This window comes from Myripristis murdjan, chromosome 11 (genome assembly GCF_902150065.1).
Source record: "Myripristis murdjan chromosome 11, fMyrMur1.1, whole genome shotgun sequence".
Classification (NCBI taxonomy): Eukaryota; Metazoa; Chordata; class Actinopteri; order Holocentriformes; family Holocentridae; genus Myripristis; species Myripristis murdjan.
The window spans coordinates 8,737,959-9,020,808 of NC_043990.1; the positions used below are offsets into that span (position 1 = coordinate 8,737,959).

At 42.9% G+C, this 282,850-nt stretch overlaps 4 protein-coding genes across 11 annotated transcripts; 2 read left to right on the forward strand and 2 right to left on the reverse strand.

Annotated features, from left to right (window-relative positions):
• The first annotated feature begins 1,063 nt into the window (after positions 1–1,063).
• Positions 1,064–6,975, forward strand: LOC115367759 (ladderlectin-like). The gene is made up of 7 exons (XM_030063666.1): positions 1,064–1,139; positions 1,288–1,363; positions 1,890–1,955; positions 3,016–3,191; positions 5,134–5,268; positions 5,727–5,844; positions 5,954–6,975. Exons 2-7 carry the CDS (start codon positions 1,312–1,314, stop codon positions 6,013–6,015), a joined length of 609 nt encoding a protein of 202 aa, XP_029919526.1. The 5' UTR covers positions 1,064–1,139; positions 1,288–1,311; the 3' UTR covers positions 6,016–6,975.
• A 923-nt stretch (positions 6,976–7,898) lies between these two features.
• Positions 7,899–13,209, forward strand: zgc:91910 (Zinc finger protein 706-like). Its single transcript, XM_030063667.1, has 4 exons — positions 7,899–7,982; positions 10,860–11,008; positions 11,290–11,414; positions 11,852–13,209. The coding sequence occupies exons 2-3, from the start codon at positions 10,874–10,876 to the stop codon at positions 11,383–11,385; spliced, it is 231 nt and encodes a 76-aa protein (XP_029919527.1). The 5' UTR covers positions 7,899–7,982; positions 10,860–10,873; the 3' UTR covers positions 11,386–11,414; positions 11,852–13,209.
• Positions 13,210–14,978: 1,769 nt separating this feature from the next.
• On the reverse strand, positions 14,979–28,151 carry bmp8a (bone morphogenetic protein 8a). Its single transcript, XM_030063665.1, has 7 exons — positions 26,419–28,151; positions 20,639–20,831; positions 18,952–19,100; positions 17,460–17,639; positions 16,846–16,925; positions 16,351–16,461; positions 14,979–15,190 (listed from the first exon to the last, which is right to left on the reverse strand). Exons 1-7 carry the CDS (start codon positions 26,981–26,983, stop codon positions 15,041–15,043), a joined length of 1,428 nt encoding a protein of 475 aa, XP_029919525.1. The 5' UTR covers positions 26,984–28,151; the 3' UTR covers positions 14,979–15,040.
• Positions 28,152–32,255: 4,104 nt separating this feature from the next.
• On the reverse strand, positions 32,256–199,301 carry macf1a (microtubule actin crosslinking factor 1a). Of its 8 annotated transcripts, XM_030063168.1 has the most exons (109): positions 198,607–199,301; positions 188,521–188,582; positions 180,818–180,907; positions 177,006–177,083; positions 174,358–174,450; positions 156,560–156,726; positions 155,592–155,704; positions 155,125–155,231; positions 154,236–154,355; positions 151,942–152,037; positions 150,254–150,381; positions 149,754–149,847; positions 149,012–149,166; positions 147,852–148,155; positions 147,114–147,242; positions 146,934–147,011; positions 145,212–145,373; positions 144,279–144,383; positions 143,630–143,725; positions 142,969–143,094; positions 140,619–140,771; positions 138,967–138,978; positions 136,198–136,352; positions 135,712–135,838; positions 135,413–135,596; positions 134,593–134,759; positions 134,051–134,229; positions 133,736–133,874; positions 133,350–133,543; positions 132,644–132,803; positions 132,287–132,370; positions 131,975–132,082; positions 131,763–131,861; positions 131,388–131,510; positions 130,905–130,996; positions 130,013–130,148; positions 125,975–127,160; positions 120,582–125,887; positions 120,306–120,461; positions 119,825–120,040; positions 119,373–119,546; positions 118,571–118,867; positions 117,422–117,571; positions 116,935–117,168; positions 116,475–116,660; positions 115,770–115,943; positions 115,364–115,531; positions 114,760–114,951; positions 114,478–114,651; positions 114,064–114,187; positions 113,458–113,657; positions 112,681–112,998; positions 112,251–112,417; positions 110,568–110,724; positions 110,178–110,289; positions 109,223–109,285; positions 108,396–108,634; positions 107,855–107,984; positions 106,289–106,488; positions 105,750–105,977; positions 104,707–104,983; positions 103,412–104,010; positions 102,928–103,116; positions 102,595–102,801; positions 100,848–101,165; positions 99,941–100,123; positions 69,692–69,853; positions 69,102–69,272; positions 67,019–67,185; positions 65,462–65,621; positions 64,296–64,622; positions 63,705–63,789; positions 62,368–62,594; positions 60,736–60,942; positions 60,302–60,529; positions 59,408–59,626; positions 58,851–59,054; positions 57,666–57,674; positions 56,301–56,526; positions 55,141–55,367; positions 54,712–54,834; positions 54,381–54,482; positions 53,983–54,084; positions 53,417–53,590; positions 53,037–53,192; positions 52,487–52,684; positions 52,073–52,201; positions 51,124–51,306; positions 50,765–50,920; positions 50,283–50,489; positions 49,747–49,866; positions 49,325–49,494; positions 48,913–49,072; positions 48,165–48,359; positions 47,447–47,719; positions 47,044–47,232; positions 46,669–46,780; positions 46,341–46,495; positions 45,870–46,032; positions 45,324–45,478; positions 45,073–45,147; positions 43,011–43,028; positions 41,757–41,874; positions 40,986–41,048; positions 40,227–40,259; positions 37,168–37,385; positions 35,093–35,215; positions 34,095–34,206; positions 32,980–33,215 (listed from the first exon to the last, which is right to left on the reverse strand). In XM_030063168.1, the coding sequence occupies exons 1-109, from the start codon at positions 198,728–198,730 to the stop codon at positions 32,980–32,982; spliced, it is 23,700 nt and encodes a 7,899-aa protein (XP_029919028.1). In that variant the 5' UTR covers positions 198,731–199,301. The 8 variants fall into 8 exon arrangements, with proteins under 8 accessions (XP_029919027.1, XP_029919029.1, XP_029919030.1 ...); XM_030063167.1 differs by lacking the exon at positions 40,227–40,259 and having other exon boundaries at positions 32,256–33,215; positions 120,582–127,160; XM_030063169.1 differs by lacking the exons at positions 40,227–40,259; positions 40,986–41,048 and having other exon boundaries at positions 32,256–33,215; positions 120,582–127,160.
• Positions 199,302–282,850: the final 83,549 nt, after the last annotated feature.

Genomic DNA, 282,850 nt, shown 5'->3' on the forward strand with positions numbered 1-282,850 from the left:
TTGGCAGAGAAGATTTGGCAAATTTTTCATGGGTGCAACCCACATACTCAGCTCTGCTGTTCATCCCACATATGCATGTTCCTTACAAATGTGGCACCATTTAAAAGGGAAATAAACAGGCTTTCCAACGGTATAAGATTTATTTCCAAGAAGCATTGTTACAACAAAGAAATAATCTACCAAACATAAATTTCCTTACTTTTTGTGCAATGTGTAGTATCCCCCCAATGCAAACTCCACTGACCACCAGCCTACGTACATGACCAAGGCTACCAAATACTAGCACAATGAGCTGACATTTGTAACAAAGGTTCTCAGTAGCAGATATTAATGGTTGATACTTCAGAGTCTTTGCACAATAGGAGTCCTCCATGAACAAGTCAAACGCACATGCCACTCCAAATAGTTTAACTTTTTTGTCATTTTGGGAAATAAAAACAATGTCTGGTGTGTTGGGAATTCCTGGGAAAATGTTTGTGGATGAATTAAACCAGTGGTGCCCAACCCAGTTCTCAAGGCCCCCCTGTCCTGCAGGTGTTGGTTTCAGCTCTGTTCCTGCACAGCTGACCCAATTAAGGCCCATGCACCTTCATGCACAGCCTGTTCAAGTAGATCCGTTTTAGCCAATCAGCATGAAACCCTTAATTGGATCAGATGTGAAAGAGAAGAGGTGAAATGTAAACCTGCAGGACAGGAGGCCCTTGAGGACTGGGTTGGGTGCCACTGAATTAAACCATGGTGGCTGTACAGTGGTATAACACACACACACACACACACACACGCACGCATGCACGCACGCACACACACACACACACACACACACACTAACATATATAAACACCACCTGCTTTTTGTTATTATGTGAAGCATGTGGTTTATTTTTGTGGGATTGTAGCAGTAAAAGCAGAGAGAGAGCACCTTTTCATCAGCGAAGAGATTAACCCTCCATGATAAAGACAGGCAATAAATCTATGTCATTTTTTTTAATAGTAAAATATTAACAGTTAACTGATTATAGTTTCCAGTCAACATGAAAAACTCGTGCTGATTTCCTTGTTTTTCTGGGTGTATATAAGAGCTCCTGTCTCCACAGCTCTCCAGAACCTGCAGACAATCGGCTGCAATATTCCCTCCAGCAGGTGAGACTTTTGGGTTTCATGCGTCTTAATGAAGGCTTGATTACAGCTTGTGTGTGTGTGTGTGTGTGTGTGTGTAACTGCATTCACAAGGAGCTGAAGTCATTTCTCTTTTGGTTGTTGTTGTCTGATTGTCTGATTTGCTCTGCAGGAGTCCAGCTCACCACCAGAAACCATGTTGGCTGTTTTTCTTCTCTGTGCTGCCTTTGCTCTGAGCGCTGCAGCAGGTGAGACTCACCCAAACACTGCAGCTCACTGCTGCTGTTACACTCTCAGCCTCTTCAACACTGCAGCCAGGCAACAACATTTCTCAAACACTTATGAAAATCAAGTAGCATGTCTTTAAGCAGTTGTACACAAGAGCACCATATTGCGCAACCTCAAGTGTATTATTGCAATGACAGTGACAGAAGATGACAACTTTGGTTGGCAATTTTGGTGACCCCATGACCTTTCCTCTAGTGCCAACAACTGTTCATTTGTTACAGCTTAATTACAGGTATGGGGGATGAAGACGACATTGTGAAACATATACAGAAATGCCGTCAGAGTGCCATAACTAGGTGGTACTGAAACTTATTCAAATGCCCCCTCAGCCAATCAAAATCCAAATTTTGAACTGACTGTGGTTTAATGAATGGTCAAAACACTGAAGGACCAGACATCAGTGGTCCAGTGGTTCTTGGTTGTTGTTGTTGTTGCTGCTGCTACCTTTTCTGTATTTCTGCTCACAGATGTCTTTTCTTACCTTAGAGCCCAAAGTGGAGACCAGTGCAGAGCAGAACTCCCCGTCGGATGAAGTCGCCTCTCAAGCCCTGGGTACGGCCTCAGCAAAAATAGTCCATATAGGGAAACACTCCACCTGCAAAACTATCTGAGGCCACCTTCAGGGGCCGACATAGGGCGCTAAAACTGGCCTAAGCACAGTAAAATAAACAGTGGTCAGTGGGACTTTTCCATAAAATCAGCTGCATAAATTATATATATTACTGTGCAGTAGTGAAATGAACAGATAATGGATAAGCAGATACAAGTTTCTGTGTACTTAGATGAATAAATTCTTGAACTATTTAAGGAAAAAATTTTTTTCTCTGGTTATGTAACCAGTCAACACAACACAGCCTGATTATTAGTGGAAATCTTCTCAAACTCAAGCCATAATTTTACACCAATTTATTTCACATAATTGTTTCTTCATGATAATTGTCCATATAACAATGACAGTAATAGTTTGGTTCTCCTAAATATTTGGGATCAAATGTAGAGAGCATTTTGTAGCACTTAGCCCCACTGACCACCATGTATTGTACTCTGTGTGGGAAGTGCTCGGCACTGCCCCCCCATGTCCAAAAGACTGTACAGCACTCTCTTTCTATCTCATAGCAAAATGTTTGTGGTTCAGGTTTGATTAGGGGGCTTGTAATCTGTCATAAAGCCTCAGTTTTACATTATTCCAATATATTTCCAACACTGAAACACTGAACACTCCACCTACTGAGCATAGCTGATTCATTCCATTGAGACAGAGATATTTTTTTTACTCCTTCACTTGAGAAATATGAAATAAGATCTTTTTTTTTTTAAACTGAAATGTCAAAGCCAAACACAAAAAGTGACTTCCTGATGCCAACACACTGAAAAACAAAAATGTAAGAATGTGGAAAGGATGGAGGACTCGTTCTGGTAGCTGGTCTGTTTTTTCTCCTGCTGCAGGTCCAGTGAAGGAGATGGTAACTGCTTATAAAAAAAAAAAAAATACAGTAAAGACCAATTTTCTTAAATGCATTGTAGCACTGAGGTCATATTTTCCCCGAAATCTCATTTAATATGAAGATATGCTTATGTGATCATTAGTTATTGATGCCATGTTTTTTCATAGAGAGGAAGGCAGAGGAGCTTCCAGCTGAGGAGACAGAGTGGCTGGAGGCAGGAGGGAGCATGTCAGCTGACGATGTGAAGAAAGGTGTCAAGAGGAGTTGTTACTCAGGCTGGGCACCATTTGGATCTCGATGCTTCCGCTTCTTTAATTATCCACGCACCTGGGCACAGGCAGAGGTAAGGCCTGAAGAGTTTATTCCAAAATGTTTTATATCCCCTTGAAATATAACCATTCCCACAATACATTAAATATCACTGATATCTCAAAACCTTAAACATATTTTGCTACCTAACAAGGAAGAGTTCCTTCTCAAAAGTGCCATTTTGTGTGTCCAATAATCATTGGTGGTGAAGTTCCACTTCTCTGGGTCCAGTAGTCTAAAAACAAAGCCAATCTTTTCTCTAGCATCATCTACAGGCTTAGGTAGGGCCAGACTTCCATGTTTGCTCAGTGTATTTTCTCTGTGTGCATTTGTACCAACTGCAAGACTTTCTGTTTTGTCTTCATTTAGCTTAAGGAAACTGCAACTCTGTACAATACCAGGTAGAGAATTTATCAAAGCATTTAGGGAATCAGTATCATCTGGTGCTTCAAATAAATATAACTGTGTCATCAGCATAAATGAAAATCTACTCCAAGATCATGAAAGATATAAATGGATGGAAGCACATACATGCAAAACAACAGAGAACCAACAGTGGAGCCCTGTGGAACCCCAAAAGACATGGCATGCTTGTCTGAAACATAATTACCTAGACTAACAAAATATGTTATACCAGTGAGGTTAAGTATTAAACCAATATGGGACTGTGCCAGAGATACCAGTCTAAATATCAAGTCAACTTAAAAGTATCCCTTGATCTGTGGCGTCACTAGGCTGTTTTATTCGGGGCTAAAGGCCCGGATATTTTGTAATTAGCCCCGAATGTTAAAAATTACAGAAAGATTGCTTGCACTCTCAAAGCTTCTCCTATGCTGTAGTTTCAATGTTTTAACAGATAGAAATAACAACAAATTATTATTATTATTATTATTATTATTATTATTATTATTATTAAATCCGCTAATATAACATTTGGCATACAGAGGGTTAACGCCAGGTCGCTACGCTGTCATTCACCCAACGAGCTTCAGCTGAGCGGTCAGTGCGAAATTACAGAGTTGTCACTAGTAACAGAGTAACAGTAACATGGCACAGAGGGAGATTTCAGTCTCTTTTTTTTCTTTTTTGAAGAGCAGTTTGACTCATTAAACATCTCAATGGTTACAGTGTGAATGCTTGGTTGGCATGTTCAACATGAATGGGGCATTTTTGTGTATTTGGTATTTACCTGTAACAATGGAATGCAATAATTTCAGTCTAGAAGTGATAAAAATCATTCAAGAATGACTGGCCAATTTTATATATAATGGGTTGCTTTTGAAATTTGAGTCAGGTTTACAGTGGAGCATACATAGGGCTCCGTCCCTAATAAAAGAGGTAATGTGAGCTAGTTGTCTGTCTCACTTGTATTTATTTTAGTCTGAAATAACATGGATGAAACTTGAGATTTCAGGGGATAAGCAGGTAGGTACAGCAGTTGGATAGCTATTTGAAGCTATAATAAAAGGCCTATTTTGTTTATTTAAAGCATTATGAAAAAACATGCATGCGCAGTATGGCTTATGAAAAAATTTGCAGCGCACGCATTAACTTTTCTCTCTGGGCTAAGCCCCGGATGTTTCAGAATCCTAGAATCGCCCCTGCCCTTGATCAACCCAATCGAAGGCAGTGCTTAAATCGAGAAGTGCAAGCTTAGAGACGCTGTCATTATGAGTGATTGATTACTTTTACTAGTGCTGTTTCTGTGACCCCTTCTAAAACTAGATTAACATCTTTTACTTATCTCAGTAACCTGCAGAAGCTCACTCAGCTGTTTAAACAGCAGATTAAAAGCCAGATTTGAAATGCGGAAGTGGATCCACTTTGCTGGATTTAATTTCCAGGTCCATGTTACTTATAAGTTTGTATTCATAAGTTTTGATGTATAAGCACTTGATGAATACTTGCTGTGTTTGTCTGTATGTTAACTGCCGTTTCTCCCATCTTTTTTTTTTTTTTTTTTTTTTTTCTTACAGAGATATTGTCTGCGCTTTGGTGCCAACCTTGTCTCCATCCACAGTTCATTTGAGAACCTTTTTGTCAAGGTGCTCATAAGGACAGGAACAGGTCAACATACTCGAACATGGATCGGTGCCACTGACAGCCGTCAGGTAGCTTATTCAGTTTACAAAGACCAGCCTGGTGCTGGGCCTTTAGTTTCCTGTAAACAGATGTGTATACAAAAAAAAAAGATTCTGACAACAGAAAACATGAAAATAAAGTGTGTTGTGTTCACATTCAGATGTGAACTCTCAGCTCTTGAGGCTTACTCTAAGAGCGCTAGTGTTCACTTAGGATTGTCTTTGAGATGTTTGACAGGCAGCAGAGCACACACACACACACACACACCAGTAATACTCATAATTCCCCCATAACGGATTACCTGAAGAAGCATCACCATCATATTCCTATAATATTCATCAGTCGAGGAATCTGGTTGTAGTCTTGCAGAAAGTGACCCTGCAAGATCCCCAGTCTTTGCAAAATCCTCTGGTCTGAGACTAAAAACTCATTGTCTTTCGAGATGAGAGCGTGTCAGACTTTAGTCTTTGGATTTCTCTGTTAACAGAACCGCCGGTGGTTTTGGACCGACAAGTCCAGGTTTAACTATTCAGCCTGGAACCGTGGAGAGCCCAACAACCTGTACGGCTGGGGCAGAGAAGCATGTGTCGAGATCAACTACGGAGGTAGAGCAACTTTTCCAGATTTCTTCCACTCGGTCACGTCCCTGTTCCAGCATGTCACATTACATTTTGGTTTCGTCTGTCTAATAACTGTCCTCTGTGTCTTTTACAGAGGGGAAAGGCTGGAATGACTTGAGATGTTGGCTCAAGCGTCCGTTTGTGTGCTCCAAATGAGATGAGCCACTGAACTCACACAGCCAGAGGAGCCAGGAATGAGGATAAAGAGCAATACATGATGATTTATTTTTCAAATCCACGTTAAAATTCCTATACCTGTCCACTACAGATCTGTATTTTGCTCATACTCCTATAAAGATTCTTTTGGTTTTTGATCTGTAGCTCCTCACACAGGACCTGTGTAGACGTCTGTGGGGGCTGAGCCGTTGTTTTCACTGCACTCTAAAGTCAAGTTGTTTTATCTGAAAAGATATTGATATAAAACATGATTACAGCACTTTATTTATAGGAGTTTACTGTAATCAGCTGAATATCTTGGGTAGGTGATACAAAAGTGTGGAGTCTAAAATTTGAGGGAAAAACAATGACGTAACAACATCTATTTTCTGACAAAAGTGTGTTTTTGCAGCTTATATTTCATTTTTGTTGGTTGAAACTTTGGAGCATATTCTGCTTCAAAGTGTCAAAATGTTAGGAAGGGGCGTAGCATTATCCTTATCAAGGCAATTAAACAAACAAACAAACAAATAAAAAAGAGGATTTCTTCTTAAGTAACTCTGCTCTTTGCAACAAACTCGATCTAAGAACAATGCAAACAGATTTTTTTTTAATAATCAGAGTTCAGTTAATTTTCTATATCGTGCCAAAATATGACAGAGAAACCTCATGAAACCAAATCACAGATGAAACTATAGCCTTGAATCCAGATTAGATTAGGGGATCTTTGAGCAATATTACATGTATTTTGTTGCAGTGAAATGACCTCTGGCAGTGTGGCTCATCACTGCTGATGTACAGTTTATACAGTAGCCGGCCTGTTATTTCCTGGTTGGAGCTTTCTATTCTATTCTATTTATCTCTATTTTTTTGTATTTTGTTGCTTCATATTCTTTCCCGTTTTTCCCCTCATGCAAAGCTCATTGTATTGCATTTTAATGTATGAAATGTGCCATATAAATAAACTGATTGTTGACTAACTTTTACTATCCAGTGAATTAAACTTATTATAGATTACACTGATTATAGACAAGGTTCAGATGGCTCTGGTTGGGATGGACAGAAAATAAGTATCTCTTAAATGTCTCTGAGTTGGGATGGACAGAGCATTTACGGAGATTTACTCTTTAATGATGGGACACACACTACCACAGTTATTTAACACTGATGGAAAGCTGGTCAGAAACGGAAAGTTAGCTGTAGTTTGAACTAGAAACTTAAGCAAGGATCCATATTAGTAGACTCGTGAATCAGATAGGCCTATGATTCAGAGCCACTGATTCAAAACAAACAAACAAACAAAAATAGTTAGCAGGAATGTTATGAGTGCTTGAAGTTGAAAAAACAGAAGTGTCTCTGCTCCTCTTATTCACTTGTGTGTTTTATTTTCCACTAGAAGAGTTCAAGTCAGGAAAATCATCCTGTTTTCGTTAACTGGTGTGCCTATAAAACTCTTTGAGACTGCAACCAGAGACTTATGGCTCTAAATATATTCAAGTATCATCAAACAATGACTTTATTTACTTTAGTTAAGTTTTTTCTGTGCATAAACGACACTATATGAGACATTGCTTTGGTTCACTCTTCTCTCTCAGATGGATTCATCCATTTTTGACATTTTGCTGCCCGGTTAAAATGATTTTTGACTGACAGGTGACATGACCGCTGACACTTTGGGGCGTCCTGATTGGCTACCTGACCACCCTGTGACCAGTGTGTTACCTTCATTAAATAATTATACTGGTGATTCAGCAGTCACATTATTATCTGAATTATTTATTTACCCCATCAACAGAGCACACAATAAGGTTTAACCCTGCTCGACCTCCACGCCGCTTGGTGTCGCTGTTATGTCGTTGGCACAGTGTTAAATAAATGACAACCCCCTCAATAAACGTCTTTGCAGCTTCCTCTGGCATTTCAACAAGGAAACGACAGAAGAGCGACGGGAGAGACGAACCTCGAAGGTAAAGTCGCCTCTAAAGTGGACAAAGTGTTGATCAGACCGAGGCTGCGGTGTCGCCGTGTTGTAGTTAACAGCTCTGGGTGTCACAAGGTGATTTAGTTTCGCTGCTGTTGTTTGTGTTTTTGGGAGAAACTCGGAGTCACGTGTCGCAGCTTGTGTTGCTAGCGGCGTTAGCAAGGCGGCGCCGGTGAATCAAAGGCCTGCAGGCACGAAGCTGACAAGACACTGAGGAAAACGACAAGTTTAAACACATTTACTGATCTTTTTCACATGAGAGACAACTAACACGTTTACTGTGGTGGTTTAGAGTCGCTAGTGAATAAATAAAGTGGAGTAAACGCTTCATTTAAGGCAGCGCTACAACTGCTGGCAAGTTCATGTAAAGATAATTATGCCGGCATGGAGGGTTTTTACTAGTTTTATAGCCGCAGCGTAGGGCGAAGTTTATGTGTTTGGTTCAGGAAATAGTTTGATTTTATTTTTAAGTCTAATGTCTAAAATAAACCGGTCACGTTCGAGGTTTAAGTTATTAAAAATCGTGTCCCTTTGTAAATTGATTGCGCCACAAGCAAGTGCTGTTTTCATAGGGTTTGTCTCGTTTCCCTTAAATCAACAGTCTGACTTCATGAGTGGTGAAACGCCACTTACATGAAAAACCCAACTAGTGAAATACACACACACACACACACACACACACACACACACACACACACACACACACACACCACAAAACAGAGGCAGGCCGTGTGTGTCTGTGGGTCCTGACTCTGCTGGTGGACACCTGAGGCCTGTACCATAAAGCTGGATTTGGGCTTAGCGAGGTAACATCAGGGCTAACTAGTCCAATCATTTTATGTTAAAACCTAGGACAAATTGCAAGAGAAGCAAACTCAACTGATTTTGTATCCTCAGTTTGTCCTGAGTGAGGGGAAAAAAAGTCCCAAGAAATCCCATTGGTGGAAAGTTTTGAAAATTACCTATTTATGACGATATAATACCAAAAAACACTGTTTTTAACACACAGGGGAAAGTGATCAAAATTTTACTTTCAGATATGACTATAAAAATTCACAAGTTGATTACACACACAAAGACAAGAAAAAAAGTCAATTACAAGTTCTTTGAATTATTCTGTTTACACATGCATATCACACATTTTCTGATTTGATATGCGCTAATAAGGAATATAAGGAATAGATGCCAGAGCCGATATTTAAACAGTGAATTAAAAGGTTACTATATATATTATAACCTTTTAATTCACTGTTATATAGAAACTTTTAATTCAAGCTTACTATATATATAGTAACCTTTTAATTCACTCTTTAAATATCTGTTCTGGCATTTATTCCTTATATTCCTTATTAGCGCATATCAAATCAGATAATGTGTGATATGCATGTGTAAACAGAATAATTCAAAGAACTTGTAATTTACTTTTTTTCTTGTCTTTGTGTGTGTAATCAACCTGTGAATTTTTATAGAGATATCTGAAAGTAAAAATTTGAACCCCTTTCCCTGTGTGTTAAAAACAGCGTTTTTTGGTAATATGTGGTCATAAATAGGTGATTTTCAAAACTTTCCACCAATAGGATTTCTTGGGACTTTTTTCCCCTCACTCAGGACAAACTGAGGATACAAAATCAGTTGAGTTTGCTTCTCTTGCAGTTTGTCCTAGGTTGACCCCAATTTTGGCCTAAAATTACTGGACTAAACCGTGGGTTTTCTGTACCACGAAGGTGGTTTACTTTTTATCAGGGTATGTTGCCTTGGTAACATACGCTGAACACCTAACCTGCTGCGGAGCAGGTTAAGTTCAGGATAAGAGCTCAGCAGGTATAAAAGCCCCACCTACTGACCAATCAACTCTCTTGGAAATATAGCCTATATAGCCTACAACATGTACATATACATATGCTTATATGTATAAGATATAGTAAGCGTGCTGACCACCTTGAAGTATGTTTTTATACTTATTTTTTATTTGCTCCCACGTTCTTTTTGCTCCACTGGGGTTGCATCTGAAATAATAAGGCTAAAATCACATGCAATAACGACAAATTTCATAAACACATAAATTTATGGAACACGCAAATGTTACTATAGTCAGATCTACTCATGCCGTCATGGTGGGGAAGTAATATTATAATCGCACTAATTTACGCATTGACACATTCGGCAATTTTTTGCCAGCATTTCTTGCGGCTTCAACTGTGTTGCTTTTTGCCTGCATGATGGATTTATATTCCTCGTATTTATTTTAGATTATTGTCTGCTCCTCCATCGTAAAGTATGCGGCCCGGGTGGATTTTTCCTTGTCTGCGATTGGTCGTATGCAGCAAACACCACCCTTTTTATGTGAACACACACTGATCTAGATTGGAAAACCCTGGGTTGAATTAGCGAGTTGATAACCGGCTTTGTGGTACCGAAAATCAGGTTTGCGGATGTCTGGTTAAATGAAGCCAGATAACTAAGAGAAACTCCGGGTATGTTAATCCAGATTTATGGTACAGGCCCCTGGACTGGTAATGCTGTTTACTCAATTCAGGCCACATTTTTACTCCTCATGTCTCTTTTAGCAGCAGTAAAGAGGCAGCGAGGCTGGTTCTGCCTGTGGAGCAGCTGGTTTGTGCATCATAAACTGCACTGTTTTACCAAATGTGCATATTTCTAATGAATGATGAATTTAGAATTAGTTGCCAGAGTGGCTGGTGACAGATTTAGCCACAGACAGAATCTGTTGCTGGTGTTGATTTCTCAACCTGATAGTATCTACCACTTTGAGGAGTAAACACTGAGAGCTCTGTGTTTAGAGGAAAGTCACTGCTGTATCAATGCTGAAAGCCCATGATGGTGTGTGTGTGTGTGTCTGCAGCGTACCAGAGGGCCATGGCTCGTGGGCAGCAGAAGATCCAGTCCCAGCAGAAGAACGCCAAGAAGGCAGCAGAGAAGAAGAAAGGTCAAGGCGCTGACCAGAAGACCGCAGCGAAGGCGGCGCTGGTCCACACCTGCCCCGTCTGCCGGGTGAGTTCTGGCCAGCGCCGCGGTCGCACCGTGGCAGATTGTTGTTGTGGTGTGTTTATTTAGAGTCCAGCAGGCAGTTTGACACGCCGATAACAAAGCGTTTGACTGTCCTGACTGGAGCAGAGTTGCAGTTTTGTCATGTGTTAAAAAGGAGGTGTTGGGATTTTCCCAAAACATCGTCCAAGTCACACAAGCCAGTCATCACTTCCAGTTAGTCCTTTGTGGTGATGCAAAGACAAAATAAAGAAACGAATGCCTTGTTTTTTCTCTTCCTCCTACAGACACAAATGCCTGACCCCAAGACATTCAAGCAGCACTTCGAAAGCAAACATCCCAAGTCGCCGATGCCTCCTGAGCTGGCCGACGTTCAGGCATAAAGGACCGACTGGACCAGACCTGAAGCTGGGTAAGATCAGCTACAGCGCCCTCTGCAGTCTGCTGTGTAAAGACCCGGTTTTAATGCCACTTCCCTGAAACTTCTCGAATTCAGTGTTTTTGCTTACCCAGAAAATATTTTTATTGACTACAAACAAGAGGATGTTTTTTTACTGTTGGTTTGACTGGAGAAACTGTTTTTGTTATAATTAAGTCATAAAGGTATGACTGTGCTGTGGTTTGTAAAACTGTCTTTGGTTACAGGAGAATCGGCATTAGTTTTGCCAGTGTTTCAGATGCAAAGGAAACACTTAACATGAAAACACTTGGTAGCATGTGAGAAAAGAAAAACTGAAGCTGCACTTTCCAAACAAACTGGTGAAGTGAATCAGTTTGTAAAGTGAAGCCAGGAACAGAAAACAGAACTTAGAGTTTTATTTATTTATTTATTTGTTTGTTTACTCACAGATCCACTATGACCATGGATTAAACGCTGAATGACAAAGCCTGAAGGATGTTGCTGACGAACACTGGGGCTCTTCGGTATCAACGGACAGCGAGGAGGGGCTGGGGGACGGATGTGTGTGTGTGAATGTGTGTGTGTTTGTTTAAGAAAACAGAATCAGAATGAAGGGGCAGAAGTACACCAGCACCCGTGTGTCTTGCTTTTTTTTTTTTTTTTTTTTTTTTTTCAATATATTTATTTTGTGTACAACTCCCCTTGCTATTCCAGAGGGAGGGAGGTTTCCCAGAAAGCAGAACCAGCCGATTTGCCTGCCAACGTTGAAGAAAATGTTTGCGTGAAGATGTAAGAGCACTGAGAATGTCACGTAATCTGAACATTAACCGAGAGGAGGCTCGACACGTGTGGGGAAAAAGCTTCCTAAACAAGTTGGCTGGCAAACGGTTGTGGTTTGTTGAACGCTCTCTGTCATCCAGTGAGGTTCAGACGGCACATTCACGGCCCCTCCTCCATCACCCTCATCCACAACGGACAGTGGCGCTGCTCTTGGGCAAAAATCTCGCAGCTTACAAGTTTCTCTTGCACTTGAATTGATAACGAGCTTCAGAGTTCCCCGGCAGCATGTCTGGTTTCTCCGCAGAGCATTGTTTTAAATCAATACAATTCTTAATTGAACACGATATGCACATTTCCTCCTAGATGGCTTTTCAGGTTCAGATGTTTTTGTGAAAATGAAAATGACAGAAATGAAAAAAAAAAAAAAAAAAACAGTGCCAGTGAGAAAATGCGTATTATTAGTTTCTTTAAAAAGCAGTTTTTGGAGATGCTTGATTTTTTTTTTTTTTTTTTTTTTTTGTCCAGCGAGAGTCGAGTCCACAGCCCTGCCTCCATGCTGCTGCTCCACAGGCGTCCAACACTCAGAAACAGCGACATGAACAGTACCTCATCACCCGCCACACACTTAACAAGCATCGTCATGTGTTGCTGGTTTTTGCTACTTTTCCTCACTCTTTGCACGCTTGTATTCTCAGTCGAGTCTCCCGAAGCAATCTTGGCAGTAAGACGCTGTTTGTCGAAGTCAGGAGCAAGCAGGATTTGTTTTGGAAAACCAGGCCCTTTTATCTTTTTTTAATTCCAAATGATTGCATACTTTGAGTACACCCCTCTGTGTTTATGGATCATTTCAGCTGTAGTTTCAGTGTTCAGTGTGTGAAGGAATTACAAGAAGCCCCGAGGACTGAGATTTTATCACTTTTAGTTCAGTAACTGCCAAAATGATGAAGCCCTGTTTTGGTTCTTCATATATTTCCTAGCAGGCAAAAAAAAAAAAAAAAAAATATTCGCAAAGATTCAAAAGTTATTTCCACTGTAATATTATTTTTTATTTCTCCTTGCTTTGTACCCTTTTCAATAAACTGAGCGATGTATTTAAAGTTACCATCCTTCTTCTTCTTCTTTTTTTTTTTTGGGGTGCACAACAAAGAAAATGCGATGAATCGCGTCATTTAAATGTGACATGAAAATTCAGATAACATCTACTGACTCGGTTACTGATTTTACTGCAGTAGAAGTGGAGTCCACTGATTTTTTTTTTTTTTTTTTTTGGTTGGATTAAGTCAGATTAACTGGCAGTAATTCTGTTCCCAATTCTCCTGCACAGAAATGATGTAGAAGGCAACTTTTCAAGCAGGACACATGCACAGTTATTCTAAAAGCAATAATACCAGTATAATAATTATATATTTAAGGGTATTTTCACTGTGATTAGAGATAATCCAATGCTTCTGATCATGTGAAACCCCACTTAATAACAAATCCATCACAATGAAGACCCTTCTTAATCTGATAAACACTCATCTTAATCTCCTCTTGATTTGAGTGTTTTGAGTTGATGGTGCAGGGAAGAGACTGAAAGTTTTGAGGAGAAGTGTAAGGCAGAGCACAGATCAGGACTTAAGGCGGGAAAATATCTTTATCTTTACCGCTGCAACATTAGTGAGTGAGCCTAAATATTACGTAATCCAATTTTTATTATAAAGTGGAGTGTGAAACAGTAGACATACTTGCATTGTACAAAAATACACAGATGCACAGAGGATACTGGTCTACTCTTCATGGTCTAGGCAAGAAACAAGTCATACAGTTCAGTGAAGGTTAACGTGGCCGTCGGTCCAATGTAATCCACTGGACCTGGGCTTTGTGCTGCTACATTAACGATAGCTCTGTCAGTTCATCTGGTGGCGAGTCAGAGGCATCAGCTCGGCAGACGCAGCGCTCTGCCAGCTGATATCGTGTGTCACCGACAACAGCGCTCGGCCCGGCTGTCGGCTGCTGACTCGACATCAGGAGGCTGGAGGCACCGGAAACACTAAAACATGTTTGTTAGTTGTTTTTTTTTGTTTGTTTGTTTGTTTGTTTTTTGTTAACTGTCAAAGATAAAACACAACATTGCTGACACACCCTGACCTTAATATATAAGTGCATAACATAAACTGAACGTCTGAGCCTTGAGCTGCTAAATCAATTCCAATTTTTTTTTGTCCGGGGTTAAAAATCAAAACTATTCCAAAATGCTTCATGTTTGAATAATCAAATTAAATTAAATTAAATAGGCTGTGAAACTCTAAAGCAACAAAAATAAACGTGCCCGTCTGCCAGATGGTGCTCCTGTTAACAGATTTCCTATCTGAATTTTAAACACTGGTGCTCTGGAAAAGGTTGTACAAACTTAACAGTACAGGACTTGGGGGAATAAATGGGTGTACAAAAAAAATAACAAAAATACGCTGTTATGAACAATTATATCGAGTTGTTGACCCGTTGTTATTTCATATATTTGCTGAGTAAAATACTCTTCAGCTGTAGAGTGGTTGGGCCTAGTGGACACTTTGAGCATACATGATAAAATCTCATCTCATCAAACCTAGTCAAGCCAGAGAAACACAGAAAAAGATGTAATTTGGCTGAAAAATGTATAAAAAGCTTGTGATGAGGAAATATGACAATAAGTGACTGATCCCACCGCCGCTCCAGCTCTACGGGGCTTCATGTGGGCCCAAACCTGTGAAATCAAAAGTTTGGCGGCTGTGTCATCCAGCGTCAGTTCATATTAAAAATATAATATCCATGTACTTGTTTGTTCCTGGACCGGACTTGAGTCCGCGCCCCGGCCGCTGAAGTCGCCCAGCCGCCCATCATAGACAGCCGCAGGTCTTCACCACCATGTTGCGGTGCTTCTTGAGGATGACGTTGTTGTTGTCGTCGTAGAAGAGCACGGAGATGGGGCTGAGCTTGGTGGGGGCGCAGCACGCCTTGGGGACCTCGTCAGGCTTCAGGAGGTGGACCTGCCGCAGCAGAGCACAGGGCAACACGCTGACATTCACACACCTGCTCACACGGGCTAGACGATGCTGTCGTCCACGGCGACTCACATCACATGCAACTGGTATACCATGCAAGTTATCAGGTTCATTTTTCAGGGTTTCAACATCACAGTGCGGGGAAAAGCAACAGAAAACAAGTGATGGATGGAACAAATATCCCTCTTTGTAAAATGGTGATATGATAGAGGAGTGCTACATCAGTGGAGTCCTCCAACGGGACAGAGACACGATGTTCGATACCATTTTCACCTCTTTACATTTAGTGGTTCAGTTCCTATAGGTAGTATTTTGTGTTAGCTTAGCATAAAGACTTGAAGTCTATAGGAGTCGTTAGCCTGGCTTCAGCAAGTGAAAAAGTAAACCTTACAGCAATTTTGAAGCTGTCTTATTTACACAGTGTGTCGTGTGTATCTGAAACTCATCTTGGAATTTAAAGATAAGAAAAAGAGTCGTTTTAGGAGAATTTAATTAGTGCCTGATCTTCCTCTACCTTCAGCGGTGTGTGGATCACTGTGATAGACAGAAGGATAAATGTGTTCAGAGGTTACAGTTCCACCATCTAACTCCTCCTGAAACAACTCTCATTTTATTTAAAAAAATCCCCAAGATGTGTATTTCAAACCCACTTGTTACACTGTGTACGTAAGACAGCTTCAGAGATGCTGTAAGGTTTATTTTCTCACTTTGATGGAGCTAGGCTAACGGCTCCAATAGACTTCAAGTCTTTATGCTAAGCTAACACAAAATGCTACCCACAGAATCCAAGCCAGTGGATGCACAGGTGATGAAAATGGTATCAAACATCCTGTGTCAGTCTGGGGAAGTCGTAAAAAGGAAACGGCCCAAAACGTTGGAGTATTCTTTGAAGAAATGGCAAGGATAAAACCAATAAAACCATAGAAGTAATATATATATTTGAATGTTGGTGTGTAAATCAATAATTAGACATTAATCTGTGTTAAAAAAAATCTTTGCTAATGAAAAAAGAGAAGAACTAGAGCCACGTTGTGCACTGTGTTGTTTTATCTGCCTTTCCTGAAATATGAAATATGAAAGATTGTCTTGTGGTGTGAGATGCGGTGCCGGCCCGCCGCTCTGCAGGGGGCGCTCAGCGTACTGACCACCTGCTGGATGAGGGCGTGGTTGGTGGCGTTCATGCAGGAGCCCAGCGGGTACAGACACTCTCCGTCACAGTAGTAGGCTGAGTAGCCGGTGGGAGCCAGAACCCAGTCCTGACCAGGAGAGAGGGACGGAGAAGACACCCCACACCGTTTGACTTTACTCATGATCATTTCAAAGCAAATGACAACACACCATGACATGATATGGAATCAGTGTCATCTTTGTTTACCACATCTTTACATGACAGACGACAAAACATTACAATAATTTTTAACTTGTCATAAATAACAACTTTGGCTGAATTTGGTCACAAGCATACAGTTTGTAATAATTTGTCATGAAATACAAAGTGGACCGGCACAGTAATGAGATTCCTGGAGAGAGGGGATGAATGAACAACTTAATGTACCTGGAGCCTCATTAATCTAGATGTTTTTTGACTTTATGCTCATTAAAAAAGGAAAAACAACTGAGTGAAGAAATTAAGAAATGACCTTCCATCCCAGGTCACTGAAGCTGACGTAGAGCTCGTGCTTTTTACACGCCTGGCGCCCGCTGTTTGCATGACTGTGGTCTGCACAGAGAGGAAACACAAACAAACTTAGTGACAGCAAAGTGACAGAATCAGTTTTACGTGAGGAATATATTCTATACCTTTAAAAAAAAAAATCATAATCTAGTATGTTTTCATCTAAGTAGTGGAAAATATTTACAATTTCAAGAGTTACAACTGCTCTCACAAAATTTAAAGCACAACATTAAACCTAACTGTATTTTTTAATGTTTTCGGTCTAATGCTTCAGATATTAATTTTTCATTTGATGAAGGATCCTTTTGATGGTTTCTTTAATTTCAAAAGCAGCTTAAGAGTCAGACTAAGCCACAAGTCATGCATTTGGGCCTCAATTCAAAAGAAAATCCAAAACTGCAATCTGCATTAAAATAAAATTTCCATTCCTGATCATTTCTTTAGAGATTGGATGGGACTGGATGAAAGCGTTTGACTGAAAGACAGTTTAGACGACAGCCTCTTGATGACAGATCATTTTAAGTTTTTGACTTTTGTGAGAACTGCAGGTGATGAAGGAGTGCGGCTGTGACACTTCACCGTGAATGCTGGGCACAGGGAGGTCGTATTTGGGTTTCTTCTTGCGGGGGTGCGGCTTGAGGGCGCGGGGCGGGCGACACGGCGCCTGGCTGGCCCGGAAGAAGGTCACCATGAAGGGCTGTTTGGAGCGAGGCCCCCTGCGTCCCACCAGACCGATCCAGCCCGCAGACAAGGAGCGGTCTGAAAGACAGCGACGTTTGGCATCATGAGAAACATTTTAAAATGCAAAGAGGGTAACAATTTTGTACTGCAAATCATTACTCTGCATTTCTCAGTTCATCAGACTGTACAAATGAGGTAAACCATGACCTTTTTTTCTCACCAGGCTTTAAGTTGTTTTTTTTTTTTAAACATAATGCAAAATTACAAGCACATCCATCATGTAGAACAGGCCAGGTTGCTTTGGATTAATAATAATAATGTTGGGCTTAATAAATAACTCCACAAGCATTGTACGAAAGCACTCTGTGGCTATGATGCACACCCTTTACAAACAACACTGGCAAAAGTCCCTTTCAGCTTTTTAATTATTGGGTTTAAATGTGTCTAAATTAAAGTCAAAGAGCTTTAATTCTGGGTCATTTCAATTTTTTCCAAATCAGACTGTGATACTAATTGACCTGTGGCTTAAAAACAGCGGTCCAAATCAAACCGTGAAAACCCCCTGATGTATAGTTTAGTTTATTTTAGTTATTTTTTAGCTTAGTTTAATGTGTTTTTAGTCCCACAGTTGCTGAGCAGGTTTGCATGAACTGGCTCTGCAGTTCAACCACGGCTGCCACACATAATTAGGAGCAGCCTAAAGGTGAGATCAAACCCACAGTTCTTTGGTCCAATCCTCTGTGAAAATGTCACTCTCTATTTGCTTTGCGTAGACCTTCACATCCCGATTACAAGCAAACCAAGGCGTGTAAACAGAAGTCACACTCTGACTCAAAAGTAGCTCATTTGTTTTTAACCTGCTGCCCTGCCAGGTTTAGTAGAGGAGGGGAGTCAAAACAAATCTGATTCCAGTCCCTGTAACTTCAGCATGACTGAATTGCCTGTGTTGGCTGCCATTATTTGCCTTCCCCTGTGTTCATACCACTCTCATTCCTCAGCCCAAGGTAAATTTTCCCTCAGTTCATTTTGTCAACGCCGGGCTTTCCAAGTATCGCCTGGCTATGAGCTGTCAAACTCCGTCTCCTGATAATCCTTTTGGGTTTGTTTCCTCTGGTTGGATCGGATGTCTTTCTCACTCCCAACAAACCACATCAAAGTTCCCCCAAAAGACAACCAACACGCACATTTTTAGGGATCGGGGTGTGGCTGCTGGGTGCCACCTGAGCTCACATGGCACTGCACCTGATCAAATGAACCCAACTAAGAGGAGTAAACACCGCAGAGCTTAAATAAACTGCCTCAAACACGCTCGGTATGAATGTGCCCTTGGTTTTACTGTACGTCAGCGAGACAAAGATGATGGGTTTTGGCAGCCCGGCGTCCCACCCACCCTCCTCGGTCTCCACGTAGAGGCGGATGCCCAGGTTGCTGCGGGGGTGCAGGAGCCAGCGGTTGGAGGCCGAGGTGACGTCGAAGGCCAGCCAGCCCTCCTGTCCTGCGGGCAGCGACTGCATGTCCAGCAGCACCAGCTCCGGCTCTCTGGGGAGGAGACACACACACACAGACACCGTCCCATGAGAGGAAACCCTGTTGCCTTTATATCCTCTAAAAGTGTATCTTTACTGCTGACCTCATAATGCAGCAATAAGCAGAAACAATAAATCTTCAACCAGTAAAACCTCCCACCTCTACACTCATCCTGTTTAATTAAATTGTGTTTCTGCTCCTGCAGTAACTGATATCTAATCTTATATTTCATCCAGTTGTGATGATAAGGGAATGATTATAAGGAAAACAGAAAGTTAAGGAAGTAAGATAACGGAGGACTTTGATTGATCCTCATAGGCTTGCTCTATTTTTGCTTTCTTCTACCCTCTAGAACAGCTGTTCTCAACCTGCGGTCCAGGGACCCCTGAAGGTCCTTCAGGGGATTCCAGGGGTCCCTAGAAAAATGGGGAATATTTTAATTTCACTATTATTTCATTGACTAGAGGTTAGGCCAATGGAAGAATGTACTATGACTGTTCTGGTCATAAGTTTCATTCTTCGCTGTTGATCTAAATCTTATCAGATGACGATTGCTCAGACTTTATCTCATCAGATAGAGGTTCAAGCTGTCCCGCTGCAGACAGGTGTGTCTAATCACCAGGCCACCGTGCTGCCAGTGGAGGTGATGCTGTCAGGTACAGAGCTGTTGATATGTGAAAAACAACCTCGTGGTTTATTCACTCAAATGCCATGAAAAAACATGGGAACGCTCTACAGAAAACTTGTGCAGGAATGATTTTCCTGTGATGTGGGCCTCGGTGAAACTGTGGTTCAACCGAGGTGAAGCCTTTCTTTGTTTTTGGAAGAAAATAGTTGGATGGCTGCTATTCCCAGATTAGTCAGTCTAAAGGCCACGAACAGAGGCGTATCTAGCATGTTCAGTTTTTTTCCCAGTTTGTTTAAATGTGGTGAGTGTGGTTTGCCACACAGTGCAACACAGTTAGTGTCAAAAGGTTAAGGCTGTAACAGGAGAGCGTTTGAAATTTCATTTAGTGTACTTTTTTGTCTATTTGACACTAGCTGAGCGGCCCTCATGCAGAAAACCCCACCCACCTGGTGCTGCAAGTAGACTAAAACAAACACAAAGGTTTGTTTGCAAGCAGAGTTTGACCAGGTATCCTCCTCATAGACGGGAAGGAGAGGTGAGGAGAGGGAAGGAGAGGGGATGAGAGGAGAGAAAGATCTGAGGAGGTAAAAGGACCCGTTTTCAATAGCGAGAGATTATGGCTGAAAAGTTTCTCTGTCATCGTGGGATGAGAATCAAGTGTGTAGGAGGAAAGAGCGGTGACAGAGCAGGGAGTGGCAGCTGAGGAGATGGAAAATGTGCTTGATGTGGAGCATGTGAGGAGAAATGAGTCCCGACATTAATCGCTCAGCAGCTAATTAATGAAAATGTGACAGTAATTACACATATTTACGGCCAACTCAGACAGAACAGCGTCAGAAGAGAGAGACAGAACAGGAAACTAAAAAAAAGAAAGAAAAAAATTAAGCTATTTTCTGCTTAGAAAGAGAAAGTGGACAGGAACCTGTGTCTGTTCTCTCGCTGGATCTCGTAGACGGAGATGTGCAGGGTGCGGTTGGCCCTCTGGCCCATGGTCAGGGTCTTATAGATGCGAAATTCTGCTGCTGTCACCGTCTCGCCCTGAGGGAGGGGCGTCAGGTCGAAGCGAAACTCCTTCCAGTAGGGCCGCGGCTGCAGCAGGTCGCGCTCCTGCTCCACTGGAGGAGACGCAGGGAGAGAGAGGAGAGGATCTGTGAGCACTGCAAGAGAGGAAACGCTCTAGTGGCACTTCAGGAGTCCAGGAGCTGCACCAAGATACAGAAAGGAAATATATAAACATATAAAACATATAAAGCATGTCCAGCACCCATGAATGTCTTAGGCTTTTAACTTTCAAACCCAGATGTGTACCTGGAATTACACTGCAAAACATCTATTTTACCAAGTCATTTAGCTCCGTTGTCAGTGTTTAAATAGTTTATCTCAAAACCAGAGGAAAAATCTGCCAGTGGGATGAAATAATCCCAATTCTTTGCAATGCTAGTCAACTTGTTTTCAGGATTTTTTTTAAATTAAGTGTCAGTCTCTTAGGCTAAGTGCTCTAATCTGCCTTATTCTGCTTTGTTTCAACATATTTATGAAACAAGGCAGTGAAATAAATGAAACTATATTGGGAACAAGTGGGATTATGGCACAAGTGAATGTAAGATTTAAAAAAAATGTCTTATTGGAGATTTTTTTTTTTTTTTTGCAGCGTAGGTAATGAGATGTCCTTTTACAGTTAAACTGGGACCTGTCCTGGATAAGGCACTCCTCATGTGGGCGCACACACTCCTCAGTTTACAGTCATAGCATTTGGTTGATGCTCTTATCCAGAGCAACAACAGAAAGAGGTGAAATTCCTGCGAGAGCAACTTTACGAGCCACAAGGATCTCAACGTTCAGACGTTTGACGTAATAAAAAAAAATGTAGTGACGTGTGAGGCAGAGAAATTACGCCAAGAGGCTTTATTGTCCATTTCATCCAGAATATAGAATTAAACAGCAAACAAAGAACAGCCAGTTTTTTTTTTTAAAGGTTTCAGATCAGCCATGCAATGACATTTAGTTGATGAGTGTGGTGAAAGGAAAGAGGGAATAACGGAATAACTGAGGTGAAGAATGAGAGAAGAGTGGAAAAGTTAGTTTGGGGTCAAAACCCTCATCCAGATAGGTTTCGTGTTTTGGAAAAGGTCTGATATGAGAGTGAAGGTAAGCGGGAGGAGCAGATGTGTGAAGGTGTGGAGGACATGTGAGGACTGACAGACCAGGAGGAGGAGGAGGAGGAGGAGAAAACACAGAGGAGAGCTTGTAACTCAGCTCCTCGGCTCATGTTCGTATTCATGACAGGAGCGCGGGAGATCAAATGTGGAATCTGTCTGAACCGGATTCGCTTCCAATCATCCGTCGTCTCCGTCCGGGATCGTGGGCTCGTCCTCCGGCCTCGATGACAGAGACGTGCGTGTGCCTTCAGCCGCCGACCAGAGGCTGATGAGATGTGACAGCTCACTCGCCCGTGTGCATGTTTCTCCAGCGCCTATCTGATATCGATCCACTTTCACTGACCTCTGACCTGCTCCACCAATATGATTTCTGCCTTTTTTCTACTTCTGTGCCCTTAATAAAGGACCCGACCACTGATTGTGCACGTTTAGCCAAACATCTACAAAACGTTTAAACTTCACATTCGTGCTAATCATCTCCCAAAACAAGTCCAGGTTTATCCAGCCACTGGTTCCCATTTATTCCTCTTCGATATGAAAATGAACTTTCAGAGACTTCAGACTTTCTTCATTATATCAGTGGGGATTCAGGGGATTTGGATTACACGTTGTGAACTCTCCAACACCCCCGCGTGATTTGCAAAATGGTTTGTTGTGATGTAAAATGTGTGTAATTTGTCGTAAATGGGTCAAACACTCAAAATCACTGGTGCTGTCCTGTAAATCTCATAGGACGAACATGTGGGATGGAGCAGAGTGTGTGTTTAGGGTCAAACACCCGATGAAGACTTCATGTCCAAACGTTGCATTCACATGATGCAGAACTAAATATAAATACACTGAGGCCTTCAACCCAGTGTGGGTACAGCGTTTAAACAGGACAGAAAAAATCAGGTGTATTCTACATTTCATTTAGATGTATAAATGGTATCTTTTAGTGTCTGCGTAATATTCCGTTATATTCCATAATACTGGATTAAAGGAACATTCCAACCTCTTTTACAGCACTTTCACAGCAGTCGGCCTCGTCGTGCTGTGATGTTCAGGGTGTTGCAGGCGTGGTTTAGCAAAGAAGAGTGGAATCTGATTTTCTGTCAGGGCTGAAACTACGACTGAAAAAAAAAATAAAAAGTCAACTAAAACTAAACATTTTAAACAATAAAAACTAAAGTGAAACGAGCAAACCCACGCTGGAGACTAAGTGAAACTAAACTGACGCGAAAACAAAGATACAACAACAACATAAAAATAAAAACTGATGAAATACACAACACCATAATAACTGCTGGATTTATGTCTCCCTGTTTGACCGAGGAGGCTTTTCGCCCGCCGGCTGGTGACGGACGGGGAAACACGTCCCGCTCCGTCTCAGGACTCCAGCTGCTGGGAACAATATGCAAATGAGGAGGTGAACGGGGTGACACACACACTCACACACACACACACACACACACTCCTACACTAAAGCCCACATGCAGCCCGAGCAGCAGCGCAGTGTGTGTCCTTGTGGAACCCCACAGGGCAGAGGAGCAGCCCTGCTTGGTCAGGCTTGGCACACACACACACACACACACACACACACAACAGAAGATAGAGACACTAAAGACTATAAGACACCCCCGATAGGTTGGGTGTGCACATTTGAACACACACACACACACACACACACTGTGTACAGTAATTAGAGGCACTAAGGGCCCTGAACCGCAGCAGCTGCTCAGCACACACACCACTAATTGCAGCCCTGCCTGGTATTTTTAGCTGCGCTCCCTCCACAGCATTATTTTCATCTAGTTTCGGACCGTTGTGTTTTTTTTTTCTCTCTCTCTCTCTCTTTCTCGGTGTGTGTCAGTGGGGCCTGTAATTCTAACCAGCTGTGTCTTCCCTTACATATGCGTAGGCACACACACACACGCCCACACGCCTATTAGACTCAATGTAAATTAACTGTACATGTTAGTTTATGAGATTACGCGCTGAATTAGACTAAATTTATCGTTTCTGCAGTGCACTCTGGGACGTTTCCAGATGCAAAGGCTTCGTAGGAAACTTCTGTCGAGACTCTGAAGCTGCGAGGTTGAACGTCGACCGGGACACATATGCAAAGACACCGAGAGTTTCAGGAGCGTTTCTTGCTTTCTGTTCTGATCTCCAGGGCTTTGCACTTACTGCAGAATTGATTTGATTCGAAGAGGTTTCCATCCAAAATTAAACTCCAACGGCCACAAAATGCTGCAGGCGTGAAACTAAAGTGCACTGTGGGTTGGTTTTAAAGTATGAATCACCGTTTTAGTCACCGCTGTTAACAAAACAATCCTGACGTCGAGGATAAATCAGTTGTGTCTCGCCGGACTGACGAACGAATTCCGAGTGAACATGCAGAGTTTTGTAAAAGAGGCTCTTCATGTGGAAATCGCAGGGCCGAGCGGGGAGACGGTGTTTTCCCACGGTGAAGCAGTTTCAGGAGAGCGGGAGGAAGGAAGCGATTGAGGAACGGATGTTTAGTTTTTATGCTGTGACAGATAAGCAGCGGTCGGCGGCAGAAGAGACTCAGAATCTGGGAGAAAACCTGCAAAATGTTACAAACGATTGATTCCCTGCTTGAAACTGAAATCAATAACACATCAGAATCAGAATCAGAAATACTTTATTGATCCACGAGGGGAAACTGGGTGCTCAAATTCACTTAAATTACTAAAATTCAGTGATGCAATGTCATCGCTTAGGGGGACTTACGGATCACACTGTTGCTAAAATCCACTGAATTTAGGTGAAGACAATTTGTTCCAGTTCAGCGATTATCTGCTCGGCATTCATGATAATGAGATGCAGAAAATAATGCTTGCCACCATTAACTCACACTCATTATACTCTTTCCTCTTTCAGCGATACCTCTGAGTAACAGAACAATCATCTAATATTTGAAATTAGCAACAAAGTACAATTAAAAAGGATTATTATATGGATGATTCTAAAACAGCAGCACAGTGTAGTGAGTAGGAAGCAGGAAGCCACTCTGCTGAGGTGACTTTAACGAAGACACTCAAACTATAACAAGTGCTGAGCCTAACCTTCGACAGAGAGCAGAGTTTAGCTACGACAACATCGCTTCATTTCTGTTTTGACCGAGCAAAGACCTCATCTGTGTCTCACAATGCAAAAAAAAAAAAGAAACGTTATTCTCTATTTTACAACTCACTGAGTCCTATTATTCAGTTCTTGTTTTTCTGAAAGCAAGTGAAATAATCTGTCTGTGGGATGAGCTAATCCCACTTGTTTCCGCTGCTGTTTCATGATTTTTTTGGGATGAATCTATAAATCTTTTCAAACAAGGCAGAGTAAGGCAGATCAGACCTCAAGGATCAAGAAAATTAAACTTGATTCAAGAAAAAGTATCTCATCCTGCTGGCATTTTTTTTTTCAACTAAATCTTACAAACAATATTTTCATTCAGTTTTGAAATGAGATTTTAACACTGAATATGAGGCTGTAATGACTTGCAGTAGATTTTTTTTGCAGTGCAAACATCGATGAGCTGTGTGTGGCCAGTCCTGTTTTGTCCCGTGTTAAAGCGGCCCTTCTGTCCTGCTGTGTGTTTCCTTACAGGGGATCAGGGATGTTCTCAGAGCAGAAATGCTTTCGGGAGGCCCAGCCCAGTTGGGTTATGGCAGCAGTGGACATGCTGTCCCATGGTGGTGGATGTAGGAATGCTGTGTTGGAATGGTAACCTACCAATATAGTTCAGCCATGCTGACCCTGGCTCAAGCCGCTCCTAGAGGGTAGATGTTAGTGGGAAATCTCACTGCAGAGCTCTGAGTGACAGAGAGGCCAAACAGGTACTGATGTGAACATGGGAACATGTGAACATGTGAGCGGCACTCTTACTGTGAGTCTGTCCGGAGTCACTGCTGCTGCTGTTTCACCCCCCCCCCTCTCCATTACTTCTCATGTTCCAGCCAAAGTTATAAATGCTCCATCATTCAGAAATGATGATAGAAATCTTCTCCATTAAAGGAGCATTACGCAGGTTAAGCCTCAGCTGACAAAAATGTGGAATAAGTGTGTAATTTGTCATTGAGACATGCTGATGATGAGAACTACGTAGAGTCAACCATCTAATTATATGCTTGTTCCATGGGTTTTTGTCAGTTGAGTCTACACAGTCCTCACTTCAGCTGGTGTTCAGCAGTTTTTCAGTTGAAATAGACAAGATTTTCTCGATTGTTTTATTTTGGTGGCATCTTTGTTGCTAAGCGCTCATCGCTGTGGTGATCACCTGTCAGTCACACAGTGTGGGCGGGCCTTTTTCCTTGGATTTCCTGTTGATAGAGGTTGAGTTTCTGTATTTGACTTTTCTTGGTCTGTTCATGCCAATTATTGCTGCTCATGCTAAGAACCCAGTTCTTCTTCTTCTGTTTATTTCAAACTAACTGCTGCTGCCGCTGCAGGGAACATAAAACTCACTTCCTGTGAGAGAATATTTCCCAGGAAAAGGATCTACCAGACACCAGGCAAATAGAAAAGCTTTTGTTGATTTACTCACCCAGGTTAACGAAGCTCATCACCGTGTCGGCCTCGCTGACCACCGTCCCGAGCGGCGGTGTGTGCGTGCTGAGGGTCGGCAGGGCAGCGTGCCCGTCCGCCGCCCCAAACTTGCCCATCCCAGCTCCGTTCCCGGGCACGGCGTTGCCCTCCTCGTCCCCCTCGGCCGACACGGCGTGGTAGAGGTCCAGCATGAAGAGAGGCGCCGAGGAGGGTGGTCTGAGCGGCGGGTGGGGCCTGGGCCGGCCCGGCAGCCCCAGGATGGACAGGATCTCCCTCTGCATCTCCTTCTTCTCACGGCCGCTGAGCCGGCGGAAACTGGAGTGGACCACGGCCTCGGCCTGCTGGCTCCACAGGGAGAGGGACAGCAAGAGCAGCAGGGGGAGGAGGAGCAGGGTGCCGGGGTGGAGGAGAGGTCGCCGGGGGCCCGAGGAGCAGGCGGGCCGCCGCTGCATGTAGCTGCTGCTGCTCCTTGTGCAGAGGCAGCAGCGGGAGTAGGTGCTGCCACTTTCCATGTTCTCAGAGCGGTAGGAGATCTCTGAGGCCATGGCTGTGGTTTCCCTCATGAGCTGAGCTGCTCTTTATTCTTCTCCTGCGCTGGAAAACCACCGCTGGTTCTCCAAAGCTCAAATCAGCTGCCCGAGTTGCTTGATTTCAGTCTCTTCAGCGTTTCCAGACCAGCAGTCGTTGTGTCTCCTTCTGGGTCCAGCCTGTCAGTCCGTCTGTCCCCTCACTGCCAGACTGTTGGTCCTCCTGTCTCACAGAGTCACCGCAGAGAAATGCAGTGTTGATTTATGCCTGATGTGTTTAGGAGAGCCGGCCACGGACGAGACGTGTTTACTGCCTTCAACTGCCTCTGTTTATCTCTCCCTCCCCCCTTTGCCTTCCTCTCTTCCTCTTCTACCTTCTCCAATCCTGAAAAAAAAAAAAAACACACACACACACCACTGCACGCTCTCTCCCTTACCTCTAGTAGCGTAGAGGGAACAGAGATAATGAAAGCAGGGGCATAATTACAAGCAGGGCTGTTTTTGTTGTGTTTCAATGCAGACAAACAACGGCCCGCTGGAAAATCTGTCCCCTCTTTGAAGCTGTAAACTTGGAGGATGAAAAGCAATCGAAGATAAGAGCAGGTGCTGCAGAGACAGGAGTGAGATTTAAGAGCTGTATCATCCGATTTGCTCGCAGTCCCTTTTCGACTTTGAGAGGAAACTGTAAAGTGAGTTCACACCTGCAGCGAGTCAAAGCTCAGCAGGCAAACAACAACCAGATATCTCACGAGTCCAATCCCGATCCGCTGTGGAGCAATCAGGAACCTCTGCTGTCTCCGCCGCCTCTGGAAGCTGTAACCCACCTCTCCCTCGGTTACTTACTCATCCATCCAGGACCGTTTCCCACCCACACGTCTCTTGGGTTCCAGATGTCCTTCTTAATCCAATTTTTTAAAAAAGATTTCTCAAGGAAACGGTTTCCTGTCTGTAATCCTTTGGAGAGGCGACCTCAGTTATTAATCCGTTCTGTTTCCTCCACAATCCCCAACCCTGTGGCAGCTGATCTACAGACAATCAGCGTCTGTTGGGAGGGTTTGAGCATCTGCTGGAAAGAGCTGTGAGCTGGTTGTGTGTGTGTGTGTGTGTGTGTGCCCTTTGAATGTGTCCCACCTCTAAATCAAGTTTGGAGTGCGTAAGAGACCATAACCAGGAGGGAGTGTCCCACACAGCCTCTGCCTCTCCTCTCCTTCTTCTTCTTTCAAGCCTTTCAAACGTCTTTCTCTCTCCTCGCTTACATCCCATCACCCCTCCCGGCGCTCTCCTTGGGAGACCTCATCTCTCCCTCCCTCCCTTTTGCCTCCACCCATCTATCTTTTTCATCTTTTCATGACTGCTTCCTTTCATAGCAAATAAATACCGTCGAGCCACTTGATGGGAAGGACATCTTGATGCCCTATTTAACAGCTCACGGACAGAAATATGCTACGTTCCTCTGCCTCGAAAGCCAGAACTGAATTTAACTTTTTTTTTTAAGGCATGTTTGTCACTTTGACTGAATTATTCTTGTTTTCATCTTCTGCCAGTGCCGGAGCTCCCAAGTTCGAGCACGTCTCTGCCTTCACTGTGGCATCTGTGGTTTGGGGTTGAAACAAAGTGCTAATGTTGAATTCCACGGTAAGTCTGCCTTAAACTAACAGTGAACACTCAGCAAGCGTATTAATAGAGCCGGGCTGCCAACATATATAATTCTTGTGAAAGCAGCAGGTTTTGCATTATGCTACGTGACACCGTTTCATTAGTTTAGCTTTCTCACTGGCAGGCCTAATGCAAACACGCTCTGTGAGTGCGTGTGAGTGTGTGTGTGTGTGTGTGTGTTTTAACCGAAGGGATTTGGAGGGAAGAAATGACTCAAATATAGTAGCGAGGGTCAGCCCTGTGCCAGCCCGTGTTTGTGTACGCTTGGCTTCAAAGCAGCCTGGTACTTGTGGTCACTTTGAAAGGCATGAATAACACTGACCTAACCAAAGTGACCACCGTTCATTCTGTCCTGGCCGAAAGGGCGAGTCCCAAATGCCAGGAATTAGCGCTCTACCCATTTTATTTTATTTTTTTATTTTTTTGTTTCTGTGTACATCAGCAAATGAATTTTGGCTGGAGAGATTGCGGGGCCGAGTGAGATGGCGGAGGAGAAGCTGAGAGGAATGGAGAGAGATTTGGGGTGTGATCAGATGAGGGAGGGAAAAAAAAAGCAAGAAGTAAAAAAGGAGGAAATGAATGGGAGTAGGGTGTGAAAGAAATCTTGAAAATTCACATTCCTGAGAGGCGGAGGAGAAGAGGAGAGGAGTGAGGACTGTCATCAGACGGAGGAGGCAGTGACGGCAGACGGACCGCGGAGGAACAGCGCAGATGGATGGAGAGTGGACAGAAAATAAGAGAGGAGTGAAAAGGCTGGGTCTGCTTGCATGCATGCGTGTGTGTGTGTGTGTGTGTGTGTGTGTGTGTGTGTACACACAGCTGCAGAGGGTGGACTCACTCGACAAATCAGACCTCATCATCTCCGGTGGAACCACCAAATAAACAGGACAAAGTTATTTTCAAATTCCCCTCCTCTCTCTTTCTCTCTCTCCCTCACACACAAACATCAGCCAGAGCTTCCGTCTTGATCGTGAGATGAAACAAAAGACGAGGGAAAAGACACCGACGTATCAGTGCCGCTCTTCGTGGGAGGAAAAGTGGGAGTTGAAAGTTCAAGAGGCCACAACCGCAGCACCCACCACCCCCATCCCGTCGTTTTTACCTCCATCCTCGGAGCAGAGGATCCTGCTGGGTGTGGTCTTATCTCTGTGCAGGCTAATTGCACCCAAGCCCCAATTACCAAGCAATGTCCGGTAAGTGCTGGGAGTCTGTGGTCTGCAGTCAGGCCTGAGTGAACCAAGACATACACACACACACACACACCCTACATCTATTTACCCCTGTATATACAAAGATTATGAGCTACCTACACATACACATATTAAATATATGCCCCTTCTTGGGTAAAAAAAACAAATAAAAACAAATAAATCCACTGTGTATAAAATCAGTGATACTTCATGTAAGCTAAAGCAAAAAGTAAAGCATGCACGCCCACCTAAAAAACAAAACTCCGTCATTATGCACCTAAAAAAAAAATTCCACTTCAATCAAAATAGTATAAAAGAGCAAACATTAAAAAAACAGTGGAGGCGCCCACACACATCCAGGAAATCTACTTATGCACAAAAATGTTTCGCAGTTGTAAAGAGATGCATGTGTGAACGCTTGGAGGAGTAATTCACTGCTGGAGAGGCAAATAATTTTTGAAATCAGTGCTAAATGACCAAACCTACTCTATGCACATCTTGAGCTGGCAAAAGAAGGCGGGCCCTTAGATGGAGGCAACATGGAGGAAAGGTAAATATTGTTCATTTGCAAACACTAGCTGCATGATAACGACACAAAGCTGGCTGAAAATTGTATTCCTTTAAGAATTCATATAATGTCACATAATAAAAAAAAAAAAATTCAAACACAATTACAAAAACCCTACAGCAAAATAATGAAAAAGCATGTACACACACACACACACACACACACACACACACACACACACACACACACACACACACACACACACATACCTGAACTGTGTGTGCATAAGCCCACACTCAGATAATATCACACACACCTTCACACACAGATATTAGAGCCTGTATTTACAGGCACAACCCACGTGAGGCAATAAATCAACAACACCAGACAGTTTTACTGCAAGCATATTTTTAATACAAAAACAGAACAAAAAATTGTTTATAATTTTAGTTTTTTTTTTTTTTGTTTGTTTTTTACTTTTACACAATTGACTCTTACTAACACCCACCCCTCCCTCCCTCCATGTTCTCATTATCACACTGAGAGTAGCACGGCATCAAAAGGTGGTGGACACGTCTCCTGCGTCCCAAATCCAAGCTCCAAAGAGACAATAAATAAATAAAAATCACCTTAAGATGTTTTCTTTCTTGCTGTAATTTCACTGTTTCCATAAACTTCATCTCTTACACTGAGATAACACAGAGACAAACTCGGGTCCTGTACACGACAGGACATTTAAAAAAAGCCTAGAAGGAGGGACGCTGGGGCGGGACATGAGAGGGGAAATCCGCTCTCATTGGCCCGATCTGCTCAGGTCCCCTGTCATTCATATTTGTAGTTCTTCTCTCTACATATGAAGGGCAACCCCCTTTGGTCATAATCTGGGAATTGTAGTCATTAGCGAATTAAACAGAAACAAAACAAGGCTGCCACTAGAGTGAGTCGGCATCCTAGTGAATAATGTAATGTTACACACTTTACACACAAATAATGTCAGAGGAGCGCATCAGAGCAGACGTTTCCTTGGTACAAAATCACAACTTATTTAATCGTAATACTAATCACTCTCTGCAACAGGTGATATGACATGAAACTGAAAAATAAATATAGATTTTTTTTAAGCTAGAAAACAAAAAAAAAGTACACGTGGATTATAAATTAACCAGAAAACAATGAGAGGAGAGAAAAAAAAAGACATTCGCAAATAAAATTTTTGCATACAGTGACTCAAGTCAACGTCCTCTATAATTTCTGTAACACGTGACGACGACACATGGTACACACCGGCTCGTGTGCGCAAGTGTGTGTCTGTGCTTCTGGGTTGCTAAGGGCAACACAACGCAGACACGGGATTACAGTGGAACTGCAGAAGAAGAGATGATTAGTGCACGCTGGTTGACGAACTCTTAATCCAGGAACAGAGTCATTACGATTGGGGTTAAGTTGTTGTACACTGTCAGTTTATGTGCTGTTAGTTGAGTGTGTCGCCATGACGATAGTCTTTTCTATTGAGAGTTTGTGATTCATTGTTTCGGATTGTGTGACGAATCCCCTCCGTTTCCTGTTAAAACGCACACACACACACACAGAAACACCGTACAGGTCAATCCCGAACAGCGAAGGTGATTCTGCCCTGTGGTGCGTGGATGTGTGTGTGTGAGTGTGTGTGTTTGTCCTCAGCTCTCGCACCACCACCACCAGCAGCAGCAGCAGTCTGAGGCTCGTCGGTGTGTGTTGCGAAGCAGGAAGTGGTCAGACGGAAAGCGCTCCCTGGCTCGGTGTTCGCTGCCAGTCCACACGTGGTGTCTGCCTCCGCGGGCTCCCACCCACAGATATGCTGAGGTGACGCTTTCTCTCACCGACCCGCTCGGGCGAAACAACATGGCAGTCATTGCATATTTTCTTTTTTTACTCATCGTTGAGGCATCTGACCCACAAACCAATATAATAACCCACGATTCATTTTTTTCTTTCGTCGTCTTCTTCTTCTTTTTTTTCTTTTTTTTTTTTTTAGGCGTGGTGGTGCAGCCAACTCCCTAACCCACCTCGGTGTAAGAATGTGTGTTTTTACCGTGTGTGTGTTTGTGTGTCAGTGTTGCAGAAAAGCAGTTTAAAGACTTTCTCTTCTTCCTCTCTGTCTCCGGTCGGGACAGTAACGTGTAACCCAAAGTAAGGCAGCATCACATCAGGTTTGTCGGTTTGTTTGGTCGGTTCTGCTTCGCTGGAGAACCTCAGAACCGTCGTGAGCGGCTCCGTTGTGACAGAAAACAGCAGGAGACGGGGAAAGGCAAACTGGGATCGGTTCTTAAAGGGGGAAAGTCGGTTTCTGTTTCGATCCCGTCGTCTAAGAGCACAAACCCTGGCCTGGGACTCCCAGACCAGAACCCCTCTCCTGTTGTGCAGGTTGTAGTGAGATTACGAGGAAAAGGAAAGAGAGAGAGAGTGTTAATCCTCCTCCTCCCCCCGGCAGATATCAGTCATAGTGCATGAGTCCCACGCGAGCCCTACGGATGGACGTGGATCAAAGAGGTGGTTCACCCGAGATGGTCGACGATAACAATCCACCCACTGTGAAACGTAGGAATATCAGTTCTGCTCCATCTTTGCGATCTTTGCTTTCTCAGAGCTGCATGGATGACGTTTTCCTTCCACGGTCCCATTCTCCGACCGGCTCGGTCTTATTTCTTTCCGGTGCCGGGCGTTTTGGGGCTGGGAGCCTTCTTGGAGATGGTTGGGATCTTGGAGGGTTTGGCTCCTCCGCCGGGCCGCCTCGGGGTGTCCGAGGTGTCTGAGCAGACAGAACGAGTGTCCTGAAGCTCCGACGCATCTGAAGCGTCACTGCCGCGGCGACTGCTGGCTCGACTGCCCGCCCGGCTGCCGGCTCGGCTGGTGGTCGACGCCCCCCGTTTTGGATCTAGAGAGAAGACAGGGGGGATGAAGGGGGAGGAGAGAGGGAGGAGGGCATAGAGAGCAGAAAAGGAAAAGAAAAATAACTGGGATTAGAAAAAAACAATGAACAAAGCCACAGTAAAGTTGTTGTCACAATAGTGTCACCCAATAGCTTTGTAAAATAATCTGATAATGACCCAACAAGATTCTTGCCAGTGATTATAGGCCCCCATTAGGCCAATCGGCATAATTATTTAACACCTGAATACAACACTGATTCCTTCAAGTTTCATAAAAAACAGACTGCAACTGCTTCACTGTATGACTCACGGCATGACTGACTGACATTTTTGCCGAACTTTGCCTTCTGGTGCACCAAAGAGTAGCATAAATACATCATTTTTAAAGAGGTCAAAGTGTTGGTATGAAAATACAACAAAATCAGAAATTTGCATTTGTTACACAGGTGTACATTACAATACAGAGAAAAGGCTAATAAGCTGAAAGAACTTTTTTTTTTTGTTTGTTTATTGTTACGTAAAAACACACCACGTCCCTTTACACACTCATGCTCTTTAACCCTATAAAGCCATTTGTATCATATATGATACAACAGAAAAATCATATAATTTTTTTTTTTTTTTTTTTTTTTTTTTACATTTTGCTATAGGACTAAATAAAGAGTTCAATTTCAAAAAAATTTGAATTTTCTGCAAATTCTTTCATAGTTCAGGCTTTATAGGGTTAATGAGGCTCTAGTGAAATTTTCCACAACATCTAGTGAGCAGATGCGTCATGATTTACGATGCACGGCTGCGCTTCAGTAAGTACTGCGACTCCATAAGTACTGCAACTGAATGTTTGATTTCTTGTGATTTTGGATTACTTGGCTGTCGTCTCTCACCAGTGCGAGCCGGTTTGCCGCTGGTAGGCGTCGTCCCGCCGTTCTCTCCGGTCAGAGAACCGCGGCTGGAGTGGAAGGTCGGCCTCTTCAGCTTGGACCCCGACGCTGCCCCCTAGAGGAACAGACAGGAAAGGTCACAAACCGACAGGACAACACCGGAACTCACCGAATACTGATGCACATCACGTTACGCTGACACTTAATATTACTCCTAAACGATGAAAAGCACATCACATACACATAGACACCATAGACACAAACTGATAAAAACATTTCTAATACCAGTACTAAACACACTAATATTACATACACAGACACTGTGCCACACTATTAGCTACAAATGACCAACATTATCACAAATTTATGAAGAAAGCCTGCTTGGTTAACTTGCTTTGCACCAAACCAATAGGAAAAAGGCAGCTACAGATAACGATACTGTGGAAAAAATGAAAAACTGTTGCCTGAAATCTGACTTCTTGCTCGAATTCAATGCAATTTGTAACAGAACTCATTTTCAGACTTTCCCCACATTAAACTCCATTCAAAGCTATCTGACGTGCATCTATCATAACTGATCGCTGGTGTTGGGTGAAAACCTTGTAGCTCCAAAATGTCTCATTTTCTGTTTTTCCAGTACAGGTTTTGAAAGAGTTTTATTAAAACCACAACAGGTAAAAAAAAAAAAAAAAAAAACATTGAACCAATCGAGCTTCGTGTGATTTCTCAACTGAAATCAAACATAAAATCAACAGAATTGGAGTTAGGAGGTTTTCACATGACAACAGCGAAATATCACCTTCTACATTTGTTCCATATAAAAGCTACCTGTAGTTTGCGTGTGTGCAGGAGTGATCACCTGGGAGTGTGTGTTAGTGCGTTAGCGCGTTCATTGGGGAGGGGGGAGGCTGGGCTTGGAGGGAGGTTGGGGTGGAGGGGGCGACAGGGTGGGGGGTGTTGGGGTGTAAAGGTGGGTGGGGGGTAAGGGGTGAGTGCGTTACCTCGTGCCCAGGGGTGCTGTGGCCGTGACCGAGATCTGGGCAGCAGTGGCACTTGGTTGGCGTTGGAGTTTTACTGTGTGCCAGCCAGGGCTTGGCATAGTCACGGGAGTGAGTATGGGAGGACTGAAGGAAGGATGGGAAGGGAGGGAGGGAAGGGAAGGATGGAAGGAAGGAAGGAAGGAAGGCAGGAAGGATGGATGGAGGAGGAGAGGAAGGCAAAGCAGCAAAGGAGATGGTAAAAAGGGAAGGAGGCGAGGAAATGAGGCAAGAGGGAAAGCGCAGGAGGAAGTGGAGCGCGGTGTGTTTTTATGTGACAGCCGATGATTTATTTATTTATTTGTTTATTTATTTATTTATTTTTCGAAAACACAGAACCGAACAGTGGAGGAAGGTCGTTTTTGAAGGCAGGTTAGCAGGGGGTTGAATGAGGGGAATGGGGGGAAAAGACAAAAAAAGATGAAAGAAAAACAAAGAAACAAGAACAACAAATAAAAATCTCACAGTTAAGGACGTGGTGATTTTTTTTTTTTTGACATGCAACAAACTGGACGATGGCAACCACACATTTACAAAGTCACAGATGTGGACTCTCTCTGTCTCTCTCTCTCTCTCACACACACACACACACACACACACACAGTTGACAATAATGTTTACACACAATAATCAAATGACAAACAGTGCTGACAATGAGAAACACCACATCAATAACATTGTATGACAACAACACCGCTGTTTATGAGGAGTCTGTGTGACTCGGTTGGTTGTATGAAAAGGTATTTAACTTGACAATGATGATGACAAAACATCTGCCATTTTACTTTCTTGACACGTCACAAAACAAAAGACAACAGTGGGACGAGGACTGTGTGCCAACGACAGAGACAACACAGCTGTTTGACACAGGGACGATAACAGAGGTGGTGGTGTGTGTTTGTGTGTGAGCTTATGTTCAAGTTTTGTGCAACTAAATGGGCAGTGGATGGCACTGACGGGTCGATGGAAGCATGTGTGAACTTCCACAAAATGTTTTAAATGGCTGATATTTCCCTTACCATGCATGAATCTTTTTTTTAATTTATTTCTCTGCTGTTACTGACCAGTTTTCAAATTCCTCAGGTGAAAACTGGTTCTCATTTAACCTTGACAACAGATGAATGATGAATCTGACGATCATCTAACTCGGTTGTGTCTTTACCTGCCTTTTTATGAAGGAAATTATCTTACATGTAAGTTTTTATCTCATTTGCGGAAATATGTATTGATTCCTGATTCCTTTGTTGTCTTTTCTCGAGTCCCATTTGACTTTTATCTCATCATTTCTCATTTCTGTGTGATTACAGTTTCCCTGCAGGTTTCAGACCTTTTTAATCTTACCTGGAACTGAATTTAAGACCAATTTAAAAACCTAAATAAGCTAAAAAGGTGGCAGAACCATCCCATTTTTGATCGACATCAACATTTCAATATCATTAAAGGACCATATTAGTTATTTTGAATGTTTAGCTCACTTATTACAATTTAGCCACATTTCACATTGCAACACACAATTTTAAAAATCAAGCAGGCACACTAGGGATTTTACAAAATATAATCAAAATTCCTTTATTGTCAAATTTGAATTTTTGGTTTGAGCACCCGCCTTTTAATGTTCTGCTTCTGTGGCTAACAAAGTCAACAACATTCATAAACCACAGAACAGATAATTGGCTGTGGAAAGCAAATGTTTCGCCGGGGGCTTTTTTTTTGTGTGTGTGTTTCAAAACACAACAGTGCTGCTGCCTTCAGGAAAACTAATGTGGACGACTTTATTACGGCTATGAAATACTGGTGTGAAGAAAGTTTGAAGTCATTTTCATATTGTAGTGGAACGAACGCAAACCAATGGCAGAAAAAATGATATCAAGTTCTAAAACACGATCGCTTGCTTTGGGTAAAGATTAGCAAACATGTGAAGTATAAACATTTTGTAGATATTACGCTAAACATGCAGAATGACTGCTATGGCCCTTTAAGGGTTTAGATCCTGTGGATGCCCTGGAATAAATTAAACCAACTTTGATATGAGCGCTCACCCTGGATGATGCGGAGGCCGTCGGCGTGGCGGGGGCGGAGGGGAGGGAGGCGCAGCTGTGGGCGCTGTGGGAGGCAGAGGAGGAGGAGCGGGTGGGCGAGGCGGTGCGGGAGCCCGGCTTGGAGCGACGGCCCCGTGAACGGAAGGCGGCCAGGCCCTGGGACGCTCCCTCTGGAAGGATGAACTTCTCCCTCAGCTCCAGGTTGGTGCGACCGCGAGCTAGAGAGTGAGAGAGAAAGAGAGAAAGAGAGAAAGAGAAAGAAAGAAAAGGGGAAAATACAGGGGGATGTGGAGAGAGAAAACGGACGTAGCAGAAGAGCAATGGGCGAGAGAGACAGAGTAGAAGAGGAGAAAGAGAGAGAGAAGACAAATGAGTCGGTTCGTCAAACAACAGTCTGCAGTTTTCCTCCAGCAGGGGGCGGCAGATGCAGCGAGCAGTGTGAGAGTCAGTGCTTCCCTGGATGCAGACATCAGAGTCTGTGCATGTTTCATTTGAGAGTGCACGTGAGCAGAGCAGGGGAGGGGGGGGGGCAGGGCAGAGTTTGGGGATTGAGGAGGTAGTGAGTGCACTTTGGTTGCTCATTTTTAAAGGGGAGATGTGAGTGAGTGAGTGTGTGTGTGTGTGTGTGTGAGTGTGTTTAGTTTGAGTGCAAAGGAGCGAGGAAATTAAATTTCACTGATACACATGAATACAATACGCAACGAAAGTCAGCGAGTCACTCATTATTTGTTCTCATTTTGGAGTCACAACATCATTATTGGAGGCAAGCTTTGGCTTTTATTAAATCATTAAAACATTTTTCCACACTGGAGAGCTGACGAGTAGATTATTTTTCAACCAGTGACACAGGTGTCTCCAATTTTGTTCAAATGACATTTCGCTGAGTGACACTTTCATTGCGTATTTGCTCGAAACAAATACTTGGAGGCCAGTGCAGGCAAAAGAACAGCCTCTCCTCTCTCGTTTCTCAACAAACTCTCCCTTTTAAATTCATTTTCACTTCTTGTTTTTTTGCTGGTAAGGACCGTTTAGCTCTGGTATGTGTACATAAATGTGGGGTCATGCCTGGTTTATGCTTAACGGGGGGGAGAGCCCAGAGATTCAGGCTTTCTCCCCTCTTCAAAAGACACTCAGCAGCATTCTCTGACAAGAAGTAGTGCAGCAGCCCCAGCACACAACACTCAAGCCCAGAGAAGCCAGCCAACAGAGAGATAAAAAGAAAAAGGGGGAGGGGAGACTGAACAAAATAGAATGAAGACAGAAAAAATATAGAAATGAGAGACAAAAGGGAAAGAAGGAGAAAAGGAGGATAGAGATGCTGAGGCAGAACAGACAGAGACAGAGTGAAAGAAAAATGCAAAATAAAGGAGTAGAGGTAGAGAGAGTGTAAAACAGAGTGAGAGAGGAGGAGAGAGAGAGAGAGGGAGGGAGGGCTGCAGCGAGCTGTAGCAGCAGTGCGACTGTGGCCGTGGTTGGCTCGCAGCTCCTAGCCACACCCCTCACGGTCATCGCCCCTAGCAACGGAACAGCAAGGCCATTCAATTAAATGGGTGCACCCTGCAATTACGTCCACCACGCCAGCCAGTCAGGTGCACCCTGTAATTGGGTCCCCCCACCAACCAGCCAACACATTTAAAAAGTAGCCACGTTGGAAGCCAGCGTTATTAGAAACCCAGGCTGGCCACGCCCAGGTCTTACTCACATTCTCTCCCTTCCTCTTGTGTCGGAGAATCTAATCTCTTTTTTGTTTTTATTTTCTTTATTTGTGGGATCAAGCTGGACAAATAGCCAGCGCAAAAGAGGAAGAAGCTGTGTCTTTAGTCATGTGCCATAATAATAGAGCCATGCCAAAAAAGCTGAGTATCGTCATGTAACTTTTCACAATACTACTTTCAGCTCTCTAGCCCCCTGAAGTGAAATGTATCTTTTATTTACTTCATTTTCATAAGCTGTTATGAAATCTACATTTTAGTGCGCTGCGTCAGATCAGTGCATTGTGCTAATTCTTTCATGACAAACTGAAATCGCAATTTTTATTTAAATTGTTTTGAGTCAATTTGTCATTCGATTTATCATATATGTTGTATATCTTATTAATCTACCAACATACTTGCTTGAATTTTAAGCTCTATTCTTACATTTTCAGTCAGTTCTGTCCATAGAGTATTGCAGTGTATCAGGGTAAAAATCATATCGTGGTCCATGTATACGGATTGTAGACCAACGAAGCCCTATAGAATACTCTTGCAGTATTAATTATATAATCATAATAAAATAATGTCAAATGATTTGTTTTGATGATATATTGGCTACCTGCATTTTTATAAAATCCCTTTCCCAAAAACTGTGAATCTGCCATTTTTTGGTGGAGTGCAGACTGTGCTTATGCAGTTACACTGCCCCTTGTGGCTGAAGCACAACATTACAAAACTAAATGAATGGCGGCAGGTAATTACCTTTCATTGCAATTTTAATACCTCAATGTCTAAAAAATGTTTTGATACAATGAAGGGTGGACTAATAATCTGTATACCAATTTTTTATGACATGCCTAGAAAACGCAGCTCATTCGTGTGTCGAGGCTGCTGGATATTTTCCCAGGTTTTTCCCACTTTATGAACCTTTTCCTTCCTTTGCTTTCTGCTGGGCATCTCCAGCCTCGTTTCGATTGTGCGCTCACCAAGTAAAATTGGGCCAATGTTGGCTTTATCATGTTAAAACAACAACAACAAAAACAGAAATATAAATAAATAAATAAATAAATAAATAAATAAATCCCCCCCAAAAAACATCAAGACCAGGGGTTGGCCGAACCCTGCTGCTGGTGTGAGTGAGGAAAGCGTGACGCAAATGCTGGCACACAGACAAGACTGACATCAACGACCATACATACATACGCCCCAACACAGATATACACAGGACACACACATATAGACACTCAGTGGTTTAAGACGGAGACTCGGAGCTGAATGGATGGATGGGTGAACGGATGAGAGTGGCAGAGATGGAGTGATGGAGTCAGTGACAGAGGAAGAGGGAGAGAGAGCGAGAGTAGGTACCTCGGCAGCAGAAATAGCCAGGAGTGACTGCCACTAAGAGACACAAGAGACAACGTGAAATAATCGCATGCTCATGGTGGAATGAAGACACACACACAACCACACACACACACATACACATACAGTTTTCTTGCACCCAGTTCTGCCTTTTTCATGAAGATATCACTTTACTGACACACACACACACACAAACACACACACAGGCATGGTCTGTGAAGTTGAGGTCGCTTCAGTAACCAGTATGTGATAAAATTACTCCTTTATTGCCACACGCAGGCACACACAACAAATGCACACACACACACACACACAATACACACACAGCTGACCAGAGGGGGTCCAGAGCCGCTGAGTGTCATTGAGCCCTGAAATGTTTTTGAAAAGGTTTCAGAAGTGCGAGCAGACAGGCAGGGCGGTACAGGACAGAGGAAGAGGAAGAGGAGGAGCAGAACAGGAGGAAGACATAACATTAGTCTGGTGGTGGCAGTCAGCAAGGCGCAGCAACAAGCCCAAACCAACAAACCAAACCAAAGAAGAAGAGACGGAGGAAGATGTGTAGAAAGAAAGTAAAGCGATGAACTGATAGAAAATCGGGGGCTGGCGGAAAAGAAAGCAAGAGAGAGCGAAAAGAAACCACAGCTGAAGAGGAGAAAGAAGAAACCGATGGAAGAAAGGGTGAGAAAGAGATTAAAAAAATGGAACAAAAGACGGGGCGATTAGGAAAGAGTGGAAGCGTGAGAGATAGAGGAGAAGTCCAACCTATACGAGATGAGATGGAGCTACTGGAATCGGAGCGGAGGATCTTAAGTCCGGGATGTTGCACTGGGGAAAGAGAAAGAGAGGGAGGAACGGGGGGAGGGAGAGGGAGAGAACTGAGGACCATGCACCATGCAATACTACTGTTTTATTTCAGAGAGAATGAAAGTTAAGACAGGGGACAGAAAGAGAGAGAGAGAGAGAGAGAGAGAGAAAAGGCCATGCATATACAGAAATAAACCATAAGACGAGATAAAAGTGGAAAGATGGAGGCTGATACGGGAAGAGAACCAGTAATAATCATGACCATAAACGATTATGCGCTCCTTGAGATGGCAAACTCCGGGTGAAGAGAGGTGGAGAGAGGAAACACACAGACTGTAGACGGCACTGGAAGAAAACACTGGAGAAAAAGGTGAAACGTGTGATTTTCCTGTATAACCTGCTGGAGTCGGCCTTGTCGGTGTGTTTCTTTTCTGCCCTTCTCCTGTTACTGTTTTGAATCTTAGAGGTGCAGATGCATATTTGCAAAAATGCTCTGTTCACTCTTTGGGAAATGTGTTTGTAAAAGAGCTCAGTGATTGCGTGTGTGTGTGTGTAAGGAGAGAGAGAAAGTGTGCGTGTTTGTTTGTGTACATGTGAGAGAAAGTGTGAGTGTGGATGGTAAAATGAGAGCAGCTGTGTGAATGTGCAGGCATGTCTGAATCTGTGTGTTTGTGAAGGAGAGAGATTTAGGAGTGTGTGTGTGTGTGTGTGTGTGTGTACAAGACTCACCTCTGCATGGGTCGTTCTTGACCAGGAACTCGTCCAAAGCCATCCAGCCTCCTCCGACTCGCACCATCACCGTGCTGCGCAGGATCCTCACCAAACGCAACTGCTGAGAGTCGCCAAACTGAGGTGGGGAGAGATTTAAAGACACAAAAACAGGAGAAAAAGGAGGATAGGAGGAGGTAGGAGACAAGACATGGAGAGAGGAGAGTAGACAAATGAACAGAGAAAATGAGGAAGGAAGAGGAAGATAAAAAAGATTGGGGAAAAAAGAGCAGGATCATGAAGATGAAGAGTGGGGAAAAAAGAATAAGGATGAAAACAGTGAGGGAAGAAAATTGAAGAAGAAAAATGTAAGAGGCAACGAGTGAAGACAGGAGAGCACACAAAGAAATAGATGAATGAAATGAAATAAAGAAAAATGAGAGAAGAGAAATAAGGAGAAGAAAAAAGGTTAAGGAAAGGAGGAGATTGAGGGAGAAAGAAAACAAGCACACAACAGGGAGAGAAAGGAAATTGATAAGGGGAAAAAGAAACAGGGACAGAGTCAGTAGACTGATAGCTGATACACTGATTATGAATTTCAACTGACTTACAGCCATCACACCAAGCAGCACACGTACCAGATCTGAACAGATGATCTACTCCATGCAATAACATGCACTGACAGAGCTAAAGGAAGTCATCTAGAGCCTCTCAGCCCAGCTCACCCAGCCACCTACATCTCAGTCTTACCACTTACTGAAGAAATCACTGGCAATTCTCTACTCGATCTTTATATTTTCACAAATTTTCAAAAGGTGAATTGTTCAAACCACCCAGCAAAGCAGAACACCAAAGCGTTATCAGCACAGAAGGAATGTTTTTTTTTTTTTTTTTTCATCTCGATCTCTCTCCAAGCAGCTTGATTGCTTCCCAGCTTTGGTCCAAAGCACAATATATCACCCAACCACTAATTACCACTGCAGCCATGTCACTGTCGCCTGCTGCACTTTATGCAATTTGTCATTCTCCAAACCAAACAAATCACAGCAGGAACACAACCGGACCATGAAACCTGCTTACAAGTTGCAAACCAACAATGGAGCGTGACCTCTGTTGAACACTATTGTTTTTAAATCACCAATTTATTGCTGAATTATTGCAACACAGATATTTTTCTCTTAAAGGGTGTGAAGGCAGAAAGGAGGTCACTCCACTGGTTGGAAAACCAGGAAACAGATTTCAGACATCCAGTCACAGTTGTGGCAGTCACTTTACCTGGTTTCCAAGGAAGAACTACAATAAATCCAGCAGACACGGAGGAGAGAAACACAAGGGGAAAGAAAAAGAGAAAGAGTGAAATAGCATGTACTGACAACTGAACTGTTGCAACGTATGCAGATTTGGCATCTTTCACATGTACAGTATCTCCTAGAAACTGGCTTTTGTAAGATCCTTTATTTGTATTCCAGCTCAGGATTAATTGTGGAAGCAAACAAGACGCGGTGGCTGTGAAATGTGTGAGGGATGCTATGACGGTGATGTGGTAAATGCTCTACAGAACTGCCAACTGGTGATAGTCAAATGGAAGTGAAGACAGCAACTGTGAGGAAAGTGAAGCCAGACACAAACAAGAACAGAAACAGACAAAAAGCCAGAGAAACAACCAATGTGACAAAAACAAATTGGTGTACTGTTAGTATCCCTGGTGTCTCTGGGTCAGACACCAGATATCATTAACCAGTGGATAATGATGGAGGGGACACACACAGCAGTGCCAGTGATGGCCGGTCCAGTAGAAGCTGCTGAAAACTGTTAGGATTTATTGCTGCTGTAAAATGCTGCAAAGATACACACAGACAGGTGGGTCGAAGCATAAAAAACACACTCCCTTTGGGTGCAATTACAACATACAGTTTGTTCTGCAGTCCAAACCACAATGAAACAGTATATTTTGCTGAATTCTGGTATTTGGTTCCTTTAAGTTTATGTTGCCCGATTACAGGCGAACCAGATCTTGTGAAAAGTGGATTCACATGCACATGCAGCTTGCTGATTGGGTAGAGGTTTGGTAATTTGTCATCCTCACATGGGTGCAACTTGACAGACGTGTCTCTGCTCTTTGCCATAATTTCCCGTCTCTGCTGTCCATACCAGTCAAGAATATATGAAATAGCTGAATGTGAACATCAGTCTAGACTGTGGTTTTTCCTGACTTCATTTTGTTACTCTACACTATCCATGCATGACAAACTGCTGGTTATCAGATGTCAACATCTGTCTCCTCATACCCATAAACCCTTGTGTTTTGGGGTCGTTTCCTGTAGTTGGAGATTAGCAGATTACGTTCTCACTACTTAACCCCCAAACTGCTTGAAACTACACTTGGAAGAGGACTGACACTTGCATTTGCAGGTTTCTGAGTGCAGTTATTTGATGAATGGCACTGTTCTCACCTGCCCAAATCAACTGAGCTTTAAGGATTGCTCCTACATTTTGGGCAAAATAAACTTTTTCAGAAAAAGATATTTTGCCCAAAACACTGGAGTATTCCTTTAAGGGGTAAACACTCCAGAGTCTGAATAAAGTGCTCTGAACATGTCTGGGGCGAATACCCTGATAGCAGAGTGAGCAAATCAGCTTAAGTGTGTCTAACCTACCTCATGAGTACCCACAAGCCCTGTGTGTGTGTGTCAATGCTGTTACATTTACATCATCATATTAATGTTTTGGTGATGAGAGGAGGCACAGCCGACAATCCCAGAGTGCTTTGAGATGTTGCAAAACATGTTATAAACACGTTACATCAATGTTATAAAGACATGTCAATGCTGTAATACAATTATTTAAGACATCAAAAGACACAAATACATCATGAGCACATGATGTGAGAGATGGACACACATGAGAGAGATACCGTGATGTTATGTGGAGAGGTGTGAGTAGTTAACTGATGGACAAGACAAGACACAGCCAGCTGAGAATACTTGGACCTGTTGTACAATCATTAAACACAATGAAGTAGGTCAAAGAGGATTTGAATGTAATTCTCAGGATGTGATCACATCTACAGTTTTTGCAATTTTTTGTTTTTTGGCTGTTTTGGGCCGTTACAATGCCCAATCAGAAGCAAACCAAGGCTTGAAGGGGTCAAAAACGTTGTGATTCCAGTGAGACACAAAGAATTACCTGCAAAAACCCTTTGACCTGGACCTACTAACAATCATATATCACAGATAAATCATACTCAAGTATAAAAGTATTTCCTATTGTTTTTATAGTATCATTACATAACAGTTAACAAACACTGAAACTGAAGTAAAGCCTGAGCTGAACGTACCCGGTATTTGTTCTCCCCTATCTGCTCCACCTGGAACCTCTTGGCACATTTACACTGGGCCACCTGCCGAGTCACCTGCAGAGACACACAACATGTCAGCAGGTGTGTGTGTGTGTGTGTGTGTACAAGTCTGATATTGCTTGCACTATGAACACATGGCCCCCGTATCCCATAATTATTGCTTCTGTGTTTTTCTATGGATGTCTGTGTGTCTATGTGTTTGTATATGGATTTTCTCCACTGTCCCTCACCTCGTCCTCTATCTTGTCAGCGTCAGTCGTCGGTCGGTAGGCGTCTTTGTTGGGATGCAGAGCAGCCACAAATTCGTAGTAGTCGATGTAACCATCTCCGTCTCGGTCAAAGATGTCTGCCACCGCCGTCATCTCCAGCTTGCTGGTGGGGAACTCTGCACAGATACACAACAGTCAGTTAGTTAATGAAGAAAAATCACATTATCTTGTAATAAGGAGCTACAGTTAAATAATTCAGACATTACTGTAATGGTGTAAGACTAAGCCTAGTTCTTCAAAAGTTATGAACTCAATCTCAGAAAATCAGAACTGAGAAATCAACTTTCATCTTAAACGTACATCAGATGAATTTTTAATTTGAGTTCAGTTTAGCTGCAGTCCATTTTTATTCCAGCGTAAGAACTGCCTAATCATAAATCTATGTTTTAATTTGCAGTTTGTGTGGAAAACAGATAATTATGGTAAATGTCCTACTTGTAAAAACATGTTTCTCACCGAAGTAACAAATCAATCAACCATCCCAACACCCAAGTGCCCGTTACGTACTTGAGGCCAGGATGCCGTCAATGAACTCCTGCCTTGTGATCTTTCCATCTTGGTCCTTGTCGATGCGTCTGAAGAAGTCCATGACACGAGACTTTTTGTGGTTCATCCAGCGCATGTACTTCTTCCTCCACACGTCAAAGTCAAAGTTGGCGAACTCTTTCAGCTGCACAGTGACAAAGAGACAGTGCTGTGTTATTTTTCATGTCACAGTTGTGCTGGTACAGTATCAAAAATTGAATAGAAATGACAGAGAGTAGAAGGCTGAGTTTGGATTAAAATCAAAATATTGCCATTTACAGTTAAACTGTAGAGCTATGGGTGTCACCGTGGAAGAAGTAAACTGTCTATATTTGGATGTAACTTTGAATACAACAAGTAAAATGGAACGCATCCAAATCTATGTCTTCTCTTTTTAGTTGACCAAAATTTTATTCATTTTACTTAATTTAAAAAGTAATAGTACAAAGGTACCTCCTCAAGCCTATCCAGAGCATCGTTGAGCTTGCGCTGGCGGTCAAGAGCCAGCAGCCAAACCTGTTGCCACCTGGCGCAGAGCTGGTTGATCCGTGGGTTTCCACTGGAAACCTGCATGGCTGCCTGTTGCTGCTGCTGCTGCTGGTGTTTACCTATGGAGGGAATTAGAAAGGTGAGTTAAACTGCCAGTTACTCAATGCCAGTGTTACGACGAACCTAATATTATGTATTACTGGTGAATGTCCAACACATGCACTTGCACTGTCCTCATCAAGTGGAGAACTTTTATATTTGTGCACCAAAGGTAAAACATGACAAGGCTTACGGGCTCCTCTCCTCTCTGCCAGACTGCTGGGAGCCTCAGATGGTTTCCTCTTGTAGGTCTTTGTCACCTTATCGACGTCAGGCTGCTTCCTTGTCATCTCCTCCATGAACACCTGATGATGACAAAACACGCAATCAGTGAGAGGAGCAAAACTGCACAGCACAATTAGCAAAGCATGGCACTAACACCTCCAGATCTGATTCCATCTAAAGCTTCTACGTAATTGTATAAAAGGTGTTCTGGATCAAATCAATGACAAAATGAAATGTGATGTAATTCATGCAGTAGAACAGTTAACTTGAATATTCCATGACAGAAAGTAATTAAGACACACAACAGATAAACTGACATGTGATAAGTCAGTGGGAAACCAACCTGGTGCTCTGTGATGAGTGTTTTGAGTTGAGGGATGTCCTGTGGGAGGGGCTCTGTGTCTCTCTGGACCAATGTGGTCTCAGCCCACTGTAGCCATGACAACAGCTCCTCCAATAGGTTGGCATTGTTGAGCAGCTCAGTCAGAGCTGTCTCCAGCCGCTGTTCATGCTGTTTAGCCCATGTCAGCACCTGTGGAGAGCAAAATTGCTGATTAATTCAGGAAATGTTCCTTTTATCAAAGTTATTTTTGACCTTCTTAGGTAAATGAAGGTGAAGGGAAGATGAGCATTATTTTGTTGAAGTAAAAAAAAAAGTCAAAGCTAACTAAATTTGGATTCTGCTTCTCACTATTTCAGCTCCTAATTCCTCTTCTGTCTGTCTTCCTCCCCTCTCAGCCCCTCACCTCCTCAAAGCGTGCCCTGATGATGGTGATCCAGTGTTTGATGGTGGTGATGGAGTCAGGGTGACACACAGTCAGGATGCCCTCTCCCATGCCAGCAGCCTTGTTGACGTCTGCCCTCTTCTCCTCCACAGTGCCCATGAAGTCGCGGTGTGTGTGCAGCAGTGCCTGCAGAGTCTCCGCCTCTTCAGGAAGGACGCCACGGAAACGGAGGGTCTGTTCTGCCTCCGACAGCCATTCCAGGAGCATCTGCACGGCTGTACGGAACTCCTCAGCCTGACGGGGAGACGTGAGATGGGAGAGCATGGAGAGAAAAGAGGGAGAGGTTCATAAACAAGTTCTATGTAGCTCCGTGGGCAAAGAACCACAGTAAGAGTGGGTTTTACTGGGTTGGTTTTACTGGGGCCATCCATGCTAAAATGTGTGCACTCATAATGCTGCTGCCAAAAAATACATGTTGTCATGTTGAAAAAGGAAAAGGGGAGGAAAATGTAAAATGAAAGAAACACAAATATGGCAAAACAGCACAGCTCAAAACATTTTCAGGTTACAGTGAAATGTAAAACTGTCGAGCTTTGAACAAAACAGTTTTCTGTGTTTGCCTGACATTTTTTAGAGTCATGATGTGCAAATTTATTTAAAATCACACTAATTGATTTTAAAGAAAAGAAAGTAATCAGTTTCTCTGATAAAGTTTAAAGCAGAGGGCTTCCTCTCTGACCTGTTTGAGTGCCTGTTGGAGGCGGGTCTGCTTGCTGACAGACAGGGCGCACACTGTATCCCAGCGATTACTGAGCTCCTGAAGCTGAACTTTGACCCACGCGGTGTCATCGCGGCCGGTCTCCATCAGCTCACGGGCAGAGCGTTTCAGAGCCTGAACGCTGCTGGTCCTCTTACCCAACTCCTTTTGGAAAGCCTGGGGGTTTAGAAAAGTGCAGTGTCATGAGGCCTCAGCGTGGTTAACACAACACAACACATGTTATGTAAAATGAAGAATGAATAAAATGAAGCTGTTAATTCCAAAATATTGCTTTGTTAGCACTTGTTGAACTCTATTTCTGCATGTGTCTGTGTTTTTAGTGCCCAACAGGCCAAACTGCTCATTGGAGAAAAAGGAAATTGTATTGTACCGTACTGAGGCATTCATTAGAGTGGTTTATTATGACAAAGCAGTTGGACTGAAGGACCCAAATTCAATAAAAGACTCTGCTGATCATGCATCCTGTTGGAACCAACCAGAAACAGGCCTGCAGTGCTTACGATGGCAACCTTGCTTGAGGAGTTATCTTTCAGTGTTTAGCATTAGTACATGGCAGTCTGTGTGATTTAATTAGCTATTCTAACCCTAAAGGTTTAGCATTAAAACACTATGCAAGTCAGAGAGACAGTTAATAACCTTTCACACATTTTTTTTTTTTTTTTTGTAAACAAATCAACACACTGTAGTTATCATAGTATAAAATATATACCTTGTGTGAGTCCATGAGGTTGGACACCAGGTCCAGGTCTCCATGGACAGGCTGATCTTCAGCTAGCTGTGGCTCAACCCGATATAACCAGTCCACCAGGGCCTGCAGGGCCTCAGCAAACTGACCTGAGAACAGCAGAGCCTCCTCTAGTTTGTGTTGTCTGGATGGGGGAGAAAGAGGACAGATAACTGTTAATGATAAAATGCACATCATACCATATACTGTGTCACGTACCCATTTTATATTGCATCTGTTTGGCTGTTTTTTTTAATTACCAGGTTCAAGATAATCTTAACTTTTCTCATTTCAGATTTTGTCATACCACACATCCCATGTCTAACACCAAATTAGGTCTGATAATTTTTTTTAAGTATATGAGAGGTCATTTTCCCTCAGCCTTCACCCTCCTCACCTCTCCACGCTCTTGCCACAGACGGTGTCCCACTTGTCCCTGACCTCTCCCAGTAAGTGGTCCAGTTTCTGGGTGTCTGCCGGCAGCTGGGCCTTGTCCCTCATGGCCTTTCCAGATCTCACTGTGGTGTCATAAACTGGTTGCTTTGAACCCAATGCCTTCTGAAACTCCTACACAGGGGGCAGCAGGAGTTGACAGAGGGAGAAAATTAGAGGAGAAAAATTTGAGAGAAATAGCCAACTGAGATGTTTTTTTTTTTTTTTTTAGAATTAACTAATCTCCATCTCATGGAGTATCAAACAGCAGATAAATCATCAGTTTCTAGTTAAGATTCATCTGCAAGTTTCCTGCTGCAATGAACATTTACATTTTAATGTGTTTTCATTAATGTAAAATCATTGTGGTGGCATTCCTTCCTTTACCTTGTGTTTGGCCAGTTGTACTTTGATCTTGTCTGGTTCATTTGAGATCTCAAGCTCTGAGTCCAGTCTGTTCTCAGCTTCCTCCAGCCAGTCTGTCAACTTCCTCCAGGCCTCGTGGAACTGCAGAGAAAGAGGGGTGGAGTGACAGGTTGAGATACTATTACAGGCAAACAATCAACATGTTTGATGTGGATGAAGCTATTTGCCAAAGAATGAGGAGATCGGTTCACTGTCACATGCCGAAACACCAATGACCATTATGAGACTTTAGGGATGTAACAGTCTCTAAAATGTATAAATTATATTACCACAATCATTTGGGTAACATTTAGCAAAGGCTCTTATCCAGAGTGACTCACAATGAGATTAATACTAGAATAATGTTTCATTCCAATATGTGAAACATTTCACATAACCAGCATTGCCCAAACAAACTTAAATTTAACTTAAACAGTGTTTGCCATTGTATTTACAGTTTTCTCTTGGTCTTCGTGGGACAACACAACATCATTCATTTTAACAAGAGAATCCTGTACCTGTTTGGCCCGTTTGCGGGCTTCGTCCAGATGTCGTCCGCGGTCCAGCGACCTCTGGACCAGCTTTTCCCAACGGGCCTGGACGCTGAGCAGCAGGTTCTTGATCAGAACCACATCCTGCTTCAGGCTGGCGAAGCGAAGCTGAGAACCGGCCTTCTCCAGAGCTAGGACCTGCTCTCTGTGGGTGTTCACCTCGTTCACAAATACCTGGAGAGACACAGCAGGAGTTGGAAGTGGAGGAAGCAGGAGGAAGGTGGAAGGGAAAGGGAGAAACAGTATGCTGAACCCTATATCTTAGACTTGATTGTGATATACCATCTCAGCCTAATAATGGCCCTTATAACATATACAGAGTAACTTAACTTTGATGCTGTGAGATGAAGTATTCCTTTTGCTGTACACTACATTGTGTTTGTCTGTCCATGTCACAGTTATTTGACAGAATTCCATGACAAAACTAAATCTTTCCTCTGTATCTATACCTTGTGCTCGTCGATCTGGAAAAGGACGGTGTCTAGTATAAGGCTGGGGGGCTGGGCCATGTTCAGGGTCTGCTCAGCCTGGGTCAGCCAGTTGATCGTATCCTGCAGAGACGTCTGGAAACCTGTCGCCAAGGCAACAGCCTCCTCCAGTTTTGCCTAGAAATGAGAAAAAAAGTTAGCCGTTTACAACAATAACAGCTCCACTAATTGCTGATAGCAGGTCAAAGTTATAAATGTGAATTGAAGCTAATGAATTAGTCACAAATGACACCTAACAACAGCAGATAACAGCAGATGTTTATAAATATGATACATTGATAAACAAAGACAATATGAGAACAGAACAGAGCGGATCCTACCCTGCGGTCGTCCATCTTGGTGTTGAGGCTGGCCCACTTGTTTTGCAGCATGGCCAGGTTCTGCTGGGTCTGGGTTGTTCCGGGACCGGCCTCGTCCCCTCCACGGGCCAGCAGCATGGACTCCCCTTGATCCAGCAGGCGGTGGTACTGGTCGGCCCGCTGGGTCAGCTGGGCCTGAAGCTCCTGAAGACAGAGAGAAAGAGATGGATACACAAACACCAACACCCAAACAACAACTGACACAGAAGGAGAGCGCTGGACAAAGGATGAGTGCTACTGTGTTTCACAGGTTGGTTTAGGACAATGGAAGTCATTAAAATTTCATAGCTGGCGTTTGCTAAGTATCTCTCTGTGGGAAAGGAGGGGCATATGTAAGTCAATACTCAGAACACCTGCTGAAAACTTTACAACCAAAAAATTAAATTTGCTAATAAAATCTGTTTATACCTATTTGCATTCTTATATTGAAAACTTTCCCTAATAGTTAATAGTAAAGTTTAGTTTCCAACTAAAGACCATGACTTGATGCAACTCATTCTCTGAGTGCTTGTAATAGCAATAAACAAAGTTGCACCTTATAACAGGAATATTATCACAAACCTTAATTTAAACTAAGACAGAGAAATATTTTTGTAGGGGGAGGGGAAAAATCATTAGGCCAATATCCAAAGCTTGCATCTTTGTTTAATGTGGTTATATATTATTACTTAATTCTAAAAAATAAGTCTCCCTCCCTTCATCTATCCTGCATTAATTGTGCAGGAGTTCCAAACGATTCCTCTGGACGACTGCATGGCAATTAAGCAGAAGTGCAATGACCACATAAGTGGAACTTATGCACTGTATGGCTTCATCTGTAAAACCCATCCTTTAAGACAACATAGTTTATAACTGGTGTTTATGTTGCCTAACACTGCAGGTGTTGTGGTGTAATGTGAAGCCCTGTTACCATGTGCTGCTGTAGCTGCTCCCTGGCTGTCTCAGGGAGGCCGCCTGTTGGCTTGGCAGCAGACAGCTGGCTCTCCGTCCTCCTAAGCCACTGCAGAAATTCCTCCAACTCGCCATGGAAACCCTCCGCCTGGACAGACAGAGGTCAGGGACCAACAGGAGAAGGGATGTGGAGGAGCACAGATCAGAACTGGATTAATATTAGTCCCAAAATTCAGGTATCCTTTGCTTTTTTACAACAAAATACAACACTGCTAATACTGATTCTATAACAAGGATGACAACTTTGATAATAATACCTCTTTCCTGATGCTGGATTTTCCAAAATAACTCCACAATGTTTAAGAACATACTGTATCTTAACAATAGGTTCCTCACTAGAAACATCTATTTCTACATGTGGTTATTACAATACCTGCTGCAGTGCGGCCTCCAATAGTTTCTGCCGCTCCTGGGTCTTGAGCAGCAGGCTCTCCCAGCTCTGGTTGAGCTGATCCAGTTGGTCTCTCAGGTGGCTGGCCTCATCGCCAGGAGAGGACTCCAGCAGCTCAGCGGCAGCACTATTTACTGTCTCAACCGTGGCATGATGGGATAGCACATCATTACGCAGCACCTGAAGAGAAGAGACAGAGGGATTCAGATAAAAGTGTCAACAAACCAAATCATGGTTGTAGTGCTGGGCTCACTTTCTTCACAAAGAAAATTTGGTTATAAGGTCAGTAATACGTGTAATAAGTGACCTGACAATCAAGATACTTCTAGATACTCCTAGATCCAGGACTACAGTGATACCAAATAATAAATACATCAACAGTAAATACTGAGTAGTGGAAGCAGTGAAATAATATATATAGGCCAATTCAAAGCTTCTTAGTTACAAGGTGAGTTCATAAAGAAGGGAGCTGTGGGGACAAAAGAATAAGATGTGTCAGATTTCTTTGGTTTTGTAAGGACCGCAGACATACGTGGTGTTTGGCGAGCTCGATCTCAATAGCCTTGGGGTCGGAGCTGACTGGCCGCTGTGTGTCCAGCGTGGTGTGTGTGTGGCTCAGCCAGGCCTGCAGTTCTGACAAGGCGTGCTGGAACTGACCCAGAGCCAGAAGTGCTCCCTCCAGCTTGTGCTGTGAAGGACAAGAGGATCAGAGATAAAATTGGCAATTCAACATATTGGAGTATAATGAAAAACACTGTCAAATGTTATCACTGTTATTGTTAATATTGGTGATATTCATGTTTTTACTTCAACTGAAGGACTACTTGATCCCCTGGTGTATTAAAAAAGAAATTTTTACAATCATTGGGTTCATAAATCCCTGTAAAAGCCTATTGGATGAACACGCATTACCTGTCTCTGGGTGATCTTATCCCCCAGGTTGTCCCAGAGGTGTCGGAGCTCAGTGAGCGGCTCCTGGATCATGTCCCTGTCCGTCTGGTCTGACACTTTCTTTAACAACAGCTCCCCCTGGTGGCAAAGCTTCTCCATGTCTATCTGCTGCTGGTAAACCTCAACCTTGTACTGCTGCTCAGGGTGAACAGACCGGAGGAGTTGGCAAGAGAGGTAAAGGGAAAGGTGGGTTGTTAGTTCTGGACTGTTACTGGGTAGTCTGAAAAATTACATTCTAAAAACTCTAGGTATCTCTATGCATATTTCAAATTTTTCTGGAGCAGTAAAATGTTACATCAAATAATACAATAAATATTTTCTGCCTCTGAAAATGATGATTAATACCCAAGTGCTTAACTCTGAATTTCTATTGTCAGCTATTACAACATTTACTAATGATGATAAGCATTACATGAGAAAAAAAACAGGCTAACTATAACAAGATTGGGTGAAAAAAAAAAAGATTATATGAACATAATAGCTGTGATGTGTAATTAAGAAGTGAAAAATAAGAATATATTGCCAACCTTGAGTTCCTCAATCTGCTGTTTGACAGTGCCCAGGTCAGTTCCCACAGTTGGCATATCACACAGTTTGATCACTGCGTTGTCCAGGTAGTCAAACATGCCCTGGAAAGGATGCAGACAGGTTAGCTCTTACATATTTCTCAATAAACTAACATCTCAGGAACACAGGAATGCCTTTGTACTTCAGTTAAGAACTAGTGATTTATACTATTGCTGCTGTTTTACCTTATTAATAGTGTTTCACATAGTAAGTCACAAAAGACAAACAGTTAAATGCTGTTAATGTAATATTGACCTACTGTGAATGAACAACAGTTACTGACATAGAGCTAAGGTGATTGTCTACCCTTGATAAAGACTCACTCAATTAAACAGTGAGTTAATGTTAGTGCACAGACCTGCAGTGCATCCTGATACTGCACAGAGGCAGTCATGGCCTCCTCCAGTCTCTCCATCCTCTCCCTCCATGTGCGGTTCAGGCCCTCCCAGGCAGCGTTCATCTGGAGGGCAGACAGGAAGGCAGAAGAAAAAGATAGAGGTGAAAAAATGGAATGGAAAAGGGGTTAGAAGGATGAAATGTTAGTGGTCTTGAGCAGCTTATAATTTAGGTTTGGAAAATTACTACAGTGGTCGACAGATGATATGATTTCTGTCTTTTCAGAGCCAATGATTATGCTTTCCCATCTATTTCATCTGTTTCAGTCACTTAACATGTAACACATCCCTCACCTCATCAATGGTCTTCTTGACTTCAGGTTTCTCTGTTTCTCCACAGGCGAAGATGAGGTCAGCCCCGAGGGTCCTGACAAACTCCAGCTCCTCCCTGAGACCGTCAGTCTCTGCCTTGATGGCCTGGAAGGAGGGGCAGAGGAACGGCACAATGAGTCATTTACGCACCCAAAAATAAACTGCACAGACCCTACTTGTGCCACAATCCCAACTACTGATGGTTCTTCATCTTTTCTCTCCTCTGATATAAATTATCCAAATTACATCCTGCCTTCTTCTTATTAAAAAGTGCAACTTCTCAACGGCCTGTGTGTTGTTTTTAATGAACAAAGAAAACAAACCTCTATCCTGACAATTTCATTTATTTCCTCTCCCTTTATCTTAACCCGAATGCTTCAATTGATAATTTTTCTTCCTTTATCTTCATACCTCAGCAGCCTCAATTTGTTGTTTGATGAGTGAGGGGTCAACCCCTGGATCCTCCAGCTCCTTTACAATGTCCTGGGAGTCTCTGAGTGTGCTCAGCAGCGCCGCCATGTCGGCCCAGAACTTCCCGGCCAGGTCCAAGACGTCGGTCAGCTTGGCCTCCCTCTCCTCGGCCCGCTGCCGGATCTCATCCCACAACGAGCGCAGGCGCAGAAGACGGGAACGGACGGCTGGAGAGGAGAGGGAAGGCAAGTTAGAGTCAACACTTGATGGATGAGATGAGTGGGTGGACAAGCTGGAGAGGACATCTTGGCCACTCTCTGGCAATGCAATATTTAAGGTTCAACAAATCAGCACAGTATATGCTAACTGTAATCAGCATTCACTGCCAGACTTGATCTTGTCTAGCTATACGGACACCAAGCTCTCAAATACTGGATCAAACAAAAGGGATGATGTTTTATCCATCTGAATGTTGCCATCTAGCATCCGACTCCAGTTACTGAAGTCTTTTATGCAAGTATTCAAGTCAGTCCATTCCCCACTACCACCACACAGTGAAGCCATTCATGGTCATGAAGCAGTGGACTCAGAAATGGAGGGGGCGGAGGCCGTCAAAGATGCAAGGTCCTTGGAGGGCAACATAACAATGGTGTGTGTGTGTGTGTTTTCTCTCACCACATTGTGGGGCTGGAGTAAGTGTGTATGCCACAGTATATGACTGATAAATCTGCTCCGTTACAAGGTTTGACAAGGATTTCCCAACAGTTCAGAGCCAGTAAAAGTTTGTTATTATTTTTCACGCAATGATAAGCCTGTTCTCTCTGCCTCTGGCCCTCTCTCCTCAATCAAGGCCTGCAATTGTCTGTATCATTTATGGCCAGTTACAGCAAACTCATATACACATTGTCCATAGGAGCGTGAAGCAGACAGTGTGACTGAGTAACAACCCCTGATCCGGTCTGATTAATGTAATGGCAATACTGATAAAGGGTTAGAGTATCGATTTCTGTGTATATTTGAGTAAAGTCATGTGTGGGTGTGTCCATCTGAGAAAGCAAGATTCCCTCACTTTGTTCGAAAAATGTATTGCAGGTATTGCAGGTCTTAATAAATGTGCCTCTGATTCAGTTTGTGAGCCCCCTCATGTCACAGCGCCTCACCTTGGGCAGCCGGGTCGTCGTGGGCGGCTCGGCTGATGAGTTCCTCTCCACGGGCGCAGAGGGCGGAGAAGGACGGCAGCAGCTTGTCCAGCTCCAGCCCCTGGGCCCGGTGCTCCGCCAGCTGCTCCCTGATTTTCTCTACTTCTGCTGCCACTGGCGGTGGCTGCCGCAGCCGCTGCACTGCCCCTTCCAGGGTCTCCAGGAGGGGGTCCATCTTATCATGGAACTGGAGACAGAGAGGCGTGGAGGGAGACAGAGTTAGATGGAGGTGGACGGAGTGTGTTGACGAGGTTTAGAAGCAGGGTGACATTTTGAAAGCAGAAGAATGGGAAAATGTTACAAATCCAGTTAATAATCTGTGGCGGTTTGCACTTTGAACTTAAGTACTTATTTAACTTTTATGCTACTGAGATGTAAAACAGTATCATGGATGTAGAACAGTTAAGAGAAAACCCAAACATATATGCTATAGTTGTTTTATGCAACATTATTAGTGTGCTTTCAACATATCACCCAGGTTCTCTAAATTTGGCAGAGCTGTGCACAACCTACCACACGAGGGAGTTATCAATCCACACAATTCATCCCACTATAGGATTTTGATACAGGGAGATATTATGGAACAGAGAGGAGTTACATTTTAATTTCTACTTGGTGGTAGGTTTTGGGGACTATCTGGGGAAAAGTTCAATTCAGTTATCGCGTAACAAAACAATTGTCATCGAGCAACAAGGGGAAGGTTTTTTGTGATACAACAGGATCTCTACGGGCTGGTTTTAAAGACGTGGATCAAGCCAAGGTGTAGACTAAAAAGCACTTCCATAGTCTCAGACTCTAGACTTAATCCATCTCCACAAACCTACACAGGAAGGGGTGGTTTCTAACAAATCTTATGAGGAGTTTGGTCACTCAGGGTTGTGGAACAAGATTTTGACCGGCATTTATATTTCAATGAACCAAAGTCAAGATTTAAATGAAAATCTAAATCTTGACTTTATAAAAGACAATGATCCAGGCAATCTTCCCTTAACTGGAGAAATTGCTGAGTCACACTGAGGGCAAAAAATCTCAGCTGTGTCAAGACTTGAAAATCCTCCTTTAACTTCATCCCTTCATGAATGAAGCAGACTAAATAGATGTAAAGTCTTCACCTGGATTTTGAACAATTATTGAATTTGCTCACCCAATTTAAAACATTTGTAATTTGTTCATTTATTTGGGGAGTCTAGTCCTTGATTAGTGCTTGACTACTACAAGATTAGTACTTGATTACTGATTTGTACTTGATTGATTAACTACTCAAATCACACAGTGCCCTTCCACCCTGAGTGCCAGTTCAGTATCTGGGTCAGTCAGTGGTCTTACCTCTACCAGCTGGGTGATTGCAGTAAGCAGTGACCATGGAGGAAATGGTGGTGGGGCAACACACACAGCACATCCACAATGAACGACGGATGGGATGGAGGAGGGGACAAGGCAGAGAGGGAGGGAGGGGTTGCAAGGATGGAGGTGAGGCAATGAGGGAGATTAGGATTGAGATTAAGAGAGAAAGGGAGGTGATTGAGGGTAGATGGAGGGATGAAAACAGAGTTGGTGCAAGTAGAAGAAAAAATGGAGCAATACGTGGATTGGTTTGGTGGGGGGTGGAAGGTGGAGAAACAATACAATGAGTTAAATCAGAGTCATGCGTCCAATACAAACTGCCAGGCCATATCGACGGCAGCAACATTTGCTTTGCCATGTGGGTGATTCAATGACATCTCATGGAATGAAGTGTAAGAAGAATGTAAACTGTAAAGAAAACTACAGTCAAAGAAGATGGATGTTATCTAGGTAGACATGATGTGAGACAATCTGAATAATGCATATTGTGAAGGCTACATCTTGGACATGTAATAATCTGATGTAGGCTGAGCAGCAAGACTGAAAACTGCCACAGCATCTATGCCTCTTGATATTACTTTTCTGGTAATAAGATATCTTCTAAAAGTAATATATAAAAGCAACGAAAAGCAAGAAGTCTAGCGACAAAATAAGTACTGAAGATAAAACTTAGCTTTGATGGAACTCATAACATGGCATAATAAATCCTCATTATCATCTTGTTGTGTAGAGTGAGCACACACAGACACACACACACATACACATAGACTTCATGCTGTTATCATGTCAGGCCTTTCTGTCTGGTGTGGGGCTGCAGACACCAACAAGCTGGACCAAGACCTGGGCCAAATAGCATTTAAAATTACTCTTACTGTTTATATCAGTCAGCAATCAGGACCAGATGAGCGTGCTTTACCTTATTAGGACAATTCAGACAGTGACAGATAGATTGCCATTCACCCCTTAAGTAAAATGATTTTTAAGTTTGTGACTGTCAAAACCTTCTGGCACTCACTGTTTTGTCTGATGTGCATTAAACTAAAATAAGCCATAAAATGTACTTTCTAAATTCTATGTGACCCAGACCCGGCTCGCTGTAAAACACTGTGCATTTCCCAAACCAAGCAGTCAAACAGTTAAGCGTCCATCCTGTGGACGTTTGTGTACCTGTGCAGACTGGGATACTGCCTCATCCAGGGCTGTGGCCCGACCTTTGACCTCCTCTTTGATGGCCAGGTAGCGCCTCTCAGCCTCGTTGTAGCGCTGTGTCACTGTTGCTCCCTCCTGGAGGCTGAGCTCGGCCAGCTGGGGCCCGATCTTCAGCAGCTTGTCGATGTGGGGCTTGTGCTCCGCTATCGACTCCCTCAAGAGCTGGAGATGCAGCGACAGGATACAGACAGAAGATGAAAAAATGTGGAAAAAGGAGTGTGATTATAAATACAGTGGAAGTGATGAGGAGGGGAAATAAGAAACAGAACAAAACAAAGGAAACATTTCAGTCATGATTTCTCTTTCCTGCATAAAAACTATTCACATGGTTGGTTCATGTCTAGCAAATAATTATCACTGTGGATAATAGACTCCCCTTCCTGTACCACATCTATCCAACTTCTTCTCTCCTCCCTGCTGGCAAAGCTCATTCACATACTGTACACTGTGAAGCACTTTTGATGAAAGCCTCTACCAAACTGGCATACTGAGCATTAAATTATACCCTCTCTTACCCTCATCTGGTCCTGCTGCAGTCGGAGGGTGTCTGTGTCGATGGCCGGTGGTGGCAGCTGAGTAATGAGGGTTTCGGTCTCTCCCAACCACGGATCCAGCTCTTCGTAGGTTTCCCAGAATCGAGCCACCAGAACCTGGGCCTGCTCCAGCGCTGAGAAACGCTCACTGTGGCTCTGGCTCACCGCCTCATAGCGGGTGCTCAGAGAGTCTGTCTTCACCTGAACAAGAGGAAAGATGAAGATATTTGCATTGCATGTCTTTCTGTAGATGGCATTCTTTTTATTTGTCTGTTCAGCAATGGTGGCTATTATTGCTCATGCTAACAACCAGTTCTTCATCTGTTTTTTCCCAAACATGCCACTATCACCGCTGCCAGGAATGTAACATGGATCATTTCTTGTGCAGCAGAAGATTTTTCCCAGGATAGAATTACTACTATTAACGAGTACTTCAGAACAGCAAATGTAAAAACTTTCATGAACTGGTTTCAAGTTGAATCATCGTTGTGTTATACAGTATGATACAGTATCAAAGAGTGGCTATTTATTTATATGAAAATGCTGCAAATTATGACTTCAGCTGTTAGGAATGTTCAATTTAGTTCAACATATTTGATCTGTTACGATTGTTTTATTTCCTGTACTTTATGACTACATATTTTTGTTATTTTCCTTTGCCCTGCTGAAAGCTTTCCTTCTAATTCCACTTCGACTCCCCAAACAACTCTCCCCATTACTCCCTCACCATCATCTTTCCAACTCATGTTTCTCTCATTCACTTTTCCCTTCACTGGGCACCTTTCACAGTCTCAAAATTGTTGAATTTCTCATGTCCCTTTCTCACTCTCATTATCGCTCCTTCTAGCCCTTTCCTCTTCTCCTTCAGTGACTCACCATCAGTGCGTCTTTCTGGGCATCGCTGCAGGTCTCCAGGATCTCCTCTCTGGTGTTGAGCAGCTGGTCCACTGTGTCTTTGTGTCTGATGATGTCGATGTTGAAGGCCCTCTGGACCTGCAGCTGGGCCACAGTCACGTCAGGCTCCAGGCTGAGAGGCCCCAGTGAAGCTAGCTTACGCTCTGTCTCTGCCACCCAGGCCAGCTCTGCATCCACCGCCTCCTCATACTGAAAGAGGGAAGAGTTCATGTTAAGTTTAGTTAGAGGAATAACACTGACACAAGGACGGTATTTACATTTAATAATCTTGAGGTATTACTGCATTATACAGAAATCTTAATGATAATTTACTCAAAAATGTCAGCAAAAATATCATGAAATCCACTTGACATTCAGCACTACAGGCAGAAGATTAGCTGATACTGGTGCAGTACCTGTTGTGACCTCTGGATGGCGGCCTGCACCAGTTGGACCCGCTGAGTGATGGTTTCATCAGCCTGGCGGTAGCGTTGATTGCCGTCAGCGACCAGGCGGTCCAGACCCTCGCGGCCTCGCCATGGCACCAGATCCAGCAGGGCGCTGCCCACCTCGTTCACCGTGTCCAACACCAGGCGCTTCTCAGCTGACACCTTCTTCAGCTCCTGCACAGGTTTAATGATCCACAATGACCCAGAAGCAGAGGTGGTGCAATATTGTTATCGTATTTGGTGCGTGTATAATTGGAGGGGCTCAGATGATCAGCACAACGATACACCTGGTCCTACCCCTCAACCTTCCCTCTGATACCCACGCTAGGTTTGTAGGGGCTGACCCAAAAAGAGCATTAAGGACTGTTGTAACAGATCCTCTGTTTTAGCAAATGACAGGTGAAGTGTAGAATTAAACCATAACAAACACCTGTCATAGCATTTTGAAAGAATCAAAATGGATTTTAGAAACAGAGCATCAAAAATAAAATTAGCCATGTTGAGATTATCTAATCTCTTTGGTATCAGCGGTTTCCAAGGTATTATGCAACATTTAGTGAGTGGGCAAGGGTCCATTACTTTTCAAGAGTGTGTGCTACACTGACAGCATAAAAATTGATAAACGCTGAACACATTACTGCAAAGTGCCAGAATTAGATGACAGCAAGCAATTGGCTGTCAATATTTCTTGGCCAATCGTTTATATAAGCATTATTTTGCCTACTGGAATAGATGTTTCTATGGTGACAAAACTTCAGGTGGACTGATACTAGGACAGCTGCAAAGTATTCATTAGGCTTTCATGACATGAGGAGCTCTATTCCAGAGTTACACATCCATTATGGTGACAAATCTTTGTAGATCTCTAAAGTGTAGAGAATCCAGCCTGTCAAGTGTTATCTTGCTGTTAATCTGTTTTAAGTTGTACTGAGTATCCTTCAGAAAGTACCATCATGTGTTGCAGTTTTGTTGCACCAATGATTTTTGCAGAGTAGGTGCCACTTTTTTCATATGGCTGATATCTCATTTTCAAACTAAAGCTACATAATGTCCCTGTAGAGGTGCCTCTTAGACAGTTGCGGCCAGCTGCAAACACCTCCTTTATAACACACAATTATGAAATGTAGTGTGTGCAAGAGAAGGGATGCAGTAGACAGATGCTGATTCTGGAGCTGTTGTTTCCACTCATTGTGAGCTAAGTGACTCACTGTTAAATATATTAATACAGCAGGAAGCAATGACTATTACGTGACATAACGGGATAGATACAGTACATCATCGCATCTCAATACTGAAACGTAGCTTCCAAATAGTGAAATTACTCACAGCTGAGTATTTTTAAGATTTTTTTTTTTTTCCAAGGACACATACACAAAAAGATGGGTGCTGGAGGGAAACTTTTTCTTAGTGGTCGTTATGTTTACATTTTAAATTAAGGTGTACTTATTAGACTGAGCAAGTTTTATGGCCAATTCAGTCCATTAAAACACACATATAGGGCTGTACAGCATTTTGGTAAATCAACCCACACAAAATAAATGAAGAATGTTAGCACACACATACACAGACACAGACACACACACACACGCCCCCTCCTACCTTCTGCCTCTCCTGGTAGGCTGGCGTGGCATCGGGTTCCACGTTGTTGAGCTCTGTCTCCACGGCATCCAGCCACTGGTTGAGGTCATCGTGGGCGCTGGCGAATCGCGTGGCCAGCTGCAGGGCCTGCTCCAGGGTGCGGAGCGCCTTGCTGCTGCCGGCCGTCATCTCAGCATAGCGAGACTTGATGCCATCCAGCTTCTCCTGGATCAGGAGAACCTCCTCACCTGCAGGGGGCGCACAGGACACAGATCGGTCAGGCTCAAACAGAGAATCATGTACATTATGTATCAAATACTTCCTCCTTGTCTTCAATTGCTATTTCATTTTTTACACATTACCTACATGAATTTGACGCTTTCTTTGTATACTACCTCAATTCCCTGCATTTCCTCTTTTAAATTTTAACATACTGCCTTGGAATTTTTGTTTACTGACCTACTGAAACAAAGTACTAAGTTGGCTTCTTGTAAACTCACTTGTCAAATAAAAGTCATTCTGACTCTGACCATTATTAATTACAGCAGCTCATAGTTTGTATGTTGCGTCTTCTAAAACATCTCTTGGCACCCGGAGGTGGTCAGTTGACATACCTTTCATCACCACAACACTTATTCAACCATGTAAATATAACAGTACAGATACACACAAGCCTAAAATCAACTTGCTAAGGTTGTTACTAGTCAACATGACTAATATTATTCATATGAAGAAAAACACAAAACAGATGTTTATATTTGGTTTGACACCAATCTTAAAATGTGTGGTTTGGATGGGAGTCCACAAGAGGGAAATGACTGTGTGCCCAGTTAGTGTGTGTGTGTGTGTGTGTGTGTGTGTGTGTGTGTGTGTGTGTGTGTGCATGCGTGCGTCCCACTGAGCCTGGCCTCTGTGTGTATCTGCTGAGCCAATATGAGATCTTTCACACAAATACGTAATGAAAGTATTGAAAAGAGAAAATCCACCCTTAAGCAGAACTCTTCTATGTTATTACCATGAACTTAGACTGTGCACTCCGGTCAGGACCTGACTATATCACCAAGGAGGAAATCTCCACATTTTTAAATCACTTAAGTTTCAAAACCTTTATGACATACAGGATATTGATTGACTGACTGGTTAATTTTATTTCCCAATGATTAAATTACATAAAAGATGACGTCTACTGTCAAGTTTTCTTCCTGTGCAGATTTAAAAATAATCAGAGATAACAGAACAAAGCCTGAGAGCTTATCTACATTGTATCTATGTCTAGTAATCTTAACATCATCATACTGACAGGAGATGGATTAAATCAGATTAGGAAGAGGATTTGTACAGTTTATAGATGTGATTACCTGTGGTCTGTTTGAGTAAGGCTTGTCCATTCTTGATGGCCTGGTCCACTGTTTTCTTCCTGCTCAGAATCTCCTCATTCAGAGACTGAAGGGAGAGAGTGAAACATAGTTTACACCCGTGACATAAACAAAAACATATTCCACTATATACCTTTTTCCCAATTAAACAGTTCAAGCAAAAACGTTCTCTGAATGCCATTCAATATCCAAATAACTCTGATGATAATGATACTTTAATCAATACCACCAAGACTATTTTATATACACTGATGATCCAGGAGTCTGTGTTTCTATGTTTTAGTAAGATAATACAGTTATGGTGCATTTCAAAATGTAAATCTGTGCTTCATATCTGCTCTTTATGTTCATTATAGGAAATACTATTCTTACCCTATTACAGAGGGAAAATACTGTTAATTTCCACTGATTAGTTACTACTTCTAGATCATGTTTGCAATTTTTTTTTAGATTTTTATTTTTATGATGAAAAATTTCATATTAAAGCTACTTGTCCCAACAAGGTTACAAAGTAGTGCTGTTATGTTTTAGAGGGCCTTGTGATTTGTGTTCATAGTGTCCATGAAGTCGTACCAGAGTGTGTTTGTGCTGCTCGGCCAGCTGCTGTGGCTGGTAGCTCTGCACGGAGACCTGAGCCAGCCTCTGTCCCACCTCTGCCAGCCAGTTCAGCACCTCTACCTCCTCCTCCCCAAACAGCTGGGCGTTGGCCAGCGCCTGCTCCAGCATGCCTGCCCTCCTCGTGCACCAATCAGAAAGCTCCGAGTGACCCGACCGCACCGCCCCCACACGCTCTCTTAACCAATCGCGGTCGGCCGCACAGCTGAGCGGGGCCAGGGATTGACTGAGAGACTCGAGGTGGTCGACCTCGGCTCCTCGAGAGGACACATCCTCTTGGAGCGCCTGGGAGGTGTGTGTGTGTGTGTGTGTGTGTGTGTGTGTGTGTGTGTGTGTTTGAGGTGAAGATGAAGGGATGTATGAAAAGAACAAGAGGGATAAAAGAACAGAAAATCAAACCAGGAAACACATCAAAACTCAAAATGTGAGCATGCAGATAACAAATCATAGATGAAAAGGAAATCAAAAATCATCATCAATGGATACATGCAAAGTGAAATAACTCAACAGGGGTAAAAACAACTTATTGTAACACAACTGAAATGAAAATGAAAAAACTCAAATGAATGTAGCAAGAAATCAAGTTGTAAAAGGTGATGTTTTGGGCTGTAAATAACTGCGTTGTCTGAGCTTGTGTCTCATCTCTCCTTTCAATCATCTTTCCTTTGATTTGCACTGAGATTAAGTGAAGGAACATTTTAATGAAGTTTCTAACAGTGTTCATGTGTGTATATCTGTGTGCATGTTTTCTCATATCATCTCATATCAACCAAGGACTGCAAAACAGCCCACACATTTATATGCATCAGTACATGAAGCAAGGAAACTCTATGAACCTTTATGTTGACAATAAAGCCAACAGCTCATGAGAGGCCACTGATGGGAAGGCGACTGAAAGGGAATTCACTGTGCGCATTTTAATTTTTTGGCATTTAGGTGTAACGCCTTTCCAGAGTGACACTAACTGAGCAGGCGGGGGTGTAGTGCTGCTGATGACGAACACAAACTGTCCATTGTGAGGGCCAAACTTGTGACCTTTCCGTGACGGGATGTCCTCCCTACCCCCCGTGTGGCCGCCCCGCCCCCGCCCCCGCCCCCTGCCCTTCACTGGGTCCACACAGTACCTTGTGCTTGGTGATCTGCTGGGTGATCTTGGCCGTCTGGGTTCCCATGGGCTCGGCGGAGCTCAGGCGTCTCTCTGTGGTGCTGAGCCATTCTCCCAGCGGCTCCAGGGCTTCGTGGAACTGCAGCGCCAAAACCTGCAGCTCCTCCAGCTGCCTCTGCCTGGGGGGAGCAAGGTTTAACGTGAGCGCTTTTATTGCTGTTTTATTGCTTTTACCGATTTTTTTGTGCATGTATTTCTCCAGCTGAGCTTGTTTTTGCGCTATACTGCTGTCTTCTTTTTTTTTGGGGGGGGGGGAGCACTTTCTGAAATCTTTATTAAATTTTATTGTATTCGATCAAATTTTAATAGATTTTATAAACACTTTAATAAAATGTGTTACTGCACTGTGTTTGTGTGTTGGACATGGAGCAAAATATCTAAGAGTGTGTTTACAGAGAAACCAGTATTGTTTTTCCACTGTATAGACTTAGTGTTTAGACATAGATGTAGTATTTATGCTGAATAAATTGTAACTGTGTCTTTGCAGACGATATAACAAATCCCACAGACATGACAGACAGTTTATATAATGTCTCACAACAATTTGTCTGGCATGGATGTGTTGTAAACATTATATAGCTATTAAACTACTTTACATGAACACAGGCATCTGTGGTATACAGCCTCTACACTGTTTATGTGTGTACCCTGGAAATAATGATTTTTCTTGGTGAAACGTTGTTTGGACCATGTCAGACCAAGTCTCTCCATGGAAACCAAGACTAATGAAATTATTTCTTCAGTAAGTACAGTGGTATTCGACAGAATCACACAGACATGAAAAAGGAAACACAGAATAACCACAAAATAACACGCTACAAGGGTACACCACTGATTATTTTCCCATGCAAACCACATATATTCAGTAAGCCAAATCGATTCTGTAAGTTTCTTTTTGCTTGTCATGATACTAGCTGTGCTGACTGAAAACGGCCAAGGCAGATAAAGCTGTGATGCCAAAAGTGATAAAGAGACACTTCTGACCCTGGGATCTCAGTTCAGTTTAAGGAAAAACCCTGGAGAGAAACTTCCCAGTCGATACTGACCGTGTTAAGAACATTTTTTTTCACTTCTCCCCTCCATAGAGAGGTCAGAGGTCAGCTACACAATAGCACTCTGTAGGCTGCTAAGAAATCAGAGTTTTCCTCAGACGCCTCAGCAAGGCGGGCACTTGCTGACACCAGGGCTTGAACTCAGCTTATCTGGGACTCCCTCTCTTTTTTTTTTTTAAATTCAAAGACGTGTATTTCAAATACACATGAGGCACTGTGTGAATCAGCTTTGGCGCTGCTGTAAGGTTTATTGTTTCACTATGACAGGGCTAGGCTAATGACTCCCATAGACTTCAAGTCTTTATGCTAAGCTAACATGAAATGCTACCCATAGAAGCCAAACCTGAAAATGGTATCCAACATCTTGTCTCAGTCTGGGTGAGTTGGAAAAAGGGTATTTTACCCAAATTGTTGGAGTATTCTTTTGAGGACGGTCTAACCCTGTACAATATGAAGATCTTTACCTGCCGCTGGCCTTGTCCAACAGGTCGGTCCATCTGTCTGCCAGGCTGCGGAGCTGCGTCTGGATCTTCTCTCTGTCTTGGGTGTCTGCTGTGGCTGCAATCCTCTCTCCCTCGGCCCGGATCATTTCCACGGTGGGCCTGCGGTCGTCCAACAGCCTCTGGAGCAGCTGCAGGGATGAGAGACACACGGTTACATTGCTGAGGCGTTAAATCACAATGATATACTACGGGCATAACGGGGGCCTAAATGTTTACTCTAGAAACCCAAGAGCAACCCAAGATTCCTTCGTGAGAGAGAGAAAACAAATTTACATGAAAAAGTATGCAGGTACAAAATTTAGTGACAATTACTTGTCAAAATGAATAATAAAGAAAGCTAAACGAAATCACATGAGTGTTTTTTCTTTGTCAGTTATTATTTTCCACAATATTTAAAGATAAAATCCAAAGTTTTCTTCCCTAAAGTGGAGGGCACCATCTTTTTAAGGGAAGGGAGAGCTTGTGACAAAAAACAGTTACAAAATTTGTTTCAGTAACGGTAAAAAAGACAGAACAGATACATTTTCATTTGTTGCAGATATAATGCAACAAATGCAATTCATCATTCAACTATCCTCCTGTAAGTCTCCCTCACTTACACCAATGATTTGAACTTTTTCAAAAGATCCATTTTAGAAAACCATTACCTACAGCTCATCGAAAAAGGTGGTAATTTCATATCATTTTATTTTGTACTGTCAGACATTGTAATGGGGTGCGACTGTTTTAAACCGGCAGATATCTCATTTTGGAACAATCCCTTTCATATTATTTGCTGGAAATTTGACTGTTTTTCCATCGACAACACCATACCTCAATTTCACTTCCTTCCTGTTCAAAGTAGCCCTGCTCTCTGCTCTGAATCCTCTCTAACAGCCCCGTTCAGCCACTTCTCCACAGTTTCCTCTCTCTCTGACTCAAACGGTGACTCCACTCTCCGTCACGGATGTAAACACGTGTGATTGATCGCTGGCCGAGAGAACTCTGCTCTTATGCACACAAACACGGGAAGTGTATGTTGGATAAACAGAGAAAACTGTGTGTGTGCGTCTACGTGTGTGTGTGAGCGAGAGAGAGAGAGTGAGCCTGTCTCTGAAAACAATAGAAATCCACAGTGTGTGTGTGCGTGTGTGTTTGTGTGTGTTTTTATGCCAGTCTGACTGGCAGACAGTCAACTGGGGCCTTTTGGATGCCAGGCAGACGGATCATGGACTGTGTGTGGGTGTGTGTGTGTGTGTGTGTGTGTGTGTGTGTGTGTGTGTGTGTGTGTGCTTCTCATTCAAATATCTATTGTTTGTGGGTGAAGGGCACCAAGGACATCTGAATATCAATAATGGCTCAATTCACCTCCGCTGCTGAACAGAAGAATTGATTTTCACAGCAATGAATTCAAACAAATTTAATTAAAGTGAGAGTAACTTAATCATAAATTAGCTTCAGCTGAACTGCTGTGAATTGGGATGTGTCAATGAGACTCCAAAAACACATCAGGTTAGAGTTAGAGACAAAAGCGGGTCGTATACTTCAAAGAGAGAGGAGACAAAAATGAGAGAGTCAAGATACAAGAGGTTAGACAACTGATACTGTGACTGGATCATCACCGGTTCAGTCCCCAAACTGAAAGAGAAAATCTCAGCAGATCTGAAACTGAATGAGAAACAATGTCCCATCTCATGACCGCTTCTGCCCAGGAACCTTTCAGCAAAGCATTTCATCAGGTTTCCCTGTAAAATCTAGTCTGTAACTCAATTTCACATTTGCAAACCATGATTGCAGTCCAAGATGTGATTCAGTACTTTTAACCAAAATCATTTTAACTCTGAAATGTGAAAAAAAATTAGTCTAAGAATTAACATTGATGAAACATCCAGGTGTCCAGATGAAAAGGGAACAACTTGATTCAAATCATTTCACAGATTCATTTCTTTTATCAGATTGTTGTAGTTCAATCAGCAGAATTCATAATCAATTCATCAATCAAATGACTTAATCATTACATCCCTACTTCCTCCATCCCTCCTTCCTTCCATCCATCCTGTCTTACTTTTTGTTCCTGGATCTGTGCCTTGACCACTCGGTACTCAGCAGACGGAGGCTTCTGATTGGCCACCAGCTCCTCGGTGTCGCTCAGCCAGCTGAGCAGAGGCTCCAGGGCATCCTGGAACCTCCCACAATGCAACAGGGCCTCCTGCAGCTGGGCGATTCGCTCCGCAACCTGAGGAGAGAGGAGAGACAGTTGTGAGCCAAGAAGCAAAGCAAATGAGTTCACTGACTTCAGGAAAAGAGAGAATCTTCATTTTGTCACATACTCTGTCTTAAAAGCTTAAAAGCTGCTGGTGTGATGAGATAATCACACTTTCCAACACATTTTCAGTTGTTTTGAGTATAAATATGTCAAGGCAGAATAAGGCAGATTAGCCCACTCGTATCAAGAAAATGACACTTATTGAAGAAAATTCTGGAAACAAGTTGATTAGCATTGGAAACAGGTGGGATTATCTCATCCCACCTGTTTCCACAGTTCATGTGACAGCTCATCTGCGAGGTTGAGCTGTCAGATTGTCAGGGATACATAAAGGTTCACTCACACACACACACACACACACACACACACACACACACAGAGCTCCGCACCCTCTTGTTGAGTGAGTTCCATCGCAGGTTGGTGCTCTCCAGGTCGTGTTCCAGAGCCTGTGTGTCGGTGTGTTTGGCGGCACTCTGGATCAGACCCTGACCCACGGCGTTGACGTGCTGCAGTCGGGGCTGAATGCTGTCCACCTGCTCTCTCTCCACAGCCTGGGACACAGAGGGGAGGGGAGGGGAGGGGGTGAGGTTAGCTAAATCAAATGTAATCAGTCATGAATAGACATTAAAATATCCCAGGATACAGCCCACTTAGAAGGGTTAATTTAGTCAATATTGCTTAATTCACTCTGTCTAAACAGATTTTTGATGAATTCACTTGGCACTGATGAATGAATGAATGGACTGACTGAAGAGAACATTGAGGAAGGAAAGAAAAAGAAGAAAGAAAAAGAAAGAAAGAAAGAAAGAAAGAAAGAAAGAAAAAAGCAAAGGCACTTAAAAGCAACGCCACATACAGCTCCTTCACTACGTCAAACACATATACCCACTCATCCCACCTGCACACACGCGCACACACACACACACACACACACACACACACACACACACACACGCACATACATGCACACTCACATAAACACACAGCTGCAGCCCTGTACCACTGCATTCCTTATAGGCAGACTCAGCATACCCAAACAATAAACAAAACAAAAAAAACAATGACATCAAACTGTTACATTCAGATGCATATGCACAGATGCTCCTCCCACACGTCGATACACTAGACCTCCTGGAAACCAACAATATCTTGTCCCAGACTGTAATAATCATATTCAGCCCTAAGGCGCACAAAGACTACCCCCTTCAACAGTACCACCAGGTCTACCGGCCCACAATCTTTCACTTTATTCTTCCTTTTGAGCCAAGTAGCCAGTCCAGAAAGAAAGAAAGAAAGAAAGAAAGATAGAAAGAAGCAAGCAAGCTTTAACTTGAGCTGTCTCAGATAGCTGGATGGAAGTGAAAGCTGCAGTCAAAAATGCGCTGCACATTCAGTCTGTGTGACGACGAATGGAAGCCAACTGTCACATATACCTACATACAGAATCCAGTGGATAGAGAGAGATGAAAGAGACAGAAAAAGACAGAGGGATGTACAGGGGAGATAAGAGACGAGTGTGAGACAGGAAGGGAGCTGGAGAGATGGGGATGGAGTTAGGAGGAAAAAAAGAGGAGGGGGAGAGAGGGGATTATGAGGATTAGCGAGTTAGACGAGTAAGGGGCTCCCTGGAAAAGGCTGAGTCGACACACACGCATACACACACCAACTAGACACATACACACTTGCTGGCATGCACGCACCCTTCATTTAATCACACTCACAAACACATCCAAACTCACACAAGCACCTCTACACACACCCCTATCTCATGCACACACACACACTCAAGCCAACACACACATTCAGAGCAAACACACCCTTATCCAGCTTCGCCTGTCTAGCCACATTACTCACACACGCACGCCACAGCGGAGGGCTGGAGCCATCTTGTGATGACAATAGAGGCAGCCATCCGACACTAAAGACAACCAGACTTGACTTCCCTGGCTGAAAAAAGACTGAGCCGAGGCCAATACGGCTCCTCTCCCACACTAAATCTGTGTCACTGCTGGATCCCGCTACACAGAACACTGGATGTCAAAGTGGAGGTCTTGGGACCCATGGGTGTCCCTGAGGGGGGTCCAGAGAGTCCCCGGCAAAATGGAGAATTGTTTAATTTAATTACAATTTCATTCACAAAACATTTCCAATTTGTAAATGAAAAAGACTGACGTTCCCATCTCGCTCCACTATTATCTTCCCATTTGCAATGATCATAGTCATAAATATTCTTGCCTCCTGATTTGTCATTATTTTTTTTTCTAAAACGGTAAACAATTTGGGTTCCACTACAGTTTGGCTTGTAGTAGAGGAAAATAAACAACTGAAAACCACCGTCTAATGTAATGAAGTTATGGTATATGCCTGTAAAGTGACTCTGACAGTAGTTCCTGCCTAACCTAACCCAGAAAATCTGCCAAATTCTCCAGCTTTTCCTATTCCCTTAATACAAAAAAGTCACAATATTAAATAAATTTCATTTCATGGGAGCCATGTAAATCATGACCAACGAAAATCTCCCCATATGGTGATGCAAATCCTATCAAACGTGGAGTTTGTGGTGCTAATGTGTGTCTATCTAGGGAGTCGGTGACATGAAAATGTTTGGGAAGCTGTGAGAAACAGAACACACACACACACACACACACACACACACACACACACACACACACACACACACACACACACACACACACACACACACACACACACACACACACACACACACACACACACACACACACACACACACACACACACAGAATTAGGCCTGGTGGTTTAAAGTGCAGCAGCAGCCAAACCCCAGTGGCCACACAGACACAGAGAGACAAATGTATCCATGAACACACAAAAAACACACAAGGTTTTGCTAAATCTATGCAGTGTGGAGAAACAGATCTGGTGTGACAATACTTGGGGGTGTTTAAGAGCGAAGCAGCGGGCAAATGCGAAAATGAGGGTTGAAAATGTAGGTTTGGGTTTCAGTGAAATAGTACTATGGTCAAAAACAAGATGGCAAGAAAGCTCAAAGCATTATGGGCGTCCAGTCCTCTGATATTAACAATGCACTGCTCACTTCTGCATCTATTCCAGCAGGAATATCTTGAAAATACTGAGGAAAGAAACAACATTTCTCCCAGATTCTCCTTAAAATGACAAAGATTTGTGTATTTGTATTGAATGCCAGAAGTGTTCCATTGCCCTCTGAATCTCCCCGACTGCTTGCAACAAACAGGAAGCCAGCAGAGCAGCAGCAGATCCAAAAGTAAAGACACTCCTCCGCAGGGTGCCCGCACTTTTCAGCAAGTTAAATTTAATCCTTTTAATGCTGGTCAGAATAAAACCACTTTCACCACAGAAATAAGCGTGAAAAGCTAAACAGTAGCATTACAGGGAAATACATCTGCGTGACAGGAGGGATATCTTACATTGTGAAAAATTAATAAGTCTTAAAAGTTTATATTTAACTATGTTTAATTCCATGGAAGTTGCACAGAGTTTTCCCACAGTGAAAAAGGGATTTATGCCAAAAGGAGTTAACATCTTTGCCATGCATGAGCCAAAATAAGGCTAAATTTGAAGCCAAATTGAAGAGTATTTCTTTTTTAGAGGTGAGTGCCTCGAATGAGTTGAAGGTTTGCCCTCATCACATTTTAGAATATCTGTGTTTAATGGATTTCAAGGCCTTGGATTTCGATTTCTAATGTGGTAAGGCATTTAAAAGACCCTGCACAGGGCTTGCTCGTCTTGTAGCTCACCTGGAAGTGGTTGGCCAGGAGCGTGTTTCTGAGTCATAATCAAAGGGTTTACAGGCCCCTGCTCATCTGGATTAAATATGGCATCAAACTACAGGTTGCCCATGCCAAGGCTTTGTCACTGCGTGTGTGCATGTGTGCTTGTGTGTGTATGTCCCTGTCCACTCTGGACACAGCTGTGTTGTGGTGATGGGCGTCGTTGCTGCATGCAACAGGAAGTCTGCCGGCTAGAAAAACAATGAGCTGTAGCCATGACCCGCTCCACCCGACTCCTTATCCTGAACACAGTGTGTGTGTGCGTGTGAGTGTGTGTTGGTGTGAGTGTGTGTCAGAGATGGGGAGGAAGAGAAAGGGAAAAGTATGGGAAGTACAGCCATTAAGCAGCTAAACATACCCTGGGATGTATAGAAATGTGATGTATGTTGCATTCTTTCCATTCTCGCTCTCTGATCTTTGTCTTTATGTCCCTCTCTCTGTTGCTCTCTTTGTGTCTGTCTCTCCTTCTGCCTCCTTTCTCTCTCTCTCTCTCTGCAGCTCAGGGTGGTTGAATCCACTAAATCAGAGCTTTGGAGAATGTCCGACATACTTCTCATTCTTCCCCACCTCAGCCAGCACGGCAACGCTCACAGACACACACCCACCCACACACACTAACTTAGCTACAGTGTCATCCTTGTCATCGTCAGTCCCTCCTCTCCTTACTCCCTCTCCTCGTCTCCTCCCTCTTCCTCTCCTCATGTCGTCATTCATACCTCTCCTCAAAACTGCAGCTGCCTCTCTTTTCTCTTCTCTTTTCTTTTCCCCTTCATCCTTTCCCCATCTCTCCATCTGGACCACAAGCCCACACTGGTTTTCTCACTTCAGCCCAGTTTAGTACGGATAGGCGATGAGCACAGTGTGATGAAAGTAGATCTGGCTGAAGTCAGGGAATGAAGGTGACAAGGCAAACTGTCTGAATACTAAATTCATCCATTTTAAATTCAGATAAAAAAAAAAGAGAAGTGCGCAGTTTGATATGCAACTTAGGTGAAAATAGGAATTTGCTCTTGTCATTGTGACCTGCCAGATTAAAAAAAGGTTATAAGGCTGCTTAAGTGCCAAGGGAAATGGAATGAATAAATATTCTTCAGGTTCTTCAAATATTTGCAGCCATTTTTTAAGCATAAGGATATTTGTCAAGTTCTGGATGAGAGTTTAAACTTGGATATTAATTCCGGTAGATTTTTGGCCTTTTGTGTCTGCCATGTGACAAATGCAGCACTTTTTCACTATTAAGTAAAACTATGTACACCATTCACCACAGGCTACCAAAATCTGATGCATGTGTACATGTTCTCTCATTTGTGCCACGAGTGTGAAAGCACATGTGACTGTGATGTTTCTGTGTAATGACTCGCGAATGTTTTGAAACACTTGTAAGTGAGAGACAAACCAACTGTCATGCTTCTTTGCTTGTATGGTAACAGGAAACTTTTTCATGTCAGTGATTCATGAATAGAACAACCCTGATTTCCATTTGATAAGATTTTGTCCCAAACAATCTCATGTGAGAAGATTTTTTTGTTACTAGATGTGTATATAATGACATAACTGTTTATATTGTGGGTGGAGGGGTAGCACTGGGGCCAATGAAACGTAAGATTACAGATTGTAATAATAGAGAAATTAAACTTTTCTCAACCCCACTTTGGGAGGCACTGGTTCTTACATGTGTCTTTAAAGCCTGTCTGCGAGCAAAATGAGGAGCTTTTTTCTGAACTGAATGGAAGGGGTGAGTGTATGTCTACTGTACGTGCATGCATGTGTGGGTGCTATATCTGCAGCCGTGCTATCTGCCAAGTGAAAGCTAATGACGTTGAGGAAAGGCATAGCTGTTTTCATGGCGCATGTCCAAAACATCACTCAAGGACAATCAATTGCTTAATCAGGACAGATGAGGAACATCCAGCTCCTACCCGCTCTCTTTCTCGCTGTCACAAACACACATACACACACACACACACACACACACACACACACAAACATACACACACAGAGCTCTGGCTTCTGCTAATGAAACCACCTACAAACATGGAAGCTTGCCATTAGCTGCTAATGTCACTGCAGCATGTCTTGTGTAATGAACTAATAATTCGAACATGAACACACACAGGAAAAATGCATAGAGAAAAACAAAAACATATTGTCGTTAGGAAATCCACTGAATACAGTTCCCATCTCACACAAATGCTCACAAATAATGTATGCATCTCAAGCTTAAAGGTGCACTATTCAAAACTGCCGAGGATCTATTTAAGTGAAGACCGTTTAGACTCAACTGACATGTGCATGTAGTTCATCAGCGAATCAGGTCAACAAATGGTCCTCGCTTCAACCGCTTTTCAATTTTGCATAGTGCACCTTTAAATACCATTTTCTACACTGCTGTCGCCCCTTTATCTACATTTCTCTGTCATGACCGAAGTGGTTTATGCACATGCTGAAAGTTTCTTTGAAGCTACAGTCATTCAAAGTTGGATGCTACAGAGAAATAATATGAGGATGCAGTTATGACAGAAAAGCAAAGGAAAGGCAGGAATAGTCAACTCTCATTAGAAATGAACTGCAGTTATATGACTGATAAACAGGGATCCAGTAGAAAGATTAGAAACTGTATTGCTTAATATTCAGCGCCAAGTCTGAAGTTTTCCTTGACAGAAATATGGCGATAATGTTGTTCCATTCCGACCAATGACAACACTGCTATCAGCCTCTCTGTCAGCCGTCTCTTCCTCTCTCCTCCTTCACGCCTCCCCCACTCTCTTCCTGCCTCTGCCTCTCTTCCTGTCTTTCAACCCTCGTCCTTCCTCACTCTCTCGTTTCCCTTTTAATGGAATGAGGGAGGGAGGGAGCAAAGGAAGGAGAAGGGGAGCAATCTATTTTCACACTAACCTCCGTGGCAGAAACTAAAATTGCCAGCAAAGCTTTGCTTTTTCACCGTGGACTGACCAATCTGTGACAATCTGTGAGGGATAAAGGGGTTAATGGGTTAATAAATCCCATGTGAACGACAGTCCTTATTTGAAACTCAACAAACACATACAAATTTCATGCAAATGCAGACTGCATTCAAAGCACAGTGGCCCAAACCTTTCTATCCTCTAATCCCTTCTCTTCTTCCCCCCCTTTTGTCCCTCCATCAGTCTGCTTCTCTCTCTTTTTCTCTCGGGGAGGTGATATTTCAATTTTTTTGACATCCTCATCCCATTTCTTCATTCATGGGATTACTGTTCTCCCTGGTTTTTGTGAGATTTTGTGTTCCTAATCACCTCCCTGAGAGAGAGAAAGAAAAACAGAGTAATATATGATTTTTCAGCTTTTTTTCTCCTGGATTTGATTTCTTGGAAATGCATTCATATCTAACGGGAGATTACTGTTGTGCCATTTCTTCGGAGCTTTGTTGTGCTCCTAATCTCAGAGACAGAAAGAGAGACAGAGTGATACAGCAGTGGGCTACAAGGCAAAAATCTATGATATATAATTATAAATGGTTTCAGATATTTGAACTACTTTTTTACATTTTAACTACTACTTTCATATCTAGTGGGTGTTGGATGTCTTCCTGCTTTTGCTTTGATGCTTTTATTGTGCTCCTGAACACATCCCAACTCTCTCTACCCATCCCACACTTTTTCTTTTACTCTTTTGCAGGTTTGTCCCGGAGGCTGTCGTTCACAACCAGCATTAACATATCAATCAAAACACACATTTCTGAGCCACCGGACCGGTAGCCACCTGTCTCTCTCTCTCTCTCTCTCTCTGTGTCTATCTTTAAATGCCTCGTCTTTCTCTCCTCATTTTGTTCCTATGGCTCTATCCTCTACTGCAGACTATTAAAGGGTGACATGGGGCATGTGCAAGTTTCGGGACACCAAAGCCATTACGTTTTAAGACTTTTTTTTTTTTTTTTTTTTTTTTTAAATAATGCTACCAAGAACTGAATTTAAGGACAATTTTAAAAAAATTATACATTTTTTAAAAAAACATTAAAAAATAAAAATAAACACATAGATCTGGGAAAACAGCCTATTTCCAACCAAACAGAGATAATGAAATCTGCACTGGCCATGTAACCATGAGCTGTAAAAGAAAAAGCATGGAAGGAAATTAATTATTAGAGGGTATGAAGTCAAACTCTGTTTAGTAAGGCAGATGAAATGAAAAAAACATGTTAACCCTATCACATTGCATCGAGTGTGGACACACAGCTCAAAGAAACCAATTACTATTACTGCACAGTAAAAAATAAGACCTTTAAAAACAGTATTTAAGATGTTTTAATACTTTTTAAGGCCTTAAATTTACATACGTTGATATGTTCTGGCGTTTTGAGGACAAATGGGCATCCTGTAGCTGTTGAAAGCTACAGGAAGCAAACAACACGTTAATGAATTTAAATGAAACATGCATCTGCAAACGTGCCTGCCTCTCTATCTGTGTAAACACAGCAGTCGGCTGGTCTGTCTGTCCGCTCCCCCTCCCCAGTTCATCAAACAGCATGCTAAGCTAGTCCATCTGTCTGTCTGTCTGCTTTAGTCCCATGCGTTTGTGCGGGCACACATACACATACAGTACGCACACACACATGCACAAACGCACACACCAAGCCAGGCCTTAAAAATGAGCTCTAAATTAATCCAAAGACCTTCTGCTTATGTCTGCCTGCCAGCGTAGCTTCCTTATCATTCTACCAAAGCCTTATCTCATGCACTAAAAGGTGCAAACAATAGCTTCCTCCACCCAAACCTCCATCTCGCCTTTCACAACTCTGTGTCCATCTGGCTCACATTTCTTTGCTTCTCTCAAGTCTCGGTCACTGTGTCTTTCTTTCTGTCTCTCGCCTTGTCTTGCGCTCCCTTGCCCCTTTTCACCGGATTCCAACTCACGTCTTAACTTGAAACAATTACGGTCCAGTGTTTATTTTGGTGTATATTTTGGCAGTGCACTGGTGCAGAAGAAGGTGGGGTGGGGGTGAGATATAAAGGACAGGCCAGTGGAGAAAGTGAGAAAAAGAAAGAGTCAAGCAGCGAGGCAGAGTCAGATCAAGATGGAGAGTGGGGGTGGGGGTGGAGAACAGACAGACAGGACAGAGAGAGAATGACAGACAGGACCGTCCACAGGCAACAGAGTCCAGCCCACAGATACAGTGTTGGCCCTGGCACTTTCTTATCTAATATCTATATTTATATTCCCAAAACAAGTTCATACAGTGTTTATGTAGCCATGTTAGCAAAGGCAACTCTCCCCAAGCACAGAGCCAGTGTTTACTTCTCACCTCCTTATCTCTGCAACAAAACCACCGAGGCATGGAGGAGGGAAGGGGAAGGACTGGGGGATGTGGGACTGGGAGAGAGAGAGGGAGTGGGAAGGCAAGAGACTGCACGGGTGAGGAGAGGGGATTTCATCACACTGAAAAAGCACATGCATCACTTCTGAGAAATGTAAACAAAAACTCCAGTTCCAACAACACCATGTATCCAGTTTGGAAAGATAATACATTACGTGAAGCTCATCAATCAATATTTTAAAAAATCCAGTCTGTTTTAGTGTTGACATCTTTTCACTGGCTTACCAAGATTGGAAAGCCCCTTAATGCTTTTTAAATTTACACAATATCAATCATCTTGTAGGAGAAGGTGTCAAGTTTTCAAATGGTGGTTTGTTTTAGAACAAAAATCATATTTGGAAATGTCCTTAAAGTGTCCTTAAAGGAACTGCGACTAACTCCAAAAAACAACTTTGCTCTTCGTTGTGATCGAACTCTTCACTGTTTTGGATATGTCTTACAAGGAAGATGAGATTTTACCGGTGGTCAACATAATATAATGCCACATATCAACAAAATAAAAGTGTCTCCAAATTCTATAATTTCACTGATATGCACGCAATGGCTGTCTCTTAATGCATTGAGGCCACGCAAAAAGAAGGCTCCAATTTTGTTGCCCCTGTTCTGTATAAAACTTTTCCTTGCTAATCGATCCTGATGTTGTTCAGAGACAGACCAGCGCTGCACAGCACTCTGCACAGCTGTAACTCTCTCCTCTAAGATCTAAGGCTGACTGGACAAGACATCTGATTACATTAAACTGGGGCCAGAGAGGTGGTGACTGCAGGGAACATGCGCACACACACACAAACACACACACACACACACACACACACACACACACACACACACACACACTAACAGAACAAAAAAAAATAATACAGACGCACAAACAGAGACATGCACATTCTTAGTCATCAACAGACATGAAGCAAAATACACTCATAAACTCATAAACACACACACACACACACACACACACACACACACACAGAGTACAGTAAATGAGCTGTGACTGACCGGTCGGCCAGGCCACCATTGTCTGATGGAGAGTAATGTGATAAGAGCGGAGCAGGACTTCCCATCGTAAGTATGGATTCCATCTCTTCAGACAAACACACACTGCTTGGTCATGATGACCTTGTGCACAAACAAGACATCACCGACCTTCACTGTCTGCTGTTATAACTGTTTTGTTACCTTAGCCAGTAGGGTTGGAACACGGCTATATATTTTCATCTGTGCATTGTTGGTTTGCTGGTGAGACATCTTGATCAATAGCTTTTGGCCCAGTGATCAATTAATTAGATTTTGGTAGGTCCAAGACTTCCAAATAAGCAGCTTTGCAATTATGTGCCATCTTCTCCAAAAATCAAAATGCGAAGACAAATGATAAAAAGAAGCAAATACCCTACACTTTTCATATTGTTTATCAAATTTAGTTGTGTTCCTGAATAAGAATAAACACGTCCCTTGTTTTCAACCTGTACAAACTTGATTTTTTTTTTTTTTTTGTTACTATCTCTTGTTTATCATTTTTACATATGCAATATCAATAAACTAAACCAAACATTTCGGTCTGCTGTCACAAAAGTGGGAGAACTGCAAAAATGCACAAAGTCCAAGAGCAACTTAACACTCATCTGAAACAAACACAGGGTTCAGATCAGGTAAAATCTGGGGCACCCAAAAACAGACACTGAGTCACAGCACGCCCCAGAGGAGACGGCAGGCTGTCAAACATACTGTCACAATGAGATATACTCATATGCATAAGCGCACTTTTGCATGCGGCCCACACACTCAAATGCGCACATACTCAAAAGATGGGAGGACAGGAAAGTAGTGACAGCATGCAAACATATCAAATTGAAGACAAGACCCTGAATGCAAAGGCTTGTCTTAAACACAGTCTATTGTAATCAAATTGACAGAGCTTGCTGTCAGTTCCAAGGCAAGTAAATGTTGCAGCATTTACAAAATATCCATTTGAGATCTGTATCTGTATGCAGCAGTAACACCGCCTGTTGAGTGTGATACTGATTACATTCTCCAAAACCACATCAACCCAAACAGTGAAAGCCATCCACAAGTTCCCCTCCAAATACAAACTCCCTCTTCAAACACTGACCTGCAATACAAATTATATCAGCAACATAGTAAACTTTGGCCTGCACTGCTTAGGCCTGTGACCTTGAACTACATATACACAGAGGTTAAACACCCATGACTTTGTATGGACGCAGCGCATTCTGCACCCTATATACAGACAGTGCACACACCACAATAGCTGTTTACATGTCCTTGACTTTGATGGTGTAAACTCTGCACTTGAGATCAACATTCTGAGTAGCACATACTGTTCTTTTCACCACACACACACACACACACACACACACACACACACACACACACACACACACACGAACAAGTGATCAAGCTCAAACGTAGGCATGTAGGTTGGCACAGACCCACAGACATAGTATGCAGATGTTTAGATGCACACACACACACACACACACACACACACACACACACACACAAGTGAGAGCCCCTCAGGATAGTTTCCCATAAGTAGCCAGACCCCCTATAAGCATCATATTGCCATCATTTAAAGCTATACTACTGAAACATAACTAGCTAATTATGGTGTCTGCATAACTCAAGGATGCATTTTCCATACTATGCCTACATCGGTTACACTCAACACTCAGCTACCTGACCTGATTCTTTTTCCATGCCATGTCTGTGTATGTGTCCACTCCCATGCTATGTTTATGTCAAGTAAATCCTCTGTCATGCATATCCACATCCAATGCATTCACTGCTAAAAATACAATTTCACTTGACTCTTACTCTCTCACTAGCAATCCTCTCTTATTAGATTGCTTGTTTTATTGTAAATAGATCAATATTGAAGGATCCTAGTGGTTTGTATTTAAATTATTCTCATGTTGGTACTGTAATTTTGGCTCTTGCAATCTAAATCTAATCTAATCTAACCTAATCTAAATCATCTGGATTGAGCATCTAATATATGCCTGAAATAAATACATAAAAAAAGTTTAAGTAAAGCCACCTCCCAGACACAATTCCCAGGCTTTCTTTATAGGTCTTTTACCATGTTACTGCACCACTATATTCATTATTTACCTCACCTCACTCAATTGCCAGCATCTATACCAGAACTCTGTTGCCAGCAGTTAAATGTATTTACTTACACCAGAATAAGAGTTCCCTTTATTTCCTTCATCTTCAAACTTCACTGTTGTCTATTTCATGCAAGGTCTACAACAAATAATCAGTAAAAGCCCAAAAACAATGAAAAAATGTGTATACCTCTGCCAAGGTGTCAGTGTCTGAACATGGCAATGGAGTTGTTGATTCATCCTCTGTCCTTTCTGATTCAGAGACAGGCTCTGTGTCCCTTGCAATAGTCCCTGTCTGAATCCCGTCTCCCTGAGGCCTGCAGGTCTTGGTCTGGCTTGTCTCTGTTTGGGTAAATAAGCCCTGCAGCAGGCCTGGCTCTAGCTGATCCCAGGCCTGATCTCTAGCCATGTGTGGAGGGGGGTCCAAAGCTGAGCCATCAGACTCCCAGTCACTGTCCCCCGTCACAGAGCCTAGAACAAACTCTACCCCGTCCATCCCAGACTGGGTCCCGTCAGAGTATGAGTCCAAATCAAGTTCTTGAACATCCTCACAGGCCGAGCCCCCATCTGAGGGACCTGGTTGGGGTCGTTCAGGAGCCGCCAGGTAGACAAAGCTATCAGAGCATAGGAAGGCACCTTCTTCCTCCGGGTCTGGGCAGCATGGAGGTTTGGGTATGGGACTTGGCGGAATTGAGTCCTCCAGTGGGGATGGGGGGCAGTCACTGGGGTATTGAGGGGGTGCGGAAACAGCCAGGTAAACAAAACTGTCTGATGCCACAAAGCCCTCTGAATCTTTAGTATCTAACCCAGCACCCTGGCAGTCAGATTTAGAAGGTGATTGAGTTGAAGGGGAAGGGGGTGCTGAATCTGTATTCTGCGGATGAATAAGAGGAACAGAGTCTGATTTTGGAGTGCTGGTTGTCATTTCTGTTGTAGTTCCCTGATCTGGGTCATGTCCGGATATGTCCAGACCTGAGGCTACGTCTGTGGGGACAACTGAATCCAGATTCTCTGAGGCAAATGATGTCCCTTCAGTGTAACAAGTTGTTTCCATGGCAATGTCACTAATCTCAGAGGAGACTGGGTCCTCTTGACAGGAATGTTGAACATCAACATCCTGTGTACATTCATTGTCAATGTCTCTTTCATCAGCATGTGAAGGCTCTGGGGAACGGTCCACAAGAGCCCCCTCACTACCGTCCAAACTTGGCTCAGACTGGTCACACACATCCCACTCTGTTCCTAACTCCCCTTTCTCCTCTAACTCTTCCTCCTTCTCATCCTCCTCTTCAGTATAAGGGTTCAGAGGGCTGTAAGATTGAAATGTGGCTTTCTGAACGACCTCCTCCTCCTCCTTGATGTCCTCCCCCTCCTCACCATCATGACCGGATGATGCTCCACTATCCAAGTCTGTCTCAGTCTCTGCAGGTCTGTCCTGCTCACAGTCTGTCTGAGTTATGTCACTGAGACCAGTTCTGTCTGGCTGGGACATGTGGACTCCACTGGAGTCTGATTCTGGAAGACGCTCAAGAACAGAGTCTGTTGGGTAACTTTGCTCTTCCTCCTCATCATACTCAATATCGCACTGGTCATCAATGAAACCATGTTCATTTTCATGGTCTTGCGCTCGCATGGAGCCAAAGGATGTAGTCTGTAAAAGTGCTTGTTCTATGTGGTCACAGTCATTCAAATTTGAATCTGTTGTAAAATCCTCAAAGTCTGGCTCAATGCTATGAGGTTCTACTCTGTTAACTGCATCCACAGGAAGAGTCCCCTCAAAATCTACCCAGGTAGTCTTGGCTCCTTGCTCTATCTCCTCTACCTCTTCCTCCAAACAAGGAAGGTTGTAGGGATCAAATGGCTCAGGATCGACACTCATCTCCTCTCCCTCCTCCCCTTCCTCCTCTTGACACTGCCTTTCCAGCTCTAGAAACAGGTCATCTGATCCAGCTCCTGAGCTAGGGCAGGGTGAGGCACTGGCTGCCCCGGGGCCCCCAAACCCCGTTGGGGGGGTCAGTAGAGGCCAATGTCCTGAGGAGCTTGTTAATTCCCAGCCCTCTGACTCCAGTGTTTCCACATCCCAAGATTGGTCAATAATCTCTCTATTTTCGAGTTTAAGAACTGCCTCCCACTCTCTTTCCTCTCTCTGCGCTCTCTCCTCCTCTGCTTTATCCTTCTCCTTCTTCTCTGTCTCCTCCTCCTCAATAATTTTCCTGGCGTCTTCTTGCTCTTCCTCCTCGAGCTCTGCAAGTATCCTGCGTTCATCCTCCTCAAATTTGAGCTCAGAGGCTGTGCGTTCTCTGAGCTCACTACCCTGAGCACCCCAGCCAAGAAGCCCCTCTTCACCTCCCTCCTGACTGATACAAGGGGAGAGAGGCAGACCGCCATATACTAACCCTTCCTGTTCCGGTAGGAATGGAGATGGCGGGTCTAGGAGATAAAGAGATTCTTCATCCATGTCGCTATCCTCACCCATTAGAGGAGGCAAAGGAGGGAGTACTGGGAAATTATGTCTCAGTCCCACCTGGGTTCTCTTCCCTCCTGTCATACTGCGGGGCCAGGTGCGAGCCTTGGTAGGGGGGCAGAAGACTGGTTTCGGTGGGATGAGAGGGGCATTGTCCCCTTGGTCCTGCTCCAAAAGAGGGGAGTCCCTCTCTGAGTCAGAGGCCTTGGTTAACTCAACAGGCTCCTCTGGGATCTGTCTAATTCCTGCTTTGGGAGAGATAGCAGTCCTTCTGTGCTCCTCCCTTCTCTTTTCTACCTGTCTGGATGCACTGGGGCTCTGCTGTGGTGTATTTCCAGAAACCTGGGGTGCCTGTGTCTGGCTAAAGGCAGGCAACTGTTCTTTGGAAGGTGAAGGCAGTGCGTGATTCTGTTTGTGTTGCTTCTGTAGCAAAGGATGAAGCTGCTTTTGCCTGCTGAGAGGATGCTGCTGAAGAGGAGGCACAGGACTGACTGTGGGTGTCAAAGAAGGTGAGGAGGAGACAGGGGGAGTGTGGGGAGCAGATGAAAGAGGGGAAGGTGTATAAGGAGGCAGAGGAGGAGTGGAGGAGGTGGGGATCGAAGGGGGAAGGTGAGATGGAAGGGGCTGTAAAGGGGAGAGAGAAATTCCTGCCCCAGACAGGCGCTTCTCTGCTCCCTCCCCAGGCAAGAACTCCAGTCTCTCTGCAAACTCTGGAAAACTAGGCGGCATGAATGCTTTCCAAGAGCGACGGTTGGGATTGTCCTTCTTATCCCCGCCTTGATGGCGTCTTTTGGCTACTGCAGCCACCCCACCTGAGCCAGATGAAGAGGGGGCAATAGGCAAACCTGAAGTTACGACGCTAACTGGTGGTGACATGCTCTGCGCATCACCGGTTAGCTTTAAGGCATCAAATATCACCCTCTCATCCAATTTCTTCACTCCGCCAGCATTATCTGCATTCCTGGAGACAAAAACACCACCTATATCAGCTCCAATGGTGCCATTGCTAGAAAGTGTACTTCCCTCTCCTCTTACCTCCCCACCAGAACCTAGGGTGCTCCTGGAGGGTTGGCTCAATTTGGTCCCCTGGTCAATTTGTTCATTGATGCGCATGGTGTCATATATGGACCGCTGGGGGACATAGCAGTCCTCTATGTAGGCCTCATCCTCATCACCTTTCCCTAGGCAACGAGGGTTCTGCCTTAGGCAGTCTGGACGGCTCAGGGGTTTCCCCATCTTGTCCTTTTAACTTCTGATGGGCAACCACAGAAACCCCGTCGTGGTTGTGAACCTTACAGTGGTCCTTCACAGGGGCATGTCACTCAGAAAAATTAATTAGATAAAAGTTGATACAAAGGGGTCTAAGTGGAAAAGTGAGTTCCTTTACCATTAATTGTCCCCAGCACAATAATCCACAATAAGAAAAATTAGTCCAAGTGGCTGCATTTAAGCAAACCCTTATGTTTCACATTCTAAAAAAATAATCCAAAGTTTTATAATCCACAATTTCATTTCTCTGGTGTGCGTTGGGTTCTTGGCTATGTAACTTCAACAGTTGTGTATTTCCTTGGTCTTTCTGAGATGCTGTGTGGCATCTGTGAAGGAGTGAGAGAGACAGCTCTCCCCCTCGGCAACATATTAATCACCAGCTCTGTTTATGTGAAAGGCTGTTAGGAATGAGGGAGAGGTGGAGGGATGAACGGAGGGAGTAAGGGAAAGAAACAGTCACCATCTCCCTCTCTTGAGAACCACAAAGTCCGAGGTGAGGTGAATGCCATGCAGATAACATCCTTTTGTTTTGCTTTCATAAACACTGAGTACCAATGTCTCCTCCATATTCATGTACAGCGACACTCTCCCTGACTTCTCTCTCACTCTCCCCGAGCTCCTGCCTTCTTCCTCTCTGGTCTCCTCTCTTCTCTGTGGCACAACAGGAAAAGGCAGAGAGGGCTTGGACAACTTGAACAGTCTCAGTGAGAGGCAGGCAGGGAAGTGTAAAAGTCTCCTTTTAAGGTGAGAAAACCCACTCTCTGTTATATAAAAGAAAGGCTGCGTGGGGTGAGAAAAATAGGAAAGTACAATCCCCCATGGCTTTGTTTCACTTTCATCCTATTTTGTTCAAGAGAAATGTTTATTGGAGAGAAAAAATGAATGAAGATGTACAATCCAAGAAATAAGAGATCCAGGAATAATGAAAATGTCTATCCTTGAGAGGGTTTTGATGCAAGCAAAAGCAACTGGAAAGAATATGAAAATAGAAATCCCTTTACAAACCGACTCATTGCCACTTTGTGGTCCTGTGAGTGTTCTTGCAGTCTACAGCTATTCTTTTTCTCTCTTTCTCTCCTCTGCTTCCATCACAAAGAACCGGAGCTTCATGTCTGCCAGAAGAGCCCTGATTGTTGTCTAAGACATCTCATCAGCATCGTAAGACTCATTATTAGTGAAACAAAGTCAACTCCATCATCAACACAAGACTGTTGTGTATTTGGAGAAAAAGCTAAAACCAGAACAAAGAGAGCAGCAAACCGTTTGACTGTGTGAAGAATTGCCTGTCAATGTTTCAATCTTCTTTTATCTCGCTTTCTGCCCCTCTCATGCTCAGATCACCAATAGCTCCAAGGGAGAGGTGGTACAGTAGATCCAAAGCAGGCAGGGTCCTGGAGGGGTTGAGGCAGGAGAGGAAGAGGGCATCTGGGTGTAGAAAGAGAGGGGGGCTGGGGGCTGAAGCCTGGACCAGCCAGGCAGGCAGGCAGGCAGGGCAGAGCAGTGAGTCGTGGGACTGTATCCAGAGGGCAAAGACCCAGACAGCCCTCCCAGTTCCAGTCCAAGCTCTGCTTTGCAGGCGCCCCCTTTCCCTCTTTACCACCCTCTCTCTTGCAGCAGACAATCCCACGACACGCTCCCTTCCCTTTCTCTCTTTCGTTGCTGTCTTCTGTCTCTCGCTCTCTACTCCTGACTGAGAATAAAACAAAGTGCCACGCAATCCCAGTTCCTCTTTCTCCTTCTTTCTTTTTCTTTCTCCCTCTTTCAGGCGTGTGGGCTCCCTTGCTTCGTTCTCTCTTTCTCTCCCAGTCTCTGTTCTCAGGCCACTACACAGCTGAAATGGTTTGCAGCTGCTAAAAAAATCTCCCTCTTTTCCTCTCACTCTCTCACCCCCCCGTCTCCTCTCTCTCTCACTCACTCACTCGTTCCCTCTCTCTCTCTCCCTCCCTCCCTTCTCTCTGGTGTTTTTGTTTGAATTCAGCTCCGTTTGTTCTGTTTCCTGCTCTGGTATTAAAACACAGGAAGTGCTCCAATCATGCTGGTTTCCTCTATCCCCCCAAAAAAAAAAGAAAAAAAGAAAAAAAAACACGAGACAGTGAGAGAGAGAGAGAGAGAGAGAGAGAGAGAGAGAGAGAGATAGGCATAGGGGAGTGAAGTAGAGATACAGAGGGTGGGAGGTTGCTAGGAAGGGGCGTGGAGCCAGAGAGGGAGAGAATAAAAGACAGAGAGAAAGAGAGTTGTGCAGGGAAGGATTTTGCTCATACCAAAAAATATCAACTGAATACCGGGATGCTGCTGATTATCCCACACAACACCAGGCACTTTTATGCTTCTCCCAGCAAGGTGGAAAAGAAAAATAAGAATAAATTAAAATGCTAAAATATAACCAAGGTGAGTCTTTCCTACGGGCTGGCACAATATAACATCTCACTGTCTCTCCCTGCTACTGTTGTGTTGTGTAGTGAAAGAAAGAGAGAAGGGGCTCGCAGATTTGAGATGGCTACATTCATCACAGCTTTGTAATCCACTCCTAATTCTCCAGGGCAATTCTCTGCCACCCCCCCACCCCCCTTCAGAGCACAAAAACACTGTCCGCAGAGAGTGAAATGATACAGAGTCAAAGAAAGAAAAAAGAATGGGGGGGCCGAGAGAGAATGGGGGTGGGACTGCTAGCCGGCGGGAGAAAAAGAGGCTTATCAATAATGAGCTGTCTTTTTTTTCTTCCCAAAGCAAAAGTCCAGGCTGTATGCACACAAGGAAGTGAATCCAGTCTGCCTCTATTAACTCCACTATTTACTCCTTTTTCTGTTTCCCCAGGTTTCCAGTTGAGCTGCAGTTCCACTATCCTGCAGGAGAAGTATTGGTAGTAGTAGTAGTAGTAGTAGTAGTAGTAGTAATACTGGTCCACTGATGTAAAACAATATGGAAAAGAGATACACACACACACACACACACAAAAGTCGGTGATATTCACAGTCTCCACTTGTGCATTCCCGTCTGCGCCTTCACTGAAACCCAATCCGACTGGTGGAGACCAGTGTGTGTGTCAGAGGAGTGTGTGTGAGGGAGAGCGAGGGGCCAAGAGGAAAAGGGGGCCATGCAGAAAAAAAAAAAAAAAAAACAAGGAGGGGAGGGAGCTGTCGGGTCCTTCAGGATGCCACACAAAAACTCTGAATAGCCACCCAGTTGATCAAATTGGGGGGGGGGTGCCGGCAAACATGGCAACCCACGGCCCCCTGGAACATAAGAAGAGAACTTTAAGCCACTTTGTTTTTCTCTTGTTATCCCAAGTTATAGGCTTCCCTGTGCCAGTTGTGGAGTTCCTCCTCCTCCTCCTCGTTTCTTCTCTCTTCTCCTCTCCTCCTCTTCCCTTCTTCAGCCAGTCTGTTTGTTTAAAGCAGTCTGGCAGAGCTTGGCTGATCTGAACCAAAGCACGCCTGCGCTCTCTTTCTCTCTCCTTCTCCTTCTCTTCCTCTATTTCTTTCTGCGGCTTGCTCACTCAGTCCTTTGCCCAGAAACACATTTTCAATAATCACAAGGGGAGGGCGCTTTCTCTCTCTCTCTTTCTCTCTCTCTCTCTCAACTGTTGCTGAGAGCCGCCCGTGGCTTGCATGTCAAACACGCTAAATACTCCACTCTTTCTTTTTAACTGCCCTCCCTCCCTCCACCTCTTCCCTCCCTCTCTTTCTCTGTCAGTTGCGCTGCAGCTGTCATTGCCGCGTCCAAGGCAAATGTCTTTATAGAAACAAAAGGGGTTTGTCACTGGCGTGCAACACTCACACTGAGCTCACAAAATCTCGCGTGACCCACGGCTAACCGTCAATCCCCTCTACACAGACCACAACAAGATTTAAATCCAAGCATTCACAGATGTGGGACAGCTACCAGGAGAGAAGGAGGGACGGGGGCAGCGGCAGAAAGAGGGAAGGAAAGAGTAAGAGCAAAAGAGGCATAAAGGACGACAGGGGACCCATAAACACAGATTATGCTCGTTTAATTTGCTCACTCATAACACTGCCTCCCCTCCGCCCCTTCCTCTGTCTCAGTATTGACTGAAGCAAATTGTATCCCTCAATGACCCCTCATGACCCCCCTAGACAAGTCCATATGTTAAGATTAGATTAGACAATCCATCCATCCACCCATCTATCCATCCATCCATCCCCCACTTCCTTATTCATGCCTCTGTTGTCACGGTTGGTTTAAGTCACTGAGGTGACTTAGAGAGGGCCAAAGGGACACGAGGATTAGGGGGTTCAGCTCCCACCGGGGTGGTGGCATGGTAAAAACTTATGCACTCACGGTGCAGTCAGGCACTTTGGATTAGCACGTCCACTAAATGGCCTGTTGTGCTGTTGTGGTTTTGCCTCAGGTATGGGGTCACATGGTTATTGTCTGTGTCTAAGGGCTCAAAAACACTTAGTGGTTAACTGGCATAAACACACACACACACACACACACACACACACACACATAGAGACACCCACACAGAGACAGGTGTAGGGCACAAAGTATGCATTATTGACTTTTCTGGGTCGTTTGTTTACTCATGGGAGAACACCTGTCGAAAGGAAAATGTCTCCCCCTCTCATTTCATTTTCCTCCTCCCTCCCTTCCCTCTGAGTGAGCCAGAGTGAATCTCTCTCTCTCTCTCTCTCTCTCTCTCTCTCGTTTCTTCACAACAACATCATTTAATGCCATTTTCTCTCTGTTTCTGTGTTTCAATCATTCCCTCCATCCATCTCACTCTCCCATCCCCCTCTCCGGTAACCATGCAGCAAGAAAAATGCAATCCCCATCTCTCTCTCTTGCTCTATTCTTTTGGGTTTTTTTCGCTCTTCTAACCAACCCCCTCCTTTCCAAGTCTCAGGGGTAGTTTTATATTAACTAGCAGAGCATTTTACCTGCCTGTGTATGTGCGTGCGTGGGCGCGCGCGCGCGTGTGTGTGTGGGTGTGTGTGCGTATATGTGTGTGTGTGTGTGAAAGAATTTATTGTTCTAAACCACCCCAGGCAGACAGACAGACACAAAGAGATCTGGTCCCAGCACACACACATGCACAGTTACACACAAGCACACTCACACCAACACACACTAAGCAAATAAGTCTCGTCCACCTGCTTCTTCACTGCCTAGCTACTAATAACTTCACTACCAATAACCTCAATAAACACACCTGTCAATCATAAACACACACCCTTGCTGTTCAAAATGGCAGACGGTGCAGATTCTTAGGCCGATTAGCTGTGTGTGTGTGTGTGTGTGTGTGTGTGTGTGTGTGTGCGCAAGTGCAGGTGTATTTGAGCCCTTTTCAATGCAACAGTAAATTTGAGCGAACACACACAAGCTCCTAGCAAATAAAAACCTGACACTCTCCCCAGCTGTGAGGCAGTGTGTTTTCAGTCAGCTGGCAGCCGACAGTCTATGGTACAGATGGAGTTTAATATCCGTGAGTGATTAATACGACTTTCCACATTATAAACACTTCAGAGGTCAAATCTCTGTGGTGGTTTGCACCAGTTTGAGGAGTTTTGCGGTGGTTAAAAATAGGCTTATCCTGCCTTTATGCGACCTCAGCTTTGTTTTTCTCTCTCTTTCACGCGTTCACCAAACACCTGTGAAGGCTGCCTGCTGAGGCCAGGGAGGGGTCAGCGCTGGAGGTCATCTGTCCTCTCACAAACACCCACCTCTGCTCTCCCTCTGTGACCCTCCTCCACCCCCCCCCATCGACCCGTCCACCCCCTTATTCTCTCTCTCCCACCAGGATCTCCTGCTGGCTCTCCACAGTTAAGTGACATTTTATTGAAATCGCAAGATGATCCCAAGTTCAATATGCAAATTGCTGGGACTTCAAATATTTGATAAAGGTAAAATGTCTGACAAAATATTATTATGAATGTAGTATTGCAGTGCTCCAGAAATGCCCTGGCATACAGATAGTATTTTCCAGATGTAAAAAAAAATATGTTTGTTTGGTACAGACACCTGGCAAAAAAAAAAAAAAAAAACTTTTAATCTTTATTGGAATGCAAGAGAAAATTATGCTGCAAAAATCATTCCCACTAAAAACATGAATCATAAGACAATTACAATATCTGTCAAAATAATTGCAAAATAATTGTTTAACATATCATTCAGCCAGGAAGTGATCATAAAACCAAACAGCAGCCATTTTAAACAGAGACCAAATATATTTTCATTAAAGCATTTATTTCATTATATTTCCTCTCTCAGAGAGCCATTTTTAATGTAACTTTTATCACTTGGAGACTAGCCCCTGTGGTGTATTGTATGAATTTGTCATTTTTTATGTCAGCCTAAAAATGCAGGCAAACTCTGTTTTACAATTAAAAAGATGGGTTAACAGAGTGTAGAGGGTTTACTCTCTGCTACAGTTCTGAATAAAAACCACAATATTAGTCTGTGCAGGTGAAAGAATGCAGTCATCCTGCATGCTATGCTATCAGTGAATGACAGTAACTAGGAAAGAAAGACCGGGGATTTTTTCTTCTTTTTTGGAATGAAATCAAAGACACTTTGGCAACATTTTTCACATTTCAAACCGAAACGCCAAGCATACTGAAATTAACTGAACCGAGAGAAAGAGAGTGAGAGAGGGAGAGAGTGAGAGGGCTGGGCCGAGCTGTGGCATGCCACTCTAATTCACAACAGCTGAAACAATACAGGATCCTGAGAGTGGAAAGGCCAAGATATAACACACACACACACACACACACACACACACACACACACACACACACACACAGACACTAAATCACACTCACCATCCTGGACATATTTAGATCACACTAATACAAGACATAACATTCACTCGTTCACTCACTCACTCACTCATAGAGCTGAAAGGTGTGTGTGTGTGTGTGTGTGTGCAGGTTACAGGAAAGGGCGGATGGACGAATCGGGTTATATGATTAGAGAAATTATGTTAGCCTGATCCAATCAGCCCCTTGGAGAGTAAAACCAAACACACACAGACACGCACAGACAGACAGAGAGACAGAGAACAGACAGAGAGAAACTAGTCCAGGAAAATCCGGAGCGCCAGTAAACAGCACTGGTGTCCAGATGACGTATGACTTGGATTAGCCGGGAAGTCATGGGAGGGTTACTGGGTTTTGACACACTGAACTCTCCTGACTACGGGACACATCACACGTTGAATTAAGCCAGACGCCATGGCCACTTATCGGTACATACAGGTCAGCTATTGACTTTGAGTCCTAAGAAATTCAGCAAATACATAAAAGGGACAGTCTACTATAAACTCTATTCCTATTTTCCATTTCATATCTTTTCTAGCTCCTTCTCAAGGATTTTAAGATTTCGGTCTATGTTCAGTGTTGTGATGATATCAGCTGGAGAATATGACTCTCAACTAGGCCGTATCACTCTACAGCAGATTATATTTCTCACTGTCACAATACCACAAGAAGTGAAACAGCCAAAGGCGGTGCAACTACATAAAATGTATATCACGACGTAATATCTTTCCATTCTTTTATAGACTTTTTGTGCACTTACCAAGCTTTTTAAGAGCTGGCCATGCATTTTTAAACTTATATTGTAGCTGACGCTCTTTCCTAAGTGACTTACAATTTCCAGACCAACAATGGAATGCTGCTTTTATGGCTGAGGGCCTCTCTGACTCACACGGATTAAATACGGGCTCCCTTAACCTGCCATATTAGGAGGGCCAGAACATGTTATAGGTTACAGAGCAAAAGTTTGCCTCTCTGACATACTTTATTTGTCATACAGATTGATAACAGTCAATAAAAATGGGATTTTATGTTCAGTATAACCCTCTGAAACCTCAATGAAAACCCCTTTTTTCTTTAAAAAAAAAAAAAAAAGATTGCTTTTTTTGTCAGAAAGCAGACTCTAATAGCTTTATTTTTTATTAAATATTTATATATGCAAAAAATCAATTTTATCTAATTTATTTATTCCTTTTGTGATTTAAAAATACTTTTCTTCAACTTTTTCTACAATTGCAGTGATAGATCTTTAATTTTAAAGTTTTTTTTTTTTTTTATTTTATTACTAATTACTGATTAATTACTGACAGTGAGCCAGTGCGCCCAACTCGCTTTCTGCACGGGCTGTACAGCACATGAAATGGCTGTTTCCTCGTTAGTTACACTTTTAGCTTGATAGGTGAACATTAGGATGACTTCCAGCTTTGCAGCACTGAGTAACAACCGGGGAGCTGCGGGCCCAGTTTGGCTGGACATGGGCACCCACCATTAAATAGCTGCTGACACAGTCGGTGCGGGGAAGGACAGTGAGTCACAGACTTACGGTAGTGAGATTCTCCAGAGAATGAAGAGCCTGATCAGGCTGAGAGGAGAGGGGGAGTGCAAACTATAGGAGGATATAAGCGAGGAGTGAAAGGTGTGAAGGGAGAGGAGGAGGACGAGGAGGAGGAGGAGGGAGATGGAGGGGTGAGGACAGGGGAGGCGTGCAGTCGTGATTTAGGTCGGGGATTTCAACAAACACTCGTGCACAAAGACATTCACACACACACACACACACACACAAGACACATAAGACACACATATGCCTCTTCTTCCCCTGTCGCCCACCCTAACCAGCCCTTCACAGGAATGTCCATCTGCAGTGATGTGTTTAGAGCCTCGTAACGCCCATTTACTAATAACGCTGCTGTGTGTGTGTGTGTGTGTGTGTGTGTGTGTGTTCTCATCCCACTCTGAGACTAAGTCAGCTGCTTAGGGACGAAGGGAGCCAGGGGCATGTAGAGGGATGTTGATGCCACACCCTTACATGTGTGTGTGTGTGTGTGTGTGTGTGTGTGTGTGCGCACGCACGCGTGTGTGTGTGTGTGTGTGTGTGTAAGAGGGTGAGGGTGGGGTGAGGAGACAGCTGAGATTCCGGTTGCACCCCGAAAAAGCCTGGAATTAGAAGCATCCTGTGATGCATGGTGCATACACACTCATACACAAACACAAATACACACAGACACACACACACACACTCCTCATCGCCCACAGAGTGTGTCTAAATACAAACATAGATTCCACAGTAGCACATATGTGCAGACAGTATGGCCATGTATAAACATGTACATGATGGATACTGAGGGAGAGAGAGTTAAAGATATCGATGACCGTGCATTATTGTACATGTGTTGTCAATCTAAATATTTACTCTTCTCAATATAGTGTGAACGCAGAATCTGTTCGCTGCGTTTAAAAATGTTGATTTTGCAAACTGCTGTGTCACTACTGGCTCTGATAAACACATGAGAAAAAAACACAAAGAGAACAAAAATGAGGGAGACCAAATGTAATGTGAGCGATGAAAATAACAGATTGCTTGCAAGTTATTGCAAAACATCCTTGATTTATGACTGATTATAATTGTTTTTAATAAAAAAAAAAAAAAAAAAAAAAATCAGCGCCGTATGAACAAGTCCCCAACCTCCCTCTGTGACCCAGTGAATCTCTATGAGATCACCTTTGGGGAGTTTAGACAATAATTTGACAACAGCACCTCCCACTCTCATGACCCCTTATCCCCTACTCACCCCAAACACACACACACACACACACACACACACACACACACACACACACAAACCTCGTCCCTGAGCCCCCTCTTTTTTTTTCAAAGTGAAGGCATGACATCATCCCTCTGGATTGGAAATGGGGTCTGGTGGGGGAGGGGAAGGAGGAGGAGGGAGAGGAGGGTGGCCCTGTCTGTTTTGGAGCCAGACAGACATGTTTAGGTTTAAAATGACCCGGGCTGTATCGGTTACACACACAGAGAGAAAGACAGAGAGAGGGGAGAAGGGAGGAAGGCAGACGAAAGAGAGGAGATCTAAGTAAAGTCTATGTTTCTCTCCCTGTTTGGACAATAGAAAGGGAGATAAACTGCTCTAATTCAGAAAAAAGGCAGAAAGGAAACAGTCAAAGCAGAGCTAGAGGAAGCAGGAAAGAGGGGATATGAGGAAAGGCTATCTTGCTATATTTCCTCCATTCTTTTCTCTGTCTCTACATTTCCTCTCCATCTTTCTCGACAATATTCTCTCACCATGCCGCCTTCGCTGCCCTCCTATAAATACCGCTCTGCCCCCAGACAGAGTGACAGACCATTTCTCCATGCTCTAGATACCCCGCAGACAGCAGCTATTATACATTCTGCCCCCACTATTACTATTGCACCCAGTCTGCCAGCGAGGCACACAATACAGCACCTCATACCAGACACACCACAATAGAACAGAACGGAATGGAATAGCACAGAATAGAGCATAACAGAACAGAACAGGATGGGCAACACTAAAATATGCTTATTAAATATCCTTTATCCTAAGCTCAGACAAACATATTGAGAATGCTAACATGCATCCGAAAAAAAAAACAAAAAAAAAAAAAATCAAAATTGAGGCAACAGTCCAAACTATAGGAACCGCCATGTCAACATCTTTATAGGATTACCTGAATTGCAGTTTTTTTTTTTTTTTTTAAAAGGCATAAAACGTATAACAAGATTTGCACACCATGATTTATGCTTTAATGATTTATTTAGGAGCAAGTCAGTTATTTTTTTTTTTTACTAAATGAGGACAAGAAAGGAGAGAGGGAGTTCTGAGAATGGTGGTTCTTGTGTTTTCTCTTCATTATTATTAGTAGTATTATTATTAAACCAATTCATTCATTCATACACCTGTTTTTTAAGAGAAAAATCACATTACTTCAGACAACGCTCATTTTTACTGAAATGCTGCTGATGGCGTCCAGTCACAGGAGTACTGGTGAATGTTAATGTCCTCGATGATTCGTTTGACCACACACATCAGACAAAATGCATGTAACATCTTCACACTCTTTGTCTGAGAGAGTCTCAGCTCTTTCTCAGTATAGCTTATTCAGCTTTTCACAGCTCTCTCTCTCTCTCTCCCTCCCCTCATTTCCCCCCTCCCTCCCTTGCTCTCTCTCTCGACACCTCTTTATCTCCTCTGTCTGTTTGTCCTCCGCCACACATTCATCCGGCTCGCTCTCATTAAGAGACAGACGAGGGGAAAGAATCAAGAGAAAGAGAAGGAGAGAGAGGGAGGAAAAGAACAGAAGAGAGACCCAGACAGAGGGATTGGAAGAGAGAAAGAGACAGAGAGAGAGATGTAAAGGCTCCTTACATGTACATCATTAATAATCATAAAATACTCAAATAATTAAGAGAGAAAATGACAGAGAGAGAGAGAGAGAGAGAGAGAGAGAGAGAGAGAGAGAGAGAGAGAGAGAGAGAGAGAGAGACAGAGTCCAAAGGCAGAAAATGGAAGAAAAAACAGGAAAAAAAAGGATGGAAAGACATAGGAGCAACGGTGACTGATGAAAAGCAAAAAGAAAATGTTCTTTGATCCACCCACACATCTTAATAGCAGCAGAGCCATTCACTCTCCTGGGGACAAGCAGGACTCCTGCTAAATATTTCAAACGGATGAAAACGATTAGCCCAAATATCACATGAATCATCAGTCATTTTCAAACAGCACGACCTTCCTGAAGAATCACGATGACTAGAGATGGGAAGAAAAAAGCTGAAGTGGAGAGCATCTGCGTGGGATCCTTGCATACTTTTCTTTTGGTGTCACACACTTACATAGTTTTCTAAGTGGACAGGATGTGACATCATGGCAAAGAAATGTACTTTTTAAATGATTGTAGTTAGGAGTAAAAAGAGCAGTTTGTGCCCTTGAAACGAGCAGTGAAGTAACCCAATAAAACACAATGGCCGGGCCAACTAAACACAATCCTGAAATCGACTCCTCTGCAGCTCCAGACATAAAAGTGGGATTTCTGTTGAGAAGTGCAGAGCCCGGGCTGGTTTGTCTCTATGCTAAAAATTACTAGTCGGAAACGAGATACTGTAATTAATACTCCACCCTGACCAGGAGGATTTATTTATTCACTTTGACCTGGTTCCCAAACTACTCAAAATTTCTCTGTCTTGCTTCTATTCCCTGGTCTGAATAAAACCAAGTATGTAACAGTTATAAACATATTCACAAGATAAAAAAAACAAAAAAAAAAAACAAAACTTGCATACAGTCCCTGGAATCTATTGCTGCTTTCTGATCAACTCACTCTTCCTGTGTTACAATGTATTGTGCCATGAGACGGCTGGCAGCACTTCCACGTCTTTGTGTCCAGTGTTTATTTAGTTTTCTGTGGTGTGTGCCATTGTTTTAGCAAACTGAACGCTTGGTACAGTACACTGAGAACGAGTTAGCTTGGCACCATCAAAGGCACAGTAACACACAAATACTGAAATCACTGCTTCCAGTTTTTTCTCTGCATACTGCAAACATTAATCAAAGAATTTATTCACCCAAAGATTTCTGCCTTCCTATAATAACACAATCACATTCATATGCTAAGGAATAATCAATAAAGCATATGCTTGCATATTTCATGTTTCAGTATATGTTTACAGAGCATGTATGAGCTGGCATTTGCAGTAATTTCTGGACAGATCTTCTGTTGTGTGTAAATCAACAGATTCTGTACATTTGGTACCTCTATGTGGAGTTTTGATACGGTGGTAAAGTAGATATCAAAATTTGAATTTTCTGCACGTTATCTATATCCATAAAGTAAATAAATGTTAAAGTCATGTACTTTGTTACAAAATGTCTTCATGCCTGGGCACTTCCTGTTCACAAGCATAGCTCTCTGTTGTTGACGAATCAGTGTGAACTTGAGCACACAATCTGCACAATTCTGTATTTTTTAATACTGTTTTCTACTCTTGTCCTCAAATTCGTCTCATGTGTTATGTATTGTATTTGTATCAAAGATTGCATAACTTTACAATTTTTGTCCCAAAGTCCTCAAGCTGCTATTTTGCACTCCATCTTGCAATGCACAATTTATTTCTACTCAACATGTTCCAGCATTGAAAATGTTGGTTGCATTTTGTTATACAACCCTTCATCTGCGCTAGTCTTATTTATATCCTTTATTACTACCTGCTGCTGCAGCAGCCCAATTTCCTCACGTTCCAACTGTGCGAACAATTCCCATGCAGCAAGGGTAGCTGTGTTTCATGGTTGCTGTGCTAGCTCTTGTTATAACCTGGCAGCTGGATTGTGATCTATTGTGTTTGCTCCTGTTTTTTATTTTATTTATGCTACTCTGAAGAAAATGTTTCATTCAGTACACATGCGCTGGTAACTGTTATGTAACTCTTGAGGATGTTTTTTTTTACTGTGATTATGGGTTCTTTGGTGCCGTCTGGGCCTTCTCAGTCTTCACTGAATATTTTTGAGGCAGTAAAACTCAATAACAGGATTTCACATTTTTTACAAAGTGCATAAAATGTGTGTGTGTGTGTGGGGGGGGGGGGGGGGGGAGAGAGAGAGAGAGAGAGAAAGAGAGAGAGAGAGAGAAAATGAAGGAGGGAAGAGGCGTGTGATTTGCTATAGTATCAAATCTGGACTAATGTCCATCACCACGGTGACAAGGCTAATGAGCTCCCACTGTTGGAAGGTTGGCATCCGAACATCATAAGGTGGGAGGAGTGTTTGTGTATGTGTGTGTGTGTGTGAGAGAGAGAAAGAGACAGAAAGATAGATAGAAAGAATGTGAGAGAACTGTATGTAATAAAAGTGAGAAAGAGTGTGTGGGTGAATGTGTGTATTTGTATGTGTGTATGTGTCTTTGTGTCTTTGTGGGGAAGAGTACAGAGAGGAAATAGTGTGTTGGTGTGTTGGTGTGTGTGTGTGTGTGTGTAGGAAATATTGAGAGAAAACACAGCATCATAACTGCACTCCTGAAAAAAGTCTGTGTGATTCAGCAGTGTGTCAGGCATTTCAGGGAGACGTGTGACTAAACTGATCATCGTCTCTGACTTCTCACACACCGCAAGACTCCCTCAAAGTAACACGCATATGGACATGCATACACACACACACACACACACACACACACACACACAAACATATATACACGCATACAGATCTACCTCCTGCCTCATGCTCTGTGGAGGTATGAGTAAGAGGAAGCGAGGGGAGAAAGACAACTCATCCCTCAAAGGCTCCACAAATATTGAATGTCACTATTCATGTTAAAAACACACACACACACACACACACTCGAACACTCACACAGAGCTGTACCCTGAACATGGGCACAACATTATGCCAAAGACCATCTGTGTATCTGTGCAAATGACATCAAATAGCATGATGGGAAACAGGAAGAGACGCTGTACATAAACAACCAGCAGCCTATTCAACCAGATCTCAAATAACTTCTCCAATCATCTTACTCATCAGTGAGTATTGTACATCACCCAATCATATACACACACACACACAAACACACACAAGTTCACACAGATACAGACATAAATACCCTAGTTATAATCAATTTCAACTATGGAGGAGGTGATTATCAATAAAAAAAACTCTTCAGCCGTATTTCAATTAAATTCTCCAACTATCCTGTTAAAAACAAAATCTGCATGCAAACGCACACACACACACACACACACACACGTATGTCCCTATAGCCAGACTTCAGTGACACACCACTGATCACACACACATCCGCCCACAAAGTCGCAGACAAACACAAAGAGGGAGTCCTTCCTACCTTGAACTCCTGCAGCTGCTGCTTGATGATCTCCACCTCTGTGCCGACCATACCCTGGGCGTTCAGACCCTCCTCTGCCTTTCCCAGCAGGCCTTGCAGCTCTTCCACCAGCCTGTAGAACTCACGAACCCTCTGAGCGGCGTCCTCGATCTGGTCAAGCCTGGCCTGGCCCCGCTCGCTGAGCTGGAGGAGGAAGAAGAGCAGATCGAAGGTATAATTAACTAGATGAAACACTTTGACGTTTTATAATCTAGTTAATGCAGGTTAGCCTCATTTGTTGCTGAGGCAGTTTGTTATCTGAGCTCCTGAGTCTCCTGGAGGAGTTATGGGCCAATTTCACTGAAACATTAGTGAAAGGAGGAGCCAAATGCCTGGATGCTTCCTGTATGTGCTTTTATTTGCACACTGTTTTATGACCAGTACAAACTGAATACTGAGACAGAGAGGTGAAACTGCTGTTTATCTACTTATCACACAATCAAGAAGCTTAAGATATTCTTCCATCTGTAAATCTGATAATGTCAACAGTTTATGCACAGTTGTCTGTTTGGTTAATGCAATAATGTAGACAGCAAATAACACATATTTGTTTTTAGCCTTATCTATCACATTTCTTTCAGCTACAATGACCCAACTTAACAAATTTGTATAAGGATCAGTGAAATTAAAAGTGGACAGAATTCATATGTCCAACATAATTCACCAACATGTCAGGAGATGAGATAAGGTTTGATAAATATGGTATATATATGATATATGGTCTTTGCAGGAAAACTGGGTCACTGCAGGAAATAAAACGACTCAGTAAAAAATACACTGTAGTACAAGTACAGCAGTTGGGAGTAGAAAAACATTGCAACCACAAATCCTGGCAATCACCATCGCCACCTTCTAATCTGTCCCTCACCTTTCCGGCCTGTCGGCTCAGGGCCTCCGTCTCCCTCCTGAGAGCCAGCAGGTCGGGGGAAGAGCCTTCTCGGCGCAGCATGGTGGTGCATTCCGTCCCGTGACCCTCCAGCTCAGTCCTGAGGGCGGCCAGGCGGGACAGGAAGCCCCGCAGGGCGTCGGCCTGAGAGGCCAGGGAGTCGGCGTCACGTCCCACTGGACTGAGGGAGTCCAGCTCGTCGTCGAGGTCGGCGAGGCGCGAGAAGACATCCCGCACATGAGATTGGACCTCGCCGACGCCCTGCAACCTAGACTCCAGTGAGGAAGAGCATTGCTCGATCTGATGAAGGATGAGCAGGACAGAGGGAGAGGGAAAAAGCAAGAGACGGAAAAGGCATTAGAAAAGGATTTCATAACAATAAGGTTTGCATCATGGTATACAAAGTCTAAACTTCTTGACATGGAAACATTTAATTATAGGCTCTACTGATTGAATTCCACTGGAATAAGACAGATATGACTTTAATTTACATCATATTTCAGAATGGGAACAGTATCACTGGAATTTGTTTATATCAAAGTAAATTTCAATGTACTGAAACACAAAAGAGTGAACCAGAGCCGGGCGAGGATTATGTCCATTTTGGCTCGATACTCTTAACAATTACATCAAATCAGTATTTTAGTAAAAGTAATCTTTCAGTCAGTAACAGTGTGACCTGATGCTTCTGATACAGAGAGATTGGTGTAACCTTATATGGAATATTTTAAACCTGATAGTAGGGTATAGATGTGACAACATTGCTGAATTCTTAAAGCTCTGGTTTACATTTCAAACTGTGATTGAAAGTGCTGAATGTGCACAATGTCCATATATGACCACTGAGAGTCAAATACCTGAACTCTTCTGACAGCTTCAGACTCTCTGCTCTCTCTCAATTCACGGACACTTGTCTGCTTTGCACCCCCCCCTCACCACCACACACACACACACACACACACACACACACACACACACACACACACAAATACACACATACACACACTAGACCTGACACCCCCTCACACAGTGGCCCTTGGTATAAATAGTTGTACAAGATCTCTTCACTCCAGGCTGCATAATTTGGCTGGGATACATTAACTGTGTCACCCCTTTCAACACATATCCTCATCCCTTTTCTCCTGTTTTTCCACAGTTAGGCGCCACTGACAGGGGACAGGCTCCAGCAAACATTAAATATATGGGTCAAGTGTATTTTGGACATTCACTAGCTTTCACTGGAGATCACTGATCAGCTAGAAAGAGGAACCCCATGGAGAACAGTGATATGTACCAGTGTGAACAATGAGAGGCAAATACAAGTACAATACTAATGCTAGGAATGACTTCAAAGCTTATCTCCTTTGCCTCTTACCAAAGTGCTGTAAAGATGTCTTTCTAAAATGACACATTCATTATTTCAAAACCTGAACATGTGCTTTAACAGAATGATTACCGGCTTGAGGAAAACTTTGAGTGTGTTAGGGTTTTCGCAGGTGTAATCATTTGTACTGGAATGTATTTCATTTCATGTTTTAAAAGATGCCACTCCTTCACACATATGTAACTTCTGGATTCATATCTTAAATCTCTTACATGATTATTCTTCTTATTAGTCTTCATTATTGTTCTGTAACCCATACCCTTCACAGTTAAAATTTCAATTGACGTGTAACATGTTAAGACAACATATTTCACGTCTAGACACACAAAGGACTCTGCCCCTCACCTTCTCGGTAACACCTCCATACTCTCTCTCTGTGTCTTTAGCCAGCTGCAGCAGCCTCTGTGCACCCTCAGTGCTGCCCCCCGGTGTTTGGGGTGCGTCCTGCACAAGGCCCTGGGCCAGGTCTCGTAGGTACACCACCTGAGGCTGCAGGGACCTCAGACCCTCTTGCTGATTTCTCAGACGCTCCAGGCTCTTGGCGCTGCATGCCTATATGGGAGACAAATAAGATGAGAAGTACCTTCCAAAAATAGATGTTTGTGAATACACAGCCCAGTTTTTTGTGCATTACTCCGCCTCGTCCAAGAACAATCAAATCAGAATGTATTTAATTACCTGAGGCCCCAGAGCCTCCTGGACTTCTATCTGGTGCTTGGCAGCCTCCAACCTCCTCTCTACAGCTTGTCTACCTTCATCAAACTCCTTCAGGCGGCTGGCCAGCTCCTCCAGCTGGGACGTGCGGTTATGAATCTTCTCTCCAAGACCATCCACCCTGCGGTTCAGCTGGGCCTTCTCATCTCGCACCTACAGCAGATCAGTTTACATTACAGAAGTTTAGGCTTGTTCGTTTGTTTTATGTATGCCTTGAAAAAAAAGACAGACCAACACACATGAGAAAAGTCAATGTATCACTTATGACAGGAGTGTCCAATTTTTAGTTTACTATTTGAAACAAACCCAAATGTGCTTAAAACAAAAAAAAGTGAACAAGCTGAACAATCAAGCAATAAATAATTAAAATGAACCAAGCAGATAAAACAACTATATTTCATAGTGGAAATCCAAGAGTTAAATAGGTAAAATTACAACAATCAGATACCTCCTCCTCCCCGACGCGGCACTGCTCCAGCAGCTGGTCAGCTGCAGTGTTGAAGGCCTCCAGGAGTGGATGTCGTCTCTCCAGGTCCATTGACAGTCCTCTGGCCTTCTGCAAGGCTTCATCCAGGGCCACAGGGTCCAGGGACGGCTGGATCTCTCCATCCTTCTCTTCACACTCCGCCAGCCATGGCAGCAGCTCGGCTTTGTGCTGCTGGTAGGTCTCTGCTTTGCTCAGAGTGGTCTTGAGCCTGTTCTGGCGGTCTGTGATTCTCTGGTTCAGTCCCTCCCAGTCTTGGCGTAACGTGGCCAGGCGAGATTGTAAGGCAGACCGTTCATCCCCGCCAGCGGGGAGAGTTGCAAGCAGTGAGGCTCCCTCAGCCTGGATGAGCTCATAGGAACCTCGTTGACTGGCTATCCCACGCTGAAGCTCCTCCGTTTGGGCCAGCAGGGAGCGGATGGCTGCAGGCTGGCAGGGCAGAGAGTCCGTGGAAGAATCTCTGGGATCAGACTGGTTGTCCAGCCAGGAGCGCAGCTCCTCAAACATCTGCTGGAACTGCTGAGTGGAAGACAGAGCGGCCTGGAGCTGGGACAGACCGTCAGCTAGAGGGAAGTGAAGCAGAGCACCAAGGATTACGAACAGTAAACATAGTAAAACTATTTTAAACAAAAAAGCACAAATTGGACTTGTTGTATTTATTTCACTGGATTTGTTAATACACTTTTTGATGTAATCAAAACAGTATTCCTATTATAGCTCAAGAAGGATTACGTTTTGAGAGAGGATATTTGACTACATCAAAAACTCTACATTATCCATTAATATGGGCTATTATCCCTGCATAGGAATAAACAACCAGCAAATACACAAAGGACAGACATACCAAACCACTTTAGCAAGTGAACTTCAATAGATTATTTATGACAAACACACTGCAATTATCCAATAAGTGTGTCTTTTGTAAATGTGGGACAAATGAGACAGACAAAATTTATGATACTTTGGCAATTTGCAGCATTCAACGACTTGTTGGAATAAAATCCAGTTGTTTGCTCTCCAAAAGGATCACAAAAATATCTGTGTTGCTTCCACCTTCCACAATAAACAAAAGACCCAGTAACAGAGATACTATAATCCTAAGTTTCTTTGCCAGTAACATTTTAATAATATATTGGTTGGCATGCAGTGAAGTGTTGCCTGGGTGTCTCAAACCTTAATTTTATAACATGCAGGGGACACATTGACTTCTGTTGATATCAAGACAGTCAAACACTATCAACCACATAAACTCCACCCACCAGCCCGCTCCTCCAAACTCTTCAGCGGCCCGCTCACACTCTCCAGTCGTTTATTCAGCTCCTCCTTCAGGTATGGTTCTGCCACGATGGTGCTCAGCTCTTCACAAAGCCTCTCAGCCTCTGCCAGCTCTGTCCGCCGCCTCTCCAGCTCCGAGCGGATCTCTCCGGTCTCCTGCAGGCGGCGTTTCAGCGCCTCGGGCTGAGCGCTCAGCGAGGCCTGAGCATCCAGCCTCTCACTCAGAGCAGAAGCGCTGGAGGAAAGCTCTCTCAACAAGGCCTGGGGAGGACGGGATGAGGAAGAAGGATTCAAGGTGAGAAAAGGGTGCTGTCTTGGTTATGATGTAGTAGCAGACTAAAAATATTGCCTTGAGACAAACTATGTACCCAAAATAACTTCCCGAATCATCAAAACACTGCCCTCTACCCCTGCCTTTTACAAAACAGAGCTAGATGAACGTGACATGGTGACACTAATGAGAAATGTGTTGATTATTGTACAGAATTTCTCAGTACTTACATAGCCAGTTCTAGCTAGTGTTTTTAATCACTGCTAAAAACATCTGAAGGCATCTGCATAATGTCCTGATTTATTCCTCTTTTATGATTCATAATTGTACAAGTTTTATAAGTTAAACTCTTTTTTATTCTCCATTTTAGAGATGTATCCCGTCTCTCTCTCCAATCTTTTGTTTTTGTGCTCTTTGTGTGATCTTTTGATGCTCATAATTTGTCGTCTCTTTGATTTTATAAAACATTTAATTGACTGAAGTTCAGTGGAATTTTGTTTTGAACAGTGCAATGAAAATTTAACAATTTCAAAAAGGTTACATTCAGCTAAAGGCACAATATAAGTCTTGTTAACAACTTGTGAAGAGCATTTTACTGTAGCGTATATTTCATTCTTTCATATGAGTTAAAATTTAATATTCAGCACAGCATACATTACAAACATGACCATGAACACCTGAACTGTAAAGGCATTAAAATGTATTAGATATCTAACAGAGTATAGCAATACACTGTTAGTATCTGTAAAATCTTACCTGGTAGCGTTCGCTGGTTCCTTGGGCCCGGTCGATGTGATCTGACCTCTGGGTGAGTCGGGACGTCAGGTCCTCCCACTGCTGGGAGATGGAGCCCAGCTCAGCCCGCACCTCCGCCAGGTCCTTGGGGTCCTGAGGTGAGTCGCCAGCCGGGGAGAGGATGCCCTCAGCAGACTGTGTCAACTGGTTGAACTGGGGCCGCCGGGTCTCAAACTCACGCAGCATGAACTGTAAAGGAGGGGGAAGGGGTGAGAGGTGAGTCATACAAACTCAGTGATGTGATGAGGAAGAAAAATAGCAGCCACCAGGCATAGAAAATATAATCTCCCACTGGAAATTAATGGGAATTGTGTCTCTAAGAAACTGAAATCCTACAAAAACTTTCAATGGATCAATGGATGAAATTCCTTTTGTGGTTACTCTGGGTTTTGATGTCTGTATTGATTACCACAGAGCACTTGTCAGAGTGTATATACTGTGTGTTTGTGTGTATGTGTATATATCTCTGCGTGTCTTTGTCTGAAGATGCTGCCACCCACCTGAACTTGTTGCTTCTGCGTGTTGAGCATGTTGGGGTCGATACTCAGCGGTCCCAGCACGCTCATCATCAGCTCCTTCTCCCTCAGCCACGGGCCCAGCTGATTGGCTGCTGAGGTGAAGCTGCCCAGCCTATCAGCACATGTCTCCAGCTCAGTCTGCCTCTGAGCCGCAGTCTGATTAGCTTTCTGCCAGCGCGAGTCTGGGGAAAAGACCGGTCAAGGATAGAGTGAGAAAACACAAACTATCATATATAAAATGTTGATAAATGTACAATTCTATTTAAACTGAGGGGGAAAAACACAGATGACAAAATAGGTAATTTTGCTGCAAGGCCCAGGTAAGGGATTAACGACATTTAACTTTAATGATCATAGGACTGTGCAGTGGTATTTAAATGTCATCTGTCATCATCATTTTGTATTTTATATGCGAGATCTCTGTCTAGGCATTGTCCTTGAGGGAACAGCAAATTTTATTTGTTGTAATATATACTTGGACTACAAAGAAAAATCATATTCCACTGCGGAAATCAGGGTAGTTAAAGAACAGAGTGACATCATTGGGATGATGTAACTAAACTCTGTCTTCATCTGAACCTGACTCAATCCTGAGAGGAACACAAAGAAAAAGGGCAGCCATTTTTGTTCTTCAGTCCCCTCCTCCTACCTCTCCTGTTTTCTCTCTCATTCTCCCTGTCTGACTCATGTTCTGGGCATCCAGCAGTGTGGGTTTAAAGAGAGGCGTTATGAAATATGAGAAATAAAAGCACCCCGCTTGGATTTCATGTTAAATATTTCTGTCTCAGCCACCTCATAGAAGGCCCTGGTAAAAATATCAGGAGGAAGAGGGAACAAAAAAGCTTTGACAGAAGCTCTTCCCACTCTCCCTCTGGATAATACTGATCTAAATTTCTCACCGTTTCTGAGAAATATTCTTGACAATTTCTGAGGCATTATGCTACCTTCTGCTGGACTGGTTTCAAAAACACATTAGAGCCAAAAACACCTCACATTTTCTATATACTTCTGATCTCTTGAGCCCCTTGAAAGTTTCTGAAATATATTACATAAAATGAACTCTTTACTCTTTCCTTATTCTCCACCTTATACTCTAATATTCATGGTAACACCTGTCAGAAATCAGGTAAAATAACACTTGGAGACTGCTAACACTCTGTGTGCATCACTGACTTACAGTATACATCTCCTCGTCCTGCCACCTCCACATGTCTGCCTCGGGCTCTGATACAGTATACAGCCATCGATTCCTTCAACATATTTCTCTGTATGAGTTCCTGTACCTTTCAACCCATAGACACTATACAGTATCTACATGTCTGTTTATCTGCCTCTACCACCCACTGGTCTCCTTCAGGCAATGGGAGACAGTGAACTTGTAAACTATGCATCCATAGGTAAAATCTGTATTTGCCTGTACAGACATCTTGGTTTATTCCACCCACAGATCAGATGTTAGGTGATGCAAGGGTTTTAATATTTTCTGTAAAATGGCTGTCCCATCAACAGATTAGATATCTCCAGTTATTTTTCATTTGGACCACCCACCTATCTCTTGTAACTGCTGCCTCCAGGTGTCTGCCTCGGGAGAGTCAGGGTTATCAGCAATCAGCTTCCTCAGTGTGCTCTTCAGGTCCTCCACCTTCCCAGAATGCTCAGCCAGCTCCGCCAGCAGCGCCTGAACAAGAGGAGGGATGGGAGGAAATGCCAGGGCTGATTTATTATCTGACAGGCACAAATTCAAAATGCTATGTCTTTTAAACCAAAAAGAAATGGCAAAAAAAATGAATAGGGCAAATGTGAGACTGTTAATTTAGACTTACACTTAGAAAAAATATTGGTAGATAACACATAGTTTCATAAATGTAGTGTTAACATTGGCCTTATCCACTTTCCAGAGATTTTCATGGACAAAAATTGGTGTAATTTAAATCTTTGGTTTTTGGGAAGGGCCAAGGCTATAATGCACACAATGCACACTGTGTATTTTTACAATGCTCACATGCAAGCACCTGGAAATGAGGTTACGGAACTTTCCACTCTCTCCACCCCCGCCCCCTTTGTAGGGATAAAAGCACCCAGGCCTTACCTTGTTCTCCTGGGCCTGGGCGCGCACCACCTCGGGTTTGGAGGGTGAGGCGGCCTGGCCCAGCTCCAGGCTGTGCTCTCTTTCTCTCAGCCAGCTGCTCAGCTCCTCCGTGCCCTGCCTGGCCTTCCGCCTCAGCTCCAGCGAGGCCTGCTGGCGGCCGAGGCGCTCCCTCAATTCCACGCCCAGTGCCTCGTATCGCCCGTTCACGTCGGACACCGCCACCTGGAGCTCTGTCAGGTCTGCAAGGGAAAACAGACAGAAATGGAGAAAAATGAGAGGAGCTGAACTGAACAGAGAAGAACAGATGAGAGAAAAACAGTAGAGGAAGACAGGTGCAGGATAAATTAGCAGAATGGCAAAATGAGAAGCAGAGTTGTGTAGATCGGAGTGCAACAGATTAAAGCAAAGTATATCAGCACAGTCTAGAGAAGAAGAGTGCTGCAGATCATACAGCTGCCACTGATAAGCTTTTTCAAGTACAAAACTGTCACCAAGAAATGTTTGGCACAGACAAAAAAGCAGACGGATACACCAGACAATATCAGAGACAGGAGACAGTAATACAGAGAACAATGCTGTAATATTTATTGATGTATGATCATTAGGGGGAAGCACTACACAGCAATGTAGCCAGTCTATGTTATCTCAGATATTGTAATCTTCTTTTTTCTTCTTCACCTTGGAGTAGATAAGAGGAGAGAGAGAGAGAGAGAGAGAGAGAGAGAGAGAGAGAGAGAGAGACAAAGAAAGAGACACAGCGAGATTGAGAAAGAGAGAGGGGAAGAGAGAAAGACAGAGAGTGAGAGCAAGAGAGAAAGAGAGCTCACCTTTGCAGGTGTGAATGCCATTGACACTGCTGGGACTGGCCGAGCCATTGATTTGAGGGGCACCTGGGAGAGAGACACACACCAGACTGAGACAGCAGCACATCAACACACTTATTCATGCTTACATACCCAAACACATACACACATACACACACACACACACACACACACACACACACACACACACACACACACACACACATACTGTATACACAAACACGACTACTGATGTACTGACAGAAATGTGAATGCATGTGCTGACACAGTATTCAGTGGAGGAACCGAAGACGCTGGACAGAAGCCATGAAAACAAACAGTTGCAGGGACACAGACATGTTGGATGTGCTGCTCCCCACAGCCTTTCCATATCACAGAAACACAAAGGATGTATCAATAAACAACATAAATACTTTGTGTAATATACATAACTAAAAACATCTGTTGAAAACATGTTGAAAAAGAATCCTCTAATATGCCCTCTAATTTAATCCTACACTAAAGACCAAGATTTTTTTTTTAGTACTTTCTTACCTCTAATTATATTCGCCTCTGTCTTTCACCAAGAGGGACCCATGTGGAGTGGAATTTTAACAATTTAACCGTTATCATACAGTCATAGAGGCAGGCAGATTATTTAAATTCTGACCACCCACCTCAGCTGTACTGAAGCAGATTACCATGACAGGCTTGTTTACAACCTTGCAATCGCTACACTTACATTTTTTATTTAATTTTCCTTGTAATTTGTGTACTTTGTGCCTTCCCTGCTGTGTGATGTTGTCACTGTTTTTGTCCTTATTTATGCTCATGATTTCTTTAATAATAATTGTTCACATGTGTATTGCAGAGGTGGAATGAATACTGTAAGTCATACTAAAGCATGTGACAGTTTGTTTGGTTTCTATGCACTAAAATTTTGTATTTCCATTCCTGCACCTTGTGCTCGAGTTCTTACCAGTCTTGGTCTGGGGGGCGGTGATGCTGATGATGACGGACTCGAGCTCTGAGCCTGTCTTATTCAGCTCCTGAACTCTGGAGCCCTGTGACTCCCAGTCATTCAGCAAGTCCTGCACAGAAAAAAAAAAATTGTCATACACTTTATTGAGTAACTGAGAGTTGATACTGTTTAGTTACTGGCCTCATGTAGCAGGTTAAAATCTTACTGTCTTATAACAAGAAGAAATTGTTGATGCAAGGACTGAACTTGTAATCTTTTTATAACATAACAATGACTCTGACCATTAGGCCACTGTGGCCTCATGTGTATTATTTGGATTTGTTTTATTTAACTATACACTGGAAACAGCTTCATAGTTGTACTGATCACACATACACACACACACACCTGGAGCTGTTGGACTCTCCTCTGCAGGCCCTCGTTGTTAAGGTTGGCTTCTTTGGGGGGCAGCTGGTCTTGTGCTGTCTGAAGCCACCTGAGGAGGGAGCCAGAGAGCCCACGGAACTGAAGCAGCTGCTGCTCACAGGCCTGGATGGCAGCAAACCTGCAGGAGAAACACGAGAAGGAAGGAGAGGGATAGGAGGAGAGGAGAAGGTGCAGGGTAGCAGGGAGAGAGGTGAGGTATAGGGGGAAACAGAGGAGCATGGTGACGGAGAGGAGCAAGATAGGGAATATGGGTAAATCAGGAAGTAGAGTTTGACATATGGGGGAAAGAAGGGAGAAAGTGAGTATCGGTGAGGGGGAGGGATGGAAGAAAAAAGAACAAGAAGTACAGAGATAGAGAGGGATAACAAGGCAAGGGAGAGCAGAGGGGGAGCGATGGAAAGAAACAATGTGAATTTTGTTTCAGCATGAAACAATCACATGATCTGTTTTAGGTTCCCTTGATGCTGCAGATTGTCAAAAGCAGACAAAACGTTTTTTACACACAAAGCACTATTGACAGGGGGCATTCAAGGTCCACAGTGGCCCTGGGGAAGCAATAACACAGCCTTGACCTCCCTTCTCTGTATGTGATCTGCCTTCGAGCTACAGTTTGAAAAGCGCTGGCTGCCCATAGACAAAACAAGTCGTCTGGCATGGAACAGTGTCATTATCATGCTGCTATTTTTCCCTTCTGGATTCGAGGCTGGGAGTTATCTGAGAGAGCCTTTTATAGGGTGGGCAATGAGCCATGTCCACACTGCTTATATTAGCATCCGCACCCGGCCATCAGCTCACACTGGCCCCACACAGAGATATACTCACAAAAATACACACTCACATTCTGCTTGTTAACAAATTGTAGTCCAAGATCATGTAACACATAAAAATCATGTTAAAAAGTAATCCCCCACTTCATGTTTACTCCACTATTTGACACAACAGCAGTCAAAAACACAGATTATGTTGAAAGTCAAAATGAGGGCACACTGATGCCCATATTGCAGAGTTAGAGACTTTAAATCTATGATTTACACATAAATCACAATCAGTATCTACTCCTATCTGACATAAAAAAAAAATGTACTGAACTGTCACCAACCAAACCAATCAAATCTTTGTTTTGTTTTGTTAAGTGACAGTCTTTTCCAACCAAATGTTAAATGTAGTCAAGTTTGTCTTTATTTGCGTTTGGTGGTGAGCTGCTGTGGTGTCAGTGTGAAAGGAACTGACCCCTGTTATTGTGCCTAAATCAAGATGGTACGCAAATACCAGTGATTGACTACTTGCTTCCACACTACCTTGTATCTGACGCCCCCTTATGGAAGTTATGGTGAACTGTTGGGCAGCTTGTGTTTGCAAGATAACTGTAGCTACATTTTTATATTTAAATCTAACAGTTAAATAACTTAATATTAACTTCAGCAACCAGGTAAGAGAATTTGGTTTTATTTTTTTATTTATAAAACACAGACAAAAAAATCTGTTAACTCCCTAAAGAAATTTGCGATTTTCACTTGCACTTTCCTGAAGAGTGATGACTAAAAATGATTCATAATCTATTATTGATTTTCAGGGCTCCACATCAGTGGCAAAGCATGTTTCTCCTCATTTTAGAAAAGCTCACTAAATGGTGAATATTTTTACCTTTCATTGATGTTGGCCTCCAGCTGGCTGAACTCATCAGACACCCCCTTGACATTATCCAGTAGGCTTTGAGTGTTGGTGAAAGCTTTTGATTTGCTGAGCTCGGTGCCCAGGTCACAGAAAGACTTCAGCTGACCGGCTTCCTGCTCAAGCTCTGACCGAACCTCCTGGTAAAGACACACACAAATTTTTGTCATCATCTGTGTAAAGTTGTCTCTCTGGAGATGAATCCCCATTAGAGCTGTAAGACTTTCATTCAAAAATACACCCACCTTATTGTCTTAAATAATTAAATGGGGCTGCAAAGACCCCCTGCTATCTGAGACCCTACAGATTTGCCTAAATTCCTCAAATTAAGATTTTTTTTGGGCATTTCTGCTTTATTTGATAGTGACAGTGGTGACATTTAATTGGACTGGACCCTTCTCACCTCGATGGTCTGCCTGTAGTCCTCCACGCTGCGGTCTGGCTGCCCCACTGGACTCAGCGCTCTCAGTCTGCTCTGGGTGAAGACCCGCAGGTCTGTCCCGAGCCGCTCGTAGCTCTCCAGCCGGGGCAACAAGCCTTTCAGCTCAGCTTCCCTCTCAGCCTGGCTGGCCTGGGCTGCTGCATAGCGCTGGGTCAGCTCGGCTAGCGCCCCCTGGAGCCCAGAGGCTGTAGACGCGTCAGGGCTCTGGAGGAGTTTGGAAACAGAGTCCCGTGTTGCTTCCACACTGCCCTGCCTAGACAGCAGCTCCTGACGAAGTTTCTGGGTGAAAAAGAAGAAGGCAGTGAGAGGCAGATTGAAAGGAAAGCCAGCTTTTTGAAGCCACATTGGAAAAAAAAAGATTTGATAAGTAGAACCCATGAAATTTTACAGTTAAGAATGAGAAATGACAAAAAACAACCGAGGATGACCCTAGTGCTGTATTATCTGTGCTGTGCATCTATTACATATCATTCTGAATGCAAATAGAAAAAAATCAAACAGGAAAACCTGACAAAGATGCCTCACATCCTTTTTAAGTATGCTTTATCAACTGCTGAGGTGTTAAAGCCTGTGTAGATTTAGATTAATGCTGTTGTTTTTGATTAGTGGACATCAATATATAAATATTGCAGGTTACAATTTATGTGCAGATAAAAACCTCTTTCATTTATTTAAACATTTTAGGATTTATTTTGAGTTTTGTGAGAAAAGCCTTTTTTTCTTTGCCTCTGCTCCTACCTGGTTCTGAGTCAGTGCATCCTGTACAGCCTGTGCAGTGGGCTGGACTGGTCCAGGGTTCAACACCAGCTCCTCCAGCCAGGCCAGCAGACCCTTCAGGCCTTCCTGGACGCTGACTGACTGAGCCACAGCTGTCTGCAGCTGCTCGGCCCGCTCCGACACTGACGCAGAGAGGGAGCCAAAGCGCTTCTCTAGACCGTCTGAAGGAAAGGAGAGGACACATTAAAACTAACAAATCTAACTGTGTTTTAACTCCATACCCTGCACTGCTCTATCATACATGATCATTCAAGGGATACAGGAATATTTGTTAGTTGCTTGTAATGTTGGCACTAGGACTTTTCAACTTAATTCTTTTCTCGTACTCATTAAAAGTCTGGATAAGAATGTCAGTTAAATGCAAAGTGAATAAATTAAACGTAATTATGTCAGTGTTAGTTTTGATATATGCATATTCACTAACTGAGACACATGGATGACCAACAGATGGAAGACCAGAGACAGCCAAAAGACCTGAAAACACAACCGTTTCCATACAGAAGTCCATACAGAAGTGAGGTTTGTAGGAGACATTAAGGGGCCAGACAGAGCTATAAGAGCAGTTACCTGCGGTACAGAGGATGTCAACAGCTTTGAGGGAAGGAGATTCCTCTGTGCTGACCAGATCTCTGCCTGCTCTCTTCACCTTCTCCAGCTGCACTGAATGCTCTGCCAGCTCATCCTGCAACAGCTGGGGGCGGAGGAAACACAATTTAAACCATTTTAAAAGTTTAAAGGGAATAAAACCTGAAGCAATGTTTCAACATATTTTCCATGCATAAGTCCATACTTTTCCCCCTAATTTCCAAACTCCATTTGACATTTTTAGTCAGAGTTCACCTTAATGTAGAGGATGGAAAAAATGACCAGCTTTACTCTGAGACTTGTGAGCATGTGTGTGTGCATGTGTCCTCTTTTTTGAAGTTTCACTCACTTGTACTTGACATGGTGTGCATGTTAATTTTTTCACATGTGCTTCACCTGTACTTGACGCAGTGTGTTCTGCAGGGTCTCGGGGTCTGTCTCCCCGCTGGGCTTGGCTATACTCTCGTTTTGTTCCTGAGTGCTCAGCCAGGAGTGGAGGGACACGGCCTCATCCTGGTACTGCTGGTACCTCTCCAGCAGGCCAGACAAACGCCCGCCCAGCTCTGATGACTGCATGGGTGCAACAAAGAGCAAGAGAAAGGGTGAGGGTCTACTTCATACTTTTTTCCCCCAAAGCACTAAATCCTAATTTTCAGACTGCATTCCAGCAACCCCTACCTTTGTGTGCAGGGCTGTGTATCTGTGGTTGGCATCCTGGAGTTTGTCAGTCACCAGCTGCTTGGTGCTGTTTAGAGCCGGGTCTGAACCACCAACCTGCTCCAGAGCTCCCTGAACAGAGTCCAGAACCTTCTGACCAGAGATGGACACGAAACGCAGGTCCGCCTTGTGGCAGATCACATCCTCAGCAAGCTGGGAGAAGAAACACAGCTTACAGATAAGTTTGGCTCACATACATACAGACATGCATGTCTGCGATAACATTTTTAGATTAAAAAAAATCTATTTAATATTTTCTTCATTAAAATAAAAGCTTTTCTATATGAGTGCTAAGGGGAAGCATGCTCCTGTCAAGTCACCAGACTGGCTGGGAAAACTGGGTGTAAAGTAAATAAGAAACACTTTCCACTCCTAAATCTTCTCTGAATGAAGATTAAAAGAAGCATAGCATGTTTAACAGTATGTTTCTTTCTCTGGCAGCATTAGAACCAAATGCAGTGAGTGATATTTCTTAACAAATTAATGTGTAAAATTAAGATAACCAGCATAAAACAATAATATAGATAGGTTTTCATGGTATCAAGAACAAGTGGTTTTCGTGCACCTTTTTGTGTTCCTCCAGCCTGCCTTTCAGTCCCTGCGCGTCAGTTTCTCCTTCCCCCAGGGAACGTAGATCCTGCTCGCTCTGTTCCAGCCAGGTTCCCAGACTCCCGTGTTCCTGGAGAAATTTGGCCAACTCATCCCTCAGAACCTCAGACTTCCTCAAACGGTCCTAGAAAAAGGAGTAACAGCAGTAGCAGTCAGTTAAAGTTTTCTATTGTCCACATTCAAAAAGTGAAGTTAACTGCTAGTATTATTACCCACACCACCATTAAATTGCTGTCACCATAACTACCCAACATATCACAATGCAGGACATACAGCAGGTTAGAACTCCCCTATATTGTAGAGTTAAAGGTGATGGTTCTCAACTTTCATTTACTGAAATTGGAAGCATTATTGATGAGTACCTGGCAGCTCTGCAACCTGCCCTGGTGCTGAGCCTGGAGCTGCTCCAGAGCGGCCCGGAGACGCTGCTTCTCCTCAGGAGGAACAGCTGAGTCAGGCTGTTCCAGGAGGGAGCGGGTGGACTGTGTGACCTGCAGCAGCTGGGACTGCTGGGCCTGGAGCTGCTGAAGCTCCGCCTGGGAGAGGGATCACAGGTCATAGCGCTAAATAGTTAAAGAGAAAAAAACTACACCAGAAACTATGAAACGCTATTCAATACCCAGTATCTCTGAATGTGGCAATAATCATGACAAAAAGAGTGATTAAGAGTAATTAAGGAGAAAAGCCCATCATGGCAGCTGTTGGTGACACTGACTTATTTGTATGCTTTTGCTCTAAATGAATCTCTGAAACTCTGGTATCTCTATAATTATAAACCCTGAAGGTTAATACAGCATCACATTATTATTAATTATGAACATTTTTGTAAGAACTGATGATGCATATTCATTGTTATGCTGAAATAAATTTCTGTAAAGAGATTGTAAAAAAAAACCCAACCAAACAAAAAAACAACTACAAATCAATAACAGCAACAACAAGATGCCAGGAACTTAAAATTACCCTCTCATACAGCTGAGAGGTTTCCTAGGCTTAAGTTATAACAATGTAAGGAGACATTTGTATTTGTGTGGTAGGGAATCCACATTCAGAACAGAGTTTCGCACCTGCAGCATGTCTGTGTGTGACAGCAGAGCGCCCTCTGGCTGTGCAGAGGAGAATGGTGAGTCAGTAACATGTAGAGGTGCTCCTGACGTGACCCCTTTCCTGCTGGGCTGGTTAAGAGACGACAACTCGTCAAGCAGAGAGTCTATCTGGCCCTGCGTCTCCTGCAGCTCCTCTACTGCCTTCGCCTGGAGGAGAGCAGAGGAGAGGAGAGGAGTTATGGGAAAAAATCCACCTCTTAATTTGATACCCACATCAAAATAAATCATTATGAAGCTGCCTAGCTGACAGATTGATAAACAGCTAAGCTTTTTTGCTTTTTCTTACCTATTTTTTCTTATATATATATTATATTATAGTTTATTGAATCCCGGACTTTCTCATAAGAAATAAGTCATCTTCTCATAAGTTTGGCACACATTATGAAGGACTGGTATAAATGGATACTGGCTCCCTCCTTACCCTCTGTGTGTTCTGCTGTACAGTGGTGCTGATGGTCATGTCTAGCTCTGACAGCGATGTTTTAGCCGAGTCTGTCAGGCTGCTGTATTGCTCCTTCATTCTGTTTAATGTCCCCTGGAGGTTCTCTCTCTCCTGTGGGCTTAGATTGTCTCCTCGCTCCGCCAAGAAGTCCTCCACAGAGCGGATGGCCTCAGCCACGCCCTCCCCTTTGGTCTGGAGGTCCTTCTGAACCTCCTGCAGAGAGATAAGAGGTGTCTCATTTGGTCTAAAAGTATAAATGTACAGCAGAAGATATCAATCCATACATAAATATGCAGAAGAGAATAATTGTTTTTTGTGTGAAGATATATGTAGAGTACTGTTTAGGATTCAATATTTGTTGCATCCATTTAAATACAATTTTTTTTTTTTTTTAAATTGTATATCTATTCAATATATGGGCCTTTTGAATAAACACATATGACATGGGAGGCGTGGGGTCCCATACCTTAAGTTTCCTCTGCTTCTGTTGCAGGACACTCACGTCTCCTGATTCTGCACCAGTTTTCTGACTGGCAAGCATGCTGGCAGCTCCTGCTAACCACATGGTGAGACCCTCTAGTTTCTGAGAGCATTCAGCTTTCTGCTGCTGGACAACCTAATGGTCATAGAAGAGGAGGGGAAGAGGGGAAAGAGCAAAGATCCGCAGAAGAAAATAGAAGAGTGCACGTCAGTATTACAAATCTGGAACAGTATATTGCTTTTTGCATTTATTTTCTCTCAAACAACCAACCATTACATATTTCAAGAAAGCACACATTAACCCACAGTTGTCCCTAATTCTTGTGTAGTGCACACTTTGCCAAGCTTTGAGCAGATTGTGTCCAGAGTTCACACTTACAAAGACAGGCAGACATACAGACACACACAGTTATCAACTCATCAACAAGTTTGTCAAGCGACAATAAACAAGAGAGTAATCAAACAAATAGTTGTTCATTTGCAGTTTTTCCCCTCTCTCCCCCGTCTCCAGGTGAGATAAGAGGAAAAAAATAAGCATTGTAGCCAGCAAGGCTTTTCTGATATCTAGCCTTTTCCGCCGTGATACAAGCGATTTCCTTCAGTGGCAATCTGGAAGAGCAAGGCAAACAGGTTAATAACACACATATGTTATAGAGACATGCAGAGTAGCAATCACACTGGCATAAAAGCCTGTGTAGTAGTAGTGATGGTGGTGATAATGTCAATGTCAAGTGGCAAAGCATTTGCAACAAGAGCAGCAGTGATTTACAATAAATACATGATATGATGGCTCTCTGAGAAAAGGGTTGAGGTGATGGTACAATGGTACTAGACACTGAGACTGTAGTGGTTGTTGTGGTGGTGGTTAGTTTGTTTACATCAGGCTTTTCCAAATGCTTTCCTTTGTGAGCATTAAAAGAGTTTGACATGACTGCATGAGAATATAGGTGCTAAAAATTCTCATTAAAACAAAAAGAGATGTGACTCAGAGAATGGTTATGGTTACAGCATTAGCATTAAAGCTATTGTGCTAAGTATTACATATTTTATATGACAACTGATTATCCTGAAAATGTATTTGTGAGTACCAGTGCAGCACTAAAAACCAATCCGACGCAATCATCAGTGTCCAAACCTCTCTCTCCCTTGCACTCTGCCTCTGTCTTTCTCTCTCAATCTCCTCCTCTTCTTTCACCCTCTCCCTGCGCTGTCGCTCCTCCTCCCTCTCTCTCTGGGCAGACAGAGCGTCGGCCCAGGCCTGTGCTTGGCCAGAGGCTTGGTGGAAAGCCTTCTGTAGCTGCTGGAGCTGCCCAAGCAGGTGCCTGCTCTGCTCCGGGGCCAGGTCCTGAGCCCGCTCCGAGATGAACACCTGGATGTCAAAGGCCACGCTGTTGACCTCATTGGAGCGAGCTGTCAGAGAGGACTGGAGTGTCTAAAAAGGAAGAGAATAAGAGAGAAAGCAGAGGAAAGAACTAGTCTTGTAAAACTCAAAGGGTAGAGCAAGGGGACTAACACGGCCAGCTGAGCTTCCACTGAGACCAAAATGTATCACATCCTGTGCAGCACTTCGAAAAACAACCACCAGATGGCATGAAAATATTGTCAGGTGTAATACAACAGTTGACAGTGCATTAGGAGCTTTTAATCCATTAGGAGAAGCCTTTTATATATTTGCAGTACATAAAGCCATGACTTCTTGTGCTTCTTATATAATGATTACTCCTGAGGACTACTCCCTTTAAGTTATACTAAAGTATGGTCATTTAAAATTGCATTTAAAGCTAAATGTTTTTGCCATAAAGAGCCATGATGTGTTCCTTGGTTAATAAGCACTAGGGACTAGTGCAGCAGACTTTGCATTTAAAGCATGACAAAGCACTTTTCCTTGAATAAGACTCACTATTCATGTCCTCTCCTTTGCAGTTTTGGCACCTCACCTTGCAAAGATGCAGCTGTTGTATGAGCTGATCATGGCTGTTCTCTCCCTCTGTCTTCACCATTTTTTCCATCCCTGTCATTCCACCATCCATCTGAGCCTCAGTCTCCATCAACCAAGAGAGCAGACTCTCTACTTTTGCACCCAGAGACTTCTGTTCAGCTGCCACTGCCTCCTGAGAGAGAGAAAAGAAGAAGGTAACAGGTAATTATCCTGTACTTGAGGCAAAAAAATATATCAGTGTTGAGCATCATTGCCTGGCGTGATGCATCAATTTAAACATCTATACTGAGGCAACAGGGAGATCCTTGTGACCCAAATTGGATTACTGATACAACAAATTTCTGATAATTATCTCATGAGAATAAGAGCTCCAAGCCACCTGTGCAATGAAGGAGCACTTAACCATATCCAGCTGTTCCATTTTGATTTCCTCTAGATTGCTTCTTTTACCTTGTATGAGTCTCTGTGGTTGCGTAGGCCTTGCAGAATACCCTCAGAAAGGCTTCTGGCAGCCTCATACCCACGAGCCAAGCTCCGCCCATCCTTCTCCAGGGCCATGAGGAGCTGAGGTGGGACATCTTTGGGGTGGGGCTTGAGCAGTTTTTCAGCAGCCTCCACTTCCTTGTTGATCTCAGGCTCTAAGTCACACAGTTCAAGGTCCAGAGCCTAACAGAAAGATTAGGGAAAGAAAACAAAAGTTGTTTTATTTATTAAATAATGTTTGGTAACACATTAATCATTAAATCAGCTTTACTTTGTCTTAAAATGGTTACAAAAATGCACTTTTCAAACTGAAAATCATTATAACACTAATGTACGTATCCAAAAAAACAAGAATAAATATTAAAATAATGATAATAATACAGTAGTTATGGGAGCTATCATAAAATTACAACAGCCATGGATATATCTATGCAGCTTATTCTTTTACCTCTGTCTGTCTGATGATATCATCCAGGGCAATGAGGCTGCGGCCAACAGACTGCTGTTGCTGCTGTTTGAGGCGGACCTCAATATGCCTCACCATGGAGACAAGGGCTACGATTCGCTGGTCATGTTCCAAGCATTCCTGCCGCATCAATGATGACTATGGGAATCAGACAGAAAAAAAGCAAAATATTATCCATATCCATTACATGGAATAGACAATTCTCTATGGAAATTCATTATAAAATGAATACTCTTGAAATGTGTGAGATCGGTTTACCTTGCCAATCATAACAGGGCTTGTCTCTTTTTTCATCAGAATTTCTTTGATCTCTCTGTCATCCTCCTCCTCTCCCCAACTCTCTATGGCCGTATCAGACTCTGGGATCTCAGGTGATTCAGATTCAGTTTGAACATCCTCTGACAGTGCTGACTCTGGAGCCTCCTGATGTTGCTGTTCACTGGTTTCAGGAACACTGGTGATTTCAACCTGAGGTGCTTGTCGCTTTTTCTTCTTTTTACCTTTCTCTGTGATTATGTCTGGCTGTGTGTCAGGAGTCACGGATGGTGCTGTAGGTTTGATGTCTGGTTTGGAAGCAGGAGCCTTAAGAGAGGAGTCTGTGCTATCGTTGGGATGACTGTTTTCTGAAAGGGAGAACTCCTCAGATGTGTGAAGTTCTAGGTGCTTATCTTCATCAACATGATGCTGGGGTCCTCTCTCAATGTCCTCCTTAGACATAATACCCACTGCTTGTATCTGTTCCTCGACATGAGTGCTGGGTTCCCTTGATTGACCAGAGTAGGATGGCTTTGGTTGATTAGCTTCAGGTTTAACACCAATAGTGGAGGTGTCCATTTTGATAGCCTCATCAGTGCTTAAAGCCCTGGTGACATCACTGTCTGACTGAGTGTCACTCTGCCTGCCTGTCATTCGCTCATCACTGAAAGCTGAGCTACCTAAATCTGTTTTTGTTGGAGTTTTTGTTGTTGTCACCCCAGAATCATCTTTTTCTTCAGCTGCTGACTTCTCTGTACCAGGTCCAGCATTGTCTGTCGCTCTTGGAATCTTGGACTTCTTGTTTTTCTTATTCCGCTTACTTTGCGGGGTTTCTTTAGGCAGGTTTGATGGAGCTGTCTCTACCTCTTTTTGTAGTTCTTCCTTTCCAAGAACCTCCTCCTCCTCTTTTTCATTTGCCAGAGCATCAGATATTGGTGTGTCTATGCCCTCCATGACAGGAATTACCTCCACACTCATATCTTCTTTGACACTTGTCCTCAATTTCTGCTCAATTTCTTTGCCAACCACCCATCCCTCATTCTGTTTTGGCATGCTGTCAGAGATCGTGCCACTATCCACCTCCATAGAATAACTTTCCACATCATCAGGAGTTTCAAACTTCATATCTCTAGCTGTGCCCTGACTCTCCTTCTTTCCTACCTCTTTGCGTATTGCCTCTAGCTCTTCAGCAGCCTGCTTCTCACTCACTCCTTTCTCAAAAACCTTTTTCAGAATGCTTTCTTTAGCCTTCAGTATCAAGGCTGCTTTCTCATTGTCCGGTAGATTAGATTTCTGAGGGAGTTCTCCCTCCTTCCTTTTCTGTACTTCTGTCTTACTGTCCTGTTGTTCTGGTGGCTGAGAGACAGAATCCTCATATTGTTCAGCTTTCTGCCTCTGGTCCACACTTTTCTGCTCTTCTTTCTTATCACTCCTTTGATTCTTTGCAAACATGCTTTTTATTGTATCTGTCTCTGGCTCAACAGTATGATCTGTTAATTTTACAGACACTGTAGCTGCCCCCTGGTCTTGTTTTACTGAATAATTTTCAGCCTCAATCTTCCCATCAATCTTTGCTTCAGTTATGAGAAGACCTGCAGGTGTTAACTGATCATGAGTTTGTGATTTGCTATCTTTGTCTTGTGACACAACAGCATCTGTAACTACTTCAGTACCCTTAGACTGTCCCTCAATTTCTGCATCAGCTTGCTCAGTGTAAAATGGATGTTTTTTCTCTACAAGCTGTACTTCACCGTCCACCTCTTTACTTTTTCCTTTCTTCTTATTCTTCTTCTTTTTCTTGCTCTTGTTCTCTGCCTCTTTAGATGGAGAAGTCAATAACTTGTCTGACTGCTCAACAGCAGTGCTATCTTTGCCTTCAGCCTTTCCTGGCATCTCATGTATAACTCCTTGACTCTTCTCTTCTCCGGTTTCATCCATTTTTGGCACCTTGTCACATTTTGCATATTCCTCTTCACTCAATTTTAACAATTCTCTTCCATCAGTGTTGTATTTTTCATCCCTGATATCTGATGCTGTAAAATCTTGCAAGGTCTTATCATCAACATGTGAAATGTTTTCTTTAATAATATACTCCTTTTGCACAACCGTCACCGATCGCCCCTCTGGTGTAATCACAACTGTGCCTTCTCTAACTTGCACCTGTGAATCTTTGTCAGTAATAGAAGACACAGAAGCCTGAATGGAATCCACTGATGTATGATCAGAGTCTGTCACAAAATCTCCCACAATGCTCTCATACTGTTCCCCATAAGTCTTGTTTGGCTGCTCTTGAGGAATAGGAGATTTACTGACATCTCTCTGGGGTTCTATCTGTTCAATGGCTTGCTGTATTCTTTTCTCAACATTGGTAGCAAACTCAGACAACAAGTCTATTGACTGATCTGGTTCAATCACTGCCTTTTCTCCAGCTGACACTGGCACATCTGTTCTGTCGTCCTCTGTAGTAGCATTAGATGTCAACATCTTCGTAATATCATCTGTAACCACCAAATCTCTCTCCAAGTCCTTATCTAAGAGTGGAGATCTTGAAGGGAGGTCAGTGTTTCCATCTGACCATGCTGTTGGGCTGTCTGAGCTAGACAATGACAATATAACAGCAGGGCTGTAAGTACCATTTGATGAAGCAACTGGTGTAGAGCTACCCTCATCACCTGCCACCTCTACAGATGCTAAACTCTCTTGGATCTCTGACGCCATGTCACTGGTTATCAGCCCCATGGTTATGGCATCCTTGAGACAAGCGACGTGTTGACCACTGCTATCAACTAGGCCTCCTTTCATCATCTGGTTGGTGGCTATGACCCTAGCCATATCGTCCCCGACTAAACCTCTTCTGGAGGCTTCAGGTAGAGGGAGCCTATCTCCACTGGTGATATCAATGATACCTCCACTGTCAGCTTGACTTTGGAGCATTCTTAATGCTGGAACTGGATCTACTTGGTTGGTGGCAACTGCTTGGGGAAGGGTCAAGCTGTGTCTGGTTTGCTCATCTTCAATACCTTTGAATGGTTTAACTTCCAAGAATCGTTTTCCTGTCTCAATATCTATCTTACCCTGGTTCACAAGATCTAAGTAAGGCACAATACGAGCAGTTTGGGGGTCAAGCACTCCTTGTGTTACGCTGGGAGAGGCCATAGCTTCACTGGCAATGTTCTCATCCAGAAGACCCTTTGAAACTGCCTCTGTTAATGTCAGTCTACATCTAGAGTTAGGGTCCAAAATGGCTCCTGTTGATGCCTGGACAATGGCAGCTTCTGGGTGCGATGAGGGGCTGACTTTCCTTTGATACACCCATTCAAGTTCCTCCAGCCCAGAGGCAATGGAACGATCCACTAGTCCTCTCTCTACAGCATCAGAAACAGACAGCCTCATTCCTGAAGCATGATGTATTATACCACCCTCAGCCACCTGCTTTGACAATGCCTGATATGCTTCTTCTGGCTTAATTAACCCTTTCTGAACGGCTTGTTCTAGAGGAACAGCACTCTTAGATTGGGGGTCAATAACTCCTTCCATCTGCAGCTGTAAGGTGGCTTTGGTTGACGCTGTTGCTCTATCTGTGGCCTTTCCTTTGTATGCCTTCTCTAATGCAACCAATGCTTCTCTTTGAGCCTCTTCTATCAGCCCCAGGTTTGCTGCTAGAGTGACAGAGACTTTCTTATCCCTGCGTAGGTCAACAATTCCCCCAGAAGCCACCTGGGCCTCTAGAAGACGATCAGCTGTGTTGGGGTCAATCAACCCTGCTTGAGCTGCCTCCTTCAAACCACGGATCTGCTTTTTCTCAATATCAACAACCCCTGATAGGGTTTTATCAGACTTCAGCACACTCCACATCAGATCTTCATCAAGCAGACCTTCCTGCAATACATCCTCCATACTAAGTGATTCCCCACTACTGACATCTAAGAAACCACCAAAAAGACCAGCCTGAGCCATTAGTTTGACTGCAGTGTGGCCAGGAAGGACACCTTGAGCTACTGCCTCATCTGGGAGCAACCTCTCCCCTTCTTCTGTCATCAGTCCTCCCTGTTTCAGCTCTATGACTAACCTCGCCAGCTCAGCATTCTCCTCTTCCTTCTCTGCTGCTGGCTCAGGGATACCAACCTGAGGCGTAACTTCCTTTGATACTGTCTGTGACTTGTGATCTGTGATAGATGCTTTTTGTTGGATAGTTTCTGATGCAGACTGGGAATGCTTTATATCTTTCTCACCTTCAGATGGACTTGAATCAGTATCTTCATCAGGGATTTCTCTCAATGAGATGGTTTCTTTCTCTGCTGATGTTTTACTCAATGTTAGAATCTCTTCCTCTGTTTTGGGTGATGATGAAGTTAATTCTCTGTCTACTGTGAATGTTCTTGTGCCTGTGTTTATTATTTGTGCACTGCAAGCATCATCAGGGGGTAAGATACTCTCTTGTCTATCACTCACTCTGGTTTCAGAGTCAACAGCTGCCAGCCTATTACCATCTGAGTCTTTTGTGGATTCCTCAACAGATTTTTTAGCTGAAGCCATAAGACTTTCCATACAGAGTATTTCTTTCTTTTTATCTTTTGTTCTTCTATCTTCACCTTCCGATTCATCTATCTCATCTTTATCTTCGGAAGCTGACTCACTATCCTCAGCAACTGTTGGTTTGTTCTGCAAATTTGTATTGTTTTCTCCATCATACCTTTCCTCTAGTTTAGTGATACCTTTCCTCTCAAACTTGTCAATCATTTTACTGCAGGCCGCCTCTTTGCCTGGTGTGATTACATTAGAGCTCTCCACTTCAACCTCCATTTGTTCACCTCCCTCCCCCTTACCAGTCAAACTAAAATCAATTGCAGGTTCCATCTCCTCCTGTCTATGTGGGACCAAAGTACTCCCTGCCTCATCTTGATCTCTATATACTGAGTCATCAGAAACCTGTCCAGTACCTATAACAATTATTTTACTGGCGGCAACATCTTTGCTTGGTGTAATTACATTATAGTTCTCTTCTTCAACCTCCATTTGTTTGTCTCCTTCCATCTTACAAGTCAAACTAAAATCTTCCACCCATTCCATTTTCTCCTGCTTATCTGGGACCAAATCACTTCCAGCCTCATCTTGATCTCTACATGCAGAGTCTCTAGGAAGCAGCCCAGCAGCTTTGACCAGTTCATTCAGCTCAGGCTCTAGCAGCACCAACCGTTTTCCAGAATGGGCATCCACATAGCTGCGGGTCATCAGGTGAAACAGCAACCTGTGGTTTGCTTGTTCATTGGGATCAATTCCATCCATGGGTGTGGAATCCCAGACAAGCCCTGTGGTAGAGAATGCAGGGGGTGGTGAGGACGGACGTGGAGAAGAGCTGGTAGAACCCCAGCTTAAGCGATTCAAAGATGGTGTACCTGATCTATTCATATTGGGAAGAACATCTGGGATTTGGATGTCTTTGAGAAAAGTCACTACACTGGGTTCCAGGGTCTGTTCCGCAGCTTGGCTTAGGGGTATAACGCTGGGGGTTTCTGGGCTGTACAGAGCCCCAATGGAATGACGCTGTCTCAGAATGTTTCTTGCCAGCTCTGCTGAGATTAGCCCTTGTTGAAGAGCTTCAGCAATGGGAAGGAGTTCTCCAGATTCAGGCCAGAGCATTCCCATGAAGGCCCAGAGGGACTCAAGGACCAATAGAGCCAAACGAGAGGAGAGAAGGTCCCTACGGATGGCCTCTTCTACATCCAGGCGTTCTCCACTGAAAGGATCTAAAATTCCTCCAGTTTGTAGCTGCCGTGCCAGCATAGCACAAGCTAGATCCTGGTCCATTAATCCATGGCGAACAGCTTCATCAATTGTTAGCCGATGACCAGAACGCGGGTCAGCAATACCGCCTGCAAAGAGCTGAGCCTCAAGCAGTCGTACAGTAACTTTTCGATCAATGAGGCCTTCTTGTACAGCACGGAAGATGCCAACCTTTCTTCCAGAACGGAGGCAGACAGTTCCTCCAGGTTGCTGTTTGACTGGGAGGAGATGGAAACCTGACTCATCATTGAAGACACAGCGTTGCTGCAGCTCAAACAGATTTAATTTTTCTGCTGTGTTTGGATCTATGAGCTCTCGGTATTGACACCGTGACTGGAGCTTGGTGAAATGTCTAGCAGTCAAAACACTCATCTCTCCTGCTGTCTCCAAACTGATCCTCTCTCCTCTAGAATCTCTCAAACCTCCAGTGTTCAGCTGGAGTTCTAGGATACGGAGTCCCACCTCCTCTCTTATAAGACCATCCTCCATGGCTGCAGCTACTGGCAGCATATTTTGTTGCTGGTTACCTGTAGGCTTAGCCTGGTCAACCAAAAGTAAGGCTCTCTCTAACCCATGAAGGGACTGGCTGGTATGGGTGTCAATTAGGCCTTGAGCCAAACTTTGCTCCAGAGACAGGCTGAGAGGGGAGTCAGGTCGAAGGAGCCCACCATTAATGAGCTGGGCTTCAAGTAAGATGTGGCAGGTATCCTGGTCAATAAGACCACGCTGGGCTGCTTGGAACACTGGGAAGGTTTCCACAGATCCCAGGTCAATTACTCCAGCAATGGCAATTTGGCTCTGCAGAGAGAACGGTAGAAAAAACAATAATTACAATCAAAATGACTTTAACTGATTTCAATTTTAAAACTGTTTTATGTTCTTCACCTATAATACTACTGATCAACACGGTACTGAAATTTGATTAAAAGATTTATGATGTGTATATTATGCCTTTTGCATATAATCTGAAAATGGAAGAATTTGTGAAGAGATTGGCAGAATCAGCTTAAGAAGAATACCCACACCAAACTGCAATAGAAACATAACAGGCATAATTGCAAGAATGATAATTATGGAAACTATTTGTTGGTATGTTGGCAGTACAACTTAAGAATTTGATTGGTTTTTACTATGTTGTGACATTAACTGTTTATTCCAAAGCACAGAGATACTTACCACTACTCTACAAGAAGCACCAAGCATGCACAAAGCAACCGGTAACAAAAATGCAGAAAATAAAGCACTAAAAGTAGGGCAACAGAGACTAAAATGAAAATAAGATATATATCCAGATAGAAACAAGAGGAAAATGCACAATAAAAACAGATGAAAACAAATTATAAGCAACGGTAAGAGAGAAAGCGAGCACCACTTACCGTACGGGCTTGTCCCGTGGCGCACACACACTAATGGGCCAGCCTAGGGCTCGGCAGAGCGAGGCGCAACAGGTGAGAAGCTGGCTGTTAGCATTTTGCATGCCACTCTTCCCTCTAACTGCAAGAATACGTTGTCTCTCAATCCTAATGTTGACCCTGAGTGGCTCAGGTTCAGAATACTAAACTGACAATTTTTAGGACTTTTTAAGTGGGTCTTAGTACAGTATAGATCCTTATGGCTTTGACAAATTTGAGAAAACAGTCACTGAAAAGTAAACTAATTCATCAGCTAACTACTGATAGAAGATATTGTCGAATGCACAATTGTTCTGCCTTGATTTCCACCTCTCATTCTGATCCTTGGCTCAGAGCTCGGATGTCCACAATTCTCCAGTGGCAGCTGTTAGTGATTTTCAAGCAAAATGCTGGTTTAAAGTTTCACACATTAATAGTATGCATTAGACAAAACAAACAAAAACAAACACAAAAACTCTCATACACACACACACACACTCTCTTGTGATCTGGACACATCATGCTCAAACAGTGAAGTTAAGATTTTTGCATAGCTGGCCTCTGGTGCACTTACACTCTACACCAACAATGACTTTATAACACTTTTTGAAGCCCCTATGCTTGAGTAAGTAGATTTTTATCACACACTTTAACATTACTGGTGAAACCGTAAACCATTCACACACGGATGAACTACCTGTTGCATTCAATAACACACAAAAATCAGTGTCAAGGATTGTTTGAAATTTGTTGAAATTCTCACACACATTCAATCCATTTTTGACAGATGAACCATATATGATGGAGCAGGACCTATTTTACAACAGAGTGAATGCTGACTGATAATGAGTGTATGTGATCTGTAATAACTGTATATATGTATATAGCGTTGATTTGACACAGTGTAAAATACTGAAATGGAGTGTGTACAGAATGTGTACGACTTTACTAATGCATTAAGCTTTTAGTAAAAATGCATTGTTCTATGAGTGACCATTTTGCAGTATGCAAAATGATCAGATGTCAAATGTGATGGTGCATCGCCTTTAAAAATGGCTGTGCTTCTACTAATGTTACTAACAAAAGCAGAGCTCTACAAGTTTTACCTAACTGCTAGCATGACTAAGGCAGCACTACACTACTGCTGCACCACTAAGGCCATATATTAGCCATATTAGCAGTTAAGCAGATGTATTTTATGATGATAATGATGATAATGACACAATGAAGATGATAGCAACTATGGTGGTGATGGTTGATGACATGGGTGCAAGTTTGTTGGAGATGGGACATGTGAGAGAGGAAAACTCCATGCTAAGGCCCAATTCAGACAGTGTCATCCAATTAATCCTTTTACTAGTTCTGTGTCCACACTGATAATTCTTAATAAAATCTGAAAAATTGAAAAAAAAAAAAAAAAAAAAAAAAAAAAAAAGTCAAATCCAAGGAAAAGTGAGCAACAGAAGTGTTTCAATTGTGAGATTGTTCTACTCCTTGTAACTTTTCCTTGACAGGCAAGGTGCAGGAGGCCAAAGAAAAGTGGCAAGAAATACAGAAATTATATTTTTAGTTTATCTGAAGACATCCAATGTCTGAATAGGGTCTGTGATGTCAGTTAAACCAAACCAAGTCCATGAGTGAGACTTGTGAACAGTGGTGATGTGTGTCAAAAATGCACACGCAGTGGACGGGCAACACACAACATGCTCTACATTACCCACACTCTCACTGGCTCACACACACAAACACAAACTCAGCCCGCGAGCACATTTCAGAGTAAAAGCGCCATTTTAGAAATCGCAGTAGGCAGACCAACTTGGTCAAAGAGCATTTTTTCAAGCTTGCATCAGCAGAACGAGTTCCTGTAATGAACCAACTCCCTCCTCTGTAGTGTGTCCATCCCCTCGTTCCTCCCACACTTCTACCATCATCCATCTCTATCCAACACATGATCCCCTCCTTATATTCTTCCCATCGATACACACAGGCAATACGGTTAACTGCAGGCAACAGTTAACTTGCTGGTATTGCTCCAATTGTTTTAATGCAGATGTATAGGCATACATGCCACATCAAAGCACCAAAATTACAAATTAGAATTACAATTATGTGGTTTGGACAGGAATCAATGAGTAGGGGGTGAGTGTGCCACACTAGCAAGTAACTCTTGCTTAGCCCTGTGTCTCTATGTGCATCTGTTCCTTCTGCCCCCAAAACATTTCCCTTCCAATTTGTGACCAATCCCTCTGTACTCTCTACCTTTCTTTCCTCCTCCTTGGCCAGTTGCTGCTCCAGCTGCTGCAGCTGTTGGGAGGAGCTGTCACACAGTTGGCTGTAGGTGTCAGTCAGCTCGTCCAGCTGGGCAGCTACCTGAGCTCGCTCCTCTGGGGACAACCTGGACATGACACAGGGGAAGAGGTTAGTGTGGTTACGAGACTTCTCCACAACTTTCCATAAATAAGTCTGAGCACCTCCATGACCTAAAAATGTTATTCCTTCCTGGCTTATTGAAAGTGTTTTTTTTTAAAAAAAAAAAAAAAAAAAAAAAAACAGCTGCAAACCTCCATCTAATGCAATAAATGTGTGAAAGAAGTTGTAAATTACCATATTCTGATACATTTATTAAAAATTATATTTATTTAAAAAACAGACTGATATTTATTGACTTCCCCAGAGAATTTGTCAAATTCCCTCCTCTTTCCATTCCTGGAACAGACCCCAGGAAATCCCATGATAGTTTTCAATGACACAAGCAGCGTGTATTTATGTTCATGTGTTATTGCGTGTGGTTCCCTGTGTGTTGCTCTTTTCTGGTTTCTAGGACACAGGGCAGTGTGGCTTGAGAAGTAGAGCAGCTGTCTGGTAATCGGAGGGTTCCTGGTTTGATCCTTGACTCCTCCAGAGAGCATGATGAAGTGTCCTTGAACAAGACACTGAAGCCTTCAATGCTCGTGGTGGTAGCATTTGCCATATGTAAGTGAATGTGTGTGTGAATGGCTGAATATGAGGCAAACATTGTAAAGCACTGCTCGGTAGACCAGCAAATCACTAAAATGCAGTCCATTTATCATTAACATAATGTTATGAGTGTGTGTAACGCATGTGCGGTTAGAAGGTATGCATCCTGTTTGTGTGTATACATGTAACTTACTTGCTGGCCTGTTTAGATAGCAGGAAGACCTGCGTGCTCCTTATGGCTTCAGCTATCTCGTCCTTCTTTGCTGCTAGCTGATCGTTGATGGCCTTTAAAGCACACAGATGAGTGATATGTTTAGTGCAAGTACCATTTATAATGCTTATAGTGCTTTGGATAAAAGTGCAGTGTTAAATGGGACATAATATAATGTGTAACAGTAAGTCTGGCAGAAAAACACTAAGCGGTACCGGTAATTCAGAATATTCATTACAACACTTCAGTGACATGACGTGGGTAGTTTCATTTGCAAAACAGCAACATGCTGCTTGGCACTAATTCAGTTACACACATTCACACTTGGGATCTGCACAGCACAGCCGCAATTTGCTCCTGAGCAGCATCATTGGGCTGGTTGGACGTTAAGTGCGTTACTTAAACATAATTTGTCAGTAGAATGATATGGATATCCAAAATAAATAAAATTATGTTGCATTGTACCTGTTGAGCTGCAAGTGAAGACTCAGCGTTGGATCCCCCAGTCCTTCCCTGAAGGCCTTTGACCCAGCCCAGCAGGTCTGACACCTGGCCCACCCTGGCCTGCTTCTCCTCCTCTACCTCTTTCTGCAAGATACAGAGGTGAAAAGGAACCTTTCACATGGTGCATCTCTTATAATTTACATTTTGAAGGCATCATTTTACCATTAGACAACCATTTGCGATATACAAAATTAACTGTCCCTTTGCACTTTATGCAAATGTTATTAAACCTGATCGTGAGCTCTACATATTACATACAAATTAGGCACATAAAACCAAATAAAGACACAGATGCAGGGTTAATATAAAGCATGGGAAAGGGAAACAAAGTCTCACCTCTTCTTCCTCTAGTCTTCTCAGTGCATCACTGATGTACTTGACGTGCTGGGTTGTCAAGGTGACCAAGGCCGTGTAGCGTGTGCGCAAGTCCATGAACTAGGGAGACAAGCCAAAATGAAAAAAATTTCAATGTACACCGACAAATTACTTTCATACAAACCAAGTGACAGTGAAATTTATCGAAGGAGCAAACCAACATGTCTCCTCACCTCCTGAGTAATGGCGTCAGATGAAGAGTGCATCCTCCTCCTCTTGACAGGGGATTTGTGGGTCGACTCTACAAAGGCTCTGTAGGTCATCAGCTGCAGTTCATAGTCCTAGGGAAAAGAGGTATGACAGATGACACTTAGCTTTTAGTCTTTGAAATTAATTCTATATGTTTCTGTGATTGAGCGCTTATAGTATTTATCTGTAAAATGCCCTTTTATGCAAAACCCCACCCATCCTGTACTCTGTGTCTCTTAAAATAACATTTGTGAATAAAGTCACTATTAATAGAATCTTCTGAAACAGCTCCATACCTTCACTGCGGCGCAGTACTGTTTGGAGTGAGTCTGGCATTCATCTAGTTTGGTCTGGTTCTGTTCAATCTCAGCTACCAGTGCCTAGAGAGGAGTATTAGTCAGAAGATAATAGAAACAATTCATGAAAGGCAGTCAATTACTCTATGTAGGTGGCATTTGTTACTCATTTCTTTCTTCTTTTCTTCTTCTGTTCTGCCATCAAACCACATCCAAAACACATTTCCTGATATCTCTAACACTTATTGGGAAAAATATCATTCTTTGTAATCACTCAATTGTCTTTGTAAGTAACCATCGGTTCATGCTACACTCATCCATCTCAAGTACAGAAGAAATTAAATCTGTATGGCTAACCGTCTGCTGGGCCAGTTGTTCAGACAGGGCTTTGCTGTCTGTCTGTCCAGGCTGTGTGTTTTCTTGTCTCTCTGTGGTCTCCTCTATCCACTTGATAAGTGCAGAGTGTCCATCTCTATACTGCTGCAGGACCGAGCCCAAAGCATCCAGTTCACTTCGTCTGAGACAGAGGGGGCAAACAGATCCACAACATTTAACATACAGATGTCTCACAAAAAAAACTTTGTCTTAAAATGTCATGTTTAAGAAACCAAGGGTGCAGTAGGGATTAGAGACAGGCCTGAACGTCTTTCTGCATGATAATAATGTGACACATTTTGCTGTAGAGGTGTTTCTGCCCTGGAGGTGATTCAGTATCTTGCATGAGGACATTTTGGCAAGGTAGTTGTCTGCTTTGAATTCACTACCCCTCTTTGTTGCCCATGAGAATCAGCTAAAATATAATACTGCTTATTTTAGGTATGACCAGTCCTGTACAACTCAGTACACAAGAAATAAAACTGCCTCGTTTCAGTTTTTTCCTGACATCACCTCCAATTCTTGAGTTTGCGCCATCCCTAGTATAGCTCACTATGTCACCATATGTCTGCTCACATGGTCAAATACAGTAAATTTGGTACATTGGTAAAATTAACTACTCCCGTCTATTTTTCTTCTATCCCCGGATTTGGTCCCCTCTTCCTTATCCTCCCCATTTCCTGCTCACCGAGTCTCCATCTGTCTCTTGATGCCGTTCCACCTCTCTGTTATCTGATTGGCTCTCTCCTGGTAGCGCTCCAGCTCGGGGCTGCGGTCTGGGTGGAGCCTGCTGAGCTGAGAGCCCGCCTCTTTGGCCCGGCCCACCTCCAACTGTAGAGACTGGAAGACGCCCTCCTGCTCCTCCAGCTCCGTCTGCCACTTCTGGGGGGGGGGGGAGAAATAGAAGCATAAGGACATACAGAGCAAGGGTGCAGAGCGAGGGTTTCAGAGCAGATATGAAGCAAACTAGGCCCACCACTAAACATTACAGTGAAAAAAACATATGTCTTTGCCTTTAACTTGACAAAAGCTACAACAAGAGAAGTAAACTAGTATGTACCACTCTTCCCTTACCTTCAGCTGATCTCTGAGCTGGTGGATGGCTGTGGTGTCGGCAGGGACGATATCCTCCTCACTTAGTCTGCTCTCATACTTCCTGACCTGGCTCTCTGCTTCCTCCAGGCTGTGGATCAGGACATCGACAGTCTTTAACCTGGGGAGGATAAAACAACACAGGAGAACAGTTTGACTGTTAGATAATTAAAGTAGTATGCGCCATCAGGATAACAATACATTTATTAAGAAAAACAAACTTGAATCTTAAATATATCCCTGAGCTAATGTAATGTAAAACAAACAAACAAACAAACAAAAAAACAGCCCATTTACTTTCGTAGGAAGACAGTGGACAGGTTGTGCAGTTTGTCTATCTTCTCCACAGCCTGACTGAGTTCTGACCGAAGGACAGGAACGCTGGATGAGGACGGTTTCTCCTCAAAGAAGCTGACACAGCGGCGGGACACCTCACCCAGAGAGGAGCGCAGAGCGTCCAACTCTGACTGCAGCTTCTGGAAATGAAAAAAGAAGTGCATATGATGTTTAAGAACATTAACTAACAAGCTGCCAGTAAACTCCTGCATGGACAAATCTGGAGTGGTGTCCTGGCTTTTGGGAGAGTTTACCATCACTTGCTATGTGAAAGTATCACACAAATACACAATCAATATCATTGGCTACTATAATAATCATCGCTTTTCTAATCAATATCATCTAAATTCTCAGCTAACATTAACTTACTGTGAAATGCTTGTTAAACAGTTATGCTCAATATTGAAAAACCTAGATTTCAAAGAACATTTATGGTCCATTTGAATAAAGACTCCCTCATTGCCCCCTGTGACCAGCAGGTGGGGCTGCCGTGGAGTGCTGACCTCCTGCTCTGCAATCTGGACGGTGTTGTCAGAAGTGTCGCCTGACAGCCGGCTGGGCAGCGGCGTCTGGATGCCTCTCATCAGCCTCTGCTCCGCCTCGTCCACGCGAAGCCTGATGTTTTGGAGCTCCGACAGGTAGGAACGAGAGACAGACTCATCCTTCTCCACTGGAGTGAGAGAAAGGGAGAGAAAAGAGTTACTACATACACACTGCATAAAAATGTTAATTGATAAATTAAAATTCAATCAAAAAAGTTATCAAGTGTTGCTTAAAGGTACAAAACACATGAAATACAACTAAGTTCATGCTGTAGACTAAGATGCCTCTTATTTTGTTAGCAGCACCAATAACCTCTGCAACATTCAACGGTGAAGTTTTATGCTCCATCCAAAACCAGTTCAATAAACTCAACACATTTGTGACTGGCCTTGGTAATCAATTCACAGAAATATGTATTTTCTCATTAAAATCTATCATACTTTACAGGCAGTGGGACAATCACGCTTTGTTTAGAGCTGGCATAACATACAGTTAACAGGACTCCTGTTTGATACAGTGGGATTGTTTTGCTTTGATTTGATTGGTTAGTTGAGTGTATATTGGTCAGTAAGGAAGAACACCAGAGACTGTATGCAACTACATCATTCACCTGTTACTGGGACTCTCATTTGGTGGTTGGTGGCAGTTAATTTTGGACCCTGCATTCCTTTGTGTGTGTGTGTGTGTGTGTGTGTGTGTGTGTGTGTGTGTGTGTCTAAGCATGAGGCATGCATGCATCCATGGGTGTGTGTGTGTGTGTGTGTGTCTTTCCTGTCCTACCTGTCTCCATGTTGAGCAGCAGGTCCTGGCAGTGCTGCTGCGCTTGCTGAGCGTCCTTCTCCAGCTCTCGCCTGTCGGCCGGCGTGAACAGAGAGCTCTCTCTGCTGTCAGACAGGAAGTCGGCCAGCTGGGCCTCCAGGTGATCCAGGACCTGCTGCCGCTCCGCCGGAGACTGACCACGAACCTGACAAAGGACATGAGAGGCAAGAAAGAGACAGAGGATAAGCACAACTGAGCAGAAACCAGAACAGCACAGAATAGAACAGAAAGAACAGAACACCACACAAAATGTGGGTTACCGTGTCTAGGTTCCATGCAGAGACTGTCCTGATGTCCTTGAGCAGGTAGTGCCAGGACACAACACTCTTCATGTTAACATGGAGCTGATGCCACAGAGACATCACCTTCTGGTACAACTGCTCCATCCTGTTGATGAGCACACACACATACACAGGAAATGGGATTGGATCAGGTGTGAATATGCAACAGCAATGTATCCATCAGTTTGTTCCATCTGAAAAAAGTGAGTGTGTGATATCTACAGGGATATACTGTAATTATTGACTGCAAGACATTAAAACAAACTATGGTACTTCAAAAAAAACAAAAAAAAACAAACTTATAATATAAACTAATCATAAACTGGATTTTCTGTATTTTGAAAAAACGGAATAAACATCAGTTATTGATGTTTCCAATAAAATATGGAGGTAAACACTAAATGTCTGCTCTCTAATATGATCGCCACAGTATAAATCATGTTCTGTGCTGGGTGTCTGCCGTACCTGCCGGCCATGTCGATGGCCTCCTGGTTTGGAGGTGGAACAGTAAAACACACCGAAGGGACCATGGCCTCGTTCCCACTGGGACTGATCACCTTCCACTTGGTCCTCTGGGAGTTGTCCTCCAACACACACTCCTCTCCTCGGCTTATGGTTATCTGAGAGGGGGCAGGGGTGCACGATGGATACAGGGAAAGAGAGAGAGAGGAAGAGAAATCGATAGAAGGAGAGATGGGCCACAAATGGAGGGGGAAACAAGATGGAGGGATACGGAGAGTAATGAAGAAAAGAGTGATGGAGGAAGAGGGAGGATGAAGGAGGAGATGGAGGTTGAAATATGGACAAAGTGATGGAAAGATGGATGTGGGAGTGAGAGGAGGTATAGATGAAGAAATAATAAGGGGAAGGGAGAGAAAATGAAGAGAGATGGGTGAAAAAATGGACAAGGGAGAGAGAAATGAACATGGAGAGAATGAGGATGGAGATGTCAAGATAAATGATAACGGTATGAAAAAATGATGGGATACGACAGATTGAATGATGAGCGATGGAGAAAAGACGATGGAAGACAGAAATATGATGCGAGCAACGGGTGAAAGGTCCGATGGAACAGAGGATTGGAAAGGATGCAAAGTAGGTGGAATCAGGAGGGAGAAAAGGGGAAACCATGAAAAAACACGTGAACCAAAAGTTGATAGCAACAAACTCATAATGCAACACAAAATGCAAACATTCATGGGTTTCATGAGGTTAGCAAAAGCCCTAAAATGATCTTATGGTATCAGAGAGGCCAACTCAGGAACTATGCCATGTTGAACTGGAGAGCCACTTCACATCTCTAAAGAGGATGTGAGAGCAGCAAGACTTCTCTAACCTCAAAGTGAGGCGTATTGATACCTGCAACAGGGTTTCACAAATTCATTTTAGCAGCGATTCACTAATAGTGGAAGCATTTACTGTTATTGTGATTTTGAGAAACCCACCGCAGGACAATAGCACAGAGAGCTTGGGTTTAGAAACTGGCATAATTCAGTATGGTTCTGAAAATAAACCTAGAACCTAAATGCTAGGCAAAGCGATGGCTGTGGGTAAGAGTTTTAGGGCTGCACAAACAGTCTACGGCTGTGCAAAACTACAGTCCTGCCTCCAACCCCCGCCACCCCCTCTCACCCCTTCCCTGCACACACACACACCTCAACACATCCATAATGCAAGGCTATGTAGGTAAATACATGAAATGTACATTAAAGCTTAAAGCTGTGAGTTGAAGTTGTCTGACTGACTGAATGAGCCTGGAAGGCACGGCCTGGGTTAGATTCAGTTCAGTTCAGTGATTGCCACCTTCCCTCACCAGCTGATCTCAGTCTGCCTAAAGGTGCCCTTGTTAAACTCCTAAAAGCATAATTACTGGTCTAAAAGTGGCTGAGTCAGTCCCTTCTTAAAACATACTTTTATCAGAGCCTTTCCTGATTTATTTGAGTTATAATTTTCTTTTAACGGTCTTTTATTCGTTTTTTATACTTTTATTTAATTTTTTGCTCCTTTTGCGAAGCACTTTGTAATGTAGATTTGTGATTTGTGAGGTGTTCTATGAATAAAGATTATTAGTAATATTTTTATTCTTAACAGATACCTCACCAAGTTAATTTTATCCTTTCACTCATATTGATCTGGGATAAAAGTTATGATCCAGCATGTGTGCTGTGTGGATTACATCTGATTTTTCAGTTCATTATTCACTTTTCCACCGGTTGGCAGTAAAATAACTAGCGGTTAACTAGCTGATAACTAGCACCTCAGTGTCCAGTATTTACAGCACGACAACCTTTGAGATTATACCATCAACATAATATAGTGAGATAAAATGTTAGCCTGTATAATTGAAGAAGAGGTTAATATTGGACACATGGAAATAAATGGCTGCCAGTGTCCTTGTGGCTCTGTGCTGATCCAAGAGCTCATTTGCTGCGGCCTCCTGGTGGCTCAGCTGGCTCGTGCACGTGCCATGCAGCTTCAACATGTTGGATTCCAATCAACCAGGGACTTTTATCACATGTCATCTTTTTCTCTGTGCCTCAGTCTTTCCTGTTTCACCATATTTTCTGAGTTTGGCTTGATGGTGGCACTACAGGAGAGGCCATGGGGATCACTAAAATCAATACGGTTCTTTTTCTAGGGGTCATGAATATGCAGAGTAAATATGAAAATATTTGAATAAATGATATTTGAATTTCTATGTTCGCAGCAGGGTCTGCAAAGACTGTCACTGATAATTCACAGAGGTAATTACGGCAAAATATCCAAAAGAAAAAATATCGAAAAATAGCCCATTAGGGCTGCGTGTTTCTTTAAGTCAGTTTTATTCTTACTAGCCTGACCACATTTGCTCTTACATGGTACTGGACATGTTCTACTTCAGTGTTTGGTGTTTATTAGCACCTGTAAAGCTGATCACACAGCTGGATTTGACTCAACAGCCACATAGCAGCCACTGGTGTTAATGAGGCATCTGTGAAGTAAGTTGCATGATAGCATCTTGTAATGTGAAAGGCATCTTTAATCTCTGTGGCTGGGTGCCCCGAGTTTACATCTAGGTATTACACAGGATTTAACTGTAAGAAGATATCAGGCTCACAGTGACTACAGATTACTTTACTGGGAGTGAAACTGGATCTGAGATCAGCTGAGAAGAGAGGGGCAACCAGGGCATTGCAGTGTGTGCAGTGTAAGAGCTGGTCTGAGGTGAGAGAGGGAGAACATAGGCAGCTATACCTGAACGTTAGTCTTGCCAGCCCAGCCGACAGACGAGAGGAAGGGAGGAAGAGGAGGAAGAGGAGGGAGTGGCACAAAGGTACATGAGGGTGTGGAGAGAGAGAGAGAGAGAGAGAGAGAGAGAGAGAGAGGAGAAGACACAGGAAAGGGAAGGAGAGAAAGATTACTTGTGGTAATGTGCAAGTTGGACCATAAGTTTGGTGAATACGGAGGCAGCGCTGCAGAGAGCAGACGGACAGCATGTCTCTTTTCATTGTGTAGCTTTCAGCTCTCTTCCTTTTCTTAGACCAGTGATGAGGCGGAAGAGGGGGAGCAGGGGAAAGTGACTTTGGAACGAAGCCCAGCAGCAAGCCCCTGTCCTCCTGCTTCACCTGGCCACAACACGTCTCATACAGCACACTTCACTGAGCAAACCAACCCCGGGGAAGGTAACGCAGTGGACTAAAATAGCAGCATCAGAAACACCTGGGTGTCCACGCCGAGCTACACTCAGCTAGAGAGTCAAGCGAGTGGAAATGCAGATTTTCAACCAAGCCCGCAAACGGGCCGGGATGGATGTATAATTGATAGGCTTTTAGACTCCCTGAGGACATCACAGCTGGAGGAGAGAGCGAGAAACACAGAGAGAGAGAGAGAGAGAGAGAGAGAGAGAGAGAGAGAGAGAGAGAGAGAGAGAGACTTCACTTGTTCCTATGAGTGCTACATAAAAGGGCCATAGAGGGATAAAAACAGATGGCAAAAGAAGTTCTCCTCTTGTCATTAATCATTTCTTTACTTTCAAGAGTCTCTTGGCTATTTTGGGGCTTTAATATCAATCCAGTGAGAGAGACACATGTCAAAGTTTTCTAAGTAGATTAAGGCAAAATATGTTCAAGAGAAATGCAGATTTCATCTAACGTAAAAATTCCATTCCTGTTATAAATCCTTCATCCAATCATTATGCTTATTCAGCTTTCAGAATGGAGCCTGGCTATTTGTACCTGGCACTTAAAAAGAAATGAACACAGTTTGAGCTTGTTAAAATGACATGTGCACTGCTTTAGAATATTCCTCATTAGAGATCATTGATATGACTGTCCATGTAAGCCAACTACAATAGCTGCACAGTGCCTGTGGGAGGGGCTTAGAGAGGAAGTGCAGGGCACAGAGGAGACAGTTGACTGGTGGTGAAGGTCAACAAGACAGAGAAGTGAGGGCAGTGAACTCAGGTGAACTGGAGCTCAGAGATCATACTCTGTGCGCTGACATAGCCCTGTTTGTCAAATAGTGCTTTTTAAATTAGCCTGCATTTACTCAGATAACGCTGACTGAGAAGCGAGATGAGAAAAGCAACACAGACGATTCGATCTGATTTAACTGTAAAGCAAAAGAGCAGTACAAGTCTGCAACATTTGCCTCCATATCTATGTGTAATAAACTCAATTATAATGACAGATTTGCACTTGCAGACTCATACATTTTCATTCTCTTTATGGAGATGAGTCCTCTTTACATTTCAGACATTTAGCAGACACTTGCATCCATACAATCTTGAAATAATGCTTCACTCAGAGATTTAAGGAGTGAAACCCTTCCATCCAGGCTGCTATGGCCGCAAAACATGCACACCTACTGTCAAACACCATGTTTATGAACCACGGTGGGAGCCATACCTCTATCTGTCGGTAGTCACAGATGGCTTTGATGGGTGTGGTCGTTCCCAGGGTGCTCTCTGCACTGCGGGGGCGGAGCTGCACCACCGTCTTGGCCCGGCCGACCAAGCTGGCCACCGAACTGCGGTACTCGATCAGCTGCTCCTTCTCCTCCTGTAGGGGGAAAGTCATCAGTCATTCAAACAGTGAATTACCTTATGAGTTAGTCAGTCATACAGTTACATCAGTCAAAGAGTCAATTAGTTACTGGTCTGTTCCATTGGGTAAATGGACTGCCTATCATTTTTTTTTAATCTTTCAATAATGTGCCTGTCAGTTATCTGCCACTGCTTTCCTCCATGGCAGAAAATCATTTGCTCGTCAAATCATAAGTCAGCATGTAAGTCAATAAATGGCCATCAGCTCAGACTGTCAATCAATGTCAATGTTCCAAGTAAAATACTCATCATCATCAGCTGCTGGATTAGAATGACTACACTGATTAGTTGAGTTCTGTTACCAATAAATAATTCTAAAACTAAGAGTAGCTTTTTTCCTGCACTGCCAGTAGGGACTAAAAACTGATAATCTTGCTTTGAGTTAATAATTTTAAGTCACTTAAACCCTGCACAACCCCACTGAGACACACAGTTATATTTCTTGCTAACTAAATATCTCATAACATAGTGTAGGTCATGCTAATGAATTAAAATTAGGTTATTATGCTGCAGCCCTCAAGGTGAGCGGATTTCATTGTCTCCTGACTCAGCAGCATGTGTTAGCTTGGGTGCTAACCATTAAACATTTAACTGTGTGCATTAACGTAACTCTTCACCCTGATGTGCAGAATTACATTTTATTTCTGTCTCGATCCCAGCAGAGAGATTCATTAAGGATTCATTAGGAGGAGAAAGAAAGAGTGATAGAGAGAAAGGTAAAGCGATAAAGAGGAAGACAGATAGATAGGGCCAGAAACAAAGGTGGAAAGAAAGACAGATGAAAGTGAGATATGGATAAAGAGAGAGGTAGAGACAGACTGGGAAAGAGAGAGAGAGGCCAGATCGAGGCCAGCCTTACTAACATTACACCCTAGACATGAATTTCACACTGGGCTGATCATAGCTGCAGTGAGTGCTACAAGGCAGGCAAATGGCAAGCTGGTAAATCACAATTTAGATCAGAATAGCATTATTTTGTTTGTTCCATCTAAGATCACATTTATACATAACTTTAATCAATGTGAGTTTCTGAAAAGCTGGTAAATTGATACTAGGTAGGTTTAGCCTCTCCCATAGGCTCAACTATCTAATACACATAAAACATGTGATGCCAAACTTCAGGGATCTAGGTATCCATCTTCACTGATGACTTAAGAAATCTGACCATGTATAAACTGGGTCTTTTATATCAATAGTGACATGGCGAGCAACTGCATTTAAACAAATTTACAAATGAAAGAGATGAAGACAAGTGAGCTACGGTCTTGTGTCTCACATCTTGATCTATCTGAAAAAGGATGAGGAGGAGTGATTCAGTATCTTATTTTAAGCCATTATCTCCATCTAACCGAGGTGTGGCTCCATGTTTTCTGTTGAGTCATTCAGACACTTCTACACTACCAGCTTCCCCCCCAGTGAGACATGAACACAGCGAGCTGGAAACTTCATTAACTCGAGGTGGAAACTGATTAACACACACACACAAACAAACACACACACACACACACAAACAGGGACAGGCAGAAAGACAGACGCACACACACAGACATAAACACAGCCACACCGCAAGCAAAGAAGCATTGACACACACACACACACACACACATCCAGACAACACAAATTTTTGAAAAGAACAGTTGTTTGTGGCACACAGGCACACACAGAAACACAACACACACACCTCAATAGTGGCTAGTATATGCTCACTGCTTAGGTCTGTGGAGCGCTGCCACATTCACTCTGCCATCTGCTTGAAGTCAGAAGTGTGCCCGTGTGTGAGCGTGTGTGTGTGTGTGTGTGTGTGTGTGTGTGTGTGTGTGTGTGCATGTGAAGAAACCATGAAGATGGCAGAGCCACTAATGTGCCTCAGGGGGTGTGCACAGGAAGCTTGTTCTGGGGTCAGCATAACTCTACCACTCCAGCAAGCCACATCATAATGTTATAATGTTAACGTCTCAACCCACCATTGTTTCTAATGCCATTTACAGGTGCATACAGCACACACAGGGTGGCAGAAGAACTAAAACCGAGGAAAACAAAAATATCTTCCTTTACAAATGAATGGGCCAATAACTGCCCATAAAAGTGGACTGTGTGAACTGTGAGAAGTGGACATGAAATCTGAGAGAGACAAGGGGGCGGAGGACAGGTACCATGGAGTCCTGCAGCAGGTCTTCTAGTTTGGCCAGTCGGCTGTTCTTGTCGCAGGTGTACTGCCTCTTGATGGTTTCCTGCAGCTGGCGCAGGTATGACTCACAGTCCCGTGCGTCACTCATGAACTGACAGATGACACAAGAAACGAAGCAAAGAGTTGAGATGCAAGATTGTTACAGGGAGAGTCTGGAGAGGACAGAAAACAGCAGTGCGGAGAAAACGGGCTGACATGACTTTATTGTACTCGGCGTAATGAAAAGACAATTCATTTCTCAGGGAAGGTTTACATCAAAAGGCCAACACACCGGAACACATGAAGTGAGTAAAATTATAAACTTTTTTTTTAATCACCTGTGAAAACACACTTTTATCGACGTCATTTCATGTAACTGTTGAGGCAAGACAGGTAACAAAGGACTTCTACGAGACTAGTCTAAATCAAAGGTCAGTAAGTGGATAACAGTTTAATAAAAACTTTAATCCAAATGTAATATATTTCCTCCAGTGACTTTGAAATGAATTATATAGGAAACTACAGGATAAAGAAAATACTGCAAAATAGTGTCCTTATTCAACAAATTCAGTTATGTTCATGAAGTTAACTCAATCTCAGCTTATAAGTAAAAGTGTGGTGATTGTTGTGCCTGGCATGCGTCTCACCTGGAAGTAGGCGGTGTTGTCTTTGAGATGCTGCTCCACACACACACACAGCTGGCCCACCCACTGCCACTGGGTCTGTAGGGCTGCACTGTACGCCTGGGTATGCGCACACACACACACACACGCACAGACGCACACACAGAGAGAGGTAGGGTAGTGAGAAAGACAAAGTGTGTGCCAATTTTTACACAATAGGTCCATGTATTGCCACACAGTAACTACAAGTACAATTTAACTACAAGTAAGACTCAGCAAGTAATTTGACAGGAGATATCTGGCTTGAAAAATGTACTTTTCTACTGATGCTATATATATATATGTATTTTATTAAAATCTCTCCACCCATCTAAATTTTAACCTTTCTAGTCCCGTCTTCAGTAGATGTTTCTGTCAGATCTTTGCTTTAATTCGCAAAGTGTGCTTAGAGTTTCTATTATTATAAAGGTGACTTTGCTGTTTGTGTCAATTATAGCCACTGTGATTCAATGACATCAGTGAGGTGAGCCTGTAATGGAGACGTGTGTAGGAGCATGCAAATTTTGTCAGTGATATTGCAATTCCTACTGGTTGCCAACAGAGGTCAATAAAGGTCAAGCATCACTTGATGCTATACATCTATACAGTTTATTGATGAGGAAACCTTAGGTACCTCCACTGTCTGTTTGGCCGGGTGGTTCTCCTGACACAGACGGTCAGCTGTCTCCTGCAGGGACCGCATCACACCCTGCTTCTCGTCCAGCTCTGACTTCATTTCCTGTAAACAGGGAGGGAAGCGATGGAGGTCAAAGACAATGGTACAAAGCGATTTTAATGCCTTTACCTCACTATAAAATGAGTGTGTGCATACAAGTGTACACGTTCATGGCAGCAGTATTTCTAACTGTCAGTGTGAATTCGGATGTGCTTGGTCGAAATTCATTCTAAACAAATAGTAAAGGTATGCTGTTTTATGTACAGGTTTGGATTTTATGAATGTCAAGTGAATTTAATAAAATGTTATAAGCTATAAGTAGTTGATTAAGCCAGATAATTAACCACATAATTTCAATAAAATATTAAAAAATTCAACCCCCATGAAGAATGTGTCTTTTGTTTTGTATGATCATAATAATATTGCTCAGACCCAGTAATATGTTTTTATCTTCAGATAAAAAAGCATGAAGAATGGCCAAGGCTGGTTACAATACAATACAATACAACTTTATTTGTATAGCACATTTAAAAGAACCACGGGGGTAGCCAAAGTGCTGCACAGTAAAACGGCCAATACGTTTCAGTTCTTGAGAGATTTCTTGATATCTAATTTATTCACCTCCAAACAACTCATGAAAACACCCTTTATCTGAATTTCATTTTCTGCAACATTTCAAAACCTTGTGTGAAATCTGCTTGACATTTGGATGGAGACATTGCTAATGTTTACTGTAGAATTTAAGAGGTGGAACAGGATGCCCCACTTAAAAGCAGCGTAAATTGGTTTGAATTGAGGATTTTAGTGTTAGAGCGACTCTCTTCCAACTCTGCTGGGACACATTTCTGAGGGAACTGTTGGTGTGACTGAACATCCCGTCCCTCCACTCACATTGTGCAGCTCTCTCTTGGCGTTGATGTTGGTGTTGCTGTCGCTCCAGTCGTAGGCAATCTCCTCCTCCTCCCTCTCGTTGAGCCAGATCAGCTCCTCAGTGCAATGCGACACGAACGCGTGCAGGCTCTCCAAGCTCCGCAGGCGCCATGACGAATGTTCCTATGGCAACGACACAAACAAACATCATGCTCGCGCCACTCAGCAGCACAGAGAGATGGAAAAAAGAAAACAGCCTCTTCTTTCTGGTTGTTAGCACTGTACTGCTGCTTTTAGTACATTTGCATTTGGGCTGTTACTGGATATTCCCATTCGGAGTGAATTACTGTGAAAGGTACATAAAATTAACTGAAAACCATACTGCAGCTCATCATTACAAGCAGCTGATGTACAGTTAAAGAGTGCAGGAGGCAAAAACACAGGCCCTAAGGTCATCGAATATTCATAAGGATTATAGAGGTGTCAGATAAAGAAGAAACAAAGGAGACAAAGAGCCAAGAAAAAAACAGCCTTTTACCTTTTCTGTATAAGGCCACAAAATAACCTTTAAGAAGTACCCCATTCAGGTCATTTATTTAATTTTAATCTTTTTACTATTATTTTCAATTAAAATCGAAAATCAAATTACTTGAAATAATGTGTTTAACTAACTTGTTAACTAACTTGTTTTTTTTTTTATTTGCAATTTAAACTTGGCTTGTTGTTTTAACTGAATTCATTCATACTTAACCCTTTAAAACCTGAGCAAATTGGCTTGATTTCTTTCAAAAGAAAAATGGGGAAAAAGGCAATGAGCACCTTAGCTAGAAATGACCTGAGAATTTACAAGAAATAAGTAAAAATAAGTAAAAAGTTAAAAAAAAAAATTCCCTATTTTTTTTTTTAAATAATTTTCTAGTAATCTCTCTCTTGCTCTCTATTTCAATTTCCCAGTCTTTTTATTAATTTCTTACAAATTTTGGGGTCATTTCTTGCTCATTGCCTTTTGTCCTATGTTTTTCAAAGTGAAAAAAGCCAATTTGCTTAGGTTTCTAAGGGAAACGCAATTACTCAGATTGCTTAATTGAAGGCAAAATGTGTGGAGAGATAAAAAAAAAAAAAAAGCTGCAGAAGCCATGACGAATGCAGCTGAGCTGACTAGAGACACACATGACTGTCCACTGAGAAGGAGAGGTTCAGGACCTTTTCATGCAAAAACTTACACACATACACACACAGCAAGTATAGATACTGTACTCTCAATATACATACAGAAATGCACAAAAACAGCCTATATCAGTCCTGTAGAACTGAAAATATTGTGTCCAAAGAGGTGAGACAGAGACAAGAGTGAAACGAGAGTGAACGAGAGAGCACATGCATAATTTTCTGCATTTAGCATGAGATTTACTATTGCGGTCATGCTATAATGGGATTTAAGTGTGAATGGGGACTGAAAAGGGAAGTGGTGAGGTGCAGTAACACCATTCACACTCTCACACCCACACACACACACCCACACCCACACATGCTCTCAAAATCACAGATGGACCCCTCTTTAATTCTACATAAATATACATAGAGACACACAGCCTTTTACAAAGCTAAAGATAATAGTGACCTGACTGAGTGCGCACACACACACACACACACACACACACACACACACACACACACACACACACACACACACACACACACACACACACACACACACACACACACACGGTGGTTGAGACTGACCAGTAGTTTGCAGTATTGGTGCTCCAGCTTGGCCAGAGTTTCAGAGTAATTGCTCTTGAAGTTAGGGGAGACTTTAGCCTGGAGGAGAGAACAACAGCAAAGGTTTCATTAGAAAACACAGCTCTCAGCAGAAAGTCTGTGTGTGTATGTGTGTGTGTGTGTGTGTGTGTGTGTGTGTACCTCATAGTTGCGTGCTTCCTGCAGACTGCTGAGCAGCTCCTCCACTGCAGTGTGTATGGTGTTGTGCTCTTGGAGATTGTTTTCTACAGACGGCAGGTCAGCGCCCCACTCAGCACGTTCCAACAGATCCTAACACACACACACACACACGCGCGCACGCACGCACACACACGCACGCACGCACGCACGCACACACACACACACACATACACACACAGATTCAGGTAAGAGTTCACAGTCTGGTCAAAATAAATCCAATTGGGTCCAACTGGGAAAATATTTTGCATTATCCTACATTACTAAAAACTTTTTTTTCATCTTTTATGCTATGGTGGTAGTGCTGTGGTAGAGCAGGTTCTGAGCAGGTTTTTAAAAGCTATCACAACTAATTATCAGTTTAGCTTCAATTTGGTAAAGTGCCATAAGTTTCATTGCATAAATTTGATATTGTTAAAGTACTGTAAGTATTACGTAACCTTATGCTATGTCTGTCCTGTTGTGTGGGCCTAAATGTGGTCAGCAGCATAAATTTTCCTACTATAAAATATGTCAAATGTTACAGTATTTGTCGTTATTGTTATATTTTTACAGAGTTTTTTGCAGCGTTGTACCCAGAGTATAAGTAGCCTGTCACATATCTGACTGATATTCTGTCATGTCACAGCTGGACAGTTTTACAACTGCTGCTGACCAAATAATATTAATACCATTATCATAATTATTAAGACAACCACTGACCTGTGTCTCCTCCACCCATCCCAGCAGTTCATAGATGAACCGCAGGCTGCCTTCATCCTCTGATGAGGACATGGCCACCAGCTGGGAGCGGGCCATGGGTCTCCGGAGCAGGGCGGCGCCGACCGCTCCCACAGCGCCCACGGCTCCCAGCAGGGTCTGCCCCAGGGAGAGGCCGCTGTCGGTGGGCCGCTGGCCTGTCTGCTCCACCCCGGTGGAGCCCAGGGCCTGGGAGAAGTGACCTTTCCTGTAGACGCTGGAGCACTGCAGTCTGAGGGAGACCAGTTCCTCTTGTAGGCAGGACACTCTGACAGGAGAGAGAAGAGACACTGAGGGTTAAACACTTTGCTCAAAGGAAGCTCATTAGTAGTCCATCTACAACTTTTAAGCCAGTAACACCAATCTTCAAAGACACCGACTGTTTTTCAACACACCAAGCTTGCACCAGTAGAGTCCAGCAGGGCATCAAACTTCTTTGATACATCTGATTCAAGCTAAACTTTTAGGAGCATCAACAGAGGTGCTGCACAGCTGTTTTTAATGACATCTCTAGAGCCAGTGTACGAAAAGAAACTAACTCAATTCCCAATGAAGATGATGTTGTTGCTGTTTCCGTTATTTAAATCAGTACAATATGTCCATGTTATAATGCAGATTTTTGATACATTTCCAAGTTGCAGTCAATTATTATTACATGTTTTCAAAATTCATTCACTGGCTGTCATTGGAAGATCACAAACTGGCTAGTTTCCAGAGTTTTATTTAAAACAGAGAGAGGAGATGGCATGTCTGTAAAGTTCTGTTTCCATCATGTTATGACACCAGGGACTGACACCAGACTAAACCTGATAAACACTAGCAAATAATGTAACTGTAGCAGGTACCTATCAAGATTAAATGAGGAAATATAAACATTAAAGTCTGTTGGTCTTCAGAGTATAATCAGGAGATGACAATATCTACCAAGTCACAGAATTTATGTCACCATGAAGGAAATAATTTATTCCTATCTCCTGTCTGTATATTTGCACCAAACAAGGGATTAGTGTTAGTGCCACGTTCCCCCTGGAATAACAAAAGATTATTTTGTCAATCAGTCAAACCCATCCCCTTTACAGAATCCACACAAAAAACCCAGCACAGACCCCTCTGTCCTGTCTCACCTGAAGGCCAGCTGATCGACCTGGTAGTACTTCTCGTCTCGCAGGACTTTGAGGTCCTGGTTCAGCTGTCTGAGCAGAGACTCGCAGTCCTGAAGGTAACAGGCCAGTTCTCGCTCACACTGCACCGCCTCGCCGCTCTCCACACGGGACATGTCCTGCACACCACAGCATGAAATTATTTGACGGACTGAGTTTGTTTCATTGTTTGTTCACTTACCTTATGCATTTAAGGAACCGTTTTATGTGGTTAATCTTTAGTGTTTACCCCAGGCACAGATTCAATTATGATAAGATGGAGCTTCAATTATTCTTCTTCAATGTGAGGAAATTGGGCTGTTGCAGCGGCCAGTGCTAACAGGTTACAGCAAGAACCAATATTATATACACAAGAATATATAAACATATGCAAAGGACAGTTTCAACACTATAAAATGTACAACATATGAATGGGAAAAATAAGCGTGCGCAAAATAACAACAGCAAAATGAAAACAAAACAAAAAAAGTGCTCAAACTACAAATTGAAAAACCTAAATTATGAAATAAACGCAGCAGGAAATAAGTGGAAGCCTTACAAAATTGTGAAATATTTGCAATATGTAAAAGAAAGATATGAGATGTTAATAAAATGTGAATTTTTCAGAAAATGTACAAGTTGTACAACTGAAATCAATTTGTCTATTTTCACCCACATGTGTGTGTGTGTGTGTGTGTGTGTGTGTGTGTGTGTGTGTAGTACTTACAGCTTGTAGTGTGTTCTTGGCCAGGGTGAGTTTCTCCTCACAGTCCAGAGCCATGTTCTGGATCTTATTGGCCCTTTGAAGTAGCAGCTCAAGCCTGAAACACACATACACACACACACACACACACACACACACACACACACGTGTATGTGCACGCATACACGCATACGCACACACACACACATACACGCATACACACACACACACACGCACACGCGCACACACACACACACACACACACACACACACGCGCACACACACACACACACACACACACACACACACACACACACACACACACGCGCACACACACACACACACACAGCTTAAAGGGGCACATCAGTGAAAATCAACACTGATGAGCAACAGAGCCCAAGGCGTGGCACCAACATTGTTGTTATAATCACAAACATCTTGCTGCCAGGAAACATTTGATTTGATTGGATTTGTATGTGTGTGTGTGTGTGTGTGTGTGTGTGTGTGTGTGTGTGTGTGTGTACCTCTCCACAGCCGGCCGTAGAGCCTTCTCTCTCTCCAGCATCTCCAGGATGAGTTTCCCCCACTCATCCTCCAGGTCGTTGGGATGGAGGCCCTGAGGAAGCTTAATACGACCAAACTCTATCCACACCTGTACACAGACACACACACATACACACACACACACACACACACACACACACACACACACACACATTAAGTATATAGCAAACATAAAAATTGCAGCCAAAAACCCACATAAGATAAGAGATAAGATAAGATATTCCTTTATTAGTCCCACGGTGGGGAAATTTCACGCATCACAGCAGCAAAGTGGATAGCATTAACATTAGCTATATCCCATCATATTTCAACATTAAGACAAATTTTAAACACATTAAGGCTGCAAAAAATCTGCAGGTCAATTTAAGTCAGGACTGTGTACTCAACCAACAGAAACACAGAATGAGCAAATAATTTGGTGGATGAGTCTATGTGGTTCTCATAGCAAGACTGAAAAATTATGCACTTATTCCATGTTTTTGTCACTTGAGTGTGTATGGTCCCCATTTTGAGGATTTCACTTATTCCAGCGTCACCATGGGTGACTTGAGGCGGACACACTCATACACACGAGGACTCCACTGCATCAGTGGTTAGATGCTTGAACAATCATAAGTTGTGCCACAGAAAACACCCTAGAAACATCAACTGAGTGGGAATAAAGGAGGAACTATGACCAGCTATCATGTGTTTTATCAAACCATCCATTGATGACAGAGAGACAGTGAGGATCCTGTAGCTTTGGGAAAAGGATGTTCGGCAAAACACAAACATAAACACTCTGGAATGCAAACTGATGTGGTTTCTCTCACACACAGACATATATGCTGGAAGACAAATTCTGTCTCTTTGTCTCCTTGAGCTGAACCCCATGATGAACGGTGAGCCCTGCACATGGTGCCAAAACTCGGTTACTTTATCCTCCACCCTTCCACCCCTTCACTCTGTCCCCTTTTCCCCTCCTTCACCTCCTTTCCCCTTCCTGTTAACTAACTAGAGTCTAGGACAGTATAAAAAAATTCAAAATAACAATAACCATGACCAAAATAATCACAGATTTGGGTATTTTTGTGGTATCAGCACTTTCAGAAAATGCTAAATATATTGATTTTTTTTTTTTTTTTTTAACCAGGAGAGTCGCACTGAGATTAAGAATCTCTTTTTCAAGGGAGACCTGGCCAAGACAGGCAGCAGCAGAAATAAAAACACAGTTATTGACAGAAAACACAAAAGGAGACAAAAAGGATCACAGCCACAACCTTCTACGAGTTTGTTAACAGTACTGTTTCAGCCGGAGTCTGTTAATCATTTAAAGTTAACAAAAGCTTTTCTTCCCCACTAAAGCACCACCGTTTGTTGTAAGGAGTTATATCAAATAAAAGGTAGGCTAATTCTGATTTACCAGCTAGTTTTGCTAGTTTGCAGATCCTTACTGGAGGAGCTAATAGGAGATGCACAATCCTTGATGTGACTCATCACCATAGCAAAGACTGACAATCACTGTTTTACTGTGTATGAGCCAAATGACCATGGCAAATAGTTCAATGACTGTTCTACTTCTTTCAAGGTCTGTGGGTGCAGGTAATCGTCAGATATTTTATCCTGGTTCACGGTAAAATCCGGTGACAGTTTCATCCGTGTTCCTCACCTCCAGCAGTTTGTAGAGGTGTTCGATGTGACTCTTCTCCATCTCCTTGGCAGGGATCTCCGTCTCTTTGAAATGGACGTACTCATTGTAAAGTGCCTGAAGGAAGGGTGGGACACAGAGGTTATTGATGAGAGCAAGGGTCAATATTACCACAGGCCCTATCATTTAAGTTCAAACAGAAAATCAATACCCGTTATCGGGGTAAAAGCTTTGTAATTACAGTCTCTCTCCCTGGGTGGTCATTACCCCTTTTTTCTCAGCAAAACATGCTCCTCAGGCAAAGTGCTCAATCTCTACCTCTAGCTAAGGATTAACCCTCTTTCTGCTCCGTCCTCCATCCTCCGTCCTAAATCCTGAGCCTGTCAGACATGCTTTCTCGCTTCATCATGCTCTTGTTTTCTTTCCTCAACTCCTCTCCTCTGCAAGCTATTTGCTTTCCTCAATCAATTTCTTTCTCTCAATCTGCCTCATTCGTATTCCCTCACACCTCTCTTCTGAGTCCGACAACTCCATTTCATCAAACTCCCTCCCTCTACCCCGTTATTTTCCTCTAAGGCCTTCCAGGAAGTGTCTGTCAGGTCCAAGCATCATCCCCGTGAAATCTGTCCCCACATTCCCCCCACCTTTTCTCTTGGCAGCATGTTGGTGTTGCTCAACAGCTAAAGCTTTGCAAAAACGAACAGGATTTGATTCACTGGAGCTAACTACATTTGAAGGGGGCATATTATGCCTTTTTGTTTGTTTGTTTGTTTTCTGTCATATAGTTGATGTTACAATGCCAGATGTTCATATTCTACGTGGCTAAAGATTCAAGAGGAGAGGCTCAGGCAGTAGTGAGATCAGAGAAATAGAGAAATACAACATTATTTTCTAATTGTTTCACAGCAGCAGAGAACAAATAAACACACCCAGATTCATTGTAAATGCAGCCGTAGTAATGTTTTGTTATTTTTGTTTTTCAATGTTTAGTTGACTTACAATCACTCTCACTTTCGCTAATGTAAGCCATAATCATTGGGTCACTAATCCTAATTGTAATCATCATCCAGTGTTTCCCCTACAGTTTATTAGAGGCCCACCACCGAGAAATTCAAGTTGTAGATTTTTAAGTTCAAGTTGTAGATTCTATTTTAATTCCATGATTTCCATGATTTTATTTTAACCAAAAGGACTGATAACACGTGTTCTTTATATAAAAAAACAAACAAACTGTAATTTGCGCAATTTCAGAGTCTAATGCTTTGCTATGGTTTCGTTACATTCATACGGTGCATTTCTCCTCTCCTCTGCGATGGCCGGGGCTCCCCCCTCGTTCCTCTCTCACAACACACACCTGCACTCACACCGGTGACACACACACCCGCCCACACAGCGGAGGAGATGGGAGTGTTGCCCACCGTTACAATGAGAAAAAATAACAACAAACAAACAAGCAATAATTGTAAATGGAAGACCGGAGGTTTCCTAAGCCAAAATATCGGCGTTTTTTAAACGAACTGTATGTGGCGAGGCGGGAAGCGGAGGTAGCTCTGTGGCTGCTGCTAGCCAAAGTGAGAGCACCTCTCCCAGCCCCGGCCACAACGCCGCCTGATCTTCTGCCCCTATTAACATCGCCACGACTGGTCCAAACACTCCTGTTCCAGCCCTCCCACCGCAGCACTCCGGTGTGTCACCGGTGTGAGTGCAGGTGTGTGTGCTGTGAGAGAGGAGCGAGGGGGGGAGCCCCACCCGTCGCAGAGGACAAGAGAAATGCATTGTATGAATGTAACAAAACCATAGCAATGCATTAGACTCTGAAATTGTGCAAATTACAGTTTTTATTTAATAAAATGAACATGTGTTATCCTGTTGCCCACCTAGGAAAAAAAATTGGCCACCAGCACCTTGGCAGGCTTACAGAAGAAGCTGGCCAATCAGATGAAAGTGGGGTTTTAGGGAGGGGGAGACAGCTAAACATCTTGTTTCAGACAGAGGATGAACTGAAGAGCTGCAAAAAGGGCCAGTAAATAAATAAGGATTTTTCTCAAACTTTGACTCGTGCAAAAGCACTCTACTTACTATCTTCCACAAGATTTGATAGTAAATTCTTGATGTTTTGAGTGATATCGATACTCCCTACTGAAACTCCCTACAGAGCGTCAGTTTATCTTCCTTCCCTCTAGCTTTCTCCGTTTCTCTCCATTAACTCATGTGTGAATATTGACATGAACACCAGAAGAGCAGATAAATAACAAGAAACCACATATATCAGATGAAAAAACAACAAGAGGAACATCTGAATTGTGTGTGCTCACCTTGAGTTCCACAGGGTTTTGTGGGAAGTTTTTGTTGGCCATCAGGGCCGTATGCTGGCGGCTCCACTGGAGCAGACAGGAGAACCTGGACTGGTACTCTGACCAGCGCTGGTCCACCTCCTGAGGGTGGAGGAGAGATGAAGGGAGGACGGAGGGCAGAGAGGGACAGGGGGAAGGTGTGAATGCAAATGAGACACAGTGGATTCTCATTATCGATCACAAATATGTGCACTGTATCAAAAACTGTACCAGCTAGACTCTCTTGTATAAAAATTGCTGTATTATTAATAAGCCAAAATTCAATTCAGTGATATTCATGTATTATAATAGTTCAGACATATTTTGTTGATATCCATGACATATTGAATAATTTGTTTTTAATGTCAACTGCTTATAAGGTTTGAAAAATCAATGCATTGCTACCTGGGCAAGTTACTATTCCTTAAAATGTACTTCATTATAATAATTAAAAACATGGATATTTATTTTTGTGCTGCATGTACCTATAGTACATTTACATGCAGCACTATGAGCATTGATTTGATCACTGTGAAGTTCACGGGTGAATAAGAGGAATTCTATATTTACATTAAGCAGCCTAGTAAAAAGAGTAGAAGGTAACAAATATATACTTTGAAAAGTAAAATATAGTAATAGTTATAACTGGAGAAACAGGAGGAGAAAGATGTGCAATACATGCATATTGAGAATAAATAGAAACAGTATTAATAAAAGGCAAAGCTGTACAAATAATAAAACATAAAATAGTGAAATAAGTGAAAAAATAACGCAACTAGGACTTGGAGATGTAACATCCATGTATGCTTTAGGCTAAACATTTAAATGAACGTAAAGACGGAGTGAGCAGGTGGGTCAGACAGTGACGTACATGTGCAGCGATGCCTTCTCCTCCCTCGGGGATCTTGGGGAAGGCATCATAAATGGAGGAGACGTAGGTGATGACCGACTTCTCATCTGGAGAGGGAACGTCAACATCTGACGAAAGAGAGACAGGAAATTAGAGAGGGGAAACTGCAGACTGATGGCAGTCACATTACCTCTTAGAAGAAACTGCAGCCTTGAATAGAAGGTTTCATCTCACATTTTGGTCAAAAATGGTTTAGTGAATGATGCAACCACATCATATGCAGCAGAAAACCATTTTTATGTAAGGGTTAAAAATAGATATCAAACATTAGTTTCTGTCTGGAATGTAAAAAAAAATATTATGCTCGGAATCTCAAAAAATCCATGAAGTGACATGAAGCATTATGAAATGGAGATTTTCAGAAAATCCACCACCCAGTCAGCCAGTCACAAATTGAGGCTTTAATTCAGACAGATTAACAGTCTCACCCTCAGCGTCCAGCAGTCTGGTCACCCCGAGCGATTCAGCGATCTCAAACGCCTGCTCCAGGTTGTCACGGTTACTCTGCCGCGACACCAACTCCATGTCAATCAGGTCTGGCCTGGAAAACACAGGGGAATGGTTAGTGTGTGTGTGTGTGTGTGTGTGTGTGTGTGTGTGTGTGTGTGTGTGTGGGTCAGTGCATCTATGCGGAGCATGTAATCGCTCCAGTAAACATGTTAATGACTACATTTGTCAACCTTAAGCTGAAATGTGACCTTTGCACCTGGTTTGTGTGTAAGTGTGTGTGCATGTTAAAATGTCAGTCTCCCTATAGTCCATTTGACAGCAGGTCAATGAACTTTTAGTGTCTCCTCCGTGTGTGTGTGTGTGTGTGTGTGTGTGTGTGTCGGTCTCAGCGTAAATATGTCTACACTACCTTGAAAATGCATTCAACAACCCTGACTTTTTAAACATTTAGCCATTAAGTCAGCTAAGATTTTCTTTTGTTAATCTACACAAAATGCCTATCACAACAGAGTGAAACTATGGTTTGCAAAATAATTGCAAATCTGCTCAAAATTAAATGTAGAAATCTCTCTTTATCAAAATTAGTATTCAACCTCCTGAGTCTTTTCGTTATGGAAGCACCTTGGAAAGCAATTAAAGCTTCCCGTCCTCTCAGATACGCCTATATCAGTATCAGCTTGGTGCATTGGCACTTTGGGATTTTCTCCACATTTTTCACTGCGGATTTGCTCAGGCTAGTTGAGAAGCATTCAGATGAGAAGTAAACAGCTCCATCAAGTTGCAGAAACATGTTCAAAGAAATCTGGAAGCCCCTTAACTCAGTTAGGAGTGTCATTGCAAAAGGATTAGAGTTGATGTGTGTCAATTTTTGCCAAACGTTTATCTGTTTTAAATAAAGAATTCAACACCACTCACTGCAGAGGATGCTATCTGACTGTGCACTCACCTGTATCTGTGCAGCAGGGCGTTGAACATGCGTCCGTCGCTCCATGAAGAGGTGAAGTTGACGCAGCGGAGGCCGGGGTAGCCCTCCGTCGCCTGCTGGCTCCATAGCAACAGCTTCTCCTTGGCTGTGAGGTCGGCTGACTCCCCGCTCACATAGATCTCTGAGATCTGCAGGACAGAGGAAGAGTTACTACAGGGAATCACAACTTCAAACCTGCAGCGATGCAAGGTTATTATCGTTAACAAAAACTAATGAAATAACAAAAAATAGGTTTAAAAAAACGGTAATAAAAATTATTAAATGAAACAAAAATACCAGCTTTCTTAAATCTCATCCATGAAAAATATAGCACACCTGCTTTAAAAACAAAGTAAAACAAAGGTGAAATTGAAAACAAAAAGTGAAAACAAAAAATAAGAAATAAATACGAATGAAAATGGCATACTATAATAACCTGGCAGAGATACACTCAGGAAGACAAAAGGCAGGAAAACAACAGGGGAAATGCTTATATCTTTTGAAAGCTTTAAATTAAATTTGAAATAAATTGTGTCCAAAAACTTGGCTTTTTCACAAAATCAAGCAAAAACGTACACAACAGACAAGAACACACAAACATGAAGAAGCCACAGAGTTCAGCACAAGCAGAGGCCTTGCTGAAATCTTGCTCAATTTATCTCGTCACACGACATCACATCCTCCTCTCTACAGAATAGTAAGAGGAAGAATGAGCTTTACTCTGAAATACAAGGAGATTTTCTCATCACACACACACACACACAGACACACCCACACACAGTGATTCAGCAGAAACAAGGCACCGCTCTGTCTCTGTTCAAGTCCGACACAAACTCACTGGAGAGGTTTTCGGTCACTCTGATTCAACCTGTCGTCTCCACTCACATCCCACATCTGTCTCCCTGACAGCCAATAACCCTTGGTGTGAGTGTGTGTGTGTATTAAGGTTTAGGGTGTGTGTGTGTGTGTGTGTGTGTGTGTGTGTGTGTGTGTGTGTGTGTGGACTGTGTGGACTGGTGAGCGTGTACTGGAATGTGTGTATGTTTACAGGCTCTAAATGTGTGTTTTCATGTGCATGCCTCGGCTCTCCTATTTCATCGCTCGCTGATCTTCTCCCCCCTCGGTTTCTCTGCCTCCCTTCACTTCGCCTCCTCTCCTCCTGCTGAACCCCTCCTCCACGCCCCGATCTGTCTCTTCAGTTTTTTCGCCTGCTTTCATCTGCTCTGCCTCAGATGCTGATCAGTCTGCTCAGTCCTCTCATCCTCCTCCTCTTCTTCTGCCTCCTCTGTTCAAATCATCCTCCTCGCCCCTTTTGGTTTTAAATAGACTGGTTTCACTTTCTTTTTCCAAAAAAAAGTCATATTAGTGCTGAAAAAAGTTGATTAATCAACAAGGCCTAGCTGACTGATGTAAAATTCATTTTTGATAACTGATTAATTGTTCTAGCCACTTATCAGCAGTTTTCTATAATTATAAAATGACTTTTTTTTTTCCAGTGACTGCTGGTCAGACTAACCAAGCAATTTTAAGACCTCACCTCAGGCTCTACTAACTTGTGACTGTCATTTGTCATTATCAGACAAAATGGCTGATCAGTTGATTGATTAGCTGAAAGAATAACTGATTTACTGACAATAAAATAACTTCTATCTGCAGCCCCAGGAGATACTGCATCATTCGCAGGGGTTCTTTTGCTTTGTTTTCACTACCAAATGTGTGAGGTTGGATATTGGACAAGTTGTCTTCCCCAAAATTAAAAACAATTAACAAAAAAAAAAGGGCTTTCAAATACTCTCCTGTGTAGCAGTGATACTGTTTAGTAATTTGAACCAGCGCTAGAAGATGTACAAATAAACAACACTGACAGCCCATTGAGAGTATGATAAGTAGGCACGTTTACTACGGGTGCTCTCAGTGGGAACTGAAGCTGTGGCCCTGGGTCCCAGTGGAGACAGACAGTTTCTTTATCTATGTGCTCTGACACACACACTTTGGCCACCTTCCCTCTGTCTCCCTCTTCCTCTCCATTTGCTCTCCTTATGTCCATGTGTCCACGGTGACAAAAGCAGGCTGATGTATATGCAGTAACCGGCAGTGCCTGGCTCCTGTTGTTGACATCAGTATTCCTCTGTCACCCCCACACCCGCCCCGCGCTCACTGTCTTACACTCCTCCTCTGTGTCTCTCTCCATGCTGCTAATATAGAGCAGTATGAAAGTCCAGTGTGTGCCAGGAGACTGCAGCAACAGCCAAAAAGACAAGGGGGGTGGGGGGTGGGGGGTGGGAGAGGAGATGAGAAAGATGAGCGAGGCCAGCGAGGGAGGAGGGAGGCCCAGCTGCAACGGCATTTGGAGATGAGAGAGAGAAAGACCAGGTTCACACCGCACAGTGGTGTCTGCTGGAATACGCATTAATTCAAAGAGAAAGACGCGCAGCCCACAGACACGCAGAAACACAACAGGGTTAAAACTCTGTGGTATTAACAAGAGCTGGCACTGTGCAATGCGCAGGATGGTAAAAATAAGTTCAATTACCATTTTTCTGGCATGGAGCTGTGACATGCACACACACAAACACACAAACACAAACACACAAACACACACACAGAAGTAGCAGTACGGGGGCAAGAGTTTGTTTCCAGTAAAGATTAAACAACAGGACAAACTTATAAATTATGAAACTAGGCTCCAAGATAAAAACTCGACTCGGCCAAATTATTCTCAGTGTTTTAGATTTTGTTAAGGCCAATGTTTTTCAAGTAGACAGCATCTTGACAAGAGAGCAAAGATACATAATTGATGTAAGCCAATAAGCAGAGAAGGTGTGATTTGAATAGGAATGTACAAATGTGAATCCTGCCTCTCTCTCTCTCTTCTAAAACCACCTTCCTGCACTGCAGAGCACCTCATCCTTCATCTGAATGCTGATTCTGTGAGAGAGCTACATCTGTATGGAGTCTACACACGCTCCTATATATCTCATCCTCTGCTTAATAATGCACCCACTTGCTCTTCTTTCACCAGCTACCTAAAATTGATGTTTAGAGGGTGTTCAGATGATATAAGGCTCTGGCAGCCACATTGGAGGTCATCAGCTTTGGGGCAACAAAAGCTGTGAACCTCCACTATGTTTCTAAATTTATAACTGGGCAGTTTCATCAGTTAATTCCTATGCTGCTTTATATTCTCTGAACTCATTTTCTTTTAATTTTTCCCTTAAGTAGGCCTATGTTCAAAGTTCAAAACATTTGTTTCCCATATTGTAGAACAGTGTCACACATATGTTCAGTATCTACCAGTTCCAACGCCTCATTAAAGCACCATTACATCAAACAGAAAATATCAAGATGTGTTGTGCATCATTTTGTAAATTTCCCTAAAATGCAGCAGGACATATTTGTTATCTTTGAAAACGTTAAGATCTCCACTAGAATTTAAAATAAAGTCTGAACAAAGCTCCACGAAGGCAATGTGCATTTGCAACCTACTGAGATATGTTTAATAAGGAATTAAAGACAACTGATTTGTGTTCAAATGATGCTCGAAAATCACTATCTTATTGCAAACACATCAACATGTTTGGAAGACGCTAGCATTGGTAACAGCAAAGAGATGAATGCTAACACATCTATCTAAATTAGCCTGCTGGCTAGCACAACAAAAAGCCGGCTGCTTGATCAACGTAACTGATCGACCCTTGTCTGATCAACTTGTAGACTTTTGAGAGGAGACTAGAGATAAAAGACAAGATTTTCCTGTATCTGTAAACTCAATTTGAAATTGAATCTACCATATCAGACTTGTACCAATAACATTAGTGAACTGGCCTACATTCACACCACAGCAAGCTTTTATAGGCATCACTCTGTCTCTGTTTTTCTTGCCTGGTTGTTATATATTTAAACAATATTTGTGCTCAGCTAATTCTCCATTTGACCTCCATGATGGCATGAGGCATGGAGATTTATGATGCAACTGCCAAGCGCAAGCCGAAGAGCTTTCATGCTTCAAAACAAACTGGTGCTTAGTTTCAGCAGGTGAAAGATAAAATGTACCATGTCATTTGTAGGTGTTGGAGTCTGAGGTTGTATATGCTCTTTTACAGAGGGCAGACATAGTGAAAGTGGTAATTCAGACACAAAAACAATGTCCATTATGTGTGGATAGAACACATACTAATTTGCACCCCGTCTAAGTATAGGCTACACACACACACACACACACACACACACACACGCACACACGCACACACGCACACACGCACACACACACTTACACAGTTCCAGGAGACACAAGACACACTAGGAAAAAACACAGAGCAAGGGAACATGCTGGAGCAAATGCGCCTTTCTAGGACAGGCATCAAAGGCTGTATGCATGTCTTTATACACTGTGTATGTGTGTGAGTGTGTGTGTGTGTGTGTGTATGTGTGTGAGTGTGTGTGTGTGTCTGCATATGTACGTGTGTTTGAGGCCCTAAGTATCACTTGTTTGTGTGGCTGGATGTGTATCGATACGCACCATGTGTGCATCGGGATATATGCATGTAGGTGTGTTTGTAATGTCTCCCTCAATCATGTGTAATTGACACTGACACACACACACACACACACACACAGAGCGAGAGAGAGAGAGAGAGACAGACAGACAGACACCAAACAGACTTACAATATGTGAATGGTTAGCACTGGTATTGAGTGCAGCCATGATCCAATCACAAACACACATGATCCACTAGCAGCCCCCAGGGGTGCTAAACTGCCCCCCTTTTAGAAACATGCCCCTTTGAAGTCACTGGGGGGACGAGTGGGGCAGACAGGGATGCAGAGAGAAGATAAATAATGGGGGGAAATGGAGGATGGGCAAGAAGAGAAAGGAACAGACAAATCAAAGCAGACAAATTTGCCAACTGGCAGAATAGGCAAATAGGGAAAGGGAAGATGAGAGAAAATATTTTGGTTATCTTAAATAAGAAAAGACAAACGCAAAATTATAACGAGCTGTCTGGTGTAGCCTTAGGTGCTACAAAAGGACTGAACACTGCCTGCGCTGGAAATCAAACTAGCAACTACTTAGTAGCATGAAATCCATGACAACCTGTCCAAGAGGGACTGATGGATGGATGGAAGGACAGACAGGCAGGTGGCAGATGGACAGCTGCATGGGTGAAGACATAGAGGGAAGGATGCAGAGCTGAATTTAAGAAGTGCTTTCAATTGTGTGGTAGGAATCCCCCGACGTTCAACACATCAGCCATACTGATGAATGCGCATTTCAAATTTCATTTTAATCAGAGTACAGCATCACACACAAAGAAGAGCTGCACTCTACACCGGACATACAAACACACCCTGACATGTGGCGTAGAGCACATCTTGTGACAGACACACATACACACACACAGGATTATTGATTAGTGCTGCACAGTGAAAACACTCATGACCAGGGGTCTGTGTGGAGCTGGGATCTATAGTATTACTCCATGTGTAAGCGTGTGAGTGTATCTGTGTGCTTTGCATTCTCATGACTCAGCAGCTATGCATCAAGTGAGACATCTAGCGCTAAATGGAAGCTGACATGACGTCAGCTGCTGCACTGCACAGCACTACTGTACTACTGCCTGGACGGTGTAGAGGGGATCCTACAGCTGCTGTGGCAGCCGTCATGATAACCCCCCCGTTACATCCCCTGTAGTGCTGCAGTGGCTGCAGCAGCATCTTCATTTTCAAGGTTAAGTAGAACTGAACAGCTGTAATGTAGCACAAAACTCGTCCCTCTCAGTCGAGCTGTTGCCAGATCATTCCTGAAACTGAGCCCCAACCAAATTGCAGTCTGCGACCCAGTTAAGTTTCCCGACCCATATTTAAAGAAACAATGGGCTGGACTGCAATAAACTGAAGTCCAGGCACATACTGCTCTGTAACCCACTTTGGGCCAGTTTTTCCAAACAAGATAAAGTGAGAGTCTTGTCCTTAGCTCAAAATGCAACATGGCTTGTGTTATGGTCTATATGAGCTAACTGTTTGGGGGAGAAAATTGGTGTCTCTGAGACGTCCATGATAAATATCTCCCTGTATGTCTGTGAAACATCGATGCAACATGGAGTCTAGAACGAAGGCTTTCTTCTTTGACTCTAAGGCACTGACATTTACTACTTTCATTTTACCTCCTAAGTAGATACTGATATATTTCCATTGTTGGAAACCTCACTACATTTGTCTGCAATTGGCCTGTTATCCACGACAATAAAAAAATATATCATCAAATAACAAAATGAGCCCAAACAGAAAAAGATCACCAAATGCTGTTTTTTAAGTAGTAATGTTTTAAAGTAAATCATCTTTTAAGACACAATAAACTGACATCTAAATAGGTGGGGTTTGTGGCTAAGCAGCAAATTGTTGAATTTCTCTTGCAGGAAAGGCTCCAACACAGGAGTGGCATGTGCTGAAGACAGATCAGCCACTAAATACATAGTCGAGAGTTATGGACATTTTAAATGGCTTGCAGAATATGATGGAGAGATGACATTTTAAATGAGGTTATCTTGTTCTGCTGCTTTCCCACAGGAGCCAGACAGACACAGACACAGTCACATTCTTTGCTACCAAACGGGTAGGAAATGACGAGTTTCAGTTTTCAGCAAGAGTGAACTCTTGCACTGACCCTTCTCTCACACAAACATGCAGTCTGTCTGTCTCTGTCACACTAACAAACATTAACTGTGAGCGAATGTGAGGTGCAAGGAAAATAATAAGCAATGGAGAGAGATGGAGAAGACAAGAAGGAGAAAAAGAAGAGAGACTGAAAAATGAGGGTGGAGAGATAGTCTGTGCTACGTTGATTAGACTCTTGGGACCAAGGCAGGAAGGATGGAGTGAGAGAGAGGAATAGTGCCTCTGCAGTCCTGATAACAACCAAAAGAACACACACAAATAATCCGTCATGACTAAAAATACGATGTGCACAAGGCAACAAAGGCATCCTTTCAGAAATCCTCCCACACTCATACAAATAAAGACAATCATGAATGCCTCTCTGTAGCACTACAGAGCAGTTTTTCTCAGAGTGGGGTGCAGGAAACACCCGGGGTCCATGACAGGCTTCCCAGAAAAAAAGTGAGGAATAGTTTAATTTCACTAAAACTTCGCTAAAACCAAATTTTCTAGAAATTATCCCAATGAGACTGCATAACAGTGATTGCCACAGGTTTCCCTCTCACCAGCCTAACGATTGTCTATTTGGGGTCATAAATCAACAAAATACTATAGACCAATATTTCATGTTCTTTGAGCAGCATGAGGAACTCAAAAAGGATGGAACTAACAGACAGAGGAAGTGACAAAAATGTAGACAAAGCAGTAAAAGTAGCCTGCGAGAGAGTTGGACAGAGCCAGACCTGTGGTAGGTGCTTCACAGATGCCTGTTGCTGTGGTGACAGGGGACTCTCCATCATGGAGTCCAGTCTCTCTGATGAGCTGCTGGTTAGTCCTCCCCAGTCAGTCTGACTCGGTGTGGCACCCCCTGTCTCTGGAGAGGTCAACGGCAGGTCACTCGCATAGCCTGACTCCAGTAAAGAAGGTCCCTCTTGGACACGGACTGGAGTGTCCAAGCTAAATTCCTTAACTACCACAGTTTCCTGATTCCCTAATCGGTGAGAGGAAGTAGAGCAGCCAGCAGCAGGCATTTTGGCTCTCCTGCTGTCCTCCTTGGAGAGCTGGACTTTGAGGATATTTCCAGTGACTGGAGATGGAGCAGGGGGCTCCTTACGCACCTCCACCTCGCTGTCACTCTCACCCCTCCACACTGGGGAGCCAAAGTCGCTGGGGTACACTGTCCTTACCACGCAGAGTTTACCGTCCACCTCACGAATGTGGACCACCCCTTTGCGCTCCCTCTCAGAGGCGTTTCGCGCCATCTTTGATGTGCCTGCAGCTCCCCCTTTTATCCCACCATCCTCCTTTTCCTCCTCCTCTAGTCTTCCAACTTCTTTTTTCTCCTTCTTTGGTCGTAGTATCCAGGGCTTTTCCAGGACCCCTTGGACCTTCTCCCTGACTCGACAGACTCTCCCTCCACCAGGGGTGGTGCTGCCCAGGGCTGGGGTTGTGCTGGCGGGGGTAGTGGTGGTGGTTTGGCTAGGGATGCTAGAGACATCTACAACAGCACTAACAGTCTCTTCCTCTCCTGGAAGGCAGAAGACTCCTCTCCAGGATGGACTGGGAGTGGGCGACAATTCAAGCACTCTGCTGCCTAAAAGAACCCCCATACTGGCAGAGCCAGGTGAAAGGGTGTTGCCGGGCACATTGAGTTTGGAGTGGGCTAACTGAGTATCAGGCACTGAAATAAGGGTCAGACGAGCTCCGTTTCCACTGGTGGTAAAACCTAAGTCTGTTGTTTCTGTGACAGTGCCCTTGTCTTCTTCCTCTTCCTCCTCATCTTCCTCTCTTTCATCGGGCTCATGGCTTGTCCGTCTCTCATACTCCTCCTGATCTGCCTCACCTTTCCTGTTCTTCTTGCTCTTCCGTTTCCTTTTGAAACGAAGACGCTTTTTTGGCGAGAGGGGAGGGGCTCCACTAAGTCCCACTTCCCGTGGAGGCCTGACACAACCCATGGAGCTCCCCATCTCTTTGGTGGTGAGCCAGAGGGATGTTTAAAAATTTTAAAAAATAATAAAAAATAATAATAATAAAAAAAATCACAACAAAACAGGCAATAGATCCATCAGAAAGGCAATTTAAAGTTCATTTAACTCTGCACCACTATTCCATTTTTAGTGCAGAGCTGACAGTCAAATAGAAACAGTTGAGATAGGCCGGTAAGTGACTGACAGCTCCCGCATCAATGAGATACCTGCAAGTAATGTAAAGTTAGGAATGGCAGGTTTAGCTCCAGTGGCAGCATCCGAGATGAAATCCTATGCATAAAGAGATGGATGGAATAAGCTGTCAGAGGAGGAGACAGAGGGAAAGTCGGTCTTTTCCTCAGGCATCGGTTCAGTCACAGGCCAGGCTGCTGCAGGCTTACGTGTCACAGCTCTCCCTGTCCGTCCTCTTTTCACTCCTCCCTTTCTCTCTCTCCTTCACCTCACCTCAGTTGAAGTCAGGGAGTGCAGTGACTGGCCCTGCTCTCTCTCCAAGGGCCCTGCTGTGTATGTATGTGTGTGTTTGTGTACAGGCAGGTTGCTGGCTCTTTTACTCTGTCAGGTCTGTTGGTCCCAAAAGGCTTGTGGTCGTAGCCAAGGACGCAGGGACACAATCATGTCAGCGGACCCGTGAGACGGAGGAAAATAGATTTGGCCTGGGTTGGGAGGCTGATTTATCACTGGGCTTTTGGCAGGTGAGCTGTCACTACTGTTAGTGTAAGGCAGTGTGTCAAGCCAGCTGACGTGTGTGGGTGCGGGGGGTTGTGTGGGAGAGAAAAAAGGCAGTGCAGTCCAGTGATATTCAGCCCATTAGTGAAGCTCCGCATGCTTCACACACACTGCATGTGTCTATGTGCGACACAAGATTGTGGTGTGAAAGTCAGAGTGCGTATGCACCAGGGGATATGTGGCATTGTGTCAGAATCGATAACAGTCTCATCTCATTCCCAGATTCAATATTGTAATTCCTTCGAATATGTGAAGTGAGGCAAACTGCACCACAGACATACACACTCCACATGCACAACTTGCACACACACTCAAACTACACACACCCTTTCACAGACTGTGTGAGAGACTCGTGCACACTCAACAGAGAATTGAGGAAACAACACCGTCGTCTTCTGCAATTACGTTTGGATTCCCTTTGCCGTTCCAGGTCAACCACAAACAGTGTTGTCGTTGGATTTGTTGGTGTTTCCGAGTGCCAATGTAATCCAAGAGCTCTATCTACACTCAGCTCCAGCAGCTATCTGAGCTCATGAATTATTGATGCCTCCTTCCTACTGTGGTAATGTTATTGCAATGCAAGAGAAGTACGATCCGTAACAGCAGTCAGACCCGAGACAAAGGTCAGCTCCATCACAGAGGTTGGAAGCCTGTCTGCCGTGGTAGTAGTATTAACAGTGACGGTGTCCATATCAGCCATAGTAACGATGAGGCCAGTGTCTAATTCTACTGAGGCAGCATGGTGGTGTCCAGATTGGCTGTGGGTGAGATAGTGTGTAGTCAGCCAATGCTGTAACAGCTTCCTTGGAGATTCAGCCAATACTGAGACAGCTTGTTAAAAACTCAATCAGTGCATCGGCTGTCCGCCCCAACGCTTTTCCCTGCCATCTTCCCAGGACGATTTTTCACTGAGCTGGTGTCTTGTGATGTTTTGATCCTTCCAGCTTCTGTTTGTTTGTGTTCCCACCTACAGGACTGTTGTTGTTGTTGTTATGCTGGGGCTCCCTGGGGCCCCTCCCATGGACCCTCCCGAGGCGACAGATCCATGATAATTTAACAGTACAACTGCTGGTGTCAAGTTCTCCAATTGATGGGACAAGCAGAGAAGATTACAGTGAACCACAAGACATGTGATTAGCAGTTTTTAAAAGGACCATCTTAATACCTGTGGAATCATTTCATTGCAAGCCAGAAAACTTGCAAATGTCACGGTGAGCTTCTGCCAGCAGAGTCCCCCAGTCTTAGCAGGGTGCCAGTCTAAATCTGGAGGCTGCCTTGCTCAGACAGTGACTCCACCTAAAGCTCCCCAGACAGCCGAGCATCACACACCTCTCCCCTGGATACCAGACTACAACCTTTCCTCAACACCTACCCTTCAATGTTAGACTCCCTGAGGAGAGGTCCAACACTGTCCAATAAAAAAACATCCCTTGTCCTTATGCCAATCAGTCAGTTACTTAGACGAGCTTCCTTTTCATCAGGTGGTGCAGTGCGACGATGCAACAGCCTGACAAAATCCACAGTTTGCAAGTGGTGGGGGTGGGGGGTTCAAACCGTGTCTTACTCTGAGGCCAAAAAAGGCAGGCTGGGAAAAAAAGCAGTGATAAAGGCACTCCTTCTTCCCTCGTCCTCTCCTTTCCAGTGCTTTTTCTTCTGTTAATAGCTCCTTAGGTCCGGTGGATCTAATTAGAAAGAGGCATCTGGAGCAGGAGCTGTGGCTGGACTCTGGCTGCCTGTCTGGGGCGAACAGGAGGAAGAGGGAGAAGGAAGAAGGAAGAGGCTGGTCCTTGGCTGGTTCAGATATAGGTCCAGAGACAGATCAGGGAGTCATGCAGAAGTGTATCTGGGTCTGAATGGAGCGGAGCCAGCATCCAGTGAACGGCAGTCCCGATCCGATTTGCATTCACAAGGTCGAGAGGGTTCACACTCCACATCTCCTTTAAAAAAAAAAAAACAAAAAAAACAAAGCCACGGAGGGAGGGAAACACAGGAAAATGGGGCGGCTCCGGGTAAAAGGCGAGCGTGGGTCCGTCAGATGAGCATGGCTGGATTGATCCGATTGATACGGTGTTTCCCAGAAAGATGCGAACTGTACGGTGTGTCCAAAAGAGAGTGTGTGTGTGTGTGCGTGCCTGCGAGGCTGGGCGGTCCCACGGTCAGCTGTGGATAAGCCCTTCTGCATATGTGCATGTGTGTGTTAGTCTTCTCCTGCTGCTGCTGTGTGTATGTGGTTTGAGGCCTGCGGATGAGGGGAAGCCAGGAGCTCCAGTGACAGCAAGCAGCCTGGATTCCTCTCCCTCGGTTGGCTTCTCTCCTCTGCTTTATCCCTTGCTCACAGACGCCGGCAGAGGGAGAGAAGCGCTTTTATCTCCTGGCTGCTGCAGCTTCACACTCTCTACTGCTCGATCTCCCACTCTCTCTCTCTCTCTCTCTCTCCCTCTCTCACACCACTCTACCCCTCCCTCCTCAGCTCTCTTCCTCCTATCCGCTTCCTTGTTACTCCTGCCCTCCCTCTCTCGAGCTCTCTTTCTCGGCTGTTAGTGAGCAGCTTTCTATGCCACAAACACACATACACACGCAAAAAAACACACAGACACACACTTGACCCGAAAGCTTGCCTGAATGGCAGAGATGGGGGGTGGGCAGGCAAGAGAGAAATCAAAACCTTAATCAGACTGTTGCGTCTCTGCAATACAGTCGAGAAACAAGCAAGCTGTCTCCGTTTCAATTTCGATCTCCATCTGTCTGTCTGCCCACAGGTTATGAAGAGCTTTAAGGGTGAAAGAGAGAAAGCGCAAAAGAGAGGGAAAAAGAGAGAGATGGAGGGAGGGAACGATGAAGGAGATTTAGGGGAATTAGGGAAAGTTGAAAAGGACAGAAGAAAAGAGGAGGGGAGTGACTGAGGTTGTGAAAGGACCAATAGAGAAAGAGGGAGAAATAAGGGGCACACATACTTCATAAAAGAGCATGTGAACACACACACACACACACACACACACACACACACACACACACACACACACATACAAATGCCCAAAAGTATTTAAGGATTCTCATTTGCGCACATCCAAAGCATGCATCACATATTGAACTCCCCTCCTACACCATAAAATGGTTTGACAGGGGGAGCCTGTGGCAACATATAGTCTAAAATAGATCCTATAGACTTCCACCCACTATTACTGCACATAACCTGAAATATAAGACTGAGAAACTGTAAATTGTGTAGCTGAGTGCATGAAGCATGGCACTAACAATGCAGGAGTAAGGGGTTTGTCTCCTGCTGCAGCTACCAGTGTATGTGCATGATGTGTGAGCTCATGCACTCTGAGGCATGTTTGGATATGAGCACAAATACTGCAAAGGTTTTCATGTGGACAGATATGAATGGAGAACAACCAGTATTCTCTGATGGCGAGAACAATGGTAATCCATCTTTTCTCATTAGCTGAAAGCATAAAAGAACAGCATACATACACACACACACACACACACACACACACACACACACACACACACACAGAGGCATAATCCAATGGGGAAAAGGCACTAATCAAGTCCCCCAGGCTTTCATCCTTTCACTGTGGCTCCTTGTCATCATGAGATGCAGTAAGACATACACACTGAATTATTGTATTGTATCATTCTCTCTTGATCATGTGTAGTTACTCTTTATCAAGAGTATGCACTTAAGCATCGTGATAAATTGTGAAATATGAATTATTATCATGATTAATGCTACATCTACACCCAGAGACATTCTATTACATCCAGTAGCCAATGTGAAACCTAAATCTACCTTCCACCACATAGACACATTAAACTATAGTTCACTTCTGTTGAAAATTACAGATACAGCTTGATAATTCCTAAGTCAGAAGATTTTACTGTATTCATTTAGCTAGGACACTGCTACATTTTTGGCGAAAAAACAAACAAACATTAGAGCTGAATACAGGCCCCATCCAGTACTTTCCTGTATGTTGTTATTCCTGCTCCAGCCAGTGCCTGATTCTGCACCACTGTGCAGAAACATAACCTACAAGATTTCTTGTTATGCACCTCAAATTATTACTGCAAACAAGAAACATGATGATGAGAATATGAAGAGGAATGAAGAACTACAAACTGCAATTTACTTTAATTACTAATGTGAGATTAAACTGGTTACCATTCAGTAAATGACAATTAAAGTTGCACTCAATCTGCTTTGCGTTGCTTGGAAACCTTCTGAACAGCTAGTTTTTATGCTCTGCTGGAAAAAGGAAGACAAAATGTTGCAGAGACGAGAGGGTTTTATTGAAGAATATTTTCAAAGGAATTAAGAATAGACACTGGTCAAGGCCCTGGCTATTTCTCGGTGCCTTTACACTTTTATTGCTGCTCCTAACAATGTCCACTACTCACAAACATGGTGAGAATTAGGCACTGTGTATAGGTTCATATAGGCAGTTTGTGTCTGTATTGTTCATAGCCAGAGTTTAAGGTTCATTTAACACATGCTAAAAAAGTAAAATGCACTCCACACAACACTGGACATATCTATGCACTTACTCTGCACTATAACTATGTACTTGAGGAGGTTTTCTATTCCATTCGAGAGTTAACCATAAGGTCTGATTTGTGTCCACTTGTGACAGTTTCACACTAGACAGGCTATAGACGGGGATGAATTGTGGCTGACGTTACCTACCGAATTTTACCAGAATCAGGTCAGGGAGCCAGTGATGCATTTCCTCTTCTAATTGATAGCAGGTCAGGTATTAACACAGCAACAATTAGCTGACAGACAGCTAGCACAACCAGCCACAGGCAGACACAGTGCAGCAGCAGGCGGGGACAGTTGCAGGCATGTCTGTGTTTGGCTGGATCATCTTCAATACTGGGCTAACTGGTGACACTTAGTGGTTTGGTAGAGCAACTACACCCATGTTTACCCATGTTATAGGGTTAATGATGACAAATGATGGACTGATTAATGTCCTATGGTCACTACTGAAGTTCAGTTGGTTGGCAGAGCATGGTGCTAAGACTGCCAGAATTAGGGGTTTGATTAACACCCATATAAAAAAAAATGTGCTCTCTTAAATATACTGCATAGTATGTTAAAAATACTGTGAACGGTGGATTTTGTATAAGACAGTGAGTGAATAGCTTTCCATATGTGCTCTGTAAAAGGACATTAAAGTGGAGAGCTTTTGTCACCAGTGGATTAAAGTGAATTATAGATCCAAACTTTTACTTAAAGTGATGAGCTAAGTGCCCAAGACAAGACAGGCTGACATCAGGGGTTCAGGCAGGTGGTGACAGGGCGAGGACGTCACTCAAACACCTCCATGTTTAATGTGCTTTGAGTTAAAGAGGACTGCTGAGGGGGCAGGTTGTCTCGGTCAGCCAACAGAGAGATGAGAAAGATGAGACAGAAAGAGAAAGAGAGACAGAGACATGCCACCTTCCCTCTAACACAACATGCCAGTGAAATGATGAAATGGAAAGTGATAGCTCGGCGTGAGAATTCCTAGCATCGGCTGACCTGCTGAGTCACCCGATCGCACGTACACCCCCTAGTTTGTACAAGCCTGAGGCCTGTTTCCTGAAATTACTTCCTCATCACCATAATCATCATCATCATGATGAGACCAGAGTGACCCCAGGGAATAATCTGGAAATTACATATTTCTCTTCAGTTCAGAGCCCAGTAACTTAATAGCAGAACATCTTTGTCCAATAAGTATGAGCACAGCACAGCAAATCAACTTTTTATGGCTCTCATCTCTGATATATTGTATACTACACAGCATTTCTATCCAACCTTGCATTGTGATTACACAATATTATTTCCATGAGTGCTACAAATCAATAAGCAAAGAAGAAAAAAAGAAGAAAGAAGTTAATTTGTACCAGATCTTCCTATATCTGCAGCAGCGCATGGATGACTGCAATCGACAGAAGGATAAACGTGTTCAGCGGTTACAGTTCCACCATCTAACTTCTCCTGAAATGACTTCATGACATGTATTTCAAATACATGCGATGAATCTGTGTAAATACAGAGTTGCTGTAAGGTTTATTTTTTCACGATGACAGAGCTAGGCTCATGACTCTGATGAATTTCAAGTCTTTTTGCTAAGCTAAAACAAAATGCTGCCCATTAGAACTGAACTGCTGGATGTACAGAGGTGAAAATGGTATCAAACATCTTGGCTCATTCTGGTGAGGTCGGATAAAGGTTAATTTGCCCAAGACATTGGAGTATTCCTTTAATTGGCTTGTGTAATTGTTTAATGTTTGGCACTATTGTAAAAATGTAAATGTGTTATAAAAGCAACGACATATTCGGCTACTGGCTTGCTGTGGACATAGCAAAGAGGCCAACAAGCTGGCTATGTCGTTATATAGAGGAGATCATGGAGTTCATGCAGCTCTCTCTCATGTGTCATATTCACACACACGATGCTGTGAGTACGAGGTACGTCATCCTGATCCACCAGGGCTCCTGCAATGCCCTGCGCTGCTGGAGTTTCTCACAGTAAATCCTGGGTGCTACTTTGTTTAGGTCTTCTGAACCCAATGAACTCTGGGAGCTCTGAAACTATCTACTGCTCTGCCCACCTAGCCGCCTCCTCCACCACTTCCTCCCTCCCTCCTCTATTTTTTCACCCTTCTGTTCCAGCTAAATACCTCCAGCCTCTTTCACCCTTCCAGTCTATTACCTATGGGTCCCTCTCTATTCCTCCTCCTGCATCACTCCATCTTCATTGGGTTTTCTCACTCTCTCTCTACCCATTGATTCTCTCTGTCTCTCTCTCTTTCTCTCTCTCTTTCTCTCTCTCGCTCTCTCTCACACACACACACACACACACACTGTTCTGCTGATTCATGCTCATTGAATTGGTTGCTGTGGAGTCATGCGCTCCTGTTTCTATGGCAACCAGCTGGCAGTGTAACCTAGCAAGGTGATGATGTCACCTCACAGCGCGTTCTAGCGGGCGATCATGGGTACTACGGCTGGTTGGTGACCTAATTAGAAATCTGAGCGACAAAATAAAGCTGCTCCTCTTCTGAGTAAGTACCTAAAAGAAACCAAAAAATGAGGATTTCAAATTTTAATCTCAAAGAATTGTCTTCTCTGTAATGAACTGGCTTTAAGCATTGTTTCCTCTATCCAACTCGGCCATCATGCATGACTTGGACCCAGTGGAAATGGGAATCCCAGTGTAATGATTGCCAAGGAAGTACAGCTTTGCCTGCAGGCTGTGGTAATGAAGGAACATTTGGTGGAAATTCAGGCTTCCTCAGGACTAACAACAACAGAAAAAACACCACTACAGATGACTGTCTAGACTAAACTAAACATGTTCTCCTTCAATCATTTCCTTTCTGAGTAAGCTGTTAGCAGAGTTAATAATTGTGATCACAGCATAGCACAAAATAACAACAACATAATTGGAATTATTATTTAAAAGCTGTGCTTTCATAGAAATGGAAACTGATTCAGGCCTGGGGAGTAAACATGGTGTCCTCTCTGTAGCCTTCATGCTCGGCTTATATGAAGCCACATGTGGTGCTTTAGAAAATGACCTAGTGCAATGACCTGCCCACAGGTCATTTACTAAAACATCAACGCACACACACACACACAAACAAACAGTGGCCAGCAGCAAGAGAAAGTCACAGATGCACCCAAAGACCTACAGAGCAAATGAACAGTGTCATACTGTACACACATAAAACACTGGTTCAACACGCTTCATTTGCACCAAAAGCAAAACAAGTACACCAACAATGTTACCCTATGTAAATCCAATGGGCATGTATACCAACAATAGCTGAACACTGTGTTATTTCCTTATGAGGCTGCAGAGCTCTTTGTAAACTCGAGTAGAGCAGCTGACAGTTCATTGTCACTGTACAGACTGAACCGCTAAAGTAAACCTCCATATTGGCAGGGCACACTTAAGTCTCTTAAATCCAGGCTGCATCTGCCTCAGAGCTTCCTAAGGAGAGCAAACACACACACACACACACACACACACACACACACACACACACAAAGACACAGCAAAGCCCATCCTGGCAGTGATACTACCTCTAATCCAGACAGCTGGGCACAAATGACAACAGGACAACATAGAAATAAGTAAACAAGGGACAATTAGCTCTATTTAATTTCATTCAAATGGAGACTGCATTACTACAGTAATGGCTGGAGCTCTAATTTCATTATTTCATATTAAACTAGGGGTATTATTTCATCATGGGCTGGATCTGAAAACCTTTGTGGCCCAATATGCTATTAAACCAAAGATTTCAAGATAAAATGTACTTCCTGCTTTGACTGAATTGCAAATTAACTCCAACCAGGATGCAACAGAGGCTGAAGCAACAGGACAGCGTGTGACAGGCACAGACCTGGAAGTGAAGGATGATGGTCCAGATGAGACCTAACGTCAGCTTTGGATTCCCATCTGTGATGTCATCGTTCCTGATGTTCACCAGTTTGACCTGAAGACGGGAAAACAGAAAAAGTTTTTATTTTTTTTTGGTTTAGTTTGGTGTTTGCCCTTTCTGGCCTCTTTGCTGCTATTTGCGTATAATGAGGCAAGCATGCCAAAACCTGTCAAAAATATGGTTCGCTGATGCTGGTGGAGAGACTGAAATAAACCTGGTACTGTTGGTAATGTGTTTGTCTGCTCTATATATACAAGTGTACCACTTATTTTGACACTGTAAGATTTTCTGGGCAATATCCCTGAAATCCACTTAAGAGGAGTGAGAAGTGAGAAATCATTTATATATGAACTTATCTTTACTGTTTACTGGACTAATTGCTGGAAAAATCAGGGAGGTTTTATTATAAAACAAACTAATTATCCGCAGAGGAAAAATGGTCTCTATGCCCATGCTGAATTCCAGAAAAAGCAAGTGGTGTAGCTCCTTTGCACAGGAGGTTTTGATAGACAGGTGCAGTGAAGTGTGTTGGCCAGTCGAGCATGAGGAATGATGCTGGGACATCCTGGGAAATCTGCTGTGTGTCAGCCTGGGAAATCTATCCGAGCTAGACCACAGGGGGTAAGGATTTAAAACAGCTTTAAAATGTGCTATAACAGTGCAATGACTTATTAACACCACTCATTGAATACACCAAAAAATATAGAAGAAAGCAAAGTACTTGTATTCACTTTGCAGTGCTATAGATGGTAAATGGATCTCTGTTCCTACTATCATGTTCAATATGTGGAAGAGGTTCTGTAAGAGCTTGTATAATGTAGTGTCTCCTGCTAAGCTCAGCCACCCAGGCTGCATAATTAGACCCATAGTGGGACTGAAGAACCGACAGAAAAGAAAAGAAAAGGAAAGGTCAGTTCTCCACCGCTGCTATCTCCTGGGAACATGACAAGGGAAGAGATGACAAGAACAGGTTAATGCAGAAAGGGGTTTAAAAAGAGAGAGCGAGAATAGAGAGAACAGAGAGCGATGCAGCATAAGAGAGGCAGAACAAATGTGATTCAGGAGAGTTGGGAGATTAATTTGGAATAAAGCAGGAATATATCTTAAGAGAGATGGTAGTATAGAGGAAAAATGCAGTTTGAGAAACAGAGAGAAAAGAAGGCAAGGATTCAGTTGAAGAGAGCGGAGATACAGATCCAGAAAGAGAGGGAGAGGAGAGAGGGATGGAGTCAGTGTGTCCTACGTGATGAAGCTAGGGTCTGAGAGCAGCTCTCTCTTCACAATAAACAGATGCAATGGCGTGTGCAGCACACTGAGGTACAGTAGACTCAGGAGGTAACGATACTGCATACAGTGCAGCTTCATCCACTGCAGCAACTTGGCCCAAGAGGGTGCTCAGAGCCAGGGCAAATAAAATCTGCAATTACCTGGTTTGTTTTAGCTTGCATATCTGCACACTGGGCAGTTTTAGACACACAGGACCACAGAATGGCCTGAAAGTGTAATAAAATGATCTTGGGACACGTTCACATCAAGCTTCCTGGAGCTGTGTAAATGTAACATTTCCTCTGTTAGCTTGATTTTGTTTAGGCAGGTGAGAATAATGCCATATAATAACAGTCTGACACCTGAAAATTCACATTTCATCCTCAAGTCATTGTGTTTTTATTTATAAGCCCTGGATTTTGCACAATGTGACCCTGCTGAATCTAAAAAATACATTTTCAACTACAAATCGGACCAAAAAAAAAAAAAAAAGGTGTGACTATACCATAAAGCCCTAATATGGACAGGATTGGTTTTATGGAATGACGTCAGGTAGTTCTGTGTATCACAGTTGCCCTCAGTAATATTACCTCAGTCTCAAGAGAACAGGTCTGTCTTTTTCACAGACGACCTCTGTGATTATTAAAGAAAATGACATTGTGTTTTTAATCAAATTCTGTCTAAATGGAAGCCTATGGAATGAAATATAAAATTCATGTTTACACAAATATATTGAACGCCTGTGCCTTCTACTGAAACATCTACTTACACTGCTTCTGATGCTCTGCTGCTATGGAGATATTTGAACAGCTTCTTGCTGTTTTAACTGCCACGAGGGAGAGCCTTAAATCACGTAATGCATGCTAGTAATTAAACTTTTAAATTTGACAAGAGCAGCAGGGTAAACACAGGTGTTACTAATAACCTTAATTGAGGTCAGTAGTAATTAGTAAGGCCAATAATGAATGCTGGCTCTGTGGAGAGGCTCTGTTACACTCAAATGGAATGGAATGCCATTAGCAACACCTGTGTTTACCTGCTATTTCATGTCAAAATAGCTGCTGTGAAAAAAGGTCTATTGAAAACCCAGCTGATGGGTACTGGCACTGGAGTGAGGGTTAAAGGAAGCATCAAGAATTACCTGCAGCAAGTATTTCACCCCTGTTTGACCTGGCCACCTGTTGTGAGTGGCTAGACACAGAGTGAGTCAGTCTGGACTCAGATCTACACTGTTTTTATTGCTATCACTCACAGTTTGCACACTGGTTACATCATTCTGAGCACAGTTTGTTAAGTATGTCTGTGTTCTGATACAGGAGTGAAGTAGGTCTGTTTGTACATACCTGTCTCTGTTTGAGGAAGTCAAGGGCTATTTGGACATTCTGTAGTCGATGAAATCTCATTCGCCCCTTTTCTCTGGGCTGGAGAAAAAGAAGGAGAAAGGAAACAGATAGTCAGTAAATGATTTTAAACTCAGAGGTTTTCAGCAGTGAGGCGGATACAAAATGCAGCATTGTGTGCAAAAAAAACTGCAGATCTCAATTCACAGTGCAGTCAAGAGGGCAGTGCGGTTGCAGTAACGTGGCATGATCCTTCGGAGGGCGCTGTCTTCAACAGGAACTGGTAAAGACAGGCCGCAAGAGCAGAACAAACACATTCTGCGAACCAGACTCAAACCATGCTGGTTTAGAACGACAGACTCACACACTTCATGTCAGACAAATTCCTCACCTTACATACCTCATCACACACACATCTCGGATAATTCACACCAGTGCATCATCCATCTGTCACTCACACAGCACATCCACATAAATGTGAACAAAGACAGGTTAAGACTAAGAGAAGAAATACAGTTGAAGAGAGAGAGAGAGAGAGAGAGAGAGAGAGAGAGAGAGAGAGAGAGAGAGAGAGAGAGAGAGAGAGAGAGAGAGAGAGAGAGAGAGACACTACACACACACACACACACACACACACACACACACTCGCTGTCGAGAACACTTGTGTGTTCACACTGTGCTGGGTAAGAGAAGGTTAGGTTGGGTTTAGTCATCACAGCGGTCACACTGCAGTTCTCAACAAGGAGAGGAGAGGACTGAGGAGAGAGCAGCATGCAGCAGAGGTAGAGGTGTGTGTGTGTGTGTGTGTGTGTGTGTGTGTGTGTGTGTGAGAGAGAGAGAGAAAGAGAGAGAGAGAGAGAGAGAGAGAGAATGCGCGAGAGAGAATAAAAGAGAGAGAGAGAGATGTGAACAACTCTCCCATTTTTACATTTCTAACTAAATGAATACTGAGGCATAAACACTCTCTTGTCACATGTCAGTAGTAAAAATCAATATTCATTGTTGCTCAATAGTATAATGTGGTAAAAAGATCATTATATACTCCATAACCTTTGCTTGCAAGACAAATGTGTGACAGAAAACTAAGAGGCTACTGGCCTTTTATTTACCTATACAGTTATTTATTATGTTAAATCCTCTGACACACAGCACACCATGTTAGATTTCGCCCTGCACCCGGTGTGTCAAATGTTGTATTGTTCATTCTCATGTAAAGCAAGACAAATTCCTGGTGCAGCCGCTGTGCTTGGCCAACAAAAGTGTTAATGATCCTAATAATTGATGTAAGGAAAGACAGATAAACAGTACAAAATCTTTCAGCCAATCTGAGGGCAATTGCTTATGTTTAATATGAGCACAAACACTAGTCATTTTCGGATCATGTAAAAGCTGGTGTCTATATCATTTTTTTTGTTTCTGTCATTTTCATAGGATGAAATCATGGATTCATTTTTTGTGTATTTTATGAAACTACAGTGGTTCATAAGCAAAATATTAAATCTCAAAAATCTTTCCCAGATATCTATAAAGCTGATGTACGCTATAATATTGTGTGCAATACATGCAATATGAAATGCTGTTGACTGGTGAAAGCCTCATAGCTATCTCCAAAATATCAACTGTTCAGGAAGAACCACAGCCTGACAAACATTACATTTTGACTTTAACTTTTTTGCCGATTTTCAATATATCAACAGTTATTTTTAGTTATAGTTATTAGAGTTATATAGTTATATTTTTATTTTTTAACCCACAGACGAGCTTGTGGTGCTGTAAGTGAAGTTAAAACAAGAGAATCTGAGGAGTTGCGAGGTTTCACCAGGCAGCAACAGGAGATATATTGTAAGCTGTGTGGTTTCATGTACAGCTCAGTGCTGCTGCGGTCAGTGTCACGGCACTCCCATGCAGTTTCAGGCGCCACCTATGGGACAGAGGGTAAAATTTAGGGGTCAGAGGTCAGAGGTCAGACAGGACCGGGGGGAATCAAACGTACTCCCTGAGCTCCTTCCTCCTCCTCATCCTCCCCTCCGAGCAAGATGAGAGGAGGGGCCCGCGACACACACGCCTTTTTCAGAGTCGGGCCACTCTTGAGTTGCTACGGTAACAGAAAGAGGGGAATTTGGGGACAGATGAAAAGAGCAGAGGAAGGATACAGAAAATGAGGGAGGACCAAATGAAAAAGGGGCAAAACAAGAACAGCTACAAATAAAAAAAAAAAGGTAACCAGCTAAACAGTGAACACTGTAAATTACGTGACTCCTGTTCCCTGAACCTCGAGCTGCAACTAATCTTCAGCAATGACAATTCATCTATTTACTATTTTTTCAATTATGTGATTAATCATTCAGTCTATAAAGTGTCAAAAGCTATGAAAAACCCTCTTGGTGGAGCCCAAGGTAATGTCTTCAAAGTGTTTCCTTTCCTAGTATTTTATGAAATATAATGATTTTATTTTCAAAGTCCCCAGCATTTTTTATTCAAATTAAAAAAAAAAAAAAAAAAAAAAAAAAACATCAAAAGGGAAAGTAAGTAAACTTCGCATCTTAGTAAAGCTGGAAGAAAAGATTTGGGATTTTTCCTCAAATATAATAATAATAATATAATAATAATAGATTAATCAGCTTACCGTATTTCACCAATTAATCGCCCAGGCGTTTAATATGCAAAATCGACTTGGACCCCGGGCGTTTAAAAGAACCAGGCGGCTATTCGCTGCAGGCCTTTATTTATTTTTGCACCAGGTCATTATCGTGATGACAGCTGCTGTCCAACATATTTTCAGTCGGTCGATTTAAGATTACGGTACACCCTTTTGTTCTAACGTTAGCTAGTGCTCTTATTTTGAAAGAAAACGGAAGTGCCGCACTGTTATTGTGCGGCTAACTGTTTACTTCTGCAAAAATAAGGTGAATAGCCTTATTTTGGGTTACCTACATATAATGCAAATAATCGCCCCGGCGGTTATTCGGGTGGGCGTTTAATACGCAAAATGGGTGCAGACCCCAGGCGTTTATAAGAACCCGGCGGCTATTTGCGGCCGGGCGATTAATTGGTGAAATACGGTATCTACCTGAAAGAAATATTTTCTGTCTGTCAGTCACAAGCTCACACACACACACACACACAGTGACCTAAGTGACATCACTGGCTGAATACAGTGTTATAGATAAGGATTCATGGAAATGACAGTGTCAGAGGGTCTTCTGCCTTGTGTGTGTGTGTGTGTGTGTGTGTGAGAGAGAGAGAGGGAGCAGACCCCAGTCAGCAGTCTGTCTCTGTCAGTCTACCTCCTGTGTCACACTGTCTGTCTGAATCAGGAGAAACACTCTAACATCACCACTCTGTGGTCGCAGGAATAAGCACAAACCACCTTTACTTACTATTGTTGCATATTTCTATCATTATTGTCTGCCTGTAATGTTGATGATAAATATATAAATTTAAGGTGCTTCAACTCTGAGTCAGTCAGGGTGAGAGTCAACTGAGAGATTTCTAGATGAAGTTGATGTAGCTGTTTGCACAAAACCTCAGGAGGAGAGAGTTTTTATGTCTACCGAGTGGTACAGGTATTTTTGTGAGGGGTGTGTTTGAGTGTGTGAGACATTCTCAGGAGTGTGCTGCATCGGGCCAGGCACAATGATGTGTGTGACATGTGTGACAGTGCACTGAGGTGGAGTGCTGAAGGTGACTGTGATGGAAAACACAATAGCGTGTGAGTGTGAGCAGGATAATAACAGTGTGTCTGTGCAGGTGTGTGCATATAGTTTCATATATGGACTGTGTGTGTATGTGTGTGTGTACGCGTGTGTCCATACCAGCGTGACTCCAGACAGGACTTCCAGAAGGGAGATGAGGTTGTGTCCGTCCCTCAGATCCTCATACAGGTCTGTAATGTGTTTCCTCACCTGAGAGAGAGAGAGAGAGAGAGAGAGACAGAGAAAACCAAAGTTAGTCACTCACAGTCAATCATCCTTGCTGACTAAACACAGCTGACATCGCCCCGCAGCCGACAGTGCCGCTGACACTGGTTGCCTAGGTAACAGAGTCCAGGCACCAGCTGTGCCCCCCATCCCTCCTTGTCATCGCCTTCCACACAGCGACTCAGCAGCCCGGCCGAGCCCTGTCATCACCAAGAGAGCTGGTTTTGTTACTTTTCTCCACTTTCACTGAAACAGACAGACAGGAAGACAGGCAGACAGACAGAGCTTTCGGCTAAAGACAGAGACAAAGTGATGATAGCAAAGATGTGACAAGGAAGAGAAACAAAAAAAAAGATATTTCCTTATTTTTTTTATCTACTTAGTTATTTATTTTGACCGTATACCACGGTATCTCCCCTTCTTTTTACACAGTTCTTTAGTCATTTTCAATGTAAAATGGCATGTAATTACATCCATTTTTAAGGCTATGTTTTTATATGCAAGATAATGACCAAAAATGTCCTCATGCAGTATAAATAAATAAAAACTGTATGTACTTATGAAACTATTACATTTTTTTTAGACTATACATATGATGCTACACATTATAATGGGGAAGAACTAATACCACAGGGTAAAGAAGAGGAACAAAAGACAAGAGACTGATGCATACAGATATTAGTGCTGAATAGATCTGAACTACGCAAGGAGTTTTGAGGGTCAGTGGTTCTACCGATTTGCTGGGAATGTGCCTCATACAACCTGTTTAAGTGTAAGCCTGTCATGAGTTGCTATGTTTGCATTCCTAGTTGAATTAAAATGAATATTTACAAAGAAGGATGCACATCAGCCACCATAAAATGGCTGCAGAAAAGTACTGCAACATCAACTGAAGTGAACTGAGCTGAAGGAAAAGATATAAGCCTTTTAAAACTTTATTTTAAGGGCATTTTTGCTATTTGGAAGGAGTGGAAGCTGATAAAGACACAACACATGAATAAAATCCAGAACGCTGCAAAAATGCTGTTTGCACCAGAGTCCGCAGACCAGCCTGGACAATGTCCCTGCGTCACATCTCCATTCCACACTCTGTACCTGCATTGACAAACTTTTTACTGCAGTCCTGGCCTGAGGACAACAAGCTGCACTTCAACACTGAACCACAAGAGGGTAACAGAGTCACAGCAATAAGCTGGCATACTGTGGCTCTTCCACTGTGCCTCAGTGGGGTTTTCACTCTCCTGTCAAAGCCATGAGGGAAAAACCAAAATAATAAATTGTTATTTCTCTGAAAATAGCTGTTCCCTAAAAGTTAGGGTTAGACATACGGCCTCCAGTGAGGTTAAGGTTATAGTTGCGTTTTCCATTTAAAAGTGTGACTGGTTCTAGCTTTCCTAATCGATTAAAAACGAGCCTAATAATAGGCCTCCATTCTTATTTAACATTCCCTTTTCTTACTTCCAATTTGTATTTTCCTGTTTGTCAGTCATCTGCCTCGCACTCTCACACTTCTATCTCTTGTCTCCCGACGGAGTGGGACAAGTACAGAGAGGGCCAAGTACAATCGAGTTAAGACAGGAACCAGCGTTAATTGGATAACAGGAAGAATTGGTGCATCCAACACTGACTGGAAATGAGGTTGTGTGTGTGTGTGTGTGTGTGTGTGTGTGTGGATGATTTCAGGAAAGCATGAACATGTGCATCTCGTGTGTCCCTGATTTGCGTATTATCAGCTTACTGGAACAACACCCTGTAAATTAAACTCAAACACAAAAAACTCCCTGTTCTATTGGTTTCCATTCATTTCTGTTAATTCATTTGCACACAATAGCTGCTACAGACTTCTGACACATCAGCACTGCTTTGTCTGTAATAATTGGTCTGGCCTCAGTGATCCTTATTAGGCTAACAGGCTACAGAGCCTTATCATAATGACCTGGAACATTTCTACTAACACAGTACTGCTGCTAATGATGTTATCAGGGCATTCTGTCGGCCTTGTTTTGGTACCAAGCACAAGCACTATCAATGGCTACATAAATTTGATTTCAGTTTGAGGTTACAGCAGATACCAATGTTATGTTTAAAATGAATTCACTGTCTTCATGTTAAGCTGTTTTGAGTGGCAGAATGAGTGGAGGGTTATCGCATCAAGATGACAATGTCAGCTAAGTTGTCGATCAAACCACAAATACTAAATTTAATTTGCTTTCTTGTTACAGTATGAAAACTCTGCTGCCCTGTGTTGCAAAACTCACCCGTGGGTGACCAGAGCAGCCTAAAACAAGTGATAAAAAAATGACTGGAGAATATTATTTGACTCAGGCCTGGAGCTGAAACTGTACACAGAAAAAGTAGTCCCACTGTCATCGAGGTACATTAAGCAAACTAAATCTGGATGATGTTAAAATAAAACAAAAGTCTAATATGACACATTTCACATTTCATTACATGCAGATGGATCTGTAGATTGTTTATCTGCTGTGTGTGTGTGTGTGTGTGTGCGTGCTCAGTTCCTCAGAGAGCCAGCTGTGTGTGATCTGTGGTGACAGCAGCTGTCCAATGCCTCTGGCACCACAGCAGAGTCCCACACTGCTGCTGATGTTACAGGAGAGCAGACACACAGACAGCACCTACGTGACAGCACTGCTGCATACAAATCTGACTAAAACAGAGACTAAATATTTTTAACAGCTTCTAAGGTAGCAGAGGGGTGGGGTTAACCATTCAGGACAATACAGTGAGTGATACAAAGTGTAAATGTCCATAGCTGAAAAAGAATTCATGTGACTGATAAATTACTTGGCATCATGTGAACTGCCTCGATGTTGCGAACCCCACTCATCTGCTTAAAACAAACCAAAATAATTAGATGCAAATATAACTGAAACCCAGGTCTGAGTGCATGGGTTAATACCTTACACAGCCACTCCTACAATTTGGAAAAAAAGATCAACTTTACTGCTGTGCAGCAAAAACAATCAGCTGCAGTTTCTGCTCTGTGTGCCCTGGCTTTATTTACTTCACGACCATTAAAGCATATGGCGTGTGTTTAATGGCTGCTACAAGCTAGCTTAGCATCATTTTAGCTGTATAACACCTAATGAGTCGACCCTGAGGTGAAACAGCTACCAGCCTTCTCATAATGCAACGCTAACTTAATCAAAGGGCTTCTCCGCCAAAAAATAAATGAACAAATAAACACATAAATACATATAAATGAACAGATATATACTAATATAAAGATTTAGATATAGAAAGATAGATACAGATATGCTCTCTAAGAGTGTCTCTACTTGACTGTCTACTGGCTCTTGAGTGTGATATATTATGAAAAGTCACTGTTCAGTGGAGCAAAACCCAGTCATGTTTCAAGTCTATTTTGAGAGCTATTTGCTTTGTGCATAATAGATAAAACACACAAAGGAAGACAGACAGAGCGTGGGATTAAAAAGAATGGCTGGTTAAATATCTTGCACTGAGGTCAAAAGTTCTTCGTCCCTGTGAAAACACTCTGCAGAATCCGTCATGTTTCTCCCCTTGTCTTAACCTGACCTGTTAATCCACAGCTACCGGCTTCGTCCTGTCCTCGCTACATAAACACTCTGCAGGGTCACATGGTTTGTCACACTGTACACCAGCAAGTGGTTTCAACCCTGTGGACTGTGTTGATACTGGCGTGTGCTTTCAGTACACACACACACACACACACACACACACACACACACACACACACACACACACACACCTGCTTAAGTACACCATCCGCACACCTAGGTAGCCAAACACACGCACACAAAGCAAAAAGGAGGATGATGATGTCACCGGGTAGGAAGCTGCAGTCACAGAGTGCCTCTACCTGTTCCTCTCCCTCTTCATCTCTTTTCTTTCTCTCTTTCCAGTTCTTTTGATTCTGTCTTCCTGTCTCTCTCTTTAACTTTAGTTGTTTTCTCTGGCTCCGTCTCTGTCGAAATCTCTGTTGACAGGGTGGAGCAGCTGACAAAGTGACAGTGCTGGTACAGAGTCAATAGATAATGTTCAGTAAGCAGCCGATCCACCCTATCCTCAATTAACAGCACACAGTGTTCTGACAGGTTACTGTTCCAGTGAGAGATGAGTAACATGTTTTCATCCAACAGTGCCTGGTAATTTAAAGGAAGACTCCAATGTTTCAGGCAAAATGTCATTTTTCCAGCTTACCCAGACTGAGCCAAGATGTTTGATACCACTTTCAGCTCTGTAGATCCAGTGGTTCGGTTCATATGGGTAGCATTTCATGTTAGCTTAGCATAAAGACTGGGACTCTATGGCAGTTGTTAGCCTAGCTCCGTCACAGTGAAAAAATAAACCTTACAGCGACTCTGAAGCTGTTTTGTTTACACATTGTCTTATGTATGTTTGAAATACACGTCTTGGACTGTTTTTTAATGAGCTGTACATTTCAGGAGAAGTTAGATGGTGGAACTGTAACCGCTGAACACGTTTATCCTTCTGTCTGTCGCAGTGATTGATACCACTGAAGGTATAAGAAGATCTGGCACAAAAAGGTTCGGAGTTTCTGTAAGGTTTATTTTTTTCTCTTTGACAGAGCTAGGCTAACAACTCCCATAGACTTCAAGTCTTGATGCTTAGCTAACACAAAATACTACCCATTAGAACCAAACCAGTGGACGTACAGAGGTGAAAATGGTGTCAAAAATCTTGTCTCAGTCTGGGTAAGTCGTAAAAACTGCATTTTGTCCAAAACACGTTGGCGTATTCCCTGCGATGTGCGATAGTCACAAGGCATTCTCCATCTCTAGCTATCGTCCCACCCTTCCCTCTCTTTCCATTCACCCTCCCTCCTTCTCTCGTCCTCCCTCTATCTTGCTGTGGTGGAAAAGGTCACAGCTCTCTTCAATAAATATAACTCCCTGTCTGATGCTAGCTGACTTTCAGGCTAATGCTCTGGTAGACAGTGTCTCGGTGTGTGTGTGTGTGTGTGTGTGTGTGTGTGTGTGTGTGTGTGTGTGTGTGTGTGTGTGTGTGTGGTTAAAGTGTGGTGGAGTTGCCCATGTTGCAGGTGCACTGTGCCACCTGCAGCCACTGTCTGTCACCTTCACTTTTTCCTGTCTCTCTCTCTTTCTCTATTCATCTCTGTTTCATTTAAGTGTTGGAAGTGGGCAAGGTTTTAAAATATACTCAACTACTCTGCCCTGTGTTTTATTGTGAAACAGTTTATCAAAGAACATCCACAGTCAAAGTATCTCATTCACTCTTCACCTTATTTAACTCTCTCTCACTGATGTGAATGGCAACACAAAAAAGCAGAAACGTCCTATAAGAGATGAATGGGAGTTGTATTTCCAGCAGATATAATACTGTCTCTCTCTCTCTCTCTGCCCACCTCCCTGTGTCTCTGACCTACATTTACAGTGATGGTTGGGTTTGCCAGTGCTGCTAAGCATTATAGAGTTACATTAGCCAGCTGGGCCGCTCTGCCAACAGTTGCTCCAGAGTTATGGGGTCAGACAGACGCTCCTGTAACGGGTCATGTGACACAAATAGCCCGCATTCTCCTCCTTGCTGTGTAGGACTGTGTGTGTGTGTATGTGGGGTACAGGAAATACATACAGTATGTGGCACAAAGGGTATGCATGTGTCAAGGTGGTATAAGCAGTTGTCAACCAACAACCTACACAGACAAACAGTGGAGTCAGAGAGCAGTGTTTACGTTTCCCCTTCAGTGTTATCTGGAGGGAAAACAGTTGACATCACACACTCAGTCAAGTTTTAGTCTTGGCATTTGTACTTTTGACACGATTTGAGGACAGCCAAGTACTACTCAAGATTTCCACTCTTAAAATTCCTTGACTTGTCAGTGACTTTCTATGATTAAAATGTTGAAGTTCCATGACATGTGTGAACCCAACATGACCTTTTATCCTTGACCAATATTTAAGTTTATTTTGCTGTGGAGGAAGAGAACATAATATGAACAAAATGTAAAATTAATACAATGTTTGGTGAATAACTACTTTACAAATACTGAATAATTAGGAAATAAGTAGTTAAAGTCCCTGTCTTTACATGTCTGAAACAGAATTTTTAAAATTCTTTGACTTTCCAGAAATAGTGACCTGCCTCTCTTCTGAAGGACTGAACAATGAATCTTACTTAGCTGTGTGTGTTTTGTTTTATTTTGTTTTTCATTGTTTATTAACAGGCAGACATTAAGGCTCCATGCAGCTGCTCATTCAGTCTTAACTCAATTGTTTGTTCTTTTATCATCACTTCCAACTCTGACAATCGAGTTTGGCAACCTGGCTGGAGAGTAAAGAAACTCTGCCAATTAATAATTCAATATTCACAACCAGTGAACATCGCTGAAACTCACATTCCTAATTAAATACTCATTCAATATTCATTATTCATTTATTCATTCCTTTGCTGTTCCTGCCAAACATGAGGGAACATCGGCACAGCTACACAGAAGGGAGTGTGTTAACACGCTGTAACATTAGACCCATTACTTGCAGTGATAAAGCAGTTCAGACAGATGCTAATCTTTCAGTGTGTGTGTGCAGCCTGCTGCCCAGAACTGGCCATATTAACACACAGGATGTCTGACTGACCTGTCAAACCACAGTGCACACTGAGGCAGAGGGAGAGGACATGCGTGAGCACAAGAGGTAACTGCTTTTCTAATAATCTGTATTTTTGTGACAAGAGACAGAGATGGGGGTTAGTATCACCAGGACGCCCCGAAACCATTTTATAAAGCTGTCACTCTGCTGATGCTAGGCGGCAGGGACAGAGGTTCTCAAATCAATGACGCAGAGAGGTTGGGGTGTAACCGAAAAATATATTCACAGTTGCACTTAAGACTTTAACTGCCAGCCAATTTGAAATGATATGCAGAAACACAAGTAATTCTGGTTCCACAAAGCTTGTATAACTTCTAGAAATATTATAGGAATACTATAGGAGCATTGTAGATGTTGCTATTTGTGGCGTTGATCATGAAGCTCAGTGATTATGTTAAAAAAAAAAAAAGAAAACCAGTAAACTAATGTAGGGGGTCTGCAATTTCAGCGGTCAGCTCTAGGTAGAAGTGTGTGTTCGGGCTAATAGTTTCACCTCCTGCTAGTCGGACAAATTAATCCCTCTGTCACCTCACTGAGGATGAGGAAGAGGATGGAGATGAGTAGAAAATATGTTTCCCCTTAATTGCTTATTTCTCTGCTCTATTTTATTGGCTGTTTTATTACTGTAGATAGCAGTAGGGGAGACAGAAAAGTCCATTCAATTTACCAATATAACCTCTTTTCTGAAGCTATTATTTTGATGTACAGCATCTTCGTGAGCTGGGGGTTTTCAGTTTTTTAAAAAGTTTATTACTCCTCTTTCACATCCCTTGATCTGCCTTGGTAAGCATATACTTTTTTTGCCATTTAAATTTTTTATTTCTACATTTATTGAAACAGAACATGACCAAGAGGAAAAGTCAAAGGCAAATCCGCCAGTACTGAATAGAAAAATAAACCGGGAACAAACATTTCCACAGGAAGGCAAATAAGGACAGTGTAAAGCAATTTGACTTGATAGCTGTGTCATACCTTGATGAGATGCTTGTTGACCCATTTTGTGAAGGTTTTCTTCTGCACCCTGTCCCGCTCATCTGGAGGACAACAGAAGAAACAGAGGGAGAGGGAGGGAGAGAGAGAGAGAGAGAAGAGACAGAGAGGGAAACGGAGGTGAATTACATAATCCAAATCCAGCAGTGGCATTATTGCACTATATTATTTACATGACCTCGCCTCCCGGACGCTCACATTCAAACTGACACACACATGCACACATTTCTATTTCTGAATTTCTGACTCATTTCTGAATCATGATTTGTAGGGGATTCTACAGTAGAGAGGTATCACAAAAATTGCAAAAGAGATTTTGGTGTTGCTGTGGTCTCCCTCACACACACGCACACACAAACACTGAGTAGCGGCCACAAGCTTGTATTGGATTACTCCCCCTAACCTCTCTTTGTTAACACACATTTTTGCACCGAATAAAGAAGCTCTTACACATGGATAGCACTCATACATGAATACACACAATGTGCAGGTGCGTGCACACACACACACACACACACACACACACACACACACACACACACACACACACACACACACACACACACACACACACACACACACACAGGTACAACAAAATCTCTAAGGCGATTTGGTCCTGCTACTGTTAAGAAATAAACTGCTCAATAGACTTTTTTTTCTTAGTTGAAAAAGCTGTATGAGAGCCGATATAAAGAGGACCGCTGTGCTCCTGGGCAACAAGCTTCACTCCCACTGCAATAACACATCTTTACTGCACATCTACCTTGAATGAAATCATCATTTGGGGACTGAGATTGTACCAATAACATGCAAAAAAAAAAACGTTCTCTTTTGTATTCTTTATTCTCTTAGCTTCGACTGTGTCAGTATCTGTAAGGCCAGCTATACTGGATTTTGGATAAAGTAACATGGTAAGGCATAAATGTCTGCTCCTGGTTTTCAACGCTGCATCACGGTAAATGAATGCAGTTTTCAGAAGTTATTAGGCTTCTATCTGTTTGTTCAGCATATTCACATTACTGATGACTGCTTATCAAAAATCTCGTGTGTAAATATCTTATGAAAGTATGAGTGATCTCTATAATATTGACATAGATATTGAGGCATTTGGTCAAAGATATTGTGATGTGTGATTTTATCCATATTGCTCAGCTGTAGTCTAGTTCCCACTGTGTAAAAACCTGCTGTCCTGTTTATTTTTGCCGTTTCTACTCCTCCTTCCTCTGTTCAGATTCTACTGTGTCAGAGTATTCCTCACTCTCCGTTTCTGTCTGTTTCTACTGTCTGTAACTGAAGCTGGAGGCAGGAGGCAGGCTGAGCTCCGCTGGTGCGTCATCCACAGGCCAGGGGAGTGAGGCAGCCAGGCCAGGAATAGAGCCTGATGCTGGGACACGACTGTGTTATCTGCCCCCCTCCACCTCCTCCTCTCCTTCTCCTCCTCCTCTCTCTCCTCATATCAGTCTGTCAGGGAGAAAACACAGAGCCTCTCTCCTTTTCCCTTCCCGCCAGTCTCTCAAATATCTGACTTCCTGTGGGCCCTGTTCAAACAGTACAACATCCTTTCTGAGTGACATCATGTGTTCCTCGGTCGGCTCCGAGCACCTTCAGTCCAAAACAACAAACAGAAAAAGTGTGTGCAATGTGCAGAATTCAGCAAACAACGACGCTCAGCACCTGTTTATAGCAGCAGAAATGCAAATGTACATTTACTGAGAAAAAGCAGAGAAAGTCAAAACTGATTCTGATTATGAGTGTTGATTGTGTTTTTCTCAATTACAATCTCACCCCCAGCTGCAGGCACAGAAAAATTGAACCAGTGTTTACAAAAAGAAAATAAATTCTAGGTTATTCTAGGTTCATTTTTAAAAAGTTGCTCTGGGGATTCAATTACTTCCAGAAGGACTGCACATTTAATTGTATATTGTTGCATAGTATGAGTTTCTGAAATAGTGGAACATTCTAAATCATGAAATTTAATGTAGAATACCCCATGTGGTTTAAAAATAGATACAGAACAGAAATAATCCAGAATCCAGATGCTGACACATTAGGCAAAATGTGTCAGAAATGTTATAACATCGAGACTAAAACACATGTGACTGTGACAGAAAGGGATTCTCCCTCCAGGCTGTCAAACAGATTCAGCCACAGCCAATCAGAAATCAGCATGCTTTAGGTACTTCTTCTTCCTGCCTGTTGTTTACACGGTAGCCACGGTGACGCTGAGAGAGCAAGCAGCCATGTGGAGAGAGATAGGCCATTTCACTTCCTCCTTCAAAGATCTTTTCATCTCTCTCTCCTCTCTCTCAAACACACACACACACACACAAAATGACTGACATGCTGATGAGCTTCTGAGCTGACAGAGTGCTCTTCAACTGCTCTGCCTCAAAAGTATAAAGGATTTCCAAAGAGGAATTCAGGTTAAGATTTAGGTCAATTACCTCAACTGGATAAAATTCAAGGTCCATAGGAAGCACACACGCACACAATAACACACACCCAAGCACAGAATAACTCACTGAGAAGAGTTTACATAGAGGGCAAGCCCCCAGGCAAAGACACACATATTTCAACATGCTCTTGCAAAATGGTTTCACCACTTTAGCACGCTTTCCTTCACAAACCTGCCGGGGTAGCCCAGCTAGTTTAGCTCAGAACACACACACACACACACACACCCGCGCACACACACACGCTTTCACATGTAATTAGGCCATACTCTCACACACCAAGGAGACACAGTGGAGTGAACCTAGATCAAAGTGTGTGGAAACTTAACAAAGTCGTAAAGATTGGGTAGATAACAGCATAAATTATTAGGTGTGACAACAACAGGGTGCTCCAAAAACAACACGTCACAGAGAGGCTGACAAGTGAAAAGTTGAGGTTTGTGTGTGACAGCCACGGAAAGGCTCTCATTCATCCACAGAGCGAGGCATTGTTTAGACGTACACACACCCCTCTGCGCTGTCCAAACACAACAACACACACCACACACATACACACACACACAACCTGCACTTTGACTTGAAACCACATTTAGCACCGGCATGTGCACAAATCAGCCCAGTTCAAACAAACACACACACTCTCTCCCACACGTGCTGACAGCGCTGCACACTGGCAGCATGTAAACAACAACGGCAAACACTGCACAGCTGCTCTATGGACACACACACACACACACGTGTCGTGCGGAGACAAACTGACCTGCACAGCACATGAGGGAGTACAGGTGAGCGTTGAGATGACATTCGTTCCTGTAGTCAGGCCACATGTTGCCTTCCTCTCTCCCTGTGTTTTAGTTCATCTGATGCTAACGGTACATAATCCAAGAGCGACGTCAGATAATTATAGCAGTGAGAAAAAGAAGTCCCTGGCAGCAACTCTGCCTCCACGTATCCAAAAGCAGGAGTTGCAGAGTGGGTGTGAACCTCCAGTGATCTGCCGGCAGGTACGACCAGTTTTAGGAGACAGACCGAGGCCGGGTGCCTCCTGTCTTCCTCTCTCTCTTTCTTGCTGTTTATCTGTCGCTCACCCGTTTCGACTCTCCCTCCTCGGTCACTGTAGTCGCTGCCATTTCTGCCTCTCTTGGCCGGCCTTCTCTCTCCCACTGTGTCTCTTTCTTTCCTGGTAGCAGTTGCTCTCACACGTGTGTGTCAAAGTCACTAGCAGCTCCTCCCCCTCGGGCCAAAAAGCACTGCCTCGCTCCCTCCCTCTCTCCCTGCCATTCTGTCGCTCTCTCTCTCTGTTGACTCCCTCGCCTCTATTCTGCTGCCTCACCAGCCCGTGGCACTCTCTCTCTCCTTCTCTCTCTTGGTCTCTGTGTCTCTCTCTCTGTTCCTGGACCACAGCAGACAGTGTGTGCTCTGAATGCAGCTGCCTGTGGCTCTGCAGGGCTACAGAGGTGCTGGCTGTGTTTTATTTTCTCTGATTCCCGTCTCTTTCTTTCTTTCTCTCTCTCTCTCTCTCTCTCTCTCTCTAAAAATCTCCCTCTCTCTGCACAGGTAAGTGAGCGAGCGAGCCCTCCTGCTGACGTACACTATCCTCTTGGGCTATTTTTATTTTTTAATTTCTTTTTTTCCTTTACTTTTTTATTTAGGTCACTTGAAAGAAATTTTTATTCACGAGGACAGCCCGGAAAGGACTGTTGACGCAGATGTTGCATAAAGTTTCAGTTGACAGTTTGAGGCTTTTTTCCCCTTTTTAGTATCAGAGAGCAGAACAGAGGAAGCGTATCAGGGTACAGAGGGGTCAGAGGCTGTTTAGACTCCACAGAGATGGAAGAGGAAAGCAAGTCTCAAAAGTCCTGGCTGCATCCCTTTATGATGATGTAATCCACTCTGAGTCCCTTTACTTGCTACAAAAACAGAAACACTCACTGACACAAACTCAAACACACAAGGGCAGCTTGTTCTGCCACACCAAACAAGCACACACTCTCTTATCTATGATTTCAAGATGGTAAAACTCAGACGCAGTGACTCCTTGATATCTCTTCCCTCAGTTTCTTGCCTTTGCACTCGGTTCCTTTCCTCACTTATAAAAATACAAAACTTCCCTGGCTTCTTTTGTAAATAAAAAGTCAGCAGCCCTGCGGCAGTGTTGCTCCTCACTCTGTGCTGTGTTGAGACAGAAAGAGAAAAAGAAAGCAACACGATATGAGATGGACTTCAACCTCGCCAGGAAAGGCCGGATGGACTTGTGACGTTGTCTAATTTAATCCAGAGAGGGAAAACAGACCCACGCACAGCTAGTTCATCTCCTCATTAGCGCACATGCCTGTTGTGTGTGTGTGTGTGTGTGTATCCAACGGAGATGGGAGTAGACCAGCGTGTATATCACTGTATTGATGAAAAGCCCTGATCAGATTTCTGGCATCCTTCCAAACTTGTGCTTTTCAGGAAGATGCACAAAAAGCAGTCAGGGGCAAACGCTCACCCCGCAGCAGCACACATGCACACACATATACGCACACACACACCACACAATCGCTGTCAGAGTCGTGCTTTCACTGTCCAGCTCTGTTTTCTCTCAGCATTGACAGCTTCAGCTCATATTTGTATAAAGCTGCTCTCACACAGACTCAGCCTTCCCTCCCTGCTGGTTCAAAACACTGTTTCTCAATTTAGCTCAGCCCGACTCAGACAGCAGCAGCTCAGCGTTAAATAATTTCTGCGCTGTCGTGTTGGAATAAAACAGAGGAAAGTCTTGATGGTGTGTGAGGAAAACAATCAAGCGTGCAGTAACATCCAGGTCCAGTCATGTGACCCAGCCAGGAGTCAAGAAGTCAGGAGTGATATCATCAAAGCGATGGCTGACCGCTCTATAATCCCTGGTATCTGATTGGTCAGAGCCGGCGTGTAATGGACATGCATACGGATAAATATGGACACACACACCTGGCCAGACCAGACTGTGACTCACACACTCATACAGTCACAACAAGCTCAGACAGAGAAACACAAACTCCTCCCCCTCCCTCCTGCTCTCTTTCCACTTGAGCTGTTTGGGATGTTGCGCCCTCCTCCTCCACAGCGTCACGGCCTCCCTCGTTTACGTCTTCGCTGCCTTTCCTTCGATCTGCTCCTTCTTTCCTCCAGATTCCTCCTCTTCTCCCGTTTGTCCACAGTGAATTGTTCCTTCCTTCCCTCTCTTCGTCTCCAAGGGCTGTCCACACTAAAAATACCAGCCACAGCTTACGCCTCTAATACCACGCACAACGCTTATCCCTCGCTCCCTCCTTCTCTCACTCTCTCGCTCACTCGCTCTCTCTCTTGTTATCACCTCTAATCTCCCTCGCTCTCCCTCTGTTCTTCTTCTCTTCCATCACTCTGGCTCTCTCTCCATCTCATTTTAATTGAAAAATTGAAAAAGATGGCACTGATTTTTCCAAGTCTGCTGTTTTCCCTCTTCCTGTGGTGGTCCATCTTGCTATCTTTCCCTCTTTCACTTTCAGTTTGTTTTCTCCTTTCATTTTCTCTCCTAGCCAGCCGATTTTCACAAGCTTCATTTCTCCTCCGGAGGCTGGCAGCAGCCTCCTCCTTCCCTGCCTCACTTCAATCGTCCTTCCCCTCCTCTTCTCTCACATTTTCCTCTCTCTTCTCTCTCAGCCTCAGTCTTTGCACTTCAAAAGTCCACTACGCAAAACAACACCAACCTTAATGCAGCCTCGATTTGCAAATGAAAGGGAGAGTGAAAAATGGATGTGAGTTTTCAGGTTTTATTTCAGGCTATTTTTGGACATGCAAGTCACATTTCGTTCTGATGGCAGAATTCAGTTTCCCAGCACGGCCCTGCTGCAGTTGCATAACTATACTGCATCTCAAACAATCAAAAAACTTTCACTTTTGATCCACACTGTTACTTTGATACAGTGATACAAGGTGTGTTTATGTGTGTGTGAGCAGCCAGTGGTTTAGAATATCACATTGTGAACAGCTAATCCTTCCCAATTACAGCCTGACCAGCCTCCAGGCAGCTCGGTTAACCACTAGCTCAGTCATCAGAATAAATTTGGCCTCCTGTGCCCCAAGCAGAGACAAACAACTGACATATGGATGTTACAGAAATGATGATCAATGCATATGAAGTCATCAATACTACACATGACCCATCCTGTGCAGGGATTTAAAGTAATATCACACCCACAACAGAAGCAGGTAAACTATCTAGCTGACAGCTTAACAGCAGTCCAAAGTCCATGGTACTAAATAAAGGTATTTGCAGGTCAGTGTTGTTGTGGTGCAGATTTTATTACTGCTTCGTCATCCGTTCTGTATTGTGCCACTGAACTACAACAGGGGCCATTTCTTCATCACAGTGTTTCATCACAAAGTATGATTTATTTATATTAAAACATTCTGGTCTCCTAACGCCATTTTTCTCCTTGTTAAATCTTGTTTCAGCAATATCCAAATAAGAAGTATTGTTTTATCTAATTCTACTTTGTTGTTGTTGTTGTTGTTGTTGTTGTTGTTTATTTGTGGTGGGTAATTTTTCATGAACCATCCATCTGCATAAATGGTAAAACTTTCTTCTCATTAGGGGTGGCCATGGAGCCTTAACATACTATCATAATATTTCAGGGCAAGTTGCAGTAAGGACATTCAAGACAATATGAAAAACAGTAACTACAGTGTTTCCCACAGAATGACACTATACGTTAATTTGCCACCTTATTTTCAAGTTTTTACTCCATTTTACTCTGCTCACCTTGCTTTTCCCTCAGTCCCCGTCAGTATCATGCTAATTTATTTTCAACTATTTCCACAGAAGTTGGAAACACTCTGTCAAACCAGAGCTTATCAGTACCCACATGACTAAGAACATAAACTTTTAAGTTATCAAAGTCACTTTTTGGCAAAAGTACAGCAGGCCAGCAGAGTTTAAATCCTTGGGCCGGTCTTGTCATGGACAATCAGCAGCAAAAAGGACTGTATTCTAAGCTCAGTTTGGAGATATCAGTGAAATATAACAAGGCTCAGGGCTGTGAGTGAAAGTGTCAGCCACACTGGTTTACCAGTTGCATCAGTAGAAACCATTTCACATAAACACACATGCAGTGTTACACACAATATGCATGTGCGCACACACACACACACACACACACACACACACACACACACACAGAAACACTCAGATGCATAGTTGCAGCACCCCACCCTGCCACGCCTACTGCTGTGACACAACATGTTTCCTGTGGTAGCTAAGAATAAGGTCAGCACAACATGTCACACACAGGCTCCAACAAGGCCACACACGCACACACACACACACACACACACACACACACACACACACACACACACACAGAGCAGCTGTGTCACACATTAGTAGCCCATTAATACTCTGATAACCTCGAGACAAGATCAAACAGGTCAACAGGCAAGCATCAAATTCTAGCCTGATGCTCCAGTTAAGCCCTGCTTAAACACACACGCTTCTCTGGAGAGATGCACTACCATCGAAACACACACAGTTTATATATGAAACACAAACACTCACTGGCAACGATAGCTGTGTATCTTCCACTATCTTTGACTCTTAAGTGAAGCATTATGGCCACAGCTCCCTCCACTGACCATAAAACTCTGAAATGCACAAACTATATCATCTTTTTTTTTACATTTAAAAACAAAATCCCCAGCATTAGAAACAAGTGATTGCTTATTTAATTTGTCTCCTTGTTCCTGCCACTTCTCCTCAGTGTTCCCTCATTCCCTTCACTGCTCCCTGCTCCCTTTCATTTTTTTCCACCAGTATTTCATTGCCCTCTGTGCTGCTTCCCTTCCCAGCTGCCCTCTTCCCATCACTCCCCTCCAAACTTCCCTGCCCCCTTGTGTCCTTCACTAATCTGCTTAAATGCTTTAATTTTGTCCCTCGAGGCTCTTAACTTCAATTGTGCCCTTCCTCCCTCCACTTCCCAACTCGTTCCTCTCACTTGGACACTGTTGTTTCCGCTGCCCTCTCAGTCCCCATCGACCTCATTGATCACCTGTTATGTCAGCCAGGACATTTATCTTCCTCTGACTCCAAACCAGTCACTGCACTCAGATAACCCGAACCATATCCAACCAAACCATTGCCCGAATCTGGGTACCCCTGTAATTCAGGTGGGAAAAAAAATAGTGCTACACGGTGCGGAGCAGAGGAGAGACAGGTGAAGTGAAGACAACGTTACTCAAGCTGATGACTAACTACATTACTGTAAGTGCAATAAAAGCGGACAGATGTTGAATCCTAAGGTCTGAAATTTAGGCTAAATTTCAGTGTTAAACATATGCTCTTGTTTGTTCAGGTCCAAATATTCTGTGATATTATAATTAATTGGGTTAGCCCCCACCCCTGCCCCTTGCCTCCCCGTTGCAGCCCATCCGCCCACCAAAGCAGACAGCCTAAGGGCAAACACTGAAGTCCTTTCTAATTAATTACATAATCTAAAATTAAGCACTGTCAGGTAATCCACAGATGGTTGTCAACAGAGACTCTCTCACGTGATTCAGACTATTTGTGCCTTTCAAACACTGGCACTATTACCATTATCAATAACAGGCATGAGCATTCACATACTGTCAAACAACTGTATGATTTGTCACTGTACAGAATCATTGGAAGGCTTGTTGACATACAAAGCATGTTAAATAATAAATGTGCTTGTTTCAGCTTCTTAAAAGAGCATTAGCATAGGCGCTGAAGCTAAATTACTACAGCCTACTGGAATTTGCACAATGCTGCAAAAACTAAATTGTGTTGTCTTATTGTTTACCATTAGCTCTGAATAATTAACCACATGACGGTATCGAGCAGCTTACTGGCAACACAGCAAATTTCTGTTCGGTGAAGTGCACACACTGATGAGAACAAGACATAGCTGGTCACTTCTGCAGCCAAAGACACACACACACACACACACACACACACACACACACAGAGGAGTGCAGAACAACCACATATCCAGGGTGAACAACATGAATAAGGCCATATGATACAATAGGCCATAAAATGTAAGGCCTTCTCCTAGAAACAGCCAAATATGGAGAATTCTGCCCCACTGACTCACACAGCTCAGATATAATCAGCCAAATACTGTAGCACAACTTTCCTCATGTAAAAGCAAAAATGTCCCACTGTAACAGGAGATGAAACAGGAGAAGCTTATATGCTCCCTGCAGCACAGCCGGCCCTTTACATTCCACTCAAACAAAAATAGCAGAAGTACAGTGAGGTGACATGGGTTGGAAAGCTGGCAGGGCTTTAGCAACGTGCTAACCACACAGATACAAATCTCTATTAAAGACACACAGGTGCTGCATGCTACATGCTAAAGTAAGCTCACCCCATTGAAAACAGTGGGATAAGATGCAAACATGCCAAGAGAAGACTAAGGAAGAAAGTCACTAAAATGATACAGCAGAGGGGGCGGAGACTAAACAGGAAGTTGATCTCTCTTCTCCATGTGCAGAGGGATGAATGAGAGATGGAGCAGGGACGGCAAATAAACGACAGACGACTGATGAGAAGAGAAAGAGAAGAAGAACGGTGTGTGCCTGCCTGACTCTGTACCTGCTGTAAAACTGGGCACGCGGCGGCGGTGGCGGCGGTAGAACCAAAATCCAGCTGCTGTCAGGAAATGAAGAGTCACCACCAGGATGGGCGTTATGACCGCTGGATCTGATAGCAGGTCCATTTCTCGCCAACAAAAAGGTCACCACAAGTTTCACAAACTGACTGAAGATGTCATTTAGCGACCCAAATTCACTAAAAACATCACTTAGCTCCAAAAATCAGCCAAAAGTTACTGCAGCTCCAGCAAGTGAAGGCTCCCAGTTTGTATTCAAAGTCCCACAACAAAAGTGTTGTCAGTGTTGGCTTGTAAATGTCTTTGGACAGAACAGCATCCTCCTTCTCCTTTCACTTCTTCTCTTTTGTGGGGAAAAAAAAAACAAGAAACAAAAGAAATTGTTTTCTGATGATGAAAACGATCACAGCTCTTGCTTCTTTTCTTCCTTTGTCCAACTTTTCTCCCCTTTGAACACGCAACAACTGTAGCTAATAACTTTTCTGAGTCCTTCTCTCCATTCAGGCACCCTCCCTCTCTCACCCACTGCCTCTCCCTCTCTCTCACACACACACACACACTCTCTCTCTCTCTCCCCCTCGCTCTCTCTGTCTCACACTCTTACAGTGAATTCCTTTCCCCTGAAACAAGCGACCAAACCATAGCCGTTGCTCAGTGCACCGTTAGAAAACTGGTAAATAGATGAAACAGAACTGAACTCAAGGAAACGAGTGTCTGTTCTTGTGTGTGTGTGTGTGTGTGTGTGTGTGTGTGTGCAGTTGCCTCTCTCAAGAGGAAACCACACAGGAGATACCCACACGCTCCTTTTCCTGTGTGCTTTTGTGTATCTCTATGTGTGGATGTGTAACGGATGGTGTGTGTGTGTGTGAGTGTGTGTGTGTGTGTGTGTGTGTGTGTGTGTGTGTGTGTGTGTGTGTGTGTTTACCTCCGTTGCTATGGGTGAGCAATGTGTCCTGGCTGTTATATTTATTGACGGCTATCTTTGAATGGATGTCTGCTGACTGTGGCTGCAAGTTCAAAAGCTGTTCAGATACAGACGGGGCATACCACTAAACCAAGGTGAACATATGGTGTGTGTGTGTGTGTGTGTGTGTGTAGGTGTGTGAGAGAGAAAGATGACACGTTATAGCATGAGTCAGCAGAATTCAGGCTGCAGTCTGGAAGGTAGGGGGTCTACTCACAGCTGTGTGTGTGTGTGTGTGTGTGTGTGTGTGTGTGTGTGTGTGTGTGTGTGTGTGTGCTCCAAAATGCCACTGACAGTGCAGTCCTAGCAACCTCTAAACAAAACAAGGCATGATCCAAATAAAACTGACAATTATGACAAAAGGGAAAATCAACAAACATGTGCAGGGTCTTATTTAAGTCTGCATCAAATTCAAAGCACGTATAGGATTAGGTGTGTGTGTGTGTGTGTGTGTGTGTGTGTGTGTGTGTGTGTGATCACTGACCCATGCACATGTGGATGAGTCAGTGAAAACAGGTTGGCTAATTTGGAACAGATACACCGGGGAATGAGTGGTGACACCATCCAATCACTTATCACATAATCATTATTTCTACTATGATGACATTTTTCTGTGAAGCAAACAGCAACTGAATACACACTATGAAATATCCGCCTCTTTCTGAACAAGAAATTAGGCAATATGTACAAAACATCTTTCGCTCTACCTGTGTCAATGCAAATAAAACTATTGAACGCATGTCTTTTTAATTTTTTTTTTATGATTTAATCTTTTTTAAACACTTTTTTTTTACAGAACAAAAGATGCTTTGGGCACATCTGATTCCTTCTTCTCAATTAAAAAAAAAAAAAATGACATGATATTGGCATCAACCACAAAAATCCAGTATGGATTATCAAGCCTGTGGATAGCAGCCTCATGTGTTGTATATACAGAATTTCTTTCCATTAGGCATCTGAAGTAGGTGACACAGTGTAATGACGGCCATCCCTGCCTGTGGATGACAGGGGGCAGTGAAGAGCAAGGCTTTCATATTAGTCACCCTGATTCTGAGTAGCCATGTGAGGTAATGGAGTTGTAATCACAGTGACCGGCTGACCGGCTGTTTTTCCGGTGCTTTCCACCATCACTCCAGCTGGTGACGTCCATAGTCACATGAAGAAGGGCTGAAAGTCCTGCTAGAACTGCATTACCCAGACTCCTCTCTGTTCTAAAACAATATATTAAAATCCCGAGAGGCACTTTTTTATTTTTACCTCAGGCTGAAAGGGGAGACCGCTATCTCCCATTGAAGAAAGGAAACAAAAAGTGCAAAACCAAGCATGAAAATTAAAAAAAAAAAGAAAGAAAAAGGACTGAAGGAGGTGCAGGAAACCACAGAGTGTTGAAAGTGAGAGGAGAGATTGAGGAGCAGCCATAAATCTCTTGTGGTAAAGAGTGTGATGCTGCCACTGTGGGGCAGAAGAGACCAACATGTGTGTGTGTGTTGTGCTGCAAGACATAACACTCAAAACCACGGTCTACACACACACACACACACACACACACACACACACACACACACACACACACACGACATCTACATTTTGCACCCTGAAACCACCAAGAGTTACATCTTCTTTCATCAACACTTGCTCTTATGAATCCCATAAATGTTCCAAGCATGCACTGAGTTTTTGAATGTTTTATTTTATATATTTTATTTTTATTTATTTATTTATTTTTAAATGTGACATATCAGATCTGTTTCATGGAATTATCAACATGTTTCATCAGCTCTCCCTTCATCTAACGATTTCATATCTGTCATCTGCAGAGGCGGGTGGGTGGCCCTCCCTTCGCTAATATGCGTGGCAAATGAGCACTCAGCCTTGACTAAACAGACACACGCACATGCGCACGCACACACACACACACAGACACACACACACACACACACAAATAACCGTAATGCAGTCAACTCAGCTATCCCCTCTCACTCAAAATAGAATCTGCCTTGGCCGTACAACCTCAAAAACACACATTTCTCACACATAAACGACAAGTTGATGCATGAATTTGTCTCACACGATCGGACGGCTGAATGAAAGGCTGCTGCTGGTGTGTGTGTGTGTGTGTGTGTGTGTCTGGGTGTGTGGGCGTGTGTGTGAGTGTGTCAGCTCTTGGGTTGGGGTCAAGGGGTCAGGGGTCCATCTGATTTCCCCCTCCACAGAAAATGCTGCGTCTGTGAACTTTAGTCACACACACACACACACACACACACACACACACACACACACACACACACACACACACACACACACGCACACACACGCACACACACGCACACACACAAAGGTGACTTGGGCAGACTGAAGCCTGGGGATGATGTCAGACTACAATATGAGCTAAACACAAGAGACAAGAGAGAGAAAGAGAAAGATTAAAAAAAAGAGGGTCTGGGAAACAATAAAGGCAAGTGAGAAAGAGAGAGAGAGAGAGAGAGAGAGAGAGACAGAGAGAGATAAAGAGAGAGAGAGAGACAGCGAAAGAAAGAGAGAGAGAGACAGTGAAAGAAAGAGAGAGAGAGAAAGAGAGAGAGAGAGAGACACTACAGTGTTATTGTAAGGCTTGGTGTTGTATTGGCTGTTTGTGTTAGGAAGGGAATGGCCCTTTTCATTCAGATATCAGAGAGAGAAATCTCATACTCATAGCCACACACACACACACACACACACACACACACACACACACACACACACACACACAAGCTTTTGTTGATTGATGTCTACAGCCTCAGAATGCTGTCCTTGCTTTCACTATATTAGCATAATGTAATCCATTTGCTGCTTTAATCCAAAATACCATCACAATATATGTACTTAAGCATGGCTGGGCTCCGTGGGTAATGCTTAATTACATTATATGACAGGGCACAGTTCTCATTTTACTGTAGAAGTGTTTGGATTCCCCTCCCTGTATATCTGCTCTGTGTGTAACACAGTCTTTCACAGCTTGCTCTGTCTCTCTCTCTGTCTCTCTTTCCCTCCCCCAGTACAGCTCAATTCTCCTAGTCAGCATCCTTCACACAGACAGCCAGGACGCCATCAAGGTCACACACACACACACATACACACACCTCCAGAAATTTTCTATACACCCATACACAGAATTGCTGCCACAAGGATAATGTGACACACAAATTTGCACGCATGACCTAATACACTAACACACACACACACACACACACACACACACACACACACACACAGACGTACAGGCAGGAGCTACAATAAACTGCATCTGCTTATGGAAATACACTGCACTGCTACTGTCCCACACAAAATGGATGTTGTTCAAAAGTGCTGCAGAATACTTTTCTGTCTGCAGTGAAGCACCAAAAAGTCCAGACCTTTTGGTTCCTGCAATCCTCCGGCATCTTCCTTTAGTTTTGACTTTTTCCCACCTAATAACAATGCGAAATTTAGCTCAAAATGAGAAAATGAGATGGAAACGTAGGTCAGTGTCAGCTCACGACTTTCCTGATTATTTTTGGCATGCCTTAGATGCCTCCTTTTCATCGCTATTGCCGACCCTTACGCCCAAAGAGATCCTGATTTTTAACCATTTCAACATGAGAAGTTATGGCCGAGTTCCAGCTTCCCCTGCTGTCTCTAAAGGAAACACGCAGAGGAAGAAATAGGAAAATGTAACGCAGGAAAAAGCAGGAGCAACATGAGGATGAGGAGGAGGAGGAGGAAAAGCAAAGAGTCAGGCAGGCATGATGAATCCTCTCACTGTCAGGTCAGTGTAGCTGCAGCACAAAGTAAATCTTTCCGCCCCATCATCTGTGTCCTTTTACTTCCTCCGACAGTTTCCCCTCTACCAGGCAAAAAGCTCTCCTCTACCTCTTCACACGGGCTTCTAGGGCTGGGTATTGTTCAGAAATTTTCGATACCAGTACCAGTACTAATACCTCGACTGAAACCGTGTCCTGGCTTTACAATACATTTTCAATAGAAATTTTATAAAATACTGTTATAAAACCAATGTTATAACATCTTTGGGTGTAACTTTGTGTTTTTCCTGCATGCCTCTACGACATGTAACGTTAGCAGCCAATCACAAAGATTATTAGATCTTGGTACAAGCCTGCTGCATGCTTATTGGTTCACTGACACTGATGGTATTTACTCTTTAGGTATTGAAATTTGGTACCGAATGACGTTCCGTACCAAATTTCAGCACCATGGCAACTCTCGATTCTCAGTGGTATTAAAGCAAATCGCTCATTGCCATAAAAGCTAAAAGTATCTAAGTTCGGCACCCAGCGCTACAAGTCTTTTATTTTGTCCATCCATTTACCCCAAACTCCATCTTATTATTATCAATCCAAAGTGAAGTTTTATCAGAGGATAAAACAGTTTTAGTCTGATGAACAAACACAGTGGTGCTTCTGAGAGTGAGGCAGCTGATGAGGCAGGGAGTCACAGCTATTTTGAATCTCCGCTTGCCACACAGCTGCGTGGTGTGACCATGACACATCGCCGACGCTCCCACACAGACCCCGTGACCTCTGACCCCTATGCTGGTGAAACGGAGCAGAAACACTTCCTGTCTGGAAACTGAGCTGGCCGCCAGGGGCCCGACCTGCCATTCTGGGTCTGGAGGTTTTGGACACAACAAGAAGGCGGAAAAGTGGGACAGGATGCATGTACTGTAGATTTGAGGAAGCAGATTTTTTTATGAAATAAAAACAGAGCAGATCAGCACCACATCCACAACAGGCAGAAATGTTTTCTGGCATCCTGAAACACAATGAGAGTCTCTGTTTACAACACTGAGGTAAAGAGTTGATATAAAGTCTTTAGGGTAAGTTACAAGCCCCTTTGACTTGCAGAGTTTTATGTTTTATTCACATGCAGCCCCCCTGCAGTACCAAATATCACAGTTAGGGGGCAATATGGGTCCAGTTACAAAGCAACAGGGCCCAAGATTTGCCTCCAGTACTGCCAATGGCTTTTCTTACAATTTGTCCTGCTCAAAACTACAAAATGGGATGTTGTGTCACACTGGGATCCAGACTCAATGCACTAATATTTATCTTTCCATGTTGGGGGTTAAACATTTACTATGCAGTTTAAAACTCTAGTTCCTAGTACTGGATCTTTTGTGATGTTCAATCTTCTCAGTCTGTCCCCTGGTTAAACTCTTGCCTCCTGTCTGGTTCTTCAGGAGGAAGAAAATATGGAATAAATAGCCAAGAATTTTCCACCAAGGGAACAATGGGAAAAGATATAAACCTGGTTTGTTCACTGCTCAGAGGAGAAGGGGCACGTACTCAGTCAAACATTTACACACACACACACACACACACACACACACACACACACACACACACACACACACACACACACACACACAGAAACACAAGACAAGATCTAGCACTGTCCAAATAAATGGAGTTGGCATCACTGGGTCAACCAGGCATGAGTAATCAACCTTTGGGTGACTTTCCATTACTGAGGCATTGCTAATCACAAGGCAAGGAGCTGGAAAAGGCCTGACTGACCCGTTCATCACTTGTATGGCAGAAATGTCACTGGATTATATCAGGAATCTTCATAATGCTTCTAAGGCTTAAGTCAAACAGGGTCGAGCAGATGTTAAATGATTCATCACATGGGCCAGAGAGGTGACCGTTGACTAAATACGTAAAATAAGAATGAATAAACTGAAAAAAGTTACAAACATCACTGTTATTCTTAGTTTTTTGAAAGGTGGCATTTTGGACATCCAGTGACATGTTTTTTAACAATCACGCAGCATTAATAGTTTGAGTTAACTTATTCGGTTTCCTGTTTTTTGTGACTAATGTTGAGTTTCTTTGTTCCCCAGTATGTTGGCAGCAAGTGGTAAGTTACTTTGTGATCCAGTTTGACAGGTGATGCCAAGTCCACTTTGTTACTTAGTGTGGTGTTTTAGGGCAGAATGAGCACATTAATGGCTGCTGACAGAGCTGAGGGGGGCTGTTTTGACAGGGGAACTAAACGGATCGCTACACCGGTTGGACCGACTGGATAGGAGCACAGAGAGCCAAGGGCCACCCAACAGACAGAGGGACAGACAGGCAGGCTGACAGACAGGCAGAACGACACAGAGATGGACAGAGATGCAGGCAAGTAGACAGGCAGATAGACAGATAGATGCCATTAAGAGATTAAACACCAGAAGAGGAGGATGAGAGTAAGAGGAGAGCAGCCCCCCAGATGGACTGATGTTAACAGGAGTTGATTTGAGGACACACACAAACACACACACACATGCACACACAAAAACTAACACATGGGGTAGGCAGAATATTACTTAGGAGATGAGAGTGAAAGTGATGAAAGACCGAAGCTGACCCGGTTTGGACACAGACCTGGGGTCAGCGTGGAGATGAAGTTTCCCAGCCGCCGCGGTGACTGACAGCTCAGTGATAACATTTCCTTATTATAACAGTTTCCTGAATCCCCTCATCTGTCTGCTCCGACCACAGCTCCTATCTGATCTACTTGTTAGACAGAAAAGGAGAGGGAGCGAGAAACGTTAAAAAGTCTCCGTCATGGGACATTAAAACCTGTAGTCCCGGGCCTCACTGCTGAATCCCAAAATAACAAAAGTACTGGCGTTTTTTCATATGAATTTCATAAGAATTCATAAGAAGCAACACTAAACATTTCAGCTGAGAATGTAGTTTCTGACCCTGCGCACAAAGAAATACACGAGCACATGTGCGCGTGCGCACACACACACACACACACACACACACACACACACAGCAGTGCTGATGCTCTTGTTTTGAGGAAACAAAGACCAATTACGACTGTCCTCTCTCTCACCCCACAGAATCTCACAAGAGAAAAGAGTCTTCGCTAGCACCAGAACTGTTAAATGCTACACTCTATTCCCACTGGGCCATACACACACACACACACTAAAAATAGAAAAATAGATCATAGCACATTAACATCTAATAACATGAGAATGTCTGGCTTACAATTATATACAAAGCTATAATAATAGATAAAACAGATGTTAGTATTTGCAAATACTACAGAGCAGATTTGAACAGAGAGGCTTCAGAATTCAAGTCCACATGAAATGGCATTTAAAGAGTATCTAATTTCTGTTTGGTGACATATTTCTGAGTGAACAGGACAGACAGACAGGGCGTAACGTTGGGAGGAATTTGATTTGAATGTTGAAAGGTCGCCGTGAATTTTAGCTCTACGCCGTTAAAAGTAGAGGAATGATTGACAGATGGATGTCAAGATATTGGTTGAAACTGACTGGTTCGTGCCTACATATGCACAAGTCATGACTGTATTTTGACATAAGAAAACAGTGATTTTTTTAGGTATTTTTGTTAAACACAACATGACCAGGGATGTGAAATAAAAGGATTAAAAAGGCATTACTACAGTCAGTGTCCGTTGCTTTGTCAGCTTGGAAGAAGACAGAATGACCAGACCAGTCCAGTTCATTTTTAGTCCATTTTAGTTTGGTTTGTATGCAATGGAAACGCAGCGATGCTGGCTGGATTTACCGAGGCGAGAGACAGTGACAGGCCTCCAACCCATCTCACTCCTCTGATGGAGCAACATGAAAACAGCGATGTTGACCTCTGGAGCGTTAACCGCCTGGTAACTGCCCTCCTCAGGTCAAAGGGCAAGGGTCGTGTGTGTGTGTGTGTGTGTGTGTGTGTGTGTAAACTAACACCAGTGCCAGTAAGTCACCCTGGTGATGGTAAAACTGAGTTTACAAACAAAAACGAGGCTGCGAGCAGCAGAAACAAACTGCAGATCCTGCTGTTTGTGTCTGGAACATCACCATGTTCTGGGTTTGACTGCAGGGCACAGTGGGCACAACGCTGCCCCTGCAGCAGGCGACGCTGTGTGTGTTTGCTGGTGTCATAGGAACAAAACCAAAATGAAAACAAGAAAAAGGCTCTCTTGCAAACCATAAACAAAAACAAAAATGACTGCCTCGTTTATTTTTTATTTAGATCCTTGTACACTGGTACAGAGGCATGGAGCGTGTATAATTTGCTCCTCCACATTTGCCTCGCTGTGGCTGCCATGATAAAGAAAACGCTCTCTGATTGGAGAGGTGGTAAACTGGAACAGCTGATCATCTTTCAATTCATGTGCGTAACACTGACTGAACTATAAAACAGAAATACATCACAATATTTCCACAATGTTGACCAAATACCTTGATATCAATACTGTGACAATATTGTGGGGATGACCATTGGTGTTTTCTTAAAATATTTACACAAAGAGATTTTTGATAAATAATCATCAGTAATGCCTATATAATAGGTGGGTTAAGGCAAATAATAGAACAGATAGAACAGTCAGGTAAGTGCAGAAAACTGCATCAACTTACCATAATACAGCCGTTTAAACCGGAAAGACAGCACTTATGTCATATCACAATATTATAATATATAAAATCCCAGATAGTCTTATATATTGCCCAGCCCTAACCTGAATCATAATTGTATTCCTCACCACATGTTTAACTTTAACCATTACCCAAAACTAAAAGTAATACCAGTTCTAATGCTGACCTGAAACCAAAGTTCAAACTCTACAATCGTCCCTTAAAGAAGTGATCACCGGCTACATGTTGTCACTTTAAAAGATCTGGATCAGAGATTTTACCCAAGACTAATATCTGACACCAAAATCCCTGATTAACATAAAAACAAAAGCAAACTGCCTTCATTTTCTGCATTTTTGGTCCACAGAAGCCTGCATTTCTCAAATGGTGGGAAAAAGAGAGATTTTATTTCAATAATTTCACAGATTTTATTAATACAAGCCTACACTGTTTAGTCAATGCAATGGATTGGATAAGTAGTCTGTATTGATCAATAACAAATATTTTATTATCAGTGCAACCCTAACACAAACTTCCCTGCTCCTCCAGAGGAATTAAGAATGAAGGAGAGGAGAGAGGAGCTGTCACCCCGGCCGCCCCAGAGAAGCCCTGCATGGATGGATGGTGGGAATGGAGGGAGGGAGAAAGAGCGAGAGATTTATGACCTCGTGAGAAAAGAGGAGGTGCAGCCCCCTCATCCAAACTCTTTTGGTTTTAGGGCCTTAGTTAATCACAGGTTAATGAGCGGGAGAGAGACACAGAGAAGCGGTGGAAAACAGAGAGAGAGAGAGAAGAGCGAGAACAAAGAGGCAGAGAGAAATGAACGAGCTGAAAAAGAGAAATTGCGTTTTAATTGAGAAGAATTGGTGACTTGCCACTGGGAAGCATTCGTGTAGGAAGATGGGAAAAAGAGCGTGGGGGGAGGGGGAGATGTCAGCACAAGAGGGTAAAACAGGCGATATAAGGACAGAGATGAAAGTCTAAGAGGAAGAAAGGCATGAGAGAGAGTGAGGATAGATGAAAGTGAAAGGAAAAAATAGTGAAGATGGGCGGAGAGAGACGGGTCAGGAGGAGAGTGGACCATACAGAGTGAAGGGAAGAGAGAGAGAGTGAGAAGAAGTACTAGGCTACATACTATCAAAAGTATGTTTGAAGCATCCAAATCCCTGGAAATGTCAATCAGTGTTCCCACTAAGGTTATGATGTAAAGTTCCAGGAGTTTTCCATGACTTTCCATAACCATGATGAGACAGTTCCATGGTCGAAAAAATGTTCTTCCTTCCTGCTTTGTTAATGTTTTGTTTTATTCCTAAAAAGATTAGTGCCAGCAGGGGCTTTATTTGAACTGCATGGGTTCAATTTGTCATGCTCTCATAGAACTGTTTATTTTAATAAATTGCTGAATAAATGGGATTCAAAAATTGCTTTCTATTTGAAACTAAAAGCAATTTTTGAGAGCAATTTTGAGCACGTCTGTGGAAGAGCAAATGAGCAAAGATTCAATACAATAATGTCAGAGAGTGTACCGCTACTTGTCCTTTACTAGCTTTTAATGGAGCCAAGGAAACATTTTTTAAATTTGTGCACTATGTATTACATCGTGCCCACAAAATGCAAAGGCAAGGCTACAAAATCCCACTACGTGCACACGATTAATTTTTTTTTTTACTCTTAATCTGACTTTGAGGTCTCCAAATCATAACAGTATGCCTGTGTTGGTTAGACTGTAACCTTGTCTAAAAGAAAACATGCATATTCCTGCAAAGTGACATTTATAAAACTTTAACTTTATAAAAATTTGTCAAAATCCCTGATGTTCCCAGTGACACAAGGAATTGAACCCCCAACCCTGGCCTGGTGTTAGTGCCTTGCTCTACGCACTGAGCCACAGCAGCGAGTGAATGAGAGATGGAGAAGAGGGCCGGGAGGTGTGTTTGTGAGGGCCAGATAGAAAGAGCGAGACATCTCTAGGGTTGTGAGAGAGAGAACAAAAAGTGGATGAAGAAGAAGGAGTGGGGGGAAAACATTTCGACGATGAGGTCAGTGGATGGGAAAAGACGGAGCCGAGAGGGAAAGGCTAAAAAAAAAAAAAAAAAAAAAACGACGGCATAAAAAGGAGAAAAGGGGGGAAGAATGTGAAGAGTATACAAAAATACAGGGGACCCGAACCAATAACCACGGTAACCAAGCCCTTAATTTTAACCCCAGCTGTTCTCGTTACCACGGCAACCTCTCAATTAGGAACCCCCACCCCATCCTCTGGCCTTTTAGTAAGGCACTTGACCTGACCTCCTGAAAAAGCTGTAATTATCAGGCTGTCAGGGGCGTCCGCTACAATGCCTGAGAAATGGCGGGGTCCTCGCTGCCATGACGTCAACATTTACATTCAGCCCAGTAAAAAGGCCTCAGCGGTAAAGGCCTCGCTGTTGTTTCTTTACCTGGCAGCTCTACGTTACATTACTCATGCTGGTCGTCACTTCTGTTGTCTGGGTGCTTCACCTTTGACCCCTGGGCTCTCAGCATTATTTACTGTCTGCAATCCAGGAATCCAATTCTACAGTTTTCCTGCCCATGCATTCGTGTGACATAAGAGGTATGAGTGTGAAATACATCCTAAATATTACATGCAGGGTCTCACTCTGTCACATGTAAAACTTTCCTGACATCTCCATGACTTTCCCTGATTGGAATCTTGAATTTCAATGACTTATATAAATGAAAATACTTCAGATTCTAAATTTTTATTCAAGTTTATTATTTGGTTTTAATCTGTGGGAAATGGGAAATAAATACTTCATATGGTAAATAACCAAATAGATTTTTTTGTTTATTTTATTCTGCTCTATTCTATTCATGTATGTATGTGTGTATGAATGTATTGAGACTGACAAAATTCTATGATACATTACTTGACTTGTCCCAAGAATTTCTTTTTACCCTCTGCTTGAAAAATGGTCACTTTTGAGAGAATGTACTGGTTTGGACTTGGAAAATAATGAGCAAAGTATAGGCCTATACAGTAACAATCCATCTACAGTGAATGCCTACAGCATTTTAAATGTGAGGGTGTTCTGCTTGTTTAAGTGGCGACATGCCGACCCTCTTAATGTCAGACTCTGGATTCTCTTCCTATAAACACTACATTGGTATCAGCAGGTCTGCTTTTGGTTTTGTTCAAGGTCCTAATGTCTTTGGTGGTAAAACTGTCACAGGAGCAGCTTGTTAAAACTATCAAGTAGCCTGGATAACAATAATACAAACAGACCGGGGCTTTCTCGCTCACTAATGGAAGGGATTTGCTTTTGTTTTTATCGGTGCAAAGTCCAGTGTGTCTGCATTTGCATGTGTGTGCTGTGTGTTTGTGTACACACACGGTGTATACACATAAACACATGCAGGTATGTCTGTGTGCGTCAAAGTACAGGCAGTACACACACACACACACACACACACACACACACACACACACACACACACACACACACACACACACACACACACACACACAAGTGTGTGTGTGTGTGTGGAAGTGTGGAATTCAGGTTATTTCCCAGTCGGTGGAGCTGTTGGAGAGTCGGTAGCTAATGCTTATCCCTGTGTATTGTGTGTGTGAGAGAGCAATGGGCTATTGTGTGAGTGTGCGTGTGTGTATTCTCAGTCACGCAAGGCCAGGGCGGAAAGCCAAAGACCACCTAGATTGACCATCAAATAGGAGGAGAGGGGAGGAGCGCCCGTACATCACAGAGAGAGAGAGAGAGAGAGAGAGAGAAAGGCGGACGCTCCTCATTCATTCTTACTAACGGCCTTGTGCTTCTTTTGTGTCTCTGCAAAGACCTTCTCGTCATTTTTACACTCAACACACACACACACACACACAGACACACACACATGCACAAACAGCAGCTCTTTTAACTGTGTGACACAACAGGAAATGAATGAACACATCTCAGCGGGCCGGCGGGCAGCAAACTTCCCCCGAGGAATCCGAATTGTGTCCGACGGACACAACAACGCGGAAACTGATCAATGGCAGCGTTAATTGCTTCGCACCGGCCAGGTTCATTAGGGAGTCAGGTATGTTAAGACCCAGTCTCGTTACTGGGAGGTACAGTAATCCTCTTTTAACGAGCTCATAGGGTTTTCAAGAGCAGCGTCTGGAGGTTTGAGAAGCCAAGTTCGATACGCCGCTGTGTAGCAAACAGAGGAGAGAGTGGGAGACACAGGGGTGAGGCAGGAGGAGGAGAGGTGTGAGGTGAGGGAAGGAAAGAATAGCGGATAGGAGGAGACAGATTACTGTGGGAAAACAGGAGGAGGAAAACAAGTGGCACACTGGCACTGAGAGAAGAGGAGAGGGAGGGCCAAGAGAGGTGCTGACATGGGAAACGAGATGAATAAATCTCAATCAGCTGAGTCCCAAAGAGATGAAGACCTCAATTAAAAGATGTAGACAGTCAAATTAGAAGGAAGCCGGCACGAGGACAAGAGTGTTAATAGCAGTCGGAAGTTTTGAATTGTTAGAAGGCAATTCAACTGGCCTCAGATTAATGATCAATGAGGCACAATGAGAGATTAAGGAGAGAAGAGAAGAGAAGAGAAGAGAAGAGAAGAGAAGAGGGCAGAGGCAATGCCGTGGAAGGAAATGGACAACAGAGCACAGGAGACCACAACTATATTATAGGTACTGGTACTGCCTTTTACATTGTGTCGACCTATTATATGCTGGCAGGAAAAAAAATGTACAAAAATGTTGCTATTCTTCCAGTACAAATGTATTATTTGACAATAACCTAAAAACTATTAAATTTTTTTTAAAAAAAGATTAAATGAAGGCAGAAAAAGCAAGGGAGTGGCAAGAAAAAGAAGAGAATGACTGAAAGATGGGAGCGAGAGGCAGAAAACAGTAGAGGAGGAAGTAAAATCAAAGATGAGAGTCCCGACTGACCAATCGCTGCCTCTAAATTGACCTCCCCACTTACAAAATAAACACACACACACACTGCAGAGTCTACATTAACAATAAGTAAGCTATGCACACAGACACACCTAATGTACCTGTAATCACACAAACACAATCACAAGCAAAGGTTTGCTCCGAACCCCCACCCTATATACACACACTGTGTAGATTCTGTTAACATTAGGTGGTCTCATATACACAACCAGACACACTCACGCATACAAAAAACACTCACACACAAGATAAAGAGAAATCATTGTGTCCTACTTCCAGTGTTGCTGACGTAGTCACTGCTACAACCACAACATGTTCCTGGCACTTCAAACGCTCTAAAAATATGTTTAAAAAAAAAAAGTGAAACTACTTGGAAATACACCTAAGGGCTTGAGCGGTTACAGATTTGCTTTAAATGTCTTCTAGGCAGCGAGACACAGCATCATCACAAGATGCTGGAAACTAAAATGCCTCTCTAATGCAATTAGAAAATGAAGTGTAAAAACTAAGACCCTATGCTTTTCTTTCTTTGGTGTCATTCTCTTCCCTTTGCGCATACAGACATACACACACGCACACACACATACACACACACACACACACACACACATCTTCCTCTCCAATCTGCCAGTGTGTGTAAACTGTGGACATGAGAGCAGCCGCCCCAGTGTCACACTGCGATAAAACTACCTTTCCCACGCTGCCCTCTGTCTCCAGGAAGCAGAGCCAGCAGAGCTCTTCAAGGTGGAGCCTGAGGGAGCTGGTGGAGTCTGGGGACAACAGGAAGTAAACAGGAAGCAGGAGAACAGAGCGGACACGCCTTCTTCCCACTGCCACAGCGGGAGAGCAGCTGAGACAAACACAAGGCATGAAGAAGAAGAAGAAGAAGAGAGCCCAAAGGAATTATGGGCCTCAGGAAACATTTGTAACTCTCTTTGTGGCTGACAGCTCCACATCTGTATACATCTGGTTGAATATTTAAAAGGGGCACAGTCTTTGGAATTCACCTTTTCCTCTATTTTGTCAAAAATGTTTCTTGTAGATGTTCTTGTAGATGTAGATGCGATTTCATAGCAATTTCAAGCGACTTGACTGACTCCCCTAAATAAACAATCTTCCTCTCGTTTGCAGTTTGCAGCAGGCGAAATGGAAAGTCTCCACTCAGGTTTAGGTCATTTGACAAGAGGAGATGGTGTCGTCAGCCAATCAGGGCTCAGGATTTTGACTGTTTTGACAATTTATGAAGAATTGATCTTCAAAGTCATCCAATCACTATCTTATCCTTTTAGTGACATTTGCTACATTTATTTACAAAATATCATGAACAGCATTACCCCTATGCCAAGTCACAGGATACATGACATAAAAATCATGAAAACTAAATATGGGACCTCTATAAATTTCCCAATCTGCCCGATATGCCATTCTATTTTTTTTTTTTTTTTTTTTTTGCTCTGGTGACTGACTTGGCAGAACAACCAAGCACAACTTATGTTGATCTGAGGGCCTGTGAGACAACCAATACACCAAAGATACTGAAATAGCATCATTATAATTTCATGCAGACCTAGAAAACCAGGCTACTGCCCCAACCTGGCATCTTAAAGTCAGAAATCTTGTCCTTTTGCCATATTGGGACACACATATAGTCACTCCCTCTATGCCAGCAGGAGCAGAAAGCTTTAGGAAGGTTTTAAAGACACAGGGCACTGCGACATGTTTCAGTTCTGTCTTCATTTTGATCCTTGGTGAGAACCGTGCTTTAAAATGAACTAGGTCACCCTGGACAAAGAGGTCATCTTCATTCAAGACCTCTAAAAACAAACACTTGTCTATTCTGCCTTTCATTTCCTGCTCCAGAAGGTGTCAATCATTACCATGACAAAATATTTTGAGAAGCAAAAGAAGTGACCGTTGTTTGGTGTCCAAGTCCTGTGTTTTTCAGGAAGGAAAAGCCAAACTACTAGAAATATGCCACAGTTAAAGAACTGGACGCAGGATGTAAGGCAAAGGACAAAACAAAAATAGTAGCATAACCTGTCAAGGAAAGAGGATGTTATGTCCTTTTAGGTTCATCAATTTTATATAGAGAGAGACAGAGAGAGAGACAGAGAGAGCGCACAGGTCAAAGTACATGATGTGGGTAAATTATGAGCCATGATTTCACTTTAATTGCCATTCCTGGTGAAAGACTGCTGTTTGGCATTATGTTTGTTCAGGTTCGGGTTGATAAAATAACCGTGTTCAGGTTGGTGGAACAATCACAATGGGCATTTAGAAGGCTGAGGGTAAACCTTGTCAAACAGAATATAAGGAGTCATTGCTGCACTGAGCCACACCAAATCATATTAAACCAAACTCCATTCATTCAACTTCGCGGTGGCTTGGTCGTAAACATAATCATGAATATATTGGATGTAAACAAAATAGTTGCCCCACGGGAGAATGAATGAACCTTGTTGAGCGGTATGATGTTTCTTAAAAAGCATCTTTACCAGGGAAGGAAGAGGAATTTAAGCACAAGCAGGGCAGGATGTTTAACAGCCTGCTCCATAAGATAGTTTGGCACCAGACGACCCAAAAAACATGATTAGCCCCAGGTTAGCAAGCTAATGAAATCTCCAGCGTTGATTAGAGAAAGATTATCCTAGCACTGAGAGCATCCTCATTCCTGCTCACTGAACAAAATCAATGCAAAGCTACAATATTTGCGCGAGACTGAGGTAAGATCCAAAAGGCAGCTGAGCGACACAGAGAGGAAACAAACACCAAGTCAGCAGAGTCATAGTGAACTCTGCTGAAGTGCTGTGACATTTTCAGTCTTTCTGTGCTGCCTTGACCTTTTTCTTCTCCATCATGACTCTCCTCAGGGGAATTTCAAGGCCAGAATGAGAAGTGAGCGAGAGTAGGGGGAGTCGATGGCAGCGCAGTGAACAAAGGTGCACACTGTATGCCCACGCTGCCTTGAATTCAGTTTTGGTGGACATAATTTCTTCCTCTCCTCACATCCTGTCCTTATAGTGTCCGATTAGTGTTACATCCAATAAAGTGGGAACACCAGGAAAATATTTTCTTGCAGTCTCCATCATGGGCCATTAAGCTCATTTACGGTCTACTCCTTCTGACAGTATTGATCTCTTCCTTTGTTTTTGTGGGTTCTAGTTAGAGCTGAATAATTAATCCAGATAGTATTGAAATAGCAATCCAAATCCAAATCGCAGGTAAATGTGTCGAATGTCAAAAAATGCCATTATAAATGAAGTATTATGGTCCTACAAAGATGCCCTGGACTACAAATCATAGTCTCAAGACACAGGAAAACATGTTTGTTTGGTACAGACCCCGGCAAAAATCACATTACCATTGCTTTAATAGATTTTCAGCAAAAATAAAAATCATGATGCAAAGGATGCTGTTCCTCATTCAGTCCCCTCATTTTACCCACTGCTCCCTCCTCACAAAGGCCAAATCCCAGTCATTTCCCTCTCTGAACATCCCCTTTATCTTTCACTCCTCTTCTCTCCCTTCCTCTCCTTTTATGTCTTTTACACCTCAGCCTTTTTACCACCTCATTCCTGCTTTTTCTTCCCTCCTCTGTCCTTGTCTTCCTGCGCCCACACCCTGCAGTCACGGCCACACTGTCACACTGCTCACATACAATACATAATATCCCCCTACTACACACACACCAACACACGCACACGGTAATTACATACTCTTGTGTGATTATAGCCCTTTCAATGCAGTGGGAGGGCCACGGTTACACAGCCAAACTTACAAAGAGAAAGAGAGATGTAAAGTGTTACTAAGAGCCACATGTGGATGTAATAAAAGAGTTACAAATTTTACTTTGAAGAAGTTTAAATGTGTTAATACACCGCAGCAGCAAGTCAAGCATCATTTTAAGATCACATAAAACACCACAGCTGTCCATCAGTGTCTTTATAGTGCTGTAAGTTAAAGACATTGCACTGTTTGAACTAGTGCTGCACAATTTCCTTTTGACTAGAAGCAAAAACCACAATGAACCAGTGGGAAATCTGACCTATGGGGGGCGCTACAGCCCTAGCAGCTCTGTCGGCAGGGTATTTAGGGATTGCTAGAGATATACTAACATAGGTCTACACTGGGCAACAGCCTCTGCTTTGGCCCAGTTTTTGCCAACCAGTGAGGCAACGATGAGTGCCACACCCAGCTGGCATTACACTGATATGCACAGCAGAGCGCTTATCACACTTAACACATCTGGGCGACTGGTACTGGAAAAATGTCATGTGCTTGTGTGTTTACATGTGTGTCATCAGGCAGCAGGGCGGCCTGCTGGTTAGTGACACCCTTCAGTAACCAGAAGTTGCTGCTTCAAGCTTTCATGTTGATAAGCATCAACTCCTCTGCTCAACTCTGACTCTCTAGCCGCAGCAGGAAGATGTTTTGTCACTGACTCTCCAAGCACAACTGCTACTTTCCTCCAAGGTTCAACAAAATAGTATATTATTGTAGCATTATAATTCTGTCATTATCACTTTCTCTCTTCTCAACAGATAAAAAAAAAATGAACAAGGCAGAGGAAATACACACTTGTTATCGTCTTTCAGTAGCTAAAGGAAAAATATACTCCCTACATTTTGGAGTGTGTAATGCTATCCGTGAAATTAGAAAGATCTCATTTGCTACATTGTTGTGAAAGACCGTGGAGCCAGAAAACATGATTTCATCTTACAGAAATTGCTGCTCCCTAATAACTGCTGTAATCACATTACAGAACTGACCAGTGTGTCCAATTTGTTTCCATTTCACAAACTGACATGCCCCATTCATTGTGTTTAAACTCAGAAGGCAAGATGATATGAAGCCATGATCTGGATTTTCTTGTTTTGCTGTGGCTGAGAGTTTTTTTTTACTCTGGTAATACCATTTGGCAATTAAAATGCATAAAGCAGCTGCTAATTTAGGAAATCCCCTAGTCACCGTGGTTAGTGTGCATACCTGTGCCCTCTCAATCATTTTGTCACACACAGTAAGAAAAAATCCCTGCATCTCCCGTTTAACCCACCTTAACTTCTTAATAACTTAATTCTGTCCTCCATAAAAAGATATATCCAGACTTTTTTACAACTCTCCATTCATGTGATATTAAAGCAATATCAAAAGGAATGAGCGTCAGGTCTGTTATTAAGGGTATCATGGGTTATATTAGATAATTTGGTATATTATATTAGGTATGACAGTTATATGGCATTAAATGACATAAGAATGACCAGCTGGGCTTTGATGCAATAATCTCCCCAATATATACACATATATACATGTTCCTGTTATGTGTACAACACTGTCACAGTGTTTGATGCCAAAGTATGGTATAACAATGTATATGACCTTAAAAAACACCATAATGCATAATGCTGTGCGTCAAGATCTCCTCACATCTGACAGAACTTTGATACTGCTTCATGGCTGCAGGCCAGGCAGACTCTCTGATGTTAACAATAATACTCAGACGCAGACTGATTTTCCAAAGGCTTTACCAGGATTTACAGTAAAAAAAAAAAAAAAAAATGGTGCCATCCTACAAATTAATTTTACTCTTTTGCTTATTTAATCTTTATCCGAGTTAGTCTAGGGTGTCCTTCAGAGAAACCTGGAATGAAAATGAAAAGTTCTCCACAGTGAGAAATGACGTTTGCTGCATGGCAGGATTAAAAGACAAACGTCTGAAAATTAATGCTGTAATGATGTTGTAATACTACCACCAGAGAGGGGAAAAGTGGCATTTTGGTGGAGAATTACATTTGTCAAACTAAATTAAAACTCTTGATGTATATTAGCCCTCATTGGCTGATAGATCCAGAAATATCCTTTTATTTCCTGATATATTCTGAGATCTACTAACCAAATTTCAAGCAGCAATAATAATTACAACAATACAACAATAATTTTTCAGTGACTTGTGGACAACACAAAACATTCAGCAGTACTTATAGAAGTGTTTATGAACTTGCATCGTCCTTTTAGGTTACACCCTGGCGTCAAACTCCTCAGCCTCGCTCCGGCACCCAAACAAGTCTCGCGTTAATACCCAAACACACTGCCTCCAGACGTTTATGTAACCCAATCAGCAGGCTTTGAAGTTCATGCGGGTAACTAGTCTGCTCATGATAGCAGACAACATAATGTGACTGTTAGTTTGTTAAGCAACCGCTCGCTCTGTAAGAACCATTCAGACTGGCGTAATCTGTATTAGCATACGTTTGGATTGGAGGACTTGGAGGAAAGCCAGGTACAGGCACATTTGGATTAATCCATGCATTTTTTTTTTCTTTTGCTCACGTTTTCACATGTAGGCCCTTTGTGATAAACCTCTTTCTTAAAGGTGCTTTTTCATTTCATTTATCTGCATAAAGTTGATTAACTTTTCTCGGTTCATGTTTTTTAGAAAATTGGTCAGTTAGTTCAGCCTCAAATACACTGACAGTATCAAGTTACTCCTCATGAAAACATATCACTTTATAACCCTCTGACAATCCCAGTCCAAACCCAAGCCATATTACCAACACTCACTCTTTCAGATTACCCTGAGATTCAATCTTAGAAGTCTTTTGGACCCAAACATTAAATTTTACTCAGTTTATAAGGCTTAAGCACACACAGATTCAAATGTTATGCTAAATTATCTATTATTTAATAGAAGGGGCGACATGAAAGACATTTTGACACGCCTTGTCCTCAGGGCTCCACTGCCGGTTTTACCAGACCATGAAACATGAAATCCTGCGCAGACTGTCTCAAACAGCGCCTTCTCCTCTAATGTTTTTCAAATGATGACTCAGTCAGACCCTGGGTTATTTTTGGAAGTTTTTGGAGCTTTCGTTCGGGTGCAGCGGTTTCACCTCCAGAGTCTGGTGAAGGCATTTGCTGTAATTGAAGCATTAAAGTCAATGTAGTGTTGTTGCTGCATAAATTACAGCAACATAAAACAGAATGTATGCAGCCAGCTGAATCAGCCGCAGTAACCGCTGAGTTCTTTCGACTGGTGTGAGCGGCCGGTTTGGAGCGTTTCATGCCTATTTAGGGTGTTGTGGTGGAGCCTGGATTCAGATACGGACGCTGTAACGGAGATGGAACTCAAAAATGGAGTCTAAACAGACTGTTTCACAGATAATTTAGGAGGCTTGGAAAATGTGCTCGTTCATGTCTCGGATGAAATATGCAGTCAATCTGAGGTTAATACTGCTGGCCTTGGAGCAAGGCAGCAGGCAAGGTGAAGAGATGCACAGAATGTGAGTGGGAGGTGTGTGCGTGTGTGTGTGTGTGTGTGTGTGTGTGTGTGTGTGGAGCAAAACTTCAGAAGTTAGCCATAACAGCGTATTAGGGTTGATACATGTGAGAAAAGCCAGTAGAGAGAGAAAGATATATGTAAAGTACAAAGAATGTACAGGTGTGTGCTTGCACATTTAAGTGTGCATTCATGTGCGCACATGCAATGTGTGTAAAGGTATCTTGAGTTGTGTGTAAGAGTGTATTTGTGTGTGTGTGTGTGTGTGTGTGTGTGTGTGTGTGTGTGTGTGTGTGTGTGGATCCAAGCTGCGAGGGACTGTAGCTTATCAGGGATATCCCGGTGGATTAAACTGTCAGAGGGAGACGGGACATGTCAAGGATAAGTGACCCAAATTAACTGTCCAGACACACAGAAGACATACACACACTCCCTAAAAAGTGTACTAGCACCATCTTACATTGCCTTACAGTGCCACACACACACACAGGCTTCGTTTACCGGCTGTGGTTGTCCTGAGATCATTTTCCAAAATGTATCTGCTCATCAGCCAGCTGTCATGCCCCATCTTAAAAATGGAGATACTTGCAACATCATCCAAAGAAGGCAATTAACTTAAAAACACACTAAACATCGTGCTAGCCTAATGCTGAATATGTCCCAACCCTTGTCCTCTCCCTAGAAACACACACAAGTCGTAACAGCTCGCCCGTCGCTAAGCTGTCTTTGCACCAACACAACACTTCACAGTGATCAGGGTCAGACGTAGTTGGCATCACCATGTGCAGCCGGCTTGACTGCTGCAAGGTGTTTTTGAAATTAGAGACCTGATGTTTTGCATCGAGGCGGAGGCTAAGGTTAATGCTATTGAGAGTATTAACAACCCACACATTCAACCCAAAGTTAATCCAATTCAAAACAACTTTATTCTCATGACTGCAGAGGCAACAATGGAGCTAATGTGAGGTTTACAACAAACACGAAAAACAGCTCATGTGATTGGATTATTATAAATCAGGCCACGCAGTGTCAGGATCACATACTACCACTTGCAGTTTTTAACATTTTCACTGCCTGGAGACCAGCTGAATGAGCTTTGGGCTCATGGGGGCTCCTGGGCGGTGGAGACAAAAGCCTCCTTCCTATGTGTGATTCTAAAGGTGTGTGTGTGTGTGTGTGTGTGTGTGTGTGTGTGTGTGTGTGCGCGCGCGTGTGTGTGCACACACATGCTCTAGCTCATCTCTATCGCCACCATATGCCAGACACTCCAGGCTGGTGGCGTGCGTCGAATCAAATGCCCCCCCACCCGCAGTGCCAGACAGCCTTGTGGACACCTGGACCAAATGGCTGCCCTATGATCCTTGGATTGAATTACCTTCTCTAACTCAAACAGTGTGTGTACCACCTTCAGTTAAGACAATAGAATATGGCCAAGCTTCATGTGGACCACAAAAAGAAATATAACTGTCCAAAAAGTGGTGGTTATGGTCTTTTCTGCTCTGCACAGCCATGCTAAAAAATCTATGCACCCTTGGCAGGGTAAACCACTTAAAATAGAGGGATCCACCAAATGGCACGTCTTCTTGTATCAGTTTGTGCTATTTTTTGATAAAAGGAAGAAGGAAAGATTGACAGCTGGGTGTTGTCCCTATGGCTAAAAATGGAGAGGGAAACACTAAGATGAATGGGCAATGTGATTAAAAATGAACATGCAGCTCTGCAGTGGATGACTCACTCTCATACACACCATCTTCCTTATTCATAAAATACAGAAATAGGAAAGACCAGAGACAAAACACAACTATGGAGGCAGAGGCCACTGAAAAATGTGCACTGAAAGATTGGTGTTTTGTGTTTAAGTTATAGAAGGCAGATAAATAATCCATTTGCATTTCATTGTAAAGGGTGCACTGAACCAGTGTTTGAACTTGAACATACTGTGTCGCCCTGCTGTGGGCGCTGGGGCACTGACACAGATTTTGTATGACACAGGAACCCAAAGGTACACAGAGGCAGACAAAATCTCAGAGCAAAGGCCCACATATTGAACTGAGGCACACACAGATAAACAACACCAACCTGAAGCTCTGTGTCGCATCAGCATGGCAAACAGGAAGGGAGTAAGGACAGGAGATAAGAATAGAAGTTGCCAGCTACTCCGCCTTAAACAAATTGTAGCCAAACGCTCGAGAGAGCGTCGGCCCCAAACCCATTCATCCACCTTCTCTCTCTCTGTCACACGGCTATTCATCTGCACATTAGTCCCCTGTGACAGGTGACAGTGGATAAACACAGGATGAAACAATGGACATCCCACAGAACTACACTTGTCATTTATTTCTGAGGCAGAACACGTTCCTCTGTGCCTCAGTGAGGTGAAGTGCATTATATGAACGCACTGGACAAAGAGATGTGAGTGGCTACAGATGGCAGAGTGGCTGAGGCCCCACATTTAGTATATGGTGGATCAAAAAGAGGCCAAACTATGGCATCTTTTGAAATTCACGTTCTTGACAAAACCAGACTTACAACATACATCACCATGACGAATTCCTATGATTAAGGCTTCAATCAACTATATGATTAATACCCTTTTACATCTCATTGTTGTTATATCAAAACCATGTTTGGCTATTTTCATGGCTTAACCTAAACTGAAGTATTACACCAGGTTGAGAAAATTGTATTACCCTTTCTCCTTGTTCACTGCTAAGCTGAAGCCCTGATGATACAACACATAAAGGTGGATAAATGAATTCAGGCAAGTTTACCTTACACTACACCTCCATATATAATTTTTTTTAAACAAAAGTAGCTTTGTACTGATTAAAGAATCAACATGTAGTTTTACATTTCGATCTCATGCTATCTGATATCCAGTGGAGAAAATATACAACACTTGTGGTGTCTAGATTTAAGCAGTTTACCTCAGCTGTAATTGAAAGGGTGCAAAAGAGACTGTAGGTGATTGTAACCTCATCTGACACCCACTAATCTGAGATGGCGGTCTTAGATAGAGCAGCTGTCTGGGGGGACCTACGCTACATTATATCACCCCAACACAAGTAGCAGCAGGTGTGCAACCATGGCCACGTTAAAACTACCAGACAAAAGAAGGGGTTCGGCTTTTCTGTTTGAATACAGCCTTGACACTGAACAACTGTGGAGAGGCCTCTTAGTGGCCTGAAGAGCTGCAGCCAGACGTGGCCTCCTACCGAGGGACTCTCAGGGAGGTGAACATACAAAATGTTTGGGGTCTTAACATCTTCCATACATCTGCTGGGTTTCCCTCTGCAAGTGTGTCTCCACATAAAAAATGACGAAGTTTTTACAAGCTAAAGTACAAACAAAAGACTTTTTCTTTGGCTCCCCGGACTGAAAAAAACTGACATATAAAATACAATTAGGTTTCACCAGAATAGCTCTTCATTCATCAGGTGAGTCATGTATTCTATGTATGTTTTCTGTATAACAGAGTTTTCTGGGAAAACTGTGAGTGGAGAACTGAACCAAGGGTCAACTGACTTTGTGTCATATTCCAACTAGAAGAGTGCATTCAGCAAAGTGCAGATCTCCATCAGGCATATCTCCCCTTCTCCAATGCTTGGAAAAACTAGCTGCCGAATTAGCAATCAACTGCAGTATAAAACAGCCTTTAAACAGTTTTTTTAAACAGTTTTTTTTTTTAAACTACAATACTTATGTGCAATAACCTATAGTGCAATAACTCCTGTCCATGTTTGCACTTCTACATATTTTTTACTTTATATATATTTATATTTATATTCCTTTCTTTATTTTTCTTGACTATTTGCTCTTTTAACTTGTACACTTGGAATGGGAGTTGTTATTGTAACAAAAAGTAATTTCCCCCTGGGGATCAATAAAGTATTCTGATTCTGATTCTGATTTTAATCACCACAACCATGAGACATCCTTGATCATACAGTCATAAGTGTGCACGGAAAATATTAGGCTGACAGGCCCAGGGTTATGTGAGTTTAGCTGCAGACAAGATACATGAACAGACATACACAGCCATCAGGGATACCATTATCAGGGATTGTATAGGGTTTACAGTGGTAACAGTTTAATTATAGTAATCATTGTCACATTTACCAAATAAAACACATGATGTTCTTGTCTGTACAAAATATAAAGATGTCGATGGTATGTAAAAAAAAAAAAAAAAAAAAGTCAACTCAGGAAGAACTTTGGCTCAACTCAAGCCCAAACCCCTGGGAAAGCCTGGTTTATGCTACGCTAGGCTAACCATTGTGATAACAGCTGCTGAGGCAAAGCTCCTCCATGTCACCTGACACTTAAACAAACCATCCTGCCCTCGTCTTTTCTCCTCTGAGTGTATGTGTGTGTGTACATGAGGGTGTGTTAAATGAATGTGCATGTGTCTGCTTTCCTGCCAGCATCCATGAGGAACAGCTGTCATTAAGATGAGACAAAGCAGAGACAAGTGTGGCTCCTGGAAACCATGGCTAGTGCTAGCATAAACAATCAGCAGCATACGGAAATTAGCATCTGATGCTAATTAAGAGCTTGACATTAACAGAATCATGTTCATGAAGAGTGTTAATGGGTTCAGGGCAATTAGAAACACGTTTTTTAGTTAATTTGACAGTAGGCAGTCCCTCGTCCTTCTATTGACCCACATCTTATCTACATGCAATAGCTGAGTGGGTAGACACACACACACATGCCTAGGAGGTTTGATGCTGACCTTAATATAAGTCCTAGAAAGGCATAGCATAAAGTACATAGGAAATCAGTCAGAAAGTAGAGAAACAATGCCCTTTACTCCTCCTGTAAGCCTTGCTTACAATATTTTATGCACAGGAGCTCAGAAACAGAATAAAAAGCACACGAGAGACAGCTCTCATTCAATTCCCCACCCACATTTTTTACCGCCACTTATGAGATTCAACCGGCAACTCTGCTTGTCTAACCACTGTGGTATCAAACCTGCTGGTGCTCTAGTTGCGTAGGAAGTCCTAAGGCAGAATTACAACACACGTTTGTGCTCTGATTCATAGTTTAGTAAACACTGATTGACAGTATTGATGTGTTTTCCACATGTGCAAGACGTCACTCTCCTGAAATCACCTCTGAATCCTCCAAGCAGCGATAACAAGAGATAACATACCTGCTGAGGGACTAGGGCACAACGACAGCATAATCCCAGTGAGTCCTCAGAAAGAGCTATAAAAGTGTCAAGTTGTTGTTTTTCCTGTGATCGTCGGCTGACTTTAGTAAATGACTGACAGGTTAAAGGAACCAACCTCTTTTCTCCTCCAGGTCCTGGAGAAACTGCCGGTAAGCAGCCGTGGAGCTCATCCCTCCCTCAGAGAGAGAAAGAGAGTGAAGGAGAGACAGCAGAAGGGGGAAATGAAGTAAAAAATATAGGAGAAAAGGGAAGGAATTGAGAGGAAAGGGAGGGAAAGACAATCGAAAAACCTTAAGGAAGTAGCTATAGTGAGAATGAGGGGAAAACAGCAGAAAGGTAGTAAAAGAGGAGAAAGGAGTGAGGAGGCTGCAGCTGATCTGTGAGGCCGCGAGGATCAGCGAAGCTGTCAGAGAAGAGCCATCCTTAATCACGCCGATAATCCCTCATCTCTCAATTGTGTCCTTTCGTCTTCTACTGTACAAGCCTTTTCTTCCTTGGCCGCGTGTGTGCCACTGTGTGTGCCAGCGGCTGCGGTAGCACCGAGAGTGGCAGCGTGTCAGCAGCTCTGAGCCGGATAGAGGAACTGGACTTTGACCACAAGACAGGTGATGTCACCGCCAGAGCCAGCAACATGTGTTTCACTTACATGCAGAGCGAGTATGTGTGTGTGTGTGTGTGGGTAAGAGGAAAAGAAGAAAAAAAAGGGGCGTGTTTTTCTAGTTACTCAGCTGTGCATTTTTTTTTTTTTTTCAAACAAGTGTGGTAAGTTGCCACTGCAGTTTATGAATGTATGACTGTCACACATTTGTCATTGTGTCCGTTTGACATTATTGTGTGTGCATGAGGTGTGTGTGTGTGTGTGTGTGTGCGTGCATGTGTGTGCATGTGCGTGCATGTGTGTGTGTGAGACAGAGGCCCTCTGACTTTCAGCTGCCTGCTGGATCAACATACTGGAGCAGATTACAGAGGAGGAGGAGAGAACAAGGCTTTCAAACACCCACTTTCGTCTCTCCTTCTAATTTCCCTGCACTCTCCGGCTCGCTGTATTGTCTGGCTTCTCTCGCTCTTCCTCTCTCCTGCACGCACTCCTCTACTTGTGTCACTATTTTAGTTGATGATACGCCTCTGCTCTTGTCTGTCACAAAGCCAAAGTGCTCTATTTTTACTGCATTTGGAGAGAAAAGTCATTATTATTTGGATGAAATGGCTAAGAGTGAAAAATTATTATTTCAGCGTCTTGGAAAACCATACAGGTGCCTGACGTTTTAACACTAAATCAACAAGATAACACTTTATATCTACTTTTATGTCTCTCTTCCTGTCACTCTGTCCTCCTCTGTTATCTTATCTGCTCTCTTCCTCTCTTTCATTTTCATTTGTGAGAAGGTAAACACTGCACAGTAAATAATTACCTGGTTTTTAACATGTAGCAAACACACACACACACACACACATACATCTAAAAAGGGCAGAGGGAGCAAGATGAGGTCTGGAAACATGGAAACCAACAGGTTCACTTTAAACACTCAAAGGCACCTTGTAGTGTAAAAGTGTAAATAAAGTGTAAGTAAAAAGAGAGAAGAAGAGGGACTGGCAGTGAAGGTCCATCTCTCACTACATAATAAATCTGTTTACATCAGGAAGTTAATGATGAGGAAAGGACTTGGAGAGGAAAATGGACTATTGCCCGAGTTAAACACAGGCAGACAACGGTGGCCTCGGGGTTACAGGGAGAAGAAAGACAAACAGCTCTGGTCTGAGATCATGTTGGCATTCAAGATCAGTGATACAGTCTGTATTCACCAGCATTTAACATGATCAGCTGGAACAGAAAGCAAACGACTGGACTGCCTGTACCTGAAGCTGACCTTTTCACAACACCGTCACACTTCAGCAGCAAAATTCAGGGTAAATGTCAGGCGGAGGGCGCAGAAACATTCATTTAAGCATCAAATATTGTGAAAATATTGCAAATTGTAGCATTTCACAGGGCCTGAAACAGGGCCCAGTCTTTACTGTTAACTAGGATCTGAGTCTGCTTTCTAGATGATGCAGATGATCTCGACTTACATAAGAGGAAATAATAGCTCCCCTGTGCAGGGAAAACCATGTATCTCCAATTATGGTGATTTTCATGTTTTCATAAATTGGAGTATTTGGATGCTCCTGTATGGGTTCAGAAAGGTGTGCAATCCTTGTGGTTAGGCAACCTTTACAAAACTATTTAAATAAACTGAGGAATGTGCAGCTGTCACCCTACAGACAAGGCTGTTTCCTGTTTCATCTCTGAGAAGTCCATATTATAGAGATACAAGGTTTTGGTTGGACATCAGCAATTTGCAAATAAAATGTGCTGCTGATGCTGAATCAGAGAGGTATTTTCAGGAAGCTGGTTTAACAAACTCTGAACATCACCCTCTGAGTTCAACAAACCCAACACGGCACGCCCAGACGAGTTTTCAGCTTCAGAACAGCTGATTAGAATGTGCTCAGCCGACTCAGAGTTGGTTGAAGCTGACTGAGACACATTCATGGTGAACTGAAAAAGCCAGCATCAGATAAAAGGATTCACCCTGACAACTGAGGACAAGAAAACCAGTGTCGTATATCACGCCTCCTGAGCCAGAAGTTTTATTGCAATCAATTAGTGCTTTAATATGGACTAATATGTATCAATATTCAAGGGGAGCAAACAAAATAACAGGTGAAATTAATTAAAATAGAGTGACAAAAAATATTACCTATGTTAACACCAAGGCAATTCCAAAATGTTCATTTCCATTTTCTCCTTGGAGGCACCAGTGATAGAAACCACAGCTGTTGCTTACTTGCCAAGTAATAAAGCCAGACTTTATAATAATTTTCAACAAAGAAACTGGTTACTGCAAAAAATAATACAGGCTTCAATGTGGATGGGATCTCCAAGAAAAGGGCACGCCATGTTCCAGGTAAAATGCTGCAGGCTCCACAGGTTTTTCGGGAGGTTAGTTCAAGTACCTGATACCACTGTAACTGACCCAGAGTTCATCTAATCTTGCTTCTTGCAACAACAAAAAAATCCTGGGTTTCCCTTAAACACACAGCATGTAATTTCTGTCTTTCAATCAAAACAACAACAAAAGACGGAGTTTTATGACTTCATGAAGTAGTGTGGGATCATGGGAGTTGCTGTCTTCATTGCTTAACTGTCTACTACAAGACATGTAAGATCAGTGTCTCTGTAGTTCAAGCTTGTCACAAAGATCTGTTCATCCCTGTTCATCAATCTATCCTCTCTATCCATTTGCCAATCCACCTACCTACCACATGTTAGATCAATCCAAATACTCTTATTTTTTAGTTGGTATAAAATAGCTCTACTCTGCACTGTCATGCCAGGTACAATTTAACCTGATTAAGAAATATTTGATTGGCTTAATAAAAGCCAACTTTGGCCAGGAGTCATAGTGTTCTTTACCAAAGGTCTGTCCGCTTCAAATCAGCTCCTCATATTTCTATTTGTCTGCCTTGCTTTCCCCTGTCTCTCTCTCTCTGTCTCTCTCTCTCTCTTTCTTTCACACAACAAACACAACTTGCCCACAGACACAACAAACACACTTTTTCGCCTAAACAAAACTTGTCACAGATCCAAGTATTTCTCAGCACTGGTACAAAAACACTGGGAGGTTTGACTGACGAGCTGCTAATGGCCGTGAGAATGACAGAGCAAACAGCGCTGCTATTCAGTGAGGGACAGTAATTACTGCACCGGACACACACACACACACACACACACACACACACACACACACTTACAGGCACACATACCCTCAAAGGATATTGTTGGAGGTAGAGGATTGTGTGAGAGTGTGTGTGTGTACATTAAGATCATGACCTGACCTGTTGAGGTCAAAGGGTGACGGCCGGTAATTTGTCTCCATCAGTGTGATTCCTCACACACACACCAATAACACAAGAGACAATGACATTGATCCATGGAGCCTGGGGGATACACATTAAAACACACAACTTCACACACACACACACACACACACACATACAAACACACAAGCACAATAGCCATCATTGTTGGATCCCACACCACTTGCATACACGCAGTATTCTTTCACACACACTGAAACACTTTCCACACACACTGCAGGTATGCAAATATTACTTTTTATGCAGAGACATGGACACAATGTCCACACACACAAAGCCATGTAGACACACACACACACACACACACACACATTTATGTGATAAGCTTTTCAGCCTTCACCCTGTTCCTCTTTCTCATCCCAACATCGCCACACTTTCCATTTAACTTTTATGGCTGCAACTACTGGTTACTGTCATTACTGATTAATCTGCAGTTTATTATTTGATCAAGCGATTAAGCATTTAGTCTATCAATGTAAAAACAAAACCCTCCAAAGGGACACACACACACACCACTCTAAAACATGAAGCAGTGAAAAAGCGGCATCCTGTTCCCTGCAGTACAACAACACCTGGCTCTGTTCAACAGTCTTTCAACTTTAGAAATGTTCACAAAAAAATTGTTGAAAACTGTTTGGTGATCCCGAACGCTCCCCTGGGGATCTCCTCTTTCACATGACCCTGTCAACAGCAGGCCGCTGTTCCAAAGGCAACCCAGGACACACACACACACACACACACACACACAGAGTCCTATTTCTCTGACATTTTGGAAGCCTCTCTCTCTCGTGACTGTCACACACCAGGCTGGAGATGGTGGTGCGACTGGTAACCATAGCGACAGGACAGTTGCTAGCTAACTAGCGGGTGTGTTTTCCTACGTCTGCACACCCGCTCTTCATGAAGAAAAAGGCCAGAGCCTAGCAACACACTGTAAACCCAAACTGGCCTGGAGACAAACAAAAAACAAATGCAAGGGGACTGCAGGGAAACACAAAAACAAACATCTAAACAGTAAAAAGCTACAGGACAAACAGACAATATGACTCCAGTATTCCGTTCAGGTAAATATATCACCCTGACATTTCGACCAACACCTTTCCTAAAACAAATCACAAGGACAGAAATCCTCTTAAAATTCAAGCCAGTAGGGAAAACCCAAGTGAAATCAGGGACCGGACAACGTGTTTGTTCAGGGGGAATCAGAGAGGAAGGCTGGTGACAGCAGGACAGATGTTTCACACAGACCCAGGACAGACAGCTTGGTAAGACAGAGATGGGAGGACTGGTTGTATTTACCTTTGTTGGAGGAAGTCGGCAGGAGCAGCAGCATCAGCAACATGGAAGAGAAAAGAAAAACAGGGAAAGTTTCTGGTCAGTTCGGTGATATTTCAAAAACATAAATTTAGCTTCAAAATGAGAAATCCAGCATTTGTAAGATGTGATGCCTGTTTAGAGGAAGGTTAACAGATAAATCCCTTGAACCCCAAGCAAACTGGCTTGATTTCTTTTAAAAACACAGGAAAAGGGCAATGAAGGCAAAGAGCAACGAACTTAACAAGAAATGACAGATTTGGACAAAATTAGTAAAAAGGTACAAGAAAACGACCCGAGAGAGAAAGAAATAGTGAGAGAGAGCTATTAAAATCTAGGCAAAAAAATGCCCAGAAAACTATATTTATAATTATTATAATTCTGTATTTAAAATCATGTCACAGAAAAAATAATAAAACAAAACAAAAGTCTGTCTTTGGGTCATTTTCATGGCATTTTCTTTTCTTTATTTCTTTATTTGTTTTTCTGTATTTCTTTATTTAAAATTTAAAATTAAAATTAAAATTAAATTAAAATTTTAATTTAAAATTTTCAGGACTTTTTTGGTTGTTTAATTTCAGGTCATTTCCTTTTTTGTTTGTTTGGTGTTTTTCTGCTTTTTCTTTTCTATTCTTTTTTTGCTACTGTTCAAGTCATTTTTTTGCAACCTTTTACTAATTTATTGCAATTTTTCAGGTCATTTCTTGAGATCAAGCCAATCTGCTCAGGTTTCAAAGGATTAAAGGTTTCAAAGGGTTAAATGCTTTCACAACCATTTAAACAGAGAGAAATGTGATGCTGATCCAGGTTTCAAGGGGTTAAAACTCACAACTGAATATAAATCAAATTTGAATATTTCCAAAAATTCCCATAATCTTATAAAAAAAAAAAAAAAAAAAAAAAAAAAAAATTCAGGTCACATTCATTTTGGGATTTTAAATTACAAAGGAATAAAACCTAAGTAGTTTCATGTGTATCATTTTAGAGTGAAACCTGACACACAAACACACACACACACACACACACACACACACACACTACTTACTGTTGCCAAGCATGTGATTAAAGAAGATGAAAATACAGACATGCGCCACACCCAAACTCAGACATATTGTTCGGTATTGAATTACTTTCCTCTATAGGAGAACTTCACTTTAGTGTGTGATTAACTGTGCAGTGTCCAGTGTGTGTGTTTTCTAGTGTGTACTTTCATGAGATTGTTTGAATGTGTGCATGCATGTGGGTGTGTTTGTATGTGCAGTCCACATTCTCTGAAATACCAAGCAGCTTCTGTTTCAGCAGCTGAAGTGACACCATGTGCAGTTGATACCAACACACACACACACACACACACACACACACACACACACACACGCACACACACACACAAACGCACACACGCACACACAGAATCAAAAGTGTCAGTCAAGACTGGTCTGTTCAGTCTACAGAACCAATGATTTTCAGACACGCAGACACACACACACATACACACACACACAGAGTTATTTCCTCATTAAAATGAAATTCTAGTGTCAGAGAAGTTTCCTGTAGTAAAAATCAATGCTAAGATCCATGTGAGCTATCAAAGCAAATTGATTTTCAGCGGTTCACACACACACACACACACACACACACACACACACACACACGCATCAGTATTTTTAGCCAAAGTAACATAATCCTACTGGCATCAGCTGAGTGAGTACTTGGAATCAGCATATCAGCATTAGCAGAGAAACTCCACCTATCTGACTATGAAACTGTGAACTTGATTGGCCCCTCTCATTAAATTAATTGATCATTTGAGTATAGTTTCATCTAAGAAATGTGAATGGTGGAAAACAAAAAGGCACATAAATGGTGAGTTATAGCTAGTGAACATCATAAAGAAATAGAAAACATCAGTAGAAACAAAATTCAAAAGTATTCACTTATGCCTCTTCTCACCTGTTGGTACAATGTTCATTAACTTTACTAACTTTGGACATCATTTTTATACTACTGAATATAAACAGACACAATATTTATACAGTTTAATATAAAAGATGGTAAACTATTTTACTTCTTTGATTTAAAAAAAAAAAAGGGGGGGGGGGCAAACTGAGTTGAGTTGGGTTTACCTTCCACTTCATCACTGCTTATAATTTCCAAAGCTAATCTCACCTGCTTCTCCTGTTTTTGTTTGTTTGTTTGTTTGTTTTTGTTTTTTTTGTTGTTGTTTTAAACTTTCAGACAACACACACATTGATGCTGGTTGTTTGAAAACCATAATATCCTCAGTAATTTTAGTGATGCAGACCTGCACTTGGTTGCCCCCTCTGGATCCTCATCATGCCCACACTGTCACACACAGTAAACAGTGCTCTTTGCAGGTAAATACTATGCTATTACAAACTGCATGACCCTCTCAGAGGCATCCTGATGCAAGACTGTGGTACTTTCCCTGCTGACTCTGTGCTCCTCGATGCTTCCTGCTGTCTAAATGAGGAGAAAATACAGCAGAGGGACAGACTAGAGTGTGTTGGCAGCTTTTTGATGTGCGGCACAGCAACACAAATTGCCTCTCTGGGGGCAATGAAGTTTTCCAACTCCAAATCTCCTTTTACAAATATATATATATGTATATTTACCAAGACTGGGAACTCACTCAGTATGAGAGAAGGAGAGGAGGACAGAGGCCAGCCGAGGAGAGGCAAAGGATGAGGGATATTGTGACTGTGACTTTGGGGTAAGTGGCGAAATGACTTTGGGCCTCTGATGTGTGGAGTGTAGACTCACAACACACACACAAACACACACACACACACACACACACACACACACACACACACAGAAAACAATGGAGCATTCATAATGAAAACCAGTGTGCAGAGCACTGTTAGGATCTGTTCTAAGCACTGTCATGAGAGAGAGAGAAAGAGAGAGAGAGAGAGAGAGGTCAGATGAATTGAGGGGGTCAGTTTTGTGCCAAGAAAAGGCTGCACCATACCTCCCCTCCTCCCCTCCATCCTCCCCTAAACATCAGCCCTTCATCAGCGCGCGCACACACATACACACACACACTACATATACACATACATTTACACCATTTTTGTTGCTGATACTATATTTTAGCTAATGTTGAATCGTTGAATTGAACTGAATCGAACTGAATTTAGAGTGAGAGACAGATAAGGACAGTACAGTTGGAGCCGGAGGGAAAGGGACATTATGATTTCCTATAGAGCTGACCAGTGCTCTCTCTTCCTCTCTCTCTCTCTCTCTCTCTCTCTCTCTCTCTCTCTAGGAATGGGGGTTGGGATGAATAGATATGTACAGATGCACATAAAATGTAGGTCAACCACAGCAGAGATAGAAAGAGCTGTACAGTGGAAGGAGAGAGACAGAGAGCAAGAAGAAAACGCTGATGAGAACGGACAGAGAAAAGATGAGGACCAGACCTGGAGCAGCAGATACAGAAAACATGCAAGAACAGAGTTAACCCAGTGAGTGTGCAGGCTTTAAGACTCTCTGAATACCGACTGGAATTGAATTTAACACCAATTTAACAGCTGAAATAAAGACATACAGCTGGGGAAAAAAGCACATTTCTAATGCAGACAGTCACAGACAGTTGTGAAGCTACAAATGGACAGTAAGAGAGAAAGGCAAGCAGGAAAAGTACTGAGGAACAACTGTGTTTAGTGAAGCAGAAATACAAAAAACAAATATAACAGAATGATATAATACTGCACTAGTAACTGTGTGTTAAATGTGACTTCAGGGCTTGGACATACACACATACTGCACACACACTTTGGAGGGGAAAAGGTGCAAGTATGTTGTGTGTGTGTGCATGTGTGCGCACGTCTGTGTGTGTGTGTGTGTGTGTGTGGTGTGTGGTGTGTGGTGTGTGTGGTGGGTGGGTGGCGGTGGTTCAGTTCCTATCATACTTGAATGGGCAGGAGATTCCTCTCTAAATCGCCCTCAGCAGATTGGGGGGAGATTAGACTCTCACAGGGGAACTTTCAGTCTCTCTCTCTCACTGTGTGTGTGTGTGTGTGTGTGTGTGTGTGTGTGTGTGTGTGTGTTACATTTGGACCCCTTCCAATCCAAATCACCTGATCCACTATATCATACCAGGCCTGGCTCTAATAATGCAGTGGTTGCAAATAATTCTGCATGTTTGTTTTCCTCAAAATCACGTACTAGATGGGTGGGGTTTGTCACATATGACGATACAGCGACTTCCCCAGGGTTTAGACTATTTAAAAGTCAACTTTGTATACCTTTCAGAGATTGAAAGCTCATCTACCAACATCCGATCTGCCCTAATGTCGTAAACCCTGCCCATCTGGTGCTCCAAGTAAAATCAAACGCCAAGAGTGACTTGCAAGTGCCATTTGAGCCCAGTCTGTGTTACACCACGATGCATTTGGTTTCCTCACGATGGGAGAATGCGCTGTCATGTCATGAATATTCATGGCTATGAGGTGTGCGGCACAAAAAGCAGTCCCCCTATCTCTACTGCAGCATGACACATTGGTTCCCTGTTATATCACAGTTTTTAGATCCCACGCATTTTCTGCTCAGAGGCCTGCGAGGCACATTTTATCCCGCATTACCTCTGAAAACAGTGACAGACAGAGGAGGGTAAATGCATGTAAAAATAGGAGAGCTGGAAATATGGAGAGAATGTGGAAAAGAGAGAAGTGGAAAGAGACAGAAGATGTGTGGCTGGAGTAGTTTTGTATTTCACCTCAGTTGTACATAATTCTACAGTTACTACCAAAACAGGTGCAGTGTGGATGCACAAAACTGCTGTTTGCGTTTGAAAAGCTGCTGTTTGCATCCTGCTGTGGCAATGCTGTTTCTGCTAAAAAGCTATGGCAGTAAAATTATTCACAGCGAGGCTGAGACTGAAAGGACAACAGATAGACAGATAGACGGAACGAGAGCAAGAGAGAGAGAAAAGGAAAGAAAAACAGAGACAAGAGGGCTAGGCTGTAAATTAAGTCTACACTTTGAAAGCCTCCACTTTTAGGAGTAAATGAGACAGAAAGAGACTGATGGAACAGACAGAGGTGGGCAGACAGAAAAGGCGGCAGAAAGACAGAGAGCGAGAGAGAGAGAGAGAGAGAGAGAGAGAGAGAGAGATGGACAGGCAGATATGTATAAGCATAGCGAGGCAAAGAAGGGGAAAAAACACTTGAGCAGAGCAGAAAGAAAACAGAAGGGCGTTTTTCTTAACATCCTGCTTGTACCAATCCAATTAGACTTTACTAAAAAAACATGTTGAGTGGTGTCACAGGCCAGACACACACACACACACACACATACAAAAGAGGTATACACTGGTAAGGAGTACACAAACAAGGATTTCACTGTAAAATTACATGACTTTTCCATGGTTTTCCATAACTAAGTGTTGTTCCATAAGTGCTTCCATGACTTACAGGATAAATATCATTATGTTAAAGGTGTAAATGGTCTGCTTTTAATTATAGCTGAGCCTGCAGTAAGGAAAAAAAATCTAAAAACTAGGACTACTGATCAATCAAAATTTATTTTCAATTGCAATTTTGCCTTATAAAAGCCAAAATCACATAAAAACCCAAACTCACTTTCAACCAGGGTGCTGCATGTTAATATTTTAAGTTGTTTTTAAAGTTCAATAAATGTACGATGCTTCAAAAGTCAATAAGTAATCGTGTTAAATAGTCACGATCTCAATATCAACCAAAACCTGATTGTGATTATTATTTTTTTTTGACATGATCAAGCAGGCCTCCTAGAAGCCATCACCTCATCTAATGAATGAGTGAAAGCAACTGAAAATGCAGTCTGGTAATGAATATTCCTGGAGAGTGACACATTTGGAAAATCCCATGTTTTTCTCCAAGTTTTCCAGAGATTTTGTATTAAATTTACTGACTTTCCAAGGCCTGGAAGGAAAACACCAGTCAAAAAATGTAATGATATTCCAGAAATTTTCTTTCAACTCTGGAAAGAGAATAAGACACTGGGAAGATAGAAATCACTGGCAGACAGAGAGTAATCACTCAGCAGGCAGTTTATATGTTTAGAACTGTTGACAATATCCACCAATCACATCTCACTGTATTCACAGACGGCCTATAAAGTTATTACCTACCTCATCTGTCAAATTATAAAGCAGCACAATGTATGCAGTCACTATATCATCCAAATCCATTACATTACATACAACATTATATACTCTGTTGAATGTTACAGCCACGAAATATGACGGGTTACTGGGTTCACATTTATTTTTAACATTTAATTTTCCTCCCGGTGGATGTGAGGATCATAACAATGGCTGGTTTTATTGTGCATGAAGAGACATGAGAGTGTGTCTGCCTGACAAGATATGCCTGTGCGTGTGTGTGCGAGTGTGCGTGTGTGCTACAATCTGTCCATTCCATTAAAGGTTCCAGACACATGCCAAGAAATCTACAGTCCACACACACACACACACACACACACACACACACACACACACACACACACACACACACACACACACACGCAGAGTGGCAGGGTGGGGCCAGAGCTAAAAAGCGTGATAAACGAGACATCCACAACAGGTTTCAACAAGTCCACCCACAAACCATTATATGAGCAGCTGTAGAAGACTGTGACCTTTCACAGGCAAACACACTCCAGCAAAATTTACATCAAAATCCCAATCTGCCATGACATTTTCATAGAAATAAATGGCCATTTTGATACCGCATGATGTAACACAACAATGATTCAAGCTATATTCAGTTCATGAAAGCAGCTTTTGCATATGTTGTTACACAGTAGCTTGCACCGGCAGCGATAGCCACCATGACTAAACAGACAAGGAAAAGACAAACTCAAACTTGATACAACAGAAAATCCAAAGAAGAAGACATCAAAGTCCCACCAACACAGTTTGATTGACAGATGAGCTCTGGGAGGGGCAGTGGAGAAACACCACAGGGGAAAAAAAACACACAAAAACGCCCAACATTTCAAATACTGTCTCTTTAACACCATAAAGATTAGCAAGCAGCTCATTTTGATTTGTGCCAGTAACTGCTGACCCTAATATTAAAGCTGTAGTATACTGTATGCTAATTTAAACTGATAATGTAACAGCTATTAATATACAGCACCCCTGATGACTACAGTAATAATGTTACAGTGATTGAGCTGTATGTGGTACACTTGTGCAGACAGGCAGACCAGTGAACATTCGAGTGGGCGGTGAGGTGCAGATAGATCTAAAATAAAACCAGTGAAACACACACACACACACACATGCACACACAGGTCTGAATATCAATGGAGAGCTGGGGGGAACAGAAGGTGGGTGAGGTCGGGATGTTCTACGGCATGAAAAGTTGAAACAGATTGGATCAGAGAGAGAGAGAGAGCAAGAATGAATGAGAAGTGGAGGAAGGAGCAATGAGAGAAAAAGAAAGAAAGAGAGAAACAGAAAAAAGTTTCCTGTGGGAAAAGACAGACAAAGCAGCAAAAAGAGACAGAGAGAGACGAAGATGGACAGAAGCAGAGCGACAGAAATGACAGGAAGACGGAGGGAGACACATGGCAAAAGTCAGGCTTTCGTGTTGAGTCACAGCCAAAATCGTTTACTGTTCGCTGTGGGAGGGATCGGCTCTGCTGGGGAGCTCTGAGGAATGCACACACACACACACACACAGACACGGTGCATATATATACACACAACCCAACATGCATACAGACTTGCAAACGTTCACACATGGACAAATATACTTTCCTAGGTGTGGCTATATTAGCTTTAGACATTAATTATATGCACACACACTGTCTGTCACTGTGTAGCAGACATATATTTAATGTACTGTTAGAAACACACATCTGCGCACACACACACACACACACACACACATACACACACACACCTGTCTGTTGTACATAGTTTGCGTGCCCTGCTTTGTATTAAATTGCACAGCTGTCTAAGAGACAGACTGGACACACAAGTTCTTCAAGCACATACATACAGTATATATGCATGTAGGTACACACACACACACACACACACACACACACACACACACGCATCTAGATATATCATGTGCATCATTCCACCCATGATAGCATTAAGCTAACATTACATAGTGAACTAGCAATATCAGGCTCTCCTTTTTGCCTATTAAGAGAGTGTGTTGCTAACATGAGATACACAACCATCATCATCATCATCATCATCATCATCATCATCATCATCATCATCACCAGCACTATGTTGACTGTTTCTAGAAAGTCCAAGTCAGCATTTAGTTAAACCTAAGAGCAGACGCACATTTGATTCAAACGTGAACCAAAGCTGTACTTCACTATACATTTATTCTAGTGGACATTTTTATCCAAAGCTCTTCACAGCTCTACTCGTGTTTGCGTTTTAGTGTAACATAACCCTGGCGGTTTTGGTGCCTTGCTCTACCCACTGAACAACGCTGATGAGTCATTGTTACTCAAATATATGTGAGAGATTACATGATTCACCGTGAATTTGGTCTAGATCCTACAGTGCACATTTTCTCCTGAGCTGGAGGAGTAAACTAATGTGATGCAGGCTATATAGCTTCCCCTCTCCGTGGGAGTTAGCAGGCTGGGAGCAGGGCATTATTAAATATTCACAGATTCACATATATGGGAGTTGAACACAGATGAGACAGGCTTCAAGAAAACATGGTCAGCAGAAAATAATCATCATGAGGAATTGCTCTGTATGCTTTCATGCTGCGGTATGTGTGGCTGTCCTAAGATAATCGCCTTTTAGAAGAAAAAGGGGGCTATGTCAACACAAACTTCTGGTGAAATAAAATCCACTTTGCGTGGATTCCAGTGCCAGCTTAGACCTACGCATAAGGTTTAACTTCACCAGAAGCTCTCCAAATGCATCTGCAAATATCCTTTCTAACCTCTTACTGCCTCCAAAAAGACACAAGGCAGCAGTAACCATCTCATGAGTCACAAACGATGCAGCTCCCTCTGGGCTATTGAGTAACAAATACATCCCTTTGCTCTGACCTGTAAATGTGACACCCTCCTTGGCCCAGTCAGTGTGATTTTGAAAATATGCAGCAGTGAGATGCATCAGGCATCAAGTTTCAGCAAAATCTGATCAATGGTGTTTGAGAAATCACACAACACATGGATAAAACAAAACAACCAATGTAGCACCTCCTTTGAGCCAATCAGTGTAATTTTGAGAATATCACAATACATTAACAAGATGCATCACTCCCCTTAGTTTTGTCAAAATATGTTCAGCTGCATCTGAAAAAATGCAAGCAAAAGACAGAGGAGTAAATGATAGACAGGAGTAGATTCCATTTTTCTTTCTTTCATTTTTGTGGTATTCTGTCCAAAAACAGTGGCATATCTGTGAATATTATAGCTTTAACTCTAAAAGGAATGAAGTGCATAACTGTGGGTGTTTTTCCACCCAAAGGCCACTGTTTTAAGAGTCTAAACTTCTTATTAAGGCCCAGTGATGGCCAAAAAAGACTTTAAAGTTGTTTCGCCAATAGTATGCACTTCATGGCTATTTGTACTGGGATAAATACTCAACTATAATACTTAAATAAATGGGCATTTTAGTTTTTACAGTAATCAAGACCTGCTCTCCCTCAGCTCACACTGAAACCTAGAACAAGAAGTCATGCATTAAAGCAGTACTAACAATTTGCATTCACTCTAGGACTGTTTGGAAAAGAGCAAAGCACTTTGAAGTAAATGGACTAAATGGAGTTTTGTCAGAATAAAATCTGGATCGGTTATGATCAAAGAAACAACACAGAAATATATCTGAACTCATACTGTGCTGCTGTTACGGTTCTGAGAAGAATAAATTGTTAAGTAGAAGACAGGGAAAAGATCTGCAAAGACAGAAACATGGTTAACTATTAGTAATACAAACCACTTTGTGACTATTAAAAAGAATAAACACATTTGGGGAAATGACTTTGAGTGAAACACTGTTCTCCTTCATTTAGAACCAAAGTGAGATTCACCCTGTGGTTGTTTTGAAGCAGAATAAATCCTTCGCGGTTAGTTCAGCAGGGTGAGACGGCGAGGCGTCAAGCTCAACTGAGCTGGAGGGTCAGTGTGACGGAGTCTGTTTAGATAAACACAAGTTGTCTTCACATCAAAGTAAAAAAAACAAAACAAAAAACAGCAGAGCGGGAAAGATAAGCTCGAGGAGGGCTGACTTCATGGTCAGTTATTACTAAAAATGACTTTGTAGAAAGAAAAAAAAAGGAAAAAAATCAATACAAAGAGAAATTATTAACTCTGCTCATGCTTACAGAGAATTTCTGTAACACACACATGCACGCACGCACGCACGCACGCACGCACGCACGCGCACACACACACACACACACACACACACACACACACACACACACACACACACACACACACACGACCTGCACTGTCAGCTACTGGTCAGCTTAAAGCTCCACATTTCATTAAGAGAGGGTAATTAATAACCAGGCGCTAAAAAGGCTTGGCTAAATGGATAGAGGGAAGGAAGGTAAGAGAAAGGAAGAGAGGAGGAGGATAAAGAAAACAGAGAAGGATGATGAGATGACCCACATGTAGAAAAAGGAGGGGATGGAGGGAGGAGGGAAGGAATAAATGAAGGACAGAAGGATGAATGAACTGGAGGACAGAGGAGGAGGGAGGAGCAGGAGGGATGGACAGAAACCTGATGAGATGGCCAAGAGGAGAAGATAGTGGATGACCCCTGGGATCACTGAGCATATCAATCTAACCAACAGGAAGGAGGTGTGTATGTGTGTGTGTGTGTGTGTGTGTGTGCGCGTGCATGTGTGTGTGATGTCATCTGTGCTGACCACGGTACCACTCAGCCATGTGGCCGCCTCAGTTGTTCTTATGCTTTAAAACCCTCTCCTCCATCACTGTATTACTGCATTTGTCTATCTAATTATTAGCCATCCATCATCCTATACATCAGCAATCAGTTTTATCTTTACAATATCATGGAGATAAATGAAAAACACCACATACTAGAATGTAAAGTATTTTAACTTCATTAACTGTCATTTTCCACAGTGGTAGACCTCTTATTTTGAAACAAATGTCTTCCACATGTTTTCCTTCCATTCCCCTCTCTCTATCGGTCTCATCCATGGTTTCACTCGTCATTTTCTCTCTTTCCATCAGACAGTGGAAACTGAACAAGTCACGCCCTCGGCAGAAAGCAAACATTTGTCGCCCACTGGCCCACATTCAGCCACTTTGACAATCCAGGCTGCCACATATACACTAAGGTTTTAGAATAGAAGAGCTAGGCATCCTAAAATATATACCAGCACTTGGCTGGTGGTGATTTTCCATCCAGGTCACACCCAGCAGAATTTACATGATGACATTAGCATCTCTCTCCATATGGCTCATACTGTATTCACTGTCAGGAAAAGACATGGAAGTCCCCTCTCTCTCTCTGTTAAAGTCACCTTCCTCTCTCTCTCTCTCTCTCTCTCTCTCTCTCTTAATTGATAGGAATATATTGAGCTGCTATTTCCAGAGTGTGAGCACGAAAAGAGAACTTGTTGTGAATCCCACGTACTGAAGTAGCAGATGCAATTTGCAACCTTTTCCTTGAATGTCACTCCTTCTCCCACGTTCACGAGCATATTTATCTCACTCCACTATGTCAGACAGACACCATTCAGAGAGTGATGAGGAGAGGCAATAACACAACTGAATGAATGCGACATTCACTCCTACAGGAACAGGTTTTAAAATGCAGACAGAATTTAAAATGCAACCCAATCATCAAACATATTTCACTCTAATGCTTAATCTGTCCCTAATAAAAGAACTTGACCGTGTTTTGTAGAAAATTAGGACATTAATCTGTTCAATCTACTGTGACAGCTCTCTAAAACTAATTACAACCCAAGAAGTGCTATCTCAATTAATATATTTATCAGCTTATAAATACAGCAAATCAATAGCAGATATAAATGCAAGGAAAAGAGATTAACGTCAGCTCCGTCTGTGCTTCCATTTGTCATTCTATATAACCTAAGTAGCAGAAAGCATCCCTGCCCTATAATGTTACAGAAGCCAGTCATAACGTACAACATGTGAATACCGATCTGACTGCACCCAGCAGATCCCCAGACACACCCCGTAACCACAAACAGCTGGGGAATACAGGGGGTGGGAGTGTGTGTGTGCATGTGTGAGCGGGTGAGGGGAGTCAAACTTCACTTGACAGTTTTGCACATTGGCTCCTCCAAACGACAGAGAATACATTTTTTTCTTTATCTTGAAAACATCCAGCTGCACAGCTGTTGGTGCATTCAGTTATCTCCCAGTTTCATATTTCATTCTTAATTTTCAATTTATTGCATCATGTGTGAGGACAAGATTAACCACCAGTGACCAAACTAAAATGTAATCCAGATGAATCATCATGACTGAAGGGGATGGGACGCTCCTCTCTCATGTATCCTCACTCTATATTTTACACTGATACAACAGGTGTATTTTTGCATGAAAATCTTGTCTAGTGCAGCCTTACACTATGTGTCAGGAGCCAAAATGGGACACAGGCCCCTTGCTTGTTGGTTAGTGCCAGATAACAGCAGTTTATATCCACATTTGCACTTTGGCTTGCATTAGCACAGACAGTGACTGTACGAGTAAGGCTTCAGCGTCTTGCTCAAGGACACTTTGACACGACACACAGCTGTCGATGGACACACACTGGCTGGGGATCAAACCTGTGACCTTTCGGTTATGGGATGGTCTGCCTGCCAAGCTATGTTTTTAAGTGCCAGAGTGCAAGTGCGGATAGCTAACAGGGAGCTAGAAGGGTTTTTTGGGGTGGTGCAGACTGGGTGTGCCAAGAGAGACAGGTGGGCTTCAAGAGACCGCAGCAGCTGGGCAACGTCCGATCACAGATCACATTCACCTCCACTCCCTCACCATCTATCATCTTCTGTATATCTGTCATCAGCCTCATATGCCCTCTGTATTTCTCTCTTTCTGCCTTCATGTAGTGCTACCAGGGAGGTTTTAAAGAAGGGCAGGGCATAAGTCAGCTGTTGTAGTGGCTTGTGTCCAGGCGTGGGGGGGAATTTAGTCTCGTCGTGCCCATACACCTGTTAAAAACCTTTTGGCTCTTCCAGAGACTTTTAAAAAGTCTAGAAAAGCCATCATCACTCCTTTAGGCTGAAGGAAGCTTTTCATCCCCACATCATCTGGCTATAAACTGAATGTCTGATATCATCAACAATCATCATCCATCTATGCAGACATGTTGCACTCCATAATGAAGTAACAGCCAAAAATACATCCTATTGCAATTTCTTTCCTGAAAATTGAAACTGTGATATGAATTACAACATATGAGCACAGCATCTTCAAAGTTATTGTCTCCTAACTGATGAATAGTTTTTTGTTTGTTTGTTTGTTTGTTTGTCTTGTTTGTTTTTGCCTTATATGGTACTGATCAAAGTGGGGATAGGGACAATATGTTTACTTGTTTCTTTTTTTATAAATGTGGTTTGGGAGAGAAAATGTGATGTGAATGATTATGCTTTGGTCAATTTGAAGGAAGGATATTCCAAACAGTAGTCAGTACTGTATTCTTGTGTTCACATATCCACAATATGAAAAATGATAACTATTAACTGATAAATTTTAAAATAAAAAAATAATCGGTATTAATATATATATTAAAAGTAGTCAGACAAAAACACTCACACATGCCATAGCAGTGTCATTTGAAGATGTGTAACATCCTGTTGTCCATGTTAAAGCTTGTAGTGTACACCAGAGCAACGGAACAATGTGCCTGTTATGCTTGGCAAAGCAGAGACCACTGTTCAGTAAGAGGTTAACTGTACAGGAAATTAAACTCTCATACTGAGAGCATTGGGAGCCATTCTGTGGCTTCAGTTTCAGGACCCAGAATGCAAAAGGAATGCAACTGCATCAAGTCCAAATGACAGGATGTCGCCTCTAGAGTCACACTGCGTTCCACAATGTCACTTCACCTTAAACATTGACCCATCCACTCACTTCAGGACAATGTGCACTTAAAACATGCCACTATGAAAGCTAGCATGATAAAGACATTATATCTGACCAGTGTGTCAGTGCTGCTGTAAGGCAGCCAAACTTGAACTCAGTCATGAGTGATGGTTTTCTCCCCCAGACATAACAAAGACAACTGCTGGAGGAGAAAGCTACATATGGCTGCAAAACGGATGGTATAAAAATAGGCCTTTGTTCAACTTCTCGCACTCTCCCTGTGCCCTTCCCGATTTCCACCTCCCCTTCCTGACCTCCCCCTCCCTCCTCTGTATCATCTCTTTTTCTCAGTGTCCCAGTCACCGTCCCTTCTCCTCGCTCTCCCTACCCCCCGATTCAACTCAAAATGAGCTTTACTGGCATGAAATGGAGAGAAACAAGTGTCATCAAAGTGGATTGTGATGTCAAATTAAAAATAAATAAACAAATACAATACTGAAATACATCATATTTACAATGTTCTAATACCAAAAGTAACGAAGGCAGAAGTTACAGAAACTCACTGGGAATAAAAGATGCCTAATCCCCCCCCACCCCCCCAAGCTGTTTGACTCCCTCCCTCCAACCTCCTGCCATTTTCCTCTTTGACTGCTGCTCAAGCATTTTTCCTTGATCACAGAGTGTTCCTCTTGCAGAGCTCATACAACCTGCAGATCAGAGCGATTAACCAAAACATCCCCGGCCGGGTCACATTCCTCTATACCACTTTCTCCTTCTGTCAGCACCTTTCACAACACTAACGTTTACACTCACAACATTTCCTCATCCCTCCATCCTGCTGCCAGAACACACCCTTCGTCTCCATCTGACAGACAGCAGGTTAGACGGCGTCACCCAATAAAAAGGCAAATGGGAACTGCATGCCACAAACAGGCAACATGAAATATGACACCATGTCAAATGATGGGTTATTGTTGTTGATCAGTCGTCTCTCTCAACCAGGACTGTGCAGATTAACCCATTGACATCGAAATGATGGATGTGCCCACATTGCCTTTTCCTTGTCAAATATTACAAATGCAATGAAGCTTATTATTGGTTGATTTTAATCAAACATTGTAGTCACAGTGCAGAGGAGGAAGAAAGAAGAAATGCTAAAAAAAAAATCAGGAGAGGAGATGGGATCTGAGTATATTTCAGTAGGTAGGCTATACATTGACGCGCTGAGTTTTCAGTGTGCAACACAAGTGATTGCTGATCTGACAGAAGGGGGCGGGTCACTGCACTGTTGGGGAGCCACTAACTAGCAGCTGACACCAAGTGCCAAATCAATCCAAAGGCATCACAGACCAGTATGGGCTTAGACTATTAGTCTGGGATCACTGGACAAAAATGATTGGGACATAATTCATTTTTGGCCTTCAGATTCACACAGATGGATGTTATATCTCAATAGCAAAGACTGTAACATCTCGAGAGCTTGTGGCACGCGGCATCTCATAAATACATGAGAAGAGTTGAACTTCTGCCTTTTTCAGATATAGAAAGCCCTCTGATGGAGAAACTTTGATTTCTGATGTGACATACATGTGTGGTTTTAGTATTTGAGTAATTCTCTGATACAAAACACCGTAGTTTTAGTCTGGTACTGCCCAAATACTCAACAGTACTGTCAGCAGCAGTACATGCCTAGATACTTTTACTTGACATTCAGCTTCTCGATGTATGTTAGGTCGGGAATCCATGGGCGTATACAAAGAACGAAGGAAAAGAGGCTATTTGTTTGTATTTTCCTGTTTTCTCAAGGGCCAAGAAACAGGAAGAGAAAAATAGGGCAGAGGGAGAGAGGGAGAAAGAGTTCGCTGACCTCCACCAGGGGGGGCTTGGTTCAGAGGATGGAAAAAAAGAGACACGGAGGGAGGGGAGAAAGAGACAGACATACAGGGCAGGAGACAGAGACAGACAGAGAGATAAATTAATAACGTAAAGAAAAGCGAGAGGGAGGATGGCATGACTAGTGATGAAGGACATGGACACAGAGCAGTAAAGGACAGTAAAAAAGATGGAGGGAGTGATGAAAGCAATGTGAGAGAAAGATATCAGAGTTAGCTTTGTCTCGCCTGTCAGAGATAAAGATTTCATTCATTCGCCTCGAACAAACACCACCACTCTGTGTACTCCTCTCTTCCTTCCCTCCCTCCCCCTCTCCTTTTCCCCTGTGCTCTTTTCTCTTGGCCTTTGTTGCTCTTGCCTCCCCTCCTCCCTGTTTCTCTCTCCCTCTCTCCCTCTGCCTCTCCTTCCTCTATTGATGTGAACACAGTGAAAGGGAAATCGCCGGGTGCAGGGCTGTGATCTAGCCCTGCTCGCTCCTACTCACCCACTCCGCAGCCCTCAGAGGAGGCCAGCAGAGCGAGAACAACATCGCACCCCCCCACGCCACCCCTCCAGAGCCGGAATGCCAACCAGTTTCACCCTTCAAACTTGGGAAAAATGCGACTGCAGCACCACTTTTAGCCTGGGAACAACACAATCGTGAACCCCCAGTGAGAGAAGTGAGTGGATCAGACTGGCAGAACTGGGCCTCTGGAGGAGCCGTGAGGTGTCTCCACAGCTCTCCGTCATGCTGACCGGCTTCCTGATTCAGAGTAAGGGAATTGTGTGACTGCAGAGCCAAGCGTCAACATGCCCACTCATCCCTGAGACCTGGAGCAGCTCAGTGGAGCAAGACAACTTCACCGTCAGCAAGGCAAACAGCAAATATCCACTGCCCACGCATAAAAACTGATTTACAACCGGCCACATTTACAATGAATCGGGCCACCAAGCTGATACTGTGAACATGACATGTAACCTCTTTCTTCCTTATGGATTGAGTTCCTGATCCCAAAAACGATGGAACCAAGGGAGAATATTCCAGGTTCCCCATGAATGCTGGGATTGGGTTTTGGCACTGAGCATCTAAAATTGGGGTGTGGTCAAAATACAAACACAATACAAGCACCTGAGAGAAATAGGCCACTCACTCCAATGTATTCTGATGCTGCTGTGCTGATACATTTATTTTATTTTATTTTTTTTAATTGACTTTGACTGTGCATGATTGTCAGATACACTGACCATATGTGACTGGACTGGTAAGGCTGCCCCCTCTGTATATAGAGCACCTCTAATGTGGAAGTGACAGCAGGGGGCTTACTGAGTCTTTCAAACATCTGCCATGCTGATGTGCCCTTGAGCAAGATGCTGAATAGCTACCAACTGCTCTGCAGCTGACCTCTGACCTTCCTTGAGGGCAAGCAAGAAAAAAGAGAACTTTGCTATGAAATCAATACATTATATACAGTACTACAAACTGTGGCTGCATGTTGGTAAAAATATATCACTGCTATATGCATGGAAATGTTCTGCTTTGTGGTTTTCACATGAATGCTGTCCATTCAAGAAGTCACACTAGCTGGTTATAGATTTTCAGATTACACCCAAACAGTGTGCTCATAATCACTACTAAACCGTTTCTGTGACACCTACTCTTATAATATAATGTTTGGCATTAACATAAAACTCACTCTCATTGATATACTTTTCTGCCCAAGTGAGTAATGAGGGCGTAATCATGTCATTTTTCAAATAGTTACAGTATTGTTTGTCCTCATAAATTATGCACAATCCATGATAAACTGAGGCGATTTCTCTCAGTATCAGCTCACACAGTCACTGTTCTTTGGCTTTTCTCTTTCCCATAATGCTGCAGCAGGCAGGGGGAAGGGAAGGGTGGGCCCTTATTAAGAACAAATGCCTTTTTCTCTTGTACCAAGATGAAAATAGACCTCATACGCATTTCTCCCTGAATAAACGCAGCCACAACACAGGGAGAGTGTCAATACCACAGCCTTTACCACAAGAGAGCGTCTAAACAGACAAAATGAAGGAAGTTTTATTTAGCTGCAGTAAGTGTTACAATCACAACCAGCCATCATATTTAAGGCAAAGAGCTGACATGTTTTGCTCAGGCACACTTTGACAGGACAACTGGCTGCTGCCAAACCTTCTAACCACAATCCACATACCAAGAGGTGATATACAGATATTCAAAGGAAGCAGCTTTATTTAATTTCTAGCATTATTTTTTACACAGAGCACTAAATAATCTTATTTAATCAAACCAACCAAGAAAATCTTAATTTCTGGTCAGAATTCATTCATTGAAAGAGCACCAATTAAATAAAGAATACTGGATCTTTAGAGGCTATGAAAATTTACTGTGCAATCATACCCAAATCAAGCTGATTAACAATATTTACTGTTCCCACAACAGAAGCTGTAAAAAGTAAACAGAGTTAGTAATGACAGAGCAAGGTCAACCACAGAGAGAGATATGGGATGTGGAAATGCTCTTATAACCTCTTATAGTCAATAAAAAATATTGAAAGGGGAAGGCATTAATGCAGTGTTGTGGGGAGAGGACAGGGCAAATAATGCTTTCTTTTGTGTGTGTGTGTGTGTGTGAGAGAGAGAGAGAGAATGAGAGAGAGGGAGAGAGGGAAAGAGAGAGCAAGAGAGACTAATGATTCTGCGGGAAGGAGAGGCAGAGAACATTGAAAAAAAAAACTTTGTCCTTGGGACAAGAGGAGAAAGAGACGAGGAGAAAGAGGAGAAAAAGTGAGAGGGGACAAGGTTACAAAGTAAGGGCAAAGAGGCAAAGATGGCAGGTGGGAATGAATGAGAAGAAAATGGAAAGAGAAAAATGAGAGAGAAAAATGCAGGGAGAGAGCAAGCAAGCGAGCGAGCGAGAGAGCGAGAGAGAGAGAGAGAGAGAGAGAGAGAGAGATGAGTCTGGGTGGCACTGGCAGCTCATTAGCAAATGTTGCAAGGTACTTCTGCACTGCAAGTCTGGCTGCAGGTGGCTGGGGCTCCCCCTGAATACACACACTGAATACACACATACATGCATGCACACACGCGCACACACACACACTAGTTCAAGTTCAGGAGCAGAAGCCCTGGGTATCAGCTGGCTGAAGAGCAGCTTCCTAAACAGACAGTCTGTTTAAAGTTCTCCTCCTCTGGGCGGCTCCTAACACAAACCCAAACATCATCTAGAGGTCAAGTCGGCCCGGGGCAGCGTCCTTCAGCAGGGAAGACACAAGCCTCTGTTAGTGTGACTCCACAGAGCTGGAGCGTCTCTCTGTCAGAGTCCTTGACTGAATCCCCAGCCGAGTCTGGGACTCTGAGCTCAGCCTGCACTCTGTTCTCTCTCTGGGGTGGGGTGGGGGGCACATCAAACGTGAAAAGTAAGGACACTGACTCAGAGGAAGTGAATGCCAGCCTGCACTGCATCACAGAGGTGCAACATCTTCTTCTCACATATTATTACAGCAGGCAAAGGAAAAATGATTTTGTCCCGTCTTGTACCTCCTAGCGCTTTGAACCGATATGAAACTCAAAGGACAGGCTGCACCTTCCTGCTCCTTCAGGTATATCTGTCCCGAGTGTCCTTGAGCAAGACACGGACCGAGACACGACCACCTGCTCCTTCCTGTCAGCATAAGAGCGCCGTGGCCGAAAGGTAAATGTAAAGTAGGTTTTAAGCACGTCATGACAACAGATCAACACGCTGGTCGACATGCTGTTCCCTCTGGATAGAAGCAGCCAGACAGGCTAACAGGCAGACAGACAGGTGAGCATGTGAGAGTGGAAAGACACACACACACACACACACACACACACACACACACACACACACACACACACACACACGCACACACTTTGAAATTGAAGTGGAGGGTGAAGACAGACAGACAAAACTCTGATTTGCGTGTGTGTGTGTGTGTGTGTGTGTGTGTGTGTGTGTGTGTGTGTGTGTGCGTGTCTAAGTATTAGGATCCAAGTAGTCTACAAAAGTAGACATGTAGAAATCTGCCAGAACATTACACACACACACACACACACACACACACACATATACGCAAGGCATGCCACAACTGGACCTGCTTTATCAGTGGCTTTCTAGACACCAAGCGCAAGCAGGTGGCGCCAACTATGCCTGATTACTCACTGACGTGTACACACACACACACACACACACACACACACACACACACTTCACCATCACTGCATTTATGCAACTGTGCAAATAGCTCATGCCAAGGCATCTGCAGGTTTCAGAGGGTTAAATATAATGCTTTTAAAGACCAATTTAAGGCATATTGTATCTAAAGTTAAGACTGTTTTGGACAAACAATCTTTTTCTTATACAAATCACAATTTCAGGTGAGTGTAAAGATAAATGCTATGTTTATGCATGAGTGCAAAGATAACATTTAGGTAGCAATAAAGTCATTATTAAAATTAAGGACATGCTAGGACATGCTGTTATAAAGTTTTATATGTATTGTAACTTTTGAGTGGTGTTGTGATAAATCTACCAAATACTTTTTCCCACAGACCTTTAAAGATAAGTTTAAGGATTTTCTATAAGTTCTCTGCTGTATGACAGCTAAGCATAAAGTTAGACGGATTAATCTGCAAGAAGTACATAAAAATACACAGATAAATGAAAATAGCTGAAATGTTTTATGTTGAGATTACAATCTCAATTCAAATTTACGAGTATTTAATGACTTTTCAGGCTTGATATTTGAGAAGTTGAATTTTAGACATTTTAACACTTTTTAAAGGACCCTTAGACACAGTGTCATACAGGGACACACCAGACCACATTATCACACACAAGGCCTGTAAGACCATATCATATTTTTACTGTCATATTGTTTTAATATTGTTAAAAAAAAAAAAAAAATCTCCCCATGGGCGATCACTTTTAATGTTGAAAGGCAAGTGTAAAACTCAAATATTTACTTTTAGTTATTTTGTGACCATGGAGGATATGAGTTATTAAAAGAGTCTGCAAGCCACTATGCAACTAGAGAACACACTGATAATGAGCATTTTAATTTCACCAATGCTACTGATATTCAAAATGTTGTGTTGCACCTTTAATATAACAAGCCTCTGGCTGCTGGCTGAGCACACATGAGCTGCATCTATGGGTGAATAAACTTATTATTACAGCAACACACAAGAACCCATTCACCCGGAGTGTGACCTGATTTCAGATACACACAAGATGTGCAAACATCCACAAAAAAGGGACAGTCTGTGCTTACCGTCGTGCTGATTCAATATTCATAACTTTATTTAAAAATAGCCACACTTACAGGAGACACAGGGCACGACTGGCTGCCATCTGGCTCTTAACAAGCAGACCAATTTCTGATGAAATGTCCCAACATTCATTTCACATAGCCTGCTTAGAGGAGAATCAAATGAGATTTGGAATAAAATTGGATTTGGAAACCCATGATAGTAGGTGGGTATTAACGATGAGGACGATTATGTGCAAACATCAACACAACAGCCCAAGGGCTCCTTTTTAAACCAAGATGTCCATCATTTGAGAAACATCACACTGAATCTCACAGAAAAAGCATGTACATAAGACAGCTTCGGAGCTGCTGTAAGGTTTATTTTTCCTCTTTGACGGAGCTACGCTAATGAATCCCATAGATTTCAAGTCTTTATGCTAAGCTAACACGAAACGCTACCCATACTGAACCACTGGACGTACAGAGATGAAAACGTTTTGGACATCTTGTCTCAGTCTGGGTAAGTTGGAGAAGAGGTATTCTGCCTTAAATGTTGGAGTATTCCTTTAAATTAGTTATTTACGTTATGCAGATATTTTTATAACTGGTTTAACAGTAGGATGCCCGTCATCATGATTAGTCATGCACAATTAATAACCAGGAGATACATGTCAATAAAATAAGCATTGTACTCTCATGTACAGCTAATCATGTGCAGCACTCATGCACGCACGCACTCACTCATTCACGCACTCACTCACTCACTCACGCACTCACTCACTCACTCACTCACTCACTCACGCACGCACGCACTCACTCACTCACTCACTCACTCACTCACTCACTCACAGTCCATTACATAAAACAATACATTCCACTTCACTTCTCTGATGCGATGGCTGTCTTTGAAGTGTGTGTGTCACACCTGTTATAATCACTGTGAGGAACGCAGAGGTTATATTTTTCTGACATCACCCGCAGGGACTTAGAGACACACAGCCCGAGTGCCTTCTCTGAGGTTCAGTTAGCTGCTAACCTTAAACATTCACCGCCCTATCATCATCGTCTTCCTCTGTCTGTTGACACATGCAAACCACCAGGCTTTATGTCAGTTATATGTTAAGCCTGAGTCACTCCTGCACAATACTTCTGTCATCTGATCATAACGAGATACACTCAGCACATCATCTTCAGTTCTGGCAAGCTAACTGAGCTTCATTTGTGTCTTCTGAACATGCAAAATATTTCATGTCTGCACATGACTTTTGGCATCAGATCATGCCAGGACCAGGTAAGTGACACGTCAGAAAAACTACATTTGATTTTGCTCACATTGCTATCAGCTTTACTAGGCTTTAGTGGGCTTTTTATGGAGGATTTACTTTGACTTTTATTGCAATTCTAAACTGTCTAGATGGACTGCAGCCACAAGGTACAAGAGCATTTTATAGCAATGGGAGACTGAGTGTAAAAACACACAACTAAATAAGAATGGACACACAGAACAATGAATTAATATCATCAAACCAAACTACAAAGACTCTCAAAAGTCAGACTGGCATGGCAGTCATAACTGGGATATAACACTGTCATTGAATATATTAACAAAAAACAGAAGGGTGTAATAGATATATTACTTATTTTATGGTATCATTACATTAAGGTTCATCATAACCTTCGCCAGCCAAGGACTTAAAGTACCTACTATCCTTAAAATGTGCTGCACGTTATGCTAATTTCATCCCATAAATCACTTTGTGAGCTGAATGTCTCTTTTTAGATGTGGGTTATCTTCTTTAAATAATCTCCTCATGTATGCAAAGAGGAAGAGCCGAGTCAGCAGCAAGCCGATGACTGACTGATGCTCCGCAGTGACTCCTCCTCACACGGCGAGCTTCCATAAAATAGGGCTATTACATCATTACATACACCATTATGAAAGAGACTGCTTTTCAGGGGAAGATCAGAAAGTGGGCCAGATTTACACAGGAGAAAACAGATGTGCATGTGTATGAGAGAGAGAGAGAGAGAGAGAGGGAGAGAGGGAGAGAGAGAGAGAGAGAGAGAGAGAGAGAGAGCAAAGAGGCAGTGATGGGTGTAAAAAAACTGAAGTGACAACAAGCCGGATGAATAGGGTTTAAATAATTAAGTTACATTGTGTGAACATGATTATTAATGTCATTCAGCAGCCTGGATGATTTCAGCAATGAAATTGCACATTCCTAAACCTTAAAATCTTAAATCAGCCTCATCTAACATGATCACTTCCAACCACAGCGCACATTCTAGTTCATCTCACAAGCGAGACGAACCACAATCAAATGCTTCCACATGGCCGACTCCAACGATTATTGATTGCACAGAATAAAACGAAGGATATACGATTTGACGTGATTCACTGTGAAGCCCCAGAGTGTTTGTGTGTGTGTTTACGGAAGCCTGCGCTGTCCAAGACAAGTGTATCAGCCCATCAGAAAAAGCCAACATAAGCTTTACAAAGTTAACATGGGCTTTGGCTCGGGCCGGCAGACAGAGCCACAGTGGAGGAAAGTCTGCTAACCGCTGGAGTCGAGAAACATTAAGACTAAATGAGAAACAGAACCACAGCTCTGCTGGCAAAATATGTATTAAAGAATGGTGTATGCGAGTGTTTGTCTGTGTGGATTTTATATTCATGAGCACCAAATGGCTTCACAAGGACAGAAAGACATGTTAACTCTTATAGTGAGGGCATTTTTCCAGTCCAGCTTCTTTTAATGGTTGCTAGTCATGGTTAATTGTCAATTTACCATCAAAGTTAGCATTAGGATTAAGTTAGGATAAAAAGGGTTTGCTAAAATTTTTCATGTCAAAAAAACCCAAATAGATACACAATGTACCACAAACCCCAATTTGAGAGGATTAGAAGATCCCTCTAAGAATATTGGCTTGTTGAGAAGAAAATAGCAGTGGATAAAGTCAAACTATGATTAAACTAGGAGCAGTCTACATTATGGTCAAATGACTCATACTCATTCAATATTTTGCTTTGTTATAAACTAGCAAGTGTAATAAAAGTGAAATTTCTCTATTCTCCAGGTTGCTGGGAGCCCCTTAAAATCAGCCTTCTGGGCCCTTTATTGATCCACAAACCCCAATTTGGGAAACACTGAGTTGGGGGACTGAAAGGTAAGCACCACATTTTCAGATTAGGTTTAGGTTTAGGTTAGAATAATATGAGTTAATATGTGAAGCTGTCTGTATTTCCTGTGTGTTTGGGAGTGTGTGTCCATGTCAATGTCCTGCTGTCACATGTTCACCATCCAGACGTTGATGCTGCCTCTTTAAGAACAGCAGAAGAAAACACAACTTCCTCTCTCGTCCCTCCCTCCTTCCATCGTCTCTGTTATTTCAGGAATGTTCTCCAGCCCTGCTCTCGCTCACTGTTCTGCTGTGTCACTGCTAGCTGACACACACACACACACACACACACACACACACAGTAGTCATAAAATCTCACTGACTAGTGCCTACATTTACAGACAAATAAGCAACACACAGACATATAAGCTCTACAAATACATGTAGAGGACATTGTCCAAAACTCATTGCACAACACACTCAAAACACACACACACACACACACACACACACACACACACACACACAAATATACATAGAGAAACATCTGAGAGACATTAAGAGGAACATACTACTCATTCTGACTGGAAAACCCCAGTGCACGTCACACACACACACACACTGTTGCTATTTCTGCTGGTTTCACAATCATGCCACTACAGTATGATCTGTTTCTGATGCGGACGAGCAGACACACAACTCCCACCAATCTGTAGGAATGCAAGTGTGTGTGTGTGTGTGTGTGTGTGGATGGAAATGTGGGCTTGCAGGATACACACGAAAATGCGCATTAGACATAACTGTGTGTTTTATTCAGAGAGTGGTTATTCAAGCTCTAACGCACACAAACACACGCAGACAGAGCTGCCTGCAGACATACTGTAACCACTGAGGCTGCTGGTAAAGTTGTCTCCTTAGGGTGCACTTCCCTCACAAAGGTCTTCACTGCAATCTTCCCTCTTTCTTTCCCTCTCTCATCCTGTTTTACTAGTAGAGCTTGAAATTAACTTAATGAGTCATGTAGCAACTTTTTTTCAGTTACCAGTTGATCAAGATGTCTTCCACAGCCGCAGCTAATGATGAAGGTGATTACACAGCGTAATTATAATTATGTTTAACTTGTTCCAGCACATTTTATCTTTATTACCCAACACTTTTCCAAACATTGTGGCAATATATTACCCAAGAAAGAATTTCTTTTAGACTCCTGCACAGCATAAATCGCTCTCGAACAAAACATTATTGTGATTTGTGAATGCCTCATATAATTACTGTAAACAAATGAGAACATTTAAGAGAAGCTTATATCTCACACCAAGGATTTTGTTACTGCTTCTCAAAATCAAGACCATATTTCCCAAAAAACTCAGCTGCTTCTTGTACCTACTCGTCCCATCCTTCCTCCCTGGCGTTCTGGATCTCTTCGTTTTCTCTTTCGTTTTGCTAAAGAGGATAAACACGGCAGAAGGGATTTTTCCACCAACTTTCACTCCTTCCACCTTCAATGAAACTCTGAGTGTTTTAGCTGCGTTTGCTGAAAGAACAGTACCTTCTTCCTTTTTTTGCAACATAAAGGAATCTAGCCTATTTCCCACTAAATATGATGTGATGGCACACCATGTAAATTACGATATACAGGCCAATTTCAGTGATGTTTTTATTTATTTTATGGCTATTATATTAATGCCTCAAAACTGACTGTGGTAATGACTTACTGATGTTACATGTAGCATCTCTAATAGTGTGCAAAAATACATGACAATGTGGTCATATCAAAACGTTCATATATCAATCTATTCTAAATCCCTTGCCTCAGTCTTCCCTCCCCCTCCCCACGCCCCCTGAGCCCCTTTCACACCTCTAAAAGCTGGTTTCCTCCCTCCCTGCCTTCATACCTCTGTCCCATCCATCCCCCTTCTGGCATGTTATTGTCTGATTAAACGCTTGGATTAAAAAGGAAGAGAAGAGGCAGGGTGAGGGGACGTTAGATTAGGGCGGAGGGAGGGATGAGGATTAGCAGAAAAGGGGTGACAGACGGGAAAACCCGGGAGACCCGCTAACCTGGAAGAGAGCAGGAGAGCAGCCACCCTCCCCCCTTCCTGCCCCTCTTCATTATCCCTCTCCCTTTGGATGGGGGAATCTTTGTCAGTGCCACATGATGTTATGTTGATGGCTGAATTATTAGCAATCACTTATTTTAAAAGGCTTCATGGCTTGTAAAACTCAAAATAATATACTAATGCCTTATTTATGTCCTGAACATCCTTTCCTGTTTTGGCATGTCAAAGCGACAGGCTCTCTCCTATCCCGCTCCCTCTTTTTTTCCTGCGACAGACAGATACAATATGAGCCACACATTTTATGTGCCCACTCTAAGAAACCACTAACTTACTTAGAATCGCTTTTCCAAATAAGCCATCTGGCTAAAATTAGATATTCAGCTTTGAGCCATTAGCTTTTTTTTTTTTTTTTTTTTTTTTTTTAACTCCAGAATAAGAAACAAAAACTCATAACTTGACCAACATGAGGTTTTTTCTGCCAGAAAAGAGTGGAAAAAACCAGAGGGGGTGTGACACAGAAACTTGAAGGGGAAAAAAGAAATCCAAGGTTGAAATAAGACTCTCCACTGGGAGTGAACAGGAACTGGGCATTCAAAAGAACCCGGACAATGAAATTTAAAAAAAAAAAAAAAAGCAATCAGGAGAATGCCATCCATGATCCCTGCTGGCCTAAAGCAGGCGGGCTGCTGGGCAGAGCCGGGGTCTGCAGCCTGGCAGGCCGCTGGGCTCTGTGGGTGCAGCCTGGTGATTAAGAAGGCAAAGACCCTCCGACAGATGGAGCACGTCACATAGACTGCCAGGATCCACACACACACACACACACACATATATGCATACAGATGTACTGAGAGAGCACACAATGACATTCATACTTTGACTATGCCACACATTCCCTTGCACCAAAGATGTCTGCATGTCCAGATGCACACAATCACATACACACACACACACACACACACACTTAGATATTCTTGTGTGAGTGCACATATACACATGTAAAGCTTTTCTCCTTGCCTCTCCCTGTCAATATTTGCAATAGATCTGTCTGCAAATTAATGTCCACACACACACACACACACACACACACACACACACACACACACACACACACACACACCCCAACAGTGCATGTGCCATCAGTCCTAGATGCTGGGTCCTGCTACCATCCATCTCAATGTGGATCCTATCAGGTGAGTCAGCGACTGTTTCATCACTGACACTTCCACAGTAATTGGTCATATTTAAAAATCAGACGCCATCAGCATACAGACAGTCGACTATCGGCTGCACTTCTTCTGTCTGGCTTTTAAGTGCCGACTGCGCTCACTCAAGAGCAGTCAGGACTGGCAGTGCAAAAAAAAAAAAAAAAAAAAAAAAAAAAAAAAAACCTGTGCTCACAAACCAGAACATCACTGCCCATCTTTCATCTCGGTTCAGCTCTTTTCTGTTCCCCCTTTGCTCCAGCTCGTTCTGCTCTACCAGAGGAACTAACAGTTAGTTTTATGCCAGATTAATTTTATTTCTGATGAATTACAAAATTGTAGTGTGTGCGCTCCCATTATCAGCATGATGATGAGCAGGCAATTATTCAAGCCTCTTGTTCAACATCTCATCTCTGTAACAAAGCTTATTGATTGGGCGATGTCAAACGAGTCTGATGTCTGCCTACAAACAGTGCAAGATAAAAAGGCTCAGCCCTGGATGTACTCACAACTTAAAGTCAATACATTTGATCTGACACTGGATATTAATGTATAGAAATGGTATTAATGTGACTGAAATTACTGGAGTGCAAGTGTTCACCCACTGAATGGTCAGTTAAAGCTGAACCAAAAAAAAATAACACTCAGTTACTGGCTGTTAACAAAAGAGTGTTTCTGTCACTGATTTGACCATGATAGTTTTTAAACTGATCAAGGCTGATTTGCTCAATAAGACATTGTACAATATGGACATAATCAAATAACTGTATGTATCTATCTGTATTGTGACAACAATGTGGTCAATGACTAAATATTTACACAATGAGATTACACAATGAGCTACTATAGTCTAATAAATTCAGAATGTTGCATCCTTTAAAATTACAATAAATATATTGGATCACAATATGATCAAAAATCCCAGACAATATCTGGTCCCATGATCATGATGTCAATATAGTATTGATATATTTTGCAGCTCTACTCACTGCTAACGAATAGAGAAAGAAAATGAATTTACGCAGACACACACAGGCGTGCACACTCCCTTCCTGACATTCATGCTCGTGTAGACAGCCTTGCCTGCAGGCTTGTAATTTTAGAGTTTCTCAATTAGGAGCAAAGCCTGTTAAGAGAAGCAGCTGGAGCTACAAGAGATTAGCAGCAGCTCTAACTATTGACCTAGTAAAGACAGACAGAAGGAGAACCAGAGGGACAGAGAGAGAGCAAGAGAGAGAGAGAGATGAAAACAGGTAAAGGAGAGTGAGATGAGGAGAAAGAGAGAGGGAAACAGAAAGTAATAAGAGGCATAGGAGAGAAGGAACCCACACTGAGGCGATGCTAAAAAGGAGATGGCTGAAGGAGAAATAGGGATGAAAGACAGACTTTCAGAAGGTAATCAAACATGACAAGGATGAAAAGTGAGAGGGAGAATTTATATCCAAACACTGTCTTTAGTTTTGGAGGTGCAACGGCATGAATGGACCGAGGGACAGAGAAGGAAAGAGGGCAGGCAAGGAGAAAATTATGTCATCACAATGGTATGATGAGGACCTGATCAGGGACAGATGAAAACAAACTGATGAGTCTTTGCATTACTCAACACTGAATGTGCTGTCATGGATCAGAGGCAGAACAGATGAGATGAACACCAAGCCTGCTGACAGCTTGAGTTGGTTCACAAATAAAAGTCAGCAAAAAATGTAAGTTGCACATGGGAGAAAAACTAAAAGAAACCAAACCTAACCCTAACCAAAAAAGCAAAATCCAGAGGCAACATCTTGAAATAATGGAAGTGGTCAATTCTACCAACAGTAACAGTGCTGCTTTCTTTCATACAGCACTCATACAGCACTTCATATTATCCACACACAATTTATGCAGTTACAAGTCCCTTGCCATGCAAGAGAGCAAAGGGTTCCCATTTACAGTTTCTCTCAACATTAGCCATGTGTATGTTTTTTGACAACTCAGTCTTTCCCAAAAAAGTTGCCTGAGCATCACTTTAGATAGGAATTCACAGATTATGTTGTGCAAAGCTACCCCATATACAGTATAAATGTGGTAGTACTCAGTCAAGCATTTCACAACATGACACAGTTGTTTGTTTTAAGCTCTTAATACACAACTGCATAATTGTGTGTGACACTCTAGTAGAGCAGGGAGGCTAAAAGTTAGAGTGAAAGCTATGAACAAAAAGGCACATTTATGTTTTCTCCTATTGTGAAAAAACATAGCAGTGACTGAGGTATCGGTGAATTGTTTTTCAAGACATTGGGGATACACTAAAAGCCTGTTAAAGACACCTGTTTTCCACTTTGGTGGCTATAAACCTGAGAATATTCTTTTGGGAGTCTTTAATGAATTATTGAACCTTGTGTCTCACCTTGTCCATCTACATTGTCCGAAAAATGTGTTGTGACTAACCGCTCTGAAGAGGTGGGCGGAGGGAAAAGGACCAGGACATTAGTGCTGACACAAAAAAAAAGGCAAGAAGCTTACTGGAGGATTGATGGGATTTTAAAAGGCTCTGCACAAAAACAAAAGATGCTTAAAATACTACAACCCTACTGCTGAAGCTGTGAGTGCACGCGCACACACACACACACACACACACACACACACACACACAGATGAGTTCAGTGTTGGTGTTAGCAGGTGCAGGTGTACTCTGAACCTGCGCTGACATGACCATAATGATGGGACATTACAGCAAAAAGAAAGACGCCGTTCTGGTCATGTGTCTCAACTTGCATCAGATGTGTATTTAACATCCATGCTTACTGCTGCTCGGTGCTAAATTACATGAGCACAACAAACGCCCCTCTGGCTGCGGCAGCAGTGGTACAGGCCTGAGACAGCCTGCTGAAAGGGAGCAGGCCAGTCCACTGTGATGGGGGTGGAGTCCTGCCTCTTTGCTCTGGTGTCGCTGTAGTAAAGTAGATGAATGGGATTAGGGCTTGGTCCCTGCTGGGGGGCTGTCTGTGTGACGTCCCGCCAGGATGGACCAGATTACCCACACAGCCTCATTTGAATGGCAAATCCCCACAGCACCTCGCGTGCACGGACGCACGCACATGCTTACACACATGTACACACACGAGGCTTATGGATACCAGACAACAAACAAAACACCGGGGAAAGGAACTGACGTGGAATGGATAGAGAATTAGCTTAATACACACACACACACACACACACACACACACACACACATAAAAACACACTTCAGACTCAGTGTAAATGACAGATTTTCATAACAATTTTCAAGATTAGCAGAGAAAAAAAAGTCACTTGCGAGTCATGCTGTCAGTTATGTCAGTTATTACACATGGATTTGCACACACGCACACACACCTTCATGCTGCATCTGTGTAGCTCCTCAGGTCAACGTGTTTGCACCCACCGTCCTGCACTCCTGTCTATTTTTTCAGTACAAGTGCATGTGACAGGATATGTACCATTTTGTTATGTTACTTTACGTGTGTCCCTGTACTTTACCCTTATGTTCAACAAACGCAATGAGACCATCACGCCAATATTTATGAGTGTTTTAGTTTTGAAATAAGTCGATCAACAGAGTGCATCAGATCTAATTCTGATGACTGTTTTGGTCGTTTATCAAGTAAAAAATGCCAACATTTTCTGGTTAAAGCTTCACAAATGCTAAGTTTTGCTTCTTTCATATTTTGTGTTATAAAATAAATATTTTTAGGGTTTTCTGGCTGCACGTCAGACTTTGGCCCCAATTTACAAAAGCCTTTACGATGTGCAAAACCTGTTAGCAGGTGAAAAAACAGTGACATTTAGCCCTGATTTGTCAGGAGGATTGTCTTGTGCGAAGTAAAAATCTTAATGTTGACTTTGAACACTGAACACTTTTTAGCACCCACAAATGTATTTAGTAAATCTGACCCTTCTGATGAGCATCTGTGATCACTTTTGACATGTTGCAGACCAAATAAAAATAAAAACAACAACTGAATGTATAGGGACAATGGTGGTTAGTTGCAGCCCTACTGTTTAGGGTGTCTACCTGCAAAGTGTGTGTGACCTAGCGTCCCATGGCAACTGTGTATTCAGCTGAAAGTCACAGGCTCAAGGAATTGGAGCAGATTAAAAGTCACCCCGTCTCTCTCACACCCCGTCAGCCTGTCCTTTCATCTCACTGGGTTTAAGACCACAGCGCACTTACAATCACACAGGACTGACAGTTCACACAGTTATTAGGAGGCACAGGGGAAAAGGGCACATATATACACATGCACACACTAACACACACACAAACACAACCGGGTGGGGCAAGTGATTAGCTGACCCTCTCCCCCTCTTCTCCAGAAACCACTCAAGCCACCTTCAGAAAGGAACGTGGCTCGCAGCTCCTGGTGCTCAGAGTCCTCCAGCAGAGGACTGTGGTTTTACTGGGAAACTCCATTTCTCTGAGTTATTCAGCCTGACGTCTCGCACAGACTGTAACTGTATTTGGTTGGTCAAGTCAAACCAAAGGCAAAACAAAGGCCTAAAATTTCTCAAGACAAAGGTAACCCATCCCTGTAACCTGCACTCTTTAATGGGTTCTTATATCCAAAACATCTTACCTTGGCTCCTGTGTGAATCAAACCTCTGACCCTGGCACTGTCAGTGCTGAAATACAGGACCACTGCAGCCACCTTAAGAGCCACTGAGATAAACTCAAGTGATTTTCACCTCAGGCAAGTCAGCGTGTTGTTGACAATCGCTCTCCTGCTAATGGCAATATCTGGTAGACTTTTTTCCGGTTTCAACACCTCAGTATGACTCAAAAAGAGTCAACCTCCAAGCCCTGAACATCCATGGCTACAACCATCATAGAAGCTTTTGTTACGATCCTTGCTATAGATACATGTGAAAACAGTAAAACAAATGATTCTGTATATCGCTCAGCCCTAGTATTTAGAGTATATTATCAGCCACCCATCAGCAAAAGCCCCATTTAAATAGACAGGATGTTGATGAGACAGCACAGCTCAGTATACTCTATATATCCCCCCCTCCTCTGGGGTCCAGTCTCTAGGCATTCGATCTCAGCACTGATGTATAACGTGTCAGGATGAACAGGATGATTGAGAGACAAGGGACGTATAGATTTCCCTCCCTCACCCACTAGCGGCTTTCTTCCATCATTAGAAAACAAGCAGAGACAGAGAATAGAAATGAGATAATGGAAGAGGTAGAGAGCTCCAGATTAAGAACAAAACAAGGTCCTACTATCCAGAGTAATGGATAGAAGAACAAGAGCAGACAAGGAAAGACAGAGAAAAGAAAAAGAAAAGGCAATGGGAAAGAAAAGAAAGCTGGAAGAAGCACAGGGAGGAGGATAAGGAATAGAGCAGAGAAACCAACATCTATTCTGAAAGACAGAATCGACATTAGCGGCTTAGCATCGACTCACAGCGAAAACCAATGAGATAAGGTGACCAGGCTAATCTCTGAATTAGCACCCAAAGAATATTTCAGCATTTCCCAGAAGACCAGCACCTAGTTCTCCCTGCGGACACAGTGAAATGGAAAGGGAAAAGTGTCCAAGGGATAAGAGACATGCCCCTTTCACACATGCAGCTTCACCCAGATGAACCCCAGAAACTTTCTGTGTACAGGTTAATGTTTCATGTGTTAACAGGAGGTCAACATTTCAGTCAGGTTTATCCTCTAAGTTGACCCGCAAGGCCTGGTGAAACTCCTGAGAATCTTCCTTGTGGGAGCTAGCATGAGAAAAATCTGTATATATTTTGCCTACTGGTGCAACATGATGTGACCATTCAACAAAAGTAAAAGCAAAAGTAAAGGGAGTTTAATTCACAGTGACTTTACACGCAGCATCCCACCTCAGCATCACGTTCAGTGTGCCAAAGAGGCAAGAGAGGGAGAGAGGAGGATATACAGTATCCCAATCAGACAGATGATGCACCATGGGGGGGCAGGGTAACAACCAATTTTGCGCGCATGTGTGTGTGTGTGTGTGTGTGTGTGTTTTCGCTCCAGTGTAGCAATGGGCAATCAATGCTCTCTGCAGGCTCACCACTGTCCCCTATAGTGCTTTTAGAACAGCCTCCATGATTAATTCACCAACCGTCTCCCTCTCTCTGTCCCACTTCATCTGGACAGCTCTACTGCATTTCACACATACATCTCTCCCCCTCCTCGCCGCCTGCCCACACACACACGCACACACACACACACACACACACACACACACACACACACACACACACACACACACACACACACAAACAGCCACTAATACTCCAGTGTAGGCGTGTGTGTGTGTGTGTGTGTGTGTGTGTGTGTGTGTGTGTGTGTGTCACAGAGGTCACAGAAACACCAGTGTGTTCCTGCTTCTACTTCCCTGTCCTGGTGGAGCCTTAGTATTGATTTGAATCAAAAGCCACAGCTCCAAGAGTCCTGCAGCGTATGTGCTCACACACACACCACACACAAACACACACAGAATATGGCGACATTGACTGATACTGTTGACCCAATTTTCTCCAAACGGCACACACGCACGCACACACACACACACACACACACAGACTTTTGGCAATGACACTCAACACATCCAGGAAGCGGCAACAGAAAACAGCTCCGACAACCGCCACACAACACTGTGGAGACGTTAGAAAGATGTGTGTTGGCCACACAGCCTTCTCTGTTACAGCCCAGACCCGGAGACCGCCCTGAATACAAGCCCTGTGTGTTACTGAGAGAAGAGAGGAGGCCCTGTTACCACACACACACACACACACACACACACACACACACACACACACACACACACACACACACACACACACACATAAAATATGCACTGACACACTTATTTATACACTGGTACCAAGATTTCACACATGCTGGCTTCAGCCCGCTCACCATCATTCAACATGATTTTATCCTCTGACTCACACACAGACAGACACACACACAGACAGACACACACACACACACACACACACACACACACACACACACACACACACACACACACACACAAGCATGCATAAAAAGACACACAATGAAGCTCATTGATTATTTTTCTAAAAGTCAGCTGGGTGCTGGTTATGTAAGAACCCCGAGGACTAAAGAGAGCAGAACTGATGCGAACTGTAAGAGGGTGAAAAAAAGAGAGGAGAAAAAAAGGTGGAGAGAAAGGGAGAAAAGGATACTGACAAAAAGAGAGAGAGAGGAAGACAGGGGGGGGGAAGTGTGTGGTGAGAAACATTAAAATGATAGATTTACTGTAGGGAATATGAAGACAAAAATGTACAGAATGCAAGAGAGACACAGAGAGTCAGCAACGCCTGAGGAATCACATTTTCAGCTGGCAGTCATCTACGTTTTCAGCCAATTAGCTTTGGTAAAATATAAACTTATATACAGAGCTGAAATTTGATCATATTTCTCTGTTAACATGGTCTGCCATCATTTATCCTGTGTACACTTGGATGTAAACATGCCTTATACAAATGATCTAATCATTAGTTTGGTTAAATATTATTATTTTTGCAAATTGAAAGGAAACTGACCTTCATCATCTTTTTCTATTTGAATTCTTTGGTTACACTATAAGTCTAACCCCTGTCTTATTTCTTGTTTTGATGTAATTTCTCTTGATGTCCATGATTCAAAACTAACCTGACTGGCCTGAGTAGGATTTTAATCTTCTTAAAAGCACTTCTGATGTTCCCTGTCTCATATGCATCTTGATGTTTGAGATATTCCCTGTTTGCTGTATATACATTTTTCTAGCATTAATAAAACAAAAAACTATGTCTCAGAGGCGGGTGGACAGGCATCCCAATGGAGTCCAGAGCTTTGGGAGCACTTTGTTTCTCTGTCAGCCTCCCCCTCCCTCACCTTCTCCCCCTCCCGCCCTCACAAGGATCAGCAGCGTGAGCTCTGTAGCTCTGACAGTGTTTAGTTTTCCTGGCGACGCAGTCAGGTGCTGTTGGAGAATGTGACCAAACAGGAAGCAGCTCAGGAAAGACGGGAAAGAGACAGAGGGGAGAGGGTAGGAGCAGGAAACGAGAGAGAGAAAGAGAGAAGGAATTAAAACAGTACATTAAGCAAGAAGGAAAATGGATGGAAAATGCAAATGACAAAGAGGAAAAATCAATACTGAGGGTGGAGGCAGTGCCAGAGAGAGAGAGAGACAGAGGAAGAGAGAGAGTGAGAGAGAGAGAGAGAGAAAGAGAGGACAGGGAAGGGCAAATAAGACAGTTACAAGCAGAGGGAAGCAACAGAGAGAGCATTAATATAAAGATTTTCATTATAAAAGGCAATATCTACCATATGAAATAAGCTATTCACTATCACAAAATGATGCATATCATGGAGAAGAAATTAATTGTAAAAGCAAATTTATTATAGATATTAGTGTTTTAAGGCTTTTGCCTTCAAAATAGTTAACATTCTTTGAAGCTGAATCTTCTATATTTTAAATGACTGATTGATGAATATCAGACGACAAGAGGAAATTATATATGCTTTTGGCTTAACTATTTTTCAAACCCTGATGAGGTTCTTGATAAAAAATTATTAATAAAGCTTGTTTTCAGCACTGGATATGAAGCTAAAATTTCCTCTGGCCCAGTGTGTTTTCCTGCCTGTCCCACTCTCGCTAGTAGGTGAGGGCATGCCGGTATTTAATTCTAGTAACTATACTATTTCAAACTTTTTCCTTTCAAGATAAGACACAGAATTTTGAAAGTGAGCCCTTAGATGAAAGACTGTGGCACAGGAAAAGGTCTTGATCTGAGAGCTGGGGAGAGATGTTGGGTTGTGACTGAGGAAGCAAAGAGAGGAGAGACGAAGCAGGGGGAGGAGGGGAGGCTGTGTTCTTGCAGGCAGCGTTGTACCGTGAGAGGAGAGCGGCACCGAGGGAGTCGGAGGGGGAAACTAGGCCACGTGGAAAAATCCAGCTGTAATGATCCAACTCTGGGACAGGCCAATAGTTGGCCTACATGATTTACTGTTAAGTTGTATTATCTTCTTTTTCTATCTCTACTCAAAATTCTTTTTCTCTGTATTCTCTCCCATTTTTCCATCTTTAATTTCTCTCTTTCTGCTTCATGTTGCTTGGGTACAAGAGGTTTCAGTGACACTGTCATGGAAATCACAGACTTGTTCCATACATAGCTGGCTGATGAATAATTTGAACATTTCGTAAGTCTAATTTTACCTTTTTAACAGAGTCGATAAGTGTGACATTTCTCAGGACGACAGGAAACACGACAGGCAGACAGACAGTGTGAAAGACAGCATATTCAAAATAGATATAGTTTAAGAGGATTGGGATGAGCAGGGGGGAGAAGCATAGGCGTCCTTTGTATATTCACTACTTGTGGAGAATCGGAGAGGCAGGTACAAATACAGAAAACACACGCACGCACGCACGCACGCACGCACGCACACACACACACAGATTTGGAGAGACAGGAAGAGCCAGTCTCCACTGGCCTGACACTTCCTGTGTTCCATAAAAAATGTGGGACGTCAGCAAAGACTGAAACCCATGCTGACCTCCATATACTTCCTGCCCCTCTCTCTCTCACTGTCACTGACCTCTGTGTGTGTGTGTGTGTGTGTGTGTGTGTGTCAAAGAGGTTAAACTCAGAGTAAAAGATGAGGGTTGGAGAGAGTATCTGTGAAGACTGTGTCCAAATGTGTGCATGTATGTCACAACTGATGTGCGCACATACACACGTGTGTGTGTGTTGACCCTTTAAGCTGGTATATGGCATTGAAGGGACGGCAGCCTCTCTTTGTCTTTTTCAGCCTGTCAGGATTAATTTTTGCTCTGTACTATATTAATCAGCACATGTACACACACACACACACACACACACACACACACACGCTCTCTTAATGAAAATCAGCACTGACATTCACAGCATTCACAATCACACATTTGGACACACTTCTACTTTTAGCTACACACACACGCACACGCACACGCACACACACACACACACACACACACACACACACACACACACACACACACACACACACATTCAGGAGCCATGGGAATTTCAGAATAAAGGTGTATCTTAAAAATGATGATATGCGTATATGTTTTCATTTTGCATCAACACTTTTGGATCCTTGATGATTGACCTTCCATCTGTACTGACCTATTAATCCCACCGGTCTGGCTGTGTCGCAATAAAAGAAATATGATTAAATCAATACATTGATCTACATGGACAGATTGTTACACCCTTAACACACACACACACACACACACACACACACACACACACACACAGGCAAAACAGCATTTGCTATGTTTTATATCTGTATAGGCTTCAGTTATGGTTGTATGTTTCCTGTTCACTCTGAACTCCTAAACTCCTGTTCTGTTTCCTCCCAGGTTTCCTGGCCTGTACTTGGATCTGTGAGATTTTCAGGGACTGTCACCACACCGCTCATGTCCTAATGTATATGACACACTTGTCAGATGCTCTTAAGCTTACGTAACTGGTATTATGCTTGTGTAATTGTATTACTATAGCACAAACAGCACAGAAGCATACATCTATAATGTGTTGCTTGCTATCATTAATTATGGGACGAGTACCTAAGCATTATGTTAATCTGAACGATTCTGTCAATTCGTCTGTCGGAGGCTTTTCCACTGACTCAGAGTGTCTGCACTGTGCGTGTGTGTGTGTGACTCATGTCCCTTCATTCTTCCACATATTAGCCCTGTCACCATTGCTTGAGATATCCTGTCATTGTTACTGAACTGTTACGCACATACGCACACAAATAAGCACAGGAACACACACACACACACGCACACACACACACACACACACACACACACACACACTCCTGAATGATTTAAGCTGCATCGAATGTCCCTCTCATGTTTCAGTCAAGTGATGCCGCGAGCAGGGCGCCATGTTCACATTTCTCGGTCTATTCTCCAGGACGACTGCTACAAGTGACTCATAAAGAGATGAAAGAACAGCAAAAACACACACAAAAATACACACACACACATATTTATATATATAGGATAGTGGCTTATGGGGTCAAGTTCACTGCAGCATAAACCAGCGCTGCATTCCAGAGTGCCAGGGGAGCAAAAGAAACAAAGAGAGCAGCAAAGAAAAAAAAATAGACAGAAAGAACTGACAAACGAAAGAACCAAGACGTAAATCTGATATCATGCGCTCCAGTCGTGTATTACTGTCGTTAACCGTCTTCAAAAGGGCAAAACAGAATTAGACAGCGACATAGTGCAGCATTGTAGTGGAGTCGCTCAGGAGGCTCCAGAGGACACATGACGGGTCCTATAGTGTTACAGCCTCACTGTGGCGTCCATCGAGGAGACAGGCTGTCACACTGCATGTGATGTTGACAGAAAACAGACGCAGAGGTGCATACACTGCAGGCCTTATGGTGACAGTCAAACACACACAGCTTGCTAGGTCATACTATTAATGTACTCTTCTAGGTGTAAACTAATACAGGTAACCATGTTGTGACAGCTGGAATGATCCACAATAGCTGTTGCATTTTAAAACACTCACTAACCAATGCCACATTTTCCTGTGCAAAAATACACATAGCAGTGTTGTAATATGTTGTGGTATTTTCATGTTGTAGAGCTACAAGAGCTCAAACTAATTAAAAAATATTTTAGCAAACCAGTCACTAGCATACATAATAATTTATGATGTTATTTGAATATTGATTATCATGTTACCCAGCTAGCTCACTTTGCAGTGAGACTTATTTGCTCTTACATTGTTTTGGGTGCAGGTTCATACTAATAAGGTTTTCCTATACTGTGGAATAGTGTAGAAATGTTGGATTTAATTACTTCTTATTACTATATACTGATTACAAACCACTGTACGTTTTTTGACACGAGTAAATAAATCATATTGGTATTAAAAGCTGACTTTGTTTTCCTGTACAGTGGCAGCAGTTCTGAGGTTTCTGCTCTTTTCCACAATGCTTTTTTGGAAGGCTCTGCTAATGAGGAACCACCGCAAACCCTGGAACAGGAGAATAACTGTGGCTTTTCCTGCGCCGTGCACAGCACTGCAACACAACAGGGAACCTCAGCGATGCCTCTGCGCCTGACTCAACTGTTCCAGAGGCAGTTCCAGCCCAGGCAATTTTGGTGTGGCAGTCACAACATTAGTCAGAGCTGCTATATGAGGGGCAACAGGTTGTAGAGGGCAGAGCGACCAAGCACCAACCACGTGATACGGGTTCCAGCCTGTGTGATGAAACCATTGCCCTGCTGAAATGTCCACGAGCAGAACATTGAATCCAGCTCTGGAGGTGAATTCCACAGTCCCATCACGCTGCATGTGAGGTCCTGTCATCCTCCTTCTTATATCCTCTGAGTTATCATCAATATGCCTCTGCACCAACATCACCCAAACAAATTCCTCTACATTTTCTGTATCGGCCAAATTAAGTGATTATGACTCTAACAGCACCACCAGCACGAATGTAGACATGACCAGCGCCAGAGTTTGCATGCTTTGAGATGGTCAGCATGACCTGGGCAGTGATCCTTTTACAATTCAACGATTCCATACAGCTTGGTTGTTCGAAATTTGCCTGAATTTGCTCCTGGAGGAGCGCAAGGCTCAAGAGCCCAGCTCTGTTTCACACACTGCATTTGTTAAACTTTCACTCCTTATATCACCTTCCTCATGGGAAATGCCATCTCTACTGCCTTATTTTAAAGATCAAAGTCAAGCAGCTCTGCTAAGAGACAGAACTGGGCTATGCCTGCAATCAATAAATAGCACTTTAATGAGGAGTAATTCTTTGCTACAGGCTCAGAAATGGACCGCAGTTTCACCTATATGCTAAAGCATACCCATTCTGCTCTTTGTGTGTGTGTGTGTGTGTGTGTGTGTGTGTGTGTGAGAGAGAGAGGGAGAGAGAGAGAGAGAGAGAGAGAGCAATAGAAAGGTGGCTGTAATAGATGTGCCGCTGCCTCCCCAGTTACTTTAACACCAATACCAATTGCTTAGTCTTTATTAATGGAATATATTTAAGGTGACCAGCTGGACACAACACACGTTCACATTTACTCAAACACTGAACTGGCTATTAATGCCACTGCAGAAACCAAACATATAAACACAAATCCCTGTTTGTCACTAAAGTAATGACCTGGGTCAAACTGCATTTGTTTTAACCTGCTTAGAGTAGCACATAAGTGGGATTTACCGCATAGGACAGAACACTAAGTACCAGAAAGTTTAAAAACATCATAAAAAAGTACTGGAACATCAAATTAGTACATATTTCTATGCTTTCCAACTAATTAGACTATATAAACTGTCCTGTTCCAGTTTTACTTTAAGTTATTTGCAACCAATACTTGGGCCTAAAACTCTCTGGTGATGTGTCATACAAGAGATACACAGAAAAGGTTTGCATATTTTTGCAGCTGATATGGCTGAGAGAATGATATTGCAAACTGTCATGTGTTTTCACTTTTATCTATGCCAGAGCTAACTCCAGAGCCTGCAAATCACAAGAGCTAGGTGCTGGGTTGCTATAGTAGTGGCGCCATAGACAGCCATTGAAATGATCTCTCTATGGACTTCCTTCCTTTGAGGTTTAGCTGACTTGTTGTTCAGATACTTAAAGTTGGAGAACAGCTGATTACCAGCACCTCATCATATCCCATCTTTTCTCTCTCAGCCTGCACCCCCCCACCCTCCCACCCACCACCACCACCACCACCACCACCACCACCACACACACACACACACACACACACACACACACACACACACACACACACACACACACACACACATTTGGCAGTAAAAAAAAAATAGGCACGCACACACACACACACACACACACACACACACACACACACTGTGTCCCAAACCCCAAAGAATCTAGTTTCATTCCAATAATCAATAATTAAAAGCCACCTCCTTTTCATCAGCGCCAGCATCACAGATGTGACCCAAGTCTATTGGCTGTCTGCACCCCCCATCCTCTCCCTCAGCCTCATTCACACACACCTCCCCCTCCCCACCATGGTCAATTTCAGTGGAGGCATTCATTTTTAAAGCGCCCCTGTCACTAGGATTATAAACCAGCAAGTCTCAATGCTGGTGGTAGCGCCACTGCTGTAGGGGGTAACAATAAGAAAGAGAGAGGGAGAGAGAGGCAGAATGAAAAGGAAAGAGAGAGCCTTAAAGAGAAACTGCAGTATCCCATCAAGAGCAGCTGTGTTTTAGCATTTTCTTTTCAGTCCAAATGGGTTTTTAAAGCTGATCAGTGACAAACTCAAGGTTGCTGCTCATCACAAAGCAGCAATTTTGATATTTACAGGACAAACAGGCAGCATAGGGCAAAGCATGAGGCCATCTGGGGAAAATTTCCTGACGCTGGCAGGCAGGGGACTTCATAAAAACTGCTTCCTTTGAGATCTGAACCTCAGAGACACACAGATTGGACAGGAGAGAGCAGAGCAGCTTGTCCTGACTCAATGCAACACAGATGAGGGGCAACACTGTGGCAGGGCTCAGCAGCCTTATTTATCCAAAATATAAACAATGAAACAATCCAAATTATGATACTGGCAGACTGGGCTGGTTGTCTGGCCCTGGATCAACTCACACATACTTAGTGCTGTTCCTTCTCTGACCAGACAAACAGTAATAAATAATCACCACTGAGACTCAAATATGTGTGATATTTATAGTCACCTTAAACTTGGTAAAAGTGGCCTTCTTGTACTTTGGAGTGCTCTGCAGCATAATGCAGCTCTTATAACAGGACAGCTGGTTTATATTTCAAACTTTGATGTGACACTTGTCAGGCACTCTAATATAGAATATCATACCACCAGACTACAGTAGTTTCTCGCCTCAGCTTTTACCTTTATATCGCTCCAGCACATCCTCATAAGCCTGGGCGAACTCCTTCTCCTGGGAATGGTTTGTCGGCAGCAAACCCGGTATGAACCCGGCCATGGTGGCTCTGCAAGCCGGTGTGTGAGCAGAGAGGGGTCGGCCTGCGGACTGCCGCAACGACCCGGTCCGCTCTGCGCGTACAGCCGCGGCAGGATGCCCGGCGTCCTGCTCTCTCTCCACGGCGTCCAATTCAGCAACACCCGGCGTATGAAGCTAGCGATGCATCGGCGCTCAAGTCCAGCAGCGGCGGCAGCTCCGGGTTAGATAATCCGTGGTAATAATTAAAGCAAAAAGAAAAAAAGAAAGAAGGAAGGAAAACAAAGCCTCGCCTTGTTCGGCCGCGTATTTATGCAAATGTAGGACGTTACAGACGCGAATAAAGGTTACATAAACGCTATCTATCCATTATCGCCGTGTATGTGCGTGTGTGTGCGGGAACACACGGTCCCAGACGCATCGCTCGGTGTGTTGTCTCCAAACAGTCCACCCGGCAAATGCTGCTTTTTGTGTGTGTGCGTGTGTGCGTGTGTGTGTGTGTGTGTGTGTGTGTGTGTGTGTGTGTGTGAGAAAGACAGAGGGAGAGAGGGGTGGGAGGGAGTATATACACACCCCAGATGAGTGTGTGTCCGCAAAAGGGGAGGGGGGGACAGAGTGTCGGCTTCCCAACCCAGCGGGGCTCGAAACGAAACAGTATCCGGACCCTGGCTTCCTATCCTGGGCTGTGTCGGCGTCCTGTGGATCGGAGGCGAGCCGCCGGAGATCCCAGCATGCTTCCCAGGCGTAATGGCCGCTTCTATTCAAGGCTTGCGGTCGCCTCTCCGCCTCTCTCTGTCTGTCTTTCTCCCGTGTCTCTCTCTCCTTCCTCTGCTCAGGTTACTCTGCTCTTCCTGCAGTGGCTATCTTCCATCCCTCTCTACCGGCCACGCCAGAAAACCTCAGTCCGGAGGAAATTCATTACCGTGCGGGTCAAACCATGGCTGCCGCGGCGCCGGGGGGACAAATGGAGCCGCAGCGACCCCAGGTGGCGGCCGAGGCGAGGGGACGGTTAACAACCAACCCCCGGTCCGGTGGTGTCCATATAAATAAGTAAATAAATACAGTGGATATCAAAACACTTACCTGTTTTCCTCTTTCAGTTTCTTCTCTTTTATCCATAATGTAAGGAGTTGTTACTGACATCCACAACCCGTACCCACTTTTCCGTCATGTGAATAAAAGTGAAGAACAGAACAAAAAAAAAAAAAAAACTTGTCCATCAATATTCTTGTCTTGCTTTTGCTTTTTAAAAATCAAAATAGTGTACTTTCACATTAGCGAAAACAAAGTTCACAGCAGCTTCTCATCTAAGCTAAGCTAGTTTAGCGCTAGACGATAACGACGACAAACACTGGAGAGGAGTAACGGTCACTTTTTTAAATCCAGGTACTTTTAAAGGGGTGTGAGTCGTGACCAAAAAAAAGTCAATTTTTGATTGGTGAGTATTATATTATTAGTGAAAACTGAATTTGAATTTATAACATTACTTGCCACTGATAAAAGTGAGCCTAATCCAATTATCGGAGTGTTATGGGCAAGGTTCTTATAGTTAACTAAAACTAAACTAAAAACTAAAACTAGGTATGAAACATTATGGTTAATAACTGAAATAAAAACAAAAAAACAGACTTTAGAGAGATATGTAAACAAACTGAAACGACATTGTGTACTTCCAAGACTTTTTTTTTTTTTTTTTTTTTTTTTAAATCTCTAACTGTCTTTAGTTTTAGTTTTTGTCAATTTGGTCAAATTTGTCAACGCAACACTTTGCAATGTGACTTGAAGCTTGAATCAGTTGTACACCTCAACCAGTTCAAATCTCTGATTGCTGATTATTTTACTCATAATTGTAACTGCTTTTAATTTTGTTCCTGTTTTAGCTATTCTGTTTTTATTCCCTGTTTTCTGTTTTAACCCCTGTTTTATTTCGTTTTAATACCTGTTTTATTCTGTTTTAATCCCTGTTTTATTCTGTTTCAGTCCCTGTTTTATTCTGTTTTTGTTATTGTATTGTAATTCCGTGTTGTTTTTATGGTTGTTGTACATTCGGCATCATTGTAAATGAGGGCTTGCTCTCAATGATTCTCCGAATCCAAATAAAGGTTGAATGAACAACATGAGGAGGCGTAGGTGCTGATGTTTACTGAGACTGGGATTTCTGCATGAGTTTTCACTAAACATTTTTAAACAATCAAAACGAAACTGAAACGATCAAACCCACGCTGAAAGGAATTGAAACTTAATTGAAAACAAAAAGTAAAAACAAAACCAGACCTGGTGTACGTGTCGAATTTGGTGAGTTTTTGAGCATGTTTAGGGGGTCAAGTTAAGCCTCAAAGAGACGTAATAAGAAGAAGGAGAAAAAAACGAAGCAAAAACAATAGGGCTTCGCACTGGGACAGTGCTCGGACCCTAATAAAAACTAATGAAAACTACAAACCTATAATAACTAGTTATGGGGTGCAAGTTACCATCATAACACTGTGTTTTGGGTGCGGAGACAAGCTCAAGTAATGTTGGAGCAGACTGCCATCTATAGGCAGTGGCATGAAACTCCACATTACAGAGAGAATTAGTATGCCACAAATAATTAAAATTCTACTGGAAGCTCAATTAGATGACCTAATAGCCCCCCACTATGACCTAAAATAATTTATGAAAGAAGCAGTCACAAACGTAAAGGAAACATGGCATATATTTTCGGCAAAGTAAGCTATGGATTCACAATCATCATATCCATGATCTCTGACAGACGAACTGCAAGTATCTTGATTCCAATGGCCTACTTGATGTTTGGCAGATCTTCCTATAAATCCATTCAATCCCACTTGGCATCAATGGATAATCTCAGAATGCAATCAAAATCCATAAAGCAAGACTATTGAAATGATGGTTACGGCTGGATTATGTTATTTAATCCCATAGAGACGTACCCGATGCAGCACTGCAGCACTGTGTCAGACCCATTCACACACAGCACAGCTTCTCACGAGAATACGTTAAATTTTTCTACACCCAAGATGCAGCCTTGTAGATTTTGTGCAAAGTTGAGGCTATGCCACGCAACCACTGTGGATCTTCGGGTCAGAAGTAACATTGAATCCAAATTTCAGTGAAAGCTGCATGAATGGAGCCCGTGGTATGTAGGATTTCCTGGCCAAAATCTGGATGAAATAATCAGGCTGACACGGGCCACAGGGCAGCCAACTTTCAACCGCACGCACGGACTTTGAAAGCCTTGATTTCTGCTTCCACCACTTCCTGCCCTCTAGTCCCTATTTGTCTGCACCCCTCCCCGCTTTCTCATTATCAAACCAAAGAGGAAATAATCAAAGTTTTTCTGGGGGGGGAATCTGGCGGCATTAGCCCTGCAGGGTTATTCAGACCCTGGTATCTGTTCAGCAGTTACTCCTGGGATTCTGGACAGCAAGGAAACTTTATATTCTTAGTATAAAAGTGGGTATAATATATAGGTACTGTTCATTCATCAGTATTAATGTCTTGTCCTGAGCCTCAAGGACGAAAACAACTTGTCAAAGTTAAATTTAGGGCTTTACATGTTTTCCTCTGCCACATAATCTCAGAGATGTTCATAGTGTGTGTGTGTGTGTGTGTGAGCATGCTTACATAATGGTGGTGTCTGAAACATTTGGGTCACTGACCTAGTGGCTGATCTGACATTAGCTGTGTATCATCATCCACACTCTCTCTCTCTTTCACACACACACACTCACACTCACACACAGAGTCGAGGCGGACAACGTCAAATCCTGAATTCCTCCTTCAGCTAACAAGATGAGGCAAAATGAGCGGGCGAAAGGGAAGGAAAAAGAGAGAAAAGATGGTGTAAGTGTCGCGGTGATGAGTTCAAGTGCCGACCATGACATCTGCACGTCTTGTCCTCTCCTCTCTCCCTCCTACACTGTGTGTAAGTCTCCACACAGGGCATCTAACTAAAGCACAAACATCCTACACATAATTAATTTTTACAGACATGCAGCATTTCAACATCACTAAATTATTACCACATTAGTTTTAAGACATCAGGATATCTGTTTTATGGCACAAAGGTATGTTACTTTATGGCACAAAAACAGGAAGAGGGCAATGTTCCTCCACTATGCACAGAATTGAAGCTTTCTTCAGAGAGTCTGGCAATATCAGATGGTGGATGGAGAGAAAGTCTGGTGGAAAAATGACTTCAATCGTACAAAAAACATATAGAAAACAGGAGATGAGCCAACAGAGTATATGCAAATAAAAGAAGGATTAATTTGAATCCCAAATACCAAAAAGTGTTTTTACACAGGCATAAGGAAACTTCAGAATAGATCCACATTGTATTCCCAGTTGTTGTTTACTGCCCAAATAAATTCTTTGTTTATTTGCATATATTCTGGCAGCTCGATCTCATTTTATTAGAGTAATTATACCAAGTTATCACCATTCATTTTACATTGATAGATTACGCCGATATGTGTGTGATGTGTGAAAATGCTACACATAACAGAGATTTCTGGGAATGAAAAGCAAAGCAGACCAGCGGATGTGGCTGTTGTCCGGTCACTGCACCCTCACATACACACACACACACAAACAAGACACACACACACATGCAGACACACACAAACACACGTGGAGGAGGCCAGTACAACCCTGGTCTCAAGGTCTTAATAACATCACATCCACGCTACATTACAGCACATAAAATAAGTCTTTGCTGTTACAGGACTACATTACAGCTGATACACATTTAAGTCATAACAGCTGTCAATAGATGATGGTAATAAAGATTGTAGAGAAGGAAAAACAGTGATAAAATAGTAATAAAAGAATAATGAAAGCACAAAGTTTATCGGGAATCTACAGCAGCAGAAAAGTCTAAAAGGGTAAAGAGCGAGTTGTTTTTCTGTCTGAAACTCCTACATCCTCCCCTAGTGGTGGAGAGTGGACACTACAGCACTGTAAACACTGACTCCTGTCTTTCTTTCTCTTTCTTTCTTTCTTTGTGTAACATTTCTCCTTTTGTGGCTTTGTGTGAAAACTTTGATGTTTCCTGTTGCCTTTTATTAAATTTCATACTAATCATTCCTTAATTTATATTTATTTTCATTCATTTTGTTTTGAATCTCTTATTAAACACCTTTTCATGCCTTCAATAAAGCACTGTGAATTCCCTTTGTGTGATGCGGTGAAATGAAATGCGCTATACAAAAAATTGCCTCGCCTTGAAAGGTATGAATGTCCTTTTCTCACTCACCCTGTTTATTTGTGTGTGTGTGTGTGTGTGTGTGTGTGTGTGAGAGAGAGAGAGAGAGAGAGAGAGAGAGAGAGAGAGAGAGAAAGAGAGAGAGAGGGGAGAGAGAGAGAGAGAGAGAGAGAGAGAGAGAGAGGGTAAATGTGTGGCTGATAAAACATAATGAAAGCAGATTGACTCATCGTGTTCTTTTCTCGCTTTCTGCCTCTCTCTCCTTCTCCCTCTGTGTCTCTCCATGGTGTGTGTGTGTGTGTGTGTGTGTGCCTGTGTGTGTGTGCCTGTGTGTGTGTGCGCACACTGTCATGCTGAGTCCAGCTGCATAATGAATGTGGTTTCCGAGCCAAAAGGACAGACAGCCTCAACACAACACAGCAACAGGACCAGCAACTGTAACCACAGCTCGCCTCCGCCCTGTAACTTCAACTGCAAAGCATGAACATCTGCAGAAATCAACACAACATCCTGATGCAACCGCACACAGGGCAACTTTTTGGGCAACTATAGAGGGCAACAGGGCCTCAGTGCCGTTGCCTCAACCATAGAAACCATTACCATCTGAATTTATTTTGACCATCTCTGCAACATGAGCACAAATTCCTGTGTATCGCCAGCCTTAAGTCTTATCTCAGTCACCAACCAACATGATCCTATTAGCCTCTATTGAATTTTAATTGTACTGAACTACAAACTAAGCGGCCATAAGCCTTAAAAAACAGGACATCAGATTGAATGAAACCTATTGTGAATGACTTCAGTGTGTGACTCGGATTACTGTAAAGCACGTTATCAGGCCGCATAAATTTAAGATAAGACTATTGAAGGTTGACATGTTTATTTCCGTGTTTTACAACCAATTTTTTAACTTCAAACACGTTTAATTCAGGGACTGCATGCATCACCAATGTAGTTAAACCATTTATATAATCGAAACAGTGTACGCATAAAATCTATGTTTGTGCTCTTTTAAGCCCAATAAATCAACAAATAAACAAAAAGTCAGTGGTGACAGAATGGCGTTTCAACAGGGGGCGCCATACTGTTATTGCAAACAGGCTCTTTAAATCTATAGAGGATACAGTATGTGCAGTATGTGAACCGGATCACATCTACCATTTATGACTCTGGTATCTAATTTCGATTAAATCTCCTGGACAGTACCTATTGACATCAGTATATAAAATGGATTAAGGCAAAGAAGAAAAAGTCTAATATCTCGTACATTAAATTGATTAGTAACTCCAGCATGTGATCTAGATTAGACATATCAAGCCTTACAAAAAGTCACATGTTAAATCACAAGTGCATGTGCTCATTGGACACACGTTGGTTTTCTTAAGTGAATGTGAACCCCCATTTTACATTTTACACCTGTGAATTGTCATGTTGCATTATGAAGTGGCAGCAACACGAATACAGTATGTAATGGCAGGTGAAAAAGAAAAAAATCACATATGAGAGCCAATAGAGGTCAAAAAATTACATGTGCCTTGACAACAAATGAGGTTTCAAGTCACTTTTCTGTAAGAGTATATTTCTAAAATAAGATTTATCAAAAGTTAGTTTTCTCTGTGAGTTGCTGAACTTGTGCTGCCTTCATATTCTTTTTAGTTTTAAGTTAGTTTGTTCGCAAAGTTTCTTAAACTGGGCAACAAAACGGACTTGAACAGAGGAATTCCAGCTCTGGCAACACGACTCCGTCTGCCCCACTTTATCTCCCCCTCGCTCTTTATTCTTGCTCCCTCAAGGTTTCTCTTTCTGTCAATCTAATCTGTCTCCCTCACTTATTCCCCAAGCAGTGGTTCTACCTCTGTCTCTCATTCTTTCTCTCGGCCTCACTCCCTTATTATTTTTCTCTCTCTCCTTTCAATCTGTGTCCATGCTCTGAGTCTTTCTTCTGTATTAATCTCTCAGCTCTGGCAGTCTGCTCTTCTTTCTCGGTGTGAATGTCTTTTCTTTTTCAATCTGTTTCGATCTATCTCTCGAAACTTCTTCACTCGGTGTTTCTCTCCCTCAATCTGTTTTCAAATCTCCTCTCTGTCTCTCTCGTTCTTTCCTTGTTTCTCTCTCTCTCTGTTTTTCCAAATCTAAGTTTCTCTTGCACAATCTTTACCCCTCTCTTTCAGGCCTTTTTCCTCTTTCCCAATCTCTCTTTTTGTCTGTTTAGCGACCTCCCTCTGCCCCCTTTTCTTGTTATAAGTCATCATTTCTCTCCCTTTAAACCTCCTCTTTGAACCTTGCCCTCTTTGCATTCCTCCACTCCCTCTCCCTCTCTCCCTCTCTATCTGTTTTCTCTCCTTCCTCATTACCCTTCACATCCAGTCCATCATTCACTCTCATCGCTCCTTTGCAAACTCTCTCCTCTTTTCTTCCTCTCCAAATTAAAATTCTGACGCTCTCTCTCTTCTCGCTATTTATTTGCTTTTGCTCTTTTATATGTACTGTTGGTTTCTCTCCCCCCGCCCTCCCATTGCTTTTCCTTCTCCTTTTATAACCATGGAAACGGAGGAGACCACGACGTCACCATGGCAACAGGGGAATAGCCTGGGCCTGGGCCGAGGCGTCCTTTCAGCTGCCTGGAGAAAAATGCTGAAGGGAGAGAGGGAGAGCGAGAGAGAGAGCGAGGCGAGGCAGGCAGGACGGCGGACGCCTCGGTTACATGCAGGCACAGACGTCTGGGGTCCTGACGTGCACGTGCGTACATCACCACAGGCACTGCTGCCTTCTCACGTGCACAGATACACAGTGCATCTTACAAACAATCTCAATTCAATTCATTTCTGTCTCCATGTTAGCAGAAGTCATCAGTAAAATATATAAAAAAAAACAAACAAGTAACACACAATTACCATAAAGAACCAGATTAGAAAGAGAAAGGTTATATATAAGTAAATATATAAATAAGCCATAGCTTTACATGCACCAGTGTCCTTTGCATTAGTTGCTTGTTATCTTGATTGCTTTTGTCTTTTGATTGCTTTTGTCTTTACTTTTTCTGAGCAGGGAGAGGAGGAAGGGTGTTTTTTAATCTCACCTGCACAAAATCAAAAATTTTATCTGTTCTGTCTTTTACTTTGCTTCACCACTTTCCTCTCACGTTTTTTTGACCAGTTCCAATAACCAAACCAAATGCACACACACACAGAAACACAGTACGACACACACAGTATCCAAGGTGCAATTAAACTAAAAGTCTGCAGGTGCAACCAAAGCTTATAGCTAGATCCTCCATGATTCAGTCATCATTTTCAAACGCTCCGTCAAGTACTGCAATTTGCACAAGACGGAAAAACCAGCCACAGCAGGGGGGGTTTCACTGACGTTCGTGCACAACAGGACGACAGAGAAGTACAGAGAGGCTGGCTAACACTGACACACAGGCCAGTCAGGGCTGCCAAGTCTCTCCTCAGCGTTCTGTATCAAAACTCATCCCTCATCCCTCACCTTTATTTCTTTCTCTGCCATACATAAATGATCTAGGGGCAAGTAAATACCTGTTGCATCTATTTTCTGGGTGTTGGTTAATCTGACAGTCAATCAACTTAATCTTATTCTGCTGCTGCCGCACTCACTGTCAGCCACTCTGGATATTATGAGAACAAATGCTTCGTTAACCATGTGGCCTGCTGGAGGAAGCAACATGCTAATATATTCATCTTCCACATTCCACCGTCTGACTGAATGGAATTGAGGTCACTGTAAAATGCATAGTCTGTTCTGTTCAAAGTGCACCGTGCAACAAGACATTTAGTCTCATATTCAGACTGAAAAGCTTAATTAAGAGGGGAAAACTGCAAGTGAGATAAAAATAATCCAACTTATTTCCAGTGCAGTTTCACTTGTTTCAAGACTTTTTCTGGGAACAAGCATAAATGTGATGATACAAGGCAGAATAAGCGGGATTATCTCATCCACTGGCAGATTTTTAACCTTGTTTAAGAAAAACAAGATTTTAACACCAAAGACGAGGCTGAATGACTTATTTTTTTACAGTGTAATTATTACAGTAACCTTCGTGCTAGAGCAAGCACTGACCACGCCTAGGAATACTACATGTATGCTGGATCACTCCACGCTTACAGAGCACATTTGGCAGCGCTGCGATTACACAGAGACCCTTGTTGTCCTGGCCAGCCTTTGCTAAGCTCCTGCAGGTTGAATTGCATGTAAGGAGAAAAGAGACAAATCTAATCCACACTTTTAAATCCATGCTGTTTGCATATGAAAAGTTGTCTTCCAAAATTTTACGTCATAACAAAACAATTTAACTGAACTTTGATTTAACATGTTAGAGGATTAGGTTGATAAAAATGTCATCGCTGTCATCATATACGTTTGGGAATGACATGCTTCACATTTAATACTTAGCGCTTCATGTTCAGTGCCAGATAGTTCT

Coding starts and splice junctions, on each gene's coding strand:
- LOC115367759 (XM_030063666.1), top strand. CDS start 1,312: ATGTTGGCTGTTTTTCTTCTCTGTGCTGCCTTTGCTCTGAGCGCTGCA. Junction 1,364..1,889: donor TGCTCTGAGCGCTGCAGCAG/GTGAGACTCACC, acceptor TTCTTACCTTAG/AGCCCAAAGTGGAGACCAGT. Junction 5,845..5,953: donor TGTCGAGATCAACTACGGAG/GTAGAGCAACTT, acceptor TGTCTTTTACAG/AGGGGAAAGGCTGGAATGAC.
- zgc:91910 (XM_030063667.1), top strand. CDS start 10,874: ATGGCTCGTGGGCAGCAGAAGATCCAGTCCCAGCAGAAGAACGCCAAG. Junction 11,009..11,289: donor ACACCTGCCCCGTCTGCCGG/GTGAGTTCTGGC, acceptor TTCCTCCTACAG/ACACAAATGCCTGACCCCAA.
- bmp8a (XM_030063665.1), bottom strand. CDS start 26,983: ATGAGGGAAACCACAGCCATGGCCTCAGAGATCTCCTACCGCTCTGAG. Junction 17,640..18,951: donor CTACGTGGAGACCGAGGAGG/GTGGGTGGGACG, acceptor GCTGTCTTTCAG/ACCGCTCCTTGTCTGCGGGC. Junction 16,926..17,459: donor CCCTGTGCCCAGCATTCACG/GTGAAGTGTCAC, acceptor CTCTCTGTGCAG/ACCACAGTCATGCAAACAGC.
- macf1a (XM_030063167.1), bottom strand. CDS start 198,730: ATGGACCTGCTATCAGATCCAGCGGTCATAACGCCCATCCTGGTGGTG. Junction 115,944..116,474: donor CACACACAGACATGCTGCAG/GTGCGAAACTCT, acceptor TCCCTCTCCCAG/GCGGAGCTTCAGCAGCTCCA. Junction 105,978..106,288: donor CGCAGAAGCAACAAGTTCAG/GTGGGTGGCAGC, acceptor CCTCCTTTACAG/TTCATGCTGCGTGAGTTTGA.